Source organism: Squalius cephalus (genome assembly GCF_949319135.1).
Source record: "Squalius cephalus genome assembly, chromosome: 7".
Taxonomy (NCBI): Eukaryota; Metazoa; Chordata; class Actinopteri; order Cypriniformes; family Leuciscidae; genus Squalius; species Squalius cephalus.
The window spans coordinates 34,972,286-35,235,856 of NC_137128.1; the positions used below are offsets into that span (position 1 = coordinate 34,972,286).

The window sequence follows — 263,571 nt, forward strand, 5'->3', positions numbered from 1 at the left end:
GCAGCGCCACCCTGCTTGTTACATGAATGCGTCACCACAGCATCAGCCCCGAAAATATGGAGATTTTTTTCTTTTTGGGGGCATTTTGTTTGTGTTCAGGCTTTCTCAGTTGTCTTTAGCTTAATGTTTCAGTTAACAGTTTTTCAGTTGTTTTCAGTTAATTTTTTCAGGTTTAGGCTACAGGAGCAGCATATACTCTCGCGGCTGAAGATGGTATTGTTTTCTCAGTCAGAATTAATTAATTTTGATAAATAAGTCGCAGGACCAGCCAAACTATGAAAAAAGTGCAACTTATAGTCCGGAAAATACGGTAGTTTTCCTGGACACTTGGCTGTATCAAATTCAAAATTACTTCACCTGAAATCAATAATTCATGTCTATTAATATATTTGGTGGGTGGCCATGTATTACAGTCAAAGTAAGCAAAATAAAAAGGGTGATAAGGACCCCTATGTAAAAGAGCTCTTGTTGTATTACTCTTAAGGGGTTTGTTTTCCTAATTTGTAGATTCAATGAATTGCTTTTTCCTGAACTCTAAAATTCATAAAGTTATCTAATAACATGTCTGATCAAAGAATAATGATTTGCAGCCTTACCTGGAGACTCCTAAAACTTTTCATATGGCACAATTCACATGGTAATCACATCCCAGATGGGAAGTGCATTCAAGGGGCCAAGTTTCAGCTGTGCTCCTCCTCCCATCCCTCTCCTTCCCGGATTGGACCTGCTCGAGCACTGCACCGTCGTTTCATGAGAAAGAAGGGGCTGGTCCGAGAGTTTCCTGATCCTCTCTGTCTAGCCTCGGTCTGACCGGACAGGCGAAAAACACTTCGGGATTTCCAGAACAAAAGCAACAACGTATAATACAGACCAGCTGAAGTGGCGTATCCACATACATCCTTGAGAGAAATTCAAGCGGTGAGTTGCTGTTTCACGCGAACTGCTACAGTTTACATTCGTTAAGTTTTTAAAGCGTAGCCGAGACGAGGCTTGTTATTGGACCCTGAAAGCCACGCGATGGGTCAGGCGATTTTGTTTAGCGTCGCGTTTACATTATTTGAAGCATTTGTTTTGAACGAGGTTCAACGGGGAATGTGTGGTTAAGTGGAACAACGGGAGTTTGTTTATGTGCGTAAATGAAGCGTGAGCGGATCCTGCGCCTCGAAATGGATTGTGTACAAGAACTCTTTTGGCATAAACCCTGGTTTATTATAGAAGTATTCGGCCCACGATGGCCCTTACACCTGCTTATTGTTTGTTGGATAAATACACACTGTAGTGATCTCATCTCACACCCTACGACCTGCGTCAAAAGTTCCCCACATAAGCTGATTATAAAAGAGGCCATGGACAAACATCGGCCAATGACGCAATTTCCAACAAGTCTAACCAAGTTTTAGTGTAAACCGCAATGTATTTCTTTTTTATAGAGTGCATGTATGATAGACCATTGTTCATGTTCACAAATTATTTTAAAATTAATTCTCACATAATTTATTAATTAATTTGGACCATATTAATATTGAGTATCTCACATTTCAGACTAAACTTTGTAAAATATGTGAACTTGTGAATGTATTTGTAAAATATATATTTCACAAGTTCATATATTTGTGGACTAGGGACTAAACTGGACACTAAAGTACAAATGGTTATGCTGCTAAACAATGTGATGACAAAAGCTACTCTGACTTCAAGGGACTTTACGCTTAGTCGAGTCATTCCAAGTCATCATCTGATAAATGAGGTCACCACAGGCGGTCTGGAATTTATCCTGTCAAGTTCACCTCCAACTTGTTTTGTAGATGACTGGCCTGCTTGTTGCGTGTAGTGGTAAATTGCCTAACATTGGTAAAGCCTTTCCAATCAGTATTGCCTAACTGTGCTCAAGTAGACTACATGCAAAATCAGTTTCTGTGGTTCACAGTTCAGCTTTGTTTTGGGCTCATTAAAGTCATAGGATGCTGCTTCAACAAGCTAAAACTTAAAGGGTTAGTTCACCCAAAAATGAAAAAAATCCCAACATTTACTCACCCTCAAGCCACCCTTGGTGAATATGACTTTCTTCTTTCAGCCAAACACAATTAGTTATATTTAAAATATCCTGGCTCTTCCAAGCTTTATAATTGGAGTGAATGATACCCTAGATTTTGAAGCCCAAAAAGTGCATCCTTCCATCATAAAAGTAATTCATACGGCTCCAGGGGTAAATTATGACCTTCTGAAGTGAAGCGATGTGTTTTTGTAAGAACAATATCCATATTTATAACTTTATAAACCATAATCACTGGCTTCCGGTAACAGCCATACACAAGGCTGAGTGAACTCTGACCTGACGTATTGATGCATGGGGAAGCGCAGAAGATCACAAATTAGAAGTCCAAAACAAGATTTTTTTAAAGAGAAATTTTGGAGGATTTTGATACAAGAGAAGGTGAGCTTGAGTTTGTTGCTCAGCCCTATTTGTTTGAACCGCGAAAGGCGTCTACTCTCACCTTAGCTTATGCTACTTCTACATCCTATGTCATTCGTCGGGTCAGTGGTCACTCTTCCACCGGAACTCGACGTGTACGGCCGTTACCAGAAGCCAGTGATTATAGTTTTTAGTTAAAAATATGGATATTTTTCTTACAAAAACACATTGCTTCACATCAGAAGACCTTTATTAACCCCCTGGAGCCATATGGATTTTTTTTTTTTTTTTTTTTGATGGATGTGCTTTTTTTTGGGCTTCAAAATCTAGGGTGCTATTCACTCCCATTATAAAGCTTGGAAGAACCAGAGTATTTTTTTTAATATAACTCGGATTGTGTTTGGCTGAAAGAAGAAAGTCATATACACCTAGGATGACTTGAAGGCAAGTAAATTATGGGATAATTTCATTTTTGGTTGAACTAACCCCTTTTGAACTAACTAATTTCTCGTTCATTTAGAAATTGGAGACCATAAGAAGTTAAGGTGTCTTAGTCAGGACAAACACTGAGAAACATCTCATGTCATGATTAGACAACGTTTTTAGCACAGACCCAATTTAAGTTAACCAACGTGTTCTCTGTAGACTGAGCTGTGTTGGGTAGGCATCTAGGCAAACAGCAAAACTGGCAAACAAACCAGCTTGACAAATTGCACAAACTTTTGTTACCTTTATTTAACCGAGACCAACTCCTACTATCCTTTTGGCCATCTGTTGGAAGGTTAAACGAACTTCTATATGGTTCTATGGAGTTAGGCAAACGGGGGAAGTGGACCATTACGTGCACTGGAAAGGGGCAAGAGAGCTGTGAAGGGCAGGGCCCCCATCTCTTTTGCCCAAGTCTGCCAAAGTGGGGGTTGGGTGTGCATTGGTGTAGAGTATACGACAGGCTTTAATAAAAGGCTAATGTGTGGAAGAGAACGGCAGGGGGAAGGGGGTGACATCTGTCCTTCTTTCAACTTTAGAGAGGAAAGTCAGTGGCTGGACTGTAGACTTGACCATAAAGTTCCAGTTTAATGACTTTTAGGGAGTTTGATGAATGGTGTTCCTTGAAACTGTAGTCTCTGGATAGGCATCAATAATGTAAGATTTCCTGAGGTTAAGTTGGCTGGATCTTGCAAATGCTTTGAACAATTGTTGTAGATTTGACCAATCAAAGTAGCATCATCCTTGCACCCATCAGCCAGCAACAGCCCACCACCCCCCAGCATTCCAACCTCTTCACCCCTCACAAATCTGGCTTACAAACAACAAGCAGGATTTTAAGTTCACAAAGATTAACTGTTCAAGAAAAGGCATGGTGGGTAGTGCACATGCCCTACTATGCTGTGTGATGGCGCTTATGAGGGCAACTGCAGTTTCTAATCTGCCCATTTCACAATGAGTGTAAAAGTCACAATTTGGGCCTTGATTGACTTTCATTCATCAATAAAGTGCTGCACTGGTCAGCTTTTACCGGTTTTACACGCACCCCAAACCACAAAAAACAACCAACTCGAATGACTACAAATCCAGATTGTACTGGTATGTGTTGTAATATCCAATCTATTATTTTCCATTGTACATTTGAATAGTTCGATATTTTACCAAAACAAATTAATTATGAGACCAATCTTACTCTGCCAATTAACTTCATGTTCTTTATGTTATACTTGCCATTAGGAATATATTTTTAAAATGCTTTCTAAATTGTATACATTGTCAATTGACTCAGTTTCTTTGTCATTCTTTCAGTCTGTAGCAATAGAGGTGTGACATCTCTGATGGCGACGCACACTGACCATGACTTGAAAGTTATCTCTCCGAGAGGGGTGGCAGCAAAAAGACAAGACGGAAACCTCACCAGTCCACGGCTGCAAAAATCACCACACCACAATTCCGATGGAAAGGAACATGCAAGCCCCTCTAATCGCAGACCAAGAGAGAGCAATGGCAGCACTGCAGTAAGCTTCAGCACTAATAATAACTCTGTAGTTTGTCTTCCTTTGGTATCTGAAGGACTGAAGCTAGTGTGGACCCAGTCCGATCAAACACGTGAGTTGGATAGTGTCCCTGAACTTGTTCAGGCCTTCAACACCTTCCCCTATCCAACATCTCAAGAGGTCAGCACTCTTGCCCATGTCTGTACTCTTCCCCTAGATAAAGTCAAAGTGTGGTTCATGGTGCAACGCATCAAGTATGGAATCAGCTGGGCATCGGAGGACATTGAAGAGACACGGCTTAAGCTAGCTAGGCCTGGGGAAACAAGTGAGACACACAAAGAGAGCACTATGAAGAGGAAAAAGGGAATTGAGGATTTTAAAGAAACAGAAGACCACGTAGAAGATCTAGCGCAAAGTCCACAAGTGCCTCGCAAAAGACATAAAATTGAAAGCACAGAACCAACAAAGGTCTCTCCTGCTCCCTCACGTTTCCGTTCATCTCTCCCTCCTCCTCAGGATTCGTACTACTACCGACAACCAGTAGAAATGCCCGAAACACCTCAAGCAGCTACCCCACCTACTTCTACAGAATCTCCTGTTGGATCTGAGCAGCCACGGCATGGCCGCTACAAAAAGTCCAAAGCCCAGTTAGCTGCATTGCGTAAGAGTTTCCTACAGGAGAACTGGCCTGATGAGACAGAGCTCCAGCGTTTACAAGAGGAGACGGGCCTAACTCGTAATGAGATTCGAAAATGGTTTAGTGACAGTCGCTATCAGCTGCGAAATGGTAGGGGATTGACAACGTCCTTCTCTGCTTCTCAAGGAGAAAAAAATGAACCCAACTGTAGTCTGTTACTTCAGTCTCAGGAGGTTCAGCCTCTTCCTCTCACCACTAAAAAGCAAATTACAAAGCATGCTGACAACGAAGGCAAAGAACAGAGCAGGCAAAGAACAGGATCGCGAAAGAATCGGCAGAGGAGCTCTCAGTTTTTCCAGCTTTTCCTGTCTAACACTCTTGAGGCATTTGAAGATGGAGCAATAGGAGAAGATGAGGAGAAATGTTCAGAGGAAAGTGAGATTCAGAATAATGATGAAGTAGGAAGCGAACTGGAAAGTGAGGGACATTGTGTGACACCTCCGGAGCCAGCTGCACCCACTTCCTCTTCTTCTTCCCCATCGATCACCCCATCTAAAAAACACTCAGCCAGGTCGTCAAAATCTGCACGCTCTGTCAAAGCAAACACTTTGAACAACTCCCTAAAGCCCTTGGACAACTCTTCACCTTCTTCAGTATTAACAGTGGCTGGACGACCAAGGAAAACAAAGGAGCAACTGGCCATCTTAAAGGAATACTTCCATAAATGCCCATGGCCAAAGAGTGATTTATACACACAGCTAGTGGAAATAACGTCTTTGCCTCGTGCTGACATTATCCAGTGGTTTGGGGACACGCGTTATGCTGTAAAAAATGGCCATGTACGCTGGGTGCATGCTGACGTACGTGGACAAGTGCTTGCTGAGATAGCATTGTTACAAAGTGGAGGGGCTGTTGCCGATGCCAGTGGAACCCCAGGAAGTGAAGGCAACAGGAAACGTAAGTCACAAGGGAACAGCACAACAAAAACACAGAAGTCTGCAACGGATTCTGTAGACATCAGTCCGTTGGAGCTGTATTATCAACAGACGGGACCATTACAAGAGAAAGACCTTGACCATCTCTGCCGAAAGTCAAAAATGAGTTACCAACAGGTGCGAGACTGGTTTGCGTCTAAAGACAGTACAACACTGGACACAGAGCTCACAGTTATTGATTAATATAAAGAAAGCCGTTTGTGATCATGTCTGTTAATCTGCTGTGAGTCCTGTAATTAGGCAAGACCCGTTTGAAGGCACAGTATAAAATCACTTCATGCAATGCCCTCTTTTCCACTGTTAAAAAATAGCAATGTGAAGTATTTTCTTCAACAGTCACTACATCATTTGTTACCTACTGGACAGGCAGTATTGAAAATGCAAAATTGTAATGTATTTTTGGTCTTGACTGACTATTTGACTACATTCACTGCGAAGTATTACCCTTATTATGCTATTATTGTTAGTAATCGTTTAGAGCCTTAATTGCTGCTTCTTAGAACTGACGATGCTCAAACTGTTTATTTTCAGAAACATTGGTTTGGTTATCTATTAGGTACTGTAGTTTAGATGTTTGGGCCAGAAATGTTAGCAATGTGAGAGTACGTTTTTGTTTAATTCAGAGATCCATATGGCACTGTATATTGATTCCCTCTTAAACAATTTAAACCTTAGGTTTACAATATATTTTTCCCCTTCCAATGAGCTAACATTCCGCACTCTATTATCTGATCGATTTCTCTAATCTCTCTACTTCATTGTGAATAAACTTTTCATTTGAATATATCCCTACTCCACGGCAGATTTGTTCAGTATCCAATGAAAAGACAACAAAAGCCATGGCTTTTGTAAAATCTTGTGCCTTATTGTCTGTAAATTTGTGTTTCAGGGTGGCAAAATAAAACATGACCAATTATGTTTAACTCACTGTTGCATTCTGTCCAATTATCCTCTTAACATTATCAAATAGGTCTCATCAAATGTGGTAATTGCATGACATTTGAATTGGGCAAATGGGGTATGAAATGGCCTGCAAATTATTCACAATATTTGGAGTATAACTATATTTGGTATTAAATTAAGGTTTAAATTAGATCAGTATTTCACTTATCAACACAGACACACAAGTGTTGGTTATGTATGCTAGAAGCTCAGATCTTTTGGTATGCTAAAGAGTATATTTGTAGAACCATGTCTAAGTTTTGTTATCAAACTCCATCTATAAAAAGGGACCATAATACAGCTATTATTTATAATTATACAATAAATCAATAATGCTGGAGAGTTATTGAAGACATTCCTTTTTCTCGTTCCTTTCATATTCCTTTCTGTTATAATACACTGGGGAAAAATGCATTTCATTCATTTATTTCTGACATCCTTCTTGTAACTACTGAGCCAAGCTTACAAAAATGTTGATGTGTTTTGTTTTTGTGTGATGTGTTCAACAAAAATGTTGAATGAATTCCATTTCAATTGGAAAAGTTAAATTTTGTCTGTATGTATCATTTAAATTCTAGCAATAACCTCGTACAAAAAATGAGAAAACTGTAAAACGGAGATGCCAAAGTAAATTAAAAACATTTATGACTCATATTGCTTTTATTTGTCACATTTAATTGAACTTAAAATTATTTTTCAAATAAAAGAAGGCCAATAGAATTTTTTCTACTTATATGATGCAAAGAATATCACCCATCTATTGGGTGATGTAGGTGGTGCCTTAGTTATAAAGTAGCTTTCTAATGACCTGTATAAGCTACAAATGATTATTGATTATGGCCGTGGAGACTGGAGTGCAGATCTAGCCAGAAGCTGGTACTGAAAGTTGTTTGGGGTTGTATGTTGGGACCTAAAAATTATGAAAAGGGAAGATGGACAGTGCAATTTCCTAGTGTGAAAACTTTCAATTTGGGGCATTAAAAATGTTTAGTCTTGGTAAATGCATAAAACGTTACCTTGTAGGAGTGTTAACTGAGCTGGGTGTCCCTTTAAGATAAAAAGAGAACATAAGCATACAAACAGTAAAGAGTCTGAACAGTAGAGTTTCCACCTTGAATGACACCATGGATACTTTACGAACTCAAATAATGATATCTGAGAGATATGATTAACAATGTCACCATTCCTCACTTACTGAAACCATGTTCATGTACTGAACTCATGCCTGACATAGAGATGGATGACCCTGGGGGTGTCTAGAACAAATAAGATGTAAAACAGTCAAACAAGGATTGCTTATTTTGCTTATACTGATAACTGACAATATTAAAATTAAATAAACTATATACTAGAATATAGTAGAGAGGAGCTAACTCACTGTCATGCCGAGTCTGGAATGTCTAAACCTCTCCAAAGTATCACCCGAACTTGCATGACAATCAGAATTGGATAGTATTATTTGAGGGAAGGCAATTCTACAGTTTAAAAATAATTGAGATGATAGAATGCAACCTACCTGACAGCTCTAGAGCGAGGTGTGACTAGAAATGTAATGGGGAATGAAATGTGATAAGAACAAAATACAAAGAGCCTTATAGTGTTTATAAGTGAGGTTCCTGTCTCAAATGAAACTTGCTACCTGGTGATGTGACAGCCACAGGAAGAATCATTCTTGGAGTTCCTCTATATATCGAGAGAAGATATTTTAAATGTTTATATTATATTATATTATATTAAATTATATTATATTATGGCACACATCTATGCACATAGACAATTATCTGTATTTACCCATTAATCGGAAACCTCCCAGGAGATGTCTGTGTGGAGGGGAGAAAAATGATCACATCTGAAGAGAACGTAAGTTAGAAGGCAAGTGAGGGACATGCAATAAGAAACTCTTACCCTCCTCTGAGAAAGCGGCTTCTTTAGTTCTTCGTTCTCTAGTTTCAGCTCAGAGACTTGCCTTAAACAAAGCACAAGTAACTAAACAGTCCCATTTTAAGTGCCACTGAATATATCTCAGATCTAATTACCACCTGTAGCACTGATCACGAACTTCTTTCAGCTTTCGTTCCAGTTCCGCAGACTTGCTTCTTAAGAAAGCGATGACTCGCTCCTTCTGCCTTTTCTGAAAATTAGCTATCTGAAACAAACACGTCTCCTTCATTTATAACTGGCAGAATTGTGTTTGCTTAGGGTTTGATGTCACTGTGACATATGATTTTGTGTACCAGAGTTCACAGCCTATGCTTAGGTTTGCTAGCCTTCGAAAAGCTTTCGATTATAAATGAATTGGCACAAATGAAATGTATTTTGATAAGCAGAAAATGACTGAGACCTGTCCAATATGTTCCAGACGAGTCTGAACGAGTTTCACTGGATCTTTGAAAAACATCTTTTCCTGAGGCTTCATCTTCACAAAATGAAAGAATATGTAAGAAACACAGAGGTTGGAAGGAATGGGAAATAAATATCGTTTGTATAGGTAAGTTAAGTTAATATTTTCTCTAACTAATAATAATGCTTTTAACCATAGTGACAAATAATAATAAATATCAAGACTTTGTAATGCATTAAAGGTTTTCATTTTTTTCATTTCATACAACTCTATCTGCTTTCATCCTCTTTTTATTCAATTTGAAAAAGTATGCACTATACCACTATTTTATGCAGTTTTCATTACTTAAGAGAGATTGAGAGTTAAAAAAAAAACCTTCTTCGCATGTAGGCCTCATTATATGTCACATATGACTAGTTATGTGCTGTATGAAAGAAACCACAGTCGACATCAACTGAACTCACTAATTTATCACTCTCTCCGATAGCAAAACAGTGTATGGACAAAACTGTATTTAGCACTCAAAACAAGTCTGACCACCAGGCCCAGCTCCAAAGTGAGCCATGGGACCCTCAGGGTGGGCTAGAAAGTTGGAGGGTGGGCCTGACCCACCCAGGGCCCCCTGTGGAGTAGAGCCAGCAGTGTGAATGTGCCTGAGATCATCTGGTTTCTCAGTGGACTCGACTCACCTGATCAGATATGTGTAGGTAGTTACAGTTGGCATGACAAACTCGGCACTGCCCTTTAGGAAAACACATTAAACTTTTTAATGATTCACATTATCTTCGCAAATAACAAAAAGGTAAAATTATCACAACATCTCGAAATTAACGTACTGAATGTAACGTATTCCGGACTCACTTGTATTTACGCAGTTCTCACAAAATATATGGCCACAGCTAGATACAACGAATTTTTTCCCTTCTCTCACAAAACAGTTGTTACAGTGAAACCAGTTCATTTCTCCACTCTAAAAAAGAAAAGAGAAAGACCACCTGGAAAAAAAAAACCCTACGCATTAACGGATGATACCATTAACGGAAGATTATGGTTCCGTCAATACATCATATTACTAAAAAGGTTTAATGCTACTCATGGTGTAGCAAATTGCTTAATGCGTTAAAAATAATTTGTCATAGTTTAAACAAGTTTTACGAGTGGTATGTTTATTTGAATAATTCACCTAGTTGGTAGAGTAACGTAATACATTTCTCACACTGGCGTCGAGTGAGCGTAAGCGTCACGTCACTGGATGGCGCCAAAGTAAAAAAGAAAACGAAATCCTCAAGAAAACTATTACGCCATCTCGTGGCCAGTTTAGAGAAGTTAGAAAACTTAGTTTTAAAAGTGTATTTAAAATTCATTATCCCCATTCTTCACAACTTGAGAAGCAGTGTCACTTGTTTTCTGCAGCAATTTCAGTTTTCGTAATGTTATTTTTTTCCTGTCCCAGTCATTCACACTAAAAACAGATGTTTGAGGGTAGCTACAGTGGCGGCGTTTCACAAAAACCTAGAGTAGGCTTTATGGCATTCCCTCTGGGCAGGCATGCATAGAACAACGACATTACCGAACGATTAACCTCACATATACCAAACAAAATGCACGATGCACTATTTAACTCTATTAAACTATTAATTAAAACTCACAGTGAACAGCATTAAATATAAAAACACATGCCTTACCTTTTTGTTGCAGTGCAGTTTTTATTGCATAAGTGGGTAACTTAGGCCTAACGTTTCGCTGACAGCACTACAGTCCTCTTTTTAATTTTTTTTTATTGCTGCTTCCATTCTCCTGATTGCTATTATTTAATTTCTTAGTTAAAAAACAAAACAAAAACAAAACAAACAAAAAAACCAGGGAAGATTGAATAGGCCTGTTTTTTTCTTTTTTTTTCTTTTACTCAGTATCTGACAGCTAGGCTAATCAAAAAGACACGCGATTAAGTGATGCAATAAACTGCGGCTGCGCACTCACTCCACACAATTCTTTTTTAAAATAATATTTTTGCAATAATGTATAGCCTACATTTATGTGTTCATTTAAAATCTGCCATTGTGTTTTCGACGTTGTTAAAATAATAAAAATTATCAGTTTTTTTCTGAAGTGGGATCCAATCAGAGTCGGCGGTAGAGCAGCGCTCATCGTGAAAGGTCACTTATCGCGTGTATTGCCTTTGGCAATTTTATTTCAGTTATGTATGAAGTAGGCTATAGCAAGAGTAGGAAAAGTCACAAAGTCTCATGCCGTAGGGATGGTGGGGATTTCATAAATAAGCTCAGATTTTACAGTGGGGAAACCGTGTGTTGAATTGCTCCAGCATGTAGCCTAAACTGCATTTGACAAACAAAGCACTACACAGATGCATCTATCATAACGATCTATCAATAAATGCACACACGTTGTCCTCTGCTTTTGCTCTGACTCTGAGGAGATAATACTGCGAGTCGTCGGTTTCATATGACTTTTAAAGGTGACTGAGGCGATCACAAATTAGTGTACAGCAATAGCAAATGTTTAAGTTGCTGGGTGGAAATTTAGGGGGGTTAAAGCCCTCCAAAAATCTTTAACGAGCATCATCATTAGCTGATGTTTTATCTGAACTGTCTGCTTGGCTATGGCAACTGCCATAAACACCACCCTGCGGGTAACTATAAAATACGTTAACCCTTGTGTTATTTTGCGGGTCAATTTGACCCGTTTAGATTTTCTAGTTGTTGGAAATACTGGTAAACCTATTTTTTTTTTTCTTGATATTTTGTGACTTTTTCTCATTTATCATCATGAACATGCATGCAAAGTTTCATCATGCTGGTGTTTTTTGACATATACAAACAAAATTAGGCTACTGTTACTTTCGTGATGTTCGCGGGTCAATTTGACCCGCATATTTTAACGCTCTAAGGCAACTGTACGGACCCAAAATAATAACATTTCTTGGTTATATTTTGTTATTTTATTTTTTTACTACCTTATGAAGCTAAAAAATTAGGTTTTCCACACTTATTTCAATACAAAAAAATATTTTGTCAGCCACAGATGATAAAAATTACCTATCATTTATTTTTTCAAGCTACCTGAAATATTAAACCTTTTTTTTTTTCTTGATATTTAGTGACTCACATTTATCATCATGAACATGCATGCAAAGTTTCAACATGCTGGTGTTTTTTTTTTTTTTTGACATATACAAACAAAATTACTATAACGTTTGTGATGTTCGCAGGTCAATTTGACCATCATAGGCAGCTATTCAAAAGCAACTGTACAGACACAAAATAAAAACATTTTATGTCAGGGCATCAACTCCAATTCTAAAGTGTAAGTGTATCTAAAAGTGCTCTAACCCAAACACACTTGAAAAAGCTAAATCATGGTGTTCAGAATTAATTGCAAATTACAAATGAAAATCTTTGATAGACAAAGATAGTAAAACAAGCTCTCATTTATATATTCAAGATATCTGAAATATCTTGAGACTTCGACAGACAGCAGGAAAAATGAGCTCAGATTATTTGAGTAATTGTTCAGTTATGTTCTAAACAAAAAAAAAGTTAAAAAATGTATATGCATATATATAAATAGTGTATATTCAAATTGTCAAAACAAAACAGTTTTAAAAAATGGTTAAAAAACATTAAATCATATCTTCAGATATATATTTTTTGGAATATTTGACAAATGTTGATATTAAAAGTTTACAGTTTGTACCTGAATCTTTGTTGTTTTTCATAGTGTGATTTGAGGAATTGTATTGAATCCAATTAGGGTCAATTAGACCCGAACCATAAGGGGAGTATACAGAATTCCAACATAACACAAGGGTTAATTTGTCCACAAGCCAATATTCACTATAGAGAATAAACAGCATCCACTTTATAATAGTTTATTTCTCAAGAAACAACAGTTGAACAGGCACAGAGAGCTCCATCCTAGGACGTCCAAAACAACTCCAGTGGCTTGGAGGAGCCAATCTATGAAAACAATTAAACATGAAACAGATGTCACATAATGGAAATTAATAATGATAATACCAGCAAAGATTACAAACCTTGCCAAATCCATGAGGCATGACTCGGCCCTCAGTTTTCAACAACAAGAGGCCCAAGCACAGAAGTTAAAGTAGAGGAATCTGTAGATCATGCAGTCAGTTTATGTCCATTAGTAAAACAAATCTATAAATACTCAATGATTCTTCACAAACTCCTGAAATGGTGCCTAAATTATTTTTTTGGAAGCATCATGGTTTGTATTTTAAGCAAAAACAGGGAACGTTCACCTGTTATTTCCCTTTTCTTTCTTCCTTGACAGTCAGTGTCACAGCAGCTGCAGAGAGAACTCTGGGATGGATCATCAGTCAACACCCACCTGCAAAAACAAAAAGAGCCTGTACGTTTCTTTTTTAGCCAACTGGTATCGGCGGTTTCATGAAGAAACTAATCAATGCAACCTTGAAAAAGGGTTCTTTGGATTAGACATAAAAATGGTTCAAGAACGGTTCATTGGAAAGTTCTTTGGAGAAACCAAAATTGTTGTATGGCTCCACTTTTAAACCCCCCCTTTAGGAACCTTTATTTTGGAGTATTCAGCATTCAATTTTTAAATAATCATACCGTGAGCTTTTCCGGTCATATTGACAAGCTTTATTGCTACCATCCAGGTCTCTTGGGTCCCATGCCACAAGTCTGCAATGCAGGTAGACCTGAGGATGGTGCAAATGAAAAATAAGACACACAAACACAAAAAACAAACACAAACACAAGCAGAGACTTGCATCTTCTCCAATGGCAAACTTGAAAGCTTGAAGACTCAGCCTGATCTCTGACAACTGGTTTCGTGGCAGAAACCTGGAGTTTGTCCTTTTGCTGTCTACCAGACACCTTAAAATAAAAACAAAAAGGTAATTACACTGAAATCCATTTTAAAAGTTAGTAAGACCAAGAACTGCGCTAATCATTCCACTGCTGTGAAACAGAAACATTTTATGGCTCCAGAAAGAGCACATAGTCTTCGCACATACCCCTTATTGGTAATGAGTGGGTAAATCTGGGAATCTGGACCCAATTCTGGTGTTGTGGAGGCCACACATTCATCCAGGAGCAGTATTAATGGCTGATGGGTCTTCTGGTCAAATGAAGCAGCAATTGGGATTGTTGAGCCTAGTGGGAATGTTGTGGTAGTGGCCACAGCACTAAAGTCATCTATAATTAAAAAATTAGTTATAAGATAGTTCTGTATTCAATAAGAAAGTCAAGAATATTTCATTACATACAATTAGTACATACCCTTCATTAGAGTCATACGAAAGGACAGATCTCCCTGGCCATGTGTGTGAAACAGCAGAGGATCATACAGGGGCGGCGTCCAATCTTCTGGCCTGAGAAAAAGGCAGCAGTTTTTTTTTTTTTTTTTAAATCTACATTGACATAGGTCTTCAAGCATAAAATGGATTAAAATGGAGCACAATGTCACCTTTCATATCTACAGGCCACAGGGTAATACATTGGTGCAGTTTTTGACAACGCTGTAGCAGTGATCTCAGTCTCAAATACAAGCTCATTGATTGTCACCTATGAAGGGGGAAGAGATAGAGAAGACTAATTCTATAAACCATGTATTGCCATTTCAATACATTAGACTTAAACAACTTTGTCAGTCACACCACATATGAACAAGTTACTTTTCTCAACACTGCAAAGATAACCCAATCACAGTCATCTTTATTTGTGCCAGAGGTACTTTTTCAGTGTACGGATATCTCCAAAAAGTTGAGATTTGAATATGGCTCAGTGAATTACCTACAGGAAGTACAACTTTGTTTCCCCAAGTTATTAGCGAACAACCCAGTGGTTAATACTTCCAAACTAGAGTAAATCAAATAGCAAATCGGTTTACTTTACAATAAAATTCTTCACTGAACTTACCATCCTCCTAATATCACACGCCCCAAATTCAGCATAGAACACTGCCTCAGACACTTGAGGTTTTACAGAAACCTGGGTTGGAGGGCAGCCACCCAGCCGGAGAAGTGATGGATCCACTTGAGAGTTTGCTTCAATCCATCGCACAGACATAGAGTTTTTACCACATTCCACAGTAACTTCTGAAGGGAGGTGAATTTGGAGATGACTTTAGAATTGGTGTGTGCAAAATTCAGCAATAGTGTGCAATGCATGGTGTTAAAAAGCTCTATCTGTTACAAGGATCACATTACCTGCTTGTGCCACTATGAAAACAACCAGACTGAGAAAAACGACTATCAAAAAGGAAGACATTTTGACAATATGCTGTTGCATGCTTCAAGCTAATTTATGCACTTTGATTGATAACCTAATTAAAGGATTCCCATCTGAAACGCATTGTTTGGATGAGCTTAATGAACATCAGCTGCTGATGCTCTGGCTTTGATGACATTAAATGTGACAAATATTGCATAGTGTGGGATGTGCGCAAAATAAAAATAAAAAATCAAATGCATATAAACTGGAAGAACTTTGTATTGACTACATATTAAGTGTGTTAGTTTTATAGTGATGCATTCATCTTGGTTGTGAATTTTACAAATGCCAGGTAAAGGGTTTTTGCAACACACAAATTTATTTACAACCAACCCACAAGCATTTTCACATTTCTGGCATTGTTTTAAAACCATAAATGTGGCAACTCTTTAGCACTAGTCTTTGTGTCCAATTTTAATAGCTCCCCGACAGTATTACAGCAGGTTGCAAAAACATACTTTTTTTTTTTTTTTTTTTACAAGCTCAGGCTCTGTGAAAATCTGCTTAATGTGGTTTTTATACACATTTCACATCTGAGTATACGATTGCAACAGTTTCATGTTTTCATAAATAACATATTCCAAGTTTCTCAAGGAGTTTTAACGTCTCCCTTTTGGTGAAAAGCAAGCTTTTAAAGGGGTGGTATAATGCCTTTTTCACAAGATGTAAAATAAGTCTTTGATGTCCCCAGAGTGTGTATGTTAAGTTTTAGCTCAAAATACCCCACAGAGATTTTTATATAGCATGTTAAAATTGTGAATTTTTGAGGGTGAGCAAAAACGCTCTGCTATTGTGTGTGTCCTTTTAAATTCAAATAAGCTGCTGCTCTCAGCACAGGGGACGGAGCTACAACAGCTTGTGTCCTTTTACCTCACACAGACATGCACTGAAAATGTTCAAACCGGAGTCAGACAATAATGGAGAGACTGAAGAAGTGACATGTAGAATGCAACAGGACATTTCTGAATGGTTAGTTGATGAATTTAGGTAGCTTATGTGTAGTTATCTTCTAGTCATTGATTAGCATATTCTGTCATGAAAATCTATAAATCTATGTTCCCAGGGGAAATCTATTTCTTTAAAAGCAAATATCTTCCTTTGAACTTCATAATTTTGCAGATGTTGTTTATACTGAAACAGCTACACTAAAGTTAAAAATGTGAGATTATATTCAATCACTCCTTTAATAAGACAAACCATTTGCAAATTCATAAGTCAGCACCATTGCAAAGTATTTTCTTCTTAAAACTGCAGCGAACCAAAGACTGTCTCAAAATAGCATTTTGAAATCACTGGTGTTTCTGACTTCACAAACTACCATGTAACCAATTTCATCAACATGTGATCATGAGTGGATCTCTGAGCTGGTGTGAGTGGAGACAGGGCTAATTTGCATATTCATAAGAAATGTATACTAAATGACACAAGGGTGTAGATTTACATTCAAGCTATTTTAAGGCATGAAGAAATTGTCAAGGAAAAATCTTTTAAATATGTATCTTTGGTGATCAAAGATGAGTTAAGGGATAAAATTGACTACAGGGGGACTTTTACATTTCCTCAATGCGTGCTATAACCTGCTACCTTAGCTGGGAGTAATCAATTTAATTAAATGATCAAAAGGAAATACTGAGGCAATTTATGAAGACAAAATTGATGTGACACCACTTCCCTTATCACTATGGTCAAAGAGATCACAACAGAGACAACGTTTCAAATAATAGACTTAAAGGATGTTTCAGTCTTTTAATGAACAAAACGAGTCATACAAATTGAATGACTTCGTTGACCACTCCTAATGACTCCTGACCATGAATCAAGCACCTACAGAAAAGATGGAAAACATCAGTTCACTGCACACAACGGTTATTTATTCAGCACAAGAATATCATGTAGAGAGTAAACACCACTGACCTGTCGATTAGCCACTGCATCATCAGATAGCCACTCAACCTACCAATGAAAAAAAAAACTGCAACATGTCTAACAAATATATATATAAAGTTTAAAACATTTCTAAGAACATAATTACAAACCTTTCTCTGAGATAAAGGATGGCACATCAGAGTAAAATCATGCTGAATCTTCAGTAATTGTCAAAGGTCCTAAAACAGACTTTAGTACCAGTCCTTGAGGTGCTGTAATCCCAACACACTGCATGTTAACTTAAACCCATGTTAAAGGGTTTGCAATTTTAACAGGATTAGTTATTTGGCATTATGCTTTTGATTTACCAGAATCGGTTTCCCTCTTTCCACGAACTCCACATGTTGAATCACAGCATTGACAAAGAGAACTCTGGAACGGGTCATCTAAAAGCTCCCATCTGTTAATGAAGGATTATAGGATATTTTCCCATAAATCATGTCAGCATATTGAAGGATTTTAAGTACAAATCAAGAATACACTTACTCTCCTTTGGCTTTATTATAATTGCAGGCCTTCTTCACATCGTTGAGGTCATCAGGGTCCCATGCAATTAATTTGCAATGGATATAGACCTGCAGGGTGGGGGAGAACAGGCAGCAACAAATTCAAATGTTTAATAACTATCTCAATCTCCTATGAAGAGACTCCCTCACCTCGTGTCCCATGGCGAATCTGAATGCTTGAAGGTGAAGCAGGATTGAGGAGGAGTGAGATCTTGGTAAAAACGTGGATAAACTTTTCTTACCATCCATAAGACACCTATGATGGGTTCACCTTAAGTCAATTATAAAAATATAGCCACTAAATTGCAGCAAATAAGGAAGATCTAACTTTATTGATGTACTGACTAATAGATATTTTAAATAATCACAAATATACACACCCTTTATTTGCTATAAATGGGTACGTAAGACTATCCGGGGAGATTTCGGGAGTTGTAGAGGCTACACATTCCTCAAGAAGCAACAGCAGTGGCTGATGGGCTTGCTGGTCAACACCAGCCCAAATAGGGACAAAAGATCCCAGCGGAAAGACACTGGATTCTGCAGGGCCACTGAAATCATCTGGAGAGAAAATTATGATAGGCGAGTTATTGTTAGAACGAGAACCTCAGACAATGAATCAAGATCTGCCTACATACGATTGAGAATTGCCATGTGAAAGGCCAGTTCTCCATGACCTTGTATGGCACCAGTAGAAGAGCTCTGGAAGGCAGGAATCCATCCATTTGGCCTGAAGACCATATCAAAATGATTGTACATCGATGGAAACGATTTGGGATTGAGAGTCCAGGTGAAGACCTGTAGTAGGCTACCCAGTTGTGACGTTACCTGTCATTCAGACATCTGATTGGATAGGTGAAAGAAGGAGGGTTTGGCTTTGGCAATGGCCTGTAGGTTAACTGGTTCTCATACACCAAGTATTTCCATGTAGCCTAATCAGAAGGAAGGAAAAAAAAACAAAAAAATCTCATCAGCATATCTTCAGGATTCTGTGATTACCAAAATCAGGAAGTGAACTTACCGTACGTCTAAACTGACACTCACTAAGTGGATAATGAAAGTCTGCCTCTGCTCCTTCATTTGACACATTTAAGAACTGTGAAGGAAAGCAACTACCCAAGAAAAGACGAGCAGGATTTCCAGTCATCGATTGGTTGATTTTCCACTTAACGTGAACAGACTGTTCGTCACACGTAACTTGGATATCTATAATAAAAAGAGAGAGGAAGTACTTTATTGTACGCCTCAAAGTTGAAGAAAACCGAACAATTCTGATTGCTCATCCGTGTTTAGAACCTGGTCTCAAAGCAGGTTATTAGCAAGTAGACCATCTTGGATCAGCAACAACAAAAAACTAGTTTAAAACATGGTGGTTTGTCTACCAGCCATGATCAACTACGCTGCCCTAAAACACAACTACCCACTAAAGCTGGATTCTTTATGTTAAGTTACATGTTAAGAACTTTTAATGCATCATATTTTTCTTGTGCCATAATAAACATTACCATTATCACTATTTTCAGACATCACAAATGCTGTGGCAACTAAAAAAACAAACAAACATTGCCATAGGTTATTCATGATCAGATGCAGACCGAGTGAAGTGCAAACCAAACGCTGTCTATAAGCAGCTGAATCATGTTCCTTCGTCAGTTATCAGTAGGCTAGCTAATTTACAACAGCTGACACCTGACAGGGGAGGAAATGAAAAAAACAGCATTTACTCACTAATTGGAATGTATGCTACGCTACATTTGCATTATAATTAGTTCTGTAGCAATCTACAATTTTGTATATAATTTTGGCAGGGGTTTATTGGGATTTATTTCAGGATCCAACAAGACGCCCAAAAGCGGAACCATTGTACCATTGCTATAGTTGTACCAAACTACCCGGAGTTTATTTCAGATACACGGGAAGTCAGACTGTTTTTTCTTTTGTTTGTTTGTTTCGTAGAAGCGTTTAAGTCGGTTAATTTGCAATTACTATTGTTTAAAATATCAAATTATCCAGTTTTTGTTCAACTTCTATGAGTTAAAATACATCTCTCAATATGTTGATTAAAGTTAAGGTAAGCAATGTCCTCGCTTTTAGCTGTCGCTTTGTGAGTTTCCATATTCTGTTTTAACCTGGTTTTATGATTTCCAGTAACATGCTTAGTTGCTAAACTGATTAAACTGTATTTGATTTGGGTTTAATTTCTAACTAAAGATTAACCGATTATCTATTTAAAATCCTGTCAAAATGCAGTTTTTTTTTTTTGGAACTACTAGTGAAGTGATTCAGTTGTGAAAAAAATAGTATATATAAAAAAAAAATATATATATATTTGTTTAATCGTTTCTTAGACACTCACAGGCAAAGAAATAGAAATTGACATCGAACCTACAGACAAGGTATGAGTGTTAATGTCCTTAAAATGTGAATAATATTTCGGTATCTTTGGAAGTATTTGGATATTTCTTTTATGCGCTTTTTTTCAACAAGGTGGAAAGAATCAAAGAGAGGGTGGAAGAAAAGGAGGGGATCCCACCACAACAGCAAAGACTAATTTACAGTGGAAAACAAATGTAAAGTTCCCCATTAATATTAATGAATCATTTTGAAGTTAAAATATCGAGGAAAATAATCCATTCAAAAATAAATTCTTAATCTGTTTTTCTCTATTTCAGGAATGATGAGAAGACTGCTGCTGACTACAAGATTCAGGGAGGATCTGTCCTGCATTTAGTTCTGGCTCTCCGAGGAGGGGAAAACCTGCACTAGCCCTGCAATCTCCCTGTGTCTTTCCTCTAATCTATTATTATGGTAAACTTGTAAATAGTAAAAATCTGTTTTATCATGTACATAAACAGACTAGCCAGGTGGCTCTGCTGCTTAAAGCCACAAGTGGACATTTGGCTTTCCATACATCACTCTCTAAGTCACGTTATTGTGAATCTGAACCGTTTACAACCTAAATGTGAGTTCACATTGACATTTGTTTCTGCCCTTTTTGTTCTGTGGTATATGACAGTATACACTTTAGCAGGTTAAGAACGGTTTACTCATGTTTTAAGGATTCATTAATTAGTTAGCATTATCTCTTGCTAGTTTAAATTTCTCATTCAGCTGTTAAACATGCATTAAGGCATGTTGTTTCCTAAAAGAGATGCTCACGTGCACCATCATCTTCCTAAAAACTAATTTCTTGAATGCGGTGCATTATACCATATATGTATATATGTTTTATTGTATTGTGTTTGGATAAGAGGAATAAACAAATTGGATAAATGGATATTTGTGGTTTCACACACACAATGAGGTTGGTTGAGAAATATGAATATGACATTCTAAATATGTGAGATGGTAAGTTCACATTCACAGTCAAGAAAAACGGTAAACAGAAAAAAAAAAATGAGAGGCTTAATGATAACAGAAAGGCAATTGGAGCTCAAATTAATTAATTAATTAGGGCACATGAAGGATATCTGTAATTCAAGTTCTTCAACTTGTTGACAGGGTTATTTAGTGACAGTGCACAAAAGAGCTTATCTAATGACAGTGTGCATTAGTTTGACTGTTCACGCTTGTGCAGTAATGACAGCACATTAAACCACACTTTGTTCTAGACAATTCAAACCAAGATAACACTTCATAAACACCTGTTGTATCAAATCTGCCATGAGAGCGTTCAGTCCATAATAGAAAGGTTGACAGAGAGCTGCCTATTTCCATAGATTTCAATCTCAATGAGATAGACAGTCATGGAGATTCTGAACTCGTAGGTCGGTCACAAGGGGCTGATTGATGGTTGACAGTTCCAACCCAGACTAGGAAAGGAGTCAATTTGTACTGTGTCCTGATGCACTGCACCCTGATGTGTGTAAGACACTCGAATCCGCATCTTAAGGCTGACCTGTAGGGGGGAAATAAAAGTATAGTCAAGCTTGTTCATATATAGCACCGATAAGTTTAGTGAGAAACACAGTCGCACAAAACTAAAGCAGGATGGACTTGCCTTGTTAGGGTTGTTGAGTAAAACAGTCTGTGTGACTTGACCAAGGCCATGTGCTGGAATCACATTACCACTCGGAGCCTTCATCTGCAGCTGAACACTCTGAAAAAGGAGAATAATATTGTTTTAATGTGATAACAGCGTGTGACAGATTCTGACAAATTTCTTTCTTTCAAATTTACAACCCCACTTCCAGAAAAGTTGGGACATTTTATAAAATGTAATTCAAAATCAAAAATCTATGCTTTGTTAATTGTCTTTAACCTGTTTTCACTGACCAACTTAATTGTATTTTGTATATATATATATATATATATATATATATATATTTTTTTTTTTTTTTTTGATGGCTGTGACACTCCAAAAAAATTGGGACAGAGGCATGTTTACCACTGTGTCATATCACCTTTCCTTGTAATTACACTTTTTAATCATTTGGGAATTAAGGATACTAATCGTTGCCGTTTTGCAAGTGGAATTTTAGCCCAATCTCCCCAAATATACAAGACAACTGCTCAACAGTCCAAATGTCATCATTGTCTGATTCTCCTTTTCATGATGGGCCATATATTTTCAATAGGAGACAGATCTGAACTGCAGGCAGTCAATCAAGCACATCCCTTCTTCGGTGAAGAATGTCAGTGTAGAAACCACTCTGTTGTTGTAGCATGTGTTGAATGAGGCCTAGCATTGTCTCTGTACAATCCCAACATACGCCTCAACGTCAATGGTACTTTCACACACATGCAAGACACCCATACTGTTTGCATTGATGCCCCCCCATACCATGACATCTCTTTGCCTTTGCATCTGTGGCAGAAGAAAGTCTGGATGGCCCCTTTCGTCTTTGGGACTGAAAACTCAATATCCATTTTTCCAAAAACATGCTAAAACATGGACTCATCTGACCACAGCACACATCTGAGATGAGCTCAAGTCCAGAGAACTCGGCAGCATCTCTGCATTGAACAGATGTATGCTCCTTTTATACACAAACACGATACCCTCACCTATTACCAGTTCACCTGCTAACAGTTTAAATGGTATGCCAAATGTTTTGGAGTGTGTTGCAGCCATCAAAATAGAAATACAATTAATTTGGCCGGTGAAAACAAGGATTTTTCTCTTTGTATTTTTGTCAGTTAAATAAAGGTTCAAGAGAATTAACAAATCACAGATTCTTGATTTTATTACGTTTTACAAAATGTCCCAACTATTCTAGAATTGGGGTTGTATTTATTGAGAAATGTCATTTATTGCGGATATAATGTGAAGGAGAATCACATTTATCATTTCTTTGGCACAAAACGCATTCAATGACTCATTTGAAATTACATAATTTCAAAAGTTTACATAACGCAAAACTGAATAAGGGGTCGTTCACACAGAATGCTTTTTTTCTTTGAACGTGGGGCAGAGCGAAATGGAGAAGCTGAGCAAATGGGTGGAGCTTATGTTTAGCAAATGTAATTCTATGATGTAATTTGGACCTAATGGGTGGAGCTAGACTATCCAACCACACCCTAACCCTACCCACAACTCTATCCCATCAGCCCCTTAGAGCTCCAGAGAGGAGTGGCTGAACTAATTGCACTCCATTGGAGCTCCAGAGAGGAGGAGCTGGTCATCATTTGACTCTGCAGTGAGTAACACTTGTTGGAATGGGGAAAAAAAACGCAGTCTCGAGAAGCGTTTTTTAAAAGTCGAACTGATTTTGTCTTGAGTGCCACGTTTTTAGAACGCAGTGTCATGCGCGAGACGCTGCAAAAGACGCAAGTGCAACGGTTATACATGTCAGTCTAACGCATTTACATAGAAAAACAATGGAAAAGTAGCGCATTGGAATGAAAAAACGCGTTCTGTGTGAAAGACTGCAATTTGCTACATTACTACAGTAATACCATATTGAAATATATTCCAAATCTAAATATAATCAAATACTATAAAAACAATTAGATGTAGCTGAACACCTACAACTAGTCTATCAATTGTATTACCATCTATACAAAAGAGGACAATTTTATATTGTAATGTAAAAATGGACCATTTAACATATACTGCAGTGAATTCTAAACAATAGAGAGCTGTCATTCTTGTTTTGTAAAGAAATTTTACATAAGAAAAGCATCTTGTGATTAAAGTTTTATAGGTCATTCTTTATAAGTGACAAAGTGTGTTGGGTGAAAAACTTTGCTAGTGTTTTGGAAGTAATATAAAGTTATAAAGTGTTTTAGTAGTTTTAGTGCATTTTGAATTTGCTCCTGTGCCAAGCTGAAAGTTAGTTAGGAAAAATGTGCAAAAAGTTTTTAAAAGTGACTCAAGTATTGAGAAATAAGTCCTACAGAGTGTAAAAAAAAAAATCTGAATCTTCTGGATTCAGTCCGTGTTTGTGTGCCTGTCACTTTTTGAACAACGGGTGAGTAGTTCACTCTATTACACACTCAAAAGCTTTACGTTATAAAATACTGTTGACAAATAGGTTTATAGTGAATTTTCATGAAAATGAGCTGAAATTAATATCAGACCTTAGGTACAGCTGCTTGAAGAGTGAAGTTGGTGATGTCACTCTGAGTGGAGTTAGAGGCAATAAGGGTGACCGTGACATCTGTTTCTGTCTGTTTGTCACATTGGGTTTTCAGGCTTAATCCATTCTTCTCATACACCGTCACAGTGGGAACTACATGCAAACACACCAACACCGAGGTGAAAACTGTAATATTATCACAATTTAAAATGATAATTTTCTATTTTAATATATTTTAAAATGTAATTATTCCTGTGATCGCAAAGCTGAATTTTCAGCTGCCATTTCTCCAGTCTTCAGTGTCACATGATCCTTCAGAAATCATTCTAATATGCTGATTTGTTGCTTTTATAAATGTTGAAAAAAGTTGTGCTACTTAATGTTTTTTGTGGATACAAATTTTCAGGATTCTTTGATGAATAGAATGTACAAAAAACAAACAGAATGTATTTGAAATAGAAATAGAATTTGTAACATTAGAAATTTAACTTTTGGTCAATTTAATGCATCCTTGCTTAATAAAAATATTTTATTTAAAAAAGAAATACTGATCCCAAAATTTTAATGGTAATGTATCTTTAAAGGTCAAACACAACTGGAGAAATCATCAGTGCTTCAGGTGTCCTAGTTCTCACCTGGTGTTGGTTCCAGTCCTCCCAGCAGGTCAAGAAGATCGGCACTAGAGGTAGTTGTTGGAGTGATGGTTGGGGCAGGCTTGGGCTGGAGAGGCGTGTCGGTCCCACCCAAGAGGTCCAGAAGGTCGCACACCTTTAACAAAAGTATAAATACAAAAAAATGTATATCTATTCTTTAACAGTTCAGTGTCTAAATCAGGGTTCACCAATCTCGGTCCTGGAGGGCCGCTGTCCTGCAGAGTTTAGCTCCAACCCCAATTAAACACACCTGAACCAGCTAATCAAGGTCTCACTAGGCATACTAGAAACTTTCAAACAGGTGTGTTGGAGCTGGTTGGAGCTAAACTCTGCAGGACAGCGGCCCTCCAGGACCGAGATTGGTGAACCCTGGTCTAAATACTGAATAATTTGGATCATATAATAATTACCTGGCTTGCTGGTTCTGAGAGCAAACCTGCCTCAACTGGTTTGGGTTTGGATGGGTCAGGTTCCTTAATCTCTCCTGATGTGTCTCCATTAGTGTGTCCAGGTGAGTTCTTATCCATCACAGGCATTCTTTCCAACACTGCAGCTCTGAGAGGAAGACAGTGAACTTGATCGCTTAATCATGAACTGCTTAAGAGCTGCACCATTCATGCATGATCTCAGGGTTCTTTGTACTGAAAAATAGTAGGCTAATAAAGCACATAGCGGTACCTCATGTGGTCATATTTCTTGAAGAGTGCATTATATTCGACCGCTCTCTGCTGAAGTTCCAGGTCAATGCAGCTGCCGTAAATACTGACAATACTTCTGATTCGGCTGATTGAGAGAAAAACAGAAAGATGAAAAACATCTAAGACAAAACAGGCTCAAAGAAACAAGCAAATACACTGGGAGAGAGGATTTACTGTACGACATATCAGTACCATAATTGTTATCAGCCCAAATTGTAAAAAAATTTTATTTACAATTTTAATTTTCTATTTTTAGTATGTTAAAATGTGTATTTATTCCAGTGATCAAAGCTGAATTTTCAGCAGCCATCACTCCAGTCTTCAGTGTCACATGGTCCTATAGAAATCACTCTAATATAATGATCTGGTGCCCCAAGAAACATTTAGTCTTATTACAATTACAATGTTAAAAACAGATCTGCTGCTTAATATTCTTCTTTTTTTGTAACAATGTAAATGTCTTTACTGTCACTTTTGATAAATGTAATGTGTCCAAGCTCAATAAATGTATTAACTTATTTAAAAAAACAAAAACACTACTGACCCCCAATATATATTGGTTGATATTGTATATATAATTGTTTATGCTCAATTCCCCTATTTTTCTTTTAGAGTACATATGCTGTCATCTAACATGCATAAAAAAAATAAAAACACTAATATTTAAATAACTGTTAAATGTAATCTTTAGAAAATCTCAATATGAATATCCATTTTTTTATACTGTACGTTATAGTGTTGTGATGCCTAAACTCACTTGTGACATTTAAAACGACTGAGTTTAGCTTTCAGCGTTTTAAAATCATTTAGACAAAATACTGTAGAATTATACAAATACTTCTTACATTATTTTTCATATTCAATTCACAGTGCATTTTTTTGCCAGTATTTCAGAATAACGTTTCTCACTCGACATTATCAGTGATCCGAGTGCTCAGCTTCATGGTAGCAGTGAGTGCGAAGCCTCTGGTTGCTGGTGATGACATGTGAGACTGAAGAACTGTCTCCAAGGCCTCAAGGACGTCATCTTCTGTAACCTAATGGCAGAAAAGGCCCAAAACACAATTTAGTCACTCCTTAAACAACAAGTTCTGTGGTGGTATAGGGGAGGCATCAGATATCAGTACCATGGCAATTTGTTTAATTTATCATGGTGTAATTGATGTGCAAAACTGACAAAATATAAATTATTGTAAGTATAATTATGTTAGTTTGTGAGACACAACTTCTCAGATGGGTTGCTGTTAAAGGGATGTTCACCCAAAAATGAAAATTCTGTCATCATTTACTCACCCTCATGTTGTTTCAAACCTGTATTCGTTTCTTTCTTCTGCTGAACACAAAATATGCTATTTTGAAGAATGTTGGTATTCAAACAGTTGATAGACCCCATTGACTTCTATAGTATGATAAATACTATGGAAGTCAATGGGATCCCATCAACTGTTTTGGTAACTGACATTCTTCAAAATATCTTCTTTTCTGTTCAGCAGAAGAAAGAAACGAATACAGGTTTGGAACAACATGAGGGTGAGTAAATGATTTTTTGGGTGAACATCCCTAAAGGAAGAAAATAACTTTACATGCAAAAGTACAGCATGCTAGTCTAGTGAAACTTCATGACCCATCCCTACCACAATAATGGATATTAAGCATATTCATGTACAATGGTATTTACATGGTACACCAAGGTACATAAAAAAAAAAAAAAAGCTAATTTTGGATTCCTTCTTGTTAGTGGCTTGCAACATAAAATACTCTATATGTATTCATTTATATGTCAGATTCACATTGATCCAGTATTGACACCGATTAGTGCACCAAATGTGCTCCCTATATAATTTTACATGTATCATTATTTTATTTCTGTTTACCTGCACAGGCTCAATCTCCTCACACTCGCCCTTCAACAGCAGGTCTCCATACTCCCCTATACACCAGCACGCAACTTGGACCAAGGATTGCTATGAAAATAAACTGTCTATTACACACAAACAGGAACGTATGAAATGTTCACACGACACGTCATTGCTCAGAGATGCTCAAAGGCCAAAAACACAATGCACATGTTTGTAAGAATCAAGAATGCATCTTGTGTGGAAGGCCACTTCTACATCATCACACAGAACACGTTTTTACATTTCACTGCGCTACTTTTCCATTGTTTTTTTTATGTGAAAATGCGTCACACTTGCGTCTTTTGCAGCGCCTCGTGCATGACATGGAGTTCTTAAAACGCAGTGCTCAAGAAGTTAAACTTTTAAAAATCATGTCTACTCATTTTCTAAATCTTCCTAATCAAACACACCTGATTCAACTCATTAGTAGAGACTCCAAGACCTGTGTGAATGGCCCCTTATAAGCAAAAACATATCCTTACCTGTGAAATATCTTTTACAAGCGCTCTATAGAGCTTGTGAACAGTGTAACAGTGGAGCTCAGAAGCAGTAGTGATGAGTTGGATTAGATTGGGCACAGTCTCATCTCTTACATCGCCCCCTGCCTGAAAGAGAAAGTACTACATTTAAAACTTGATACAGTTGAAAAGATACAGTAGTTCACCTAATACATTCTAACCCAGTATCGATTTCTTTTTTTATGACTTTTAGGAGATATTTTTTTCCAGTCTACTCCTCACACAAAACTATCTTGTGGCTTCAGAAGACTTCAAATAATGCTCATCAGTCATATGGGCTACTTTTATGATACTTTGCTGTTATTTTTTCGAGCTTGGCATTTAAAAAAAACAACAACCACAATTTACATTCATTGCATGGAAACATTGTGCGTGAGATTTCCTGTTGTGTTTCACAAAAAAAAAGAAAATAATGCTGCGTTGAAATGAATGAGAACTTTAATAAACACTAAGATGTTTACAGACTGAACATCATTGCTTATTTGCAAATGGGAAGAATTTTTAGGCATGTAACAGTGGCTATTTACCGTAGTGAGCACATGCAGGATGGTATCAATGTGCCAGCGCTTAGAAGGGGAATACCTGACCAAGACACAGAGAGAGAGACACACAAAGACAACGTGCTGTTCAGTGCCTGTGACTTGCCACATTTACAAAGATAGACAGGTTAACACAGAAAACAACAAAAAAGGCAATAAATCAGGATTCTTCCACATGACACGTTTTAGAATGGGTTAGCCAATGATTGCAAAGACTGAGCTCATGAATATTAATTAGCTCAAACGTCCATTTAATCTTCATGGTCCAGTTGTCTAATAAATATTCACGAGCCAAACCTTAACCTTGGTATTTTTTATAGACTGATGTGTACAGATGTGTTTGAGTCACATGGTCTTGTAGATGTTTGGCACTGAGACGTTCCACATGCTGTTTGAGCTAGTTTGCTGGGATATGTTTACATGTTGTTTTTGTATATTAATTAATAAATAATCGGGGGAGCAGATCTGTAGTAGGACTTAATAATTTACCATGAAGATATGGGTAAAAAATAAATGTCTAAAATACACATTTGCGTCTCCTAAAAATTCTGAAGAGTGAAGTTTGTTCTTTTTGCTCAATTCACATGACCAAATAAATGTAACATACCTTATTAGATAATCTTTTGCCTGCCAGAGTACATAAATTGAAATGTACGGATTCTTTGTTAAGTTAAATATGTAGAGATTTAGCACCACACATTATCTGATATCCTTAGCTACCTCTCCAAGTTCCATAGAGAGGTAAGCTATACATTTTAATATCAAATGATGGGAAATGGCATTAAACGTAGGCATGTCTTACAGGACAGTGTCAAAGTTGGTTTCTGTAAGACAGTGTTTAATAGGAGAGATACACAAATGAGCGGGGCTGAACCAGACACACAGACATATAATGGATGAAACTAACAGGTAGATATAAAGTACAAAGGACTGATGATACCTTTCAGCAGCGTTGAAGATGCCAGAAGCTGTTTGAGATCGAAGCTCTAGAGGACAGGTTGAAAGAAAAATGAGAAGCTCCTTCATCATTGAGCGAATGTTCACAGCCGACACAAGGGCAAGTGACAGATCCAATGCACGACTGAAAAAGAGCAGGATGAATAACTGTAATTATACCTCAACTTATATACATCTGTATTGTCTATATGCATTCTCTTTTTTAAAATAATTTATAGTACCGTTTCACCGAGGTGTCTTGATCTTTCAGGCAGTCCACAATGGTGCCTCTGTGCCGCTGCACTGCATTGTGGTCAGTCTGCACTATTTTCTGCAGTGATGTCATTGATATGTAGCTGTAATAGATGAGAGAGACAGAAAATGAGCATGTACTGGCATGAGTAGGGCTGAGAAACTGAATTTACATTTTCTACTCAAAAACACTGTAGTGCAAGTATAAAAAAATGAATAAAATAAAAAATATCATTGAATTTTATCAAAAGAAACTTTGAATATCTGTGAACAGCAGACACCCTAATTTGATTTTGAACATTAAATAAAAATTATGAAATGGATCTGCTCTCATTGCAGAATAAAAAACTACCATTTGAAAGTTTGGGGTCTGTAAGAGTTTTTTTAATTGTTTTCTATTTTAATATATTTTAAAATGCAACTTATTATTGTAAAGGAAAAGCTGAATTTTAGCAGCCATTAGTGTCACATGATCCTTCAGATATCATTATTATCAATGTTAAAAACAGTTGTGCTAACTGACCACTTTCGAAGCTACTAGAACAAGAAAAACAGGCTAACCCTGACAGCCTCTGTATAACACATTCTGATTAGTCAGCTCAAATGTGAATTAAAAGTGTACAATCAGGTCACAGCAGGAGAAAAACAAAAGTAGTATGTGGTGGTGTTATAAAAAAAGAAAAGAAAATCCATTAGATCTACTATGATTGATTAGACTGATTTAACAGTTCCAGTGCTTTTAAATATGGAAGTATTAAAAAAAGAAGAAACTTACCGAATATTCCTGTCATTATTAAGTAGAAACCTCCCCAGAATATTTACAGCTAGCACCTTAAAAAGACATAAATTATATGCATTAAATGACCTGAAATAAACTAGAGAAGCATCATATTCCACTACTGTTTAACCCAAACAACCCTACTAATCATAAAACTGTATATTAAATCGTATATAAAATTGTGACCAACCCTAAGCCCACTCTCTGAGTTGATGTCCATGATAGTTAGGACTGTTTCATACAGCACAGCACTGCCTGCAGTCTTACTGCTGTCTGTATTTGTAGCCACCTATGCAACAGAATCAAGATCAAGCATTAAAACTCTGCTTTAAAAATACATAACTAATATGATTAACTGCATTTCACAGGGTGTGTTTGTTCTATTGTACCTGTGCCAACAAGTCATTCATGGCATCACTAGCGGTGTCATTATTGTGACCCAGAATTCTTAGCAATCTAAGGATGCGCACCTGAGGGACAAAAATAGACCAATCAAGTCCTGAAATTCATACAGTTCAGTGTAACATGTAGAAAGTATGTTGTAGCCTAATAAAGAGTGACATTAAGCTTGACTGTAGCGGACAAACCTGCAGAAAGGGGTCGCTGATACCAGCTACATTGTGCTCTGGAGAATAACTGGATGTCACAAGACCTTTCATGATCTGTACCAGTTCAGGAACAGCCTGATGGAATGGGAAGGAAAAATAATTAGTAGTCTGTATAACTGAGTAGTTAAAGTCAAAGTTTTGGAGAAAATTCACTTCAATTACCTTGCGGAACTGATCGAGAGTGTCAGGATTTCGCGCACACAATTCAGTGATAAGAACTACAGCCCCATGCAAAACCCCTGTGAAAACAGTCAGGAAGTTACAAAACCCCATCATATTAAAAATACTGCACATAATACAAACTTTTTTAAGTTATAAAAAGAAACAATGTAGCTAACCATGGTTCTTCTCAGACAGAAGAGACCTTGCAGCAGGAATAAACAGCTCTGCAAGCTCTGGGACCTTTCTTATTATGTGGACGGCACACAGCGTGGCCTAAAGCAGGTATCATTATCAGTAGTACACAGAAAAAACAAAACACAACACAATTTAGCAGGATTATGTTAATCTGGATGATGACATGACTTAAACACAAGGGCGTAGGTTTGATTTTGACATTGGTGAAGACATAAAAATCATAGCTAGGGACAATTCAGTAGTCGCTGGATATTGGTGGGTCCCTACCGTATTCTACACCCTTGCTTAAACTATACTTAAAAATGTTTACTGACATAAAATGTCATGAGCTGACCTTTTTCTTGATATAAGAATTAGAGGCCCTGAGGAGCCGTTCGATCTCTGGTGCCAGGTCTCGACACATCTCAGCTGAACCCATGCAGGCCAGAGTGCATAGAGCCAGAGACTGAACATACTGACTGCTGTGGGAAAGGTCACTACAACAGAGATAAAAATGGCCAGACAGAATAATATATTTAGACAGAATAATATTATTATTATACATAATATAATAATAATTTGAAATTGGAATCAAATAAGAATCTATAAATAACATATATTATAATATATATAATATACAGCATTTACTTCTTGATTGAGTTGGTAATCAGTAAGCTAGCATCCTGCTTCTCATCCAGGAGCATCATGGCTCCCAGGTAACCCATCCGCTTCTCGTTGTACCTGGGGCTGGCAATTAGACGTACACACTCCATCTGCAGGAGTCAATACTAAAGTTATCACCATAGTAAGATATATAACCGGTGAAAAGACAACTGAAAAAAAGAATATACAGAGGGATAAGGCTACACAGATGAGAATTAAGATGCTAAGATGTGATGCATCCATAATTGGAGATGTAAAACTTTGTTATCCATCAAAGCAACCGCACACACATTAAGAGTTACCTGGCCAAAGTGTGCAGGGTAGCCCAGCATGTGCACGTAGAGTAGTTTTGCAAGGCTGTGCGAACGTTCCCCATTGTCACCCTGCCGAAACTGGGCCCGGATATCTGCACACTCTCTTTGGATGATGCCCCTCTCCTCGCCTTGTGTCCGGGCACTTCGGATGACCCGGATCATTTCCTGTAAACGCACTGATGGAGTCATGACTGTATCTGTAATCAGAGAGATTGAGAGAGGCATTTCATAGAAATTGAAAGAGGAACCAGCATATACCCAGAACAAAGCAATTACTTTACATTGGTGTTTTGTTGGTACTTAATTCAATTGCATTTTTGAACAGACAGAATTTAATGTTTATATTAAATGCATCTCTGAGGGTCTAATTTGCTTCCATTTTATATAAAGAACTATCAAGTCATGTCAGGGCAATACCATGACCAATTTTTTTATAGAACCTCAATTTGAACACTGCAGTTCTGTTGACCACCAACACAGCAAACTTCATCCATGTGTAGTATTATATGTGCAATATATTTAGTGAATAACAATTTGATAATCAGATAACTTGGATTATAGAGCAAGAGTCGTATGGATTGCTTACACTACTGTTCGAAAGTTTGGGGTCGATGAGATTTTTTATGTTTTTGAAAGACGTCTCTTATACTTATCAAGATTAAAAAAAGATATAAAAAAAAGATATACATTTTAAATGTGTTCTATTTTAATAAGCAGAATTTTCAGCAGCCATTACTCCAGACTTCAGTGTCACATGATCCTTTAGAAATCATTCTAATATGCTTATTTGGTGCTTAAGAAACAATTGTGCTGTGACTAAGCCTCTGCAGATGCAAAAGAGAACCCACGACACACACCCCTCCTGATCTCACTCCACTGGCTCCCAGTTGTGGCCAGGATCAAATTTAAAGTTTTAATGCTGGCTTTCAGGACTACCCCTGGTCCTGGAACAGTTCCCCACTACCTCAACCCACAGCTACAAATGTACGCTTCCTCCTGCCAGATCAGGTTACTGAATGAGCCAAAACAATGAGGCAAAAAGTCTCTCTGTTCCACACACACACACACACACACACACACACACAGAGTATGTATTCTTCTCAGAATTTCTTCTCTTCTCTAGCTGGTGTCCTAATCTAGTTGTCCTTTAAACATGACATTGTTTACTACAATGTTTGTTGGCTCTTTGATGAATGCTTTCTTCCTCTTTTGTGAGTCCACTTGGATAAAAGTATCTGCTAAATCCATAAATGTAAACGTTACTATTTTTGTGAAAAACCATGATCATCTTTTTCAGGATTCTTTGATGAATACAAAGTTCAAATAATCTTGAATCACTTTTGATCAATTTAAGACATCCTCACTGTAGGCTATTTATTAAAAAGTATTTTGGGGTGCCTCTTTGGAGCATAATAGCCTGTAGCTAGTCAATTATATATTTGTATTGTATGAACAAAAACAATGTAAACATCCCGAAATGTCTCATTTTTGAGTGCACTCTTTCTCTAAAATTGTTTTATTTGGGCCTGTTGCCTCTGGTTCCTTCCTTCTTCCTTCAGCTGAGGAACTTACACCTGCTTTCATTTCATATCTTCCCATGATGACTAACTGTTACATTCATTCCCGCATGCGCACTGCGCGCGCTACGCGGCCTTCGGTCGCTGTGACGTTACTAATCTACAAATGCATTCCACATTATCTCATTGTCGTTTTGACATCTAACAGAGCCATTTTCATATAATATATACAGCGCAGTCAATGTGTTCATAAATTGTCAGTTTCATCGAACCACCACCTTTGAATACAAACGCTGTGTGTGCATTAAATTTAGGTGCAATAAAATGCTGATAAAACGTATCTTAAATAGTCAGGAGATAACGACAGGAAAGACTTGAATGATCTGAAAACGGCGATCAATTTGTGCTGCTCGTCGCTCTCATCGTTTGCAGGAGATGTAAACACTTTTTGCTTTGTGGTACACTGCACCTGTTTGTGATTAAACTGAGTTTTACTTATACTTTTCGGTGGCAAAAGTCAAGTTTGTTCACGTCCCGAGTGTTGTTAACCCGTGTTTGTATCCGCTGACGTTTCCAGCATCTGATCCCGGGCTCATCGTCTTACCTTAAGCAGCGCAGTAATTCCAATCGCCGAAGCCAGCCGGCTGCTCAGAGCCTAATTCATCCGCTCCTCCTCTTCTGTTTAACCTTACGATGTATCCGTTGGTAACCAGGCGAGGTATGTTACTTTGCGAGCAACTTTACCCGCAGTAACAGCATTTACAAATGTGTATAAGCCTCATAGTACAGCGCTACTTCCGCCATCCGGGTGTGCCATTCATTCCCGTCCAGCTGCTCTGGAACTGGAAAAATACTTGTGTGCAGTGTGTATTTAAAGGACCCGCGAACTATTTACTGATGTTTCGTCCATTTTTCAAAGTAAATTAAAGTAAATGATTCAATGAATATTACAAAGTAGTATTATATTTATTTCATAAAAATAACTAATATCAATTTTTGTTATTACTTTTATTAGTAGTAAACTAGTAAATAATTCAGTTTCAAAGTAACTAACTATATAGTTGGCCTACCTCTATACTATGTATTCCTTTAGATCCGTAAAATAATTTAAATCATATTATTATCACGGAATACTATGGGGATCCAAGATTATATGTCACTTCTTACTGTTTAGGCCTAGTAGCCATATTGAGGTGATATTTTAAGATTTTTTTTAAACGTTTTTATGCTCACCAAATCCCCATTTATTTGATAAAAAAACAAACAGTAAAAGAGTAGTATTGTAGTACTGCTAGAATTGTAGGCCATATATAGCCGTCATTTTTATATTTTAAAATAATGATTTTTGAAGTTGAATTTATCAGCCATAGGCTACTCCAGTCAGTGTCACATGATCCTTCAGAAATAATATAGTTATTTGTCGCAAGTAACATTTCTTCTTATCATTAATGCTGTAAACAGTTGTGCTGCTTAATATTTTAGTAGGATTTTTTTCAAAAGCATTTATTTGAAATATAAATATTTTGTAACATTATACATGTCTTTACTGTCGCTTTTGATCAATTTAATGCAACCTTGCTTAATAAAAATATTAATTTCTTAAAAAAAAAAAACGTACACCAAACTTTTGAACAGTGTATTTGGTAAAAATCACTGTGATAAATTAGATACTAGTCTCTCATAAAAAGGAACTAGGTAAGCTGGAATATGTACTAGGAAGTGAAAAGTTGATATCTGAACCTCATGATCCACATAGAACGACAACATTTGTTGACAACAGTTGAGCAATAGTTAGGCTACTTGTCATTGTTGGGATAGTGAAGAAATAAGTAGTGTCTAAATGAGACACTTGTGAAATTGCTAGATACATGGCTGACATTCATTTATCCAGTATTTGTTCAGGAGCTGATCTCTGTTCTTAGACAGCACTGTGCATTGACGGATTGGGGGTGTACTCGGTGTAGAAACCAATTGTTTTACAAAGAATGGACATGACTGTAGTGAAATAAAGTCACACTAAAAACAATGTGATCTGTATAATATCAGCACATTGCATAAAGTATTTTAACTGTATGTCACACATTCTAGTCAATTCTAACCATCACATTTTGATGTTATTTTTGAACTCTCCATTATTTTTTATTAAATGTATTTCTTTTAACTTAATATATTTTAACCTTGAGAAAGGCCCTACACTGTTAAAAAAAAGTTGCTGCCTTAAATATTTAAATACAATCCACTTGGATGTTTAAGTAATTTCAACTTAAATTTACAATAAACAGACTTTAAAAATAGCTGAATCTTGTATAACTTAAAAAAGTAGAAAATTACTTAACTTATTTTGATGAGTTAAAGCAATGTGAAAATGTTGTAGTAACCTAGTGATTATATAATTTTTACAGTGTGCTGTAATAGGCCAGTTTAAAGTGAAGTTTAAGTTCTCCAGTCAACAAATGGTGCTGGTTTACCTTACCTTCAGTATTCTGCAAAGGCCAACAGTGTAACAAAAATCTGGAAGTGTTTTGTTGTCCTTGTCCACCATGAAAGCAGGGTGTAGGATGTGGGTTATATGACACAGCTATTCTTCCCATTTACTCCTAAATTACAGACATTTTCTATGCTGGCAAGATTCCATGCTGGTAAATAGGCTACACATTTATTATACTTTCTTTCTTTCTTTCTTTCTTTCTTTCTTTCTTTCTTTCTTTCTTTCTTTCTTTCTTTCTTTCTTTCTATATCTCTATTCAATTAGTCTTAAACAATTGCACAAAAAAAAAAAAAAAAAAAAGTGTTTATCTTCACCACAATTATTCAACCATTTTAAAATAGAGAATACAATTTAGGGGATACAAACACCAGAGACTGATCAAGAGAACATCACCTAATATGCTCAATATAAAAATACAAAATTCTCTGTAACAGTAGCAACTGCAATATTTATATTGCGTCTAATAATCTTGCCAATGGGTGGCAGTACTGCACTAAGGATGTTTTTTTAAGGCCAGTCTTACAAATGAAAAGTAATACTTTTTTAATTATTAAATTAGTCTCCACATTTGTGTGGATGTTTGTTTTGCATTTTCAAAATCTACCACACTGTGCGCATCCCATCATTGCATAAGTTTAGCTGTTGAATGAATATCCATCAATGAACCTGTAAATTTACTTCATGTAATGTAATCCTATTCAGCTTCCTCTTTGTCTTCATTTCCATTTCTGTCTTCAGCGGGATAAACCAGCATGCACAGCTTCTGCCCCAAGTGTGTCAGTTTAGCTATAGACAGACAACGGCAGATATCTTTAGTAGCTTCTGTAGGCCTCATTTCAAATATGTTTAGTCTAATGCAAATGTAACCCCTCTCACCGGGTCCTTCACACCCCGCTCCGTGCGGGTCTCCGGCATGAGAGTCAGGCGCTCTAACAAGGAGGCTAAAGACTGCAGCCTCTAGCGTTTGTCACTAGAGCACCTATTGAGATCAGAGGAGTGAGGTTTACTCGCACAGCAACTACTAGCTGGCCTCCGTTACACAAATGTAACTGACATTTGTAAATCATCTTAAGACATACCAATAAAAGAACTGAAGCTCTTGGGCTTGTTTTCCCAATATACACCAAATAGATACACAGGAACACCTGACAACATGATGGCTAGGCCAATGCCGCACGCCACAGGCTCCGAGTACAGAGAAAAAATCAGCAGGAATGCCCAGAAAATCAGGAAAATTACTGGCCACACCAAGCTCACCTGTGGAGTAAAACCTGTTGATTACAGTAAAGGACTACAAATGCACAGTACAAAAAAATCAAGAAATCTATACTTAATTATACATAATTATTGTTCACAGGCTAATGCTGGGCTCTGACAGCTCACTAACACTGTCAAAACTACAAAATAAAGTCAATAAGAATCAGTCTTTCCTTGATTGGCCGATGTATATCTGGTTCTTTGATGCGAAGCACAATCCGCCCGGCAACAGTGAGCCCATAAAACAGGTATTTGATAAAAACAAAATAGTTGATGAGGGTGTATATGTCGCTGGTGCACAACATCAGCAGTGTTGATATACACTATAAAATAAATCAGAACTTGATTTAAATACAAGAAGCAAGCACCAACCAGCACATTGCATATAATTTATATATATAAATTGTTTTTTTTTTACATAACTTTAAGGTGCTGTATGTAAGAATTACATGGTGGTCGAAATAGGTACTGCAGTCCAAATTCAAAATATCAGAGACCGCCCCCCCCGCCCCCTCAGACTCCACGCTCACGCGGGATGCTAGTTTGAGGACACGAGCGAGCGAGCGAGTGGCTACAATTGACTACGAAAACCGAGGAGACTTACATGTGAACTTAGTATATTTCTTAAATATCTGCAAACATATTTGCTATTTTTATGCTTTAGTAGAGTAAAAAAAAAAAAAAGTTACATACAGCACCTTTAAGGAAAGAAATAAAGAGCTCACACTACAGCGGTTAACATGAATCATTGCCAACAGACTGGGAAGATGACCCTCCCTCGCACCTGTAAAGAACAACCTGTGAAAGACCAACTGTCAATCAACCTGATAATGATAATGCTGAGAATGCAAAATGTAATGCAAACTGAAGGAGCAAATGAGAAATAACACGTTAAGACTGACCTAGATGACGTGAAAAGGGATCCATTGACCCCTCCGAAGGTGGACAGAGCCACAGAGATGGGCATGATCCATGACATCATTCCAATCAGCTTTTCACCAAATGTCTGATGGAGATTAAAAGAGAAAAAGCAGGCACTTAGGTCAAAGAGAAAGTTGAAAACCGGTAGGCTACAGGTGAGCAGACATTCAGCAATAATGTCAGATAAGTCTGTCAGATCTACTGATGAATAGGCTGTTTCATTTTTTCTAATGAAGGAGCTCAATAAAGGTCTCACCACAGCAACAGCATTGGACGCCAACAGTTCCTGAGGGCTCATAGCTGTAACATACGCAATATTCACAGATACATAGACAAAAGTGACCAGAGGGATTGAGATAAAGATTGCGCGAGGCAGGTTCCTGCAAATACAGAATTAAAACATGGGTTGAATCTCGATTGTAATTTTTTTGGACAGAGCTGTATCTGTCCCAAGCGGCAATTCTTCTGTATTTAAAATGCTAAAATTTAGATGATGTATTACACCCCAATAGTTAATGATCTTAATAACTTCTACATGTTTAAAAATTAATAGCATTCTCAGTTAAGTGTTCACTTTGTCCCATATTTCTCATAAAATGACAAATTACAGACAACAAACACGATAAAATCGCATAGCCCAAATAATAATAATTTACTTGATACATGAGATTTCTTTCTCAGCAGAAAAATGTGAGAAGCAGATTAGTTGCCAAAAGTCTGCATTTACTTTCCATTTTCAATGATGTGTAGGAGACAAATTGAGACATTATAAGATCATATTTCTTCCTTCCTATGGCTTTTCACCACACTGATTTGGTGTCATTTACATAATTAATGTCAATAGAATCACCAGATGAAACAATTATGTATGTTGTTAAAGTGTTCATTATACATGACAGTTTGAATATTATATTCATATTAATTTTACAGTTGTAGAAAATTACATCTCTGCGCTTCTGCGAATAATATTGACTGTTTAATGCATTCAAATAATTAAGTAACCCACACCAAGTTGACTAGTTTTTACTTATTTTGTATGAAAATTATTTAATAAAACAAGCTCTCAAAGACCTTTCCCGTTTGCGGTTTATTACTTTGTGATATTATTTTGTGACTAGCTGACTGTACATCATCCCTGGCAAATGACAATGTACCTGTAGGGGTTGATGAGTTCTTCTGTTACATAGTTAAGAAAGTTCCATCCTGAATAAGCGAAGGAGCCCTGGAGGAAAGCGAGTGCAATGCGGCCCATGTCATAGGGCTGGAAAGGGTGAAACGCATGTTCTGGCTCCAACCAATAATAATGACCTGGAGACACAAAACAGAGAAGCATTTTATGTGCTGTGCCTGAATTAATATGTAGAGAGTATCCAAAATGAATGGAGAAAGTTGAATTAACTACTGCATAATGAGTTTTATTTACTGCAGAAAAGCGTATTATGCACTGTACAGTACACTTTCCATTATCAAAATCAATGGTTCTTTCTTTGAGGACTTTTTTAAGAAGACATTAAGAGCTCCTTTTTTGTCCTTGGGATATCAAGCACATGAAAGCAGCAGACTACAAACGGCCCAGCATGACAGTCGACTTCATATGTGAGCTTGTCTGTGCTTAATGGATTTGTGCTCTTTTGTTTATAGTGCTAAAATGGGTCAAATATGAAAAGTATGCCTATGTAATACTTTTAGCTTAATGCCTGCCCTCTTATATTCAAGCCCTTTATGTTCACATCTAATACTTCACATGTGTTAAACAAGCCTTTATTGTTTCCTTGCTCTGATACATAATTTAGACTGGTTTGTTTTGTGCTAATATGTTTATGGCAGTGGTAACAACAATAAAAAAATTATATTGAGAGGCCTTTGGTGAACACAGGGCACTTAGCGAGAACACATAAAGGTGACATTAAACACGTATAATGTTACAAAAGAGATTTCTATTTCAAATAAATGCTGTTCTGTTGCACTTCATATTCATCAAATAATTCTGAAAAAATGCATCACGACTCCCACTAAAATATTAAACAGCACAACTGTTTTCAGCACTGATAATAATAAATGAGTCTTGAGCACCAAATCAGCATATTAGAATGATTTCTGAAGGATCATGTAACACTGATGACTGATGATAACGTATTAAAAAACATTTATTTTAAATCAAAATATTTCACAATATTGGTTTTTACTGCATTTAATGAACAAATAAATGCAGCCTTGCAGCAAAAGAGATTCTTTCAAAAACAAAAATCTTTAAAAAAAAATTCAAAGATCAAAGACTGCCATCCTGGGGACAGTTTAGGAATACCTAATCAAACAAACACACGCACGCACACACTCACACAGAGTTTTCTTGTTTGTACAAAATAGAACTGTATTTGGAAAACAGTAACGGAATGAAATAATACTGGAATGGATTATATGCAAAATATAATGAGGTAACCAGACAATTTTTTTTAAATATGGAAAGAAATATGAGTAAAATATGAGTAAAATATGTTTATCTGAGTGATGTTAATGAATGGATTTTATAGCACCATGGACTGTACCCTTGCAGATCTGCACGATACCCATAATGATGATGAGGCAGAGGGCGAGGAGCTTGCCCGTGGTGAACACATCCTGTACACGCGTCGCCCAGCGGACACTGAAGCAGTTAATCCAAGTTAACAGCACTACAAGGAAAAGAACAAATTACAAACATTCAAATTCAATTTGATGACAGTAACCATGCAAGAAGTCAGTCAGTATAAGTCAGTATATATATATATATTGACTAACTTAAAATTCAGAAAACACAAACCAAGCTGCTGTTTGATATGTCACTCACTTTTTTTAGGCTGTGTGATAAAAAAAATTGCAATAATTTCCATAACTTGATAGATGAGGAGATGTTTAAGGCCAGGGCTTCTGTTTTCCTTCCATCAGAGTCCATAGTTTCAACTCTAACCACATTTGTTGAACACACATCAAGGAGTGTGTCTCAATCAGCTCCCTAGCTTCCCTAGGCCGTGAATCAGTATATCGTGTTCTCAAATTCAGGCACTGGTAAGGACAGCAAGGACCCTGGCTCTACACATTGGGACACTTTTGACTCTGTTTCCGGCGAAATGACAACGTCCTCATTGTACAACTTCACTATACTGGTATTTATGAAAAACAGCAGTACTGATATCTTTCTGATATTATGTTTTAATATTATTTAAAGTACATTATGATAAACACTTTGCTTGTTACATATACATGCAACATTTCAGCCATAAATAAATAGATTTTGTTCATTACCTGCCTAGCGATGTGTTTATGCTGAAATATAATTAAATAATGGTTTGTATTTGGAAAATCATCTATCGCGTGTCATTATGTGTAGTGAGTTGGCTCACATGATTTATGTTTCACGCTTCAGAACTTCCGTTATGAGGACATACTCTGTAAAAAATGATTGCTACGATTATTTATCACAACTGAAAATTCAACAGTAGTATAACAAATAATGTGTTGTTTCAACTTAAAGTACGTGTACGTGCCTGACTTAACTAAACTAAACTAGTTAACTAAACTTAATATTTTTTAAATTTGATATTCAAGTTCTCAACAAATTTTAAGTTGTTATAGCTAAGGGAGCCGCACCCAAGTTCTTTAGATGCACTTAATTATAAACAGGTTAAGCAGGGTTGGATCTGCAGAGGCAGCATACTCATGGATAAAAAGTGTTGTCATGGCCAGTCATATTGTAATATGTTCTAAATGTGACTTACACAGGCAGGCGGCAGCGAGCACACCCAGAGCTCTCTCTGGAGGGAAGCATGAAGGGAAGAGAGGCTGCAATGCGTAATTGGCAAATGTGAGGGCAATCACAGCCTGGTTAGTTGGATAGATCACCAACACTGCAGTCCACAGCCTTAGAAACCTATTCAGAAGACAAGCTCTGTAAGACCTTACATGACATAACATCTAAAAGAAAATGACTTGGTCTTACCCAGCTAGACCTCCAAAAATGTCCTTAACATAGGAATAGTCTCCACCTGACTTTGGGATTGTGACACCCAGTTCAGCATAGCACAGAGCACTGATGCCAGTGATGACGCCCACGAGAATCCACACTATGAGAGCCAGACCCACTGAACTGGCATTTTCCAATACACCCTTTGGACTTACAAAGATCCCAGACCCAATAATGTTACCTGGAAAATAAAAACAAACAAGCAACTGCAATTAACAGAAGGACTTGATTGTTGCTCATTGATGATTGGGTCTAAAATAAAGTAAGTCCCCACAGCCATCAGGTTACAAAATTTGGAAAAGGTATATGTTCAACTCTCTAATAATGCCCATTGTTTTGGATATCGGACAAATATGGGGTTTTGGATGTCCATATACAACTGATCATATAGTATACTAACGTTTCAAAATGGGGTCAGTACGTTGTTTTTTTTTAGTTTTTTTGCAGGATACATTTAATTGATCAAAAGTGACAGTAAATGTAAGAGTAATGGCTGCTGAAAATTCAGCTTTGCCATCAAAGGAATAAATTACAGTTTACAATATATTAAAATAGAAATCAGTTATTTTAAATTGTAAAATTGTTTCAGATTAATACTGTTTTTATTGTATTTTTGATCAAATAAATGCAGCCTATTGTGAGCATAATGAGACTTTCTTTCAACCACATTAAAAATCTTACTGTCTTCAAACTTTTGAACAGTACTGTATATAACCTATAAAATGTTCTGCTCTTCTTTGTGCCTCAGTCTGTGTTCTTCTCTTCAAAGGTTTTCTTCTGTGCTTTGTGACCTTGAGGGCTGGTTTTAACCAGTCTGGTAAAATATTAAGAATGCTCATTGTTAACACCTGTTGTTGAGCAGTGAAAAGTTTCTTTGTTTGGAAACAAAAAGAAATGGAATTCTCTAGAGATTTGGAAAAAAGACGAGGCTAATGAAATAAGCTGTATTGCCACTTACAGAAGCTCTGAACTGCAGGTGATTTTTATTATTATGATGATTATTATTCTTGAAGCACCTTCCCGAGTCCCTTTCCTCCATTATTTATTTTTGTCAGTGGTGTAGAGTAAATGTAATTAGTTATTGTACTTAAGTATCTTTTTGGCTACTTTGTAGTTTGACTGAGCATCAAAGATGTTAGCAACTTTTACTCTCTACATGACTACATTTTTGAATAAGTATATGTACTCTTTACTCCAGTACATTTGTGATGAGTAATGCAATTACTTGTTACATTATGCATGGTACTATCTAGCTTTTTATGCAGCAGTGTATATCTGCTACAAAAGAAGCGATATCGCCATCAACAGGGCATTGAAGATACTATATCTTGTGCGTTTCGCCCTTACTCACCCAAACATGCAACAAGGCTACTTTACACGAATGTGAGCGCATTAGCAGGCAGGTGTGAATCGCATGTTTCATGAGATGCATGGAGATACATGGCTGTAGCCGGTGAAACCAGCACGTCCAGTGCAAGTAGGCTTTGACTATTTCATTTTACTTAACATTATTTTATTTATCCGTTACGTCGAAGTGACCTTTCTGAAGGATATTGGTTTACGTATGCCCTTTTCGAGCATACGAAAAGGGCAACTTGAGATTAACTGAGACTTGAGTGTTTGCAGACGTTTAAGAGGCTGTTGTATCGATTGCAATATTGAGGTGATGGAAAATAAACATGTGATTGCTCTCCTCACAAATCAAATGTTCCTTGTTTTTCACTGGCATGTCACTTATTCAGTACGAGTAATAATCCTTAAGTATTGTTAAAATCAGATGGGCCGGGTTTCACAGACAGGGATTAGATTAAGCCAGGATTAGGCCTTAGTTCAATTAGGACATTTAAGTATCTTTTTTAAACATGCCTTAGAAAAAAAATAAAAATACTGGTGGTGTGCATCTTGAGACAAAACAGTGGCACTGACATATTTTAAGATATGCCAGTGCAAGTAGCTTTCAGTTAAAAGCCTAGTCTGTGAAACTGGGGGTTAATGTTAATTGTTTGCAAACAAGAGAATTTTTTTTTAATTCTTAAAATGATCACACACACACTTACCATTGCCAATACCACAGCCCCTGTTAATGGGCAACACAGCAAGATAGTGACCCGACCAACTGTAACCCAAACACTTTCACAGCTTACATCTCAGATAACATGCATTAACCCAGCATTGAGGTAACTGGCAAAGACATGTTGGTGAGCTTGCATTCAAGCCTAATTTACATGCCATGTAATGACCTAGTTTAGGTTTAAACCCGCTACCTAACACCATACTCCTACTGACAAATCTCTTCACCGTTGAGAAATCCTTCTTTTATAAACCTGCTTGAAACCCTGCATCATAAGCTCTGACAAGATGGAGTCAGTGTTCAAAAACTGTATTTTAAATTACATTTAGAATAAATATAATACATGATCACAATATGTAATCATACAACCTGTATGCTCTTCTTGTGGAACACAAAAGAGGATTTTTTGAAAATACCATACAATGAAAACAACATTGGACCCCCTTCACTTTCATTGTATGGACAAAAAGTTAAACCAGTCTTCAAAATATCTTATATGTATTCAAAGGACACAAAATATGCATACTTATTATCTTCATGTATTGTTCTACCAGATAAAGTGGAAGGAGAATAAAGAGAGGTAAAGTTCAGCAGAAAAGACACTTTCTTAGACTTACCCACTATAATAGCACACGCACTGAAGAGTCCGACCTCTTTCTTCAAGGCCACCGCTGGTTCACTGTCTGTGTCTGTGTCCGGCACTGATGAAGCCCTGCGTCGGGCGTCACTGCTGCTCATTTTCACACAGACAGCAGCGACTTTGTGCTGTTGAGAGTCTCTGTAAATTTATCCTCCCGCCCCAAACTTAATGTATTAATCTGATAAACCCACCTTCAGTGCTCTGGTTTGGTCTAGTTTAGTAGATGAGTGTAACAGAGGAAATATTATGCAACTACAAAGAGATTTTTTTTATTATTATTCAGTAGCCCATTGGAATTACAATATCCGTATTCTAATGGTCCAAACAAACAAATGAATCTGAGTCATAATCAGATAAACAAACAGGATTTTAATGTTTGACCTCTTGACCCATAATCACTGATATTATCAAGACAATAAAAGATTAAAACCTGTTGGTGAGGACAAAGTTATAAAAATAATATAGAATTTTATTTCCCCCCCTCGTGTCAGTTTCAAATATAGAGATAGGTACGTTTTATTTTTTATATACTATTTGTAAGGCTTTGATACATTTTGATTTCTATCTGACATCATTTGAGAAAAGAGTGTGTGTAGGGTTGTTTGGCATTTGGTGTATGAAATAATTAGAATTAGATGATCTGAACATTGATCTGTAAATATACGCATGCAACCACCAGAAATACTGAGGGCACAATTTTTTCAGCACTATATAGTGCTAGAATTATGTTTGCTAAGGGCCGTGTGACAAAATGAGCTCTCTGGCCAGAGAACAAAGCTTCTCAGTCAGCCATACAAACCAATATCTTTTCCCATAGTTACATTTTAATATATTTGTATAGTGCTTTTCACAACGCATACTCTTCCAAAGCCGATTTACAAGTGAAAGTCTTTAGAAATTAGTGTTTCAATTAGTGATTGACAAAAAGTCAATCTTTTTATCATAAGTATATCAATTATGATTAAATTATTTTGATTTTAAATGATTAACAATTAAAAATTGATAAGAAAATTCATTTAACTTTATTTTCTCACTTTTTTTGGTGGGGAAAAGAAATAATACTCAAAAATATAGAAGTGTAGGGGGGTGGAGAGAGAGTTTGTAACCATAACTCTACAAAAGCATACAAAAATAACTCGGGCTCAACCAATGGCTTGAGTTTGAGGCGGGACAATTATAACAAAGAGAAAGATCATCACATCTTTTTGTATAATTTTTATTTATTATTATTCATGTTGTAAGATGTTATCAGGAAAAAAACAAAACAGTATAAAAGTATGGAATAGGTTTCCTAACATGGCCTGACTGGGGACATCATACTATGATTGTTCTAACCATGGGGCATTGGTGGGCAATAGGGAAATATGGCTGATGTACAATGTCAAAATAGACTGCCTGACTCACATAATCAGCTCTAGAAAATAATAGTCTTCAAAAACTAACAGATGTTTTTGTTAATAAGTGCCAAATACTCTTAAATTCTGGTGTTTGAACTAAGAAAGAGCACCATGACAATAGCACTTTGCTTTAAAGGATACCTCGTAAGTGCAGTTTTAATTTCCATCATTATAAACATTACAGAAATGACCAAAGATACATCGCTGTCATGTAGAACGATCTCTGTGAGTGTAGTTGGGCCCTTGAAACAAGATATTTAAACCTGCCACTTGACTGAAAATCAAAAAGTTGATAAACAGAAAAAAACGAACAATAAGTCAGTGTAACCCCATGTGCGAGTAGATGTCAGTGTGGGAGTCTTGCTACAGGCCGATGGTGTAAGAGCGCCCGGCGGGGTTGTGAATGGCGGAGCATGTAGGCTCGGTCACAGCCCATTCATACCAGACCTTCTTTCCATTGTTACACCTCCAGAACCTCACGCTCACATTATCACCGCAGGACAGCGGGATCGGCTGCTGCACGGGGAGAGAGAGGGAAAGAAATAGGTGTTAGGATTACATTCCCAATGTGACTGTACGCTTTAGCGCATTAACTGTGGAGTTGATAAACTGCCACGCTTTGACAGCTGGCTCCAAACCGAAAGTTCTAATTGTATTTATGTCCATGACGCACTTTCTTACCAAATGGTATTACAAGAAAATGCATACATTGTGTGATGGTTTAGATAGCAATGGAGGACTGAGATGAAACACAGCAGCATTAATAATACATTATCAGTGTAACTGTACAGAAAGGGGCTGTTTACACCTGGCCACTTCATGCGTTTTCTCAGATCGGATAGCTATCTGATATATCAAAACGATTCCATTTACACCTGGTCACATAAATGTGTTTTTGCAAAACGGAAATAAATCTGATCTTCAATTCCCGCGCTATATGCAGATTTAATGGAGTGCACGTCAGCGAAAGCAACAGATATGAGCTGCATTTTATTGATCATCAGCTAAAATTTCAAAATCAAAGACCGCAATAAGAGAGAGGAGCAACAGCCCTGTAAGATAATTTTGGTTCTTTACTTTTAATGAAGATGATTGTGCGTTAAGCGTCTGCAAATTACTTTCACTTTGATTTGCGCTAATTTGCACGTTGGCTTGGCTTGATGCTCATCTGCAGCGATGTGTGTTACAGTAGCGTCGTCATATCTGGCTATAACACGCTCTCACACGTTTATTTTTTAGCATTTTTGGGAGAAGTAAAATTTACATGTGTGGTTTCAACAACCAGATGTATCTGTTCATCTGGAATGTGGCCCAGACCACCTCCTGAAGTGGTTTGAGCGATCGGATTCAAATCCGTCTCGAATGCGTTTCGGAGGGCTTTTACAACTGGTCTTTTCACGATCGGATAGCTATCCAATCACAGAAAACACATGAAGTGGCCAGGTGTAAACAGACCCTTAGATAAAAGTCAATTATAAAGATAAACTGACTGCTAAGATGAAGCTATGTGAAAAATGAAAAATTTTAAGGTAGCATGGCATGCATACATTTAAGAGAAAGCATACCAAAGCGCATAGCGACGAATGGAAATGATGAATAGGCATGCTTTGATGAATAGAAAGTTCAAAAGCATAAACAGTGCATAACATTGTATTAACATTGTAAATGTCTTTACTGTCAGTTTAGATCATTTTAATACTTCCTTGCTAAATAAAAGTATTCATTTCTTTCTATAAAAATCTTACTGAACCCAAAGATTTGAACAGTAATGTATGCTTGCATTTCATTTTGTAAAAAACAAAACAAAAAACAAAGTGTAGAAAAAAGGTCTACTGTCTTGCACTTACTTTCAAAGGGAACAGGATGGGGAACCAGGAGAACATCCCAGGAGAGTGTGTTTCAGGTTTTATACCTGCAAAGATGAAGAGATATTAAGATGTTGAAAGTACCACACTAACAGCACTTTTGTTCAGTAAATCTGACTTGATACAATTTAAACACTTTATAGCTACAGTTTGATGCATTCTGTGTAGATTAATAACCATTTGGATGTAAATGTGATCCACCCTCATGTAAATTAGATTTTAATGGCGATCAAGTTAATAAGGCAATGACTCTTAATTGCCCTCTCCCAATAACCATGTCAATTTGTGGCCATTAAAATACTCAATGTGGTAACCCAGAAGTTACCTTTTGTTTAAATATGAATAGTCTGGTCATGCAGCAAGTGTGAATGAACAACGCAAGCCTTACATTGTGAAATGGGCCTTTAAACTGACCCGGTGTGCCACAAACACTGCTACTACATGAGACTTACTGAGTGTGACATCTTTGTAGAGTGTGGCCTCGAAGTATCCAGCAAAGCCGTGAAGCACTGAATTACATCCCACGGAGAATCGTAGACATTGATACCGGTTATTATTCATATCTGTGCAGGATATAAACCAAGAGTTAAAGGCTCAATAGAAAAGAAAGAAACTAGAGGTTGGTCTTCTTGTCATCTATATGTCTGTCTCTGCATGATCTCATACCTGTGGTAGGGTGTATGAAGGTGAAGCAAGGCTTGGGGTCTGCAAGTTGGTGGAAGTTGTGTAGTCTGACAACATACGGTGTCTCAAAATGACACTCTGGGTCTTTGTCCCGTTCCCGACAGCCTCTGACTTCATTATATAGTTTAGATGAGGACAACGGAGCCAGGAAAGACGTGTAGGAGCAGGGAATGCTTACGCCACCATCTAGGAGAAAAAAAAGAAAGCTGATCAAGAGATGTAAAATAGGGCGAATTGAAACAAAGACAAAATTGATATCATCCCAAACCTTTGAGGAAGTGCTGTGCTCCATCAAGGCACTCGGGTGAAAGCTCATTGTCCCCGAATGACCCTAAAAGCTCGCTCACAATGATATCTGCTTTCTCTGGAGCCGTCCATTCCCTCATGTCACATGACACAACAGTCACTTGATCACCCCACTCCTCAAATTTCCAGTTCTCCAGCCTGAGAAAGTGAAGGGGAAAACAAAGCTCTGCTGATTTCCATGGAAATTATTGCATTTGAAATCCCATTATTTTATCTTTGACTGCATACTGGGTTGAAGTTGAAGTGTCTAATTTCTGTACAACTTCTACAATTTTTAATTTTGCAAAAAAAAAACAAACAAACAAAAAAAAACACGTCACCTTTAAAGCAAACATCACATTTGCTTATTCTAAAAAGGTTAATGAATTCAAGAAATAGAAGTAATCTAAAAGTAAATAGTAAAAAAAATACATATAATTTGAGATCATGTGACACTGAAGACTGGAGTAATGGCAGCTGAAAATGTAAAGCTTCACAGGAAAATAATCATTTTGAAATAATGTTAAAAATAGAAAAAGCAGCTCTTTTAAATTGTAATCATACTTCACAATATTTCTGTTTTTATTGCATTTTTGATCAAATAAATACAGCCTTGGTGAGATTTCTTTCAAAAACATAAAAAAATCTGTAATTCTAGTATTTTATTGTTAAAAGAAAGGGAGAAAGGAAGAAGTGTCACACTTCAGTGTTAAGTTACTTACGTGACTACAGCATTAGGGTTCTTCTCAACAGCATATACGCGCAACTTCCTCTTAGCCTGGTTTGCAGCACGAAGTGAGGCGTTTACCAGTGGACCACGACCTGCACCTAGTACCATCAAAATCCTGAAAGGAAAACTCAGCGCTGACATAGTCTGCCAAGCAAACATCAAATCTCTGCAATTTTAGTTAATTAAGAACTGACAAAGGGGACACCTGGTACTGTGTGAAGTCACTTACTGTACATTGGTTTCCATCTGCTCTTCAGGAACTCTGTCTAGCAGACATCTATATACAGCCTGTCAGAAAAGATAATTCACCACAATTAACAGTGGTAGTAACAACAGTTCACGCTACATTTTTGTTTTCTCAAGTGGTGCCTTTCCATCGCTACAACGAAGGGTGCTGGTTCACAACTGTTCACAAGTTTAAGGTCATTAAGGTCAAGTTAAGGTCAGGATTTTGTTTCTGAAAGAAAAGGTCTTGTTCACCAAAACTGCATTTATTTGATCAAACATTATTACAATTTAAAATAACCTTTTTCTATTTTAATATATTATAAATTGTAATTTATTCCTGTGATTGCAAAACTGAATTTTCAGCTTAATTACTCCAGTCTTCTACGTTTACAAGCTGTCAATATTCGGGTTATGGTCGGGTTAAGGTCACTATTTGGGTTTCTGAAACATTCGGAATAACCCGTTTACATGCGTGAGCAGAGAGTTACTCCTGTATACATGGAATTTGTAATCAATTGGCAATATCCCGATGTAAACGGCGACGCACGGTTAGCGTCTGGACGTACGGACAACCTTAAGACGCAATATGCGTCATTTCCGATTCTTCTTCCTGTATCCAAAGACAACACCAACAGCAGCAGCACGCAGATAATGAATAGTTCGGGGAAGATAGCGATCGCCTTTGTTTGCGCTTTCCTCCTCGCTCCAAAAGTGTGGTGCTGTGCTGCGTCTCGCCATGTTTACCTCTACTTATTGTTTACTTCCGGTATACTGCACGTGGGTTTCTGTATGCGCCGTCTCTACTCAAAAGACCAAGATTCCTTGCGAATAGAACATGCGCAGAACACAAATAAATGTTCCTTTTGATGGGGATATGCCGATACGCGTTTACATGACCAAATATTCGGGTTAGAAAAGGGGTACCCCAGGGATCATATTCGGGTTTTTAAAAACCGGGATATGAGCATATTCGGGTTTTTGCCGGTGTTTACATAGCCGTGCACGACCGGGTTATTGCTAATATTCCGGTTTTGAACGGGTTATTGGCTGCATGTAAACGTAGTCATTGTCACATGATCCTTAAGAAATCATTCTAATATGCTAATATGGTTTGGAGCTCAAGAAACATTTCTTATTATCAGTGTTATCAGTGTTAAACAGTTAAACTGAGATAATTTTTTTTCAGGATTCTTTGATGATTTTTTAAAAAATAGAATTTCTTTTGTAACAATGCAAAAGTCTTAACTGCCACTTTTGAAGATTTTATTGTGTCCTTGCTGAATAAAAGTTAGCTTCTTAAAAATAGAATACTGCCCCCAAACTTGTGAACGGTAGTGTATGTAATTGCTAAGGTGCTCTGAATGTTTTTAACATTTCTATGTAGTTGCTCGGGTGTTTCCTTACAACCCCAAATAAAAATATTCCTCCTCAACACTATTATATTGTGATGATCATGTATGGCTGAGTTCCCTCCTTCAATGCATGTCCATGGAATTTTTTTGTCCATTTTATTGATAATTTAATATAAGATCTAATGATGCAACAAATAGCTCTAATGAAAATGACTAACTGGTGATCAACTGATGATAAGATTCTGCTTTCTATTAGCAAGTCCTTTTAACTCACCTGTTGGTACTGAGAATATTTGATCGGATCCTTTTCAAAAACTTCATACGTCTGTGATTCCAAATTGTCCATTAAAGGCTGATAAAACAATCAGGCATCACATTAGTATAATCAAAACCAAAAGAATCAATATTGTGCTAAAAAAACGCACAAGGCAAAAGGTTTACGCTTTGGCAGACGCACCTGCAGTGGTGACTGTAGGTAATCTTCATAGCCTTTGGCGAACAGCTCATAGGCATTAGGTGCTGGACGGTTTTGGTTGAGGTACTCTAGATACTGCAGATACGAGCGCAAGTCTTTCTCACTGTGGCGGTTCGCCCCTGTGAAAATAAACTGAGCCTCCAGCTGAGGAGACCTTAGATAGTTAGATAACCGCACTGAATCTAATGAATGTGACATAATATTGGTAACATTTACCTTGAAGAGGCGGAAAAGAACTCGCTGGTGGGCTTTTGAAAGGACCGGAAATCCTTTTTTATTGGTTAAAAATATGCTGGTGGGGAGAATGGCTGCTTTGATCGGCTCTCCAAGCCACTTGTCGACCACCGTGTCAGATGGCAGGTCTTCTCCGATCTCAATTGCTTCACACAGAAGACAAAAAAACTGAGTGTTTGCATTCACAGCTTCATTTTTAATAGACAATTATAAGCACTGGACATTTGAGCTTTTATGCTCTTACCGAGGCAAATCCTCTTGTTATAGTCACAGAGTGTTCTGAATGAGTGCCACCTGAAGAGGAAACGGGAAATGAAATGAACAGAGGCCGAAGATTGCTTTGTACTTCATGCAACCGAGTGATTTAATTACAGAGCAGACCCAAATATAGACTAGGAGAGACTGTCACAGTCATCCTCGATGGGATGTTTCATTAGATAACTTAATATCTACTTTTAATTGAACAAATGGCTTTGTTTTAGCTGTCTCACCATCCCCAGGTCTTCTCATCATTGCTGCCATCGTCTATTGGTTTAGATGGCTCGTTCTCAATGAGATCTTCACGCGTGTCCTCAGTAGCCAACAGTGGAACTCGTATCCAAAACTATGTAATTAAAAACAAACCAATTTATTCCTAATCAACTAAGAAAGCAGCATTACACACAATAAAAAAGCAACCAACTGAGAAAAACCCAATGGATTTGTTTCTGCTTGCACACTGATGCATCACAAGAGGCTTAGCATTATAATTGAGTTGATACTGTGTCCTTATTGGAACAGAGGTTGTCTTCGTATTTTGAACAAATGTTTCTAATGACTTACTTTCTAATAAGCAAGCATGACAGGAAAATGTCTGTCCTGAATGTACACGAAGTGTGGAATTAATAGCATTTAGACTAGCATTACAAATCATAAACAATTAATGCAGTCAATTAATCAAAAATGGTATGATATGCAGAATTAAATCACAATTCTAATATGCTGATTTGACATTTCTTATTATCATCAAAATTTTGAAAACAGTTGTGCTGCTTTATAGTTTTGTGGAAACAGTGATACACTTTTCAGGATTCTTCTATGAATAGGAAGTTCAAATAAACAGCATTTATTTGAAACCGAATGCCTTAATTTTGTTGGTCTACACATGATGATTTCTGGCAATTACATCAAATCTTAATGTTTATTCAGTGTCCATAAGCACTGCGCTTAAAAGACAGTGTTTCAAATTACAAACAGCCGATTTTTGACTTATAAAATCAATTATTTGGATTTAGACGGCACTTTAAGTTCTTAACATTTAATTTTTTTATACAATTAAGCACATGAATGTGTAAATCTGACAGCCTCTTTAAGTATTGCAAAAGGATCTTATCCCTTGACCTTTATGGATAATGCATATAGTATTATTTTAAATAACAGATGGGCAGCAAGCAAAAATGATAATTGGTCTATTCACACCACTAATTAAATTTCCATCAGTGAAAAAAAGGGAAGCAGCCAGAACGAAGATTGTGTGTAAATCATAGGCCAAGGGTGTATACATAAAAGAATAATGGTGTGTTTCGGAGCATATTTGTTTTCATTCTATGCTACAGACTGCCATTACCATGCAAGAGTGATGTCCTGTGTGGATGTGGTTGAGCAGGATTCGAGCCAGGTTGGCATAGTGCGGACCCCTTAGGGGGATCATGAAAGCTGGCAGCCCGAGATAAGCACAGAAATTGAGCTCCTGTACCACCGCCTGCAGCAAGGGCACAAAAGACATTAGAAGGAGAGATCACATCAAAATAATCAACAAATCTGCTTAGCTTCCTCTCTGTTGGGCAGATCTCCAATAAATGGTCCTCGTTTGCATCCGACTCTTGATTACATCTACAATAATACTGCAGTCTGTTTGAAGGAGCCCAATCGGGTCAAGATATTGTACACGTAATTTATGACAACAGTAGGTTACAGCAAATTAATATCTGCCTAATGAATTCAGATTAGATGAGGAATGTTTAAATAAAAAAATTATATATAAGGACCTCAAACATACAGATAATTACAAAATAATAATAAACAGAAGACAGTGTGAACATACTGCTTCTGAATTCCTGCGCTCTGTGGTCAACTCTGAGTCTGTCTCAATCCAGGAGGACAGCTTTCCCACGATAAGTGTGTTCCAATCTAATGAAGAAAGAATGTTATTCTTATTACATTCTTAAGAATCGTATTATTACAAAGATTTAATCATAATGTCTAAGTGCATGTAACTCTGTAAATGTAATTACACAGAGCATCATGGATAAATGTAGAACATGTTAGTTATTCAAGCTTTAATTTCTTAAAAAGGAACTTAATGAGAAACTGACATTAAAGGGGTCTTATCACACATCTTTATTCCTATTATTTTGTCCCCTGAGGTTCGCTTAAAAGCTAGTTAAGGTTTTTGTGGCAAAAATAGTCATGATTTAGGTTTCATGACTGTTTTCCAACCTCTTTTTGACCCTTAAAATAGAATAGATCACTTTTAAGTCTCTCTTTGAATGTGAAATGTGACTTCACCGCCAGGGCACAACACTAAAGGCCATTGCACACTGAGTCCGAATTTTTCATATGCGTTTTTTCGTGTTCGTCATCCTAAAAATTCGTCACGCACAGAAACCTTGCACACTGAGCCCGATGCGTATTTTTTACACATTTGCTGAAAAAAAACGCAAACAATACAAAATGGATTCGTCAAGCAGTGAGGATGATTTTGTTGCCGTCTCTTCTTAAAAAGAAAAGAAAGAGGAAATATTGGGTCCATCCAATTCTGACTTTGCGCCGAGAGGAAGGAGAGTTTCACCTCCTAATTAAGGAGTTATGAAATTATCCCGAGCGATTCAAAATTTACTTCAGAATGTCAGTAGAACAGTTTGACGATTTGCTAGCGATACTGGAGCCACATATTAAAAAGAAGACCACCAATTATCGTGACCCAATCCATCCTGAACAGAGACTAGCAGTATGTCTTAAGGTATGGACACACACACACATATACACACACACGGCCGGCCGGCCGGCGGAAGCACTGGGCAGACAGAACAGCTGTAGCCTACAGGCTTTATTTTTTTTTAACCAAATAATACATTAGTATTCGAATTGGCTGCTCAATCACTCCTTAATCGATCCGAAATTTCGATCAAATTGAAAGGAGTGGTTTATATATATTGTCGTTCGCTTGTACGGTGGCTCTGAATAGTCAAAAATCCTCTCAAAACGCTGCCTGTGGATGCGAAAAACGCAGAAAATCTAACCCAATCCGAATATTTTTATTACGGACGAAAGTTACGGAGGCAGTGTGCAAGCGTGATTGACATAACGTGAGGTCGTATTTATTTTTTAACGTCTGAAAAATTCGGATGCGAATTTCGGACTCGGTGTGCAATGGCCTTAAGCCCAACATTTTTACTTGTCCTGACAAAATGTTCACTGGCTCCACCACAAAAAAGTAATACATAAATTAAAAAGGCCTAGTTATTGTCTTCATTGTTTTTGACCCATAGTCTTATAAGGTTGTGTGACACCCAAAAACTACAAGCCTTAACTCTAAATTTCAAGCCTAAATTTCAAATATTGTTAAAGACAAGTAAACTGTCAGTAATAAAATAAGGACAAATAATCAAATTACAAGCAATAGCACAAATACAATAGAACAAACAAACAAATAAAATAAACACTGTTTTTCATGTTTCCAGTTAAGTCTAACAGTAATTTTCAGGTAGGGAAAAATAATCAAATGTAAAATAGCACAGAATAGTCTTCACTGTATACATTATATATAGATTAATTCTTATTAAGGTTACAAAAGTTATTAAGTTAAGAGCAGCGAGTGTTTTTTTTTTTTTTTAAAGCAAAGACAGCAGGAGGTTTATTGGGCTGCTGTCACTTTAAGAGCTGCATGGATCCAATATACTGTTACACATGCGTTTTATTTCTCAACTGTTTAGATTCATTTAAGATATAACAGACTCCTTTTACTAGGATACTCGCCGAGACCGGCAAGACGACATGAAAGAGCTCAATTTTGCATTTGGAAGCTGTCTGAGAAGTGGCTTTTTGGGCACGTGCTTCGGATGTGCGTGCACACAAAACTACTCACACTATAGAATTGAGTTCTCTTTCGTGTCTTCTTGCACTTGAATATTTAAATTGGCAAGGCTTAAAAACACATGGAAATGATAAACTTTTGTGATGCATCACTGGCCCGCATTTTACTGTTATCATGCAGATGTTTTTGAGTCCTGAAAGTTACAATATGTTTTCATTGATTGATATCTATGATATACATCAGGGTTCACCAATCTCGGTCCTGGAGGGCCGCTGTCCTGCAGAGTTTAGCTCCAGCCCCAATTAAACACACCTGAACCAGCTAATCAAGGTCTCATTAGGCATACTAGAAACTTTCAAACAGGTGTGTTGGAGCTGGTTGGAGCTAAACTCTGCAGGACAGCGGCCCTCCAGGACCGAGTGAACCCTGATATACATAATTGATATATGTGTACATGGATATCCATCTTTCATATATCAAGAAAATTTCTAAGTTATGACATGACCACTTTAAGAAAGTTTCTAAAAAAATGCATGTAAATATTTACTCATGCAATAGTTTCTTTATATCTCACCTCTGCCACATAACAGCAGGTCAGAACGAGTTTGGGCTCCGGGTCGTGACTTAGCAGGGTCCAGTTCAAACTCCCGACGGAACCGCGGGTGGAACAACGGCATGCACAGGAAATCAAAGCTATAGGACAGAATGACATGTATTTAGACAAACAGGCACACAAAGAAAACAGATATTGGCTGCATTTTATGTTTAAAGTTAATGGCAAAAGTCTTCAATGGGGAGAGGTCTTCAAATGTTGTTTTGGACTTTATGGATCTTTGCTTAGGAATCAAAGTATATATTTTTCAATTCAGAAACACAAAGCTTGTTTGGCATCACACACAAAAAATTTAAGTTCATAAATAGAGGGATAAATCATTGGTGTTATTCAACTGTTAAATGATCATCAGTCATTCCAACCTCTCCCCATCAGACGATGAGGTCAGACTTTTTAATATAATGCATGCATCTCTATTCACCTTTCCCCCCACAAAGCCATCTTATGGAATAATCCAGATATTAAAATTAGAAATGGATAAAAAAATGTAATAAGTGGTTTAATAATAATAATAATAATAATAATAAGTTACATTTATATAGCGCATTTCTCAGCACTCAAAGCGCTTTACTTAGAAGGGGGGAATCTCCTCAACCACCATGGATGATGTGACGGCAGTCATAATGCATCAGAACGCCCACCACACACCAGCTTATTGGTGGAGAGGAGACAGAGTGATGAAGCCAATCAGTGTATATCCCCCAATCAGGGGATGATTAGGAGGCCATGATGGACAGAGGCCAACAAGCAAATTTGGCCAGGATGCCGGGGTTAAACTCTCCTACTCTTTTTGAAGACGGTTCGAGCGACGCAAAGATGTCCGTTGAATCTGAACGTGTTTGGAGAGGGATTGTGGATGGTTTGTTAGCTTTAGCTGATTTCTGCGAAAGAAATTGTCCTCTCAATTATCATTTTGTATAGAAGAGTTTCACAGTTGAGGGAAGACGTTGCAAACGCAGCGGATAATTGTGGTTGTACAAAAAATGGAAGGATTTGTGTTATGTTTGATGAGGCACAGAGTGTCATTCAACGACTGAGTCCCTTGGACTGTTGTAGCCGTCACGCTATTGTACTTCCAAGCGTTCCTGAACACCACCAGTCGTTGGATGTACCAGCAGAAAAGGACAGTCCAACGAAAACTTGCACATGATGGTTTAAGGTATGTAAAAGAAATTGTTGTGTCAATGTTTCCAGAAAGAATAGCCTCCTATGCCTTGAACGGCCTGCACGCGTTAACTACAGCGGTCAATCGCATGACTGACTTTATAGTATTATATAGAGCATGTAGACACATTAGGCTGGAAATTTACTACAGTTAAGTTGGTTACGTGAAGGGGGGAAACTCTTGAATGTATGCGAGTGCTTTAAATGGCAGTGAAGTCGGAATTTGTTAAAATATTATAATACAATTGTATTATGTAAAACTTTTGTGTGATACTTTACTATGATTAAAACATGCATTGTTTTTAGGAAACGTGACTTGAACACCTCCATTACGAATGAGGAGTTGGATAGAATATTGGCGGAAATACACCACAGATACCCCAATGCTGGCTACAAGATGATCTTGGGACACATAAGATCCAGGCAACTGCGTATACAAAGTAGGAAATGTAGCAAATATTAACATATTAATCATCTAATGTCTCATCCAGGTTTGAAATGAACAGATTTAAGGATGCCTTAGGACGGCCCGACGCCGACGTTACAGTGTACCAGCTCCCAACAGTGTGTGGAACATTGATGGGAATCATAAACTTATTCGGTTGGTGTCAAGCATTTCTTTGGTAAAGATAATGGATAATGTTGCTAATGTCTAGGGTCACACAGAATCTGCACTTACAGACCTAAATATAATCCTTTACACATGTCTACAAAAGTAGTGGTCAACAAGTAGGGCAAGATCAAAAATGCAGACTTTTTTGTATTTTTTTTTGCAGAAAGAACCAGGCACGGAAAATGGTGTATTCTTTCAGATCTATCAGAATTTAAGACTATTACACCATAATTGGTAGCTGAAAACATAAAACAAAACAAAATATTTAATAAATAAAACTTTGTGACTGATGGGAATTTTATTTTGTAGACATGTGTAAAGGATTATATTTAGGTCTGTAAGTGCAGATTATGTGTGACCCTAGACATTATTATCCATTAAAGCTGCTCTAAGTGATGTTGGGTGATGTCACTTCTTGTTGACGTTTAAAGTATTAGGCTTGTTCGACTTCATGCAGCTCTGCGCAGACCGATCGGCGGCTGACTTGAAGCAGTGCATGCCGGTTAGAAATTTTGTCGACTTGATACAGCGCCAACGCCACGTGACTGTGACGTGTGCCATCAAAGTACCGTGTGAGCGATTCGAGAGTAGCCAGAGAACTCAGCCAGCGCAGCTTCTCAAGAGCGGCTGCACGAGGGCTGATGACGACAGCTGTTCCACGATTGGCCGGATTCACCGCATGACAACGATCACGTGTGTTTCGTGTTTATTCGACCACATTTAATTCCTCTAAAGCTCACAAATCAGTTTTTTATAACAGCAAACACTTTTTTCATGTAGTTGCGGTGTTATATTGTGTCATGTTTGTCAAATTAAAACTGATTAAAAAACATTGACTCCACTTCATTGATAGTAGCTTATGTTGAACTTTATTCTTGTTCAAACAGATGCTGTATGAAGCAGTACATAAAGTATTGAATGAAAATGTCTCAGAAACATCTGTGTATTATTTGGCAAATATTGCATTTATTTCACTTCAGCTGTGGTAAAGTATGCAAACACCACGTGAACGGTCACTACGGGAACTAGAAAGTGTCCGACTTCACGTCTCCGTTTGCAGCTCCTCCCCGTCTGCACGCGGCTACTCTCGCCGATCGGTTACATCCAGCCGCAGCCGATGTCGAACACACCTAATGTCAAACAAAACGGAGGCTAGCTCGACCCTCCCTCCTCCTCATCCGCGCACTAACCCCCCAAACCCCACCCCCAAATATTTCTTGTTGGTTATTGGCTGGAACAGTTTGTTATATTTTGTGGTGGGGGTTAGCCCAGTTTGTTTTTGTGGAGCCTGGGGTGTCTGCAGAGACAGCGTTTTTTTACAGTGTGTTCAGGGGACAGGCAGCTAGCGGATGGTGAGGAGATGTTTGCGCTATGTGACAAAAAATGTTTTGGCTTAAAAAATGCATGACATCGCGCAGTGGTTCTCAAACCTGTCCTGGAGGACCCCCAACACTGCACCTTTTCTTTGTCTCCCAAATCAAACACACCTGATTCAACTCATCAGCTCACACCAACCGAATAAGTTTATGATTCCCATCAATGTTCCACACACTGTTGGGAGCTGGTACACTGTAACGTCGGTGTCGGGCCGTCCTAAGACGTCCTTAAATCGGTTCATTTCAAACCTGGATGAGACATTAGATGATTAAAATGCTAATATTTGCTACATTTCCTACTTTGTATACGCAGTTGCCTGGATCTTATGTGTCCCAAGATCATCTTGTAGCCAGCATTGGGGTATCTGTGGTGTATTTCCGCCAATATTCTATCCAACTCCTCATTTGTAATGGAGGTGTTCAAGTCACGTTTCCTAAAAACAATGCATGTTTTAATCATAGTAAGGTATCACACAAAAGTTTTACATAATACAATTACAATATTTTAACAAATTCCGACTTCACTGCCCTTTAAAGCACTCGCATACATTCGAGAGCTTCCCCCCTTCACGTAACCAACTTAACTGTAGTAAATTTCCAGCCTAATGTGTCTACATGCTCTATATAATACTATAAAGGCAGTCATGCGATTGACCGCTGTAGTTAACGCGTGCAGGCCGTTCAAGGCATGGGAGGCTATTCTTTCTGGAAACATTGACACAACATTTTCTTTTACATAACTTAAACCAAGCGTGCCGCACAAGCCCTGAAAAGTGAAGCCAAAACGTCTCGATCGCCCCCCGGTGACTGGTCCTAGTATAGGTCATAAACCCCGCCTCCCCGTGTTATTCAACGGGACTTGAGACCAACTAAACAATTTAATTACACTTCAAATATCTTTTTTCCGAAGGTGGTTTCTGTCATTTACTGTAGTTTTTATCACGCTGATGTAAGTTCAAGTGTTTGTTTTTAAAATAAGTTTGTTTTTAGTTAGTTATTTGATGCTATAAAAACGGTGGTGTGACGTCATGATTGACAGTTTTGATTGACAGGTTCTCTGAGCGAAGTAGTCACTGAAGCACCAACAGACTTTTTTTCGGGATCTGAGGACTGAGGAGATTGGAGCTTTAAATTTAATATCTAAATTTCTATAATTAATTATTTCACACCGAGATTGAGGGCGGGGCCTTGATTTCGCGGCTTTACTTCCTGCTCACTACTGCGCAGGTCTGGTCCCGAAATCGCTACTGCGCACAGTGCGCAGACTCAAACTCCAAGATGTCAGCGCCATATTGGGACACTGGCTGCTTCACTTCTCACCAATGGAAGAGAGCGAAGGGGCGTCGTCCATATTTTTTTACAGTCTATGACTTAAACCATCATGTGCAAGTTTTCATCGGACTGTCCTTAGCGACACACCAATACATCTTGCCGTCTCTTCTGCTGGTAACGTTACACCCAACGACTGGTGTTGTTCAAGAATGCTTGGAAGTACAATAGCGTGACGGCTACAACAGTCCGAGGGACTCAGTCGTTGAATGACACTCTGTGCCTCATCAAACCAGCCGCGGCGCCAGCATTGGGCCCAGGTGGGCCTGGGCCCACCCATTTTAGGTCCGAGCCCACCCATTTTCTACTATGGTTTTGTATGTTTCTTCATTCGGATCCATTTGCGATCCATTCCATTCTAAACAAACAACGCAGTTTACATGCTTGTCCTTGTCACATTATTCATTAAGATAATAATTAATAAATGCATGCACAATTATCAGTGAACTTGATAAATGTTGCAGATATGTTTTACTATAGTATGCACAAACAAATGCCTTTCAACAACAAATGTGTGCAAAATTCAGAATAAAATGAATATGCAGCAATTTGTACAAATAGAGAGTCTGTAGGCCTACTATATGCATTGTAGCTATTAAATAAGCGCATTTAGTTTCATATTTGTTCAAATATTATAATGTTTTTTTTTTTTTCATCTATGTTGATTATGAAAAGTGACCAGCACGAGTAAGATAGGATGCGCAATATATCGAGAGACATGGAGCGGGTCAGACATGATTTTGACCACTTCATTAAGTTTTGCTTTGTAGAAAGCCTTTCTTTGAAGTAAATTTCGTTTTGTATAAATTGTATCTTAATTTTAATAATTTTTTTAATCAACCAATTGCCTGTATTTAATAAATAAGAAGCAAATAGCAGACAATATAATCATGACATGGCGCCGGCGCGGTCATTTGCATTGCTCTTGAACTGGAGCGCATCTCATCATGAATTGAACCGAAACTCAGTGTATGCCTCACAGACATGAAATATATCATAAGAAAGCTTGAAATGTCTTTTTAACAATTTAAACCGAAAAGAAATAGGCTGCTACTCTCTGATTATGTAATCCATGAAGTGCATTTCTCTCTATAGGCGCGTTCACTACGGAGATGGCGATGAATTTGAATTATATAAATTTAATTATAGTGATTGTTTTTTACTTTTGAGCCCTGGCGCCTGCCTCTGAGGAACTATTTGCACGTCCCTGGCAGTTGGTTTGTAAAATATCTTCATTGTTTTGTCAGATATCTTGATTTCGTCTGAAGATATGCAGAGAAGTGTGTTTAGTGTATAGATATATACACTAGATGTCGCCTTGGCTACGGCAGTTCATTGGAACGAATGTCTTTAATGCGAAATCTAGTGTATATAAATCTATGCACCAGTCTGCGTACACGTCACACAGAAGGAAGCGCCCGCGCCCTCAGATCACTTGGACGTGGCTGTGTTATAAGAGGCAAAAACGATATAAATACTGTTAATTTCTCACACAAACCGCTCGTTTCGTGTCTTAGGCCATCAATGTGTACTTACGATGGGGAATTGTTTAATTTGGACGATGGGGAATTGTTTTAATTTGGACTCTGTGCATGCTCTTTGAGGGGGTGACCATAGACCTGCATGATATGACTGTCAGACAAGAACGGTTTGACCTAAAAATATCAAAATTGAAACTACTGCGGAAAAAAAAAGACACCTACATCTTGGATGCCCTTGAGGTAAGCTAAAACATACCAAAATTTAATTTCAAAGTGAACTATCCCTTTAAATTCAGGTAGGCTACTGAGTCGCTGTCCTTAGTGCTGCAGAAAAGCGCTGAAACGGAGATGAAGGGGAACCCGGCTTTTTTTTTTTTTTTTGGCTTATTTTAACTGGCCCATCCAGTTTTCTGGAGGCCCACCTACAATCAAAATCCTAGCGCCGCTAGTGCATCAAACATAACACAAATCCTTCCCATTTTTTGTACAACCACAATTATCCGCTGCGTTTGCAACGTCTTCCCTCAACTGTGAAACTCTTCTATATACGAAATGATAATTGAGAGGACAATTTCTTTCGCAGAAATCAGCTAAAGCTAACAAATAATCCACAATCCTTCAACGGACATTTAGCGTCGCTCGAACCTATTTTTTACAGTCTACCTCGAACCCGTCTTCAAACTCCCGCTGTAATGACGTATAGTTTCTCTAACTGTCCAATGACAGACAGTGCGTGTTATATTATATATACAAGTGGAAGATACTGTTCAGCGCTTCAAATTGAGGCGAAAGTTGATTGGTTGCTCCCACGTGTGTACTGTCCAATGGCATTTTTTTTTTTAACTCGATTGACAAACGGATAAATAAAAGCATTTGGGAAAACGACAAAGAAAAGCATCTTGGAAATAGAGAGAGAAAAGGTTTGCCAAATGCTTTAAAAAAAATAAAGCGATTTAACATGTGCATTTAAAATGATTTATTAATGTGCTTTTTATTGTTTTATTAATCTACGTTTAAAAACATGAATTAAATAAACTATTTTAAATTTGTCTATTTATTTATACATTTAAAATGTTTATTTATTTATTTATTTATTGTTTTATTACAATACATTTAAAAACACGAATCAAATAAACAACTTTAAAAATGTCTATTAATTTGTCCATTTAAAAGTGATTTATTTATATACATTTTTATGTTTGAATTATTAATTTGAGAAAAATTGATTCTTCATTTTAGCACTCCTGGTCCTCCATATACAATCACCTCCACTTTAAATAACAAATGAACTGAAGCAGCATTCAATAATACTTCTGCCACAATTGCGCTGGAAAACGAACGTCACATCAACACGATTGAATAAGTCCATTCAAAAACATCTATTAAATAATAAGGCGAACTTATTTAATTTTTAATACTTATTCTAGAGATATCCATAAAGGTTTCAAAAGAAAGCCATACGTTACTGGCAAAAATGATGTGCAGACTCATGTGTGCAGATCTGGAAGCCGCTAAGCTAGCAAATGCTCATGTGCATCACGTGCAGAGACCTAGCCGAGTGAACTTCAACTGAACACACTTCACTTCATATAGGTTCAATTCTGAAATATGTTTTCTTAGTTACTGCTCCGAAAGCTCCCCTTGCTTACCCTAATTTGGCGACCGCGGCGAGGGTATCCGCCACTTCGGGAACACAACTCAAATCTCTCCCGCAGGAGACCCTGCTACCTGCACTGCCGGACGCCATCGTTAGGAGACTGGATGGGAGGGAAAATTAAACTGATAGAGGACTATGGAGAAACTGAAGTCATGTTGGCTCAAAACAAGCGCGCCTGCACTCAAACAACCATGCGGCGGTGGATCCAAAATGGTGATGGTCTGAATCGCAGTTTCTCTTTCTCATACGACTCTCGCGAGACTTTAGAATCAGAACGAGGTCAGGCTACGAGGCAGACAGACACTACAGACGTGATGCAGCAGACTAGAAAGAGGCGAACTTGAATTTGCTCCAGTAATTTTGAGATAATGTTTAATTAGTTTTAAGGGATTGCGTCGTTTATGTAATAATCAGCTTGTTTTTAATACAACAGGATTATCATTATAAACTGAGGATATAACCACGGCAACGACGCATTATTTTAATTGAATTGAACACTTTCCAGATTGAACCCGTCGTATCCCAAATGGATTTTGCACTGGAATTTTACAGATAAAAGAATAGGCCTATTTGAGGGCTTTACTATTGCCTTAAGTTGAGTAACTCTTCAAAACATAATATTAAATTAGTTATTCACATCACTAACTAACCACTTACCACAGGGGATGTGAAATTCACTTTTTTATTCACCAACAGACAAACTGGCTAGTTAAGTTATCGGTCATTCAGAACTATTAGCCAAAACAAAATCAAAAAAAAAAATCAGATAACAAACTAGATTACGAAACCAGAATCCACTTTATACTACTTAGATTAAATATGTATTATTAAATCTGATTGCCATACTATACACAAGTCATTTCATTTGAATTCAGTGTTGTAATCCACTTGGTTTAAGTCTACTCCTCGTAAACCTTTTTGAGAAAATTTTGTGAGATTTGCATTTGAGCTTTTGTATGTGTATGAATAACAGACTGAGCTCATCAGCACTTTTATGATTATGTTTGAAGAGTCGCTTCAGTGTTGTGCCTCAATGATGACCACAGAAGCATATCAGATAAAAAGGGTAGCAAAGATTTTTGCTGAGACATCACAAGGGCATGCTTATGTACATAAGAATGTGAATACTCTCCACCTCCTATATAAATCACTGGTCTCAGAAGGGTCTTTTTTGTTTGCGCTTCTTCCTAGGCTCAACATTGCACCAACTTACTAGCTATTTTCTCACTAAAAGGAAAAATGGCTCTTCAGGACGTTTGTGATTTCCTGGAGACCCTGGATGACAGCAGCCCGTGCACTTATCTACCAAATGAGATGGGATACATGTGGAAGACACCGTTTGAGTTTGACAGAGACAGTCCTTTTCATTTTCTTTCCCCCCCTCAGCAGAACAGCAGAAAAAGCAAGGCCCCAAATCTTCTCTCTTCTACTTTCTCATGTCTGTCACCTCATCAGCAACCCTTTCAGCTATCACATGGTACAACGACTTTGGGTTTTATATTTCAGGATGGCGTGATAGCCGCTGCAGACACTCGCGCCAGCTGTAAGGGTCTAATTTGCTGTCCGATAAGTCAGAAGATTATGCCCATCCACTCTCACCTGGTGGTCAACACATCGGGCAGTGGTGCCGATTGTATGCTATGGGAACGGATCCTCACCCGTGAGATGAGGCTTTACCAGCTTCGTCATCGCAGGAGACTAAGCGTCAATGGAGCTGCAAAGCTGCTCTCCATGATGCTTCATCCATTCAAAGGCACTAATGTGTGTGTGGCAGCTACTCTATGTGGATGGGATGGAGAAGAAACTCAGATACGCCAGGAAACCCTACGGTCTAGCATGAAAGTGGCAGATGTTAAGGAAGCAATGGAACAGGATACCACTGCAATTTCAGTTGAATCTGCTCTAGGTAGTGAGAAAATGGCCTCAATAATTGAACAAGAGGATATCTTGAAGGACACTCATGCAACTGTTTTAAATCAAAATACAAAAAATGTTCTGTCTACTTTTGGAGGACGGTCTGGTCCCAGGGTGTGCTATGTTTGCAGTGATGGCCTGCAACTGAGAGGAGAACTAATATCAGTGGGCTCAGGGTCACCCTATGCATACGCCGTGCTTGATGATGGTTGGAAATGGGGAATGACTGTGGATGAGGCGGTGGCACTGGCCCGGGAGGCTGTTTTCAGAGCCACTCACTGGGATGCCTACTCTGGGAATAATGTAGACCTTTTCCACATCACTGCCCATGGCTGCAGACGCAGAGACAGAGAAGATCTGAAGGAGGAGTACTACAGAGAGAGGGAGAGAGAGAAGGAGAAGATCAGGGAGAGGGAGAAAGAGAGACAGAAAACAGTGGGGTGAGCTGGTTGAAAGGGAAGGTGATATATATTCAGTACATTGTAGATAGGAACTCAAAAGGTGGAAAAACAAAAAGACATGGTGAATGTGATGGACTGAAATAGCAGTCGTTAGTAGAACAATTTCAGGTGGTTTACTTGACAGAACATAAAAACAATTCAAAATGCACAGAGAAAGCTAGTTCTCATAAACTTTTTATTTAAACCAAATTAATAAAATATTTTATCAATACACTGCATTTTTTTTCAGACAAACAATTGTAATCATAAAAACATTGGATTCTCCTTGATGTTGTTGACTAAGAATGGATTGATTTTGTATTTTAAATCAATATTATTCACCAATTTCATTAAAGTCAACAAATTTAGTCCATTTACAATAATTGACAATGTACTTGCAATAAATGTTGCCTTGTATGGAAGTTAAAGTCATTCAGTAATAATTTGAGAAAATTACAAATCAATGAAACAATCAGTTTGAAAATTACCAACCTTTTGAGTAAATAGATAAAAAATAATAAACCATTTCATAGTCCAAAATTATAGTCCACAATTTTTTATCTGGAGACCCAAGCATTGACACTAATATTGTTTTTTCTTTTCTCCATGAATGTGTTATAACAATCATTATTTTAAGCCTGTTTTGGGGTGAATTGTAGAAAAACTTAAGAATAAATTTAATAAAATTATTATATATCAAATATTTACTTAATAAATTATTAAATTTGTTCACACATGATGAATCGGAACCGCAAACTACTAATCGAACTATTTTTCCCCATATCTTTAACCCCTGGTTTCACAGACAAGGCTTAAAGCTAGTCCTAGACTTAAATAACTAAAAGCTATCTTAAAATATGTTTGGTCTCAAGATGTGCACCAGTAATGTTTTGTTTTTCTAAGGCACATTTATAAAAGATACTTAAATGTCCTAATTGAACTAAGGTAATCCTAGCTTAATCTAAGATCTGTCTGTGAAACCAGGCCTATATGGCAAAAATAGTGAGAGTGTAATGCGGTTCTGAATTCAGCAACAGTGTTTTAGCAACGGATGTCAGTAGTTGTATGAATTTAATAAAGCTGTGACATTAAATATGTACTTTTTTCAGGCCAAAAACGGTCACTATGATACATTACAGAGTGTCAGCCACTTTCTAATGTATAGTTTTAGGCATATTTAGTAAAAAGTAGGTAGGCCTACTATATAATGGCTTCAAACAAGTGTAGTAATTTTGCTACAAACGGTTATCCTGGGCATTAGATGGCGATGCGGAGCCATAATCGTTTGTATCCTCACCATGTAATAAAGAAGAAGCAGAGAACGCCGCTTCTGGTTATTATCTGAAACATGGCGCTGTCTAGTGTATTGCGGAATGAGTCTGCGGATTTCTCAGATCGCTTTGACCGGCCTTTTGGGCACGGTTATGGCATCAACCAGACGGATCTCGGCTTCGGAGACGCATTGAGTGAAAGTCTGAACTTTGCCGTGAAAACACTGGGTGAAGGGGATGAACCGGAGAGAAAAATCGAGTTTCTGCATGGCACGACCACCTTAGCATTCAAAGTGAGTTCATTTAGCCAGCAGCTAATAGCATCTGGACCATTTAAAAACTATTTAGTCTACCATTAATGTAACCTAATAATCACGACACATTCAGAAGTGTGTGTCTTTTATTAAACTACCCTGATGTTTATACAGTATTTGTAATTAATAGATAAAGGCTAAAGGATGAGTGACTTGGCAGTTTGCTAAGTATACCAATGTTTACTCATTTAACTGGTTTATTTGACTTGCGGAGTAGTTTTAGCGCATTTCTATCGTATGAAAAGTGACATGCATTGATACATGTTTTGTGTTTTAAGTGTTTTAAGGACAGCGCCCCAATTCGTTTCAGTAACAAGAACAGCAAACTTGTGTGTCAAGCATAGTTAAAACATGTTAACAGTGCAACGAAGTCTCTAAAAGTCTGTATGGAAGATTAAATGGGGGCGGATTACAGTATGAATAGATACTGCAGTAAAGTTGTGTATGCCAAAGTGAAGATTGTCAAAATAAGACACATAATGACACCGCAACTAATGTGCTTTTTCATTGTTGACATACCTATGATCTTGTCAGAATGTTATGCAGACATAAGATACATTTTTTAGTAGACTAGTCTGTTGTAAATTCACTGCTCGGTAGCAACACTCTTTACATATTAGAACTCCTGTTAAAATTTCACTACCTGTAATTTTTTAAACTCTGTTTTTTTATTGAACCTTTTTTTATATATAAAAATGAAACATTGTTACATAACACTTGCTTAGAATAGTAATAATAAAAAGTAAACTAATAAATAGATAAACATAAAGAAAATAAAAAAATACAATAAACACATGATAGCCTTTAACAAAAAAAAACAAACACACACACTAGCATCTGTCTAGAACAGTAAAGGAAAAAACATAAGAAAAAAGTAAACAGATAAATTAAATATAGGGTACACTTACACTTCAGTGAACACACAACATTCCGTTACATTATCTGCATTGTTCATACATTAACATAGGCTATATTAAAGCTATTTCCTTTAAAGCATATATTTTTCAATTAGCACCCACTTTTGTTGAAAAATGTCTGATTTCAACTGTAAATCCACAGTCATTTTCTCAAATAAATACTTCTGTTTTTCTTTGTGTTCATTCTGTCACAGTATGTTTGTGCAGTTTCATCAACTTCACAGTGATTATCTTCCTAGGTGCCGTTAATAATACATTTAATATAAATAACTGGTATTTAGTAAACTGATCTGGGGGGAATCCATCAAGCAGACAAAATTGCATTGGTATATCTCTTCCTAAATCTTTACTAATTTTCCTTTTAACTCCCTGCCAATACACCTGTATTTTGACACTACATTATGGTCTTCATTGGCATAATACATATTTATTTGAGTGGGTGGCATTGAATTGTCTTAATAGATTATTCACAAGCTTGTAATAGTCTATTTGTTAGAACAAACAAATTATAGCTCATGATGCCATAAAGTGTCATTCTGTTTGTTGAAGTCAACAATATTCTCTAAAATAATGACAGCAATGATTGGCTGATGAATCTAGTCATGGTACTAAGTGACATGAAAAACTGCAGACAGGATAACATAAGCCTGGATAGCAAGCACTGATAATCTACTAAAATATAATAAAACATTAGTGATTATATGGTTTTGCAAAGAAAAAAACCCTGTACAATGCAACTTTCGAAAGGCTCTCAATGGAGAATAGAACCATATGGTGTCGTTACTGTCACACTAACAAGCCAAACCTTGACTCCTTGATTTTATTTATTATTCAAAGTGTCCATAAAGTGTCATATTAAAGTGCCCCTATTAAACTTTTTCAAATGTTGCCTTTCATGCAGTGACTAATATAGCTGTTTGTGAATGTAAAAGGTCTGCAAAGTTTTAAAGATCAAAGTGCACAACAAATAAAGTTGTCTCCTAAAAGAAAGAATTGATTCTGAACTGCCAAAACGAGTTGTCAGCAATTCCATCTCACTTCATGTTACACGTAACGGTGTATCAAATCTGCATAATACCAGCCTATGTGGTCTTCATTGGCTGCCCACAAACATCGTCTACTTTGACCCACCCTCAAGCACTGTAATTGTAGCTGAGGCCTAGAAGAGTATGGTTTGTGTTGTCGACATGTTTTCTGTGCTGCGAATCCACTTTGCATGCACTTCCAAAGGATGAGGACAGAGTTGATACGGAAAAAAAACTACGCCATTGTTATTGTTCGTATCACTGTGTACAAGCGCTGAGGAAGCCTCTGGAGCTGAAATTCAGATATGAAAATAGGTGTTTCATTTCCGACACGAGTTGTAAGCTGTAGACCAATCACTGCAGACTGGGCCATCTGACCAATCAGAGCAGAGGAGGCTCTCGGAAAAGAGGGGTTTAGAGCGACTGAGTCTTTGAACAAACCGTTTTCAGACTCTTTGAGTAATGAGGTGATATGCAATGTATTTTATGAGAAAATAAGTGTTTTTGACCTTGGATACATTGTAGAAGACCTCCAAAACAAATTAGGAACCTTTAAAAATAGCATAATAGGGGTACTTTAAAGTTATTATACATCAGCATTTTGTTGTTTTCTATAAAATGAAGAAAATTAAAATTAAAGTGAAATGTAAATAAATAAATGTGCAAGCTTCATCAACATATTTCTCTCATGTCTCAGTTTCAGCATGGCGTCATTGTGGCTGTGGATTCCAGAGCGACAGCCGGCTCCTATATCGCTTCACAGACAGTGAAGAAGGTGATTGAAATCAACCCGTACCTGCTTGGCACTATGGCAGGAGGAGCCGCGGACTGCAGCTTCTGGGAGCGCCTGCTGGCCAGGCAGTGCCGCATCTACGAGCTGCGCAACAAAGAGCGCATTTCAGTGGCGGCTGCCTCCAAGCTACTGGCTAACATGGTGTATCAGTACAAAGGCATGGGCCTCAGCATGGGCACAATGGTCTGCGGCTGGGACAAAAGAGGGCCAGGTAAATATCATACGCATGTGTAAAGTGGATTACGACTTGGTTAGACAAAGTTGTAATTTTGTGTTGCATTTGGCCACACTTATATAATTTAAAAAAAATATTTAATACAATATTATATTACAATAAAAATATAAATACTTTTGTGTTTGTATATATATACATATATATATACACACACATTGGTAATAATAAATACATCATATATACTGGTAATAGTGTATATTATTTATAAATGTATTGCCTATGTAATAATTTTTTGGAGCTGCCAGTTATTGTGCTTTGATACTGGTATTGCTTTTGTCAAAAATAAAAACATTTCTAGGTAAATCAAATGCCAAGAATTGACATTAACATTGTTGTAAATACTAAAATTTCATGTAAAAACTTTCTCAGCTATTAATACACCCTACCTGGTTAATATTCTCTTATAAAATTGTCCTGTGAGCCAATTTGAGGATTGAGGATTATGGTTATTACATATATTTTGTAATGGTATTTACATGAATATTTGCTTTTAATTAAAGGTGGTTTTCTGATTCCGATTCCTTTCTGCTTCCATTAAAGGCGTTGAGGCGGAAACATTCCAGCTGTAATCTGTTTGCATCTGGAATAGCTTTGTGATGTAAAAGATTGTCAGAATTGTTCTTCACCATTTATGTTTTGAATGATTGCTGCAGATGGCATGGGGACAAATTATGTGATTATTTTCTCTGCTTTTTTGACCCTGCCTTTCTGCTGAAACCGCTTTGTAAAAATAGCTTTATCACCATAATTTCCCGCCAGACTCCATCGGTAGCCAGGATCTGGTTTTAATATGCAGCACCATGACTTTGTTTTTGAGATGAATCACAAACTTGCACATTAATGGACTCTCAAGACCTTTGCTTTTCTAGAAAATGATTGATGCCCATTTTTCTTAATTGGATATTACATTTAGATCTATAAGAGGCTTTTAATCTAATGGTCTTAATGGTGAGCTCTGCCCATTTTCAGTTCATTTTGTTTCTTCCTAACATGGAGTGCAAGCCTAAATGAAGCAAAACTGACTGAGAAAGACTAAGATAAATTGCTGCTACAAAATGTAGTTCATGAGTGTGCAAACCAGGGATTTAGATTAGCCAGTACCATCAGATGGCGACAAAGCGCTCTGTGATACTGATGCATCCCTCAATTGCAGACGCTGGTGTGTTGTAACTGCTCTACATCACGGCCAATGTGTTTAAAGAGGCCCTGCACAGTGACACAGTAATGGGAAATCAATACGCCAGTGACTGTGGGCCAGGAGGGAGCCACACCATGATGGACGCGGCTCTCAGCCAGGGCAATCGGGTCGCATGCAAAATCCTGTCAGCTCGATCAATTGGGGTTTATGCAGTGACACGGGCTAGCGTGTCCCCCCCAAAAAACAACAACCTTTGCCTGGCGGATAAACAAAACTACGTGGTAAATCTTCCAATCAATTTTGCAAGTAGTGATTGCTGTTAGAAGTTCAATAACTGCACTAGCTGCGTTGTGATTCAATAGAGAGGTAAATGTTGTGCAAATTAAATCAATCTTGATTAAACCGAGCACATTTACTGCCTTAACAATGTCTGGCACTCTTATACCTGTGATTAAGTGTCTGATTCTGTGAGGATTTATTTTTAAATAAAAATCTGTGACATGGTTCAAGATGGTGACACAGTTAAACGTCTGTTGAGGCCACTGTTGACGCCCCAAAGTTTAGCCTTTGTGTTATTAGAGCGGTTCTACAGATGCGTTCTTTCCTTGCTGGTTGAGTTATGGACTCTGTTTACAACTGGTATTAAAATTAATTTGTGATTCAATCACAGTGAGGTCCAAATGTTGTGTAGTTCAGTCGCTTACTCTATCAATTAAAGGAACACTCCACCGTTTTTTCATATTAAACTATGTTATTCCCTTAACTAAGACGAGTTGATGCATACCTCTCTCGTCTCAGTGCGTGCACTCAATCGCTCTGGTGCGCGGCGACACTTTGATAGCACTTAGCTTAGCCCAGTTCATTCATTAGGGTCCAAACAGAGATTAAGTTAGAAGCGACCAAACACCTCCACGTTTTCCCTATTTAAATACAGTTACACGAGTAGTTACACTACCAAGTATGGTGACACAAAATAAAACGTGGCGCTTTTCTAAGTGGGTAAAAAGGATAACTATAATGTATGGCGGAATAGCACATGGGAGCACTTTGACTCGGTGCAGTAAAAAGTAGAGGTCGACCGATAGTGGATTTTACCGATAACGATAGCTAGGTTGGGCCATACTTGCCGATAACCGATTAATCAACCGATAGTTTTTAAAATTGATACTGGATAAAAACAAACATAACACTCCAAGTAAAACAATGCTGAACTTTATTATAAAAATAATAAAACTGTATTGAACCATGAAAACATGCTAAATGAAATAAATATATAAATATGAATAAATATGAATAAATATGAATAAATATGAATAAATATTAAAGTCAATAAAAGACATTCATTCAAACTTAAACAAAAAGTAATACTCTAAATAACAAATAAAACCAGTTACATTCAAAACGTAACTGTTTAACTGTTCTTTTTCAAGCCAACTTAATGAGTAAAAAAGTAACAAAATTTGATCGGTATAATATTTGAGCAATACAATTGCACCTTGATCATTCATGTTAGTTTGATAGTTCATTAACTATGGTTAACAAATAAAAACCTTAATTTAAAAATGTATTAGTAGCCTACATGTTAATTAACAAAAAAATTAACAATCCTTATACAGCAGTTATTAACCTTAGTTAATGTTACATATGGAATTTTATTGTAAGTGTTATCATTTCATATAAATTCAAACAGTCATGCTTAAAGATGGGCAACTTTAAATATCTAAAACGCCAGAGCATTAAAATGATATAAATATTACATGTATAGTCTCACACTTTTGCTTCTATTTTATAAACACTTGATGATTATCTAACCAAAATAACAAAATAGGTATTAAAGTGATGATAAAAAAAAAAACCGAAATCGAATGCTTTTCTGATTTGTTTATATGTTTCTGTCGGCTGTATATCAGTTTGCTATCTTACGTCTCTAGCTTTAAATATGCAACTTCTCTGCATATTTAATGCATAAAAGGAACCAGGTGGATATAAACTAATGCAAATAGATGGTAACAATTGTGACATTAAACATTCGGGTCGGACTTACGTTTATTTTTGTCAGTGTTTTAACCGCTTGAGGTACTACTAATGTTAGCGTCCTCTCAGCCTTGAAGGCAAACAAAACATACTGTTGTGCTGTTCTTTCTCTACTAATGCAGCATTTAGTCAACAAATTAATCACTTTATAATGATATGACAAAATGTACTGTATACATAGGCTACCTTTTAGCTGTCGGTGCTTTAGGGTGTACTCACACTAGGTACGGTTGCCATGAACCGGGCCCGAGTACGATTGTCCCCCCTCCCCCCTCCCCCACTGGCCTGCACTCACATAGGGTTTCAGCATTCGTGCCGGAGCACGCTTACGTCATTATGGTGTGACGGTTTCGGGATAAACAGGAAGAGCGGCGCATCGCTCTGAGTCCATCGCTCTGTTTACTTTGTGGATAATTTTGAGTCGTTTGGTCCACAGCCCTCTCACAGCCTGTTGTTAAACAGATCTATCGCCTTTGTGGCACGAAAATTTTCACGTAATCGTGCTGCTCGTATGAGGAGGTTTGCGTCACGCGTCCTGTTCCGTGCTCCAGCACGGTTAGCGCTCACACTGCATGCGAACCGCGCCCGAGTCCAACTGAACCGTGCTCTGGCCCACCTCTTCCAACCGGGCCAGGGCCGGCTAATCGAGCCGCGCCCGGGCACGGTTCGGAGCACTCACACTAGTCAAACGAACCGCGCTTTGGTGGTCAAACGCACTCGGGCACGGTTCAAACTGGCTAGTGTGAGTACACCCTTAAACACGCATCTGATGTCAGCGCTCTCCACTCAGCGTGTGCTCTCAAGTGCAGCACGCAGAATCACGTGTCGAAATAAACAACACGAGGCATCAGCGATAGTTTTTATTACACCTCTAGAGGCCGCTCTTGTACTGCATGATGCCAGCAGACCCTTCTCAGCTCTTTCTTACTGTAATGAATGACAGCGCGCGCTTCTCAGTCGCTCCAGCAACGGACGCAACCAGGAAAAACTATCGGTTTGTATTTTTGCTGATAACGATAGTTTCACCAATCAACTATCGGTGCCGATTAATCGGCAAAACCGATGAATCGGTCGACCTCTAGTAAAAAGTCACGTTGGTTCTAATGACAGAAGTGAGAGGGAGAGGATTTTTCAGGAGTGATATTACTGCGCCGAGTCGAAGTGCTCCCAAGTGCTATTCCGCCCTTAGAAAAGCGCCACGTGTCACAATACTTGGTCGTGTAACTACTCGTGTAACTGTATTTAAATAGGGAAAAAGTGGAGGTGTTTGGTCGCTTCTAGCTTCATCTCTGTTTGGATCCTAATGAATGAACTGGGCTAAGCTAAGTGCTATCAAAGTGTCACCGCGCGCCAGAGACGAGAGAGGTATGTATCAACTCGTCTTAGTTAAGGGAATAACATAGTTTAATATGAAGAAACAGTGGAGTGTTCCTTTTAATCTTTGAGCCTAAACAAGTTTTAACCTTATTCAGGAATGTGACGTTAAAAGACTATATTAAATAACACTCTTGCCATCATGCATGAAGTGCTTACATGAGATTCATGTTGAGACCGAGGCCAATTTGACCTTTGGTCAAGCAATTCAAGAAGTGTTTCACCATGGTCTGAGTTCTCTATAAGCAACAGTCATGGTCTGTATTTTCTTTCTGCATCTTTCTACATTACACATTCATTTTGTATCTACTTATTTTGTTCTCTGTTGGCTTGTTGTGCAGCAACTGTGAAAATATAGACAACTGCTGTCCTGCAAGGAGATGCAAATATCAGCAGGACTGCTATCTCAAAGACGTACGAAGCTCTTTCAACTGCCATCTTTTCATGTCCTGTAGACACGGACTGGCGATGTGCATGCATGCTTAGACGTCTGTACACAGAGATGCTTGGCTTTCTGAGCAGCTGCGCTCATCAGTGGCACTCTTAACCAACCATGGCTGTGTGACAATCAACAGAGCAGTCAGCCAATCACCTGTGTATATTCCTTCCTTCCTTTTGTCTTGAAGTTGCCATTCATACATGCAGACAGCCGCTCTTTCAGTCTTGCACATCTAACTGCCTGTCACCTTTGTGATGGAGTGCAAGGAGTCTGGCTGTCGTAGCATCCCGAGAACGCTCCCGCTTCGGCGCCTCTGCTTTACGAGGGCTCGCAAATTCAAGTGCTTCTTTTGTTCACCTTTACTTCCCCACCCTTTCTCAGCGACGCAGGTAGCATGCAACGGCCGTTGTGTGATAAAACGATCCCAGGTGTTGTACATTAAAAAAAATTCCAGTCTGCTGAAGTACCCTCGCACTCCGCTCCTAATGAGAACCGGTGCCTTGCGGCTGAAAGAGACGTCCTATTGCATTTTTAACCTGTTTTTGGTCGTCACACTTGGCTCTACAAAATGGTAAATTACCTTGCATATATTCAGGGTGCAGTAACGATTATCAGGTTGAGCTAACGATGCGTACAGAGAGTGTAATTTGCTTGAAGACGTCTGAGCCTTACCTCCTACGATTGTCCTTAAAATGTCTCTGTGAGCTGATTTTGGGGTCCTTGAACTTTACTCAAACTTACCACTACGTTTTCAGTAGGCTTGCTGCGATAGTCGGTGTTAGATGGTGTTCAGCAGCAACCCTTACATCCCTTGCCCACCGTGGCACTTCGCCCATATTACCTCACTCTTGACTGACAAGACGACGGCGAAAGATTTGGTTTCAAAGCAAAATGTAAAAGCGCCTGTTTAAGCGAGTTTGTCATTGCACAATTTTTTATTCAATTGCTTGAATGGTGAATCGTTACATCCCTAGTTTTCAGTACTAGTGATGTTCTTCGCGTTGCTATCAGACTAACATGCTCGCTCATTAAAGGGATAGTTCACCTAAGGGCTGCATGATATTGAAGACAAATGCGATGTGTAATTACTTGTTAAATGATGCAGTATGTGTTGATGCAATAATGCTTTAAGTGTGTAAAATCAATTTGATATAATAGGACCAACATGTTTCATGCTCTCTTGGTGCCTTGGGCTGACTCATCTTCTCTGACTAGTTTGGTATAAGAGCGTCATAACAGCTTGTTGAGCACACTCTAATTCAAAAGAACAGTTACGTTTATGCTATCTTTGACATTACGTAACTTTCTGAAGTAATAAAATTATTGTTACCGCACACCTTGTGATATTCATATCGCGATTTCAATATATTTTTTTTGTATATTTCAATTTCGACATATAGTGCAGCCCTATTACCAAAAAATAATTTACTCATCCTCATGTTGTTTCAAACATGTATGAGTTTCTTTCCTCTGCAGAACACAAAATAAATGTTGCTTTTTTGTTGATACAATGAGTCAAATGTTCTGACTTCTGTTGTGTGGACAAAATCATTTGAAACATTCTTCAAAATATCTTTTATGTTCCAAAAGGTGAGTAAATGATGACGTTATTAATTTTTGGGTGAACTATCCGGTTAATGGTCCATCTGCAGCCTGGTTCTGCTGGAGCACAGATGGTACATAGTCACCATTACTCTAGCAGTGCGTTTTGTCATAGCGCAACCTTTTGGACACTTGCAACTTGCCTTGAGGTGATCTGCTGCTGGACCAGACAGTGACCCACCAGTTCACCAAGTGTGATGTGCGTCGTCCATCATCTTTGGGGAGAGTTCAGGTCTTCAGGTGTAGATCAATAATTAATTCTGGTGTTTTTGGAGCGCTCAATAGCACCTCAGGCGACGCCCCGGGTTGGATGCTATATTTGCTTGTGCCAGGTCATAGCTTGTCCTTTAGCTTGCTTGATATTAGCAAGATCTTCTCTTCTGTAAATTTTATTTCCCCATTACCCCCCCCCCCTGCTTTTATGCTGAAGCCCTTAGGTAACCCTGAGACAGAGCTTGAGCTATCGAGCATCCGGCTGTCAGAAAAAAATAGTAAACCAACTGTTTCCCATGACTCCATTTCTCACATGTACTCATCGAGATGGATTTGACCTTGTATAGTTCAGAACATTATTTATGTTCATAACATCGATCTACTGAATTCTCTCTTAAGGGTTTTGCTTGTATTTTTTTAACGCTTTCATCTTTCGTGGAGGCGCCTGCCTTTTAAACACAGCAGGATGTAAAGCAGTACTGATAGTCTCTCTCTTCCTCTTCCTTCTGCTTTCCTCTGATCACAGGGCTCTACTATGTGGATTCAGAGGGCAACCGCGTGTGCGGAGACCTGTTCGCAGTTGGTTCGGGTTCCATGTACGCCTACGGTGTTGTCGACAGCGGCCTTCGCAACGACCTGTCCATAGAGGAAGCCTGCGACCTGGGCCGCCGCGCCATCTACCAAGCTACTTACCGTGATGCCTACAGCGGAGGCCAAGTCAATCTCTACCACGTCCACAGCGAGGGTTGGGAAAGGGTCTCTCAGGAAGACGTGCTTCAGCTGCACCTTAAATACCAGAGCGAGAAAGCATAGAGAGAGGGGTTGGATGGAGAAAAGAGATGAGGGAAGAGGCCACAGCATCAATTGAGTTTCAAAAGGAAGGGTGAGACCGGTCAGATGAAGAATGAATAGCAGATTGCTGATATAACCTGAAAGGCACTACAGTTAACTTAATGAAATCAAATCTGCTTCCAGGAAAGTTAATGCCGACTCTTTTGTAAGAGCTTGCTCGTCTGCGCATGAGAAACTCAAGCAAAGCTGTCTCTCTCTCTTCCTCTCATCTCTCTTTCTCTTGAAGTTAGATCATTTTCCGTTAATTTTCTCACGCATGTTATTCGTTGAGTTTTCAGCCACAGTTTCAGTAGTATTACAACCCCATCCATTGCAGTTCCACTTGTTGTTTGTGATTTATAAAATAAGGGGGCGCTGCGTCCCAATGGACACTATGACAAGCCAAAACTCCTGTTGGCCAGCTCTCGCTGAGTGGGAGTGGGCTTCTGTTCTTCTCTTCTCACATGTATCTGCAGTTACCACAGTTACTAAACCTACTCTCAATAAAACCTTGAAATTTTGCTATTTAAGTGTTCTTTTTCTTGATCCTGATGTATTGGTTGGTAAGTGTTTTGACAGGTGTTCACAAGTTGTGCAGTGGCTCTAAAATGTATTTAGAAACTTGTCACACCTAATGTATGAATGTCATTGCATTAAATTACAAAATATCAAACCAGCGGCATCTGCAAAGTGCCAACAAATAATGCTATATCTTTTCTCAGAACTAGACTTTTCTTGTCCAGTTACTTTTAGGCAACTTGTCCCAAGATCATTTTTAATTAGGGCTGCATGATGTCTTTAAATAATTAGTTTATTATGTAAAAACAAAATGCTAAAAAAAGCCCCCCAATAAATCAGTCCCTCATTTATTATTGTTTTATTGAACAACATAAAGAATCATGGATATTCTGGAACCACAAAGTGAATTGGTTCATTTAGTATCAACACTCCCAGTTTCTATTCATAATGTCATAATTACATGAGAAATACCAGAGAAAATAGTCAATATATGGTGGGCCGGGCCTTCAAATATTGTGTCAGCCAATGGGGTTCCTTATAAATTACTGTTTACTTGCAAATACAATTGTGTAAATTCCTAATTGTGCTTCAAATCACCTGTTTTTAAACTGCAATGCTTAAAGATGCATGCAAATGATAAGCTTTTGTGCTATCCATGTGCAACGCCACATGAGCATAACCGCGATAGAGACGACAGTTCAAAATTTCTTCTGGTTTATCGGGTCTACCATTATAATGCCCACCCCTAGCGAGCCTTCAAATATTGTGTTAGCCAATGGGGGACATTTCAGTCAAAAAGGTTGAACACCACTGGTCTAATTACTGTGTTCATGCTCTTTTTCATTAAAACAAATGCCACTTGGTTTGATATTTTATCAAATTAGGCTGTCAATTAAATTGTGATTAATTACATACAAAAATGCGTTGGCAAAAATTAATGCAATTAATCATGCCCCCTGACCCGTGCGTAAATTCCTTACGGGATTTTCGTACTTTCGGAGCAGTTGAAGCTTGAAATACCACCATAATGTTTTTGCCACAATAATGTTATGTCTTTGAATTGATCAATATTATCTGTGAAAAGCCTCCAAATTAATTGATTTGTTCATAAATTGGATTAAATTAGTATATTGTGTAATTATGAATGAATAATTTTTATTTTTAAATTGAAAGCCTATATCTAGTGCCATTCCTACATTTGTGTCCAACTATTTTGGGAGCATTGTATCTATTTCTAGGTGAACCTTTTAATAAATCTACTATTTTTTGCAATGAAATTCGTTTCAGCCATCTTGCCCATTTGTCTCCATCAGCACAGGAACTCTGAATATTTTCCTCTTCACTTTTGCCTGAGGCCCTGTTTTAAGTGCCTTACTTTTTCCTTCCTCTTGCCATCACTGCTTCGTAATAGAATTTTAGAGATGCAAATAGTGCATTGTGTCTTTGTCTGCATTGGTCTTGTCTTGTGGGCTATTAGTGCTTGCGCTTGCTGACCAGAAGTAAACAATCTCTAACACCTTAAGCTGACAAGGAAAATAGTAATTGTATTTTGTACTGTTTTTGCAATCGTCCTCAGGCTTTCGGGTCAATGGACTCAGTCCTTGGTTGTCTTATTTTTTTAATTAGAGGGGGAATTTATTTCCAATTTTAATTTGAGCACACCTAGTTTCCCAACACCAAATGTGCTCTATCACATTGTTTTACAATGCAAGGATTCACTGTAGCCCCCCTCAGTAGTTTTATAGCTGAAAATAAACACTAATAAAGGCTATGGGACGATGTGGTGGCCCTGAGCCCCAATGATTGTTAAAAACTAGTTTCACAGGTGGCTAGTTAGCAGATGGAAAGCAAATTGGATTTCAATAAATGTAAATGGGGAGTTCTTCTCCATTACTTTGCTTGGAGAAAATGAAGAGATGAGAGAGTTGCTTACGACATGACTACAAATCATGTTTTTGAAGTAATTTAGTTGCAAAACATCTGTAGCATCGAACACGTATTTGTTTTGAGTGGTGAAATGAGATGTTGGGCAGGTCACTCTTGAAAGCACTCATCAACTACTCTAATTATCCATAATGGTTAGCTTTTAGAAAATGCAATTCACATGCATTATACCAAAATAATGTTGTTGGATGCTTTGCAATGGGAGAAGTTACCATTTGAATCTCTCATGAGTAATATATATAAACCTCCACTTCAAGGTTTAAAAATGTTCACACTATTTGTCCTATGATACAACAAGCATTGTGATACAATCCACGTAAGTCTGTAGTGATTTGGATAGTCAAACTGTATCTTAACCAAAGCCAAAATGAAGAATAGGATTGTGTGAGAGACCAGCTGGTTAGTTTGTTGGTGCCAGCGATATGATTTTCACAGTGTCAAAAAATAACCCCATTGCACCCACGTGCCACCATCTGTCAGGTGGCCATAGCATACATGACAAATCTCTTTTGCTTTATTTGATTTGCTCCGAATTGAAATTTTACAGTGTGCCCTGTTTAGCTGGTCTCTCAGCCTGATGAGGCTGCTCTTATTAAAGGTGTTTGTGGTGTTTTTCAGCAGGACAGGCTGGGAGACCAGCTTTAACCAGCTAAAACCAGAAAATCTTCATCTCCCAACACAGAGATTTTCTTCTCCTGGTCATGTTGGTCTATTGGTTGGTTTTATTTAGTAAGGTGATCATCTTAAACCAACTAAGACCAGCATAGACCTGCTACAACCCGCAACTACCAATTAATTAGATTCACACCTGGTCTTAATGTTGGTCTAGCAGATTTGAGATGGTTTTTAGATATTCGCCATGCTGATCTTAAATGGTTTGCTGGTCTCACAGTCTGGTCAGGCTAGTGTGTTAGCTGGTTTTGTAGTGGTTTTGGACACACTTCAGCTGGTCAGGCTGGGAGTGCAGATTGGATGCCAGCTTAGACTAGCTTGATGGTTTGCTGGTCTTAGCTGGTTTCAGGGTGGTTTCTCTTCAAGAAAAAAATTATAATTTCTTCTGGTCTGGAATATGTAAGCATAGATCAACATAAAAAAATACAGTGGATCGTGATTTAATCCTGGTTGTGATTGAATATACAAGAATAAAACGGGTTTTTTTCCTCTCGGAAGCTGTTCCCGGATCGAAAACAAATGAGAGGTCAATTTGTCAGGAAATCACTCTGGTCCGATACAGTGTCCGCCTAAAGACTCTCGAGACGTTATGTAATCAGCGTGCTTCAGTCCTCGAGCTCGCGCCTCGTGTAATTGCGTTTGGTGCCACTCGCGCATTCTTTTCTCTCTCTCCCCGCGTGCGACAGACACGCTCTTGTCATTCCTGTTGCATACCCCATTAGCTCACCCCTCCTTGTTTCTTCTCCCTCAGTTTCATAATAATGTTTCATTTTAATTGCGGTTGTGCTCATTAATTCCAATTAATGGTCATTTAAATATATAGGCCTATGTAAAAACCTTGCATGATCAGACAATCTTAGACACAATTCTGCATGAAATTTAGTTATGTCGTAGCCTATCTTAGTGGCTTCAGTAATTCTGGCTTTCATCTCCCCCTCAAATGTCTGTCTGTCTGTCACACTCTCTGCCTGTCTGTGACATTACGCATTATTTAATGTGGATTAAGCAGCATTTCATACCTAATTAACCCTTGGGTTTTTGTTTTTGTTTTTTTAATGACATATACACAAAAGTAAAGATTCATTACTCCAAAATTATTGCAAGGAAAGTCAAAAGGTTGGTATCGTTTGATAGAAAACTTTTAGAACGGTCACCCCCCATAGACCCCTTTTGCGCCGACGTCACAGTTACGTCACGGCGCTAGCTGGAGGCAAAACCACTGTCTATGGGCAAAACAAACGGAAAACTGGAGGCGGCCAATACAAACCAGCTCAGATTCGGCTACATAATAAGGAGCTTAAATTATTATTAAATGTCAGCTTGTTGTGTTGTTGGGTGCAAGAATCGATGAAAAATGAGTATGCTGTATCTGGAATTTTTATTTCTAGAAAATATTCATATCATTAAAATTGCACCGTAGTGTCACTCTTTACATTAGGCTATAGGCAGAACTGTGGATCGTACCACACAAGTCTTTACAGGCATCTAAATATATATATATATATATGCCCTCAGTTTCTCTTTAACCTCGGTTTCTCTATCGGGCAGGTGTAGAAGTCAGGCCACTCAACCGGAGGTAACGTTAGCGTTAATCCTGTCAGATCGTCCATTGACTGAGCGTGTACGGTTATCTGGTTCCGTCCGTTAAAATTAACTTTTGCAAATAACAATCGCGGTCCTGGACAGTGAGTGACCTTGCACATTAAGACAAAATTGGATTTTCTACAGTCATTGTTAAAAAACAAGCTAACAAAACTTGCAAACTAGCGTTAGTGAAGCGGCCAGAGGGATCTTTCTGCCTCCAGCTAAGCCCCGCCCACACAAATACGTCACCATGTTTACCAACTGTAAAAGGGTCTATTGGGCCTTTTTACCGCCGGCGGTACACTTCAGGTTTAAAGAGTTAACGGGCTTGCCTTCAGCATTTTCTACCCTGGGTTATGAAACCCGCAGCCCTAGAGACACAACCAATCATAAACCGCCTCAGTTCTTATCTAATTAAATATTCATATTGAAGTCAGTCATAGAAACTTCCAGGCTGTGTTTAAAAGGGAACAGTTAAAACTTGTGCAGCAACCTCAAACGTGCAAATTGGAGTGAAGAGAGACTATTTTTGCTGCATGTTTTAAAATAATTAAAGGATATTCTGAGTTCAGTAAACTCAGCTGACAGCAACTGTGACGAGATTGATAGATTTTTGGAGGAGCAAATGTAAAATTTTAATTTGGAAAAACATTTATTAGTCTATTAAAACTTGTATAGTATGGTGGTTGAGGAGATTCCCCCTTCTATATGTAAAGCACTTTGAGTGTTGAGAAAAGCACTATATAAATTTAACAAATTATATATATATATATATATATATATATATATAAATCGGTTTTAAAACTGCCCAGCTATCCTTTTACAGGCATTTGTAGTGTAGTGTTATGTTGTCATGATGATGTTGTAAAATTGAACTTCACACACAAGTTTTGTGAGCATTTTTTCCTCTTACACAAAAAGCATGTTAACACATGTCATATTAATACTACTGAAATAGTATTTTGATGTTTACAGATTGAATTTAGCCTATTCACTTCAAATGTAAGTGCCTCTGAAACCCAGATTTTTGCTCTCTCTCTTTTCTTTTCTTTTTCTTTTTAAAGGTTGAGTGGTAATCAACATTATGCCACATGTGCTGTCAATTTAGCTTAACTTGTTCTGAACCCAAGTCTTCGGAGGGATACAGTAATAATTTTCACAGATGGACAAGCAGTTATTGAAACAGTTTGCATGCTCAATGCATGCTGTGTTTGTTCAATCAGTGCTATCAATCTATAAATATGCAAATAACAACTTTAATCCAGGGCTTATAAATGTGCAGTGTACAATCTTGAAACCTACCTAGATTTACTGTAACCCAGGGCGAAGTATAAACAGTGTGGAAAAAAGCCAACCCATTGGATTACGTTTACCCAAGGTATCAATTTACTTACAGTATGTTTTATATAGATTTTATTTGAATATTTTTGAAAGGTCAACTCACTAAGAGCAGAAAATACAGATCAAAAATGGGTAATATTGTGAAATATTTTTACAATTAAAAATATTTTAATATAATTTAAATGTAATTGATTCCTTTGATGGCAAAGCTAATTTTCAGCATCATTACTCCAGTCTTCAGTATCACATGATCTTTCAGAAATGCATATCTTATATTTTTCCCTGAGGATTCTTTGATTAATAAAACAGCATTTATTTGAATTAGTTTTTTTAACATTATAAATGAATTTACTACGTTTGATCAAGTTAATGCATCCTTAGAAAAACAAACAAAAAAAAGCACACACACAAAAAAAATCTTACTGGCTCCACACTTTTGAATGTGTAGCAGCCTATAGACTACATATTTATATTGACAGCATAAATTTAATGTTGACTAGAATCATAGATTCCAAAACCCTGAAAACTTCAACTCTTTTGAAATGAGCTTTATTTTAAAATGTAACATGCACCTTATAGCTGGCAGAATCAGACACCTTTGTGGTTGTTGGCTAAGCTTAATGTCTCTGAAATTGTGTTTGATGATGGAGGTTTCAGATGATAGTTATGAACAAGGTAAGGTCCATCATATAGTCATCACCTGTCTTCTGAGTGGCTAGACTGACACAAGCCGTTCACCTTTGCTCATGACACTTGACCATATAAATGCAGCATGTCTGTTTGTTTTATTATCAGCGTCTCTGTTTCAAGCGTGTGGCGGCCCTGCAAGGGAGAAGGTGAAGCGGGGCGATGCTGTTGTCTGAAGAGAAGAGTTTAAGACTGAAATTTGCGGCTGTGGTCACTGCTTTTGTGTATTTTTGTTCCTTTGCTCTCTGTGTCCTTTTGAGCATGCCCCACGGGGACAACCAGCAAAAAAAAACTTTATTGCTTTTCACAGCGGGTCATGGAGTATGCGGCATTGTGCGTTCTGCTGTCAGCTATAGAGAGTAGCCGACTGAGCAAAATAACACTACCAAACACTCACTATTCTAAGTGTATGGATTAAGTGTGTGCTGGACCTTATTTACATGTGTTTAGCATGCATGAAGGATGCAAATGATTGATTTTTTTTCCTCTTTTTTTTTTCATTCTGTATAATGAACCTTATCTTAGTTTTTGTAAATGTTTAATGTTAATCTCTGTTTTTCTTAGGCTCGAAACATACTTTATGCAAGTGCATTTTTATCTTTCAGGTCAGCTACTGTGATGGCACGGCAACAGTGTGAAGAGAGTCTTGATAGTTTCAGCGACCAGTGCCACTTCGGGGATTTCTTCTTTTGCCTAGAGAAATGCAGTCTCTTTCTTATAATTGAGCCTTGAACACTGACACTTAATGAAAGTCATTATGTTTAAATATGGCAGTGTGTATCCAAAGAAGATTTTTCGTGACTCTAGAAAGATTCAATATATGTGCAATTTCATTTCAACTGGACAGATTTAGTCTCCTGAATCTAATTACCTACTAAAACTGGTTTGGTTTTTTTGCTTTCAAAGGCAGTTAATTTTTTTCCGCAAGTGCCGTATAAGTAACTGGTGACACCAATACTATCAAATAAATACATTTTTGAGAAGATGTGATGAATAAAGAAAATCAGGGGGGCAAATACATTTTCACAGCATTGTTGTAGTACATAAAATAGTTGACATGTCATAGCTGTCTATCTGATTTATACCACATGTGATTTAACAGACATTTGAAGGCAACTCTACCCCTCCCCCACCTTTAAAGTTACTATGAAATCAAAATGTACAATTCTCTTTTTTAAATGGAATATTGCTAGCCTAGAAATCTAGACGCACCCTAGTGGCAGCAAATTTTATTTTGCAGCCAGGGTGGTCTAGCAACTCTCCGTTGGCTTTCGAGCTGGAAAAACCAAACTCTAGTCAGGCCAATCACATCGTGTATAGAGTCGGTGGGCAGGCTTAACATAATGACGACGGAGTTGTAACAGTTCCGCGTGAATTCCCTGCTACTTGAAAACAAAGAATGACTGCTGCTGCTGGCGAACAGCGGTCTTTCGAATCGGCTTTGGCCGCGACTCTGGAAGTCTTGGAGTTAAGCTTTTCTTTGAGAAAAGAACAAAGAACGGCAGTTTCGTGTGTTTGTAGTTTTGCCGACCAGATACGGCAAAAGTTGAATCTATCCACTAGTGGGAAAATACTCTGGTTGGTTGTAGTGCTATCCAATTGCGTGCAGAGGGAATTTGAAAGACAACCGTTTATCCCGCCCCTCGGATTGAGCCCTTTCAATGGTGAGTTCCCAAACCTAACATCTTGATGTGGGTTTGGCTTGCCAGGCTAGAATATTGCAGTATTTATTATAAATTATTTATTCTAATTCATCATTATTTTTTAAAGTTCATGTGCCCTCATAATATTTAATTGAGCTTCCCCTTCCACTTGCAGCGACGTCTTCTCTTCTCTGATGATGCGTTTACTGGCACGAGGGCGGGGCAACCTGTCAATCACATGAGATCACATGATATACCACAATGTGAAGAAAAGACTATTGTGACTTCCGTTTCATTCTGCCTTTAAAGTTGGCATAAAATGGAAATACTCTGTTTTCTAAATGCATGTTATTAATCTTAATGATTCATCTATGCATAGGCTATGTTAAATTGTTTATTGACCAATCATTAAGTGTGCTTAAACCCCACTAATTTCTTACAGTCGACTGAAAGGTTACATTCAGATCGACCTCCATTCAATTTTTTATTTATTTTTATTTAACCTTTATTTACCCAGGTGAGCACATTGAGAACACTTTCTCATTTACAATGGCGACCTGGCCAAGATAAAAGCGTCGAGGTACAAAAGAACATAAAGTTACACATGTAATTACAAGACAAAGCATATTAAACATTTACAAATTTATACAAGTAGTGCAAAAGGTGTCAATATATTGAGGTAATGATTGTTAGTTAAAATGGCATTGCTCTATGCCATACAGTCGTATAGAGGTCTAATAAGGAGGTAATGTTGACGGGTATGAACTGACTATGCTTAGAACAATATGAAAAATGGCAAATAGTAAGTAACCATTGCTGGATGGAGAATATACAAAAACATCAACATCAACTACTGATGGATAGAACCAAGTCCCCACCCTACTTTATTATTTTTATTTTGTGATAATCTGTTTCACTCGGAAGTACATCGCAATACGCAAGAAAAGATCTGTCGCAACTTCCGTTACATCGCCACTTTAAGTACTGAGGTTTGCTGCTGCCACACCGCAGCACAATTTGCTTGGCTGATCATTAATGTCTGTGTACTTGCACAGAGTGCATTTCAGCCGTTAGTTTGGATAGTTTAACATCTTTGTGGCTGCTGTGACAGGGATGTTAGATATGCAGAAGCAGTCTCCAGCTCACCTAAGGAACAAGTCTCTGAGGCGTGAAGTCTTCTCCTTTCCTGTAGTTTCCCACTTAATCTCTCGCGAGCGCCCTGTCTCACTGGCCATCTCCCCTGCGCTCCTGTTCAGGCTAATCAATGCCTCAGCCCTCCTCACGGCAGTAGAGGACTAGCCTTAATTAAGGCCCTCCAGCTCGTTCCTCAAGCCATTCCCCTCCGCTGCGGGCCTCTCCACTGTCGCCGCACTTGTAATTCTCCAGGCCAGGGACATGAGGGTAATGAGAAGGGATGCGTTCGGCCTGCCACAACTGATGGATGATCTAGTGGGCAGGACGTCAGGGTGGTGATTGACAGCCACTGGACAAGATTGGGTATAATTGACGAATCTAGAAGTGGATTGTGTGAAAGTTGTACTAATGGATGGGATGGGATGGGTGGAGGATTCGGGAAGAGTGACAAGGTCAGCGGGTGAGGAGATTAGATTCCTATCGTTCTTATTCCGTGTCGACTGGTGTGGAAATGAATAGATCATGTTATGGAAATGAACTGACTTTGTTTGGGACACAACGGGCTGAGGTAGGGGAATGTGTTATGCAAATTCCAGGCGTATTTTTGGCTCGTCCTTTACCTTGAAAGCCCATGTCGCGTCCTTTGCACATCCTGTTTACCTGGCTGCTCTTGTTTTCCGTTTGCTTTTCTCTTCCTTTCCTTGTGTGTAATCGAGTACAAGCTCAAATATCCAGCGGTGTTAAAATCCTGCCAGTTGCTACAGTATAATGTCGGCTTGTCAGGGCTGAAGCAGAATCCCAGAATAACTACATATGCCGCCCTTATCTTTTGCCTCCCATGTCCTCTATCTACCCCGGTGTTTGTATCTATTTGAATCCTTTTGGTTATTCTCCCTAGAATCTCTGTTTCATTGTGCTCATGCTTATACCCATGCACCCTTTCTCGTTTTATGATCTCTCTCGCTCTCAGAGAGGACAGATCTCCTCTCATTATGGTGATGGTGATGATTCAGATCACTGGTGTTCTCTCCCTAGTGCCTCTCCAAGGCCTTTTTCAGTAGTCTGCTCATGAACTGTTTGTCTGTTCAAGGGCACACTGTGACGCCTCTGTCCGTAAATTTGCTTATATACACACCTACACTCGCTCTTAGCTAAAGATACACTTCGATTCCATGACCTAGGGTGTCTAGTGCCTTACTAAACGATGACACCTGACCTTGATGCAAGGTTTTGGATCATACACCTCACACTTTACAATGAGCTTTGGCCTTTACTTCCCCCTTTAGTCTGAAAAAGTATGTTGTGTGAAAGAGTGTTGTTGCCATGACAATGTAGTTTTAGGGCCATATCTCCACATTCCAGTCACCTTGAAAGTGATTTAAAATTCTAAATGGAGCCACTTTTGATTTTGACCTACACTTGTGTAATAGCTCTGGTATTTGTCACTGTATATATGATTTCAGCATGGTGTAATTTATTCTTACAGTAGCTGAAATGTGATTGACTGATCTATTCATCTTGTTCATTGAGTGAAGCACGGTTTTCACCTTTGATTCTGTATTACAGAAGTACTTTTGCCTTCTGGTTTTCTATTTTAATATACTTTAAAATATAATTTATTTCTGTGATGCAAAGCTGAATTTTCTTCTTCAGTGTCACATGATCCTTCAGAAATCATATATATATATATATATATATATATATATATATATATATATATATATATATATATATATAAAATGTACACACACACACACACACACACATCCCTTAAATGCATGAATATTTCGCCAATCATTATTACATATTCGGGTCTTTAGCAACCTGTATCTATATCTATTTCTCAGTACATTCAGCATCTGGCACATATTCACGATGTCAAACTTTTCCATTTCTTCAAAATCAGTAGTTTAATCGCTGACAGCTCTTCACCAGATCCACCATGAAGTGACAGTGATTGCGTTCAGTACTTGCTCTGCAGTAAATCACTGAGCTATTTCAAGACTTGCTGATGATAGCTACTTCCTATTCTTTTGTTTTCTGCCTGCGGTAACTATGAGTGAAACGTCACTTCTTCATTGTTTATCAGACATTGCCTCCTTGTGGAATAAAGGTGAATTGAACTTATTCAGTCAGCAAAGATTAAATTATTATTGTGCAGAAAAAAATACTTACACTGATACACACATCGGGTCATTACAATTACAAAAACCCTATACAATATATATATATATATTTTTTAACAAAAAATTAATGGGAAAACAGGCATTCTTTTATAATTTTATAAAAACATTTCTTGTCATATTGTTTATAATCAATTGATTGAGGAATACTAAGGCGGTTGATGTCTAACTTTAAAAAATAAATGAGGAGGAGGGTAGTGAATGAAGTCCCGGGTCACTAAATACCCAAGGTATGCGTTTAAGGGATTATTTGATGACTAAAAAGAACACAAAAAAGTTTACTGTCAGATTTGATCAGTTTAATGTTAAACAAAAGGTCTTACTGACCCCCAAACTTTTAATATAGGCCTACATTTTCAATGTACACATTTTTATTTATTTTATTTACATTATTTTTTGTAGATATTAAATACATATTTCTTGTAAAAAATATTATTTTGTTTGGCTATTTTTATTAATTTTTGCCTTCTGTCCTTGTGGATCATCGTATCAAATTAAGTTATAAATAAGTATAAATCATATCATAAAGTTTAAACATGCTCATGTGAATAGCTTTTAAATAGTTCTGTTGTGTTTGTTTTGTTTGATCTGAGAATAGACTTGACTTTCTTTTCCTCACCTGAATTCCTCCACAACCCTCTAACATTCTTAAACAACATTCAGATGCAATAAATAGGCCTATTAAGGCAATTCTAAGATAGCATTCTATGCGTGTCATGTGTACTTAAAGCCTGTCAATATTAGAAAGCCACCCTCAGGATGAATAACGCAACCTCTGCCAAGTGTTCTGCGCGTGTTCAACGATTAGAATATTAAGCTTACAAAATGTTTATCATAAACTAGTGCTAAGACCCAGAATCTTCCCTACCTAAATTTACGGTCAGGAGCCGATACTGCTTTAAGGTATTTATATGCACTGTCCTGCTCCAGTGACAGCTGTTTTTTTCTTTTCTTTTTTCGGCGAGTGGACCTATTCGGGCCGATTTGTAGACTGTCAACATGAAATGTGGCCTTTGTTGCACTGACAGTGTAATAAGCCAATCAGTGATAAAGAGAACATAATAGGCACACATTATCACAATGACAGGGTAAAAGGCCAATCAGAGCATGACTGTGGCACTGCCTCCTCTCACTTGACTTTTCACCTGTGTCTTGTCTTTAAAGTGAAGTTGTCTCCATGTGAAACTTGACTTGTGTTGCACAGTTGCTGTATGCATTATTTCATCTAATATTTTGTAATATTCATTTTGTTTTATTTCTGCAGTGTCCATTATTTTCTTATCCAGATTTTTTTGCCTCTTTGGAGAAAATGCCTCTGGCAGAGACTGTTATACAGTGCCCCTAAAGCTACACTAAAAATGTATGCCATTACAGCAAATAACAAAATATCAAACTAAGTGATGTTTTCTAACTTCAGTGTTTGTGCCCACACATAATCTGTGCCCCCTGCAAATACATCCATCATTTACATAGTTTTACATGTTCTCTGTCCCTCGCACAATTCTTTATTAAGTATTTTAGCTAATTTGATAATGCGTTCATCTACCATGAGCTTAATTAGCACGTTTACCATGTTTAAATTCACTCCCCAGATTTTCCAGCAAAATGTGCAAAAAAATAAAAAAATAAAAAAAATCCCCTGTGGTCTACTTCCTTTACTGCTGTACATCATATTAACTTTGAACATATTCCATGGACGTTTGACACTTCAAAAGTGTCAAAGTACTTTTGTCTTAATATATCTATTTTTAAACATAATTAATGTAATATAATTATAAAATAACTATACCACTTAACAAACTTCCTTTTTTGTGCTTGTGCTATATTCAAATTTAGCTTCGTATTTCGTTAATGCAATGACGTTCAGTCATTTGTAATTGTGGCTAGTACTTTTTAGGGCTTTTCACGTGTGAAAAAGTTAACTCTGGGTCATTCTAAACCCCGGGTAAATGGAATCCTGGGTTATCTTGCTTCACGTTTACCCACGGGGTGCAACAGTCCAGATCTTCTCATAAGCTACAGAGATACACACAGCCAAGACACTACAAGTAATAAACCTGTCCTTGATTTACTGGATGAGATGAGCCACATGCAAAAGCGGTGCTAACATTGCTATGGAGCAGGGTTTCATAACCCCCGTGTAAAAAGCGGTGCTAACTCCAATTCCAAATAACAAGTGTAAAATGTTCTTTTACCCGGGATTAAAAGTGGGGTTCAGAACGATGATAACCCAGGGCTAAGCACAGTTTGAACAGCCCTTTTGGGATCACTTAAATCTAAATCATAAAAGTGGTAGAAATAAGATGCGATGAGACTATTTGAAATCCCATGAATGAGAAAAGCTCCAGAAAAGGGTTTTTTTTTTTTTTTTAAGGGCAGGATTTTTTTGTCACTACTATGTTCTCTTGTTTTTCTAAAATCTGTTTTTGTTTTGCCCCATGAAACTCCTTAAGACAGAATCCCGCAATCAAGTAGATCCAGCCTTACCTTGAGAAGATTTATTTTAGCCAATGCTGGCTCATCTCATCCAGTAAATCAAGGACAGGTTTATTACTTGTAGCGTCTTGGCTGTGTGTGTCTCTGTAGCTTATGAGAAGATCTGGACTGTTGCACCCCGTGGGTATTTGAGAGAAATCATACAGGGTGTATTCCTTCAGCTCTCAGATTTATTTACCTTATTAGTAGATATTAAGTGTCTGGTAGTGCATCTGTGCTGTAATTAATTGTGTTGTTAAATCACAGTGTAGTGCTTAGCGGGTGTGTGTATGTGATGACTAGAGTGTCCCTTTCAGAGAGATGAGGTTTAATAAAGACAGAATGACTCCTAATCTGCTGTTTACCACTACTTCGCACCCTTGCCGCTTCTGTCTTCATTCCCATTTGCAGCTTTAATTAGTTTTACTGAGTCCCGGTGTCTGCTGAAGATGTGCACAATCTTTCTTTGCCGTATACGACCCGCCATGCATCCACTTACAGCTCGATGTCTGCTTCAGTTCTAATCTCAGCGGTTTGTTTGTTTGCATCACCTGACTTCGGTAATTCTTTGCTGTGATCGTGCCCATGTAGATTTGGCTTTCATCTTATTAATTGGCAAATCTGTCCTGCGCTGGGAGCTCTCAGGAACACCATAAGGCCTGGGCTGGATACCAAGCCTCGAGCTGAATGCCTCCGGATGCCTAACTGATGCGTCAGCGTGGGAAAAGAGATGAAGGGGCAGGCGTCCCCTGCTTCATCATGCTCCTCATCCTCCTCCTCCCTCAATATGCTCGAGACAGCTGGAGTGGCGCTCATGAGCAGAGGCCGATACTGGAGACGGTTGCGAGGCAGTGCGCAGGTGTCTCAGACTCCATGGAAGCACTGCTGAATACTTGGGAAATTGTGCCTCGAGGGTATAGATGTTGTCACTGTCCATCTAGTTTCATTATCACCTCTGGTGTAAATGGGCTAAATTGACCTGCAAGTGGGTAATTGTTCTGACATTTGACTTATGACGCAGATGTGATGTAAACAGAAGCTTTTTGCTCTTCATTCTCCAATAGATGACCTTCTGTTCCGGAAAACATGAATAAGCTTACCAGCTACACTACCCTTTTGGGGTCAGTATAAAACAAAACAAAACAATTAATACTTTTATTCAGCAAGGACAAATTAAATGGATCAAAAGTAATTTCTGTGACTTTGCGATGAGACTTTCATTTCAATTTCAACTTCTTTTGAATTTTCTATTCATCAAAGAATCCTGAAAAAAAAAGATCTTGGTTTTTGCACAATGTTATTTCATGAGCACTAAATCAGCATATTAGAATGATTTCTCAAGGATCATGTAACACTAAAGACTGGAGTAATTGCTACTGAAAATTCAGCTTTGCCATCACAGGAATAAATTACATTTTCAAATATGCTAAAATAGAAAACAGTTATTTTAAACCACAATATTATTTAACAATATTACTGTTTTTACTGTATTTTTGATAGAATAAGTTCAGCCTCTGTGAGCATAAGAGACTTCTTTCAAAAACATGAAAAAATCTTACTGACTCCAAAGTTGTGAACAGTAGTGTGGGCTATATTCATTTAACAAAATTTAGCTGGTGCTTTTTTCCAAATCAGCTTAAGCATTCAAAGAATACGGTGGCCCCAAAAAGCTTTTGAACATTTAAGTCACAAAAATGTCTGGCTTTCATTGCAGTATGCAAAATATCAATGCCATCTGGAAACAAATGACGCTAATGCTTTTCTCAGAACGAAAGTTTACACACATGTCCTAGCAGAGAATCCACCAGTGTAGTTCTACACAAGTGTCCAAGACTTTTTGTATTCAATTTGAACAACATCTATTCAATCTACTGAACATAAATGTATTGCTGCTTCAAGTGTTTTGATTGAAAAGTGTGCCTGTGCGATATTTCTTTAAAAGTAATGCCATTTATTTTGATATTTTGTTATATATAGTGCAAAAACTATGTATACATTGTAATTGTAATTTAAGTGTTCAAGTATTATTTGTAGTCACTGTATATATTTGTTCTAAGGCGTTCACAAATTCCATGAATTCCCTTTTTCCAGCATACTGTTGAGGATCATTTTTCTTTGATTGTTTATATTAAAGAGCTTTGTGTACAATGAAACATGTTATAACTTTTGGGACTCAAAATTGCTTTATTGTCCTTTATTGAATTTGCTTTATTAAAACTAAACCGCAAAAACAGCTTGTTCTGAATGTCTGCAGGTTTCTGATGTCAAAGAAATGAATATATATCAGCGCTAAACGATTACAAGGATATGGAAAGCTTCGTCCTATCATCATAGGAAGCTTCTGGCCTCCGCAGTGTTCACTTATCTATTGCAGATTAACCACAGTTTTACAGGATTGTGGCTTCTGATAGTGATATATGTTTGAAGAGGTTCTTTATGCTCTGTATACTTTTCTCACTGCAGGTTGGCCACCTCATCATCACACTTCTCCAGCTATCTCACACTAAGTCTCCACAGCTTCCAGAACCCGAACAAAGAGGGAGATTGATATTATTTAAATAAAATTATGCTTCAGGTCAGTAAAATCATAAGACAAACACAATTAAATAGTTTATTGTAAAGTTAAGCGTATAGGATTTGAATCTGTGTCTTTATCATGTCATGCCATGCCACTTCATGTTGCCATTTCAGTTGAGTCATGTCATTTCGCCATTTCAGTTAAGTCAAGTCATGTCGCCATTACATGTCATGTCGCCATTTCAGTTAAGTCATGTCATTTCGCCATTTCAGTTAAGTCATGTCATGTCGCCATTACATGTCATGTCGCCATTTCAGTTAAGTCATGTCATGTCGCCATTTTAGTAAAAGGGATGGTTCGGAGTAAAATCAACCCAGGGTCCTTTGCCCCATGACCCCCCCACCCCCCAGAAGCCTTTTTCCCCTTGGTCGAACATTATTAAAGTTAGAGCTATTTAGAGATATCAGCCGAATGGCTTAGTGCAGGCGCTAATGGATCCAAGGTTGTATCTCATAAATTACCCCACTAATAATGCCCAGAATGGTACCAAACTTCTACAGTACTACAAATAGGTTCTGTACTCATAAAACGAGGCATTGGAAAGTTTGTAAGTACATCAGGAGTTTATTTAAATAACACTTGACTGATGGCTCATGCTACCGTTAACCCGGACGTCGACGTCACTTCAGTGATTTGGGAAAAGCATGTAAAAGTTGATTTTACTCCGAACCATCCCTTTAAGACATGCCATATCGCCATTTCAGTGAAGTCATGTCATGTCATGTCGCCATTTCGGTTAAGTCATGTCATCATGTCATGTCGCCATTTTTTTAATACAAGATCCATGATCATCTTGTCTTATACTAACCATTCATTTCAGAGGAGATATTTTTATAAACCAGTGTAAAGAACAGGGTGGAAAATGGCAGTGAAAAACTAAATTATGGTTCTTTTTAGGATGAAAAGGAAACTTTACAGTTACATGAAAAGTGGTCCTCAGGGATATAATTAGGAAACTTGTTCACCTAAAAATAATTAACCTCATGTCATTCCAAATTTGTATGACTTTCTTTCTTCCATTAAACACAAAATTGATGAATTAGGTAGGCCTACTTTTCTCCATGCAATTAGTCCTCATGGGCAGTGAGGCTTCCAAGCTTTAAAAAGGATACAAAAGCATTATAAAAGAGGTTCATATGACTCATGCACTATATTCTAAGTCATCTAAGTCTAAGTCATACGACAGCTTTGTGTGAGGAACATTCCAAAATTTAAGTCGTTATTCACGTATCCTCCCCTACTTATTAATTTGAACTTGAGAACCGAATTATGCTTTTATGCCCTTTTTGAAACTTGAAAGTCTCAGTCACCATTTACTGTAACTGTATGGAAAAGAGAGTTTTTTTTTTCTTTCCTCCTGGGACAAAAAATAGTCGTAGTTGATTTGAATGAATAACAGAATTTTCATTATTTTGGGTGAACTATTCCTTTAAATAAAAACATGTATGACTTGAGCATTTTATGTCTGGAACTACCTAGGTGGATACTCTGAAACCCTGCTTACACAAACAGATTATGGAGGCTAAAATTGCGTATGGAGGGAAAGAGAGACATTTTTGGCAGAGATGGAAAACCTCACTACGATCAGATCAGCTTATAGCCCAACACGCCGCTTGAGATATGCAGCATGACGCAGCATGAGAGACGCTTGAGATAAAGCCAAAGAGATTCAAAACATAGATTATTCTCTCCTTCTTTCTCCCATCCTTGAGGCTGTGGTGTATATGTGTAACCTTGGGGTTAATTTGTTGTGACTTTGACATTTATGAAATGTATGAACTATGTGGTTTGGACCTACACTCCAAAAGCCAAGGGGTATATCAGGAGAGATGGAGATGGAGGTAAAGGCAGGGATTGCAAGAGAGAGGGAGCAGATGGGTCAGCCATCTGGTAGAAGGAGAAAAGGAAGGGAGATGAGAGGAGGAGGGAGCGCTGGAGAGAGGCAGAGAGAGAGAGATCCATGGGAAATATGAGTAGGAATGAAAACATCAGATTGGGCTGTGTGTGTTAGATGTTTGTGTTAGATATTCCTGAGACTCCGGTGTGAATTTGGGTGTATGGCGGACCGGAAGGTCCAAAAATAGGACTGCTTCTCACTAATGACGTGGGAAGTCACTTTACTATAGCCACTGGCTGATGAGATTCCCCACTGATATGCTGGCGGATATAGCCTACTCACTCTCCTCAGCTGGCGACTCACTCTCCTCACACAGCGAGCGACTCACTCTCCTCAGCTGGCGTCTCACTCTCCTCACGCAGCGAGCGACTCACTCTCCTCAGCTGGCGTCTCACTCTCCTCACGCAGCGAGCGACTCACTCTCCTCAGCTGGCGTCTCACTCTCCTCACACAGCGAGCGACTCACTCTCCTCACACAGCGAGCGACTCACTCTCCTCAGCTGGCGTCTCACTCTCCTCACGCAGCGAGCGACTCACTCTCCTCAGCTGGCGTCTCACTCTCCTCACGCAGCGAGCGACTCACTCTCCTCAGCTGGCGTCTCACTCTCCTCACACAGCGAGCGACTCACTCTCCTCAGCTGGCGTCTCACTCTCCTCACACAGCGAGCGACTCACTCTCCTCAGCTGGCGTCTCACTCTCCTCACGCAGCGAGCGACTCACTCTCCTCAGCTGGCGTCTCACTCTCCTCACACAGCGAGCGACTCACTCTCCTCAGCTGGCGTCTCACTCTCCTCACACAGCGAGCGACTCACTCTCCTCAGCTGGCGTCTCACTCTCCTCACGCAGCGAGCGACTCACTCTCCTCAGCTGGCGACTCACTCTCCTCACACAGCGAGCGACTCACTCTCCTCAGCTGGCGTCTCACTCTCCTCACACAGCGAGCGACTCACTCTCCTCAGCGAGCGACTCACTCTCCTCACACAGCGAGCGACTCACTCTCCTCAGCTGGCGTCTCACTCTCCTCACGCAGCGAGCGACTCACTCTCCTCAGCGAGCGACTCACTCTCCTCACACAGCGAGCGACTCACTCTCCTCAGCGAGCGACTCACTCTCCTCACACAGCGAGCGACTCACTCTCCTCAGCTGGCGTCTCACTCTCCTCACACAGCGAGCGACTCACTCTCCTCACACAGCGAGCGACTCACTCTCCTCACACAGCGAGCGACTCACTCTCCTCAGCGAGCGACTCACTCTCCTCACACAGCGAGCGACTCACTCTCCTCAGCTGGCGTCTCACTCTCCTCACACAGCGAGCGACTCACTCTCCTCAGCTGGCGTCTCACTCTCCTCACACAGTGAGCGACTCACTCTCCTCACACAGTGAGCGACTCACTCTCCTCACACAGCGAGCGACTCACTTTCCTCAGCTGGCGACTCACTCTCCTCACACAGCGAGCGACTCACTTTCCTCAGCTGGCGACTCACTCTCCTCACGCAGCGAGCGACTCACTTTCCTCAGCTGGCGACTCACACTTTCCTCAGCTGGCGACTCACTCTCCTCAGCTGGCGTCTCACTCTCCTCACGCAGCAAGCGACTCACCCCGGATTTCCACCAACTGCGGAACGGCTGCGGATCGGCTCCGCTGCCTGTCGGCTCCGTGCTCCACTGTCCTTCAATACCCACCAGGTCCGGATTTGTTGCGGAATGGCTGCGGCCATGACTAACAGCTGAAGTCACGAGGACCCACGAGATCTCGTGAATTCACGTAAGATCGCGCGATATAAGTGCTGAATTGCTGCGGAGCTCTCCGGCATCCGGCAAAAATAGAAGCTCTGCGTATCTGCTCCGGAGGGCTGTGGATCGCCGGAGTCGGAACGCAGCTGTTCCGCAGTCAGTGAAAATACACACATTGGCTTTAATGGAAACCTATTGACTCCGCCGCCGTTCCGGAGCGGATCCGCAGCCGTTCCGCAGTTGGTGGAAATCAGGGGTTAATCTCCTCACACAGCCCTCAGCTGGCGACTCACTTTCCTCACACAGCGAGCGACTCACTCTCCTCACACATCGAGCGACTCACTCTCCTCATGCAGCGAGCGACTCACTCATGTACATTGAGTATAACAGTATTTGTTCTGTAGCCTATGCTGTAGCCATGCTTAAATCAGCATATTTGTATATGCCCTCATAAATTGATTCTCATGGCATTTTTTTTACCTTTATAAAGGCAATTTCCCCCTAACCTTAGGCTGACATCTTTCATGTAAAATTCTTACATTTTATCAATACATTCAATTAGAATAAGTCACTATAGGGCTTTTACAAATCAAATTGAACTCTGTATCAACGAAAATCTTTTTCTTTTCACTGGAGAGAAAACAGAATCTGCATCAGGAGGTGGCATTTAGATGTATAAATACAAATATGCAAAACAAGAATAAATACCTGGCTGTAAAGCTTTTGTGAATTTTACTAATGTAATTACATTGTAGACGCAATATTGACTGTTTTTGTTCTGTTTCAGCAGCGAAAATAGTTCCAAACATAGATCACAGCAGAAGGCATCTCACAGCAACTTTGTTTTCATTTCTGAATGATTCTGTGTTTTGAATGAATCGGTTGAGTCAAAGATTCAATGACCCATTCATAAAGAAATGCCTCATTCTTGAATGAATCAGTCGTTTGAACAAATCGTTTGAATGAATGATTCATTGACTCGCTCATTAAGACGGTCGCCTGCCGCCACCTACTGGTTTAAGTGTTATGTTTAAAAGTATCATTCTTTCCAACATTTGTTATTTGTATATTCAAAAATATGTAAAACAATCTCATAACATTATTTAATGCAATTGTAATTTTTCAGTGTAAATTATTTAATTTGATCAGACCTACCTAGGGTAACAGCGCTATAGTGTCTTATTAATTAAATGTATTGATCAAAATTAGGAATGAAAGATGAAGCATACATTTAATAAGATTAGGAATGGAAATGCCCATGTGAAAAGGCTTAATGTCTAGCCCTGGATCTATGCCACCTTTGATAAAGATACTGTTTTCTCTCCAGTGAAAAAAAAAAAAGAGTTCAATTTGATTTGTAAAAGCCCTATAGTGACTTATTCTAATTGAATATACTGATAAAATGTAAGAATTTGACATGAAAGATGACAGCCTAAGGTTAGGGGGAAATTGCCTTTATAAAGGTAAAAAAAAAATGCAATGAGAATCCATTTAAGAGGGCATATACAAATATGCTGATTTAAGTAGGCTACAGCTTACAGAACACTGATGGGAATATTGGTTCTGAATAAATGACATTTACAGCACAACAATTGTAAACTTTACTGAATGTAGTTAGTTATTGCACCATCACAGTATTTTAAAAGGGTAGGGATTTTATTATAATATTAGGTCAATGTACATTAGTGAGTCGCTCGCTGTGTGAGGAAAGTGAGTCGCCGGCTGAGGAGAGTGAGTCGCTCGCTGTGTGAGGAGAGTGAGTCGCTGCGTGAGGAGTGAGTCGCCATTTTATTATAATATTAGGTCAATGTACATGAGTGAGTCACTCGCTGTGTGAGGAAAGTGAGTCGCCAGCTGAGGAGAGTGAGCCGCTCGTTGTGTGAGGAAAGTGAGTCCTCAGCTGAGGAGAGTGAGTCGCTCGCTGTGTGAGGAAAGTGAGTCCTCAGCTGAGGAGAGTGAGTCGCTCGCTGTGTGAGGAGAGTGAGTCCTCAGCTGAGGAGAGTGAGTCGCTCGCTGTGTGAGGAAAGTGAGTCCTCAGCTGGGGAGAGTGAGTCGCTCGCTGTGTGAGGAGAGTGAGTCGCTCGCTGAGGAAAGTGAGTTGCTTGCTGCGTGAGGAGAGTGAGTCGCTCGCTGTGTGAGGAGAGTGAGTCGCTCGCTGTGTGAGGAAAGTGAGTCCTCAGCTGAGGAGAGTGAGTCGCTCGCTGTGTGAGGAGAGTGAGTCCTCAGCTGAGGAGAGTGAGTCGCTCGCTGTGTGAGGAGAGTGAGTCCTCAGCTGAGGAGAGTGAGTCGCTCGCTGTGTGAGGAGAGTGAGTCGCTCGCTGAGGAAAGTGAGTTGCTTGCTGCGTGAGGAGAGTGAGTCGCCAGCTGAAGTGAGTCGCTCGCTGCGTGAGGAGTGAGTCGCCAGGCAGCTGAGGAAAGTGAGTCGCCCGCTGCGTGAGGAGAGTGAGTCGCCAGCTGAGGAGAGTGAGTCGCTCGCTGTGTGAATAAAGTGAGTCGCCGGCTGAGGAGAGTGAGTATAGATCCATCGCCGTCATATCAGTGGGGAATCTCAGTAGCTAGTGGCTGTAGTAAAGTGACAATATTTTTGGACCTTCCGGCCCGTCATATTATGGGAAGCATGGTGAGTTGTGCTCATACTCATAGACTAAAAAAATAGATTGTGCATGTAGTTTTTAAAATTGCACAAAATTACCGATATTATCATTTTGAATCTGGCAGCCGAAAAATCTGTTATTTAAAAACATGTGAAATCCCAAATGCATGATTGACGTAACTCCCAAATGCATGATTGATCATTTACTCACTCTCATTTTGCCCTGAATCTTAAGATGTTTATTTCTGTCATGAAAGACAAAAGCAGAAGAGAATACCCTTAAAAGTAGTTTCAGTGTGTGTGTGTAAAATAGTTTACATTGTTACATATTTATGTGTACATTGTTATTTTTTTAACTTTCTTTTCATCAAAGAATCTTAAAAAATGTATCACAAAATGTATAAAAAATATTGCAACAAAAATATTAAGCAGAATAACTGTTTTAAACTGTGAAAATAATAAGAAATATCTCTTGAGCACCAAATTAACATATTAGAATAATTTATGAAGGATCATGTAAATAATGGCTGCTGAAAATGTTTTTGAAAATAAAAACAAAAAGTTACACCCTTCCTAAGATAGATATGTGTATGTATGTATGTATGTATGTATATACAGTATATATATATATATATATATATATATATATATATATATATATATATATACTTGAGATTTTTTTCCTAACTTCAGTAAACTACAATATAAAGCTTAAATATTTACTTTTGCAAACAACATAATAGTCTATTATACACACACACACACACACACACACACACACAAACAAAGTAAATAATCCAGCTTTATATATATCATATAAGTATTTATATAAGCATTATCTGGACAATATTTACTTACTTTGTATTAAGGAGACATTATTCTTCTATCCACTATTTATGTAAAAAAAAAAAAAAAAAAAACCGAAACAGTTTCAATTTACATGTTTGTTTATTAAGCATATTGTTACTAAGCAGCTTTACTGAGAATATTGCCATAAAACGATTTAGCAAAGCTAAAGGTGACTGGCAAGGTGAAAGGTATAAATTGTTATATAATCAACAGTAATAAATGTTCTGTGTTCCGCAGAAGAAAGAAACTCATAGAGGTTTGGAACGACATAAGGGTGAAAAACATATATTTGTTTTGGGGTGAACTATTTTTTTAATTCACTTTAGATTTACTTTAATTCACAGATATATATTTTGCAGAAAATGTGAGAATGAGGGTTAAGAAATAGAGAGGCAAAGTGAAGGGACAGATGGAGAAAGTAGAGGAGTGACAGGATATGCTATGCTAGAGGGAATGAAACGACAGAGTGCAAAGTAACAAGTCTCAGAACCCTCTCTTGTGGTAAAGTTTAAAAAGATCAAAGTAATGATCTTTCTAAAAGACCAGATGTCAGGAAAATAGACCCCAATTTATTCAAGGCAGCCAACGTCTTGAATACACCTTAAATTGCACCCCTCTTGGCCTGCCAGCCACGTAAGATAGAACACATAAGTGAGGAGAAAATAGACCTATTTTGAGGACGGCGACACATACACAGTTTCTAATTTGTATAAAATGTTTTCACGTGGCGAGAACAAGAGATCAAGGTTTTCTCATTACAAAGACGTGACGTATAGAATAACAAATTTTCAGTGCTTTAATGTTTTACGGTTTCCACTTTCCATCTATCTCCATCTCTAAATATTTATCTAAACAACTGTAAAATCTTCTTATTCTCTTGACTCGGTTAATGATGATTACCAGTGCTGTTCATTACCATGAACTGATTGTGTGGCAGATAATGTCAGACATTTTTTATAGCTATAGAAAATTGCTTCAATTACTTTAAGCACACTACTTTTAACAGCTTTTCCCTCTCCCAAAAAACAAAAAAAGAAATGTTTAATATGAACACAAGAGCACCATGACATTCCAAGAGCTACGATCAATACATCATGGCAGCATATGTTTTTCCCATTACTTTAACTCATTGTAATAATTTAACCAATTTCAACTTAATTTTGACTCATCTTGGCTGTACAAGTAATTTCAACTTTAATAATATTTTATAAATACATTTCACAATTTTTTTTCAAAATATAATTTAAGTCGAAATTACTTGTATAGTCAATTTTATTACTTAAAAAATGTAAGGCTGCAGCTGAACATAAGTTTTTAAGCTGAAGTTAGATGGACTTTTTTTACAGTGTGAGGGAATTTGACCCTGTGACCTCCGGCTCTGCTGACATCATCAGCCCCTGGCCCTGTTCGGGAGCTGTGAAGGGTCAAGAGACAGGTCAGCATGTTTAAATGTGTCAGATTCAGTGAGATCTCCTCTAAGAGGCTTTCCTCTATTCCTATCTGACTGTTCAATATACAGCGGTTGGTAGAGTAACAGATCCAATGAGGGCACGATAGCCGCTGGAAAAGAAGAAAAACATGCGGAAAATATTTCACAGAGGTCTGCACCAGCACATTTATTATTTACAACCCGCCGCTCGAGCGCAAATAATCCTCCTCACCCCTCACTAACGTGAAACTTTTTGAATGCATCGCCCTGTCAACAACAAACCGTCCCCGGATCAAACGCGTCCACACACCCACACGCCAGCACAAATGCGGAAGGAGTCAGCGTGTTTGTGTCATTGTCTCCTGCTTAGGACAGGACTTCAAATGGTAAATGTCAGCAGAAGATCAAGGCGAGGAGGCCTTATGGGCGAAGCCTCAGTATTGTCATTGACAGCAGCTACAGGTAGACAGGTGGAGAGAGACAACATGCTCGTCGGAGACGGAGGACGGGAGATATCAGAAATTTTGCCTCCTGTTTTCTTGGCTGTAAGTCTGTGCTTTTTTGTGTTGTCAGAAGACTCTTGAAAATAACTGGCTCGGCTGATTTTCCCACTGTCATTGCTTCCCATAGTTGAGGGAATCGTTCACTCAAAAATGACAATTCTGTTATCATTTACTCTCCCTCACTTTGTTCCAAACCTGTTGAATTTCTTAAGTCCTAAGGTAGGCTATGATCAGTGCCGACCGTGCAAATTTTTGTGGGCAAAATCCAGTTATTTCAGTAGAAATCCATGCATTTGGTAATTTTGCGTGAGGGCTAAAGAATTTCCTTTAGTACGTTAATTATTATTACTCAGTACTTAAATGTATAATTACACTGTAACAAGGGCATTAAAATAAAGTGTAACCAAATTTTGCTGATGTGACTGCACCGTTAGTGTTTTAAAGAAAGTCCAAGTGTTGGTTTAGGCTCTTTTGACTTTCATTGTAATAATAAAAACAGTTGAAACATTCTTTAAAATATTGTCTTTTGTGTTCATACAGGTTTGGAACCTCATGAGGGTGAGTAAATGATAATGGATTGTGTATTTTTGGGCGAACTATCTATTTAAGTGCCGGATAACATTGACATACATTTTCTGTTCTGTTGTGATATGCAAGTTAGGATGTTTTTAAACATTTGTCCGGCATAAAGTAGGTGATACTGGAGCTGAAGGACGACGTGGGTCAGAGACTCCATCACTTTTCTTTTTCTCTTTTTTAAAACAGTGCCCTTCAAAGCTCAACAGATACACAGACACACGTACACACACAGAGGAAGCCTTGGCAGCAACACCAAACATTCCCGCGTGGATAAATATGTCCATTTATGCTTTGACTGGCTCAGTTCTGCTTCTATGATAGAGGAGGGATAGTCTCTTTAATATTGGACTCACATAATGTTTCTGTTGTGCTGTCTTGCCTAAGAGAAATTATATAAATGTGGGGGGAAATGCAAAGAACTGCACTCACCCCATAGTCTATTACCATAATAAGGGAGTAATGATGTTGTAAATTGTGATGATTGCAAAATTATAGGATTTATTTTCTATTATACATCGGATTTCTGTAAGAGATAGTTGTCATGATTGTTGTGATAGGCTGCAGACTGCCGAGAGCGAGGGAGAGTGAGTACGTGATGAGGGATTTTAAAACAGTCGTTTTATTATGGGAGAGAGAGGGAAAGGGAGAGAGCGAGCGAGAGAGAGAGAGATGCGATAACAGCGTTTGCCCTGTTCATATTTGACTCAGTGCTTGTCATTGAACACCGACAGACTCACACAGCGCAGGAAGAAAGTCCACGCATTAAGATCGACATTACAAGGTAAAATATTCATTTTTTTTCTAGATCGCTCGGGATGAATTTAACACGAGCTATCAAAGCCAGAGCTTCTGTCTCCTTCATATTTTAGAGTCTATTTTTTGAATGTTGGGTTAAGGAATAAGCAGCCCAGTGCGCCGCACGAAGGATATATTTGCAAATGTATTAATTTCAAATTAAGTATTATGTATATATTTTTGTGTTAGTTCCCTAATTTATATTATTTTGGCTTTAAAGCGTTGTGAATAAGAAGAAACACCATCGTATTGTGTTCAGTTTGTGTCCGCTTTGTCCATCTAAAGTCCACTACGATTGTTTTTAACAATGTAGATCATTCAACAAATAGTCAATACAAAGTAGCCTACCGATGTTTCCCATTGACAATGTCCAAAAACTCCAGTAGACTACTCATGACGGACTAACTGGGTGATGAATACATGTATGCTGTTCTTCCTATAGGCTATAAGTGGTGGTTTTGTGATAAATGAGTTATTAAATACTAGACGCACTCTTGGGAAACGCGGACCTTCCACATAACTGGGCGCGCGAAGGGATTGAAGCAGATGGCGCGCGCGCTTCTGTCTGTCACCGTTGAGGGATTCACGGGGCAACAGCATACACGTTTACCGACACCCCGGTGTTCGCGGGGCACACATTAAACAGTTAGTCCTTCCTTAACGACGGTTTCACTGATGACACTCATTTGAGTCCCTAATAATGTTTTTAGTCGCAAATGAAGTGAGTGTGGCTGCGCGTGAGCGAGCGCGCGGCGGCAAGGCTGGATACGCTCTGCTGCTCGTGCCATGTGTTTTACCCAAATACATTATTAGCGCGAATGCCCTTTTAGTATGCCAGACGTTGTTTTCTTTTCTCTCCATGTTTTTTGTAATAATGATTAGCTTACAGTTGGCTGTAGGTAGATGTGCTGCCGCTTTCATTACCCATGGCCATGGGTTGCGTGAAGTAGCCGACATGTGATGTTTTTGGGTTAAGTGCGCTTAAAAGGTATGACCTCCCTGATTAAATCTTAACCCCCGAAAAAAAGTCACAACATAAAACCTTTCGGGGGTTAAGATTCACAGCCACAAAAGTTAGAGTATTCAGAGGAGCCTTCTAAGTTAAATAAGTCGCGTTCGTTTGAGGAGGTTACCATAGCAACAGCAAGTTGGTCCATAACTTTTCGTTACGGTATGGTACGTACAGTAGCCTACATCGACAAAACATAAGTAACATCATAGGCTATACATCGAAAAAAAAAAAAAAATCTCTTGACTAAGTCATTTCATATTTTGCAAACTTTCGTTGTGATTACCTTGGCTAATATGTATCATATTGGTGGTTGTCTTTAAGTGTCTGTCACTTAAAGTCACCATGAAATCAAAATTGATCCGTATAAATTGCAGTATTTATTAAAAAAACTATTTATCCGTGCACATTATTATTTATTAATTTCAAGTGCCCTCTTAATCTTTTATCAAAACAACTTCCCCTCTTGCAACAACATCCCTTCTCTGATGATGTTTACTGACGCAAGGGCAGGAAGACCTGTCACTCAGATTGCCTCAAACCACAATGATTGATCCAATCAATTCCCGATGGACAAAATCAAGTCATGTCCTAAATCTTGTTTGAGAAGCCATTTCTCTTGGATATACAGTAGGCCTAAGCAACTATAGGGAAGAAAAGATGATCTCAACTTCCGTTTCATGGCGACTTTAAATGTGTAATGTGCTTGTATATAAAAGTACTTTTTTATAAATAATCTATTCTCATAGTAATCCTACTTATAGTAAGTCCAATAAGTAATTCATGGTGGATTTTCCAACATTATGGCTTTACACTGTTTTAGCATCTTGACCAGCTGGACACTAAACTATTTAGGCTACCCAAACAATGAAGTGAATTGTGGGCGGGACTAGCCTGTTAGTCCGACCACTGGGAAATGAAGGGAATGCATTTCTGTTTGTTGTCGCTAGAGGCAGAAAAGTCATACTTTACACATCTCTAAAGGAGCGGATGAATGTGGATATGTTTAAATGTGGGGAGATGTTTTTTTTTTTTGCATTGCATTGTCTGGTTTTAAGTTATATTTTTTGGGATTGTTGTATAAAAACGCACTTGAGGAGCAGAAAGGAAGCTTAAAGAAGGGCCAAAAAGAAGACAAATAACTATTGAGTCTCTGCACTCCAAATGTGTTTCTACATATCTTGTATTATGGGCTTATGATGTCCATATACACACCTTTCTTATTTTTTTTCCACGTGGTCCTTTCTTGTACAGTAATTGTATGTGTGCCTTGAAACAAAATGCATTTTTCTCCTTTGATGATTTTGCTCTATCAAAGGGACCCAGATACAAATTGATTTTTGTTGTTGTTTTTATGTGAGTATATGCAGATTTTTTTTTGTGATGCACAAAATCCCTTTCAGCTTGGCTAAGCTTCAGCAAGGGGAGGTTCACTGTTACAAAATGGGCCAGGCAGGAGGCAGCTTGCAGTTCGGGTGAACACTCCTCTGATTTTATTTAACGTGACTCCAGCAATCTGTGTCAGCAATAAGCTTGTAATTGTTTACACACAAGGAGCTCTTGCATTTACCAAGGGCGAAATGGAGAAGAAGAGATGGTGTGAGGAGGAAATGTGAAAGGCATCCATGTTGAAATAGACAAGACATTGGCTCAATGGCTTATGTTGGACTAAGGCTTTCCTTGCAAGAGACGGCAATAGATAAATATGGTATTGTCACAGGGAAGACTGACTGACTCACAGCCTTAGGCATTACTTTAATTTACAATAGATGCAGCGATGAGCACATGCAAGGAGGAGAACAAAAAGAAGTGAGGAATGGTGAGTGTAAATGTGTTTATGTTGTAAGATCCAAACCTGAAATATTTTCTGTCATAATTAAAGAAAAGGGCCCATTATACAACCTCTACACACCCTTAGCAATTTGGAAAGCAAGTGTTTCTGTTTCCACAGAAAAAAAGGGAATTGTTCCTCTAAAGAGCTTCCATCTACAGCAGGCCATTGAGTAAAATGAAGTCGACAAGCTTTATCAGATAAGAAGCCCTCAGAGACTAAGTTAAAGTGAGTATTAAAGCTAACAGGGGGCTCTCTTTACAATCCTGAATCAGATTAGTATCATGCAGATTGTCTCTTTGGATACAGACTGCTGTGCATCTTTTTGACATGGCACTAGTGTCAGCAATGTTATAGCTATCTTTTTCTGTTCATTAGTGGAGCATAACAAGCTAACTAAACACAGAAACCTTTTAATGGATGTTTTAAACCTTCTCTAAAATAACAGTGTCCCTCAGAAATTTGTTGGTGTGACTCAGGGTGATAACCTCATTGGTTCACCATGAGAAAGAGTCAGGTGAAGTGAGCAAATGAGGTGATACTTTCAATCTCTCTGGCTTTTAGAGAGCTTGCTGTGATAAGTAAAACGCTCATGTGCTGGTAGCAAGAATCTGCGTATTATTGTGATGCACTTCAAACTGTTTTATTATTTTGTAATTTTAATGTTTTTCTGAATATATTGTGGGAGCCAGAAGTGCTTTTCATGCCAAAGGCAGGAAGTGGTCTCCACTGATAGGCAGTAAGTGGGGCTGTTGTATGCTGTTGAAGTGAAAAATAAAGTAGCGCTTTAAGAGCTATTGGCACTGAAAGTGAATATTCTCCACTAGAAATTAAAATGAAACAATTTATTCCCATGGACCTAACCACACTGGGGAATGATATGTGTCTGTCTGTCCGTCCATCCATCCAACCATCCATCCATTCAAATGCCCAGTGGTGTAGCGGATCGGCACACAGGGAACGTCCTGCAAACATGTGGGCCGCCACGATAACGGACAACACCACCCCGGAACACGTTTTCTGTCGAGGGGGATTCTCGAGTTTGACTGTGGAACAACTCTGGTGTCTGATCATGAAAGAATTTCTCTATCCCAAACCTTGGTCCTTGTTCCCAGGTATCTTCTTAATGTTGCCAAATCCTTTTCAAGGCAAGTCATTCCACTCTGATGCCATCTTGGCAACGACCCCAGGCAGCTATTTTTGTTTATTGTGATTAATACAACTCCTGTCTGCTTGAATAGGGAAAGACTGAAATCTCCAAAATTGTTTGCGCCTCAATAACATAAAATCAGCAATAAAATCTAGCAAAAATGGTATCATACATTTTACGTCTTTGCGCAAATATTGAGTGTTGTGGTTTCTCCCATTCATTTATCTACAAGTAGGCTCCAGCACTCCTCTGAGACCGACATAAGATATAGAAGATGAATGGATTTATCTACAAGTGGTCCATCTCTTTCTCCTTACACTGTCTGCTATGTGGCCTAATCTTACAAGGGCTGAGAATGAGGATGATCTGGTTGATTGGTTAATGCCATTCTAGCAGTCAGACAAACATTTGAATGACAACTATAAATCCGACACTATGATTAGTGCCACTCTGTAATACAGCTCTCAAACATCAGCTGCTCTACCAAGCGAGAAGTATCATCTATTTTGATGGTGTATTATAATCCAATTGATTTCACAATCTCTTTGACACTAAGGCTACTCAAATCTTAAAGAAATATTCCAAGTTTAGTACAAATTAATTACTTGTTAATACAATTGTGGTAAAGTTGATTACCAAAAAAAAAAAAAAAAAAGACTTGTCCTTTGTTTCTTTAATTTCTTTTGCATAAATCGATATTATCTGGATACTTACAATGATGAATATTTTTGGAGTACTTAAAAGTAGAAATATGAAGTATATACTTTTATAAAAGCACTTACATGAACTATTCTGGTAACACTGTATTGATTGTAAAGCTGTTTAATGTTTATGACATTGCATTGTCTTGGCAACAAAGTTCTAAAACTGGATAGAATGTCATACAGAAGTATTCACACTAAAATCATATTAACACTAATATTGTTTGTTTTGATACTGTACTATTGGAACAGTGAATATTTTAAAGTTTATTGATTGTCCCCATTCTCCTCTTTGCCAGTACCTCACTGTAACCCAGATTTGTGCTTCTTTTAAAGATGTGGAAATTAAGTATTGTAGTAATTAACATTATGACACGCTTTCTATTAACTGAGTTTAACTTGCACTGAACCCAGAATATTCCTTTAATCTGGAATATTGCTGAGTTTTCATGCAGAGAGATGTGGACTTTACAGAATCTCCATCGGTAGATGTCCAGATGTCTTGTATTGACAGTATCTCTTTAGTGGTGTGTAATCTGCGTGTGATGTTTGCATTAGACTAAAGCCTCTCTCTATGAGTGAGTGAAAGTGAGATTGTTGTCTAGAAAAATGTGTGTGGTCATGAAAGAGACTAATGTGTCTCATGAAAGAGACTAAACCCAACCCCTAACACGAACGTCCAACAGGAATTGTGAAAATCCTATTGTAAATTTGCCTACTCTTCGAAGATAATTGGCTTATTTCTGTGTTAAATTGGTCTGTTCTACAGGATGTTGAGTGGGTTTAACACGCTCTCACTGCAGACACAGTATGTCAGTTTCTGTGGGACTCAGACTGGTATTACACGCAGAATTATTGTATGACAATGATGGACTGATAGCTGTGGAGGGCCTGAAGCAGAGGAAGAATGTGCGATGGCACATGGACTGGCATTCGCTTTATCAGACAGACAGACAGATGTATTCCCCCTCACACACAGTAATGCCTTCCTCTCTGGAAGAGCACAAATCACCAGTGAGATGGCTGCCTGGCTGGCTTTGGCGAATTTTAAATGTGAAATGTCATTTTCAGTTGCCATTTTGGTTCATATACAAGGAAGGTTGAACTTCATCTTGTTTACTTGCTGTCAGTTGCTTGCTGTCCTCCTACAGAAACCCATGCCAGTCATGAACACAACCAAGTTACCACCAATTTACCTGGTCTTATTAGAAAGTAGAAAAGATAAAAAATGTCTGTTGCATTTTTCCCCCCCAGTTGAGATTGTATGCTAGCTACGGCTTGAGCATTTCAAGTCCAATGTTCTAAACAAAGCATATAATAACCTCGACAACCAGCCTTCTCCAGTGCCTGAAGTCCCAATTATGTCACAATTGACTCTGAGTCAAACTTCCAGTGACCCTGACAATCATCTTTCCTCACCTTGTGTTGAGTTTCAGATATCCATCTCAAAATCTTTCCAATTTGCAGTCGAATGGAAATGTTGTCTCGCTATGTACCTTAATCATTATCTCCACATCAAACGAACAGAGTAGGCCTCAGTTTATGGCTTTGAAGATTTTTTTCTCATCAGTCGTGTGCCTCAAGGAGCCTCTAGATAAGTGTGTGTGTTCTCAAGCACGCTTTAACTCTTTAAAGGAATATTTCAGTTCAATACTTACTGTAAGCTCAATTGACAGTACTTGTGGCATAATTTTGATTAACACAGAAATTACCCCCCCCCCCCCCCCTTTGGTTACAGTGAGTCCCTTATAATGGAAGTAAATGGCACGTATATGTTAATGTTAAAATACATACTTTTTCAATAGCAACTTGACATTTAAAGGGTTAGTTCACCCAAAAATGAAAATTACTAACCCTCATGTTGTTCCAACCCTGTAAGACTTTCGTTCATCTTCGGAACACAAATTAAGATATTTTTGATTAAATGAGAGCTGGCTCACTCCTCCATAGGCTTCTTTGTAATTGAAACTTGCCGACCCAGAAAGTTAGTAAAGACAATGTTTAAAATAGTTCAAGTGACTACAGTGGCTCAACCATAAGTTTATCAAGCGACAAGAATACTTTTTGTGCGAAAAAACTAAACAAAAATGGCCAGCATCACACACACATGACCAGCGTCGGCCAATAGTGAGCCTACGTTCTGACGTACAACCCAGAAGTGCTGCGCTGTTACACTATGTGAACTCAGAGGCCCACACAGAAGAAAATGAATAGTTGAATAAAGTTGTTATTTTTGTTTTTTTTGAGCCACTGTAGTCACTTGGACTATTGTAAACATTGTCTTTACTAACTTTCTGGGCCGGCAAGTTTCAATTACAAAGAAGCCTGTGGAGGAGTGAGCCAGCTCTCAGATTTAATCAAAAATATCTTAAAGGGGTGGTTGATTATGATTTCACTTTTTTAACTTTAGTTAGTGTGTAATGTTGATGTTTGAGCATAAACAACATCTGCCAAGTCACAATGCTCAAAGTTCAAATGAAAGGGAGATATTTTCTTTTAAAGAAATTGCTTTTTAAGGACTACAACAAATGGCTGGTGGGGACTACACGACATTCCTCCCGGGTTAGTGACATCACTAACACTAAAATTTACATAAACCCCGCCCCCGGGAGCGCGATTTATAGATTATCATGACAGAATATGCTAATCAATGACTAGAAGATAGTTAACTCCACATCAGCTACATAAACTTAAACATAAAAAAGATTTAGAAATTTTCAGGACACAAGCTCCTGTAGCTCCGCCCCCATGCTGGGAGCAGCTGCTCATTTGAATTTAAAGGGACACACATAATAACAAAGCGTTTTTGCTCACCCTCAAAAATGTTCAATTTTAACATGCTATATAAAAATATTTGTGGGGTATTTTGAGGCTAAAACTTCACATACACACTCTGGGGACATCAAAGAGTTATTTTAAAAAGAGGGTAAAGTCAAAATAATTTCCTGTGGTAATCAACATTACACCGCAAATTCTGATGACTGAGCTCAGCTTGTACTGAACCTGGAATATTTCTTTTAATGCAGTGAAATCCAAAAAAAAAAAAAAAAATGAGGCCTGAGCTCAGATAGTTAACATTAAGAGCCCTGAGGCACAATGTATCACGTGTACACACTTACACTGGCAAATGACAGATGAGTTTGTCAGCAGTTGCAGCTGCTTGCAGGGATAGAATTAGACAGCAGCATTTATGAATGCAAGAGTTCCGTAAACAAAAGTAAAGAAGTGGAGTATTAAAATAAAACTTCTCAATGCAAAATTAATTTGGATAAAATAAATATGTACTGTTTGCTTGATTTTCACAGACAAGTAGGACAATTGTGAGATATTTATTTAGCAGATAAAGAAGCAATAAATTACACAGTAAATGCTGTAGAGTGTTGCGTGTTGAACCAACATCATTCTTCTACAACAGGGGTGTCCAATCCTGCCCCTGGAGGGCAATAATCCTACACAGTTTAGCTCCAACCAGCTTCAACACACTTGCCTGGAAGTTTCTACCAAAGCCACTTGAATGCAAGCCTTCAAGGTTAGCAAAAAAGCGTAACCTGCTAATGTAACATTTTAGTTTCTGCAAAACAAACAATTTTTTATATATAATGTGGGTTATTGGCTCTGACTAAAAACATTTTTTTAAATATATGTTTCAAAAAATATATTTTAAATATCTAATAAATTTAAGCCTAACAAAACACTTTTTAAATTTATAACATCAGTCAAATGCAAAATTCAAAATCTACTCGCATTAGCACTTTAATTTAAAATGTCTTAAATGACTACAGATCTGTATAAATAATAGTTTGGTATAAGATCAAAATGAATGATCTACATTTCTCTTGAAATCGTTCCTTAAGTGTTTTAGAATTCTCCACCGTTGCTTTTACTTACTGACGCTTATAAATACGGCGGCTGCGAGGATAAAAATGACGTGACTGAAACTGAAACAGATGAATGTGATGGGTACTTGGAGGGGCTGAAAAATAAAAGGGCTTGTTGGCATAATCTGTTGCAGAGGCAGAGTAACATTCTGATGAAAGATTATGAAAACATTCAGTTTTTAATAACATGCACTGAGGAACATGTATAAGGAAAATAAATAAGGTTAATTTTGTTTTCATGTTGTCTTAAAGCAGGTGTATCACTACATTTAAGTAAAAAGTTGACAAAGATAATTTAGAAGCTCAAAGATCCAAGTCAGTGATTGTTCTTTTTTTTTTCCAACATTAGTAGCGAGCATTAGTACAACAGAGTTTCTGTGCTATTATATGGTCTTCTGTTTGTCAATGTGTACAAAACCACAAATGCGTCACCCACGCTATTGTTTAACAGTGTTCAAGTACCAACAACCCCCCTCCTTAACCACTTTTTTTCAATTTGATGTAGAAAATGTGCCTTGTCAGTTCGTGTGTGTGTGTGTGAGGATTTATTCCTACAGCTCTGTTTACCAGTGTGAATGATTATCCTCGTTTGTTAAAGTATGACTCTGATTATGTGAATCTCCAGTGGAGAGAGCGAGAGACTGAGATTCTAATAACCAGAAGAGGAGTGTTGTGAACCTGGTTCATTGGAAGCATAATTAATGGAGTGCGGTTCAGTTGTCATGCGTGATATTTCAGCTCTGGATATACTTGAGGAACTCTTTTGATGAATAGGCAATTAGAGAGAGCCCCCCTATGTCTGCTGCCTGACTGATCTCCTTTTAACAGCATTTCTGTTTCTCTGATACAATGCAAAATGAATCATCAATACCTGGGTCCAGGGAACGCTGAGCCTGTGATTTTAATTGTAGTAGGGTGTCGCGAACTGCTGGTGAATTTATATATGTGTGTGTGTGTGTTTCTGGCCCTTGATTACATTTGCAGTGAATTATCTGAAGCCATCAATAAATATGCATTTCGAATTTTTATACCTGAATAATTCTTGGATCTGATTCAATGTTGTCGTCTCTAGGTTGATGTGTTTAATTCTAATGCGTTATCGCTTGCCAAAGTTTGGCATAGTCTTAATTGAGTCTTTTTTTCTTCCTTTTTCTGATGCATTAATCCTGTCTCACAATCCAGTATTTTCATTCCCCCCCCCCAGATTGATTCTTATTAAAAAGGCTCATCACTCACTTCAATTAGAGAAGGGGGGTGGTGGGTTTGACTTTCAATGGCAGGCTTAAATCTTGTTTCTTGCTTCTTCTTTTTTTGAGGCCTTAATCGTAAAAGTGTTATATTATACATAATTGATGATCCTGCTTGGAAAAGAGGAACGCAATAAACAGCCGCCTCCTAAATGTTCAAAGGAGAAATCTGCTTGCGTTCCTCTTTATTGTATGTTCCACTGAGACGGGGACTGATTCAAACAGAGAGGGGATAAAGTGAATGAATTGTTTGAACTTTTGCGGAGAAACGAAAAAGCACTACACCGCTCAAGCCAGCCGGTCGAATAGGACACTCATGTAACGCACACATTTCTCAATCCGCCATGCTCAGTAATTCACTCAGTAATGCCATTTCAGTTTCCACAGACACTGAAGCTGATAGAATGATGAAGATGGCAGACTGAAGCTCAAAGGGCAATCCCATCAGGCTTTGCTGCTGCTGTGGTGATGGGGCCAGTGATAGGTGCTGGAAGGACTCACCAAAAGTAATTGTAATTGTTTTATTGTGGTGAAGGTAGAAGAATAGTGAGGTTATTTTATTGTGTGGAGCATCTTGTCTTACAGAGGTGAAATACAGCAACTACACAACACTGAAACGTCTTGTCTGAATCTGAGTTTAGATGAGCCAAACCTGTCTGCTGCAGGACAGATCATAGAACAGGGGTTCCCAAACTTTAAGACACAAAAAAGAGGTTTAATCAATTTACTTTAAAGGAGAACTCGGCAACTCTAGCGAACTCTAGTCACTTCTTTGCTGATTTTCCCTTTTGTTGTCGCATGTTTTCCCCACGAGCTCCCCCTACAGCTGTGGGGGGGCGTATATTTCACAACACGGTCGTAAAAAACTCACTTGCGGCGGCCTCCTCCCCCTCTCTACCGCTGCTCATGTGCGTTTGTTTTGATCGGAGCAAGCCAACTGTATCGTGTGGAGCTATGTCTACCGAGGTGGGTAATCTGGTAATACATCATACATGCGTGTGTGTTTATGTCGAATTGCCGTAAAGCAATTCGTGTTTCGCGCTCGTTCTCGTTCTCGTTCTTGCTTCTCACGAGACTTCCAATTTCTATCTTGCCGGGACGGTAGTCCCCAAGTTGCAAGGTTGGTTTTCCGCCTGGGAACGCTGGGGGGAGCGGGGAAAGTCACCAATATCACCAGAACAGGATGTTTAACCATCCAAATGAATTCTAGACAGTTTTATTAAGTTAAAATAGTTACTAAGTTCTCCTTTAAAGGTATAATCAAGTATGCCTACTTTCTTAAGGCTTAAGCTATAGATAAGAAGATAATTTATAGATCCTATGTATTGAAATAAATATTCTAAGGATATAAAATCCAAAAGTAAAATAGATTCTAATAATGAAACATAGTGTAGGATCTTTCTTGGTGTCACAGCAAGTAAGAACAGGCTAATTGATTGAAGTAATGATGCATTCACATGGAACTTGGAGTCGTGTTGATTCAGTAGCCCTTCTGAATGATTCATTAGTTCATTTATTAAAGGTTTCATCAGACTGATTCAAACCTGTAAGTACTAGTTTGTGAGACCAAATCATTAAAAAAACAAACAGCTGTTTGCTTGTGAATCGTTATGAGCTCCATTGCTTCAAGGGATAGTTTACCCAAAAAGGAAAATTCTGTATCATTCCAAACCTGTATGACGTTCTTGCTTCTATAGAATACAAAAGAAGATATTTTGATGATTATGTTGGTAAGAAAACAGTTCTGGTTTCCATTGACTTGCATAGTATTTTTGTCCACACCATGGAAGTAAATAGGAACCTTCACAGTTTTACCAACATTATTCAAAATATCTTCTTTTGTGTTCCACAGAAAAAGAGAAAGTCATACAGGTCTGGAATGAGGATGAGTAAATGATTACAGGATTTTTAGGGTTTACCATTCCTTTAAAAGCACTACAGGCACGGTGTCATGTGTGAAATATGTAAATATAAGGTATGCCCACCAATGAACTTGCTAATTGAATTTGAGAACTTACATTTTTCATATTTCGCACATGAATGCACCACAATTCTAACACTTTGCACGGCCCACAGTTTGAAAACCACTGGTATAAGAGACCCCATGCGGTTCTAACTAAATTTTGTTTGCAGTTTTTTGCCTTTGCAAGTTAAATGCACAATCACAGACTCAGAATCACAGATGATTCTCATTTATTTTTCATTTGCTTGCAAATGGCCTAGACTTCAAAGGTTTGATTGATCCATACCTGGTAGTTTGGCGTGGCAAATATTTTCTTGCCTTCGGGTCACGTTTTTTATGATGGGTCATAAGCGTGGAGCTCTGCAGTGACCTTAATCTGGGGGAGGTCTTGAATTTTGAGAGCTTCGTTGTCTTTTTCCACCATCGTCATCTACAGTCAATTTCCAGGAAGCTGAGTGTGAATGACTTAATGTAGAGAGAAAATCTTGTGCTTGTTGACTCAAAGATCTAGTAATCGCAAAGCATTGCTTTCCTTAGTACATAACTTTCTGAATCTCCGCTATTTATATGCAACCAGAACATAATATCAGAATCAGAGAACACCAGCGGTTATGTACACAGTTGCGTACACAGAAAGCTCTGTCCAAATCACTCGAGGGTGAAATTTGCTCAGAAGTAATACATCACAGAGAGTTTCAATATCATTTCCATCAACTCTAATGCCACACAAACGCACGCTCATTGGAATTCTTTTCCCATTTGAGATCGGAAAACTCTTTATCGATCTCATCAGTGCAATAAAAGCTGCTAAATGCAATGCGATACACATATTCTGCCACAAGCTACATGTTGAAAGGACTATTTAAACATCTCCCTGTGGCCCAGGTATGTTTGAATAAGCAGGCTTTCTAGAGAATGCTATTGACTCGTATGACAAATACATGGCCTAAAGTACTGTACATTTGACAACTTCTTCTAATGAATGCGTTCTATCTCTATATGTATTCATAATGTGTATACTACTGGTCAAAAGATTGGAATAATTAAGACTATTTTTTAATGTAAAAAAAAAAGGCTCTTATGCTCACCAAGGCTGCATTTATTTGATCAAAAATACAGTAAAAACAGTAATATTGTGAAATATTGTTACAATATAAAATAACTGTTTTCTATTGAATATATTTTAAAATGTAATTTATTCCTGTGATGGCAAATCAGATTTTTCAGGAGTCATTACTTAATTGTTACATGATCCTTCAGAAATCATTCTAATATGCATTCAAATAAATGCATCCTTGGTGAAACTCTTAATTAATCCAAACCTTTCATCTGTATATATAATATTATATATATATATTATTATACAGTGCTATGCATAAGTTTAGACACCCATGCTAAAGTTGACTAAAAAGAGGAATAAATAATCATCTTTTGGAAATTGAACTTAATGCCTTAATTAAAAAAATTAGGAAAAATCCAACCTTTAAGGACACCAATTTTCTTTGTGAATGAATAATGTATCGTAAATAAATAAATGTTCTTCCTTAAAATACAGGGTGCATAAGTCTGGACACCCCTATGTTAAATTCCCATAGAGGCAGGCAGATTTTTATTTTTAAAGGCCAGTTACTTCATGGATCCAGGATACTATGCATCCTGATAAAGTTCCCTTGGCCTTTGGAATTAAAATAGCCCCACATCATCACATAGCCTTCACCATACCTAGAGATTGGCATGGAGTACTTTCCATAAGATCATCTCTCAATGCAAATCAAACCAGCTATTAGGCTAACTGAAATAAAACCATGCCAATCTCTAGGTATGGTGAAGGCTATGTGATGATGTGGGGCTATTTTAATTCCAAAGGCCAAGGGAACTTTATCAGGATGCATAGTATCCTGGATCCATGAAGTAACTGGCCTTTAAAAATAAAAATCTGCCTGCCTCTATGGGAATTTAACATAGGGGTGTCCAGACTTATGCACCCTGTATTTTAAGGAAGAACATTTATTTATTTACGATACATTATTCATTCACAAAGAAAATTGGTGTCCTTAAAGGTTGGATTTTTCCAAATTTTTTTAATTAAGGCATTAAGTTCAATTTCCAAAAGATTATTTTTTATTCCTCTTTTTAGTCAACTTTAGCATGGGTGTCTAAACTTATGCATAGCACTGTATATTATATATATATATATATATATATATATATATATATATATATATATATATATATATATATATATATATATATATAATTTTATAACTGCAAATAACTTCTAAATATTCTTTGTTACCTGGTTGACTGATGAAAACTTGCATTCCTGATTTCCAAAAGATTCCTTTCTGAGATTTCTGTTAAGATTTTAACCCTTTTTGTATGCATTATGCATTAGTTGGGTCATGAATGTTCAGTGGGCATTTCATGGGCAATTGGGCATGCTGTGCCAGGCTGAGACTTACCATTTTTGTTAATATTGACCACATTTAAATCTCTTAAAAATATTTTTTAACATTTTTATAACTATAAATATGCATGGTGTTGAGATAAATCATAGTGCTCCATAAAGTACCACTGTAATTTCCTTGACTGGCCAAATGCCCCCACTATAACAGAGTCAAGAGATCAACACACTTTAAGCATGTCATTTGGAAATCGACCATTTAGTTGCTCTCATATTTTAAGTTCTGACAGAATAACGTCTTGCCTTCTGCTGTTCTCTTTTTTGCATGCAGCCTAAAACTATGACTCTTGACCCTGAAAATGGACCCATGGCTACATGCTAAAGTTCAAGTGCTGAGGATTTGCCAGTTGCTAAAAACAGACTTCAGGGTTATTGTACTGTAAACGTTTTTTTTTTTTTTATTGCAAGTAGGCAACGTTTGCAGAGACTTAAATCCAGAAATAAAACCCAAACCACGTGCGAATTAGTTAAAATTAGCTTTTGCATTAGCATTCCAATTTTGGCACTAAGGTAATGCGAGTATTGCTTGTGATGTTTCTCATTTGTAAGTCACTTTAGGTAAAAAATATCTGCTAAATGACTAGATGTAATTGCAAATGTGAGCAAACTGTAGAGCCTGCATTTGAACATTAAAGCTGCTGCCTGATTTGGTTAAAATGGCCTTTGGAGCAGGGTTTGAGCTCCAGTCCTGAAATAGAGAAATAGACCTGTCCTCTTGTCCAGTCAGACGTGAAATCACTAGACTCCTCTCTCCAGCCCCTGCCCGCCAATAACCAATATCCTAGTCAAAGCTGAGAGCCAAAACTTGACAACTCACATGACAAAGTTTTATGAGTAACACCTGCACATGTCCACGTAACATTGCACACATTGAACAGATGTGGGTTGGTAGGTGTGTTCTGACAAATCTGGGTAAAGAGTCTTGCATTGCAATGTGTCCTGTCATCTGTCGTTTTCCACATGTTGGCTGCTGCATCTACAGCTGTACTGTTAAAAGCACGATGACACCAGGCCATGGCTGTCATCACCAGGAAAAGAGAGTGAATCAGAGCATGGAGAAAGAAAGGGAACAGAGATGGAAGTGAGGGAAGGAGAAAGAGCAGCTGAGATTTTATGACACATTGTTGGGGGAGTTTTGGTCAAGAGCCAGATGGTTGTGACAATATAAGTGTGCATGAGACAGCTGTTTGCGTTCTTGATCATGGTATATGTATATGCTGTATACAAATATTAGGGCTGTCAATCGATTAAACATTTTGTGAATTACATATCGATATTAATTAAATTAATTGCATTCAATATAAATGCTGAATGATTTTTGGGGAAAAGACTTGGGATGGGATTATGTACATGTGGCATTTTATACTTATATTTTATTTTACATACATTTTATAATTTAGCATATTCAATATTTAAAATTATTTTTTTAAACATTTTACATGTTAATGAAATTAATTGCATATACATGATCTATTTTTGCAGAGTGATGTCAATGAAGATGCTGCAATGGCATTTTATACTTGTATTTTTATTTTACATTAATGTTATATTTTTAAAACAACTAAAATTAAAGCAAATAAACTTGTTATTTTTTATAAATGTTGAAAATTGTTAAAAGTATATATTTAAAATTTTCAATACGTGTAAAACCAGGATTGTTTTGAGGTTAGAAAGGCATGTCTGATATTCCCATTCAAAGCTATTATCAAGCAGTGGGAGATTAAACAGTAACAGCTCTTACCTTGTCTTTGTTCCCTTTCACTCTTTCATTTTTAGTTACCGGTTTCTTCTTTTTTTTGTGTCTCTTTCTTGGATTGTCACCAGCACTGCGTCTTCTTTCATAACTGGTCTCTGGACACTCATTCACATTCATCTTATTATCCGCATCATTTCTGAATAGTCTCAAAGCCTACTTCCCTTTTTCCATGTAATATTCCTTTCAGTAGTTCAATACCGCTGCTCAAAGTAATTACCAAGGACATCTCCATCTCCATCTATCTTTTTCTCTACTCTTTTTCATAAGACTTCAGCATGGTGCTCTATCGTAACCTTTGATCTGCTGCCTAAACTTTGTCTGACGTTTCATCACAACACTATCGAGTGGTTTATTTTCGTTTGCGTGACGGTTTGCACGAAAACTCACTCCAGGCCTGTGCTGCCAACACGTCTCGAGGCCAAAGAAAAGAGAAATAAAAGCTAATTTCTGCCTGATTCATCATGTGAAGATTGCCCTGCATTTATTGATAATTGCTTTTTTCCGTTTAAAAGGATGGCGTTAAAATGTCATTTGAGTAAACTCTGAGAAACGCAGCTGTCGCTGCAATTAACTTCTCGCTTTCCTTAATGAAAGGATTAATCCACTGGCAAATCTCTTGGGTCTTTACACACATCTATTCATTTCTCTGTCAGCAGCATAAAGCCGACCCGTGTGGTGAAAAATAGGACTATCTGTAGCTCGTGCCAAAAGCGGCATTCAGCTTCGCGGTTTGATGTCGCTTCAACTTTGCCCTCTTAGCTTTATGCCCATTGACTATTAACCATAGCCGCTCTGTCACAGCTTCCTGTCGATGTGTCTCTGCTTATCTGCCTCCTTAACACGCTGCTGCTTTCCCACACTTCAGCTCAGAGCTTCCTTCTTCGTCACAGCGGGACGTCTTCCTGCTCTTTGTCTCTAACCTTCAACAAACATACAGCCAGACAAACACAAGTTCACGTATGAATGCTTTCTGTCGTGAGTAGTCTAAAGTTTACGTGTTCCGAGTTGCACGCACTTGATCAATTTCTAATGTCACTCGACGGAGAGCAAGAGGGGCCTTGGGCGATCGATCACCTCATTGATCCGGTTTTCTTTTCATCACGCTGTGACACACACACACACGCACACACACACAGGTTAACCTGATAAATCAGACACTTGGCAAATGTCGATCAGTCATAGTTTTTTAGTTAATCCATTGATCAAAGCTCAAGACTTTATGGCTCTCATTACAGCAAAGCTGTTCTGCCTGTATCGGATAGCGTCTGTTGAGGTTCAATACTCTGAGACTAAAGTGATTCATTATAGACAGCGCTGTAACTCCAGAGATGTCTGCTGTACATGAGGGCCGGGGTTGAGGTAGGCTTTTCGGTGTCTGTCAGTAAATCATTTTCAGACTGGCATTCAGTATTGTTACTGAACAAACTTTGCAGGTTTTTGCCCTAGAGGGGATCGAACCAAATCTTTTATGCATTAAAATCCATTGTGTCCTAACTGTCATCATCCTCTTACCATAAGAAGAGACAAAACATTGTTGGAGATTTGGGCTTCTTTACAATTTTACCACAGAGATTGAATTTGGCATGTTATTTAGTGATTAAAATATATGCAAATGCTGGCATGCTGAAGCAACAAATGACATAAGAATGACACAACAAACTTACTGCTACAAGTCTTTCTTGTAGAACTAACGCATAAGCTTCCTTTTTCACCTGAGATTTGACATAAATTATGATCATTCAAGGACCCCTCACTGCCACAGTTGATATCAGTAGATTTGCATTTCTCTGAAGCATTGCACAAGCCCTGAAGTCACAAACTAACCCTAACTAAATGTTGCAGATCATTAGAACCTAGTTGCTTATATCCATCACATACACTCAGAAGTGTGGTTGCTTGCTATATGGCATCACGATGTTTTGATCCAGAACAGGTGGTGACAAATCTTGACACCTTGCGCATGCGAGTGCTTCTCCGATCATCTTTTATGCACCACTTTTCTCTAAAACAGAGTGTAGCAGCCTTATCTTCTCTCAGAGTGAACTCTTTAATGCATCTGCCAACTCATTCAATGGGCATCTCTCCACTTTTACTTAGGTTACAGGGTAGCTGTCTGTCCAGAAAGAATGGAACACTATTTCTGGAGCTTTTAGGTCACCGTCTCTAAATTGTGCAGGCTAGGGTGCCTTCTGTTTAGAGCACATCCCTGACTGCAGGATTTCTGGGTTGATACAGTTTAGCTCTTAGCCTGAACATGCTGATCTAAGCCTGATTTCTAGTAGCATCTCCCCTAAGGACTATAGGGAAGTTGTTCATTTAAAGGGATCTTTCAAAGCATCGATCAGTGTACTTTCTGGGACATGAGGATGTGCACCTGGAGGGAACCCAGAGCCAGTGGAGATGTTCTCACTTACAACTGTCACCTCTGGTGCTTCTGACTCGAGAGTCGAGACAGAGTGAGATAGAAAAAAATGCTTGTGCGTACATATACTTGTACATGTCACCCATACGTTACAGTCCAACTGGTTAAAGGAAAGTGCGCTCTACAAGATGTTGTTGCTTGATGTTTTAAGCAGAGATAATCATGCTTTTCGATTCCTCATTGCTGATAACTGGCAAAAAAGTTAAAAGCATGTTTCTAACATTACTTTTTATCATTAATAATTTGTCAACAATATAAAAACACCAACAATAATAATACTAACAATAATAACAATTATTATTAAAATAACACATTATTATTATTATTGTTATTATTATTAAAATCACGGTCTAAATAGCACTTTTTATCATAACTGATTTTGTCAACAACAACACTAATAATAAATATTATTTTATTATTATTATTAGAATCATGTTCCTAAAATTAATTTATCATAATTGAGATTGTCAACAATATAGGCTATATTAATATGAATTATTATTAATATAAATACTATTAGAATAACACATTATTATAATTGTCATTAATAATAAAAACAATAATTATATTTATAAATATTATTTTTAAATATTATTACTTTTACTATTAAAATTAATTTGTCAATATATAGTAATGAGAATTATTATAAAAATACTATTTAAGTAACACATCATTATTATCATTGATAATAATAATAATATTTAAAAAGTCTGTGAGTAGTGCACACTGTCCTGTGTGAGTTTTTCTTGAGAAAGAATGTCAGGAACATAAATGAGCACCAACACAACTGCTTTAAAATATGTGCAGAATGACTTGTGTGTTTTACCTTTCTGTAACCAGTTCAAGTTTAAATCATTTTCTATGGCAATTGAAATTTATCACGACATGCTGAAAGCTGAACTTGTCTTGAACTTCATTTGTATTGTCTTCATAACAGTTGCTGGAGCGTACTACTTGTACGACTATGCAAAGTGAAGGTTTTAATTTACGATTGCGTAACTAACTTCCCCTGTCCTCTACACTTGTCCGTGCCCTTCTCCTTCATTCAAACAACGTTCTTCTTTCTTCAGTCTCCCTCGAACTCTATCTGTCTGCCCTTGCTAAAGTCATACATCCCTTCACCCGATTTAATTTCAAATCAAGTTCGGTTTTATTGGCATGATGGGAAATGAACACAGTTAGCTAAGGGGAATGAAAGAGCATGCTTTTACGCACGCTCGTAACTCCATGTTCTCTCTTTCTTTTTGGTCTCTCCGTGTCCCTTCCACACGTACACGCACACACACACACACACATACTGTAGAAAACCTCATTCTCACGCCTGAATGATTTGCCTTCTTCGTTCTCTCTGCTCCGTTCCTTCTGTGTGGAGAAAAAAAGAGCTTGGCGCGGCTGCAGTAGATATAAACTAATGACCGCCTGATTAATTCATTAGCCTGACACCCTCCTTACTCTTTCATGTGGGCAAACCCATTTGCCCATCACTACTTCAATCCAAAAGCAGGGCATTCTGGGAAAAAATAGCCCTCTCTCTATGAAATTGCTTGAAGAGTGCAGTTTTTTTTCCATTTGTTGAAGTTTTTCCTGTTAAAACAGGAAGTTAGGATGGGACCAATGGAAGGGCTCTTTTTTTAAACCATAAATAGTTTTCAACATAGGCTCATTGGACAAACACGCCTCTAACTACATTTTTGCAAAAATCCAAAAATTGAACTATACAATTCACTGCAGTTTCCAGCTGAAAGGCAATACAAAGCCAAAAACACATATGATTGCAGGGGCAGATTATTTACTCATAAAGACTCACAATCCTATGCACAATACTATGTTGTGACCTCAAAACATGTTTACCATACATTTTGACATTTACATTACACAACTTGCTCCATATTTGTGGCTGTTCTAAGTATTGCACTTCCAATGCAGAATGCTCGGGGTATGATTCTCGAGAAACATGAGTCATGATAAAAGAGCTGAAAGATTTGGTGAAGCAAGCTAAAATGGCATGGTTGCTTCAGCAAATGCGTTTTTTAATGTTTGCTTTGTTAACACTATCAGTTAGCTTTGGTGTACTGTAGGTGGTACGTTATTTTCAAATACAAAATAGCAATAACCTTTTAGCTCCAGTCACTGGACATATTTTATTTCCAAACTGCCATGATACGTAATAAAACATTGCCAGATTCCCATTCAGTTGTTTTGGATAAAACTTAACATGTTTTTTGCACCACTCACTGGACAATTTACTTTGAAAGTGTGAGAAGCCATGTAATATCATTTTGCAGAAATGTCGCCATGGGCACATTTTTCAAAGGATCCTGGGTTGATAATCTTTATTAGGCTTTAATCAGGTCACAACCATGAATCTTCTGCTACTGTACATGCGAGCCTGCTGCAGATTTTAGAGAGCCTTTGATTGGACAAAAAATGTGTAGTGCAGGATGAGTCATTCATATTTTTGGTTCATTTCACAGGAAGTTTGTAATGCATTTATCTACTGAAAATTTTATTTTGTTTGTTTTTTCAAAGTTTTTTTGCCTGCTACAGACTGTGCGATTTCAGCAATCCTATAAGATCATTATAAATCACATTGTATAACATGGATCTAATAAACTTGGGTACGACATGCATGTAGAGTGTACAATGATGACACATATGGAATCGTAGGCTACGACACAAGATAGTATAGCAGAATAAAACGTCATCAGTATGCGCTAGTGGTGAACAAATAGAGCAAGATGAATCACACTAGCAATTTGGCTGAAAAAAAGACGAGGAAGCAAAAGAGGCAATTGGTAGAGAAAATGCAAACATGCAAATCTTGCAAATGGAGCTTGAGGTAAGTAGTTGAGTTTTATGTTACGTTGATCAATATTTCATGGTGTATTTTTATTGGCTAGTTAATAGACGTAGGTCGTAGCAACACACTATGAGATGATCATGCTAAACTTCTGACACTGTCCGAAAATTATTTCAGGCTAACTTTGATCGCAAGACCGTGACAACGGCAGTCTTTGAACCTCTCACTATACAATGGACCACCGTTTAGAAGCCACGACCACAGAAATCTCCAAGATTGATCATCTTTCATCTGGGAAAGCTCAAAATTGTACAATGTGTACCAGGCATTAGAAGTACATAGTATTAGCATCAAAGCTAACAGACATAAGCTACAAAACACATTTTTTGTTTTTTGATGGGGCTTTTAAAACTGTTTACACAGAGGTATTCTTGATAGTAAACTTTTAGAAAAAAGTACAATCTTAATCCCCCCCCTCCCCCACCCCACATCTCTTCCCTTTCACGTTATGAATCTCGGTACGAATCTAATATCAAGGCTCATTATGATTTTGTGTTATTTATTTTCCAGCTGGGAAAGTTCGCTAAAGAAAGCTGGTTTCTCTGATAGTTCTAAAAAAAACATCCCTTTCTAATTTAATGAGCCTCATTCCACCTTCCCGCTGTGAGATGGAGCACCGTGATCTGATTGGCCATTTGGCTACCTGCTGACACATGATTGGTTGGAGGTATTAGCATGCGTGAGAGTGGCTTGGCTTTGTCGTCAGGGTCAGAAGTTGAGGGGTGAGAGAGTTCCAAATGTCGCTCAAGCTTCCGAACGGAAGGACGGCGCTACATGCAGGATGAGATGACGGAAATGCACCGCCTGCCCTAAAGACAGAGCGAAGGAGGAAAAAAAGAGGAGCTGAAGCGTGCAGAGATTAAGACGGTCTGGAAGACACAGAGCGAGAAAGCGAGACCAAGAAAGAGCGGTTTAAAGAAAACACTAGGCTCAGCAAAGCAAAAACTCACAGAAAAGAGAACGGAAAAAGAAAAACGAAAAACTAAAAACGAAAGAATCCCTAGAGCTAGTCTTAGTCTGGAAGAAATTGATAGAGTGCAGCAGATGGGTGAGAGTGATAGAGGGACAGATGGATAATTAGATAGATAGATGAATGCTGAGAGATGGCGATGCCGAGATCGAGATGAAAGTTAGTCCAGCGGGGGCTATGGTAGGGGGGATTGTTAAAGTGGGCTATAATGCTGGCTGTCAGTAAAAGGGACCCTGCATCTTTTACAAGCCTGGGCTGGTTCTGTTCCTGCCACACATACCGGGCTATTTTTAATAGAATTAAGCTCGTCTCGTTATCAGTGGAGCGGCGAGCAAAGAGTGAGGAGAGATTGAAACAGCGATTTCCAATTTGAGATTGTGTCACACACATCTCCCTGCACTGAGATAACATCGGTGAATCAACCACCATCATCATCTCTCTCTCTCTCTCTCTGCTCTCTCGCATTGTAGCGCTCGCTCAATCTTTTGCTCTCTCTTTAACTTCCCCTGGCCTTAATTTGCTCCTCTTTCTAATCCCTCTCTTCCCTTCCTGGCTCGCTGCATTCGCAGTTGTACTTTCATAACTCTTTATAATTTATCATTTCCTTCGATTTCTCTCCCTCTCTCACCCCGTCAATCTTAAGGTGTAATTCAGCCGCCGACTGTCTATGAAATCAAACCATTCGTGAATCAATCTGCCTGTATGTTCTTTTCTCATTTGCTGATCTGTGGCACTTTTCTTCCTTTCCCTTCCTACTCTCTACCGTTCTCTTTGTTCGTTTCCATCGCCCTCACTTTCACTCGCTTCCCCTATTTATTTCCACCCCCTCCACCTCTTCCTCTCTCAGGCTCAGCTTTTCTTTATCCGTTTCTCTCGTAATTTCTTTGACTGAGCGCTTGTGAGTGTCAAGGCCCGACTGGTACCTCTCATCCTGACGTGTCTTGGTTTTCTGTGTAGAATAATGGCATGACCTTCCATTAATCCACTGTGAAGAATTTCCGAACATTGAGGCCTTGCCATGAGAGGCCTTTTAATAAGCGACGTCTTTGAGTGTTTTTTTCTCTGCATAGCTTGGGTCTTGCTATAGACTGGCATTGCACTGTGGCAGAACCTGATTTCACCAAGTGCAACATGTTCCTGGATCAACATCTTTATTGATTCTGGAACAACATTCCAATCAACCAATCAGATTTGGTGGACAAGTTTAAAGTTTGTGACAACAGTGTTATTCACCTATCATTTCCATCTGATTTTAGGCATAAGTTATGGGTGTAGGGTTAGGTTTAGGGGTAGGGATATGGTTAGGAGTACATTTTCGGACAGGAATGTTGTTCCAGGATCAACAAAATATGTTGACCCAGGAACGGGTATAACTTTGCCAAATCAGGATGGGCAAAATTGTGACAGGAATTGACAGAAGCTGTCACAGACTCGCAGGTTACAATTGAAATGGGATCAAAACTAAACTATGCACAGGCAAACACATACAGACACAAACACATGCCTATATAATACAACTTATTATTTTGATTTTCACATTTCAGAATAAGAGTCATCAAAGTCATAAAAACAACGAAATATAAGTATTGCAGTGAGTAAAATAGTAAAGAGACAAAAATTGTTTGATATTTTAGCTTCTTTAAAGCTGGTTATTACAGTTTTTCGAATAATTTTAAATGTATTTTAAATTTTTATGAAAATGACTTTTTCTTCTTTTCCTTCCTTTTCGAGTCCAAGTTCACTCCTCATACATTTTTTAGTCTTGTACAGAAATTTGTATAAAGGAACAACTTGTATTTGTCTTCAACACTAACTTGTGGCATTTATCTTAAGACTGTAGCATGATCAAATGATCTTTAAGACGAGAAACATTAATATAGGTGTTTCCAAACTGATACTTTATTCTCCCCTTTCAAACAAATTGTCAACAGGCGTGAAGCGACAGCAAACTTTCAATGTGACACTATAAATAACAGCCTATCAAAAAATATTTGATGTACAGCTATGTGGAGCGGGACTAAGTCAATAGATTTCACTATGGATGGAGCTAGTCAGCAAAAATAGAAACCAAGTGATGGACAGAATGTCTTGTCAAACATCACATGTTGCAGTCATGGCTGGTTAGGACATGGATGCGAAAGGATTTATCGCTTGTCACTTTATCAAGTCACGCTTTGTTAAAACATGCTGTAAAGCCTGATCCTGCCATCTCAGTATGTACGGAGCTGAGAGTCACAAATATTAATACATGAGGGTGGCATGGCCTTTTGGTTAAAGATCTTTGATTTGAACGTTTACCAGTTTGATCTCAAGGAATAAGCCATCACCCTTATGCCCTTAATGTATTCATTTATTTATGCAGTGTATTATTTATTTTATTTTATTTAGAATTTTTATTTTATTTAGAATTTTTATTTTATTTTATTTAGTTTTTGTTTTGTGTTGTATTTGGTTTAATTGTCTATTTATTATTATTTTTTTTTTTTTATTACTTTACAATTTATTTGTGTTTTTGGTAGTTTTCACTTTATAACTGTTTAGTTTTATTTTATTAATTTTTTGTAGAATTTTCCAGTTTTAGTACACATTTTTGTATTGTAGTTTTAGTATTTTAAAACTGCAACAAATAAATGCTGCCACAGTTAAGGCACTAACTGATATCATTAAAACTATTTTTTACACATTATTCACATTATATTCATTTGCAGATTTTTTTTAGTTTATTTAAGTTAGTTTTGGAGTATTTCGGGTTTTCGCAGCTATGTTAGTCTTTTCTATAGTTTTTAGGTTTTCAGTAGTCAACAGTCCCAAGCTTCTAGGTTTAGTGTTGTTCAGTGCAATGCATTGAGTAAAAGGAACGCAACCACCAGATACAGTTGTAGTTGTTCATTGTTGAGTTTCAGCATGTTAGTTTTGTGTGAACCACCTGCCTGAGGTAATCGCTGATCTATCCACACCAGCTGGATGATGCTCCAGCAGAACCTCCACAGAAAAGAGCACCCCCACACCCTCCAGCGGCCACGGCCTGGCCCTCGTGCCCAGCCAGCCAGTCATCCAGCCAGCCCAGGGGGAAGCTAAGGAAGGATGAATAATATGCTGCACTAAGGCCCACCTAAGGGCTCTTTGGAAAAAGAGGAGAGGGAAGGCTAATCGGGCCTGGAGGTTTGGAGGAGCACGGCCAAATCTTTTAATCCACATGTGTATCGTGTCGAAACACACACTCCCTTAATTATGAGCACTAACTGTTTGCTAATAAGATATGTGCGCGCATGCTTAGGCACCATCAAAATCAGCATGATTAGAAGTCGGAAATTTTGCATAAACACGCAAACAAGTAAATACATACATAGTGTAGTGGCACTCAGAGATGCGCTCACACGCGTGCAGTCTGTCAATTTCCCAGTTTCTGAGAATCATGAATATTCCAGCATCACGAGAGGTGCAAGAAATATTTAGGAGTCTAGGAAAGCTATGATTAATATTTTTTACTCACAGACAGCAGATGATGTTTCACTTGGCCTGCTTATAATCATGGCCCTGTGGAGTTGTCGTGAAGAGGTCCTCAGGGGACGATGCAGTGAGATCATATTTTCCCAGAGTCTCCAAAGGGGGTGCAGATCCCATCATGTAGTTTTTCTTGCAATGCAACCATTCTTAAATTCAAAATATACAGTATATTTAGAATACAATTCTATCATCAACCTCAAACCCTATTGATCAGTGATTTATAAGCCTCAAAATGACAAAAAGCACCATAATAGTATCATAGAAGTCGTCCATTCATGACAAATATTCTGATTCTTCCTAAGTCATATGATAGCATTGAGTGTATGATGTTTTGTCACAAGACACACAAGAACCAATGATGTTAGGCATCAGTCTTGCCATTTTTATGGTCAATATCATTTTGTTTATTCCAGAGTTCTGCGGACAGTAAGATTTTCAGTGAATAATGACATTAAGAGTGTTTTGCAGAGCTCAGCTCCGCTCTGGCCACTTGAAGCCTGGAGGATAACTCATCACTTCCGCTCACATCTATTTCCCCTACTTCAATGAACACACAGTCCTTTACATCCTACTTCACTCGCTTTCTTTCTGCTACATCTCCTTCTTTACTTCACTCCTTTGTCTCTCTCCTTCCCCCTTTCTTCTTATCCATCCTTCCCTTCCTCACTCCCTTCATCCATCTCTGTTGTGCAGAGCAGTTTAATCAGACTCAGGAATATCTAAAGCCTTTTCCCAATTAAAACGCCCCCTTCATTTAGAAATCTTGGCAGCACCAACTCCCTTTACTTACAAAAAGGTTTAATCCACATGGCCTCAAAGGACCATAGGGGAAAGGGGAAAAGTTAAATGAAAAATGCTGCTTTTTTAGCTCCCTTCTTTTTTCCACTTTGAAAACCCAAGTGCCTCTGTGTATTTTTAACGCTAGATTCATTTCAATGCTGACAGCGAACTCTCCCGCACAAATCTACTCCATTACAGCAGAGGTTTCGGGGGTTGTGTGCGCGGGCTCAGGTTTATATTATACGTGCACAGCTGATGATGAAGAGTGAGTAGGTGTGCATGTGGGGCAGATAAATTGTTTTGTGTTTGCAGGGTGTGCTTGATAGGATCATGCAATTGGTTCTCTCTTTGGCACCAAGGAAAAAGGTTCATGTAGGTGGATGAATGTTTCAACTGTTTTCGTCCATAAAATGAAAGTCGGTGTGGCCCAAAACAAAATTTGACCTTCACTGTATGGATATTTCTTCCACAAAATAAAAAAAGACAAAGAGTTTTGGAGTTCTATGATTTCTTTAGTCCTTCATTCTCTTGTCTGTGTGCTTCAAATTTAGTAGTCTAATGTATTAGGTAATCAAATAACGTAGAGACCTTCTCATTTTCGCTAATGACCTTGGTCTGGTTGAAAGCTCTGCTCTCAAATTACACACTTTCTCTCCCTTTCTTTTTTATAATTTAAGAGTTCCTGCAATTTCATGAATTCAAATTCCCACTCAATCAATCTACTTAACCACAAACTTCCTCACAGATAGGGATATGAAAGTAAACTAGCCTCTTTTTATTCTCTGTGGCAAAAAACAAACCTACTTTGGCTACTTTGTGCATCTCTGCCAAAATGTTTTATCTTTCGGCACAGATTTAGGCACTCGGAAATTCCTTGGTATGCAAGACTAGTGCTTTGGATACCACTGCCCTTGAGGCTGTTGCGAGGCAGAGGGGACGTGTTAAACAAAGGTAATTGAATGTAAATTGTGTTTAACTTCGGGCATTAACACCTTATTTTCTGAAGTTCCTCTGCTCCCTAAGGTAAGAACACCACTTTTGCCAAGCCATGTGCCTCCAGTGCGAGGCCGAAGGTTCACACTCATGATGACTTCGGCTTTGGCCTTGAACTTCTTTGTTAACTCAGAAAGATTTAGAAATGTTATTACCGGGTGTCTGTAAAATCCAGTTTCTTGCTGTGAACACATGGTGTGAAAGCTTTTGCTTTTGTACAGATTAATCTCAGCAGCCCTGCTGGCCATCTGTCTATCAGACATTATAAAGGCTTCACTACAATTACAGAGCTCACCATGGTCTTGTAATGCAGAAATGTCCGAGACTGTCATATGAGGCCAAATGGAATGGTGCAGAGTTGTGTGATTCCACTTGGAGCAAGGGGTGGGATTTCTTCTCAACAGGTGTAGAGAAACTTGCAGATGAGATCCAAGTTATTTAAGGACCTAAAACAAATGAGTCTCAACGACAGGACTAGCTATATTTTAACTATACAGACTATTTAAACTTATCAGAGACATCATCTGTGTATGGGAGCATAACTGTTAGCAAATATAATCATACATAAATTCTGCAATCTACTACAATACGACAGTAGTTTATTGGTTTGAGCAATATTGGTTTACATATTACTCATGGACGAAAAATGTATAATTCTGGATAAAAGTTTATGGATTGCCAGATGGATCTTAACTTGAAGTATTGAACATATATATAAAATGTAAAATATAATTATTATTAACCATATATACACTCACCTAAAGGATTATTTGGAACACCTGTTCAATTTCTCATTAATGCAATTATCTAATCAACCAATCACATGGCAGTTGCCAGACCAGGCAACATTTTTCCAGTCTTCAACTGTCCAATTTTGGTGAGCTTGTGCAAATTGTAGCCTCTTTTTCCTATTTGTAGTGGAGATGAGTGGTACCCGGTGGGGTCTTCTGCTGTTGTAGCCCATCCGCCTCAAGGTTGTGCGTGTTGTGGCTTCACAAATGCTTTGATGCATACCTCGGTTGTAACGAGTGGTTATTTCAGTCAAAGTTGCTCTTCTATCAGCTTGAATCAGTTGGCCCATTCTCCTCTGATCTCTAGCATCAACAAGGCATTTTCACCCACAGGACTGCCGCATACTGGATGTTTTTCCCTTTTCACACCATTCTTTGTAAACCCTAGAAATGGTTGTGCGTGAAAATCCCAGTAACTGAGCAGATTGTGAAATACTCAGACCGAAAACCATGCCACGCTCAAAATTGCTTAAATCACCTTTCTTTCCCATTCTGACATTCAGTTTGGAGTTCAGGAGATTGTCTTGACCAGGACCACACCCCTAAATGCATTGAAGCAACTGCCATGTGATTGGTTGATTAGATAATTGCATTAATGAGAAATTGAACAGAAAATTAAAATAATGTTAATTTGAAAATAGTATTTTTTTTTCAATTAGTGTTATATATTGACCTTGACAGTGCTTGGTATCAGAAAAGAAAATTAGTACTGTTGCTCATCCCTAGTTACATTAATGAGCTGGAGTAGGAAATTAAAAACTTGGAGTGGAGCTAAACTGTGATTACAGCATTAAACATAGAGGTCAAGTGAGCAAATGTGTGGATTTGTGATGACAGGGTGAAAATATGACTAAAAGGAAGAGAGCTGGGATTGCCAGTGATGCAATAGGGGCCTCTTTGGCTTTCGTTCACGAGTGGCCATTTCCCTCTTCTTAAGCTAGTTTCCACCAATTACATCCATGTCACTGTGCGTCCTCAATTCCAAATGTAACCGGAGCCTTCAGGGCAATTCTGTCTGTCACACCCTTATTCATCTCTGAATCTTTCTCTGTGCCTGTACTGCTTCTCCTCCATTTCCTTTGCCTCTATCGTCTAAGTCTTGTAAACATACACACACACAGAGCCCACAATGATGCACACAAACCAACACTCATACGCTAGCCCACCCTCATCTCGCTCTCCAGGACTCCAGGGTTTCCATTCATCTCTTCCCTCTCTCATTTATGACAGTTACGCTGTTTGGCTGTCCTTTCCTCACCCTCTCCCTCCATCTTTCCTCTAGTCTAGGGTGGCACTGCTATGGCTGATTGCTGAGATGGAGATAAGGGCTGGCACTATTGATGGCTCCTTGCATGACAGCAAAGACAGAGGTGCTCTATTATTAGTGAGGACAATAACAACAACAGTGGAAGGCGTAATTGAATGAAAAGTGCCCACGGCTATGCGACCTGATGACAGGGACTGAGAGATCAGACACATGCAAAACCAAACGCGGGTGTGAGGGGACAAGATCTGACCTTTTGGGGCGATGGTGGAAGGGCTCAGGAAAATAGGACGTTTATAATTAGTCTGGCTCATAAACTGATTAAAAAAATGATCGGTGTGTCTGAGTGTGAAGGAGAGATGAAGCTTGAGTGGTTGACGAAATTGTTAGAATTGGTCTTTTTTTGAGTGAGATTTGAAAAGGAGACACCGTTGGGGGGAGGAAAATAGCAGAAAGTGTTAAATCAAAAGACAGATGGGATGGAATGGATGATTTATGATATCATCCATGGCCAGTTTTAAGACAACTATTATAACTAACTGCACCTCAAACTGGTGGCACTGAGCTCTAAGCTATGCCAAATAGATTTATTTCTTTATTTTTCTAGATTTATGTGCACAAAGTTTCTGAAACTGTCACTAGTTTTCAGTGCATGTAAACAACAACATCTCACTGGGTTTCATTCTCTAACCATATGCACATTGGTGCATAAAACTGTTTGCAAATTTTGTAATGCAGAAATCATAAATGTATTAATAAGTTTGCATATTTTTTTCTTCATTTTCGATGGAATATTGAGTCAACTCAAACCACATGTACTCTAAAACACTGTTGGCCTTGGAAATATTTAATGTGCTAATATTAATGAATTAATTTATTTGTGACAAAATAAAACAGTTAAAAAATATGTGCATTATAGTTTGACCAGGGATACGTTCTGTATAAAATGCTGCAAATCATGCAAGTTAATAAATTCCCTGAGCAAAGTAAACAGTATAAATGGTATATTGGGAACCTCTTTAACTGAATCTCAGTTAATCAAATAATAATATTCCCAAAATATGGGTATAATAAAATATGAAATACAGCCTGCATACTTGATTTTGATTGGTGGACATCTATCGTAATAAAAATTGCATCATATTGCCAGAAATCAATATGTGCACTGAGCAGATACGAGAAAAAGAGGGAGGAAAACAAGGTGTTGGTGAGACGACACAGTTGAAAGTAAAAGCTTTATGGAGGGGTCAGACTATTATGAGGAAGATGGAGATGTTAACAGAGTTTGTGGAAGAGGTCAGGTGACACAGGAAAAGGGACAGACTGATGAATATTGATGAGAATGTGATAATGTGTGTTGTTTAAGTGCTGTTGAGGAAAAAAAAAGAAGTGGCCTAGCCATTACTTTGGACCTTATACTGTTAGATGAAAGAATTATTTAAATGACGGTAAAAAGAAATTTCCTAGGCTTTTGGCAGGTTGGCACGTAGCATCTCTGTCATTAAATTATTCACAACCATGTTAAGGCGAGATGGCCTTCTCTCGCTCATTTTTATAACACCCATGTTCTCGGCTAAAATGCTTTTTTTATTAAAAGTTCCTCTTGCCTTGAGGAGATGGAAGAAATGAAGTGCATGCAAAGGAGGAGTAGGAGAAAGGATGAGTGAGTTTATGGCTTATTTGCCATTGCAATGGCTTGTGTGTCTTAAGGCGATGTCTGTTTGCTATCTGTACTTGCACTGATGGATCATGGGTATTGTAGTTTTGATGGATGAGTCCCATCATTTCTTTCTCAGGGTCATGGTGAAGGGCATGAATATTTGTCCAAATGCTGAACACCACTTACAGCCAGCACTCAAAGAATCTTCATTTTTCTACAAAAAAAAAAAAAAAAAACTTCTTCAACCCTTCATTGGGCACTTCAAAGTCGTAACTTAATTTTTATAAAAACCTGGGTAAAATATTAAAGAGCGTCGGGATTAAAAGAAAACCTTTTCATGTTATTTCAACCAATCTTTAATCTTCAAAAGTGGAGAAATGCAAAAAAAAAAAAAATGCAATTAAGTGAATAAAATGAGAGCATTTTATTCTTTGCCTTCCCTATGGTAAACATTCCGGTTTGGATCAATTAGCCACGAGTTAATGAGCAAAGAGGGGCCCGTCTCAATATCTTTCCATTGTTCGTTTGCATTTTTTAATTAATGGGTTTTTGAAGTAAAAAATCATAAAAGTTTTAATTGTTTTCTTGTTTTATATTTAGGAGGGGTAGATCAGAGTGTTAATTATAAAAATGGCTTTAAAGTGTGAGGGATTTAGAGTTTTAATTAGACAAATGTATTAGGACTAACATAACTGTTGGTTCACATGTGCCACAAACGTCCCTTCACTCCACTCTCTTCCTCTTATACCTCTCTTCATCTTTCTCCCCTTCCTGTCTGTTCTGTCATGTTATGTTGCGCATATAGTGGATGCAGGCATCGGATTAGCACACGGAAGCTGAGGAATGGGAAGGGCGGAGGGTTCAGTCACTCACCAGGATTGCAGAGATTGAATTAGTGAGCTAGAAGCAGTGGAGTTTCATGAGACGTAAAGTATCGCCAGTCTTCTTTCTGCCTCCAGCGTTCTCTCTGCCTGCACCTCCTGTGGTTTCACCCCATCATTTCCCTCATAGATCTCTGTCTTTCCTTCTTCTCACTTTTCTTTTCTTCTCAGCCAAAAATGAAAATTCTGTCATCGCTTATGTACTCTCATGACTTTTTCTCCTATGTGGAAGACAAAAAGAGTTATTTACAGCAAGATGTCAAGCTGCTCTTTACCATACAAGCAAGATTTTCATGGCAAGGTTTTCTCAGAATAAAGCCTGTTTTTCATACGAAGCTACTTTTATAATGCTTTTGGGGTGCTTTTTGGCCTTTTTAAAGCATAAAAATAAATATTTATTTTTACAAATTTATTTTTCATTTTTTTACACACATAGTCTCTGTGATGTTTCTGCCACACTGCCTCAATCTCTTTCTATTCTCTCTTTTTTTTTTTTTTTTGTGTGGCTGTGGTAAATTAGGCTGAAGTGATTAGCTCATTTTGATTACAGTGCTTTGCTTATTTTGTTGGCAGATGCCCTTAGCCATGGAGACGTTTTGTAGGTTACATCTTTACACGTGCCCTGCTTGCACAGCTGGGGATTTCACCAGAGAAATTCAGGTTAATTGCTCAGATCACAGATCTGCATCTCCAGCATGAGCTTAATACCGACTTCTCTACTTACACCAGGCAGAATTTCTTTTTTTTTTTCTTTTTTTTTTGATGTGCAATTATTTTTTGTTATCTTTTTCGCACATTTTTTTTTGGCTTGATTATATGTTTATATATTTTTCCACCTTGTTTAAAATATAATGAGTCTAAAACTGCTGTTTTAAATTCTCTGTGATTAATTATGTCTCTCAGTTATATTCTTAATGCTAATAGGGGTCATTTATAATGACCTCTCCCAGTCAAATGCAATAGATTATATAAAACGAGACTGGTGTTGTCACACTTTTTATCTCAGTGAATATTTCTCAGGGCATGTTTAATTTTGTGTTCGAACACACCTTTAAGGGGTAGCCTATTTCACCACTGGCAAAATGGGCTTTCAATAAAAGGCTGCCTTGCCTATACAGTAGAAGGGCGGATTTTTGTTGTTGTTGTTGTTGTTTTTAGGCTGTTTTCAGGCTGTTGTCTTCCCTTTTGCCAAATAGGTCAAGCTTCAACACCCATATTGCACAGGGCAGAGTCAAAAACTATACTTTGCTTTAGTAGCTAATACTTCTTAGCAAACTTTTAGTCATAATGGTGTTGACTAGTATTGTTCCCGGGTGCAAGAATTCAAAGAGTAAACGTTTTAGCGGGAGTGAGTTACTTTCGTTTTCCAGTGAAGGATCCAGCGCGTTGTATAGGTGGCGGCTAAAGGCTCTCTAAATGGAGAGAACGCTGCAACGGAAAATCATTGTAGTCAACATTTCAAACTGGATGACTACGAGCAAAGTGTTTTAGGCTAAACAGAGGGGAAAACTGAAAGAAACTGCCATTCTGTCTGTTCCGCCCAACCCCTGAAGCAAAACGCCGTCGCATACAGGTAAGTTAAGAAAGCGGTTGCCATAGTGTTCCATTTTTACCATAATGCTGTTTAAAGAGTAGACAAAGTACGATACAATTTTCAGTGCCTACCCTTACAATAAGTAGCTGTTCTATTAACCCCCTGTCTCCCTGTTATTGTCCATGAAAACTGCGGAAGTAGCCTTGTTTTCACAAAAGCCTTGGAGCTGTCAAAAGTCCTAATAACTTTTGCTGACAAATAAACGTGAATTTCTTGGTCCATGTTTGGCGTAGTCAGACCGAGTCAAGCCGCCTTTCTACTGCACATGACAAATGACAGCCGTAGGACTAGAAGTCATTCATTTCCAATGGAGAGTAGTACGGGAGCTGCGTGGAGTTCCGATCATATTCCTAAATTTCGGATCCGATTTGAGCTTCGGATGAGTTGAAATATCTGAACTTCTGCGGCTAGACCGTATGCGACCGGATGTGATAGGCCTATATTCTAATCAAAACTATGAGCGCGCCAATTTTAGCACTTTAACGTCATTCTGTAAACGCTATTTTTACAAAAAGGCAGTTATGAATAATTATGGAAGAAAAAAATATGTTATATTATTAAGTCAATATTTATGATTAGCTCTATAAAATCTACTAGGTTTTTATTTGAGATGTATTGAGGGTTATTTGTTTTGTGTGGATATATTCATGCATGCATTGCATTCATTTAACCATTGTGAATAGCCGAGAGTAACGGTTGCTTCACGACCAATTTCAAAGTTCCGTGCGACTGACACTAGGGGGCGAAATGCGACAATCGTATTTGAATGTCGTGTGCAGTGGAAAGGCGGCTTCAAACCTTCAAGGGATAGTTCACACAAAAATGAAAATTCTGTCAGTAATCACTCACCCTCATGTTGTTCCAACCCCGTAAGGCTTTCTTTCATCTTCGGAACACAGATTAAGATATTTTGATGAAATCTGAGAACTGGCTCACTCCTCCATAGCCTTCTATGGGATCGAAACTTGCCGGCCCAGAAAAGTTATTAAAGACATCGTGAAAATAGTCCAAGTGACTACAGTGGCTCAGTCACAAGTTTATCAAGCGACGAGAATACTTTTTGCGCGCAATAAAACAACGACTTTATTCAAATATTCATTTTCATCTGTGTGAGCCTGAATGAATTCACGTAGTGTAACAGCGCAGCGCGTCTGGGTTGTACATCACCACGTAGGCTCACTATTGGCCGACGCTGGTCATGTGTGTGACGTACAACACACAGAAGCGCTGCGCTGTTACACTACGTGAATTCATTCAGGCTCACACAGACGAAAATGAATAGTTGAATAAAGTCGTTATTTTTGTTGTTTTTTTGCGCGCAAAAAGTATTCTCGTCGCTTGATAAACTTATGGTTGAGCCACTGTAGTCACTTGGACTATTTTCACGATGTCTTTACTAACTTTCTGGGTTTGCAAGTTTCGACCCCATAGAAGCCTATGGAGGAGTGAGCCAGCTCTCAGATTCAATCAAAAATATCTTAAATTATGTTCCGAAGATGAACGAAAGTCTTTCGGGGTTGGAACAACATGAGGGTGAGTAATTACTGACAGACTTTTCATTTGTGGGTGAACTATCCCTTTCAGACTGACGGCAGAAGTTCAGCGTGATGGGCGTGACGTCTGAAAAATTAGGCTAAGGTACGGTCCAGGTAACAAGGAGAACAAGTAAAATTGTTCTTTAACATTTATACTACCGACATTAAAACAATATAAATCGGATTTTACACCCTTATTGCCTGAACTACAAAAAAAATCTACTGTTTTTTTAATACAGTTCATTCAAAACACCTTTACCTTTTGTGACAACATGCTCCAAATGAGGGTAACATGCCTCACTGTAAAACCTAAAATAATTAATGGAACAGCAAAAAACTTGACATTTTTGAAAATAATTAAATATTTCAGTTATCTTAATTATGTTGTTAATTCATATTCAAGACAGTGTGGATTTATTGTGTTCATTTGTTACTCAAAAGCTGTAGCAAAATAAAAATGTAGGCCAATTGAAATTTAAGTTTTGAGGATAAAATTCACAAAAAAATTATTCTCATTGAATTGGGGTTTGAACTTGTTTTTTGATGCCAACGGGCAAAACCAGTGCTAGAAATTGTGTAATTGAACTTTTGTCACTCGATCCAGAAAGTCCATAATGTAAACCGCTCATAGACTCTCAGTAGCATTTAAAGTGGGAGTTCTTCTCCTAGGTACATCCTTACAGATCAGCTCTTACAAGTATTTGGGAAGCAGACTCTCAACTTGCACTACTCCCGATGCAATACGATGCAATATACTTCTCATATTCTTTTATTCTTGCCGCATCTTTATTTTACGTCAGTAACAGAAGGATGTGTGTGTCTGTACAAGGGGGAGCTTGAGGAGAGAAATTATTCCGAATTTTATTTCGTATAGCTGCTGTTTTTCTTAGGTGAAAGGAAACGAGTTACGTTTAATCACCGGACCGCTGAAAATGGAAGGACCATGTAAGCGGCAAAGTAAATGAGGTGGCCTCACATTTTTCTCTCTCTTTCTTCTGCTAGTCCTCTCTGTTTTCTTTGGAATGACAGGGAAAAGGGAGGATTACGTCTTATCGGCTGCCAGTCTCTCATCTCATCTCTCAATCTTATTTTTTTTACTTCGCTTCGTCGCCTGCCACGTGCTTGCTCTCCTTATCTGTTTATCCTTAAACCTCTAATCTTCATCTTCTTTCTCCCGCTCGTCGCATTAATGTTGTTTCTTGCTCCAATCTTGATTTCTTTTTATTTTGTCCGCTCTCTTACTTTCTCCTGCGCCGGTCTATACCTCTCATGACTCCCATCTCTCTGTCTTTGGCTTTCTCTATCTATTTCTCTGTCTGTTTCCATCTGTGTACCTGCTGCTGAGCACATTGTGTATTCATTCAGCATAGGCATTTGTAAAAGAAATGTCTGCGCACATCAAAGGTGCTGTCTGTCACCTCTGTACCTTCAATCCAGGCCACAGTGGTAAACTCAACAAAAATGTACAGAGAGAAGAAAGTACAGCGATATGATAGCGTTCCTGGGATATAGGCCAGGTTTGTTATTTATTGAAGTCCCTTTAGTGGGATTGTGAGGATTGGTTTGTCTAAAAAAAGGACGTGGAGCTTTTGAGTTCTCGTCATTCCTTTGTAGAAACATTGACGTTCGTCAGATTTCTAATTAAAGAGAGGGTAGCTTCAGCTTGGTTTTGTTTGTAAAGATTTGTCATTTTTCATTATTTGAACGTCTGTGCAATTCGTTGCAATTTTGGTGTCATTTGTAAAGTTTTGCAAGTATTGTACAAGATGGTGTTCAGGAAGCAACTTCTAAACCTTCAAACTGTCGTGAGCAACACATTTGAAGTAGTTAAAGTTAATCTACCTTTTAAATTTTAAAGCTATAATCTGTCAAGCTACTTCATAGTAGTTAAATAGTTGGTAGTTCAGGCTTCTAACAGTTAGTTCTGTCAAATCGATTAATCGCGATTCATCGCATCTGAGTTAAAATTTGTTTACATATTATATTATTATATTTATATAGCCTACTGTATCTCTGTGTGATTGTGTATACTGTATATACACATATTTATGCTTACACTGTTAGAAAAATCTGTAGAAATTACAGTATTACTGGCAGCTACTTGCCAGTAACTTACTGTAGATTTAAAATTATGTTATTTACTGGCAACAATTTGTTCAAAATTAAATGAACATTAAACATTAACAAGTCTTTATCTTTACAGAATAAAACTAAAATAACATCCTCATGCAAAGCATTCTGGGAACCAAAATCTGAAGGAAAAAAACAGAAAAAGGTTGATGAAGATTTCTGGTTCCCAGAATGCTTTGCATTAGATTGTTATTTTATAATTTTATTCTTTAAAGACAAAGACTTGTTAATGTTTAATGTTCATTTAACTTTGAACAAACTGTTGCCAGTAAATAACATAAATTTAAATCTACAGTAAGTTACTGGCAAACAGCTGCAAAACTACAGCAAATTTTTTACAGTGTATATACAGGACATGTGAGTATATGTACACAGACACCCACACACACATATAATAATATAATAGACATATAATAATTTATAATATATATAAATATAATAATATATTTCGCAAAATTAAATCATGATTAATTGATTTGACAGCACTATTTAAAACCTATTCTATTTGACCATTTATACTTTAGTCAATGCTTTGTTGTTTTCTGTATGCATCGCAATTCACAGTAAATACAAAAACAACGTACACTATATAAAAAAATAGTGCTAATAGTATTTAACTAAATATTCCTCCCATAAATTTGTGATTTTTATTACCCGTCATTTCCAATCAAGCTGTAATTTTGTCAAAATATGCAGAGGTTGGAAAATATTGTTTAATTGTGTGTATTTAGAATACATCCAGTATATTAAATTAGCCTACAGAAAGATAAGTGCTGGCCATTTTATTCCAATAATGTTTTTTCAAATGCTTTTGAAAATACTTTTACCATAGAAAATTATTTTACCATATGTTATTAGTCAAGTCAAGTCATGTTTATTTATGAAGCGCTTTATACAATATAGATTGTTTCAAAGCAGCTTTACAGTAATAAACAGGGGGAAAACATCTGTGTGAAACAGTAAATTCAATTCACTTAATTCAAATTAAAAGCTGCTCTACAGAAGACAGTATAGTGTCATTATTTACCTCAATTCAATTGACTTATTCTGTGTTTTAATAGTGTATACAGTAAATTGATACAGTTTTCATTGTATTAAATGTATTAACCACAATACACATTTAGAAATATGATTGAAACAACTGTTGGAAATGTTCACATGTTTGTTTATTTATGAGTTCACAGGGCCAAAAGTGAACCATAGTTGAAGAAACACCCTCATATGCCCTTGTATTGTGATTGACAGGATTAAATGAACATGCTTCTTCAGAACTTTAGTGTGGGTGTAAGGACAAAGAGAGGTATTGTAAGAAAAAAGTAAAGAAAGTGTGAGTGCAAGAAAGAAAGGTAGAAATAATGGATATGCATGTTTCAAGGAGAGAAAGATCTCTGATCTGACTGAGAACCTGAAAAGGTGGAGAAAGAGTCAAGACCAAAGGAATAACGGTGTGAAAAAGTACAAATGAGGGAGGGAGAGTAAAGTTAAATGGCGAGAGAGGTACAGAGCTGGCTGGAAGGGTGTGAGAGATTGATGAGAGAGAGTGAGAAACTAATTCTCACTTCACTCTGGGCTGGAAGATTAAGGAAGATTAGAGAGATAAAGCAAGGGCAGGAGAGATGGAGAGATAACTTTTACTGCATGCCATAGAGAGAGAGAGATCTTTGAATGGCTAATATGCCGAGAGAGGGAGAGATGGAATATATGGGTGATGAAGGGATGGATCTAGAGAAGCAGAGAAAAGCTGACTCCAAAGACTCTTAATGGCAGCGGTGTACTAAAAAGAAGCGATACCCTGCTCGCTATAATGCCCTTATTGATATGCGCATGGAGAGAGAGGGGCCTAAAAACAAAGCTCTTATGTTGTCCATTCATAAGCTATAGCCATAAGCGTGCCGAATACCTGTCCAAGCGGGCGAGAGCACACACATTAAAATTAAAGGGGGATCCATCAAAAGGAACGGCAGAGTCAATCCATTATGCGGGATTATCGGGTAAGCTTCTCCGCAGTAATGGATGTGGCTTTATAAACAAGAAAAAGCGAAGGAAGGCTAAACAATGCACAGGGATTTCAGAAAAATAGGACGTGATCTCTGTGCTCCCAAGATTGGGAATCTCCTCATCAAAGAGCGCTTAGTTGTGCAGTATGCAGTATATGTGCCCTGCTCTAAATCTCTTATCAGCCGCTGCCCTTTGTGCTTGGGGATGACCTTGAGTGGTCAGAGATAGTCGCTCAAGGGGTGGGAGGAAATGAGAAAACGATGAGGAGGAGGAGGAGGAGGAGGACACTGTCTGGACGTCTACGGCAGAGTTACTACCTCTTGCTGAAGCCGAGCCAGACTACGCAAATTTGACTCTCTGAAAACGACCCTGAAATACAACCGAACACAAAGCGGCGCTAACTGAGGCTGCCGTGGTCTCGCTAAACTGAATTACTGTTGCAGAAGGTTGCGGGAAAGTATATCAGCATAACTTGCACAGCAGAGCACGACATAAAATGAATCTATCCTCCACAAAACCCCATACAAGCGCTACTCGGCTCCCATATAGCCTTTTAAATCTCTATCAAAATAACTCAATAAAAACGCTACTCTAACCAAAGGAACAGAACTATACTTTATTGAGTCGCATGCTCAGGTTGTGCAAAACCGTGTAAGTTTGATGCGGAACACCCCCCCCCCCCAAAAAAAACAACAAAAAAACAGCCTTGCTCTGCACAATGTATTATATCTGTCCACAAATGAACTACTAAAGATGTAAAAGCATCCAAATAAAACCAGCAGGCTATTAGAATGACTCATAGTTCACTGCAAAGTATCAGCAGTAACACACAGCCCAGCCAAACCCGTCCTGAGGCTCAATACGCTGTAAAGTAATACATCAAAATATAACAATAAAGAGCAAGCCGGATCATTCAGCAAATTTACATCTGCGCAAAACAAACCAAAGGAGCTTTTACCTTCAAAAGAGCTTTTACTTAAATGTGAGATGATTGATTTTATCTGCTGTTTTGTTAATCAGAATCTTTTTTTAGATTTCTTCCCATTATGTTTCTTTCTCTGCTTTTCTATCCATCCAAAATGCTCATGTAATTGAATCTACTCTCCTGGTGTTTTTACTGAAAAACTATTTTAAATCAGTATTTTTGTCTAATGCGAATATCTCTTTAGAACAAAATAAGTTTACTTGAGAAGTCAAACTGTGTAAGATAATGAGAGTTTAATAATATACAGTACTGTTGATTTAATAATAATAATAATTTTTTCTTAACCTCTTCGACAATTGTTCATACTGCAAAAAAATGCTTTTCTTTAGTATGTTTGTCTTGTTTCCAATTCTGAGACAAGTAAATTTGCATAAGATATTATGTTTTTTTTTCTGAAAAAAAAAAACTAAATTAAGTGAGTTTTTGCTTAAAACAAGCTAAGAAATAAATATTATTTGCTTATAAATTAGCTTATTATTTGCTTATAAATGTTAATTCAAGATGATTTTTCTTACCCCATTTGCAGCTTGTTTTAAGCAAAAACTCACTTAATTTAGATTTTTTTCCCACCCAGAAAACAAGACATAATATTTTTTGCTTATCTATTAAAAGCATCTTGATTAAAGATTTTTTTTTTTAGATATTTGAACAGGAAACGAGACAAAAATACTAAATAAGAAAAGCATTTTTTGTGAGCTTAATGCTCGAGGCAAGATAAAACAATTTGCCGGTGGCAAAAAGTTATATTTTCTGAAAACAAGCCTTGTTATCTTAAGCAATTTTGCTTCTCAAGTACAGTACATTAGTCTTGTTTTAAGGATGTTTAAGTAAAACAAGACAAAAATACTGATTAAGATAATGAATCTTTGCCGCGCTGCCTAACAGAAGAAGAATGTACCTCCCGAAAATGACCCATATACGGAAAATAACAAAACAGAAAATGCATTAGAGATTGGGGCAAAGTCATTAGAATTACAAAAATAACTGTCAACAGCTTGCTAAAGCGCAAGAGGACCAGAGAGAATGAAAGTCACCCGTACAGGGAGATATGCTAATAAGGCAGGGCGCGCTGTGACTCCAACCAGGGGGATTAAAAAGAGAAAGCAGATGAGTTTTATAGACCTGCATGCTGCGGTTCTATGCTGCACTGTCTACCTATAGTGTTTTGTGGAGTATAGAGAGCACCACTGTAGCAATTGTGCATTTATGAATGTATAACCTAATCCTAGCTTCCTTTTACTTGTCATATATCACCGCGTAGCTTGTGTAAGCTTTTGTGTTGGTACAAAGGACCATGTACATCAGCAATCACCAGTATGAGACATCATGAAGCTGCACTTTCCTTTTTAACGAGTCTAATTCTCTCTGTTACTGAGTGTATTACTCTGAAATTCCACGTCTTGCATAACATGACAGTTGAATGGAAGCTTTTAAAAGAACTAAAGAGGTGTTTCAGCTCTGACTTTTAGCTTGAACATCTGATGTGAAGACAGCTCTGCAGATATTTAGTAGCTAGCACTCCACTGTAGCTGACGCTGCAGGATTGTCAATATGCCAGTATGCTAACATTCCATTTCAGAAAGTGTTGGCATTACCCTAGAGGGGTGCGTGAGACTGATTTTGTTTTGACTCCGCTCCTGCGAGTTTCATTCCACACCCACCCGCTTCCAATTTCTTTACTCCGTGTCCATCCGTTCCGGACCTATAGTAATTTTCTTCCTACACGCTCCTGCATGGAACTTACCTAAACATTTTTTGGTTATATTTTTCCGCTGGTATCAGAAAGCTGTATATTCTTCTCAATAATGCTATAAAAACAGTATTAGCATAGAATAATTTTTATTGAAACACTTTTGTCTTCAAGCACCATAAACACAAAATGGCTCCCTCTCATATATTAAATAGCAAATTTGGTTGAATGTAAACAATATTCCTGGAAAAATTATGTATTTGAACAACCATCTGTAAACCATATGTTGTTCACTAATGATTTTATCACAAAACACTCTTTTGGAAGGAGTGAGGGCTTGTTTATTGTTAACTAAAACTAAAAATCATTCATTGAAAAAAAAAAAACTGAAATAAAATGAATAATGTTTAGAAATGTGTTATTAGAAATGTTGCTTTGGCATCAAACTGAAATAAAATAAGTTGAAGTTGAAATACTAAAACTACAAAAACAAAAAATTACAAGCACAAAAATTACTAAAACTTAAACTAAAATAAAACTAAAAAACGGTAATATGAAAATAAAAGCTAATTCAAAATATTAATAAATGCTAAAAATCACTGATGATTACTTCCGTGGACACTCTTTTGCGTGAAGAATCACTGAATATTTTTTCAAAGTCAAAACAACTGATTCATTCATATGTGTTTGACTTCCTAACACTGCATAGCTGAGTAACTGTTTTTCATATGCATTTCTAAACAAACAACTATTTCTTCCTCTATTTTTCTTCTTTTCAAACGCCCAATTTACTAAACTACGGTTCTGCCCGCTCCAGCCGAAACCTGAACAACAAATGTAATCATACATCCTGCCACACACAATAACTGGTGGTTTGTGGGGAAAGGGTGGGTTTAGCAATATAGAAACAAAAATGCCTCAAAATGCCTCAGGCGTCTCACAAAACCCCAAAACAAACTTAAAGTCTTATTTTTTAGCACCCCACAACACTAGCATTCAGCTAGCACTGCTCTGAGCTTGTTAGCTTGATCAGTAGCCTACCTGCAGCCTTCACAGATCCCTAAAGCTTAGAGCTAAGCAAGCGTAGTTTTAATGACAGAGCAAAAACCTGCTCTAGGCTACAGAACCCCTCACAAATAAAATGTGATATAGTAAGAGAGCGTGTGATTCGGTTGTATTTGGGTTCACGTAAGATGTCAGTTCTGAGCATTGATAGCGAGGCTATCCAACAGACAGCTTGAACAAAGTCAATCGATCTATGTTTGCTGAAGAAGTTCACTTTATTGTCATTCAGCTTGAGGATGTGCCCTGTGGAGATACTGTACCGTTTTTTTGTTTTTTTTTTGTTTTTTTTTTTATAGCTCTTTTCATAGAAGCTTCAGAGACTAGATTGTAAGGCAACAATGGAAGCATTTGTTGTTAAATGAACTTTTGCGTAGCCTTGGGGTTAAAGATCTTGGCTGGTAATCAAAATGATGTAGGTTGAAACCTCGTAAGGATTGATCAATGGATCGTGCCCTTGAGCAAGACACTTTACTCCAAGTTGCACCACAGGGGACCTTCCATAATAAGCGTATTGTAAATTGCTCTGGATGAAACCATCAGCTTAATGACAAACGAGTAGTAATTAGTAAAATGAGCTATTAATTCTCTTTCAGGCTTTATGACAGGGGTCTTGTCTTTTTCTTAGGGACTGAATAGTGTTGTAAATGTTAAAATGTAGTGGTTAACCTGTCCTGAGGCTATTTGGATGTTCTACAAGAACGCTTACTGTAAGAAAGGCTTCTCAGAGAGTGGAGTGAAATAAACAGAATGAAGGCACTTTAATCTGTTTAAGGAGTTTATGTTCTGTTTAAAGGTTGTGTCAAGTATTTTATAAGATACATGTGTGAGAGAGACTGCAGTCATTCATAGTTAATTAGGTGTGTCATTTTAACATGTTAATTGAGTGAGAATAAATATAAAAAATAAAATAAAATAATGTAATTAAAAATGCCCCCTTACTTTGAAAATTTCTAAAACAATTAAATTTGAAGTACCATCTTCATGTTTATGCAATGTTAACCACACATACAGAGAATGTTCAAAAGTTTAAAGACACTGACTGTACCTAAAAAGCATCTTTAACTAGCCTAAAATGGTTTGCTGGTTTAACTGGTCTTCAACTTACATGGTCAGAATGGTCTGTAGGATCGTTTTAGAGGGGTTTTGGACATTTTCCAGTTGGTCAGGCTGGGATTTCAGATAGATCAGCAGATTACCAGCTTTGCAAGGCTGGAAGACCAGCTTAAACCAGTCTAGTTTAGGTGATTTCTTCTTTTTGCCTATTCCAACACATTCTCAAATTCATAACTACGTTTTTGTTTCTAAAAAAAATGGCATGTTTCAGTATGAATTACATCTAAGAAATTGCCACCTTGTAAAATAGTAAAATTTTCTCATGATATCAGGTTGTCTATTCAATGGCTTCATCTACCGCAGTAATGTAGATAAAGTCTTTGAATTGTCTTCATTGGGTGGGTGTTTCTCAGCAAATATTGATATACCAATAATTGCACTGTATTTGATTAACCATATATAAATAATTCAGTTAAAATGCAATCAGTTAACATCATCTTGACATATTTGCCTTTTTGTTAACTTTGTGTAAGCAGATAGTGAATCCACACTAACACACGCATACATAGAGCTTTTGCTGAGTGGAGAGAGGCAAAGATTGCAGACCATTCGGTAAAATGTCAGGCGCTGTTCTGAAGGGATCAGATAGCTTTTTGATGTCAAGAGCCACTGAGGCAGAAGAAGAAGAAAGACTCTTGATGGGCATCAGGTGTAATTTCAGCAAATGTTTCTGTACTTTCTGGCTCACCAGCAAATCCTTTCTGGCAACTCTCTGTCTGTGAAACACTGGCATACATGAGTCGCTAAAACCATTGACTGAGCAGAAGTTATCATTATAAGATGTAACTAGACAGTTTGAAAGTCCATTTTCCAGCGTATAATGCAGCATAAAAATAAAATCGTAACTCCTCGCAATTTATCTCAGTCGACTCTATTATAGAATCTTTAAACCATAAGACAAACACAGAGGCAAATGGAAACTTGTTTTGTGATCAGTAAATAAAACAGTTACTCGCCAGTTTACTGGAACTGCAAAATAATACATTTGGAAAATCTCAGTGTAAATGACACAAGCATTTCGAATCTGTAATGACACAAATGATTGCTAAAAACGGCAAGCTGTTGTGGCTCACACATCTTCTAACAGCTTTTTTCATAACTGTTTACCTTTTGAGATTTAAACGGATATGAGCTTTGAATCTGTTATTTTATGCTAATAAGAAAGTGGTTAATTTAGGTTTTTTGGGGGGCCATTGTGAGGGTTTTGAGGTTAATGGAAGTGGGCTGGGGCTTGTTACATGACAACACTTTTATAATAAAAATAATGCAAAATACCTGGCATTGACAAAAGGTTAATTTTAGACTGCAAACTCTTCAAATACCAAAAGGTCTCTTATCTTATATCTTGCTCTGTTTGCTAACCCCAATGCATCTCTTGTTGCTGTGTATGAATTATTAAAAGCTCAGTAATGTGTGTGAATGCTGATTATGTTATTAATGAGGTGCTTATGACAGTGGGGTCAGAGTGAGGGCATGTTTATCATTTTCCCACTGTACTTTTAGCGCCATCAGCCATAATCAGATTACGGATGGAGAGATTTCTCCAGTTGGCTTGTGGTGTGGGAGGCAGATTGATTGTCTCTTATAGGCTGTTTTGTAACAGAGGGCTCAGAGATTGTTTATCTGTCTCACTCTTGTCCCGTTTCATCTGCCGATTGCTGAGTTTTCATTTCCTCTCCTCCGCTCGCCCTGACGGAAACGCTCATAGCGTGCCGAGGCCCTGTGCGGTTTTAAGCCCCTTTTTGTCTTTTGTGTTAAAATGATCCTTTTATATTAATCCTCCAGACGGGAACCACCCTGAATTGGACTTATCCTTGGCACTTATCGGAACGTGAAAACCATCTAGATTATGCTCCCTCTGTCCATTTCTGTCGACGATCGTGTTGTTTTTTTCACCCCTTCCAGCATGTTTCTCGAGTGTCCCGAGAGAGCCGATATTTTAAAAAACACCGGCCCCCCGCAGACACCCCGCACTGGCGTAGTCACAGCATACTGATCAGCGGTTTGACAATTTCACCTCAGGTAAAATACAAATGGAGGAGGATGGATTTTATCCATTTAGATGTAGATACGTCCTCCTTTTGCAAATAGAATGCCTCATGCATTATCCCTCAACGCTTTGGCAGATTTCCCCCGTTGCTCTCAGATCTCTTGTTTCACACTCAAGCTTTTGTGAGGGAGGAAAGACCGACTCTCTCAAAGTCATTTTTGTACTTTTGTGCCGCTGAAGGTCTCGCAGCAGGGAGCACCTGCAGCCACCATACACTATATTTGTAGGAGGAGCTGTTTTTTTTCTCTTCAGTGGCAATAAAGAAGCTTTTTCTTTACTTTTTTTTCCCTTTTGGTCCAGAAGGTTCTTCCCTGGAGCACTACAGCAGGAGAGGTAAAAAAAAAACCCAAACAAAACAAAGCGAGCTTTATTTATTTCCCCTGCCATGTGTGGGATAATGTTTCCTAGAGTTAGAGAGCGCTGTGTATTTTTGATCTGAAATCTACTGCGGATTGTGCATTATAAAGAGTTAGTGTTATTTTCAAGAACAACATAAGCAGCCTTGTTGCCTACATACTAACTGAAATACAACGTCATAAGTGACTGATTTTGAGAGCTTTAATGTAGGTAGGTTGCAACTGTGCATCATACAAATAGCACTCTGCAATTCCATTATAAACATACATGGACCCTTTTAACATTTCCGGGTTTCTTCAAAGCGGAAGTTGTCATAGTTGGGTAAACTTCTATGAGGGTTAGGGTAAAATGGTTAGGGTTGAGCTTTCTGCTCAAATAGCAAAAGAAAACTCCACAATAGTGTTTTCACAACTTTCAAAATGAGGAAAGAAATATAGAGAGATTGATAACAGCAGTCAAAAGAGAGAAAGATGTCAATTTTACCATCACCGCTGCTGTAGAACCACCCTCACAGCAGCGTTAACTAGATTTTTGTCATTTGATGTAAAGGTAATGTAATACAAAGTACAGGCCCGGTTTCACAGACATGTGTAATAAGGAGGTTTAAGTAGCTTTTATAAAAAAAAAAAAAATTTCGTGCCTTTTTCGAATTTCTTTTTTACATGTGTGCGTCTTTAGACAAAACAATGGCATTGACATATTTTAAGAAATCTCAGTGCAAGTTGCTTTCAGTTAAAACAGCTTAGACATGCATTTTAGTCCGGGACTAGACTTAAGACTTGTCTGTGAACCCAGGGGTTAGTGTTATACATGTACATACATTTAAAAAAAAAAAAAAGGAAAATAATAAAAAACTGTGAAGTGGAGCAGGACAATGTCCCACCAATCCTTGTTTCAGACTCTCATCCACAGATGTCTTGTTTTGGGTGTGAGAAGGGTCGTTTTTACTGATTGATAAATATAAGCAGCACGGCTCAACAGTTCATGTGCTCGTCGTTTCCTAATTAGGATCCGAATTAGATAAATATTATGTCTGCTCTTTAAAACAAAGAAAAGAAGCAATGTAGGAAAACTGATAGTATGTGCAACCAGCGGGAAAATCTGTATATTTGTGCAGTGTGCACATGTCAAAAAGTAAATTACTATTTAAATCTTGTGACATAAACGCAGACACCATCCCAAACACTTTATGTAGTGTTCATGTAAACACTATGTTCGGATTCATCAATCAGAATGAATTCATTCAACGTAGTGTATCCCTATTTCTTTTTTTTTTTTTTTTTGTCGTCATCTTGGGTTTGTTTTTTCTGAACTTCTCATATTGCATACTGGGATTTGGGAAAAATACATGTTGCTGTGATGTTGCTTAAAATTTGGTCAAAACAAGTTTTTTTTTTTTTTTTGAAAGAAGTGTAATTAAAGGGATAGTTCAAGGGATAGACAAAATGAAATTTTGTCATTTATGCACCCTCAAGTTGTTCCAGACCTGTATGAGTTTCTTTCTTCTGTTGAACACAAAATAAGATATTTTGAAGAATGTTGGTGACCAGTCAGTTGATGCACCCCATTGACTTCCATAGTATGAAAAAAATAAATAATAATACTTTGGAAAAGTCAATGGGTGCCGTCAACTGTTTGGATACCAACATTCTTTAAAATATCTTCTTTTGTGTCCAATATAAGAAAGAAACTCATACAGGTTTGGAACAACATTAGGGTAAGTAATTACAAAATTTTCATTTTTGGGTGAACTAACCCTTTAACTTGCCTACTTTTTTAACAGCCCTCATTTTGAGAGCGTGTGTATTTCTTACACGCCCAAAGAATGTTTTGGAACGGAGCGTATATGTTGCACAATGTCCGACTGAATGTGTTTCTGGCTTTCTGGTTGAGAACAGTGTTTTTTGGGTAGGTGTTATGTGTGTGAGTGAGAAATAAATAGCGAGCAAGGAGTACGGATGAGAATCGTAATTAAAATTTTCAGTCTCGTTAAGTTGGTGACAGCCTTCACTGCACCACGGGTTCCAGCGATCGATGAAAAAGATCTGCCTCCAATACTAACGAACCAAGGGATTCCGAAGCCCTGGGGAAAAGAAAAATGTATTAAAACTATTTATGGCCCCAATTAATCAGTTCAGTGAGATACTCTGATAGTCCAGGGGGCGTATGGATGCATGTCACATGAAGTGAAAGTAAAGCCTCAAAGTGATCGGATGCTGTCACGTTCTGCTGTTCACACTCACACACACTCCAGCTTGAAGAGCGAGTGCTCCCGACACCTTCAGCCATACACTTTTGCCCTGCATTGATTTTAGCATCAGAGACCACATAGTGACGGGGACATTATGCTCAGTCTGTCTCCCTTGTATATGCTGTTCGTGTCGAGCAAGAGTACACTCCCACCGCAGATGTGACAGTGTCCATACGCTGGTTTACTCTACGCTCTCAGCATGTTGCCCTGGTGCCCATGACAATAACGAATCCAACCACCTGCATTTTACACCCTTTGTGTGGGCAAGAGCCATGAGCAATTATTGAACGGGAATAAGCATGGCATCATTTCACGTCCCCACCACTTCATGAAATAGCTTGCAACAGGGATGTTTAATAAAATGGAAGCATGGTTGTTGCAAGGATAGTAGCAATTTTGCCTTTTACACACAACTACATGCTTATGTATTGCTTCACTATAGCTTTTCTATATTTTATTTTATCATATTATATTAAATCATATTTATTATAGTTTGTCCGTAGCAGCGAAAAAAAAAAAAACTACTTAAAGCTTGACTGGCTTTAATGGAAATTTTTATTATGGAATTTACATACAGGTCATGCGGCAAAGCGGCATGATGAATCGCATACATTTTTTTTCATGCTACTTTCTTAATAATTAACTACACTGGTGGTTAAATGAACAGCACTAAAATAAATGTTAATGTGTCAGATATACAGTATATTGTAAATGGTTTATTAAAACAAAAACCAAATTTAGGGCAAATCAGAACCCCAAACCCAAAGCGAAAATGTTTCTATGGTTTTCATATAAATATATCACAAGTTTAAATTAAGCACTTGAATTGGTCGACAAGAATGATCGCTTTGTCAAATCGTGTGAATTCAGTTTTATGTTGAATAGGCTACCACTCAGCATGCAGTGGAAATTGTTGTTTAAATCAATTTTTTTTAATTGAACATATATTCTATTTTAAATTATTTTAGCATAATCTTATTAATATTCATGAGCAGTCTCCATGACCATTCAGGTGCCATCATCTCATCCACTTTCCATACAAAATTCTGCCCATGGGCATGAGAGTGATTAACATTTAGCAGAGGTATTAGTTTGCTGAGTTTGCTTACTTTACTGCTTAATTCTTCTTCATTCTTCAAGTTGGCAACAGCTTTATTGATTTTTGCCCTAGAAAGGGCTCTTCGTAGCTTTTTGTAGCCTTAAGAAATTCGTCTTTTTTTTTTGTCACTTGGCTCCATATGTGGAGCGTAGGCAGAGCAGCATCAAAACACCTAATGAAAAAACAAATATCCAGAAATATTGTAATGGATAACCTTTTTTTCTGCTGAAGTAAGACGTGTTACTTGTACGAGAACTATTCAGGCTAACTCAGGGCAGAATTTTAGAACACAAATGGGAGCCTTTTTTTCCACAAAGTCCAGATTTGCACGTATATTTGTATACTGTAGATCGGGTAAGTAAATAGGCTGAGCAAAATAAGCAAAGACAATTTGAGCTTCTTATGATTCTCTATGTGCATATTTTGGGGATTGGAGCATGAAAACTGTTATTAAGATACACCGATTTTAAATGTATTCAGCATGGTTACTTGTCACTTTGCAGACATTTTATTTAAAGAAACACTGTAATTGGAGGGACAGTCTGCCTCAAGCAGAGGCACTTAAACAAGCTGGTGTTAAGAGCCTTAGTCAGGGGCAGAGCGAGGTTAAGTGTCTCACTCAGGAGCACAACAGTGCTAGAGCAAGTGTGCTGTCACAGAACCTGTCCAGTGGGACACACCTTCCTGGAAATAAACCAGCGACCTTTGTGTTAGCAACCTGGATCTTTGTAGATCTTTCTAGACTGCAACTTTTTCCCCCACCTATGATTACATTAGAGTAGGTCATTTGTCTGATGTCTGGAGCTAACTAGAATATGACCTAATGATCTAGGGTTTTTATTTATTTTTTAACATTGTCTTTCCAAACTGTACAAATGCACAGGTAGATATATATGCATAAATCCACAATTATTTGCATACATTGGGTCTTTAGTGACCCGGGACGTCATTCACTACCCTCCTCATTCACTTTTTTAAAGTTAGACATCAACCAATTCATTATAAACAATATATTAAATAATAATAATAATAAATTATAAAATAATGCCTAGTTGTTTTCCCATTCATTTTTGTAAAAATGTAATAGGGTCGCTAACGACCCGAGGTGTGTATCAGTGTAAGTATATATTTTTCTGCACAACAATAATTGAATCTTTGAAGACTGAATAAGTGCAATTCAAAATATGATACACAATGATGAAGTGATGTTTCACTCATAGTTACTGCAGACAGAAAACAAAAGAATAGGAAGTATCATCATCAGCGAATCTTGAAATGGCTCAGTGATTTACAGCAGAGCAAGTACTTTCAAGTAACGCAATCAAATATTAGTGTCACTGTCACTTTATGGTGGATCTGGTGAAGAGCTGTCAGTGATGAAAATATTTTCAATTGATAGTTTTGAGAATATATTTGAGATCGCGAATATGTGCCAGATGCTGAATGTACTGGGAAATGAGCTCTGACGTGGACAGAGATGATGGCATAAAACATCTGCTCAAACTGAACCCTTTCATGCTCCAAAAGGTAACAAAATATGCTTTATTTCACTCTTCTATTATTGTTTCTCTAATATCAGGAGTAATATCAATTTTATATTATCATGACAGGTAGAGATCCATCCGTGTTAGACACGAATATGTAATAATGATTGGCGAAACATTCATGCATTTCATGCCCTTTTTTTCAGTGGCAAAGAAAAGTTGTTTTAGAGGAAGTTATTACGTTTAGGTTAAAGATTACAAATAAAGATTCTTAGATTCTTTGAGATAATATATACAATTAATTAGTGAAACACATTATCCTTTTTTTTCTTCTTTTTTTTTTTTACTATACCTTTAAATGTTCAAATAATACACAGTTTAATGATTTTATTTGAAATAATCCCTGTTCTCGTTCTTTATTTTATACAGTGCAAAATAAATGCATTTAATTCTATGTTTAAAGGCAGTTTGATTTCATAAAATGTAGCATCTGTACTGCAAAAAAAAAAAAAAAAAAAAAAAAAAAATATATATATATATAAAGAAACAGCTGTTGTGTCTTATGAAAAATGACACACCAGACTTTTATTGCATTCAATACTTACATTATTTACCAACATCACTTCAAATATTCTTAGGCATATTCAACAGTCTATTGCTGTCTCTACTGTCCATATCCAAATCTGCGCCCAAGCTATGACCATCTAGCCATCAATAATAAGTCAGACAGCCAGTGTGAAAAAAGTTCCTATCTAATGAATCTAATCTAAAGAAACTGTCACTGCTGGCAAGAATGTTTCACTGCCTCTGCAATTTTTGCCTCACCATTGTTTTCAAGCTTGTTAAATTCAGAGCACAACAATCTATCAGCAGTTTCCTATCAACTCTATCTGCATGAATGATTTTTTTGGCACGTATTCATCTGTTGTTCAAGCAAAAACAAATCCATTTTTGTATGAACCTTAACTGCCATATACCCTGCAAACAGCTGTTTAGTTTGTTCATTGTATAAATGTGCTGCTGGGCAGACTTGGATCCCGTTGTAGCCTGTTAACGTTTTCATTTGTATAATCTATAAGAATCACCGGTAAGACTCTCAGCTTCAGTTTGATTTCGTTTAGGAATCAGTGCAGGTGCCAGACAGCCGTCAATCCCAATGTCAATGCGGAGATTGGCTGATTGATCGAAGCGAGTCAAAGCGCAGAAGGTGAGAGAGGTTAAAGAACAATCATGATTGACGTGAAGGTAGCCGAAGAAAAGGAGAGAGAAGCAGAGAATAACATATTAAAACAATGCCAATAAATGGAAAGAGAGAGGCAGAGAGAGACAGGTGGTGAGTGGGAGGAGGTGACGAAAGAGAAAATATAACATGAATAGAAAAGCTTTTAGGAGATGGGAGGAATATTTGTTAAGGAATGAAGGCTTGTGTGAATAATCAGGAGGGAGCGGGAACCAGGAATTTTGGGGATCCTGTGAGGATACGCAGGACTCTGTTATACTTCAGTGGGCATGTTGACAAGACCAAGAGCGCCGCTACTTTACTTGCATGTCATAGCATTTACAGCGGACATGCATAACATTCAACGCATTACTCTGCAATTATGTGAATCACAGCTGGGCTTCTTACACTTGGTTAATGTAATCCTTGGTTATTTTATTCATGATTCACACTGTTCATACTTTCAGGGTTGCCAGGTCTACACAACAAAACCTGCCCAATTGCTAATCAAAACTAGCTTAATCACAGCCAAAACTAGCATAATTGTGTTCCGGGGGTGGGGTGTCGCTTCAACCCACGGACTACAATAACAGCCCGTGGCAACAGTGTAAAAGTAGCCCAATTCCATGGAAAAAACGTGGACTTGGCAACACTGCTTGATACTTTATTCATGGTTATTAATTCATAGATTTCACACTGTGCGTTTGTTAATGCTGGGTTAAAGTTCTTATTTGCATATGCATGAGGTCATTAACATTGATTGGCAGGACATGACCTGTATTAATAACTGCTTGTCTATTTTTAGGAATGTCATCGTGTCTCTGCTCTGGTTGTCTTGTGTCTTCTGAAACATTCCTCAAAATAATAGTGTGTCATTATCTATCCAGTTAAAGTTGTGATAAAACAGAAGTAGCGACAGAACTTTTCTTCTGAATTGTATAGTACAAAAGATCAAGAATGACATTTTGATTAAAAATTATGAGGTCAAGAAGAAAATTAAACGAATGCATGAATGAATCATTCCCAATAAGAGCAATAACATGCATTTAAAAAATAGATTGGGTGGATTTTTATTTTATGCCGACTTGAACACATTTGTCGTAACTGTTTCCCTTAGATATGGGGGCATGGATATTTTCTGCAACTGTATGAAGCACATGAATATTTAAAGAGGCAAGTACTGAGGCTGGTTATGAATGGTTGTCTGTTGCTAAACAACTCCCCATGGCATTCTTACATTGTATGCATTTAGTGCAATATTTTGGGGTTATACTTGCAAAATCTGTGCTAAATCCCTTTTAAAAATCACAAGTGAAATGTTGATTAACCCAGGGTTAAAACTGGCCTTTACCTGGTGTTTAAAAAGACATTAACCCAGGGTTAAGTGTAGTTTAGAAGCCGTAGTGCATTCCTCCGCAGGTAAATCTGTAATACTTTCTGTTTGCTCACTCTCTGCTTTTTGTGGGCTATAAGAATGGCTGAAATCACCATTTTTGGTCTGAATGGATGGCTTTATGCACTTTCCAGGACTGTAATCACAACACACTGTTCTTGGGTGAAAGTAGTTCTGTAGTTATAGTCCACAGTTCTTTGTTATGCAATTATATATCCTGCAGGGAGGGCCTCTCTTTGCACATACACAACCCTCCATGCAATGTTATGCAGTTTTACCATTACCATCATTCAACTTACTGTTCATTACTCTTCATAAACACAACTCACACTGCAGTGCCTCATTGTTCATGTCTATACAAATCAGACAGCCTCATTCAACATCAAACTTAAACTGTAAAATTGCACAGTTCCTAATGTATTGTGGTAGAAACCGCTTCGTTTCCAGGTAATTGCAAAAATCAACCTGTGAAATGATGCATCACCGACTGCATGCTTGAATGCTTGAGAAGACTGTCATTCATTTCACCAAAAATATACTCAAATGTTTGGTGTGAAATTTTTTTTTTGATTTTTTTTTAGGTGTTAAGCTGCATTCACTGAAGGAAAATGGATGACCTCAGTAAGGACATGCTTGAATAGATTTTTACCAAAACCAATTTTAATGGATATTTGTCTTGTTTGCTCAAAAAACAAACAAACACTTGAATTAGAAGGTCTTGAAGTGTTGACAATAAGGGAAGGCTCAAAAAGAGGTGCTGAATTTTAAAAATCCCTTCAGTTGATTGCATTAAAATGCACATTGGTCACCCAAAAATGATATAAAATAAATCTCTGGTTCTCAACCTTTTTAACTCCAAGGCCCATGATTGTCAAAGACAATATTTGAAGTCTCCCTAAGATATTTCTGGTCCTTCTACCCACAGTTTCAGAGACAAGGCTGCATGATCCCAGACTAAAATGTATGTTTGAGCTGTTTTAAAGGTGGTATCAGTGATTTCAGGCCCAAAAATATATATATTTTTTTCCTAACGATCCGCTAGCTGCCCGCCCCATAAGCATGCCGTCAAAAAAACGCGTCTCTGTAGGCAGCCTAGGCTTTGAGATCTGCACACAAAAACAAATGGTTTCACCAAACACTCAAAACAAAAACAAATAGTGTTCCAACCAATCACTGACAGGGGTGGGTGTTGTGAGGTTTTGTGCTCGTGCACGGCTGCACGCGAAGTCGGAGATGAAGAAGAAGCTGGCTCAAAACCTCACAACACCCTCCCCCTGTCGGTGATTGGTTGGAACACTATTTGTTTTTGTTTTGAGTGTTTGGTGAAACCATTTGTTTTTGTGTGCAGATCTCAGAGCCTAGGCTGCCTACAGAGACGCGGTTTTTTGACGGCATGCTTATGGGGCGGGCAGCTAGCGGATCGTTAGGAAAAAAATATATATATTTTTGGGCCTGAAATCACTGATACCACCTTTAACTGAAAGCAACTTGCACTGACCTATTGTTTTGTCTCAAAATGCACACAATGTTTTTTTTTCTAAGGCATGTTTATAAAAGTGTAACGCAGTTCGTTGTTATGGGAAGAAGGAGGCGGGAACCAGCGAACATTTAACAACTTTAATTAATAAACAAATACAAAAAGAAAGTAAAGACTGCAGCCCCTCACGGCCGACTGCCGCGCACACACATAATAAAACATAAACAAAACAACGTAAAGTCCAGGCCTGTCCTCTCTCGTCCTTCACTGTCGTCGCTCCTCCTTTTATGCTTCCGTTCCTCCGTGAGAGATACGAGACCGGTGCGTCGCACAGGTGTCACTCATTATTAATCACGCCGTTCTTTCACGGCCCTCGGCCTCGTCCTGCTCGCCACAAGAAGCTATTTAAATATCCTAATTGAACTAAGGCCAATTCCTGGCTTAATCTAAGCCCTGTTTGTAAAACCAGGCCTTACTGTAACAAAAATTGCTAATTTTAAACCTTTTTTATTTAAAGAAAGTGAGAGTGGAAGTATATTAAGATAAAATAATCAAATTCTAGAAGTTTCAATAACTGAATAATTTTCAGGGTTTACACTTTTTACTACACTTTTTATGACTTTTCTAGTCATTTGTGATTACATGGTTTTACTCACAAATAGCAATTTCTATCCCCAAAGAGCTTGACATAACTAGAAAAATTTGTCCATTGGAACATTTTCCATAACTTTAAGATTAATAAGATTAAGATTCCTTTTATTGTCATTGCATGGTACTGTACACACTAGGGGTGTCGCAATATAACGGTACTGGCGATAACCGTAAGTGGGTGGGAGAGCAGTCTTGATGTAATTGAGGACCAGTCTTTCCAGACGCTACATGATCACTGGTGTTAATGCCACTGTCCTGTTATCATTTATAAGGTTTTATTCATTTCCGTGACTTTTCCAGGTCTTAAAATCACACTTTTAAAATTCCTTCATACATCCAAGTTTTCAAAGACCATGAGATCCCTGGTCTGCCTGTTTGAGCTTATTTTCAAGCTTGTTTTGTCTTATTCTAAATCATTTTAAGACATCTTGTAATTTGACCAAAGATATATCAAAGCACCTCTGATGTGAAAGGGATTGAACATATATAAAAGCCAATAAGAGCATCAATGATTTATGTATGTGTATCTCTGCTTTTTGTTTTGTATCTCTGTGTAGTTTTGCTTTTATTACACAGTAGACTCAGATATAAGATCCGGAGCGCCACTGTGTGCGCTGCCGACCAGACCTGTCTCCGATAAGCGCAAATGAAATGCCATAACACAATTTTCCTATAAGTCTTCTGATGATGCCTTAGACATCTGGCAGTACAAGAAAATATCAGCCACCTTGGCTCATATTGAATTGTAATGATGATGCCGACGTTACTGTCTTGCGATTACTCATACGTAAATGGATCAGCCTGGCTGTGTGTTCTGCTACTTTGCCATGTCGTTCCACTTTTAATTAACATACCGCAATGATTAAAGTTTTAACTTAATTATCTTTATCTTTTCTCTCAGGGCATCCAACCCTCTGTGGGAAACTGAGTAAAACGTTTCACCGGCACCAAAACACAGAAGCTCTGCTAGATAGAGGGAGATACATAAAGTGAACACAACAGTGACTGACGTACACTCTCCCGAGCTGGATGAAGGTGGTGTAATGGAGGAATAAGTGAAGGAGAGTGAGAAGAGAAAGACGAAAGAATGAAGACAACTGGAAAGCGAACACGTCTTTTCATCAGTTGTTGTTTAAATTAATACATCATAATAAGACAACATGATTGACAGAAGGCTGCTCCTATTGGTGTCCCTCTGTTTTGTAGGAGGAGCCTGTGTCAGTAAGATTGTTCGGAGAAGAGGGGTGAGCTCAATTCAGACCCAGCATACAGGAAATGGAGCAACTGACCAATGGGATGCAAGCTTGGAGAGGAATGGAAATACAATGACAAGACTCAAAGAACTGATTGCTCCTGAGGAAATTGAAGAGCAGATTACAGCTCACCAGAGCCATGGATCTTCTCCCGTCTTCACCAAGGAAAACTTTGGGTTCAATGCCAAACCACCTGTAGAAATAAATGAAGACTCAGGTCAAGCGGATTTTAAGGTACAAGCACCAATTGATGACTCTAGAGACATTTTAGAGTTAAAAAGGAGCAGAAATAACACAAGGAAAGGTGGAAGAGTTGAGAAATGGATCCCAAAGCACCACAGGACAACCTCTGGCATGCACTTCAATAGAACAAGATTCAAAATCCCTTCAAGATCCAGACTGAGTTCAAATTTTGCCATTCACGCTACAGCTGGTACAAAGATAGTCACTCCAGATTCGCCTCGAAAATTGAATCTCACTGGAAGCTTATTAAAACTAATATCTAAAGAAAACCTTGTACGGATTGTGAATTCACAGCTTCAGAGTGTTCCAGGTCTAAATATTCTAGGCAAAATGAGTCACAGCAGGAAAAGGGATCTGATCAACATGGATCACAGTCAGATGAAAAAACAAGACAGGACAGGTGCTCCTGAACTTTATAACGTGGATAACCAGACCGCGGAGCTACATTCAAGCACTTTTACAAATGCCAGTCTAAATTCGGATCAAACTGTTCACACTCTCTTTAAACAATTTAGCGGATTCAATAAGGAGCTAGGAGAGGAGGACAGAAAAACGGAGGTGAGAGGTGTTCCAGTCACTGCTTCATGGAAGTACAAACACTTCACGACTCACATAGCATCAACTCCCCAAAGTGAGATCATGCCCAGCACCGAGACGAATCCCTTCGCTGGTCAGAGAAATATGGGCATATCACACACTCCGTCTCAGATCGACTCAGGACTTCATCCTGACATTTTCAGCTCATTGACTGAGAGGAGTCTTGATGTTGAAGAGGAATCAGATCAGAGCACTCTTATGCCATTAAGTGTCACTCAGAATCCATTGATTAAAATTTCAGAACCCATTGACAGCAGTCACATCCTAAAACTCCCACCAGATCCAGAATGGGGAAGGAAGGAAGTGGAGGAGAGCGGAGAGATGACTGTGGACTCTCGCCTTGGCAGAGGTGGACAGGGCCTTGTTTTCCAGGAAATGGATGAGGATGAAGATGAGGGGCGGAATCAACAAAAAGGGGAAATCGCTCGATCTAGAAGGCGCCGAAGCTGGATCTGGAACCAGTTCTTTGTCATTGAGGAGTATGCTGGTCCAGAACCAGTGCTCATTGGAAGGGTAAGAACCCATTATGATTCTATTAAAGGGATGGTTTAGTCAAAAATGTAAATTTTTAAAACTGAATTTACTCAATGCCACATCAATACAGGCATGCAGCAAAAGTTTGGGGTCAGTAAGAATTTTCTTATTTTTTTTAAAGACTTTTTATTTGATCAAAAATACTGTAAAAAACGTAATATTGTGAAATAATACAACATAAATAAAATGTCATTTATTCCTATGTTGGCAAAGCTGATTTTTCAGCCCCCATTGGTCCAGTCTTTAGTGTTACTTGATCATTCAGCAATCGTTCTTATATGCTGATTTGTTGCTCAAGAAACATTTATTATCAGGAGTCTTTGATGAATCGAAAGTTCAAAACAGCAGCTGTTTTGTTGTTGAAATTGAAATCTTTTGTTACATTATACATGTCTTAACTGGCACTTTTGATCAATTTAATACATCTTTGCTGAAAAAATATGAATTTATTTAAAAACATATTTGCTGACCCCAAAATTTTGAAGAATAGTGTTTGACTTTAGTTCTTCTGTGAAACACAACCCCACCCCCATTTATTCTGTGAAACACAAACAACGCTCCCCCCCACCCCCATACAACGTAAGACTGAGGTCCAGAGTTGTTTTGACCCCCATTGACATTCATTTTATGAACAAAACATTCTTCTGTAAATGACACAACTCATTGCTATCAACTTTAAATAGACATTATTTTTAATATATCTAAATAACCACTTATCCTAATTAAATAATGAGCTGATCAAATAAAATAAATCAAAGATCACTAACCAGTATGACCCTCAACACAGCGAATTGGTGAAAAAAAAGCTCACACACTGAGACTGAAAGACGTCTCCCACAGAACATCTTGTCTGAACGTTTATCACACCAATGATCTAAATAGCATTAGACACATTATCCCAGTCTTTTTTTTCTTGCTATCTTTGTCTGTTTGAATCCTGAGGATTGAGGAAGCCGAACTCTGCAGGTTACAGAATTATGTTTCAATCAGCCTCTTAATCAGCCGCTGATTCTACTCTGCTAAAGCTACAGTATGTGCTGTGATGAACAATTGCTCTTCTCATCAGAATATCAAAAGCCCGGTGGTGGAGCATGAAAAGTTTACGTTACCTGCCCTCATGCACTGTTACTGACCCAGTTTGGGGGTCAAAGTGGTGAACTGTGTGCATGACTTACAGTACCTGTCAAATTTTAGACATACCTTAGACATACATTCTTAATCACGATCTTTAGAATAAATATTAAAGTATCAAAATGATTACAACATTTTTTATATATATTTGAATTACGCAGTGACGGAAAATGTCAAACAAAACTATATATACTAAACTATAAACTATATTTTATTTTTTCGCCACCGTAGCCACCATTTTCTTGATAACAGCTTTGTAAATCTTCTCTCACACGTCATGATGTGAACTCCACCATTTTTTTTAAAAATATATTATTTTATACATATATTTATTATTTTTAATTGTCATTACATTTTTAATGTAATATTTATTTTTTTGTAAAGAATTTAAAAATGTATTTATATTTCATATACAGTAATACAGATACTGCTAAATTGTCCTGTTATCCAGTGAAAATATTTAAACATCTTCTTAGTTACATTTGCTTTTTTGTGTTAGATTATAAATTCAGGCAATTAAGCTTAATTTTTAAAAAGTAAATTAAGTGAATGTTTTTTTTTCTTTTAAGAATAATTTATTCTCTTTAATTTATTTTCTTTATTAGAAAAATATTTTAGTAACACTTTACAATAAGGTTCATTAGTTAACATTATACTACATTAATTAGCATGGACTAATAATAAACTGCACTTATACAGCATTTATTAATCTTTGTTCATGTTAATTTCAACATTTACTAATACTTTATTAAAAATGTTGTTAGCATTAGTTAATGCACTGTGAACTAACATGAACAAACAATGAATAGCTTTATTTTTATAAACTAACATTAACAAAGATTAACGAATACAGTAACACATGTATTGCTCATGGTTAGTTCATTTTAGTTAATACATTAACTAATGTTAACTAATGAACCTTATTGCAAAGTGTTACCAAGATTTATAAAGACCTTCCAAGTATTTAATTCCAAAGCCTTCAGATGAAAAGATCTTTATGATGATGAGAAACATGCATTCAATCAGATGTGTCCAAAACTTTGACTGGCACTGTATATTTGTATCTCTCTCTCTCTCTCTCTCTCTCTCTCTCTCTCTCTCTCTCTCTCTCTCTCTCTCTCTCTCTCTCTCTCTCTCTCTATCTCTCTCATTCCTCTCTTTCGTCTTTTTCCTCTTCCTTTCCCCCTGAGCTGCAGTTTGAGTGGCTGGGGAAGGCGGTGGGGTAATACATTGAGTAAATGAATGATGATGATTCTGCGTGTGTGCCTGAGGCAGTCAGACAGCACTGTGGGATATAAAAAAAACCCTCTTGCATTCTCTTCTGGGACGTCTTCCTGTCTGTGTGATATCTCCTGCAGCATTTAATGGAACCCCCTGTGCTGTTAAAACCCAGCTTCAGAGCCAGACACATCCACCCAATAGTTTTAGACACATTTGATCACTGTTTAGAGTGGGTAAGAAGACAAGCATTGATCTTCATTAGGGCCTCGTGGACAGCAGAAAGAAAAAGAGAGAGCGAAAGAAAGCAGCGGGAAGAAGGAATGGGGAATTATGAGACTGAAAATGCCTTAGGTGCTGTTGACCATTACTACAGATGGACAGTCCTGTATGTCATTAGAGCCAATGTGGTGTGCTTAACAGGTGGCAATGCTGTCACTGATAGTTCCCTGCTCTCTGAGCATCCTTCACGGTATCTAACACTGCGGCTGAACCCGTTCAGAGCCTGAGCATGTGTTGTGTGTGTACGTACACTCCTAATGCTCTTATGTGTCCTAATGCTCTTACGGATGTTTAATCTTGCTGCTTCGGCCCTATGCGGAGCCGCCTGCACTGCTGCCTGTCGAATCAACGGGGACGTGTTTTGCTGCGCCTTATAACTGAGATGATTATGATTTAATAAAGGGCTGAAGTGAACTATGTAGCCCCGCGGCAGACGTGCCAAGTGCCGCTGCGTACTCAATCTACAGTGTGATACTAAGCACAGATTCAGCATTTGGAGCGCGCGTTCATATACTCATTACGGCGTCTATAAATACAGCACTGGCCCATTATGCATTTTAACATATTTTATGGTAGGTAACATCAATTATACGCAATTATGGTTGCGTTAAATGATAATCAAATTGGGGGGTTGGCATAACAAGCATCCATATGTTTATGTCAGAGGACTCATTGCCAGTGAGCATATGCAGGGGCTTTATGATAACAATATATGCTCCTCTGTAACTCCGTAATGAATGCATTTCCTTCTTGATCTTAATGTATGGACATAAATTAGCACATTTTTTGCATTCAGAAGCAGTGGCAGGGTGTGATGCATGGGGGAAATAAATTTGCACTATGAACCTATCAGAACAGTGGTCTCATAAAGCCGTGGGTCTCCCTAGGATGTTCCTAACAGGCATAATTTGGATGTACAAAATGCATGTACAATGCACAATGTACAAAGGTGGACGTACAAAGGTGCAAAGGATGTACAAAGTGGAATGATTGAGATTTGGTACTTGAAGTGTTTGCAAACACCATAATTCCTCTGTGGGGTTTTGTGTTTGTAGAAGTGATGTTTTGGTGCTTGGTTTCTCTTGATTATGTCTCAGCACTTTACCCTCCTCTGAATTTAGTTTGATTAGCTTTGATTCAAAATGCTGTGGTTTACAAATCAGATTAAAAATTCCACAGTTGTTTTGTCAGCAACTTGTTTGGCATCTATTTATCTGGTGTCTATCAGTCTGTCCGTCCATCCGTAATTCCGTCTGTCCGTCCATCTGTCGTTAAATTGGATTTAAAAAGACTTTTTCAATTAAATTCTGAATGAGATAGATAGGTAGGTAGATGTCGGTCTAGGTGGCAATACCAATTTTTAAAGCAAATTTAAATCTGATTTTCCCCACTTCAAGCTCTGATAGAACTGAAATTACTGAAAAGTGAGGAGGTCTGGGAAGGGTTAGTTTTAGTGTAAGTTTACTTAAGTGTAAGTTAACTACACAAGCAGCTGTAATGTTTTTATGTACAGTAATTCATCCAGCTGAATGAACTGATGAGACTAACAGAGAGCTAAAAATGAGAGGTAGCAGCCATTAGTCCTAAATAATTGTTTGTTAAATAATAACAAATCCACTTAGGTCTTCAGGAATCTCCTCAGACCATAAGCGCTCTGTCCAGGAGAATCTCTAAACAGCATTTTGAGCTTTGATCTTTCACTTTCTTCATTTCGAATTTCCAAATCCTCTCATGGCAAGTGCATCAAAACACCATAAAATGTGTTGCAAATGCTTTATGAAATCCATTAAAAAACACTCACAAACACTTGATTTCTGTAATTTCATGGCAGTTCTGCTATCTCCAGTCGGGTGGCTTTTGAAACCTTTTGCTCCAACAGTATCTTGATATTTCCGATTCGGGTCTCACTGAGTGTAGATCTTAGTTTAGACTGGGGTTATCCACTACTTCTGTTTCATGCATTCAAAAGAGGCTTGTTTTTGAGGAATTATATGGATCCTGATTAATGGTTAGGAATTTGTTTCATCAGAAGTGTTGAGGTTTTTGAAAGTGACCTTGTAGCAGACTGTGATGTTACCACCAGGCATCATTCATTGACTGACCGCAGGGTGTTGTACTCCTTTCCTGCCGCTGGCTGCCCCATCGCTTTTCTGCTACTATTTGTCTGCCCATGAGTCTCCTCACCTGCTAGAAGCCAAACATGGTGGGCGGGGGTATGGTGTTATATTAATAGCACCGTGCTGCACAGGTCAGCTGAATAAAGTCAGTAAAAGCTCATAATAACAGCAATCAAACGGACCCTTTGCTAGTTTATTGAAAAATTATGTTCAAATATGAGACTTCTTAATCTGTCAAAGTCTCCTGTCTATTGAAAATCGGATCACTCAATAGTATCAATGATATTTAATTTATTGTATATTTTTTGTGCTGCCTTTGCAATGTTAAAGGCTATATAAGACATTAAGTACAGTACACTGAAATGGGGTTCAAATGTTCACATTAAATCTCTGGAAAGGTAGTTTGGAAGTTTGTGTTGCAGTACATGCATGTGAATTTGGAATCTTGGTTCCACCACTAAGGAAATGCTTAAAAAAAGGTAATTCTGACTTTATTTCTCGAAATTAATTTTATTTCTTACAAGATTACTTTATATCACACAGTGTAAACAATGTAAAGTCATATAAATGTGACTTTATGTCTCACAACTGACTTTATATTTTATATTTATATTTATATCCCACAATATGACCTTTTTTGCATAAAGTGACTTTATATCTTCTCACGATTGCAACTTTATTTCTCAAAATGGTGATTTTATATCATAATTGTGACTTAATATCTCTAAACTGAAAATGTGTCAGTATATCACGGTAGTGAATTTATATCTCATAATATGACTTATCGCAATGTGGCTTTATAGTTTAAAATGTGACTTTATATCTGAAAATGTGCCATTATATCTCACAGTTATGAATTAATATATCATATTATGACTAACCACAATGTGGCTTATACAGAACATCTCACAATGTGAGTTTATTTCCCAAGATTGGGAAGTTTTATGTCACAATAATTTTTTATATCACGTACTATGACTATGTTTGAAAATGTGCCGTTATAGCTCACAGTTGAGAATTTATATCTTATATGACTTCTCTCAATGTGACTTTATATCACATAATGTGAATTAATATCTGAAATAATATGAATTATCATAATGTGGCTTTATATCTCGCAATATGAGATTATATCTGAAAATGTGCCGTTATATCTCACAGCTGTGAATTTATATCTTATATTATGACTTCTCACATTGTGACTTAATATCTAAAAACGCTGTTGTTATTTCGCGCAGGTGTGAAATTATATCTCAAATTCTGACTTCTGGCAATCTGGCTTTATATCTCACAATTCTGTGTTTTTTTCTTTTCAAAATTTATTGCACAATTGCCAATTTAGTTTTTCCGCTGAAGTGAAAAAAGGGCTTCACTGGTGAAGTGGGAAATTATCCGCAGTGGGTTGTGATGGTCCGGTGTCGGCCTTTGAGTCCCAGTCCATCCCTGGACTGAAGCAACCTGTTTGTCATGAATTAATGTTAAGTGTGTTTGTGTGTGTGATAGAGCGTGTTGATGCCCTTGTGTTCTTACCGTATGCTCCGGTGCTGGTGGGTCCTACAGGCAACCTGTAATGTATTACGCCCTCCTTTCAAGCTGTTGCTTGGAGGAACAACACACTGCATCATCAACCAGCTGCCTGAACCCCTGCACACCTTCCGCAAGCTCCAGGGCCCCCGACTGTCATGAGGGATCCTCGCAGATTCTCTGCGAATCCACCTGCGCTGCTTTGCACAAAACACACAAAGATCTGAGACAATCTGTTGATAAAACCTATAACCGAATTCAACAGGAGCACGTTTGTAGCACAAAGCGCATTTTCGGGATGAAAAAGATGATGTTAGGATGCCACCGTGGAGCTCCAAGCTGGTGAAATTGAGTAACCTTGGAGCATGTGCAAATTTCGTGCTGTGTATGCGTTTGCAGCTCTGGCACACTGGGTTATTATATTTCTCATTTCCTGAGCACTTGGGGAGCATTTTGAATATGTTAGGTGTTGGCAGGGGTAGATGGTGGCTGTCACTGGCATTTTAATGGGGTGGGTCTCTTGGGGGGCCAAAATGGCGTAGCGTGCGTGATCTGGCCACACACACACAACCATACACACACACACACACACACACGGCTTGCCTCTTATTATTCCTAAAAGCATGGCCAACAAGTTGTTCTAAAACACTGCACATCCAAATAGAATTAAATATCACTACAAAGCAAGGGAGGGGGGGCTGAGTGAAAATGAGAATAAAGTGAGAATAAGACACAGAGGGTGAGCGACAGAAAAGAGAGCATGCAGGGGCAACAGTTACAGCACACACACGCTGCGAGAGAGATCATCAGTAATAATTGCGCAATGTCTCTTTCGGAACGGCTTTGTGTTTTCTTTCACTCTGTCTCTTGCAGTGAAAATCATTTAGCCTCCAGGCTGGAGCTCAGCAAGAGAGAGAGAGAGCAATTAGAGAGAGAAAGAGGAGCACACAGGTAAATGATAAAGGAAGATGCGGGAATGATGCTGAGATGCCGAGGTGAGCGATGGGGTGGGCGGCGGAGATGACGGATGGACAGAGAGATGGGCTAGGAATGAGAAAATGTCGGAATGTTAATGCCGCGGAGCAAATGAGCTGGAAATGCTCGCAAGAGGGGAAGAGAGGGTCAACGCGGAAAACACAAACAGTGGGGTCCAAAAGTCTAAGATCATTAGTGAAAATTATCAGCATAATAATAGTGAAAAGTAGCATTTTCAGAATGCCTCAGACTCTCAGTATTTGGTTTTGTCGACTCCAAACTTGATGATCATGTTCTCCAGTGTGATTTAAGAACAACTCAAAGAGCATCTTGGACTTCAATGGAACCAAAAACTTCTGATTGTCTGTACAAATGAGTCGAACATGGTCAGTTTCACAAACATTTTAGAATACTATTTTGTCATTGATGAATAACTACACAGGAACAAATGAGTAACGCAATATTAACACTCTAGTATATAAAATAATGTATAAAGAATATATAAAGAATGTTGTAACCAGACAGTTGACGGAACCCGTTGACTTCCATAGAATTTTTTTTTCCTACTACACTCTAAAAAATGCTGGGTTGTTTCAACCCAAATTTGGGTCAACTATGGACAAACCCAGCCATTGGGTTAAATTCGTAAATTACATTTTTAACCACATGTTTGAGTTTGTCCATATTCAACCCAAAATTGTGTTTAAACAACCCAGTATTTTTTAGAGTGTATGGAAATCAATGGCTACCGTCAACTGTCTGGTTACAAACATTCTTTAAAATATCTTCTTTTGTGTTCAACAGAAGAAAAAAAAACTCATACAGGTTTGGAACAACATGAGGGTGAGTAAGCGAAATGTTGATTTTTGGAATGTGCACGAAACTATTACTTTAACAAGTACAACAAATTAGTAAATAGTGCTTAGTCAAAAGTGGTAGTTCATTATAGCTAATCAATGACTACTATTGTTTTCATACCTCCCAGAGGACTACTATATACAGATTCATAATTAACATGAATAATGCATAATGTATAATTCATTCTAAAGTGAAGATCATGGTAACCCACTAGTAATGACTCAAGTATTACCAAATCCTTCAGAAGGAAGTACTATTTATTTGGATCAGTATTCTAAAGTGCAAATAATAATAATAATAATAATCTGTGAACAAAAACTGTTCAAAAAAAGAATATTTTTCATATCATCTTTGTGTTCTGCAAATAAGAGAAAGTAATTCAGGTTTGGAAAGGCATGAAGGTGAGACAGGGTACATGATAGAATATTTATTTTTGGGTGAACTTTTCCTTTAAATTAGATTTTAAACCCCTGATTTTCAGTGTATCTTCAGGCTTTTGACCCCACTATATGCAAGCTCATGACCTTGGAATCCAGTGAGAGGGATTCTTGCAAAATTATTTATTTTTCAAAAAAAAAAGGAGAAAAGGCACAGTGATAAAGCACAGCAAACAAGGAGAGAGTAGGATGCAAGAGAGAAGGAGGGCTAAGAAAGAGCGAATGAGAGCGTGGTTAAATACCATTTTATTATAAACCCCTGTGGAGAAGAAATTCAAACGTGTTTCTGTTCTGAGAGTGGGAGAAGTAGAGGAGAGGGGGAAGGGGGAGGATCTAGAGAGTCTTTTATAAGTGAAATTCAAAGAGAACATGTCTAAGCCATTCTCTTCTCTCCTCTCTCTTTATTCTATTCACTGCCTCTCCCTGTGTATCTTTCAAATCAAGATAATGCCACACACAAGTGTTTTTTGTGCTTTTTTCTTCCTTTACCCACACTTTCATCACATGTAAATGTGAACTTATTTTAATTTCTCTAACAAATGGTGCTATCACATGGCATTCTGCTATTTTCTGATTCCAGAGTAATTTTGACTGTTATTCACTCGCACAACAGAGACACAGCCTGCGTAACACAATGCAATAACTTGACAAGCGATAAAAGTGATCTTTTGCATGTAGGTCTTTGTAGAGTTTTTCCTTTAGTCATGACTGCAATGAGCAACAGGACATTTTGATGATTGCTTTATTTCTATTTCTGTAGGGTTGTGCTTTGTAGCCCCACCCACTGTGAAATCTCATTGGTCCAAAATTCCATTTAAAAGTTTAGGGTCAGTGAGATTTATATATTTTTTATTTATACTTTTATTCAAAATGAATGCATTAAATTGATCAAAAGTGACAGTAAAGACAATTATAATTTTACAAAATATATCTATTACAAATATAATGCTGTTCTTTTGAATTTTCTGTGCATCAGAATAGTGAAAAAAATCACAATTCCCTCAAAAGTAATCAGCACAACTTTTTTTCAACATTGATAATAATTCGAAATGTTTCTTGACCAACAAATTGGCATATTAGAATGATTTCTGAAGTATCATGTGACACTGAAGACTAATAACTGCAAATGCATCCTTGGTGAGCATAAGAGACTTCTTTTAAAAACATAAAAAATCGTACCAGCCCCAAATGTTTGAACGATAGTGTAACTGTTAAACATCAAATGTTTTCATATTATTGGATCATTAAGTGTAATCTGACTAATTTTGTGAACCAAATGAATTATGTGACACGAAATGCAATATCTCATAACAAAATGAAGTTACACTTTACTGCATTTAATCATGCACAGAAACACAAAAGTCAGTTGCTTTTCATCAAATGTAAAATCCGCTATTTATTTTTAGGCACAACATTCTGAACCAGTCATTTCATGCATGTAATTTACACAAGTTCCATTCCGTTTGCACACATAACAGTGAATTACATTTTTTATCAACATTTTTGAATAACAGAAAACACCTTTTGCAGACTAAACGAAGGGGTTCCACTGACAAAATGGAACTGGCTTTTGTCGTTATGTGTATGAAACACATTATGGTGTAACAGCATTTTATCATGAAATACTGCATTTCCCAACCTTTTTCTAACAAAAGAAAACTTTATTTTTTCACACAAATAATATGCTTCACAAGTCCCTATGCATCTGTGCACAGTTAATATAAATGGACCAAATTACCCTCATATTGCGCCTTCAATTTTACTGATTGGCATATGAATATCACTGCACATTTTCAATCTGTTGCGTGCCTTTCTTTTGATTGCACCTATTTCACTGAATACTGAGAATTGTTTCACAAGAAACAAGTTTTTTTGGCTAAAACTGTATTTCGTCTGTTATTTATTTCGTCTGGTACCCATGGCTTTTTAATTAAAAGCTCAAAAGGTCTCAAAATTACTTTAAAAGTTGAGCTTTTTTATAGCCTAATTCAGCTAGTTTTATCTCATATTTATATTTTATTTTATTTCAGCATTATTTCACCATTAAAAACACTGGTCATTGTGAATGGCCTTAAAGTTTTCATTTTATTTATTTATTATTTATTTATTATTGGTTATGGTTCAGAGTAAAATCATAATAATTTCCCCTAAAGTCAAATACATGCTGTGACCACAGGTTGGAAAACCCTGGTAAGGGCAAGTTTCAACAGTGAAGAAATGATATAAGGTTCTCACATGCCTGGCTTGTATAAAGGCTTTAGAGTTAGTTCGCTGTCAGTGATTTGCAGCTGGAGGACTGTAAGGCTTTGCTCATGCTCAGACAGGGGACGGTCATGCAGAGGGTTAACTCATGATTATGCATAGTCCAGTGTGAATACAGTGCATGACCTTGAGCTAATATTTATTCTGAATCCTCTCAGCTGAGGCTGGCCATCCGCTCTACTTAACCATGCCCACTGCCCCTGAGAGAGAGAGAGAGAGAGAGAGAGAGAGAGAGAGAGAGAGAGAGAGAGATGAAGAGACATTATTGAATAGGGTGAAGCTTTAGGGGAGGGGAATTGACCTGTGCCCTAGACTGTTAAAACATGAAAATGCAAAGGTGCACATTCATGCAGGTATGAATAAAACCATTTTTATTTTTCAGATGGCCATTCTAACAGCCTGTGAACTGCAAAGGCACTTCATCAATATTATAGTGTGAAGCCAGAGGCTACAGTCAGAACAGGTCTTTGAACAGCTTGAGCTGCAAAATTATATTAGGGCTGTCAATCAATTCAAAATTTTAACCAAATTAATACATGATTAATTTGATTAAATTTCTTTCATATGTGCTGAGAAAACGCAGTATATCAAAGACATTATTCCATTCAATAGTGCATGTGTCTGAGCAACAACACAGTAGTGGCATTCCTGAATGAATCAGCATTTTGAGCAAATCAATTGAGAGAATGATTTGAAGACTTTGTTCATGAGTGAATCAGGCTGAATTTAGAATTGCATACTAGAATACTTATCTTGCTATTTCTACAATATAATTATAATTATATAGCATAAATAGTACGATTGATTCAGTTGATTCAGTTACACACAGTCAATAATTTCACTTCTGAATTAATCAATGTTTATAGAACGAATCGATTGAGTGAGTGATTCAATTACTTTATCATAGGTTTTGTTCCCAAATGAATCAGTGTTTTTGAACGAATTGTTTGCATGAATGATTCAATTCATAAAAACAGTCACTTGTCTTTGCAGAAAGATTCACTGAAAAATTGTCACCACATATTTATTTATTCATTCAGATTTAAGATTAGGGTAATATTTTAAATAAATAAAAATGAAATTTGAATATATTTTCTATATAAATGTTACAAATATTATATTTAAAATATATACTCAATAATATAATTTATATTTAAATCTATGCCATAGCTATGTAATCATGGAATTTGCTCATTTCATGTTCCTCATAAACAACATAGTGATGCATTGCCTCCCTTCTCCCTCAAGAGACGTTAGATGTATATTCCAGACCACTGCAAATTGTGATCTCTGTTCCCGGCAAACCCCTTGAAGAGTTACTTCAAAGGGTTTTCTCCTTTACAGGGAATAAGGCATAGAGATGACCACTTTTAAAAGGACTGCACCCTAATGGTTAATAAACGCACTTAACATTTCTCCAGGGAGACTAACGCTTGCTATTTTTGAACTGCATGGCACGTTTTATGCAAAGTGTTCTGGAAAAGCACCATGGTAGTATTGTACTTTTATTCATACAGCCTACTCAAAGTCATACTCAGAACAATTAAAAAGAAGAAGCTCTGTCTTTTGCTAGTTAGGTTTTGGCACAGGGTTGCTCGTCTTGGCACTGTCAGACAGTGGCATAGAAGTGAGCAAACTGCCCTTTAAATGCGCAAAAGAGATTTGCATCAACATTGGTGCCCTTTTCCTGCCTACATGCTCCCCTGTTGAAAATATTAAAGTAAATAAAGCTAAAATATAGGGTGTCAGCCTCAAAGCCAACCCATTAAAGTTAAACACTATTCATAAAAACAACCATGCGCTCTTTCTTCATATTTCAGCTGAATATGCTAATAACCACTGGTATTTGCATAAACTTGTGCCAAATAAAGATGGTTTTGATTTTGATCATAAATGATGCATGAAGGAGGCTGAACAACAGCAGAAAATTGGAAAAATACTTGCTGATGATGTAAAGCAACTACTCATGTGACCGCCAAACGTGGGCATTTGAGTGATGGACGTTGTCGGGTGTTTGGCCAAGCTGAGTCAGATGGCATTACATCAGTTTCGACTCAGCCTGACAAAAACAACACAGACAAAAACAACCATTCTCAGACTCTCAGCACCAGCAAATAATCTCAGCACCCCTACTAACTTGCTTAGGGCATTAGTGTAAGAGTGTGGGTGAAACCAGGCTGCAGTGTGACTCCACTGACCTGTAACTGCGGCTCAACTCAACTTGTGAAATCAACTACAAGACACCATTCTCACCTAGTTTTAGCAGTGCTTACACGACTGTTTCAAATCAGATTGAGCAGAACCGAATAATAGAAGAAACAAACCTTCTTGTTCTGGAGTTCACAGCGCTGCACTTCAGGAGTCTGGCACTTTGGTGTTACTGTGTCAGACTACGCCAGGGTAAACAGCTTTAATAATGCGGTCAGTGCGCCTGGGCTGGCAGGGCTGATGTTAATTATGTGTCAGTGGATAGATAAGGGCCCCACAGTCGTGGACTCTCAGCTGGGCCCTCGGGCTGCAGGTGCGGAGCCGCCTGGCAGAGGAGATCCAGTGAGGGATGCGGAATCGGTTCTAGCTGGGGGCCAGACAGATGGAAGGTCAGTCTGGGTGAGAAGACACAGTCACGCCTGCTCTTAGTCATTCAGCAGGGCCAAGAGTGGAGAGTTAACCAAGCAAGGTCATCCCGATTTGGAATTCTCCCACACTGCACCTGCAAGAGATACCTGTCACTTCGCCAGATCAGAAATAACATAGATGTGTAATAGATTGTCTGGTTCTGTCATTTGCTCTGGTTTGCAAGATATGCCTTCAAGCCGTTAAGTGGAAGTAGTTATGAAGCTACTTTAGCAGATCTTTCAATATTGACATGTTTTCTGGCAGCCTTTTTCTTCATGGGCAGCGGCATATCTATGTTTTTTAAATTCGTTCTTTCGTTCATTCTATTTAAATACATATTTTTTAATATATACATACATATATATACAGTATATACATACACACACACTTTTTAGATTACCTATGCTAAATTAACATGTTAAATTGACATTATCATTGTTTAATCATTTGGAATATTATTAAAATATGAGAAAAATATTGATTATGTTTAGGATCAATAAACAGCATTGTGAAACATTGACTTATTTCTTTAGATGATCTATAACTATAATATATATATACAGGGGTGCACATAACTTGTGCTCACGTGTGGTAAAAATAAACGACGCGCAGCAGAAAACATTGAAGGAAGCGCTTTTGAGTACCAACATTTTGGCCCAAAATGTTGGTACTCAAAAGCGCTTCCTTCCATGTTTTCTGCTGCGCGTCGTTTATTTTTACCACACGTGAGCACCAGTTATGTGCACCCCTGTATATATAATTTGTATTTGTATTAACATCATTCCTGTTTATTGATTAACTGAATTAATTATAAATAATAATAATAATAATAATATTAATAAATTACAATAAACTATATATATATATTTTATAATATAGTTTATTTTATTATATAAAAATCACATATATATACATATATATACACTCACCTAAAGGATTATTAGGAACACCATACTAATACTGTGTTTGACCCCCTTTCACCTTCAGAACTGCCTTAATTCTACGTGGCATTGATTCAACAAGGTGCTGAAAGCATTCTTTAGAAATGTTGGCCCATATTGATAGGATAGCATCTTGCAGTTGATGGAGATTTGTGGGATGCACATCCAGGGCACGAAGCTCCCGTTCCACCACATCCCAAAGATGCTCTATTGGGTTGAGATCTGGTGACTGTGTGGGGGCCATTTTAGTACAGTGAACTCATTGTCATGTTCAAGAAACCAATTTGAAGTGATTCGAGCTTTGTGACATGGTGCATTATCCTGCTGGAAGTAGCCATCAGAGGATGGGCACATGGTGGTCATAAAGGGATGGACATGGTCAGAAACAATGCTCAGGTAGGCCGTGGCATTTAAACGATGCCCAATTGGCACTAAGGGGCCTAAAGTGTGCCAAGAAAACATCCCCCACACCATTACACCACCACCACCAGCCTGCACAGTGGTAACAAGGCATGATGGATCCATGTTCTCATTCTGTTTACTCCAAATTCTGACTCTACCATCTGAATGTCTCAACAGAAATCGAGACTCATCAGACCAGGCAACATTTTTCCAGTCTTCAACTGTCCAATTTTGGTGAGCTCGTGCAAATTGTAGCCTCTTTTTCCTATTTGTAGTGGAGATGAGTGGTACCCGGTAGGGTCTTCAGCTGTTGTAGCCCATCCGCCTCAAGGTTGTGCGTGTTGTGGCTTCAGAAATGCTTTGCTGCATACCTCGGTTGTAACGAGTGGTTATTTCAGTCAAAGTTGCTCTTCTATCAGCTTGAATCAGTCGGCCCATTCTCCTCTGACCTCTAGCATCAACAAGGCATTTTCGCCCACAGGACTGCCGCATACTGGATGTTTTTCCCTTTTCACACCATTCTTTGTAAACCCTAGAAATGGTTGTGCGTGAAAATCCCAGTAACTGAGCAGATTGTGAAATACTCAGACCGGCCCGTCTGGCACCAACAACCATGCCACGCTCAAAATTGCTTAAATCACCTTTCTTTCCCATTCTGACATTCAGTTTGGAGTTCAGGAGATTGTCTTGACCAGGACCACACCCCTAAATGCATTGAAGCAACTGCCATGTGATTGGTTGATTAGATAATTGCATTAATGAGAAATTGAACAGGTGTTCCTAATAATCCTTTAGGTGAGTGTTTATATACTTTATAATAAACATTTGTTTAATTTACATATACAATTGATCAACGTGGCTAGTGAGTCATGTGAGGCTGGATTCCTCTGAGGAGAAGCGTGTGAGCTTCATCTTCCTCACTCAGACGTGAAGAAGCCGAGGATTCTCTACCATCAGCCTTAAAGCCTTTGATAAGATTCCCTGGTCGCAAAGGGGGATTGAAACTCATAACACGCTGAGATCTGTGTGTATCGGAGTGTGTGTTTCTATAATGGTTATGTGTGTAGATGGCCTCTCGGTATCCAGGCCACCGCATTGCTGTTTAGAGCAGTCAAAACCCATTTCACATGATGGCTGAAGTGCCATTTTCTCAAACACTGTTTCTCCCAACTCACGGGGCGCTAAATAAATCTGCCCAGGAAAACACATTCATTAGGTTAATGCACAGATGCGAAATACATTTTTTTCCCTACTCCCAATGTTTTATGATTTATTGTGCTGCAGGAATGTGAAATTGAGTATACCCGAATAAGTTATTTAAGTGATTTAGAGGTTGACACTGAATATTTTTTCCCACAGTTCATGATTTATGGTTATTGCAAAAATATGAAATTGACTATATGAGTATAAGAACATTACTTTATAATATAAGTAATTTAGTTGATTTAGAGGCCTAATGATAATGCCCATGTATACAAAGGAAGCTGAGAATATGTCCTTGAAACAAGATGTCTGGCAGGAATTGACATGGCTAATTTGAATGCATATTATGGTCAACTGGGTGTCAGTGCATAAATTAGACCTTTCGGATGCGGTTTCATGTATAATTCAGTTGCTTTTTAAAATGTCTTGTTTTTGAATTAACAGCCTCTCTGATAAATCCTTTATTAAGGTGTCAGCCCACTTCAGCTGTGTAGATATTATACCTCATTTAGTTCCAATATTCAAATCACAGTAGGGCCAATAATGGTGCGACTGTTTAAATTCATGCCTGTTTTTTCACTAATGTGGTCAGGCATCTGCTTGGAAGTGTGTGTGTGTGTGTGGTTGTGCATCACGCTGTGTGTCTGTCCTTGAGTCTGTGTGAGTGTTTGAGTGTTTGTTTTGAGCCATGTCACTACGTCTGTGTTATTGGATGTGTAAATCACAAGGAGTGTTGGCTGAGGTCACGTTGATCAGGTCAATGCCAGGGACAAAAGGACACGCTCCTCTCGTTCTCTGTGACTACACAGAGGGGTTTCTCCGTGTCTTTCATCATCCCGCCATCTCCAGCCTTAACGATAGCGGCAGCTTCATTAAGGGCCTCGTTAAGTCTTGTCGTTAAGGCCTGTCGTTAAGGCGGGTCATTAAGGCCCTTCGTTAAGAACCCCGGGCTTGGAATGGCAAACTGCTGGCAGGCTTGACTGACCAAGAGCTCAAGGCGGAATTAATGGATGGAATCAGGAATTCCAAAGCCATAACACAGCAACAGCTTCGTAGATGCCCGCTCTCCCTAGCAACGACACTAGACACCTGGACTGGCTGCCATGTATATCCCTCGGCTGGTTGCCAACTAAAGCTGAGGTACTAACACCTGGTATTAACATCCGTTTCAGCAAACCAATAACAAGACCAGGGCTAAAAAACAAGTGTGGGTTCCAAAACGTTTTGCAGCTTAGAAAGAAAATGACACTTGCTTCAAAAACATCCATTCTGTGCATATTTACCAGCCTCATCTCATAAATTTGATTGTAACACTTATATGTGTATATTATAAATGTATATTTTTGTAGATTTGGATATATTCTGGAAAGTGTAATATGGACATACTGACAGCATCTAAAATACAAAAAAGAGAATATTTTTGATATAATATTATAATTATCTATAAATATATCTGCACAGTTACATTTTACTGCTATATAGATATTTTCCAGTCTTTAATCCGACCTCTCCCCTAAACGTACTGTAACTATTTCTCAACAAGATCAAACACATACAGTAATAGGCTGAAAATTCAGCTTTGCCGTCACAGGAATAAATGACAAATTAAAAAAAAAAAAATTTAAATTAAACAAAACAATTATTTTAAACTATAATAACATTTTACAATTTTTTATCAAATTAAGACTTCTTGTCAAAAACATTTTAAACAAATCTTACAGACTTCAAACTTTTGAACAGTATTTATGCTTCGGTGTCTTTGCTAAGATACAAAAATGTATGTGTGCCAGAACCACACTTTACCTACAAATATGTATGCTTACTAATGAGATAACGTTGCATATACATGCACAAGACTGTGTGGAATATCTTTAATTTGCATGGTGTCAGCATTAATTGACAGATTATGTAAAGTGCATCCAAAAATTACTTTGAATAGGAGCTAAAATAACAAATGAGCATTGAGCATCATGTTTGCAGTTGGATTTAATTTTTATGCTGTAATCAATAATGTGCTGACTCATTGTACCTTTTTTTGCACCTGCAAACTTGTAGTATCACTCTGATGTGGTAAGTAATATATGTAGTCTTGAGACCCTCCCCTAAAAATGTGATCACAAGTGGCCACCCAAAATGGATTTAATACCAGGTGTAAACAGGGACTAAACCAAAGTCTTGACTGTTCATGGTAATTGAAAGGGTGCTTTTTTAAAAGAGTTTGGATGCAACTCCTGCGCCCTGGTCAAATTGGCTTCTCTCCATCATGGCTTTCTAATCATCCACATATAATTGGCTACTTCACACTGTCTCCTCTCCACTGATAACTGGTGTAGCATCATCCAGGTGGATGCTGATTGTGGATACCCCTCCACCCATGCTATAAAATGCTTTGAGCAGTAGTATTGGAAAGTACATAGAAAATTTTAATTTATTTATTTATTTATTTATTGGCCTGTGGAAAACATGATTAATATTTACTAATTATTGTAATAAACATCTAAATGTATTAATAAAATAATGTATTATTTTTATTATACAGTTGTAATCGAAATTATTCAACTTGCAAATCAAGTTTATTGGTAAAATCTACAGACTTTCAGCTGTTTGCAATGAACAAATCAAACAAAAGTAATTGAAATAGTTCAACATAACAAATGTTTCAAGTGGTTTCCCCAAATTCAAGCCCTTCATGACAAGCATCTTTAGTACTTAGTAGAACACCCTTTTGCTGTTATGACCTGCTGCAAACGAGATGTATAACCAGACACCAGCTTCTGGCTGCGTTTCCGAGGAATCTTAGCCATGAGCGATGGCCTCTAGTTCAATAATATTTTTGGGTTTGCATGCTGCAACCGCCTTCTTCAAATCCCACCAGATATTTTCTATGGGGTTCAAGTCAGGTGACTGATGGCCACTGTAGAATCTTCCAGGACTTCTTCTGTAACCAAGCCATGGTGGAATTTGAGGTATGCTTAGGATCATTGTCCTGTTGGAAGTTTCAATGACGCCCAAGCTTCAGCTTCCTCACTGACAGCATGACGTTTTCTCCTATGAATTTACTGATACTTCAATGAATCCATCTTGCCTTCCACACGCTGCAGGTTTCCAGTGCCAGAGGATGCAAAGCAGCTGCAGAGCCGAGCCTCACCATGCTTAACTCTAGACATTGTGTTCTTTTCAGCATATGCTTCATTCTTCTTCCTTCAGACATACTGCTGATTAATAGGGCCAAAAGGTTCTAGTTTTGTTTCTGTGGCTTATTTATATGATTTTGAGCAAATTGGAGCTGACTTTTCTTGTGCTTCTAGGTCAGTAATTGTGTACGTTTTGGAGCTCTGGCATGAAAACCACATGATTTTAGTATGCGCCTTACTGTTCAGGCTGAAACCTCAGTGCCTGTTGCCACCAAGTCTTGCTGCAGGTCTTTTGCAGTCACTCGAGCCGTTGATAGCTTCCTTTTTCTGCCCCATCCAGGTAGTGTAACCATTGTTCCTTTAACTTTGAACTTGCGAACTAATGAAGCCCTTGATTAGTTGCATTGGGTGTGCTTGAGACAACACCTGTTTTTCATATTTGTGCTATTGTGAGGGATTCTATTCAGGGGGTTGAATAATTTTGAGACCGCAGAAGTCATTAAAAGTAGCATTTTCAGTTGAATTTGGGGAAACTACTTGAAACATTTGTTGGGTTGAGCTATTTCAATTATTTTGTTTGATTTGTTCATTGCAAACAGCTGAAAGTCTGTAGATTTTGCCAATAAACCTGATTTGCTATGGGGGTTGAATCATTTTGATTACAACTGTACATGCTGGATGATGTACAATTTTATTCTGTCTAAAACTTTTACATGACATTTTAAAAAGAAAAATTACTGCTTTAGACTGATTGAAGTTGAACTTTTAAACTACATCTGAACATACTGAGGAATGCTTCCTGATACAGCTAGCTGAGTAGGAACGCCTACTACCAACCAACAGTACAGAGACCTGGAGACCTCAATGTGAACACCCCTCGACATGGAAAAAATGGTTTTATCGCTTGCCAACTTGTTGCATTATGCCTGGATATTGTACACAAAAAATGTGTGTATCACTGAGTAGAATGTTTTTCTTAGAGTTTTTCTCATCACTGCCCTCAGAGTTTCAGGGCATTCTTTGGGGATTTAACATCTATGCAACCACATGTTTAGTCTCAGAATTCAGTCTGCAAAAACGATGAATATTCTGATTCCAAAAAAATCTCCATTTTGATTCCATTGAGGGAACATACTCAGCTCTTTCCACACTCGAATGCCTGCAAACATAGGACACGCTCCCATTTGTCTTCCAAACTTGCTGTGTGGCACTTTTTGTAGAAGTTGTGCTGTTATGTGGTCTTTTTAAGTGTCCGTATTCTGGCCACGTAGAAGCGATAATGAGGATGAATGCTGATGCTTTCCCCACACTCTTCTTTCTGAGCGTCACGCACTCCCTTTGCAGCCCAGGCTTTGCTCACTGCATGAAGGCTCCTTAGCCACGAACTGCTGCTGATCCGGTAACCAGACTCCGCCCGCAATCAATGCCTCGAGTACGAGTGCTTCACGCAAGGCTGTGTGATCATTACCGCCCATCTGTACTGTCTGCGGATGAGCCCCCGATGTCTTCGCCCATCACAGTGGCGTCAATATTTCAAGATTAATCATCTATTTGACTGTTTTTGCTTGATTAGAATGTCTGTTTTTATAAAGTCTGTAGTGTTTTGACCTCAGTATACGATATATTTGTTCTTCTGAACACTTAAGTCTCTTGTAATCTTTCTGTCTCATCCTTTCCCTCTCTTTTTCTCCTCATCAGCTTCACACTGACATGGACAGAGGTGATGGACGCACTAAGTACGTGCTGCGGGGTGAGGGGGCGGGGTCAGTATTCGTGATTGACGAGAAGACGGGCAACATCCACGTAACCAAGCCCTTGGATCGGGAGGAGAAGGACGAATACCGTCTGATTGCCACGGCAACAGACAGTCAGACAGAGCGTGCCCTGGAGCCCTCCTCCCAGTTCATCATTAGAGTGCAAGATATCAACGACAACCCACCTGTCTTCGAGGACGGACCCTACAGCGCCACAGTACCCGAGATGGCGAACATAGGTAGCGGAAGACAGCATATGCTCATCCCTGCTAGCATGTTTTTTTCTCTGTGAATGTCAATGATTTTTGAATAATGCAGGATTCACGCTGTCCCAAAAACATCCGATGAAAAGCTGAGGAAACGCTCTCTATAATTTGCGCCGTTTAAATGTTAATGACGCTCATTTGGTGAAATAACCTCTCGCTTTTATCGATTTTACGTCCGTTTGAGTCAGGCTCAAAATATTACCCCTCGACAGTCGTGGTTGTTTTGTTTTGCCTCAAATAGGTTTAATTAATTTCAAAGCATCCCTTCCGCAAACAAGAAATATTCTGCGCTGCATCTGAATGCTTGAACCCTTGCTGGGTTAAACGAAACCCGAGCACCATTCAAATCTATATTCTAGCAGTGTGAATGCGTTATCAGTCTAAATTGTGCCTTGTTTCTTCAGTTCCGCTCAAATTGAATATGAATAGATTTCTCTGAGCCGGTACATGTTGCGTCAACCCGGCAGTCATGTCTGTTTTTTGATCTGCCTGTCTGATTGTTCGTTTACAGTGACAATCTCTCTTTGCTTTCTTTCTCCTACCTTATTCCATTTGCCGCTTCTTAACTACCTGTGAAAGATCTCTAATCAGACAGCTCCCTCCCCTCAACCCACAAGCTCTCTTGGTGACACTGTCAGGCCTTTGATGTCTGAAAACAGCAACAGCTGCTCCCACAAATCCCTTCGTCCCTCTGAGCTTGTCAGCCGTTGGCCCATGGGAAACGTAGTTCTCTTTCCATTGTACATATATATGTTCTTTTCAAACCGCTTCGGTCCTTCGCATGAAGCTCTTTGATTTATTTGGTTGGAAAAAAGTCCATATCTGTCAGGAACGCAGGAGAGATTCGAGACGTGAGGGAGTTATGGGAACAGGGGAGGGTGGCCGCAGAAACAGGCATAGAGATTGAGAGAGGGAGCAAATGGGGAATTGGAGAAGGAGATGAAGAGAAATGAAGTGAGACAGTCAGAGCCGTGAATGAAAGAAGGTGTGCAGCTGGGGAGAAGAGAAAGTGAATACTGTATTTGTCACACTGCAGCAGGGGGAGAGAGGAGAGGAGAAAGGGAGAGAATCTGTCAGTCTTTATACGGCTCTCTCCATTTAATGTGCTTGTCCTGTTATGACCTGTGTTCATATGTGCTGTATTGATCATATCTTATTGTCTTTCTCCCTGAAACTATTCCTCAGGGACCTCCATTATCCAGGTGACGGCTTCAGATGCAGACGATCCCACATATGGGAACAGCGCACGGTTGGTGTACACTCTAGTTCAGGGGCAGTCACACTTCTCAATGGACCCTCAGACAGGTGGGTTTTTCCCCCCAGGAACTGATTTTTGTTCTATCATGACCTTTAACAAAGTCTTGATTTTGTTTTTGGGGTGTACTAGAAAATGCTTTCATGACTGATTGTTCAAAAAACACATTATTTTTAATTATTACAGCACCTAAGGGGCGGTGAACAGCTTTACAAAAGCGAGAGCTTACAAAAGCTACAGTTAACACTATATCAACCCTAATGTTGGCTAGCAGGCGAGCAGAGGCAAAGCTTTGCCCTTTGTTTACATCGTAGCAACTACATAAAACTTATAATTGGAACTGTTAATAGAAAGCGCAACTACAAATAATAAGACATACTTACCAGTTTGTCCCTACAAAGAGATCCCAACATCAGATTGTCCCTACAAAGTGCAAACTGCTCCATTTCAGGAGAAGCTTTTGTGCGTAGCCTGCATTACTCTCTTAGGTTCTGGAAGCTGTTCTCCGTAAAATGGGCAGCACACAGATACAGTAAATGTTGGGGTTATAATGTTCAGGAACAGTGTTTAAAACAAATTTTAACCACTGTTAAGTTCATCAGCCTTAGGAAGGTCAAACAAATGAGTTTTGGTAACGGGGTGAAAAAAAAAACAGTGTCTCTTTGACACAGCAACAACACTGTCTTCTCTAATGCAGCTCTACCAGGCCTCGTCCCCCTTTTTTGCATATTCCGTGGGCGGGGATTATTTAAATGAGTAACATTGTGACTTCACAAAACCCGAAACAATCGCGTTGTAGTCCAAACTAGTCATTCACTGTAGTTCTTGGAAAGTGAATTCTGTTAATTAAAATATCTCCCTTTGGAGTGGACTTTGAGCGTTGTAACCTTGCAGATCTATTTTATGCTCAAACAGTAACATTACACACTACTAAAGTTGAAAGAGCGAAAAATAAGTGAAAAAGCATAATAGGACACCTTTAAAACTTTTGTTTGTCTTTGTAACACAAATTAAGATATTTTTTTAATGAAACCTGTGAGATTTATGCCTCTAAATTGAAAGTTCATTCCCCCTAACCTTTCAAGCTTCAAAAAGTTCATTAAAGCATAATACATATGAATCGAGCAGTTAAAGGGATAGTTCACTTTGAAATTAAATTGTGGTATGTTTTAGCTTCAAGGGCATCCAAGATGTAGGTGTCTTTGTTTCCGCAGTAGTTTCAATTTTGATATTTTTAGGTCAAACCGTTCTTGTCTGTCAGTCATATAATGCAGGTCTATGGTCACCACCTCAAAGAGCATGCACAGAGAAGTCCAAATTAAACAATTCCCCGTCGTAAGTACACATTGATGGCCTAAGACACGAAATGAGCAGTTTGTGTGAGAAAACGAACAGTATTTATATCGTTTTTACCTCTTGTACACTTTCCGGCGCTTGCGCAGACTAAGCCAGAACGCGCGAACACGTCACACACCAGGAAGCGCGCGCGCCCTCAGATCACTTGGACGTGGTTGTGTAGAAGTAAAAACTATATAAATACAGTTCGTTTTCTCACACAAACCGCTTGTTTCGTGTCTTAGGCCATCAATGTGTACTTACGATGGGGAATTGTTTAATTTGGACTTCTCTGTGCATGCTCTTTGAGGTGGTGACCATAGACCTGCATTATATGACTGACAGACAAGAACGGTTTGACCTAAAAATATCAAAATTGAAACTACTGCGGAAACAAAGACACCTACATCTTGGATGCCCTTGAGGTAAGCTAAAACATACCAAAATTTAATTTCAAAGTGAACTATCCCTTTAAACTCAAGTCTTTTGAAAAGACACGATTGCTTTATATGTTGTACAGATTTAATTTAGGCATTTATTCACATATAAACATTGATAAATGGACACAGAGCACATCAAATATGTAATTTATGGCGTGAATTCCTATTAAACTATGAAAATCCATAAAATAGACAAAAGTGTCATCGAAAAACATGCTTGACATGAAATTTGTGAAGATCAATTATCATCTGTAAAAATCCATTTTCACAATTGAGCATCATTTTGATTACAAGCAGTAAATTATGCACAAAGTGATTATATTATTTTACTCTGTATTTAGCAATGCATAAAATTCTAGCTATGAAATTAGCCTTAGCAAGACAAAGGAGTTGGACATTGTTTTCCAGAAATGTTTAAAATGTTGTTGCCTGCCGAAAGAGTCAACATCACTCGTCAACCAGTTTCCCTGTCATAGTATTGCTTGTGACCAGAAAGGTCATGCTGTCCACCTGCGATGCCAACATCAAACCAGCACTAACAACCATAAACCAGGTATGTTTTCAGAAGGGTATAGCGCAGGTTTTCGAAACGTGCTGGTGTTCATGCTGCCAGTATGAGTATAAGTCTGGCTTGCATCTTTTTCTGATCTTGTTTTTCCCATCATTTCCCATCTTCTCTCTACTGTATAATAAAAGTGGGAAAAATAAAGGTCTCTGACTGCAGAGTATGCAATAACAACAACAACAACACAATAACAGTAGATACCACTAACATGAGGAGATCTAAAAAATTGATATGAGAAACTGTTTGAAGAACTGCTTCAAGTGTTTGTCTAATCGGTTGTCCATAGAGAACAAGTTCTTAATCATATTCTCACCGCCCTTCATCCTTGAGGGACAAGTGAAGTCACTAAGCCTCAAGTTAAGTCACTAAAATCAGTGAAAAATACAATAAAATGCTTTTGTAGACTAAAGAGTCTTCAGTTTCATGTTATACTCTCTTTAGGCTGGTCTCAGTCCCTGATCAGCCATCAGCACCACGCTCTCTACCTTCAAAGCCCTGATCAGTTCCCCCTCTCTCTGTCATCCCTTCATCTCTCTGGTTCTTTCCTCCTTCCTCTATTCCTGGTTCTTTCCTCCTTCTCTTCAATGCTCGTTAATCCAGATTGACTTGGCAGAAATGTATTCATACCAGCTGAGCTGCTGCACTTCTAACAAATGCTGCAAACACTAACTCAAATCACACTTCTGAGGGTTGTGGAAAAAAGAGAAATGCTTCAAAGTGGGACGTCACCACAGGTTTGTGAATAGTTAAATTCTGTCATCATTTACTCACCTTCATGTCATTCCAAACCTGTATGCTGTTATATTTTCAGTGGAATACAAAGTAAAATGTTTTTAAGAATCTTTGCGTAACTCTTGCCATACAATGACAATTCAGTTACCAAGCAGGACAAAATGGACATAAATCACCATAAAAGCATCATAAAAAGTAGTCCATATGACTCACTCGTGCGTCATATTCCAAATCTTCTGAAGTCATATGATAGTTTTGCAAGTCATTATTCACTGATGCCACCAAAGCTCACATCTAGCCTGCATCTCCAGATTAAATGATTCTGACATTTTTAATTGATGATAAATTGTCCCTTTGGCTTATATACAGCATTTAGTGAGTAATTTTAAATTGGCTTTCTTTTTTGGGAACAAATTATGTTTTTCGCTTGATTGGCTGAGGAAACATTCGTGCAATCTGTCGACTTAAATGTCAGTCTGTTTCTCATGTAAAGATATTGTATGACATCATGCCAAATGGGATACTTTTATGGCTTTTTTTGTGTGTTGCTTACTGCCATTATATACACAAACCATTCAAAAGTTTGAGGTCATTGAGATATTTTTTTCTTTAAAGTAATTAATATTGTAATACAGCAAGGACGCATTAAATTGATCACAAGTGACAGTACAGACAAGTAAAGGCTGTTCTTTTGAACTTTCTATTCACAGTTTCCACAAAATTATTTGCACGGCTGCTTTTTAAACTTGTATAATTATCAATTTTAATAAGCGACAAATCAGCATATTTTCTGAAGGATCATGTGAAACTGAAGTAATATTTCACAACATTGCTTTTTTACTGTATTTTAAATGCAGTCTTGGTGAGCATAAGAGACTTTCAATAACAAAATCGTACCGCCCCCAAAGTTTTAAATGGTAGTGTAGGTGCATAAAGAGTCTCTTAAAAATATCACCGGTGTTCTACAGAATGAAATGACAGCATGCGGGTTCGCAATGGCATGAAGGTGAGTAAATGATGACAGAATTTCTGTGTGAACTTTTCTTTTAAATGGCAAGCTTACTGGCCTCTGCACTCAGCCTCTGTACCTGTCAAAGGGTCTGGTTTGTGACCCAGAGGCTGGTGAGAGGCTTTTATTCAGGGTTACAGGGGGACTGTAGTCATTTGAAAAATCACTCCTGCTTCTTTGTGCTGTAGAGTGGAATTGGCTGAAGTGAAGTGAGCACAGGGTGATTCTACACGCAGTGGGGACTGTGTGGCCTATCTCTATGTGTGAGCGTAAGGGTTGAGAATAGAATGATGGGTATTTGTGTGTATGACAGGCTAGAAAAAATGAGGCGAGAGAAGGTGCGAGAGAGTGAAAGATAAATTTTACTGCACGCACGGATCCATTGTGCGAATGTTTGTGTAGCAGTCGGTGTATTGTGTCTCTGTCTATGTGGATAATGGACTTCCTTCGTGTTTTGATTCCATTTGGCCGTCTAATGAAACCTAATTAATTTTGTTGACATTTGTGGACCCCACACTGATATGAATGAGAGGGCTTTTTCTCCTGTAGTTTTGTGAATGCTAATCAAGGATATTAACCTAATTCTGTCGTGAATGCATTGCATGGCATTCTTTTTTACTCATTAGCTGGAATTAGCATTCTGAGCCGTAGCAATCTGATAGTATCCTCCTATATGCAGTATAGTGTGTATCCATACAGTAGTTAAACTTCCTTGTGATATTTTAATAAACCTCCATTGTAAACTGTTGTCCGATGGTAGGAATCTCACACGGGTGACCTTGTCCACTGGGACGTGTTTCTACAAGCTTACGGTCTGAGAACACATGGAAGTTATTTGATTCAAGGAGATGATTGAATTTGTGATGTGCTTCTCTCTTTGTCTCTTTTTCTCCCTCAGGCATCCTGCGTACTGCAGTTCCTGATCTGGATCGAGAAGCACAGGATCTGTATCTGGTGGTCCTGCAAGCTAAAGACATGGGCGGACATCTTGGTGGCCTGTCAGGAACGACTACAATTACTGTACGATTGACGGACGTCAACGACAACCCTCCGCGTTTCGTACAAAGTGAGTAACTTTCCTTATCTTACATCAAGTCTACATCTATGTCCCTTACAGAAGTTTACCATGGTACCAATAGTGTCTGTCAAATTACCATAGTGGCTACAATAAAAGACACTCTTTGAAGTATATCCCATGTAGAACCATTTGTATTCCTAAAACCCACATGAGAATTAGCTTTTTTTCCTCCATGCGTTCCCACAGGAATTTTCAGGGAGTTTAAAGTAAATTAAACCTTTTTTACACACAATCATACACAGATTTTGAAGTGATGTGCTTTAACAGCCAGAGTTAATAATGTTGCTATATAAGGACTAAAATGGTTGTCTGATTCATCATGCATATGAACTTATTCTTGAGGTAGTTGTGCTACTTTCACTACCATTCAAAAGTTTGGGGTCAATCAATTTGTTTTCGTTAAGTTATTTAAAAGAAATGATACTTTTATTCTGCAAGGACACATTAAATTGAAAAGTGACATTAAAGACGTTTACTTTGTAAAAAAAACAAAAACACGGATTTCAAGAATCCTGAAGAAAAAAAATACCCCCCCCCCAAAAAAAAGCATAAAGCAGCACAACCGTTTTCAACATTGATAATAACAGTAAATGTTATAATGCATATAATATGCATATTAGAATGATTTCTGAATGATCATGTGACACTGAAGACTGGAGTAATGATGCTGAAAATTCAGCTTTGCCTCACAGGAATAAAGTACATTTTAAAATATTAAATTAGAAAACAGTTATTTTCATATTGTAACAGAATTTTACAATATTACTGTTTTTACTGTATTTTTAATGAAAGTCTCCTCAAGTGATGTTCGCCACAGACATTGTTTTATTCATAAATCAAAAACTGCCATTCTAAAAACACAATTGAATTTCCAGAGGAAACAAATGGCAAATTATAACATACTTTCTGATAACTCTTAATAATCAAGATGGTCTTACACCATAGATTTTCTGTATTAAACTTCTATAGTTTTTTTTTTTCTATTACAGTTTCATATAGTTTTATGGATTGGTTTTCAGAGTTAGGTTTTGGTCATATGTTTTTGTGTGAATTCTTACAATTTCACCAATTCCTACAGCTTCTAATAAAACAGGATTGGCAAGTTAACATTATAGGTTGGCCTTAAACTTAACGCCCTATAAAGCTTGGCATTAGCCACCATTGTCATCAAAAACAGAAGTTGACATACTCTTTCAAGCACATTGCATCTTAAGATTTAACAGTACTTTGGGAATTTTGTCGATACTATTGTTGATGGTAAATTTAAATACATCATAGTATGGTTTAGATGTTAATGCATGTGTTCCAAACATGTTGAGCTGTGGTGCTCATGTAGTTTAAATCATATCGCTGCCCCATTTTCTCATCTCCTTCCTGTTGTTTCCATCAATAAGAGTGGCAAAATCCCAAAACATTGGATTTGTGTAATTTGGTTTTCCTAAATGGTCTTGAGAATTGATTGTGTGTACAACCTGGTTTCTATGACCGGGAGACAGGAGATCTAGAGTTACAGGTTGGTTATAGACAGAGCCTTATCTAGTGCACATCGCCAGCTGTTTAACTGTGCCTGCATAAGGGCCGTAACACTATCAAACGCAGCCACCCCCCCAGTTCTGCTCAATTACATACCAGCCCTTTATTAGTATGGTCATAGAAGGGTCCTTCTCTCCCGACGTCAGCTCTGCCCTTCTCTTTCTCATGTTTTTTTACCGGGGTGAGCCAGGGTGAGATTATCTGAAGACTGAAGAGAGAGAGAGCGTGTGGGGAAAATATATCAAAGTATCACCCAGGTAGACGTTCAGGTTCATTGGGCAAGGTTGGGTAAATCTCTTCGTACTTGGAAGCCGATTTAGAAATCTCTCCGGGAATTCACTTCAGATAAAAGCAAACAAATTACAGGCGTTTTGGGAGCTGTTTTGACCATTGCAATTACGTTTGAAAAATGTTGCGGGGAGACCGATGCATTCCTCGGTATAATAGATGCAGACTCAGGTGCAGGGGGATTTGAGCTGGTTTCTATAGTTTTAACAGCCTTGAATCGTGTTGGGCAGCCGAGAGGAGCAGAGGAGTGCACTGTGCCCGTGATGGATGGCTGGATAGATTGTTTGACGGATGATTACATAGGTACGCCTGTTAAGATCAGTGTCTTTTTTTATGAGGCGACGAGATAAGAAGCAACGATACAGAGAAGGTTTCATCATAAATATTACTAATTTATTTCCCCTGAGTCTTTGCTGGTTACAGAACAAAAGAGAAGGAGAGGGGAAAAGAAGACTGAGGGAAGACGAAAAAAGATAGCAAAAGAAGAGAGGTTAAGAGAGTTCTTAAAGAGAGTTTAAGAATAGAGAACCTAAATGATAATCACCGTAATTTGTCCACGGACAGAGTGAGAATGCAAAAACAACAAAAAAAGGGCTGACAGGGAGACGGAGATGGGAAGGAGAGGAGATGTGATGGTGATGGTGACACAAGAAAAGGACAGCTTAACTCTGCTCCGAGAATGGAATCAATTTTATTTATGGGAGTGTGTGTCTGCCTGTATGTGTGTGTCTGTGCGCCCACTCACACCTTTAAATCATCTATTACGTATCCTGTCTACACTGGAAGCGTCAAAGCTGCACACCAGCAATGTTGAAAATACTAGCTGTGAGCTAAACTTAAAGCTGCAGTCCGTAGTTTTTCCTCTTTGTCGCAATGTCCGTTCGAAATCTGCAATTGCAGTTATTCACAGAATTATCCATTTCACGTCAAATCGTGCAAATTATACTTTGTTATCAAATTGTTAATGTTAACACCATCAGCATTGCGTGACTACATTTAATTCCCTTCCATATTTATCCTTGTTTTCGCATGGGCCCGGTTGCAGTCTCTTTTTTTCTGTAGCCACAAGTCCAAAGTCTTTTGCATTTTACAACGGGTGAATCTCCAGTTGTCACTGGTGATTGTCGTTTGAACCTTTTTGGATCCGCCATCAAATTGATCAGTTTAATTATATCAAGTGCTGTGAGAAAAGGCTATAAATCTCCACCTCCAACATCCTCACACGCAATATAGCCTACTAGCCGAGACACCTTCTGTATGTGTACAGATGTGACGTAATGACGCAAAGACATGCTCGAATTTCCTGCGGAAATCCACCAATACCACTGGAATTATTACAAGCTTACCGTTTTGAATCGAGCTAAGGCAAGCAGATAGTTTTGAACACTGGCTGGTTATGTACTTAAAAGTTAAAAGTTACGGACTGCAGCTTTAAGCAACAGTGAAGTTATTAAAAATATATATATTTAGCAAGGATGGTGCGAGAACCCTATTGGAATTGTTCCGTTTATTATTTTGTGTTTGGCTTAAAAGAAGGATAATATTTTAATTCATATTTTCAAATATTTATACATATACATACATATGTATATATATTTAATTTAAATAATTTCATTTGTATTTTCCTTTTTAAATGAAATAAGTTCAATTCATTAAAAAAGTTTATTTAATTATAATATTAATAATTTCAAATGTATTTAATGTCATCTTTTTTACTTAAACTTAAGACATACAGTTTATTCTGATTAATCTTTTGGATGCACTGGCTCTAGAATTGGCACAATTGTCCAAATATAGGGTGCAGCTATCAAAGGAACCAGGACTGATTTAATTGGGCATTCAAGTGAAACAAACTGATGTTGAACTAATTGTGCTTTTTCGTGTTTTTTTTTTTTTTTTGTGATATACAGTCATGCTCAAAAGTATACATACACCCTGCAGAATCTGCTAAATGTTAATTATTTTAACAAAATAAGATCATATAAAATGCTTGTTATTTTTTATTAAGTTCTGTGCTGAATAAGATATTGTACATAAAAGATGTTTACATATAGTCCACAAGACAAAAATAAATAAATAAAATAGCTGGATTTATAAAAATGATCCTGTTCAAAAGTTTGTACCCTTGATTCTTAATACTCTGTGTTGTTACCTGGATGATCCACAAGGTTTTTGTTTTTGTTTTGTGATGGTTGTTCCTGAGTCCTGTGTTTGTCCTGAGCAGTTAAACTGCTCAATGTTCTTCAGAAAAATCCTTAAGGTCCAGCACATTCTTTAGTTTTCCAGCATCTTTTGCACATTTGAACCCTTTCCAGCAGTGACTGACTTTTGAACAGGATGAAGATTTCCAAATGTTTTTTATTTTGTTTAAATATAAAAAAATTAATTTAGTACTGCCCTTTGGAAGCAACAGAAGATACTTACATGTTTCCCAAAAGACAAATTAAGTACAATTTACCTTGATCTTCAAATTAAAATTTTTGTTACCTCCCGGCTCTTAATGATTGGCGTTCCCTGTGGAGCTTCAGTGAATTTTTGCAATAAATTTTTGTAATAGTTGTGTTTGAGTCCCTCAGTTGTCCTCAGTGTGAAAAGATGAATCTCAAAATCATACAGTCACTGCTGGAAAAGGTTCAAGTGTGCAAAAGATGCTGGAAAACTGAAGAATTTGCAGGACCTGAAGGATTCTTCTTAAGAACATTGTGCAGTTTAACTGCTCAGGACAAACAAGGGACTCAAGAACAACCATCACAAAAAAAAAACCAAAAAAAAAAAACCGTTGTGGATCAAACAGTATTAAGAATAAGGGTATGTAAACTTTTAAACAGGGTCATTTTTATAAATTCATCTTTTTTGTTTGTTTTGTCTTGTGGTCTATTATAAACAACTTTTATGTAAAATATCTTATTCAGGACAGTACTAAATGAAAAATAACATGTTTTGTATGATCCCTCTTATTTTGTGTAAATAATTAACATTTTGCATATTTTGCAAGGTGTATGTAAACTTTTGAGCACGACTGTAAATTTGTAGTCTGTTTACAGATTAAGTTTGTTAATGTATATTGTTTTAATATGAACAGGAAAAACAGGACTGCATAGCTCTGCATTGCGTCAAAAATAGAAACGGCAGTTCTTCAACTTAGCGAATGATACAACTGACGCTGTCATTGATTATAATGGGAGCGATTATGTTTTGTCGCTCGTGTCCAGTGTAGACACTGTGTTATTCCATGTGTCGGTTCTCATGTCTTCCCTCTCTCCCTCCCTCTCTCTCTCTCTCCATCTCTCACACATGCCATTTACACACTCACTGACTGACTCATGAGAGGAGACTCGTGCGTGCCTCTGTGTCGCACGCACATACACATTCATGTCACATACACGCATTCGACAGTTCATCAGTCTGAGGGAGGAAAGAGGACGCCTGGAGATGGAGAAACTCGGAGGTGACAGGTTTTGTCATCAACCCTTAAGGGCTAATTGTCATTCTGCACCCTTTGCTCTTGCTCTTTGGCTTTCTGTGCGTCTCCTTGATATGTGAATTTCTTTTTTCGACCCTCTTCAGCCCTCCTCACCCTTCTGCCCTCAGCTGGCTTTGCATTTAAAGGCTCTTCAGTGGTCAGTGGTGCACACAGACAATAAAACACTGTTCATCAAAACACTTACTGTGTGCTCTCAGCGGATCATAAAGCCCGTTTATTTACACTCTCATCAAAGCATAAAGCCCATTTAGCCTTCTAGATTTGCATTATGGAATCATGCAGTGTCAAGTTCAACAGGCGATTAGGCCTGATGCATATGTTCTCTTGAGTATAATGGCAATAAAACGCCACAGTTTGGATGTAACTAAGATGCACCCGGAAAACTCATCTCAGCCTCCTCTGGAATCCATTTTAAAAGTAAAGGAAGCGTAAAATGTAAATAATTAGTTGCCTGGCGTCTCACCAATGTGTCTGATGTTGTCTGTGGCGAGAGCAAAGAGGTTTAATGCGAGACCAAAAACCCCAAAAGCGCATCCCTAGTGACTTTTCCCAATAAATTCACATGTGTGGGAGTGCTTTAAGCGCTTTCTCTTTCGGTAGTCGGATATGGGCTTTCGGGGTCCTGAACACTCAATTAAAATGAAAGTAGCTTTACAATTAATTGTATTCAGTGGGTCCTCCCTCTGTCAGCAAACCTCTCCGGCTATTTGTATTTGCGGGTTTCTTCCAATCCCATAAGGTTATATTTCTGTGTTTTCACCGTGCATGACGTGAAAGCGTGTCTGAATCCGTAAAGATGCGTCCCTAGGGCGACTTCTCAGAGCGTGAAGGAGGGATGAAGGAAGGAAGGGATGAGAGGAACACTAATAGCCTCATCTTGGCCATACCAGCCCGCTGTAATCACAGAAGTCCGAGTCGTTTTCATCTCACGCTGTGCTCAAAAACACTGCAGAAGATGTGCTTTTTTTTGGTACGCCAGCGAGCTTGCGGCTTCTTATCTGTGACGCGTGGCCTGGTCTTTGTCCATTTCCTCGAGTCATTTTGCTGGAGAGGAGCTCAGCCATGTGTTCTGATCGGATAATTTGTTGACTGATTCGGCTGATTGGGTTTGGTATGAATAAGGCAAGCAGGCAAAGCGCTTCTGACTTAGCGACTGCCTGTGGGGTCTCCTCGGGGGGCAATAGACAGCAGTGGGGCATGAAAACGTCCCTGAAATCGCTCCGTCGTATCACAACGCCCAATTAGAGCAGGGATTGGATGGTCCACGGTTCCACATGAGGCACTGGTAGCACTGTGGCCAATTTTGGTGATGACTCCATCTTTGCGGCTACCCGCTTACACGTTACGTGCAGGTCTGAGTTAAGTGCATTTGAGGTGAAACGAGATCATTTGAGTCATCCGAGATTGACTGCACACTGTTTTATTGTCATTAATGAGAGAAAAATATAGAAGAGTAGCACTGCAAAGCCTTTTTGAGGTTTCAATCACTAGCAATACGACAGATCAAAAAGACTTATCCAGTCTTTTCTCAAGAGACCAAATTATCTCCAAAAGAACCTTTACTTTTTACGTGCGCAACACTAAGCTTTCTACATCATTAGTTCTCAGCTGGTTTTGCTACAGGAATCAAAACCATTATTTTATTCTGTTTTCTGTAGACTAGTCGGAAATCACAATTATTTCATTCTTTTAACAGGCATAGTTTTATCTCTTCATGTAGCCTATATACTGTACATCTGTCTGTACTTTAATGGTGGGTAGAATGGGTAGAAAGGAAGTGTCAACTTAATTTTCCAGATATTAATATATTTGGAAAATGAAATACAGAATTTTTATATATTGTTTTTTATATTTATTTGTATTATTTTTGTTATTATTAAAGCATTTGTATATATTCTATTAGATTTTTTATTCTTATTTTCCATTTAATATTTATTTCTAATCATTTTATATGTAAGTGTAAAGGGTCTTTATAAATTAAAAAAGCGCTGATGGGAGTGGAAAGTTCTGCGCATGATTTACTGACGACGTGCAAATTAAAGAACACAGACACAGCCGGGGTCATTTCCATAATGACCAACGCAATCTACCAGACCAGTGCAAATTAGCTTCGGATTTAAAACATGCTTTTTAGAAGGGTGTTAAAGAATGGCACAAACATCAGTAAAATGACTACAGCAAACCTTAGTAAATCATCTTGCAATAAGGTCAGCCACAGAAATAACCCTGTCCACACCTTTTCAGCGCAATTTTTCACTGTGTGTCTTTAGTAAGTCCTGACAGTAGTTTTTTCAAAAGATTTTTAAAAAGTTGCATTGGCGCAAGCTGTTAGTAAATCTGGCCATAAAACTTTAACAAAGTTATTTTCATTATAACATCAACAAAAGGATATGAGAAGCATTTTTAAAATGCTGAAAAGCCTATTCATTTTTCTGTCTTAATTGTGCATGTTTATTCAGTGATTTGCATTTTAGCATTGCTCTTTTGATAAGAAAAATCCACCACTGTAGATATTCCAGCAACAGAAGAAGTTCTTGAATCTGACACAAGAGTGACAATATGCTGTTATTTCCTAACTTCCGAGCTGGTGTACAGTGACATGAGCTGTAGGGAAACTTTTTAGTGTTGGTCCATTGTGTGAGTTTTTGAGGAATAACCTCAGAGCCAAACGTCAGCGATGGAATCAATCAGGAGGTTGGCCGTTGTTCTATCGGCAACAGTGAGAGTGGAGTGTGGGAAAAATGGTCAACGATTTCGCTTTTCTTGTCATCTACCCTGGCAGTGTGCCTTCACGCAGAATAATAGGAGTTAGAGCCATTCTTCTTGCATGGAGGCAGAGAACGAGCGATGTGGAGTGGTCGGTGGGGGTAGGTACGAGGGAAGTGATTTCCATGCTAATGGGAATGTTCCCGGCAGGGCTTTCTGTCTGCGCCTATGTCTCTATGATGAATGCAGCCGTCGGACTGCCAGCGCGACGGGGGTCTCGCACCAAACCACGAACTCGCAACTTCCTCTCTCTCGCATCAATGCTGAAAAGAAAGTGAAGTGGGCGCTTGCTAGAACTAAAAGAGAGTGTGGACTCTGAGCTCTGGCTGCATAAACTAGTCAATTCCTGGCTTAGTACTTTGAAATTTCTCTTCTTCTGGACACTGGCCCATGCATTGATGTCTTTTATTATTCACGCCATATGATGGTGAGTAATTGGAGAAACAATGCTATGGGCAAGGTCTTTTAGATTACAGACACGCACGTTGAATCACAGGACCGATTTAGTTATACAGCAGTGTGCCAGGGCTCTTTGAGGGCATTGTTCATAGAGGTCAGTACGGTGATCTAATTCCAGCGGTTAGTACTGAAATATTGCAGCATGGAGTGAGTTTTAGTTTAACCTGGGTATTTTAAATGATGCCTTGACCACGTCAGATGACCTGAGGTGTCCTGGGAGAGCCAGACGCAGCCTGACAATATACACCAGGAGGCCTGGACACAATTGTCGCGGTTATTAAAGTGGAATTACGGAGGGAGGGATTTGATATTAAAGTTATTTTGAGCTGAGGGTGTGGATGTGTTTTGATTACCCCACAGCCCCAGTGGTCTTTCTGAGAGAAATAGAGTGAGAGTCCTCTGGAGGTATTAACACCCCGAAGCAACCACACAGCACTGATTTAACCACCTGTATTTCTCCTCAGAAACAGTGCAGCCCTGACATAAACACAATCTCTGTCCCTTCTCCTTCTCATCTACTTTCCCCCCATTCTCCTTCTCAGGCAATATCGGCCACCATTCCCAGTCTGTTTTCTCTTTTCCATCACTTTTCTCTTCTCCCAAGAAACTTGTTGGCCACGTATATACCACAAAAATATATAATATGTACCCTATCTATCTATCTATCTATCTATCTATCTATCTATCTATCTATCTATCTATCTATCTATCTATCTATCTATCTATCTATCTATCTATCTATCTATCTATCTATCTATCTATCTATCTATCTATCTATCTATCTATCTATCTATCTATCTATCGTATCTATCTATCTATCTATCGTATCTATCTATCTATCTATCTATCTGTCCGTCCGTCCGTCCGTCCGTCTGTCTGTCGATTGATCAATCGTAAAATGGTAAAATAACGCTATAATGTAAAATAACTGTTTTCTATTTTAATATATTTTAAAATGTCATTTATTCCTGTGACGGTAAAGCTGACTTCAGTCATTACTCAAGCCTTCAGTATCACATGATCCTTCAGAAATCATTATAATATGATTTACTGCTCAAGAAACAATTCTTATTATTATCTATGTTGAAAACAATTATGCTGCTTAATTATTTTCTAGGAACCGTGATATATTTTTTGGGGATTCTATGAATAGAAAGTTCAAAAGAACATTTGAAATATAAATCTTTTGTTACATTATAAATGACTTTACTGTAATTTTTGATGTGTCAGGTTTGATGATTTTTAATGTGTCCTTGTCCTTTTTTTATCGTACTGTCCCCGAAGTTTTTAAGTGTAATATAAACAAATGTAAATATAAAAATGTAATATTAAAATGTCCAGAGCATATCATCACCTGGCAGTTAATAGTAAACCAGCATCTACCGAGCCACCGTTTTTTTGTTTTTGCACTGAAAAAAAAAAAAAAAAGTATAATCAACTTGGATGTTTAAGTCATTTCAACTTAAATTATATTAAACAAAGAAAAGTTTTGAAAGTTGAAAACTTGTATAACTTTTTTTTTTTTTTAATTGCTTAACTTATTTTAAAGCATTGTAAAAACATATATTGTCATAACTTATTGATGATATAATTTTTACAGTGTGCTGGGTAAAATACATGTTTTTAAGCAGTCTGCTCTCTCTGACAACCATAGTTATCTACACTATAGCGTGTAGATTAGCCTATGTAAACTAAACTGGGTTTCAGGGATATAGCAGGCAAAGTTTAGACCGAGCATGAAAGCTTCTCTCTTACCCTGTGATTGTGAGCCATCCAGTGTTAATTACGGTGATCTAGACAAGTCTGGCCCAGTCTGGTGCATGCTGTGTAAATGGAGGTTTCAAGCCAAGTCATCCTTATTTAGCGCAGATTAAACTCCACGGCAGAATGGCAGAAAATAGTGATTTAAATAATATTGGAGGAGTTCGATAATAGAAATAATTCCAATAATTGTCTTCTCTAATTAAGCTCCACATCATTGAAGAGTGTAATTAAAATAGTAGTAGTTCATATTAGCCTCCTTTTAATCCTTTTTCATTTTCTTTGCCTGCTTATTTTTGCTCTATTTATTAATATTTCATCTAAAGTTCAGCGCTTTCTGCTTCAATTGACGGCTTAATCATTGCCCACAGACATGTCTCCCGCCCCCCTCCATACCTCAACTTTCTCCATCCCTCAGTCTCATGCACAACATCACATACTCATGGAAGACAGATGCACATCCACGCACAAGCGCTTGGCCTCACATCATCTCTCTTGCGTCCGTTTTCACCTTTTCTCTTTCTTTAGCTCACCTCCTCTGACTTCTCTTTCCCTCCCGTTAGATTTTGCACCCCAGTGTTCTCAGTCCTTTCATTCTGAGGAACAGTATACAGTAACCGTCCATCTCCCACGCATCTCTCTCTTTGAGTCCTCGCTCACCGCCACACCAATTTCTTAATCTCTGCCTCTCGTTCTCACTTTCAGTGTTCCTCCAGTTAGTCTTTTGATGTATTCATATACAGTTAGCTAACTCCCCCTGTGCCGAATCCTTGCTGTGCTGAATCTGTCCTTTTGGCACGAGTGAGCAGTGTTAACCCTCTCGCAATCCCATGCTGTGCTCTCATTCACGGGAGGTGAGCTAAATCATAATCTGCATAATCATATAATCTCAGTGGGTCTTTACTGATTGCTTTGCTCTTTTGATGAGCAGTGCCTTATATCCATCATGCTATTTATTACACATATACACATTCATTAGAATACATGGCTACTTTTGAATGGCCTATTTTTAATTTTTTTTCCACAGTTTATAGATCCCTTTATATGTGCATAGAGCCTCTGTTTTTGCACTTTGCACAATAAAAGCTGTTCCAAAAAACAAACCTGTTGGAGTCCACGCTTATTTATCACTAGTGGTTGACCAATATATATCGTCATGGCTAATAAATTGGTTTATATTTGTCTTTTTTTTAATTGGACTTTTGAGTTAGGGTGATTAGTGTCGGAAACACTTTTAATTGGACGTTTATAGTATATCTATAAGTAAAACTTTCTCAAATGTATTAATTTTTATCAGGTTATTTTAGTAAATATTATGAATGCTAAATATTCTATTAATATTTATTTTTATCAATTGGTTGATATTGGGCTTTTTTATTTGGACTGATTATGGTCGATTAGTTTAGGAAACTTATATTTTGATAGATCGATATTTTTGACATGTTTTCAATTTTACATTTTCAAATGAATTATCTAACTTATTTTTGCATTATGTATAAATATTTTTGTTAAATATAAATAAAAAACATGAAGTTTTGCGCTTATATTGTGCATGTGTTATGTACTATATTTAAATTAAATTGTGTGATATATTTCTGCTTTATATCGGCCTAGAAAAAACTGTTCACCACTTCTCATGGTCCCTCGTTGTTACCCTATGGGAGGATCCAGATGGTGTAACTATGACATCTACCAGTAGAGTTGATCTGCAGAACGGTAAAGGGACAGGGAAACTGATGCTGAGGAGGGATGCTTTGGGACAATTCTCTCCACATCCTTTATTTTACACCCTGCCTCCATAAGTGCCACAGTGATGGACGTCTTAAAAGGATGCAGATTTTATTCAATCTAATTTTCAACCAGCACTTGAGCTTTAGCCAGCTAGACACTTTTTTAATGACTCTTCCATCTCAGAGGTCTCATTTCTACGGCAACATAAAGCCTCATCCATAGATAAGACCTCTTATTTTCTCTTTTCCTTCTCTCACTCTCTCTTAACTTTACTTTCTTTTTGTCTCCCGCCTGTTCTCACTTCTAGCATTTCCTTTGCATTTCTATTCAGCTCTGTAATCGCTACATCTTTGAATCAAGCTGTTTTCCCCTCATTTACAAACAACAACAGCCCTCTGTATCTATTCATCCATCGAAAACTCTTTGTACCATTTAAATAGGTTTCTTTTCAAAATCCATTTTTTTCCTTGTCCACATGTAGTCTTGCCCACACTGAGTCTCACACATCTCGCTCAGTGGACCTGAGGTAATTGTCCATGTTATTTACTGAGCTGAACCTGCATTAATCCACAGACCTGCTAATTAACTCCATCTGCCTATCATTGAAAAGCTCTAAATACTCTCCTCTTAATCTCCCATTGGGCGCTGACTCATACCAGCCAATCCCTTCTCTGTCCCTGGGAAGCCCAGCCCCATTAGAGTGGCTTTTAATGAATTAAAAGAATAAAACTAGTAGGCTCTCTCATTGCAGAGGTGAGGCCGAGAGTAAAGGTGGTGCTTTTGAAGTGAGATCGAGCAGGCGCTGCGGTGGCATTTCGCGTGTCCCTTCTGAACACAATTACAGTGACACAGTGGGGAGTGCTATCTCGAAGTCACAGAACATTGATCTCGTCCCTTCATGGTGTTTGATTGGCCGACTAAAGCTGCTTCGGAAAAAGATGAGCATCCGTTTGCTTCCCTGCTCTTCTTCTGTCCTGATTTGTGATTTCCGAGGTGACAGGTAGCTGTCATTGTGTGTTTGCTTGTTTGAAGTGAGTTTGGCATGGAAAAAGACAAACTATTTTGTTTCATAACCTTTTTGGCAAAAGGAAACTCTACAGCTTTTTTATCTATTTTCTCTAGACATGTTTAGCACCGATTTAAAATCACCTTTCTACTACATAGACAGACAAATTTATTAAAAGCCCATCTCGCCAGAGATTTATGCTGCACGATTATTGTATCTATGATAACATTTCTGTCTAAATGTACATGGCAAAAATCAACCTTTTACATTTCAGTCCAATCGAGTCGCACTGAAAGATTATTCTGTGACAACTTTTTTTTTTTTACATGCATCTAGGAATTTTTTTTTTTTTAAATGATTTTCTATTGTAGTTAAAAATAAAATAAAAAGTAATAAAATGAAATCAAATAAAATATGTCCACCTTAACAGTGCATATACATTTTGAATGAATTTTTACTATTTTGTTTGTGTCTTAGTATTTCCATCCTACATTTTTTAAACAATAAATAAGTTTATTATAAATTTAAGTGGAAACTTATAAAAGTGGCTAATTTTGTATTATATACACCAAAGTTCAAAAGTTTGGGAGCTAGCCAAAAAAAAAAAAAAAAAAAAAACCATCAAAATTAACAGTAAAGTAAATGCTGTTTTTAAACCGTATTCTGTATTCATCAATGAATCCTGAAAAAAATTCCCGTTTCCACAAAAATATTAAGCACACAACTGTTTTAAACATTGATAATGATATGAAATGTTTTTTGAGCACCAAATCAGCCTTTTAGAATGATTTCTGAAGGATTATGTGACAATTCAGCTTTGCCATCATAGTAATATACTATAATATATATATATATATATATATATATATATATATATATATATATATATATATATATATTCATTGTCTTTGCATCTTGTCTTTTACTTGTCTTTTAAGTGCACGACCTTGAGCATTCAATTATGTGTGTTTGACTTCCTGTTGTGCCAAATCCTTCAATCCTAATGCGAACAGCTCTCCTCAATTTTGCCTCAAGTGTGCCGAATCGCAGACGACATCTTCTAAGTGGAAATTCGTGCATTTGCTTGATAGAAGAGACAGAGCGTTTTGAAGTCCGAGCAATGACACGGTAGCCACTCTTTTGACGAATCCTCACACACTTGTTGTATCGTAGACTTTTTCCCCATCAGCCACCTCTCCCTCATCGAAGAACAGCAGGACATCAACTACATGTCAGTCTGTGCTGAAATTCAAAGTCCTTCAAATGCAGAACTGATGCACACTACTGAGGGAGTGATTTGAAAGGCTGGTGTTATATTTCTGTACATTTAGGTGCAGTTGGTTGATATACGGAGATGATTATTAGCTTTGACTTTCATCACAGGCTGTTGTTTTGTTGTTTCACGGATACAAGGTGTCTAATGGAGATGTACTGCGTAATGTCCCGGGTTGTGACGTTTGGAACTAATGTTCACTATATATACAACTCTGATGAAGGCAGATATCATGTTTTAGACCATCACTCTTCTTTATCCTTCCTTCCTTCTTGACTTTTCTCAGTATATAAATGTCACAATAAAATCCTATCACTGTTTAAAACATTCTGTCTTTGTGTTTGAAATGTTGCTTGTTGTCTGCGGCAGTGTGAAATAGTTTTTTTTTTTTTTTTTTTTTTACATTTAGTAAATTTATGTCATGTGATATTCATTATTTTTGTCAGATTTTACATCGTTCTCTTTTCTGACTGCTGTAATAAATCTCAACACTATCATACAGTATATATATTTTTTTCTTTTGCTATTAGATCAAATGGAAATTTTTTATTTGCTGTCGTCTCCCGTTCACCACAATATATGTTTTCCCAACTATGACTTCTGTTTCTGAGAACCCCGGAAAATTAAAAAGGTTGCATAACAGAGTCCACATCACAGCTATAACGCTAACAGCATAGAGGAACGATATAGTTGGAATCACTCTCAGAGCGATTTTCTTCCAGCTGATGAACAATAAAAACATTACAGCCAATCAGAATCCATCCTGCTTTAAAGATCTTGAGCATTTAAAGTGCTAGACGACAAAACTGCAGTGCGTACTTATGATAAACAGAGCGTTATCGTGCGTTGGTGTGGACGCTTATATTGTTATTGTTAGTTATCTTTATAGTTATCGTACTTTGTGTGAATGGCCTTTATTGTGACTAAAATGGCATCTAATTTTAGGTGATGAAATGAACATTTTAGTTGATGACGAAATTCAACCAAATATTCAAACATTTTATTAACTGGAGCTCCAAATAATAATAAAATTAATAAAAAAAAAACATTACAAACTTTTGCATCATTTTGTGCAGATGCAAGTTGTAATTTTACAGTTATTCGGTGTACATATCTAATTAATCTTATTAATTAACCCAGTCGCAAAGCGCTTCAGTTTTCCGGTGTTCATTCACTGTTTAGCTTCAGAAACAATCATATTGTTTTTAGACTTTTCTTCTTCAAAAAACAATGTTAGTGCATTAATATCTTGCATTGTGATTTTTTTTCCTGTCATATTTTTTTTGCTAACAGCATGTTTTAATTAAAATTATTGGTAACACTTTGCGGTAAGGTCGCTATTTGTTATAGTTAAAGCATTAACTAACACAAACTAAGAATGAGCAATACATTTTTTACAGCATTTATTCACCTTTGTTAATCTTAGTTAATACAAATGTTCATGTTCATGTTAGTTCACAGTGCAATGTTAACATACAACTTTTGATCTTAAAAATGCATTAGTAATGGTTGAGATCAACAACTAAGATAAATAAATGCTATAAAAAATGTATTAGCTCAACAATGAACAATTTAAGTGCATCATAAAAGTGGCCAAAAGTTTGGGAGCTAGCCAAAATAGTAATAATATTAAAAATATAAATTTAAATAGATCAGAATTAACAGTAAAGTAAATGCTGATTTTAAAAACATATTCTGTATTCATATAATGAATATAGATTAAACAAATGAAACTGTATTGTAAAGTGTTACCAAATGAATTATCATGCATTTTTGTCATCATTTACGAAAAATCTTCGCTAAAAAACATTTTTGCAAAGTCAATCAATAACCAAAGTCAAAAGGGGAAACTCAAAAGGATAAACTCGTAATTGAAATACAGTGAAATATGAGATGCTTCAGTTTAAAGCTTTTCGTAAATCAAATTGATATGATGTATGAGGATGCTAAATGATTGTCCATGTCTCACTTCTCATCCCGTCTTTTTGTCCAAATCTTTTTCCTATCTCAGGTTCCTGGCTGTTCTCTGTGTCAGAGTTGGCCGTGCCAGGGGCGGAGGTGGGTCGGATCTCAGCAACAGATGCTGACTTGGGAGACAATGCCAAGCTGGAGTACACCATCCTGGACGGAGAGTCAGGGGACACCTTTAACATCACCGGAGCCAACCAAGAGGCCGTGATCATTCTGAACAAGGTGGGAAGAATGTCCACAGGACATATGGGAAAGGGAGAAAACCTTGCTGAAAAGCCCATCTGAAGCCAGTATGAATTTCCAGTTTGTTGCTGATTTGGTGCTGGGTTTTTTTTTTTAGGCAATATCCCAAAATTCACATAGAAAATATGTTGGACACAAACTCGGCTGCTGGCTGTCAGCTAAATATGGCTACAGTAGTGAAGGTTGTCGACCAGCATGGTCTTTCTGTTTGAGGCAGGCTGAACAAGAAAGTCTTGCTGGTTAAGCTAGTTAAGAAGCCTGGTAAGCACTGCAGCACAATAGTGTTGACCTGCATCCAAAACACAGTGTATTCTGGTAACCATCGCTGGTCTTTTCAGCTGGGAAAAGTGTGTGTGTATGTGTATGTGGGCATGGGTTCATAGAAGGTGGGTAGAGGTCAGAAGACGCCTCATAGAGCAGATGATGCTCCGGTGTAGGAGGGGCAGGTTACTCATTCTGCCAGGTGTCGTGAGAAAATCTGCTCCGGTGGAAGAAAAAAACCTCAACAAAAGGCCAAAATGAGAGTCGGTTCTGTATAGGCAATGTGAGTCAATGGTGAATCAGCCCCATTGCAGTCTGTGTTACCTCTCGCATTCGTGCGTGTGCGCGAGACACCGATCAGAGAGAAGAGTGTGATTTACGCTGACATGCCGTGTGGTGCATGCCACACGCGAGAGCCCCATGAGACTGCACTCATTCACTGATAAAGATTCTGAGTGGCACTGTTCGCCTGAGGGCATCTTTGCATCACCTGAAACAGCACATGATACAGTAGTAAATTGAAGGAATAGTTTGCTCAGAAATTAAAATTCTGACATTGTTTACTCAACCTCATGTCATTCCAGACACACATGCTGTATTTTCTCTCTCCATAGAACTCAAAAGTAGAAGTTTTTTTAGAAGCTCTTGTCATACAGTGACAGCTCATAGTCACCAGGGACTGTCAAGCTCCAAACAGGACAACAACAAAAAAAAAAACCCAAACCATAAAAGTATGCATTAAATCATTATATTCCAAACCTATGTTAGGTAAGTCTTATTCCTTGATAATCTTGGTGCCAGGCTCTAAATATCTGCCTGTGTTCTGGCTGAATGTGAGGTTAAACTCTTCTGAGTTGGATTATTTATAAAAAAGCTGTCACTCCTTGTAGATAGATGTTGCTTCCCTCATACAGTACGTGCACAAATAGTCAAAACATGCCATTGCTTATGCAAAAACACTATTTCCATCATCTTAATGCATTTAACATGCGATACATAGCTATACTATGTTACACTTACTATAATGCATTTTAATTTACATAAATTATACATTTGCTTTATTTGTTATTTAAGTAACAACATTTTTGAATCGGAATATAGAAGATTATGAGTTCAATTCTGTCTGTTCTTCACTCTTCTGTTCAGAAGACTTGGAAACAAGTTGTTTGGACTACATATCTTTTTTTTTTTAAGATTCTTTATGTGTTTTTGACTGCAAATATAACTGCACGACATGAACCTAAGTAAAATATGACAGAATCAAACTGTCCCTTTAATGGATCAACAGGCTCATTTTACATACAAAATAATCTCAACTAATCAGGTTTTGCAGTGATATGTTGCCTATTACAGTTAAAATGCTTGAAGCGCCATTTCCAAGCTGCTGGGTGGCCAGGTGATTGTGTGTATGCTCTGTTCAGATCTGGATCTGTGATCAGACACTGGGAAAAGCCAGCACGGTTTTATTGATGCCAATCCAGGTTCCTGGATTCATTTGTGTGTACCTTAGGTTGACTTATGGGGGTTTGCCTCTGTGACAGTCCTGGCAGGTGTGGGGAAGTCAGTGTTAAAAAAAGGCTTTGGCTGCAGGTGAGCCTGGGAGGGATTTTAGGCCAGGGATGTGTTACTGCGATAAGGGAAAACTGGAAAGAGGAAAGCGACAGAAAGGAGCAGTGAGATAAAACGAGTGGCCAGAGAGAGGAGACAGTATATAGAGAGATACAGAGACGTGGAAGTAAGACATACACTAGGGCAGACCGTATTAAAGATAAAAATGTAAAGTTAGAATTTGCAGTGCAGTACCTTCCTCAACTGGAGCCATTCCTTACCGTTTTAAGAACTGCTCGGCCCGACAGTGGAAAAGCGGCTAAGGTTGCTAGGCATAGGTGTTATGTGAAGTCTTGCACATTCAGTTTTTTTTTTGTTGATAGGATGGTTATTTTATTTTAAAGCCGCACATAGAGTAACTAACTGAAAATGTAAAGACTGTGTCTCTTTAAACTAAGTGCAAATGGACCCTTTTCACATTTTCTGTTTTGGGATACAGAATAATATCCACCTTATTTTTCAGGTAAGAACGGGCGTGACCATTTGTAATTTGAATGTGTCTGGCTTCCGGTGTCATTCGCTTCCAGTTATTGTTACAGCTTGTTATGCTGCTTGATATTGCAAACTGGTATTTATTACCATATTATTTTAATGTAGTGTCTTAATTATAAACACACTGGTTTGTAGCGCAGACAGTTTTAAAGTTTACTGCACTCTGTTATTTCCCTATAGCGGCTAATAAATCGGAAATCTCACACATTCACAGAAAACATCTTACTTGCATGTTAAAAAATAAGGTGGATAGCAGACTAAACTTCACAAGGGTTCATGGACCATATAGGCGATAAAGGAGCAAATACTATTTTTGTAAATTTAAAAGTAATGTGTTTCTTTACTAGTTACTTAAAAAAGTAATCTTATTACGTAACTCGCATTACTTGTAATACGTTAGCCCCCCAACCCCCCACCCCCATGATACTAAAATTAAACATTGAGAACTCCAATAAAGGGATAGTTTCCAAAACCTCATGTTCCAACACCTGTATCCATTTCTCTCCAATGCTGAACACAAAAGAAGATATTTTGAAAAGCGATGGGAACCAAACAACATTGGAGCCCACTGACTTCCATTGTATGGACAAAAACACTGATTCATTTACCATCTTTTATGTTCTGCAGAAGAAAGAAAGGGTGAGTATCTTGTGACAGAATTAAAATTTTTGGGTGAAGTATTCCTGTAAATCATGTGAGCTTTGAAAGAACCACCTTGAAGGAATAAAGAGTTCATCTGGGAAAGAAAGATGGAATGCTTCAGTCTTCTAATGCTTAGTGAAGGAGGAAATGAAAAAGGGGAATTATGGGTAAACAAATGAACTCCTCCCATGTCTCTCCTTGAATTTCTACTTCATCCTCCACTGCACTGATGCCCAATCGCCCAATCATATTTTCTAAAATTGCTGCTGTGTTACAGTTCTCTAATATTCCTGTCAAAACCACACAGAGACGGTTCCATTGTCCATTAGGGCTCGGAAATTCTGGCCAGGACTCCTGACTGCGCTGCAAGACGAAATGATGGAGATGAAGAACAAGACAAAGACAGAGAAAGAGAACAATGAGTGAGGATATGCAGGTGGGAGTATCTGAAGACAAAGATTGAAGAGGTTAAAAGGGATTTAGCCGGAGAACCCACGCGCAACTAATAGAAAACATGAAAGATACCACTCTAATAGAATTAGAATAAACAAAGCGTAAAATTAGCACTAAGCTCCCCTTTGGTTTCCGGCCCATTAAACAAAAATAAAAAAACCTGCTGAACATTATTTGTCGTGTTTGTGTTTGTGTTTACAGGACCCCGCTCTAGTTTGGCCACCTGCCTATCTCATTCAGAACAGCCGAACGTCATGCCTGCCTCTTGTTTATTTTGCTCCATATCAGAAAGGCTGAAGTTGAAGATTTCTTTGAGAGAGAGAGATAGTGAAAAGAAAAGAAAAGAAAAGAAAGCAGCACACAGAGAGGAAGAGCTCGCCCCAGGGAGGAAAGTGTTTCCAATAGGAGCAATTTCTGTCATCACAATGCCCGCCATGACCTCTCAGGAACCCACAGAGCTTAGAGCGTGGTTGCTTTTTGCTTAGAGGAGATACACGTACCATACATACAAACATGCATGTACATGCGCATACAAAGAACCTCATATAATACATTGATGTATAGATGACCATATGCAGCATGGACGCTTCAACCCAAAATTAAACTTCTGTCATCATTTACTCACCCTCACGCTGTTCCTCTCAAACCTGTTTGACTTTCTTTTGTCCATGAAACAGGAAGATATTTTGATGAAAGTCTCAGCTGCTCTTTTTAATAAAAAATGAATGAGCTGTAGGGTAGTTGTGCTCTAAAAATGACAAAAAGACATAAAAGCAGTCACTGAATTCTTTTAAATCTTCAGAAGTCATACGTTAACTGTCCTAACTGAAGTTTAAATGGAAAAAAACCTCTTGTAGCTCTAAAACCACTTTGCACTTTCAATTCAAATATCGCTTTTGTACAATATTTTGATTGTACTTATTGTCATTATTTGGAGCTGGATAGTTTAAGTCTGCAGTCATATTCGTATAAAAAAAGAATAGCTTGGACATTTCAGGCATATCTTCATTTGCATTCAGAAGTTACAAAGGAAGAAAGGAAGTCATACGCATTTGGAAAGACAAGTATATTCCTCATAACCAGCAAGATCAACCTGCTAAACCCGCATGAACTGGTCTAAGCTGATCTTTTTGACCGAGACAATTACAAAACCTTTCTTTATTTCACACATTCAGACCATCCTCATTTACACATGACCTTTCCACCCTCTCTGTTAATTCTGCCCTGAATTACAAACTATGTTATGACAAAAAATGGAGCACATTATAAGAATGAAAGGTACTGAAGAAAGAAGCTTCTTGTAGATAAGAGAAGAGACCTTTGATGTGCGGATAAAGAGGACAAAGCCTAAGGCTTGGTGTGTGAATGGGTCAGTCAGGACCCTTTTTGGTAAGCTAGGTCATGCCTGCCTGTCTGAGGAGAAACTGTTTCCATGTAAAGCTGCACTGCGACCTCTCTCTCGCTCTCTCTTTCCCTCCCTCCCTCGCTCGCTCACTCATCTCCACGGTGTGCAGGCAGTGCTGGGTTTCTCTCTGCAGATTTTCCCTCGCTCCCTCTCCCTCCCCTGGGGGATGTTAGTTATGTGCTGTGGTCATTTCTGCGCTTCAAAAACCGTGTGGAGCACGGCTAGAAATTCATTGATTCTCAAACAGTGCAAAAACTCTTTGTCCTTGAGAAAACATGCCTTGAGTTGAGGATTAAGGAAAGGAAGTGTAAATCTGTAGGTTTCAGTTTTGAGGAGTTGAGTCCACTCTATATGTGTCTGGATATGAGTTTAATGAGTATTTAAAGGTTCAGTTCTTTTCCAAACCTCATTTGACTTTTCTTCCATGGAACACAAAAGGAGAAATTTTGAATAATTTACTGGTCAATCCTTTTTGCATGCAATTACAATGAATGGGAGATGTGAAAGCTTGAAAAATGGCACAAATCAGCATAAAAGTATCATAAAAGTAGCCCATACCATTTGTGTGCTATATTCCAAGTCTTCTGGTAGCTTTGCATAACAAGTAGATCGACATTTAAATAATTATTCACTCCTCACTACAATCTTCCACTCCAGAAAGCTTGACCACACTGACCAGATAATTAGTGAGTTGAACAAGAGAATCGGCCCAGTTCATGAATGAATCATCCAGGCCCGTTTTGTGAACTGGATCAACCGATTCACTGAAAAGTTTGTATTAGGACAATTTAAGTCAAATCAAATGTACTGTATTTGTATAGTGTTTTTCACAATACACAGCTTGATAGAAAGTCATAGCCTACTATCATCTTTGAATTGCTTTAACATAACGTTGGTATATTCATTTTCTTCTGAATTTATATTTAGCTTTATTGTGTTCATTTAATCGGACAACGCTACATTTCTCATTAATGACAGTGTCGAGACTGTTGCTATTTCTGCCAATGACTAAAATTTCGCTCTGTTTCTCCAACAAAAATATAGCATATGCTTCAGAAGAGACGGACAAAGTCGTATGGAGCACTTTTGTTGTACTTTTAGGCGCTTTGTTTGTGATCATTTTGGAACTTAACAGGCCCTGTTCGCATTCACCAAAATCACATTGGCTTTTACAGTGCCCACTTAAGACTTTCTTCAGAATAAATTACATTTTGTGTATTCCACCGAAGAATGTCTTAAGTCATATACAGCTTGGAACGGCATGAGGGGGAGTAAATGATGACAGAATTTTATTCTTTGGGTGAACTATTCGTTTAACACTTTGTCCTCGCGCTGGCATTACACAGCATTATTCACTGTTCTTAGACTAATCAACACAAAGTGAATTTTCAGAGTCATAATTATCCAGACAGAACGGCGCGTGTGTGTGTTTGTGTGGGCTGGTGGGTGGCATGCTCTGATTAAGCGTATGCAGATTGCTGGAAGTCTGTGTTTATGCGTTTGAGTTTGTGTGTGAGAGAGCTGCATTAGCTACACAGGGCTTTAATGGAAGAGGTCTGTGTACATTTGAATATTTAATATGCCGGCAATAGATCCACATCTGTGATCTCTTGTGGCAGTGTTGTTCAACCTGTCCTCAAAGTGACTCTATGTGTGACTAATGTTAAAGTAGCATTAACCACCTTTTTTGTAACAAGTTCGATACAGCTTTCCAACAGTGCCACCTAGTGCTGCAACATGATTTGAGAGGTTTGAACAGAGTGATTGACATTTTCTTGCTGTTGCAAATGAATAGGAAGCTGTGATGCTATGAATTAAACATAGATCAGTGGACATGGATTTCCTGTTCATTTGTGATGCAGAATTGAAGATTGCAGGTTCAAATCTTGTATTATATTTACATTCATGGATTTGACAACTTATTATACATTTATTTATAGGCACCTTAATGACACCTTACAAACACAATAAAACAATCAACATTAAACAACAAATAATCATTATTTCTGCCTGGACAAACTGGATTCAAGCATTATGCAGTGCATGCATCACTTAAGCTCAATATTATATCTGGACGTTTGTTCCCTGAGAATCAAACTCATGACCTCTGGGTTGTTAATGCCGTTGTCTGCCAGTTGAATTTTATAAACATCTGGGGATGCTGCAAATCTGTCCTCCCTCTGTTATTTATTTCCATATATTCTCAATTTAACCGTGGAGCTAATCCAGAGTCATCAACCTGTGGTGCTGTCCGGATTATCTGTGTTTGTTTTCTCTCCGAGTGGAGATATTGTGTTAATCTTCCGAGAGAGAGAGAGAGAGAGAGAAAGAGATTGTGATTGAGGGTGTGAAGAAGGACTGTGGCAAACAGGAGAAGGAATTATAGTGAGAAGGAAGAGAATTGGAAATATGGAATTTTTTAACCAGGATTGATGCAAAGGTGGAATTTTGAATAAAACCTGGTTTGCAAGGTTTAAGAACATAAGCAATGAATGAGAGAGCGAGTGAAGGGAAGCAGAACATTGTTAGATTGTAGTGTGTGAATTGAAAGGATAATCTGGGCTTAACGTCCCAGAGTCTTTTAAAACACAAGGGAGACCGCGAGAGCAGCTGTGAATCAGGTGTCAGGCAGACAACCTGATTCAAGACTGCCTGTCGACTTTCAATGCATTGACATGCGCACGTACGCACACACGCAAAAGACATGCAGAGGACGAGTATTTCATGTGTATGCACAGAAAGAGAAACAGGGAGACATCAGGAATTCACAAAGAGAATAGATCAAAATATCAACCTGGAGGGTTTCACCGTGAGATATATAAGTATAGTGATGGCATTCTTTACTGTTTGTATCAGGGTGAAATGGTATGGAGACAGAGTGATAGTTTTCTTTTGTTGTTGAGCAATTTAGCCCTCTCTCAGCCTTTTTTCTCTTGGTGATTTAATGTACAATTTTGTGTTTTATTTCTTTATAAATAACTATTTTGTGTTGTAGTGCTTTGGGTATAATAAATAAAATGTATTATTATTGTTGTTGATGTTTTTTGTAGCACTATAGTTATGAGAGGTGCATTTTATTATTAGAGAGGTACATTATTATTTTTATTATCCGTCATTAAATATTTCTTGATGTGATGCAGATAGCACTGGTGGTTTAAATAATGAATTCATTTGATTCTATTTACAGCCATACTTTTACCTTCAGGTTTTCTTTGTTTTCCTATATACCAGTGCGTACATTACCATTCATTTTTATACATTAATTCTTTTATTCAGTGAGGATGCATTAAATTGATCTAAAGTGACTGTAAAGACATGCATAATGTTACAAAATATTTTTATTTCCAATAAATGCAGTTCTTTTAATATTTCTATTAATCCGATAATCCTGGGAAAAAGCAAATCACTGTTTCCACAAAAATAATAAGCAGCACTATTGTTTTCGACATTGATAATAATTAGAAATGTTTCTTGAGCAGATTTCTGAAAAATCATGACACTGAAGACTGGAATAATGATGCTGAAAATTCAACTTTGGCATCAGAGGAATAAATCACATTTTAAGATATATTAAATTAGTAAACAGATTTAAAATTTTAATAATATTTGTTATTATTACTGTTATTTTTTTATCAATTAAATGCAGCCTTGGTGAACATAAAAGACCTATTTCAAAAACGTGAAAAAAAAAATTCATCTTGCCGACCCCATCTACCTCATTTCACATCTCTCCAAAGATCAAATGCTTGAAAAGTTATATGATCTGCCATATGGTATTATGGAATATAGTGTAATGTAGTATAGCTGAATAGTGGACCATATAGAGAGCCTAATTAATTTCTTATAATTGCTATTTCACTAGAGAGCCATTTAAAATAAAAACTGGAAAGTGGAACAAGAGAGAGAGGAGGAGATTCCACCCTCAACTAAACTTTGGATAAAAAGCATCTTATAAATAAACAAATAGATACAAATAATTATAGTACCATAGCTAGACCAGCATAAAACTAGCATGAACCAGCCTGTGAATTCTATTCAGTCAGGTTTATTATTATTTATTATTTATTATTATTTATTATAAACAGGCGTGAGTGAGACACGAGTGTGTATTCTCAGACCGCCGCTCACTAGGAGGGGTGTTGTGCGTGTGATGGAGTGATGGGAGAGGAAAGGAGAGAAGGATGGAGGGAGAGTGAGTGATTGAGTATGTGAGAGAGGAAGGGATGGGGTGATGAGTGTGTGCTCACAGTGTAAGTGACATCTCTCCTCCTCAGACAGATTGTCTCTCTCGGCCTCTAATGGGATCCTGTTAGGAATCTTTTCTCTCCATTTATCCCTCCTCTACTCTCTTGGCTTGACTCTCCGTCTCTTTTTTCTTTTTTTTTTTGGTCTCTTTCGCTCTTTCTCACCTTCATTTATGTTTTTATTTTTCATGTTTATATTTCAATATTGGTGTCCTTCAACTGTCCCCTACCCACTGAGTAATTTTTAATCTTTAATCTTTCTTGATTCAGGTTATAGATTCATAGCAGAATGTGACCTAATGGTGCCTACCATTCAAAAGTTTGGGGTTGGTAAGGTTTTTTCAAATGTTATTGAATGAAGTCTTGTTATGCTCACCAAAAATGTAGTAAAAATAGACACATTATTACAATTTAAATATGTGAATATATTTTAAAATGTTATTTATTCCTGTGATCAAAGCTGAATTTTCATCATCATTACTTCAGTATTCAGTGTCACACGATCCTTCAGAAATCATTCTAATATGCTGATTTGGTGCTCAAGAAACATTTCTTATTATTATCAGTGTTGAAAAAAGTTGTGCTGCTTAATATTTTTGTGGAAACCGTGAAACATTTTTTTCCAGGATTATTTGATGAATATACAGTTCAAAAGAACAGCATTTCTTTGAAATAGATTTGGTTCTTGTAACATAAATGTCTTTACTGTCTCTTTTGATCAATTTAATGCATCCTCCTACAATTATTATTATTATTATTATTTGAAAAAAAAATCTTTTTTTTGAGCTGTGTACACATATTTGCAATGCAGACAAATCTCAATGCTATGGCACAATGACATTTCAGACAGTTGTGTTCTTCCAACTTTGTGGCAACAGTTTGGAGTGAGCCACAAAGCCACACTTTTTTGGATGAACCTTACTAACTTGCACAAAGCCCAGACCTGAACCCAGCTGAACACCTCTGAGATGAATTGAAACGCAGACTGTGTGCCAGTCATCAGTGCCTGACCTTACTGGCAATGGGAGCAAATGCCTGCAGACATGGTACGTCTAGTGAAAAGCCTTCACAGAAGATGTTTTAGAAGAAATGTGAGAGATTAATGCCTAGGCAAGTATAATTAATGATTAATCCTATAAATCCTACTGTATCATATTTGATACACACATTTTAAGGCCTCTAAATAATCAAAATGATCAACTTGTACATAATCTACTACATGTCTTCTGCCATCTGATTGACTGTTTATACTTTTTTTAACATGTAAATTCCTTTTTGTATAATTCTAAAAATGTCCACATTCAGACCATGGTACATGTGTCTTTTTCACTGTGAAATATTAATTTCAATTAAACACACGAATAATTTCTATATTGCAACTTAGGTTTACTTGATTAACAATACATCTTTTTTGTTGTTTGTCTGAAATATCCTGTTTAAACGTGAGTATCAAACATGATCAGGCTTTTTAGGAATGTTTATTTGTGCATCTCTCAATTATCGTTGTATTATCATTGCCCCCAAAATAAAAGAACTTTGATCATAAAACTAGGCATTTAAATGTCATCTTAGTAAGACATATTATTGGGAGATACTGTGTAATATTGGGAGTGACAAATTGATTTACATTACAAGTGATCAGTAATCACCTGACCTTTTGGCCATATGAATATCAACAACTTCACCAAATTGCATATGTTTGTGTTTTTGAGCTTGATATTTTCTCATATAACATACGATATGATAAAAAAAAAGAAAAAAAAAGCCTGGTGAATCTAATATGATACTCATCAAAAAATGTGTCTAAATGTTCAAAATCTTGTTCCATTAAAAATGACTATATTTCATGTCAGGCTTTACAGTGTAAAGGGAGCATTTATTCACCCCCATGCCGTTCCAAATCGGTATTCCTTTCTTTCTTTTTCTAATTCTTTGTTTAATTCAGTGATCTTCAGCTGAGGTAATTATCACCTCTATGAATGACTTCTTGAGGTCTCTTGGCCATAAACCAAGATTATTTGCTATTTGCATAAACTAGTTTTGATACCCAGGCCAAGATACCAAGTAATGAGTCTCAGACCATGTTTATGAGAGTCCTCAAGATCAAGAGTCCAACTCTGGTGAGACAGAAAGTGGCAGACATTTGAGGTGTCCATTGTGACCTCGTGTCCTTCAGTCAGCTCAGTTTAATTCAGCTCATTTCAGTCTGTCCTTCAGCCAGAAACCGAGGCCAAACACATTGTGTGCCCCACTGACTTCTTCCAAACTCAACTTGGTCTTGCATTAAGAAGAAAGTGGGAAAGTGTGTATGTGTGTGTGTGTGTGTGTGTGTGTGTGCATTATAGCGATGAGCAGATGAATGGAGAACATACATGACACAAGTGAGAGTCATAATGAGCCAGTTGTTTCTGACTTCCTTCAGCCCCTGTCCAGCTACTCTTGCCAAAATCAGCCCATTACCCAACCTGGTGTGCCAGCTTCCCACACAACCTTCCCAGTGCCAGATTCAGATTCAGATCCCAAGACTCGTCACAATACAAAAAATGCTGCCTGGACCTGGCTACTGCATTAGCATGGCCATCCTCATCAAAGAGCAGGATTGCATTTCAAGACACTATGATAAAAAAAAAAAAACACCTGTATTTGAATGTCAAATAATGCTGTTTTTGAAATACCATACAGTGGCTTGTAGTTCAAAAGCAAAGTCATTGTCAGTATGACGTTGATGTTTACATGCCCTGGTCCTGGATTATTGTAAGAAGCAACTCAACAACACTATCTTGCGGTGTAGACAGCTTTATTGATAATAGTCAGATCGATCTACTTTTATTTACTGCTCATTCCAAGTTTCAATTGGATGTCAAAGATCCATCGGCACCACATTTTCAACAGCATTGTATTTTTTACAGCCACCCAGCAAACTGGCTTGTTTATTATTTACTATCACATCAGCGTCTGGTAGCCAATGTAATTTAACAGCCTTTCCAGGTCAATTTTGCTCTCATAGAAACGTATACGGAAACAAGTAACAACATCACCAAAATCATATAAATTTGAATTGGTATTATCATAGCAGATGGGTTTCTTTCTTACTTCACTCTGAGAACAGTCTATCATGCCATTAAAGTTATATAAAAGTTTATAGCCATTTAAAGGGTTCACCCAAAAGGAAAAATTCTGTCATGTACTCGCCCTCATGTCGTTCCAAACCCGTAAGACTTTCATTCATCTTCGGAACACAAATGAAGATATTTTTAATGAAATCTGAGAGATTTCTGTCCCTCCATTGACAGTTCATGCAACAATTTTTATTCACATATAAACATAAAAGCCAAAATTTTAAATCTGTTCATCATATAAAGCGATTGTGTCCGTCAAAGCGGTAGTTGCGTAGACTGTCAATGGATGGATAGAAATCTCTCAGATTTGATTAAAAAGATCTTCATTTGTGTTCAGATAAACGAAAGTCTTACGTGTTTGGAAGGACATGAGGATAATTAATGACAGAATTAAAATTGTTGGGTTTCATTTTATATATACATATATATATAGTTTATACATTATTAAATTAATATATTTGATATAATATAATAATTATTGTTAGTCATTGCTTTGTTGTTGGCATAAAACAGTCATTCTTAAAATATATATAAAAAAAAAAATTCAAAACAGTTCTAGTAAATATGTGTTATTTATAATACTATTTATTAATTCATTTTATTTTTAGGTTTTTAGGTTTCATTTAGATTTTTTTTTGTTTTAGTAATTATGGTAGTAGTTACAGTATTTACAATATGTGCATTTAAATTTTTTTTTATTTAGCTTTATTTTTATTTCAGTTTTAATCATTTATTTTTTTCAGTTAACAAAAACAGCAATTTGAATAGTTTTAGTTAACAATAACCAGACTGCTGTTTCTGCCCCCTACTAGTTTGTGCAGATGCCCAATAGACCCATTTAATAATCCATTAGTGATTAGTTAGTGTGAGCTCATGTGGGCAGTATGAGCAATGCAGTCTTGTCATAAGGTTTATGTTCATACTGATGTTTTCGTTTGATCTACAGGCGGTGGACTATGAGAGCCGTAGCTCCTATTCTTTCTCAGTGGAGGTTCTGAATCCCATCATTGACCCTCGATTCCTGCGACGTGGGCCTTTCAAAGACCGCGCCTCGATCAGAGTGGCCGTGCTTGATGCCGATGAGCCCCCTCGCTTCTCACGGGCACGTTACCGAATGGATGTGTCTGAGAACTGCCCAGCGGCGTGCACAGTGGGGCGGATCAGTGCCGTGGACCCAGATACGGGGCTCACAAACAACATCAGGTACACTGTAAAAAAATGATTTTTCGATAGTGTTTACTTATTATTGGAGTACATTTGACAAGAAATTTTATTTCATTTATTCTCTACCTCAAAATTATAGTTATATTATAGTTAATTATAGTTATCTTAGCTTATTTTAATGTCATTTTAAGTCATCTTGAGCCCTCCTTGGCACCGGACCCCTGGTTGTGAACCATACGCCACATTTGATCAATACACTGAACGTGCAGATGAAAGTATTTATCAATACTTTATAAGTTCTGAATAAAATGGCACTATGCACCATCTGGGATGAAAATATTCGCTAAGCTCATTGCAGTGTATTTCCCACAAAACATACATACAACCTTAAAATTTGGCTCTAATGAGGAATCTAAAAAGGCATCATAATTTTGCTGCTTGTTGTTTGGAACAGCCTTCCCATCAGGAACATGCCTGGAATACCTAAAGCAGATGTCCGTGTAGGCAGCTCATTAGGGTTTGGAACAGAGCCATTATGTCATTAATTATTGTTGTATGCTGTTCTGTTTTCTATGTAAAAACACTTCAAAACATTATCACAGAAATAAAGGTATTCATGCTACAAGGCACACTTGCTTGCCTCCACATGGGAAAAGCCAATGATCAAGATCCATCCCAGTGAACTACAGTTATTTCAACAGTGCCTGGTTAGGGATCTGAGGATTCTTACTTTGCTAATTACGGCTCTTTTGTTTCCCGCCGCTGGGCTTAAAACAGCTCCTGAATGACAGATTTTCTGATTGACTGGAGCTTTATGCATCTGCTCACCTGCTCATCATGCCACACATTTCTCCTTCTCCATTTGTCTTCTATCTCCCTCAGGTTCTCTATCGATCCTCAGTCTGACCCAGAAGCTCTGTTCCGGATCACTCCAGACTCTGGGCTCATCACTACAGTGACTGAGCTGGACCGAGAGCACGAGCAGTGGCATAATATCACCATTATTGCCACACAGAGAGGTACACACACACACAGTCACAGTGACAGGGAAGTATTTAGCTACAAATAAAAGTAGCTAACTGTTGAGAAGCTAGTTAGTTATCTAGTTGCATAGTATGAATATAATTGGATAAATATCCATGTATAAATATACATTTATATCACTTATATCAAATAATCTTGTTTAGGTTGACAGCATTAATGCAACTAGAATATTCAATATAACTAGAATATTGCTAAATATTTCTAAAACAAAAAAAAAATGCAGTGACTTCTGCACAGCCGAATTATTTTAGTGTTATTTATGTACTTTTGATTATAGTATGCATTAATATTTTTAATTAGCTTAGATTTTTATATTGTCATTTTTATTTGAGTTTTTTAGCAATTGTAAGTGCTTTTGTCATTTTTATTGTTTTCTCAATATTTCTATTTATTATTATTTTGAATTAGCCTTTATTTTAATAGTTTGTCATTTTTATTTCTATTTACTTTTATTTCAGTTAGTTGCCAAGGCCCAATACAACATTTCTAATTTTCTAGTTTTTTAAGCTACATTTATTTTTTATTTTATTTCCGCTTCATTTCAATAAATGAAAACATTTTAGTTAACACTGCTGCACAGAGGCAAGGATCAGTGATTTCTTTCTTTTTGAATTGGCTTGTTGAAACGCTTCACTGATTCATCTGTATGTGCAGAAATCACTGCCTCTTTTTATAGAGAATTATTTAGTTATATTCAAGTATTTAAAAAAAAACCTTTCAAGTTTAATTCATTAAAATGACTACATTTGAGAGAGAATGCAGTTCAGGAGAGCACATTAGATTAGTGCCTCAGTTTGCTCGACTGTAAGCTATGTGCGCAATATAATTTGACATTAAAAACAATGATTTGCCATGATGAACCGCTACATATTTTAAAAGTAGATTGTTACTGGAAAAGCTGCACTACTTTGAAAACACCTGAGCTACAGTCACACTACTGGAAAATGTTAGCAGTGTTTTTTATAGTTCATAATTTCCCAAGATACAGTGACCTGGAAATTAGTCAGAATTCATAATAATGCTTGAAAATGTCCACGCCACCATGTCTACTTGCTAACAAGTTCTAATCTGGCTTGCGACATTCCTGATCACATTTGTATAAGGATGCAATATTATGCTAAAATTACTAGCAGATATTTAATGGATTTGTGTTTTTATCCTTTATTTATGATCTTAATGCATGCATGGATTAAACATGGTTTAAGCATACATTGAATTTGCACAGCTCAGTTAGATAGCATGTTAGTAGATGATCTATGCTGCTGTGTTACAGTATGGAAAGTAGGTCTAAGCAGCTTCAGGGAGGCCTGATGGCTATTGTAGGCAAAGCCTCTTCCCAGTAATGTGAAGCAGTGGGCACTAATCCACAACATCATGTCATAGCTCTGTGTGTGTGTGTGTGTGTGTGTGTGTGTGTGTGTGTGTGTGTGTGTGTGTGTGTGTGTGTGTGTGTGTGTGTGTATATATATACGTGTGTGTGTATGTACGTGTGTACGTGCGTGTGTGTGGATGCAGTCCAAGACATTTGTGTGAAAGCAGTCCAAACCACAGGCAAGTGTGTGGGACTGAATTATAGCAAGAAAGACAGAATGCTTCAATTTCTCTTTTGGCTCACACCAATCCATTAAGTTTGTTCAACCTATACTGTACCAATATGCCGATCTATTCTGAATTAAAAGCTACTGAAAGCTATTTGTTCGTCATGACAAGCCATTCATCTAGAATATGAAAAGTAACTCTAAAATCCTATTTTATTTATATAGCACCTTTCCAAACAAACCGATGCCGTTGAAAGTGCTTTACAGACAAGACCAAGCAATAGACCCAGATATATATTACAACAATACCATTAAAAAAGTTAGAAGGTATAAAATAGAAAATCAATAGTAATAAAATAAAAATGGTATGATTGATTATTAATGTACTGCAAAAAAGCAATTATTAAAATCATAAAAATTGAGGGTTCAGAGTTATAGGACAATACAAGAAAGCCAGACTAAAATGCTGTATTTTTTCATTTAGATAAATAATCCTTTTTTTATATATATAGATTCATTTCTGTATCAAATGAAATATACATTTATTTATACTTAACATTTCTTCTATCTTGGATGCATTTTTAAAGGCCCACTGAAGTGCCTTGAAACGCACAGCATTATTCAATGTGTTGACGTAATTTCCACAGAAACAGGAAGACAGGGCGGGACATATCGAACAGCTCCTCCCCTTTTTTAAATAGCCAATAGAAGTTAGTTTAGATTACAGCCTGGTCAGAGCTTTTGAGCTCGGTGAAGCCGCAGTTTCCTCCTAATCTCTTACTGTTTCTCCGATACATCTGATACTTTTTCTGGTATGCACAGACTCGCGCATTTGATCTGCTCTGTGCTATCGTGTCTCTGGACCCGAGCAGACTGTGTGTGCGCTCTGCTGCAGTTCGCGTGAACCTAACGTATATTTACACCGTCTGAATCATACCCTATCCCCTATAGTGCACTATGTGCCATCCACCATGTAGAAAATAGTAAATGTGTCAACAATTTTAGCTACAGCTTCAGCGTCTATTTGAGAGGCGGATTGGACAGAAAATCTGATTTGAAGCTGAAGTGCAGAGTGATGTCATCAAAATCAGATATCCATATTGGCGAAAGATTTGAATGCTTATATCTTCTAAATGTGAATTTTGTCATTGTTTTTTGGAGCACATAGATGGAGCTTATAGATAACAGTAAGACTAACATGTTCATACTAAAAGCCAAAAAGCTTCATTTTTGATTTCATGGGGACTTTAATGTGTGTTTTTTTCAAAGTTTGCCGCAATGCATTATGAAGTTGCATTGTCTGCAAAGGATACATGTGATGCTGCTACCTTTTGCAATACAATGCCTTAAAATACTGCCTCCGTAGGCAGCTCAATACTTTTTGGAAAAGAGCATGAGTGTGTAAAAATTGTCTGCATTCAGCATATGATTTCTCAAAGTGTGAGTGGATGCGCACATGGAAATGTGTGATAAACTTTAAAAGAGAACAATTTACCTTCAGAAGCCGAGGCTCATGGCGAGCACACCTCAAGTAGCCACTCAAGCTGTGTCATGCGTGTGTATTTTTGGTGACTGGCTTTCTCTGCTCTCTCAATTACCTCAGATAACCCCAGCCAGGTGTCCAGAGTGGTGGTTGCCGTAGAAACGCTGGATTTAAATGACAATGCTCCAGAGCTAGAGAGACAGTACAACACAGCCATGTGTGACTCCGCCTCCACTGGACAGGTGAGAGAACAAGCCACATGTTATAATGGGTGCGAGGAAGGTCGTACTTGTTCGAAGTGCTCTAATGAGAGTCCTTTTGTTAAGCTCTGTAATTAGGTAATTGTCACAGATGTTTTATGGGTAATTAATTACCTTTTCTCAAGACTTCAGGCCTTTAGACTCACTGACTCGCACTCTTTGTGTTCATATAGATTTGGTGGTGCATGAAAGTTTTTTTTTTTTTTTTTGGTACGCTCTCATTTTTTGTGCACATCTGTGAGTGTGTCCATTTATACAGCCTGCACGCTGATTGATTAGTTCTGCCGTTACCCTGCAGCTGAATCACTGCTGTTCCCATTTAGTGGATGCTTCAAGCTTTCTCATCTCCTCTCTATAGATATACATTATAATCTTCTCATCTTTTGGTCTGTTGGCTTTCATCCATTTTGCCTCTCCTTCATTTCGAGTGCCTGTCTTTCCATGATATTGTCCCTTTTTTTCCCTTTTCGCCTGACTCATGTTTTTTCGTCAATTCTTAATTGGATGTTGTGCATCTGTTAAGTTGTCATAGCTTGTGTCCTTTCTCCTGTCTTCATCATTCTGCTGTCTTCGCAGCTTGCGGTAATTGTGAAAGCTTATTGTGATTTCACCAAGTAGTTCCTTGATCAACGTTATTATCAACTTTGTTGGTCCTAGAACAACATTGAATGTGCTTACATGCAAGTTTGATATCCTGGTGTCAAATTTTTACATGTGATTTAGGTACTTTTGTGCTCCCGCAATGTAATAAAACTAAGAACACATAGCTGGTATTTTAATGTTTTCTGTGATGCTTCATCAGACATTGTTTTTTTAAATGTTTTTCTCGTAAAAATTTTGTCTTTATTATTATTAGTAATAATAATTTTCCTGTAGGGACAATAAAATCTATTTAATCAATTTCCTGAATTTATTTATAATCTAAACTAACAATCAGTCTTTCCTCGTCCATGTTTGATGACCACTACACTACCTTCACTATACAGTCTGAAGATTTTTGAAATGTTTTTGAAAGAAGCCTCTCCAATGCTGCATTTATTTTATTAGTACAATACAGCAAAAAATAGTTAACTTGTGAAATATTATTACAATTTAAAATAACTGTTTTCTATTTTAATATATTGTGAAATGTAATTTATTCCTGTAATGGCAAAGCTGAACTCTGACTGAGATAGAAAAGATCCCTTTGTCAATTTATCTTGTTAGGGAACTGTGTAATTTACTTTGGATAAAAGCCTTTACTAAATGTCTTCTTGCTTATTCAACTGGAAGCTTGCATAACGTCCTACCTCAAGTCACATTATGAGGAGGAAAGTTTGGTGACAGGCTCAGAAAACTACTAACGTGACCACAGATCACAGAGAAATGCTCCATTTTCATGGCTCAGCACAACCGCCTAACCCACAGCTCTGATCTGCATCACACGGCTCATTTTTGTTTGAACTTTTTCCCTAATGTGTGTGAGGAGCACTGCAAAAAGAGGCCCATCGAGTGAATATTTCTAGTTTAAGTGGATCTCTGGAGTCGGTGCCTCATTTTTAGAGCACATGCTAAAGTGTGTCTATGTTTGGGTGTTCCCCAAGGCTCGCTACTCGGTCAGAGTTAATTATTGTTTGACTGCATAGTGTGGGCTAATCAGTCTCAAGTCACCCATTTGCAAAGGTGCTGGCGAGGTTAATGCTGATATCTGAGATTAAAATGTGCATCAGGTTGTTGTTTTTTATTTTTATAATCTCTCCTCTTTCTTCATTAATCTTTCGCTCTCTTCTCCTTTCTCTCCTTTCTCCCTTTTGGCTCTGCCCCTTATTATTGTTTCTCTCTCTCCATCTTTCTCCTATCTCATTTTCTCAGGTGGTGCAGGTGTTGCGGGCGATTGATAGAGACGAGGGAGGAAATGACAGCACCGTCCATTTCAACATCCCTCCGGACTCCAGCGCTGCCCTAAACTTCAGCGTCAGGGAGAGTGGAGGTCTGCAGTTTCTTCCACAATTTGTTTCTCCCATCCAGCCGTGTGCATCGCCGTCTCTCTTGATCCGTTAGTCTGTGTCTGCAACCACAATGTGTGGCTGCTTTGTGCCCTGCTCCTTTGTTTTCCCCATTGTTTGCTTTTGCTTCTCTGCCACATCTATCTTCTCCCGGCACACACAGACGAAATGTGCTCTGGCATTTATGCTGCATTTGGACTCACTGGTCTGTACAAATGTTATACGAGCAGCAATGGAATTAAACTGCACTCGATTGAGTTCAATTAAATTAAAGTTCCATTGAGCTCAATTTGATCTAAAAGCCCCCCCCCTTTTCCTATGTATCTCCATTTCTCTGCTATTATTCTCATTTTCTAGGCCCCACTGCTAGCTTGGTGTTGGCGTCACCTTTGCAGACACTGTCTCGCTCTACATCTTCCTCCCTCACACTCTATGTCCCGCTGATCCTGAGGGACGGGGTCTCCGGTTTGACCAGCACTGGGACAGTCACGGTGTCCGTATGTCCCTGTCTGAAAGGAGGAGCCCGGGCCGGAGAGAAAGAGAAGCAAAGTGAGGCCGAGTGGGACAGGGAGACAGTTTGTTTGCCCCAGCACTCCTCCTTGCCCTCCCCTGGACTCAGCACTGCCGCCCTGCTGGCCATTTTAGCCTGTGTGGCCACTCTTTTGGGTAAGTTTAGTGTTAGCTTCCATATAGTAGGGATCATGTACAGTCAGATGCTCATTATCACAAAATAAACAAGGTCATCAGGACCAAGACGCAGAGCAGATTTTAGTTGAAAGTATTTTATAATTTTATCTGTATCAGTATTGTTATTGTTAACTAAAACTAAAATCAAAGCTAATTAAAATATTTTTCAAAATAAAATATAAATATTAGATGGAAAAACCTGCCTTGGCAACTAACTGAAATAAAAAAAGTTTTTAGTTGAAGTACTAAAATTTCCAAAACGAAAATTGGAATAAAAATAACTTAAAGCTGAATAGAAATATTTATAAAATAAAAACCAATAAAAATTACAAAAGCATGTAACAAAATTACTCAAACCTAAATTAAATGAAAATTAAAGAAAATTAAAAAATAAAAGCTACTTCAATATATACCGGTGTGTGTATATATATACTGTATATATATATATATATATATATATATATACATATACATATATAATATATATACATATACATGTATATAAAACGTTATATGTGCTGTGCTGTATTGTGAATAGGTCAGGGCTGAAAGGCGTTTCGCGTCGTGCCTGCAACCCCTTCAGCGGTAACTAGCACTAGCCTCGAGTACCTTATTGCTTTAATAAAACGGTTACCACACAATACAAATATTAAAGCCAAAAAATGCAACTTTCATGAAGTAAAATCACTAAAAGCCTTCCTTCCGCTAGAAAAAATTAGCCTGGCTAACGTCAGACCATTCTCATTGAGACGTGGTCTGGGAACCACATGTTCATTTTCTCGTATTTGAGGCGTGGTTTACGAATGCCCAGAGCCGTTTATTGGGCGCTACGAATGTCTATCAAATGTGCCTGTACGTAACTCATAGCCAATCGTTTCAATTATACCAGATGACGTATGTAGAGCGACAGAAATTCGACGAGGAAGAAGACGAAATAAACTTGCATTCTAAACTACTTAGAACACTATCTAAGGCTGCATCGAAAGGCAACTTCGCGTCTGATGCCATGTTGGATCCATAGATATAAACAAACTGCTTCGGTGTGTCACATAGACGTCGTCATTGTCTTGCTGCTCCCTCCCCGTTCTGTGATTGGTTCCCTTTTTGAGGGGAAAATCTGGTCCATGGTATCCAGGCTGCCTATCAGCGTGAATAAAATCGCACTGCGCTCAAGGCAGCATGGGGAAACCCAGGCTAAGAAAAAATAGTCCCTGACCGTAAACAGCAACAGAAGTTACATTATTTCGCCATTAGATGGCGGCAAAGACTGTCTTTATGAGTCAGTCAGTAGAGAGAATACTTTTATATTGAAAGGACTGAAACTTGTAAACACGGTCCACGGAGAAGCAAGACGCAGCTGACAAATGACTAAAGTTAGCGTGTCAAGGCACGGGATAACACCTTAACTTTTAAAAGGACAAGTTATCGCTGCGGACATTCAAACATATTTTTTTATTACGAATATAGGACTGACCTGAAGGAAAATGCTATATCTACTGTAAATGCAGGTACACTCACTCTCACAATACTCTACTCTGTAGCCTTCAATAAACAATATCAATGAGAACAAATGTTTAAGTTGCTAAGAGTGGTTGCTAGGGGTGATGTGTAGTGATACATAGAACCGTTGGGTGAAGCGGTCATAGCCGTGGTTTATCATGAATAAAACACAGTTACTGACCAATCAGAATCAAAGACTGGAACTAACCGTTTTATATATATATATATATATATATATATATATATATATATATATATATATATATATATATATATATATATATATATATATATTAGTATCTTAGAGCTTACGCTAAGAAAAATGGAAAAATAGTCCACAACAGTGTGCAAAACAATAGGTCTAGCAACAAGATGAACACTGTCTGTGACAATATTATAGTAATATAGTAATAATACTGAAGTCCTCTGAGGTCATTGTCAACACTGTCAATATCTTTGTATGAAACGATAGAGTGTGAGTGATATGGAAAGGTGCAGTGTGATATGAAAAACGTGAAAGCAGCGCCAAATTCAGTCACCCAGATGAGTGCTCTGATAAACAGCATTGTCATGGAAGACTGTGAATATTAGGAAATATCAGACCACTGGATGCAGTGACTGACCAATCAGAATCAAGTATTTCCCAGAGCTGTGTAATACAAGTTATTATGGGGCATCAGCCTGTATAAGTGTTAGTCTTTCTGTAGCACCCTGCAATTTTATTGCAAAAATTTGTCACCCAACACATACACACATGTCCTCCATTTTTATAAATGGAATCATAAAACACTCACTCTTTTTCTCTTCATCTCTCACTGTTTTCTTTCCCTCTGTCTTTCCACTCTCTCTCTAGCTGTCAGTGCTTTGTCTCTGTCTCTGCGCAGGCAGAAAAGGGACTCGCTTTCGCCTTTAGAGGAGGATGATGTAAGAGAGAACATCATCACGTATGATGATGAAGGAGGTGGTGAGGCCGACACGGCTGCATTCGACATCACAGCGCTGCAGAGCGCCCCACATAACGCACGCAGGGGGTACCGTACCCTGGACAGCAGGAACATGTGAGTGCAGCTACATCTGTTACATCAACTCACTCCTCCTGCGCATTCATAAAACACTTCCTGAATGCACTTGGGATTGTTCACCCTAAAACAAAAATTCTGGCATCATTCACTCACTCTTATGTCATTTCAAGTCTGTTTGTTTTGTTTTTCTTCCCATGGGACATTAAAGGAGATGTTTAGCGGAATGTCCTGACTGTTCTGTTCCATACTATAACGTTTGAAAGTGTATTAAAGGGATAGTTCACCCAAAAATGAAAATTCTGTAATTTAATAAAACTTTTTTGAATTTGGTTTTTCTGCTGAATGCAAAAGAAGATATTTTGAAGAATATGGGTAACAAGTTGTTGGGCCCCCATTGACTTGCATAGTATGGGGAAAAAATACTTTGGAAGTCAACTGTTTTGTTACCGACATTCTTCAAAATATTTTCTTTTGTGTTCAGCAGAAGGAAGAAATTCATACAGGTTTGGAACAACTTGAGGATGAGCAAATGATGATTGAATCTTCATTTTTGGATGAACTATTATTTTGCTTTGGTGAACTACTATTATTATTTTGGTGAACTATTAAAAATTGCAGTTACATTTTCCTTCAAATCATGCATTGCTACTATTAATTCTGCCTCCAAATCACCTCCAAAATCTTATTTGTAGCCACTATTTTAATTCATCATGGCCCTTTTTATTTAAATGCTTCTTTAGGTTATAAGAATTTCATTGTCTATGATGAATGAGGTTTCAGTTGATCATTGTTCATTTTAATTTTGAAATGTTACTATGAATTGCTCATATTAACATTTAATTTTCACAATAGTTATATTTTAAAGAACTACAGAATCAGTTTTAAGCTGAAGTCAAAGGTAAAATGCTAAATGAAAGAGTGTTTTTGTAGTGTTTGTGTAATGATGAATGTGGGGGGATTGTTTTGTTATATTGTGTGATTTTCATATTTATGTACTGTACATTGTTTTTGTTTTTGTGTGAACGCATGATAAAACTCATTGAAACAAAATTTCCCCATGAGCATTATAAAAGTCAACAACAACGGCACGCAGCAAACAAAAGCAGAAGAAGACAAATTATACCATCTCAAACACCTATGGCTTTATCGCAATTATCACCTCTCTTGAGGTTGCACACAAACTCGACAAAAACATAACATTAGCAGATGTGCGAGTGTGTAAGCATGAATGAGATTTGAAAGCTACATGGTGGAAGATTTGAGGTGAATAACAACCTTTATAATTCGGTCTGTTCCTTATATAAAGCTATTGTGTGGCTTCAGGCGACTTGGAATATCCTGCTCAAGTCGTATGGACTACTTTTATGGTGCTGCCAGTTCTTTTTTTATTTTCTTTAAAATTATCTTAGTTTTTTATTTTTATTATTTATTTGGCAGGCTGCATAAAACTTCCATTCATAAAATATTCTGTGTTCCCCCAGACGTTATTCACAACACTGTCAGGAGAAGGCTCGTGCGTATAGCAGCTGGGCTCAGGCTGGAGCGATTGACCCGGGGCAGTACAACAGTCAAGGAGCCCCTCTATATGGGCGGATTTGCTACAGCAGCCACACTCTCCCAGTGCTGCGTCGCTCACAGGGCCCCTATGAGCCCGGCTTATCCGAGCTGGCTTACCGCTTTCCTGGGAATCAACCAGACCACTCTCTAGTCATTCAAAACCAGGCGGCTATGGTTGGCCCTCTGGAGCCCGGGGCCATTTATGTGCCAGCATCAGAGGCCGGTCACGGCTCTAAAGAAGGGACAGCATCTCAGGATGGAGCTACCACATCTGAGGGAGGAACGCCAAGGAAAAATGACTCAAAGGATGATGCCAGCAGTGATGCCCAGCAGAGTCAGAGTCAAAGCCAGGATCTGGACTGGGTAAAGCAACATACTTAATTATTTAAGTAAGAAGTCCAGAATCACCATGTTCAAATTAATCACAAAGCTGCTTTAATAAGCAATATTTGGGGTAAAACCCGAATGTAGTACATTGAATTTATTCACTTCATTCTCCAGAGGTCTTTAAATAATGCATTATTGTTTAATAATTTATGGACTTTTAAACAAACAGTAATACTGACAAGACAATATGAAAACCACTCAATGCTTAAGGCTGGATAAGTTAAACAGCTTTAGCAAACACAACGCCTAAGAAAAAACAAATTGTATGGCTAATTTTCATTCATAGACACACTTCTCAGTCACACTCCGGCAGCATCGAATCAGTATTAATGTAATATGTCTAATAAACATTCACTGAACCGGAGACTTGGAAACAACTGTGAAATTAATATTAATATTTATTTCATAATGTGTGTTGCTCTGAGACAGTTGTTAGCCACAGATTCAGTTACAACTGAAAGGCGTGAATTCAAAAATATTGAAAGCAGCGTGCATTATTTTTTATACCGTTGCACATCTTAAGAGCCCAACCACTGAATTTAAATGTCTGATTTTACACATATACACATTTATCCAATGAAACGCAAAATGTAGAAATATTTTCCCACTGAAAAAGTCTTACTTTAGTTTTATCGAAGTGAGGACATGTCCCATGTGTTGTTTTGCACATCCTTAGTTAGCTAGAAGATATGTTTTCGCTTGTTCTTTGTTGTAGGTGCCAAACAGGTTGATGATGAAAGATGTGTTTTCACAAGTTGTCTCTCACTGTCTCTCTTTCTCCCCATCCTCATCTCACAGTGCAGTGTTAGCTCTTTTTAGAGCTCAATTAACCTGTATCAGCTATTGTCAACCATTTCTCTTTCTCCATCTGTCTAACTTTGTCACTTCCTTCCTCTACTCGCTAATAACTTACTGTCTCACTTCACTGTTATCACTGTTTCTCTTTTTTTCACCTGCTCATTGTGTCTGAATTATCTCTCTACTTTCTCTTCCCTCTCTCCTCACACGTCCCTCTGTTGAATAACAGAAGAATAAACTCATTCTTACCTCCCGCTCTAACCCTCCTGCTCCTCCCCGTCCCATACAGGTTCAGCCAGACACAGCCCCCCGCGAACGAGAGCTGGTATTGACCCGTTCCGGTTCGGTTGCTGGGCCGGGCACCACCGGAGGGTGGATGTGCGACTCCTCCACACTCCCCCGTGCTGGACGGCACTCCTCGAGGGGCAGTCTTTCCCTAAGTAGGAGCGGCGCAGGGCCTGCCGAGTCCAACCACCCTGGGGTGGTTGACGCTGCTAACGGAAGCGCAGAAATGCAATCGGTCAGTGGCAACTATGCCACCATCCTGCAGGGGGAGCAGCAGAGGGACTACTCGGGGACTCTGGGACGGGGCGGGCTGGAGATGGGCAGCGGATTTGTGGTGGGCAGGCCCGAGAGAGAGGCCAGCATTCCACTGAGCACCGGGATGTATCCGGAGGGTGGCGGGTTCATAGGTGACTGGCACGAACGGATGGGCATAACCGGGTACCCGCTGGGCAGGAGGGATATGACACCCCAGCTGCTTCCATACCCTGGCCAAGGCCGGGGAGCATTTGGGGGCATCCTGGGTTATGGCGGAGCGTGGCCCTCAGCACCTGAGGCGTCAGGAAGAGGGGCGCCCATCGGAGGTGCTCACTCTCTCGCCCTGAGGGTCGGCGAGTTCCTGCGTCTGCGTCTGGCACAGGTGACCTTTGACCCCTCGCAGCCTCCGTACGACTCGGTGCAGGTGTACGGACTGGAGGGCACAGGCTCGCGCGCCGGGTCCCTCAGTTCCCTGGACAGCGAAGGCAGCAAAGACGCCGAGAAGGAGGTGTGGGGAGCAGGTCTGGAAGATTGGGGCCCACAATTCCAGAAATTAGCCCAGCTTTTTAGGGAAAAGGAGAAGGAGAATGAAGAAGATAAGGAAAGAGATGTAGAGGCCCACAAAAAGCACAAGGACAGGGAATGGAAAGAAAACGAGGAGCAGTCTGGAGATGAGGAGCAGGCGAATGTCTGAGAGAAAGAGAGCGAGAAGGAGAGGGGTTGGGTGGGACAGTGATTAAAAGGCAACAAGAGCTGGAATAATGAAAAGTGAAGGGTAAGGAGGGAGAGACTAAGAGGAAAGGTAATAAGGGAAGACAAGGAAAAATGAACTGAAAGAGCAGAGGCAGTGGAGAGAGTGATTGATGCAATTTGAAGCAATAAGTGCTGAAAAGCTGATGTGTGAGCACAGTCAAAGCCGTGTTTCTTTAGCCAGCATTTAACATTCCTGAAGTGTGTTTGGCAGTGAGCGAAAAGCAAAGTTCACTGTATACCAGATCACATTTAATTACAACAGAGAAAGTCAGAGATTTGAACTCGGATTTTTGTGTCAGTGAGCAAGACAATGGCACCACGGGGGAATGAGAAACGCAAGGCCGGAACGACAGATGAAAAGTTACTGCAACACACGAGGGAGTAGAAAAATAAATGTTTGTACAGAAATTGTTAATACATTCACAAAAGCAAGAGAACTGAATTATTCAAAAGAAAGCACTGAATATTACAGTAAAGTCCTGAATAAGTGTCTGCATAAAGATTCTCTGTGTTTACACATACACACAAAAACAAACACACATCAATTTTAAACCCTGCATGGGAATTCTGCTTTGCGGATGTCTCATTGTCAGGGTTCAAAATTACTTACATTTTTGCCAAGAACAGATTGTATACAAAGTTGCTCAAAAAAAAAAAAAATGTAGTGATGTTAAAATTGTGCAAAACAAAAAAACTGCACAAACCATTACTTGTCAAAAGAAATCCCACAATTAAAAAGTGAAGGTGAATTATGAGAGCTGACAGGTCTGCTTCAGCTAGAATGCACTTTTATACATGATGTTCAAATAGATTACAAATGGTGTTGTTGTTTTTTTTATTGGAGAAAAAAAACATGAAAAAATGTTCTGTGTAAATGCATTTAAATGTAAATATCACTGAATGCCATTGTGAAAAGTAACAACAGTACTGTAGTCTTCAACAACAAAAAATAATAGAATAATAAAATGAAAACTGGAGAATATTTTATATATATATATATAATGCCACATCGAAATCCACTGGATATAACTGGAAGACACTGAATTGACTGAAGCAGATTAAACCCAACCATTTACAGTACGATGTCGGATTCGGATGTGTCGCTCTTCCCAAACGGAACTTTTTTTTTTTAATTGAATCAATGCGAAAGGTTCACATAAATGTATCCGAGGTCCTTTTTCTGGGTTGAGCACACACTCTGCAATGATATCCCGATTAATCACACTGTTTTTGGCCACGAGGACTCACTGTGACTGGACTGAACCAGAACCACTGTATCACTGCACAACCATGCGCACCAATACCAGGGGGCTTTATGCAGTACAAACCCACACCTTGTTAAACAACCCAAATATCATGCTCTGTCATGTAAATGTTATTTTATGATAAGTATACAGAATGACTGAATAGAGCTGATTTGATCTGGACTACCCTGTGTCAGTGTCTACACTGGATGCAAGCGGTGCGACATTACAAGCGAAAAGTAATGTCTTTTATAATCACTGATACTGTCTACACTGGATGTGGCGGGAGTTTACAGATGGGCACCAACTGTAAACTGACGGCCCGTTATATTTCTGACGTAGTCCACGCGCTTCTGCTGCTTCCGATCACAGTGCAAATGGATTCGTAACTTTTGCTTCGTCTAGTGTAGACAGCCTCAAACTGTTGTGACCTGGTGTAAGTTTAAAGAATTGAATGCGTCCCATTTCATTCCATATTTTTCAGGTAGATTAGGTCAACTGTAAACTGGGTGTGGAGTTACTGCATTCATCCTGGTTTCTGCCTTCCTATTGGACTGCATTGTTGTGGCCCCAAGTGGTCCCTGCTGGTACTGAGATCTCACGATGGCTTGTATTAATAATGTATTTATTCTGTTGTATTTTTTCCTTTTCTTTTTTGTAAATTTGAATAAAGACAGTATGTTTTGAGGTGATGTGTGCGCGACCTGATGTGTATATGCTCTTTTTTTTTTTCTTTTGAGTCTTGCCTGTGTTCTACAGTAGCCTAGTCTTTGTTTGCCTCTGCTGAGTAAATGAAGTGCTTGCTTTGGAGATGTCCATAGAGGCCCTTCAAACAGGGACAGAGTTGGCAGGGAGTAAACACAATGTCTAGTCCACTTACTCCCATGCTACGTGACAGACTTAAACTCCGAGGTCAATAATGGGAACTGAGAGTTCAGGTTGCACTTTAAGACAGACAAAAGTTAACCGCAAGCTTCTCCTTGAAAATTGCTCCATTTGAAGTCTGGGTTACGTAAAAAGTGCGAGATTTATTAGTGTGCCTGACATGCCTTATAAAATAGAAAGCAATCGAAAATAAAGGTTGTTTCAATCCACCGCACCCTGCTTATCCTACACTTCAATCCTGCAATATGTGTGTGTGATCGTGTTTGAACTAGCGTATGTGCTGGCAATAAAAAACAAGCCACGGCCACCTTTTTGATTCGAGGCTAGTTAATTATTCATTAGCTCCAGCGCATATCCTGTTAGATTAAATTTGGTTTAATTACATTTGCAAAGCTTGATGTAGGAAATGGCAGACTAGAATGAGAGAGACAAAGAGAGAGTGTGATTGCTTCAAAATTCACTTAGAGCACAAGAGGGATTCAAAATGATTTGAGGAAAGTGAGATTATAAATGCAAGCTCTGTCCTTGAGTTACATAATGAATTGATGCGCAGGATATTATGCAATGTACTGTATATCTATATAGGCAGGGTGTGAGAACCTATCACACATGCACATACAGAAAAAGTATTAAGAGTTTTAGATGAAACTACTAAACATTTTCTCAGATATCTTATGCAAACAAATATTCTGGGCATGTTTCATGAAGCAGAGTGATACCACAGATGGGTTATTTCTAAAAGTAGTGTAAGAAGATTTAGTTTTTCATAGTCAAGAAAGCATTTATCACAGAACACATGGAGCACAGAAGTAGTACATGAATAAGAACAAAAATAACTTGCTATTAATACATTAATTCACTGCAAAACGTCATCATTAAAGATTAATTTGGTGTCCTGCACAAATCAGAATGAACCTTTAGATCATTAGCGTGAAGCTCAACCAAGACATCTGGAATAGAGGTATGTGAACCTAAAGTGTTTCTCAGTTTTGCATTTTCTATGCTTCCTCAGGAACAGCAAGGTGGAAATGCCCACCAACCTTGATAATTAAACCACTAAATATCTGGCCCACTGAGGCAGTGGGTGAAAGGGACTGGCTGGCGGTACATGCCATATTTATCTCTGCATTACTGCCAACTGCCTTGTATTATTATAGGCCTATATTTACAAGGGTAGTAAAACATTTTGGTGACTGATGAACAGTGAACAGTCCTAAAAGAGGAATGAATAGCTTAATGAACACCTAATTATGACTTGATATAAATGCAGACAAGATTTTATGTTAGGTTTAGGGGATAGAAGATTTCCATAGGTCTGGAAAAAAAAAATTGTGAGTGTCCTTTAGTTTGGGGACAAAATTGGTGCAATAAATCTGACAAAACCTCCTTTTGGGGACATTCAACAACGTTTTATAAAGAACATTTTATAAAGTCTTTATAAAAATGCCATTTTATGTTAGTCTATAGCAATTAAGCAATATTTACGACCAAGAATGGTGTTCTTCTGAATATCATTCAGTGTTGTATATTACGGGTGAGCCACTGAATCATTTAATCAACCGATTCGTTCATATCAGTGATTCATTTAGGAACGAATGAATTACACAGTCACTTGTTTCTTTACACTGCTGAATTCGTACTCGCGTACTAGCATACTATTTCTGCCACAGAAAGATGTGCTAAAATGTATGTGTTTCTGAATGAGTGAATTATTTAGTCAACCGGTTCGTTCAGTCAAAACGGATATAAGTGGCAGTATACAATACGAGCGAGTCATTGAATCTTTTCTAAACCGATTAATTCGTAAACGCTGATGCATTCAGGAACGAAACAAGTAATCACTTAACAACCGGTAAAAAAACACATTCTATACAGTATGAATGTGTGTAGTATTAAATCTGTACAACATTCGCAATGTCATTATCATGTGACCTACCAGCATCAGTTGTGTCGCTTCACTGCCATTCACAAATGCTCTCCCGTGGCCTCATGGGATGCCACACCTCAGAATCTCACTTGAAGAAGTAGGTCATCCAGGTACTTTGCCTTCTCGTTTACGAGTCTGTATTTTTGAGTGAGTCATTGAATCATTTACTCAACCGATTCGTTCAACAACAATAGCAATGTTTGAAATAAATCACCCCCCTCGCTTTTTGACTTTCTCAGTTTGTGTAAATCTACTTAGGGTTCAGAGTATTTATTTTTTCCTACATTAATTTTACACATGTACAATTATGTGGTTTTGTTATATTAATACAGTGCATACTTTTTTCTTGATATACCCCGAAGGAATGGAAGTGAAATGTGACAACATGCCCCATAGCTGGGGTACATTGTAACATGACCATATGACAGCTTAAAATGCTATCTGATCTAATAAAAAAAAATATACAAGACAAACTAAAATATTTTCTGAATAAAATATAATTATTAGCTTTTTTTTTTCATATAAAATAATGGCATTTTTTAATAATTAAAAGTAAAATATTGTTTGAGTTTGACAACAAACACACCGGAAAACACAGCTATACAACATAGTTCAAAACATAATAATAATCATGAATCATTTCTGAACATTGACTCTAAGTCTTTATTCACCTTTTTCTCATGTTTTCTCAATAGAATTCATAAAAGTATAGAATAGAATAGCATAGTTCTAATAGGGGCTCATTGTAACGCAGTGTTACAACAACATGCACCGTCTGCACAACTGGGATTTAAACCATGGCTTTGGAACTAGTTTTGTTACTCAATTTTCCCCTCACTTTGAGTTATAAAAGCAACATCACGCAAGGACAGTAGCCTACTGTACGGAGTAGCTATGAGTCATATTTTGCATGGTTGTGATTACCGTGCGACCTCGTGCATCTGTCTGAATTACAGCTCGAACAACATTGCTTGTGGAGATATTGCTTAATTTAAATATAAAACAATACTATGGTATTTCCCCCATTTAGTCAGCTAAGAAAATGCGTGTTTATTCCCTAATTCTCTAAATAGCTTTCCTGGTTTTCCTGTGTGTGTCTGTGTGTTTGTGTTTGTGTGTGTATGTGTGTGCTGTAGGCCTACATAGTCTTGAAGATGAACTGGCAGATTGTGTTGTGTGCTGTGTTCAGGTTTGAAGTGGTAAATTAAATCTTCGTTAACGATCTTAATTAGTGTTCGATCACCCAAACAGTAAGCTGACAAAAAAAATCCATAGGAGCAGTAAGTGTCTCTGGGTTATAGTAACAGAATGATGCACGTGATGTTCATACATTGACCGCATTTAAGTTGAATAATAATAGTCCTCCACCCAAACCTTTGGCAACAATTATGTCAAGACAAATCGTAATTATCTAGACTAGAGGAAAAGCCAAGAAAAATTCCTTGTTGATTTTGCGAACAAGATGGTGCTGCCATCTAATGGATACAATAGGAACAAACAGTCCAAGATGTTTTGATGCTTCTGCTGCTGCTGTGCATTTCATACAGGTTTGGAACGACATGAGGATCAGGACATTTTTGGGTGAGCTATTCCTTTAATAGTAGAATACTTATTATATTATTGAGTGACAATCTAAAGCAGTTTTAGACTTTGTTTATTTGAATAAATGTATAATAGTTAAACTATTAGACCATATGGATTTAAATCAGATTAAATGTGAATAACCAATGAGCCAAGCCTTGAATACCAAAAAGCAGCCAGGCAGTCCAATTCGGCAGCTCCTCAGTTGCACAAAATGCGCCCCTTGGTAGTTTGTGTCCTACACAGGCTGCATACTCTGCGTATAGGGGGATGGCGGTATTGTGTTACAGAGTATTCTATACAGTTTATAGACAATAATATTTTATTTTGACCATTTAAATATATAAGCAAAAAAAAAAAAAGTTGAGAAAACTTAAAAGTTTAAGGCAACCAGCTGCAGGACATTTTTGAGTTTTCTCGACTTACGTGTTTGAGTTATCTAAACTTTTCTCAACTTTTTTCATGTTAAATAGTTGAATAAACTTTAAAAACTGAATTTGTCATACAAAACGTAAGTTGGATTTTTTATAGTGTACATAATTGTATTGCTGAAGTATACTGTCTGTACTTTGTTTCACCTTTTGAGTCTGGTGGTGTCTTTCATGTAACTATTTTAAGGAAGAGGACTTGGGAATTCATAATGGGTAATGTAGAGGATCAGTAGTTCCTTGTCAGACAGTCAGAAAAATGCTATACTTAACTTTTTGATTGTTTTCCACCGAAAATTTTTAGATGCTGTGTTTATGTCATTTACTTGCCTGGCAGGGGTGAATCAGGCATGCTTAGAAATTCTTGTAATACCAGACAGAGAGGTTTTTTATTATTATTATTAAAAAAAAAAAATTTTTTTTTGATAAAAAGGATTTCTGTAAGGCCACCAACACAAAAAAACGATTTTGCTGAAAAAAAATGTGTGTGCAACCAGGGGCGATTCTAGGATTTTCTTTTTAGGGGGGCTCAGCCCCCAATGAGGGTATGATTTAAAAAAAAAAAAAGTTAACATGCATATGGCATGGTTTTATAATCACTGAGGTCCCGAATGTGAGGTATTTAGGGGGGTTCGGGGGCATGCTCCCCCGAGATAATTTTGATTTCTCTGATCTACATATGTGCATTTTAAGATGTTTTGAAGGCCAAAAAAATTGGATAACAATAGCTTTAAAACCATGTGCGGGCAGATGTTTATTTTTCTCACCTCATCATCAGCATCACACTCTTTTTCTCTTTGTTTTTATCTTGCTCTGTCTTTTCCCCTCCTAAAGCTGAGCTTTGACTGATATAGGCTTTTCATTTTTGTCTGTCAGTGAAGAAAGTAAACATAGGGTCAACTGATAGGTTGATTTATGAATCATTTTCTCAGACAAAGCTACCAGGAAAGCTAGGTAACTAAGTTTATTAAATTCATTCACAATATGTACACATTCATTATTGATCTAGGCCTAATACATGGCCGTAGACAGGGCTTTATAATCAAAGAGGTCATAAATTTGAGGTTGTTATGGGGTTAAACATTTTTATTTCTCTGATATATGCATTTCAAGACGTTTGAAGGCCAAAAAGGGATAAGAAATAGATTTAAATCCTGCTCTCTCCTCATCTCCATCACTCTGTCTTTATCTCTCAGTCTCCTGATCTTGCCCTGTCTCTTCCCCTCCTAAAGCTGAACTTTTTTAATTTACTGAAGGCTACAAATTGTATTATATTAATTCTCAACATGTACACATGCATTATTAATCTTGTGCCTATGAAAACGGCTTTGTTAATGTTTCTTGTCCCCTCACAATGACATAATTACACGTTATATAGGGTGAATTGCCCTAATGTGGGACATTTTTTGCACTTCAGACTTCTGTGACATATTGCGATGTGTAACCAAAACATTAAATCCACACCCAATACCATTTCAAAAAACCCAGGATGTATCCTAATCAAATCAAAAGAGAAAATTCAGATAACCCATTCATAAGATAAATTATAGACATATTAGTGCTCTTATTGCAAGTCGTCTGAGAAAATCTGCAGCTTCCTAATGTGGGACAGAACGTGTCCCCAATGTGGGACACTGAAAAATCTATGATAAAAGACCAAAAATCACATTGATACATGTAGAATAGTAAAATCTTTTATTTTAGATTCACTGGAGAGTAGATAGGGACATTCCATGCCCTGGCCAACAGTCTCAGCTGAGGGACCCCACCATCCTCAACAATACTCCTCTATGGCTCTTTTCATCCTGTCCTGCCTCCACTGATTAAGTTTCTTTCTCTTATCCTTTCTCTGTTTCTGCCTCTCTTTCTGTGACAATCTGTCCCTGTCTTTCTCACCTTTGCCATTGTGATCTAAAATACATTTCATTAAATTAATCAGATGCATAAAATAAAGTGGAATTGCTTTATTGGTTTTCTACTGCATTTTTAAATTCAGAGCTATTTTTCATTTTAAGTCAACTATACCTTTTACACATACATGGCACATACATGACACACACACACACAGAGAGAGAGAGAGAGAGAGACACACTTATGTAGGCATGCACACGCACACATACACACAAAAAAAGAGCCTTCAAATCGCCCTTCAAGAATAAAAAATTCACATTACTGTAAAAATCTGCATTAACAGTATTGTAATATTGCATTACAAGACTAAAACCATGTAAATAACCATGTTTGTCCCACAAACCATGACCCACCACACATTTTTGACTCATTTAAGTACTGTCCCACATTAGGCTGATCATGCTGTCCCAGATTTGGAAACCACATTTCCTAATGTGGGACACTAAGAAATTTGATAAAAATATAAAATATATAGTTTATACACACAAAGTTAGACTATTTTTTGATGGACAAACATTTCATAAGCATATTAGGCTAAAAAGTAGCAGGATTGCATTGTTTAAAATGTATTTAACTCCTTAATATCAAACTTGTTAAAACTCTATGTCAATGGCCTTCGGATGGTCTTCACACAAGGTGCCTCCTGTTTGATGATTGCTCCCCCCTCAAATATGATTGGACATTTGATAGGTCATGTGATTTTGATCACATGACACCACAGCTTTGTCTAACCACTGTCATTCATGTATTTATGGGGGACCTACAAACACTAGACCTTAGGTGTCCCACATTAGGCAGTGTCCCACATTAGGGCAATTCACCCTAGGCCTATTTTCAGCTCAAAATGGCGAAATTAGACAAAAGTTTATTAGTTTTCTAATTATTTTTGTCATTCGTTTAACATTTATGACCTAAAAAACTGTCAAATATAAAATGCTTAGTTTAGCTACTTACATCTTCTTAACTCGCACTTGACCGTAAACTGAAGCATCAGTCGTGCTGCTAAAATTCGCGCTCAGCAGCTTCTGCGAACACGAATTTGTGTAGCCTACACTTAATCACAAATGTTTAGGGGGGCTAGGCAGAAGTTTAAAAAGGGCCTAGTGACGCCTATGGTTCTCACTCTGCGTGTGTTTCGCGCTGGATGACGTCAGTGCAGGTACAGAGGAGAAGTAGAAGAAGAGAAGAGGATGACACCATTTGCTAAGCGGGGATGGTTTCATTTTCATCCTTAACACATACATTTTAAACCACAAACTACGGAGTATGTTTTGGACATTATTTAACCTTGTCAAAGACGAACAAAAATTTTAGAATAACAACATTTCTTACTCCAAGTTTAGGGGTGCTGAGCTCCTTTTTAGGCCTCGCCCATGTGTGCAACACAGACAGATAAATATGGGTGGAAAAGCTCAGTTGGTCTTCAAACAGTCCCCAGTTCCTTGCTGTCTTGGATGCAGTTAGTGTTGTAGACCCCAATATCACAATGTGGTCAACTGACGGCTTTCCAGCCAGGAATTACACGGAGCTCAGTCTTTGCGAGGTTGAGCTGTAGCTGACACTCCTTTATCCAGGCAGAGATGTCTGAAAGGCAGTCAGAGATATGTTTTATAACAGCTTTTTTTCTTTCTTATTTGGAGACACAAAATTAGTATTTAGTTAAAGTTGGATATATTTACTGTACATTTCTTACTATAGGCTATCACGTGCACACGTATGCTCACTTGGGTGTATACTGCTTGGGAAAAAATATTTATTAATTAGGATTATAATCATAATAATATTAAGAGACCTAAGAGACAAACATTGGGCAACAATTTTGGTAAGACATAAGAATTATTCAGAAGATAAACTCCAAAAGAAAAATCTTTGTTGATTTGCTTACTAGATGGTGCTGCCATCTTATGGACACAATAGGAACAAACAGTCTAAGATGCTGCTGCCGCTCTCTTGAGGTCATACAGGTTTGAAACTGCATCAGGGTGAGTAAATGTTGACAGAATTGGTTTTTAATTTTTAGGTGAGCTGTTTAATTATTTAATAGTAGGAGACGTGGTGTTATTAGAAGACAAAGCAGGGCATAGTGGGTTTCAGAAGTCATTTTAACTAAAAAGTTTATTTGCATGAATAATGAATAGTGAAAATGAAAAATGAATTAAGTGATCCATTGTCCAACAGTCCTTAAAAATTCCTGTGAAGGAAAATCAATCTCACATGATCAACCTAGCTGTCACGTTGTCTTACTGCAGTTTTTTTATCGAGGACTTTTAATTTGCTTCTCTTTGTTTTCCTGTTTCCTACGTTCCCGCTTGTTTAGTTGTCATAATTACTCATTATATGATTAATTAGAGCACACCTGTTTTGTATTATGTTCATTCACCCTATGTATTTAAGCCCTGCAGTTCGGTGTCTGGTTTTGTTTGTGTGACATGATGTTGCTTTGTTTTTTCAGTTGTTGTTGCATTAAAAAGCTAATGCTACTTTTTACTTTAACCTTCCTAGCTTTAGTAATAAAAAATAATTTTTAGGGTCAATGACAATGGTTAGAGACACTGGTTATGGTAAGAGAGTCAGACTGGTAAGCCGTAGGTCACAGGTTTCGATTCTCAACACCGGCAATCACTGAGGTGCCCTTGAGCAAGGCACCTAACCCCCAGTCGCTCCCTGGGCGCTACAGCAAAATGACTGCCCACTGCTCCGGGTGTGTGTGTGTTCACTACTCACTTCTCCTAATGTGTGCGCTCTAACTTGAATGGGTTACATGCAGAGGACAAATTCCGGTGTCTGGTTACTTGGCCTTCGCATGTTACTTTCACTTCCACTTATTCAGGGTTATCTAACATCTAGTCTTGTTCCCCATGCTGATTAAGTGCAGGATGTCCCACACAAAGCCTAATATTCCATTGGCAGGCAGCAGCATGAAAAAGCTTCCGCATTAAATGTTTACCAGAAGCATTTGATTTGATTGCAAGCTCTTTGAGACTCCCCAAATGTCACAGAATATTCTGTATAGCATGGTGTAATAAGCTGGAGTCATAAATGTATAGAATTCTTCTATACAATGTGTACTTTCAGTTTCAGCTGGGTGTTCTCAAGAAGACTTCAAAAACATAATTCTTATCCTAGATGAGGATCATTACAGAAATCGTTCATTTCAACAAGTGAAGAGTCACTAACTCATCCATTCAGTACGAGCCTTTACGTTTGGAAAACCCCCAATGCTGTGATAGCTTCTTATAGCTGTGACTCATACGTGACTTATGCAGTTTCTCTACATGTTGCTATGCAAAAGAATTCTGCTCACAAATTCCACTCTATTCTTGTAAACACAGATTTATACTGAAACATACAGGGCCATTCATGTTAGGAAGTTTTTTTTATTAAAATATAGCAATAAAAAAGAGCAACAGCAACCAAATAAAAAAGTATGTCCAAAGACATGCAAAAAAAGTTTTTATTGAGTCTCAAAGTCTGATTATTCCACTTCTGCTTAAAAAAGTTCTTAAAATAGACTTAAAGCATATGATGACATACATACATACATACATACAAGTAAACAGATATAGGCCTATTTATATTTTTATATTTTATGATGGAATGATTGATTGATTCAGTCATTCACTCAAATAAGGTTTTTACAGATAAACAGTTTGACAAAACTATGGAAAAACATATTTACTGTTTACATTATTGACTCTTTTTGGTGCCAGTCAGATTAAGGTGCCAAAAAAAATCTGACAAAAGTTTTAGTAGTTAGTTTGGAATAATCTGTAGAACCTTGATTCGGCGTGGATCATAAACACAGTCCTCTTCTAATTCACAGGAGACCATTCCACAGTTTGGCGGGACCCACGCAGTGTCATAACCATGTTGATGCCAGGTTTTCTGTAAGGGATGACCCTGATAATCAATCTTCTTCACTTTTCCCACTCGAACACTTAATTTAAGAATGGCCAACTGTTCTCCTCCAGCATTCCCAGGGTATCGAGAAGCTTTCTCTTGACTCCGGCTTAAGTAAACTCCATAACCGAGCATGCCATCAGAAGAGGGTCTGAATCCTTCAATTTGGATCTTCTGTGCGTTTGCCATCGTAGTGCCGTGGTACATGATGTATTGTCTCCGTCCAGGATACTTCTGTATTCCAGTGCCATAACCATTGTCCTCCATGGCAGTAACCAAAGCACTCTGAAAAGTTTTCATATATTTAGTGACATAGTTATCACATATATAGTGAATAAATAAAGACATTATTTGAATGATATCAAAAATATGCAGTTTGAAAATATGAAAGTTATGATGAATGGACCTTGTGAACACTACACAAATTATGCTGTGAAACTTTCTTTCTACATCAAACTTAGTTTTCTGCATTATTTAAAAGCTTTATTTAATTTAGCTGAATAAAATGTCTTTAATTAAAATTTTGTTTTAAATGAACTTACATGCTCAGGAGTCTTTTGGTGCCAAACTGCCTCTAGAAAAAGACTAAAACTTTATAGAACTTTGGTTTCACTTTTATTTTGTATATTGGGTGGAGCCAAAGGGGAGAAACGGGGTCGATGATTAAGAGTGTGGTCACCTACTCTTACTTAGACCATATTTCTTATCAATGCAATTCAGTGTCTTGCCTGAACGCTCTGTGTGATCACTAAACAAACAATGCTACACTAACTCCAGAGATTTTTTAGATTCAGTCTTTTAACAAAAGAAGTCAAAACAGTAGTTTCTCTACATGCTAATGTTGAAGGAATCAGTAAGACGTGTATAAATAACAGTTAACACTGATACTGAAACCTTCAAGGCACAAGTTTGAGTCCTTAAATGCAAACTAAAACCAGACTGAGAAGAGATTGTCTCTTCGTTTTTTTATTCTTGCTGACAAGGCAGGATGCATCCCAGACAGCAACATAGTGTCGGTCCAGATCCGGCCCACATCTGGCACGTGTGGAATCCACTATGCTGTCTGGGATAGAATTGAAATGACACACATCCAAAAAACTTCCAAAGTTGACAACTATGCAGGGGAGACCAATACATTTTTTATTGTTAAAGTATTTTCAAAATGTTGTTAAGTCATGACTGGAGTTATTTTGGCACAGGCAATAAAGTCCATGTCATAAAGCAAGTGATGGTGACCTCTGGTGTTGATCAGATGAAACTGATGCTAGATGGTATCAATGACTAACAACTATTTAGAAAGTCAAGAATGAACACTTTAAAGGGTTAGTTCACCCAGAAATTATGTCATTACAAAGCCAAAAGGTATCTTTCATCTTTGGAACACAATCTTTTTAGTGAAATCTGAGAGCTTTCTGTCGCTCCATTGACAGCCTACGCAACTACCACTTTCAAGCCCCAGAAAGGTAGTAAAGGCATCATTAAAGTAATCCATGTGACTCCAGATGTTTAACCTCAATTTTATGAAGTGACGCGAGTGCTTTATTTGTGCAAAAAAAAAATCCCCACAATTTATCACTTTATTCACAAAATATTAATGTCCACTGCAAATTATGAATATTATAAATGTATTTTGTATAATAAACCCATTATTGTTAAAACTGCCAATAATTGCTTATGCGTTATGTAAATAACAAAAACAATGCAGGTGTACATCTACAAATTGTGTGAAAATAAAACAAAAGGTAAGTAAAAATGTTCTGTTTAATATAAAACCATAAAATAAACAAACACAATCATTAATCAGAATGTGTGTTTTTGAGTGAATTCATTTATTATTGAAGTGTTCATTATTTTTCACAGAATCTACCAGAATCGGGGGTTTGGAATGACTTCCAGCACTGTGATTTGGCTTGGATCATGCACACAGTTCTCCTCTAGGCCGCTGTTCACCATGCCACAGTTAGGAGGAACCCACGCTGTGTCATATCCATGTTCATACCAGGTCTTCTGTAAAGGATGACCCTGGTAGTCGATCTTCTTCACCTTGCCCACTCTCACGCTGAGTCTGAGAACAGCAAGCATCTCCCCATTTGAATGCAGAGGGTAACTGGAGGCTTTTTCAAAGCTTCTGGTGACATAGACTCCAGGACCCAGCATCCCATCAAAGGAAGGAGAGAAGCCCTCGCTCATGATCCTCATCGCATTCCACATTGTAGTGCCATGATACATTATGTAGGATTGTTTGTCACTATGCCAATTTGGTTGAATGTCAACAAAGAAACACCCAGGGCACTCACAACAAGAACAAGAAGAGCTCACAAACACAGATGTCCGAAACATCTTGCTGCTGTAGTCCCACGACAGTACAGACGTCTGGTGAACAAACCTTCAGATAAATGTTGCAATACATTAGTTATGTTTGTGGTTTGCTTAAAGCAGGGTTGTCCAAACTCTTCAATACTCTCAAAATAAAAATTCCATCATCATTCAATTACATTCATGTCATTTCAAACCTGTATTTCTTTATTTGCTTTTTGTGCATGCATTGAAAGTGCAATAGAAGTGGGTTCTAAAACATGCTATTATACGAACAAAAAACAGACATTTTTGCAAATAAATTTCCAAAGTATTGTTTCACAGAAGACGGGAAGTCATTTTTTAAGTGGCACAAGGAAAAGTAAATGATGACAGAATTTTCACAACTATCCCTTTAAACAGCACAGTCCATACTTTTAACATGTTGGTATATTTTACCCCCCATAATTAGCAATTTGCATATAGTAAATATCTGTATTTGAAAGAACACTTTTACAGAGACGTAATAACTTCAGAGCATTACTGAAGTGAAACTAAAGATAAAACTATTTTTGATATTTGGAGTATTACAGTATATGCTCTAACCATATCTCCACTTTTTTTTCCTTTAGGTTGCAATTATCCAGTTTTGTGTACATATAAAACAGAATAAGTTTATATCAAATAATAGAATAGTAGTTTATAGAAGAAGCTTAGAGAGAGAGAGAGAGAGAGAGAGAGAGAGAGAGATGTCCCTTGAGCCCCTGTCCCTGAGAAACTCTTTAACACATACCACATTGTATTGATTTTAATAACTTGTATTTGAAGTGTGCACCAATACAAGTATCGGATTGGGACTCGATATCGGCAGATACTCAATATTCAATGACACAAATAGGATCGAGGGCACAAAAAACTTGATCGGGACATCACTAAAATACTGTATATATATATATATAATATTAGAGTACATGCTCTTAAAATTATATATATGCTGTTGGTATTATATATATACTATTATATATTTCTTATTTTCTCTTATTTTTCTTATAAGGTATAGTGAACCAATTCTCTTTGATATTCTACAAGAACACAATTTACAGTTACAATAATAATGCAGATTTAAGCAGAACAAAACAACCAACCTACCTCCACGGCGGTGCAGCAGAAGTTGAACAATTTTACAGATAGTTTCACTTTTATTCCACAACGTCACAGTATGACCAGAACTATAAACTTTGAAGTTCTAAAGTACAAATCTTGGAAACAGAAATAAAAACTAGAATATAGGTGGGAATTACATTTTATTTAGCTGACTTGTTTGTTTATTTGATGTACAGTATTTCACTGTTATAGGCCTATGTGTGTGGTGAGAAACTAAGACTTTCCTTATAGGCTTATCTTATCAACTCAGCTATTTTAAACACAAGGAAGTGATTCATCAGGTAACTTTACAGTAAATATGTGAGAGAACAGGTGTCAGTCATTACGTAATCCATTATTGCTCTAAGCCACCATATGATATGTTGATAAATAACTTGAACTATTCTAACTTAATTATTTTGCCATTCTTTAAGATGATTCAAATATAGTAGAGTGGTCCGGAAAGTATTTAGAAGAACCAGACTTAAAATGCACGAATGTTAGATAACAAAATCAAAAAGCAACTTTACTTTTATAAGACTCTTTTGCAATTATTTTTAACCAGATGTAAACCTGATTTTTTTTTCTAGGTGTCTACAGGGGTTTCACATTCCCAGTAGGATTGATGTAGGATGACAAAACTGAAAAACTAGCTTTCGCTGTGATGAATGAAAACACGTTGGATTGATAAATCCAAGAACCTCTGATTATACAACACTGCTTCAGCAAATCATCAACAAATTCACCAATGAAATCAAAAGAAAAAAGAACCATTAATGAAACTTGCACTGACTTACAACAAACCATATGAGCAAATCCGTTTATGATATTGAGCAGAAACAGAGATGTGAGAAATGATAAGCCATAGCAAATTAAACTAAAGATAAAAGAACAGTGATAAAAGATAAAGGATGGAAATAAAGGCAGCAGACATATGACAGAAGAACAGTGCATAATAAATAGATATGAGAGAAATGATTTGACTAGGAATTACTAACACTAATTTCTCTAATACTAATAATTGATGTAAAAAAATGCCATTATTATTTTTTTGTTTAATTTGTGTTTGTTCATTTGAAGTTAGCTCTTACAATTTCAGTTCATTTTTTCTCTTTGAACAAAACACTTAACAAAACAGCATTTGTGACTCATTTGTGACATTTACTCTGTCAGAACTTGCACAGCAATATCTGGCTACATGTTGTAAAGCCTCTGGTACAGTGGTAAAACCACTATAGGCTATGATGAAGGAGTTTGTTACAATTCAGAGAGACATGTGCCTGGAGTCAAAGTCAGAGTAAATAAGATCCAGCAAAAAAAAATCCAATTCCATGATCCAAGAAAAAACGCTGACAGGACAAACAAATGACAACGAATACTGCTTAGGATTGCAGTGACACACAGACAAGGCTTTGCAAAGATAGTGAAGAATAGACATATTCAGCAGCGTTGTTAACCACCATACAAATCATGCAAATGCGTGAGGCCGCGCAAGCCCCCTGCTGGCCATAAATCCCCCACACCCCGGAACACACAGGTGCTGATCAGGCGAAATACACTAATTCATTATCATTTAAAAACAAAATATCTCCTCATTTTGCTATTTGTTTTTATGCATTTCATGGCATATTTCCAGTTAATTCACAGATGCGGAGTGTAGGACAACATTGCCTGCTGTAAACAATAACATTACGAGAAATTAGATGAATTCTCATCTCATTACTCAGCGATTTCAAGCAGCAGTTATTTCTTGCTGACGCATTCAAGTGTCATATTTGATTTTACAACCTTATTCTTAAATATGCTGCTTAGTCATGGGATTCTGCATGCCAGAAGATAAATGAATGGAGTAAAATAAGTGTAGCTGCTCGTACTGGGGATATAAATTTTTATTTGAATGAATCAAAATTGCTACAAGTGTACGGCAAAAAGATACTACTCAATTGGAAGGCTGTATTCGAGTGAGGCTGCAGGCCGGTGACACACTGGATGCGTGGCGTGAGCGTGGCGTTTCTGTTGCGTGTCAGCTGCGTGGCGGCTGCGTCGCGTTTTCCATGTCTTTGCACACCAGAAACGTGTCTGACGCGGCGCTGCTGCTGCGAGGTGACATATGATAAGCCTCATTGGTGATATATTTGACACAGGCTACGGGGAGAGAGTTGTGGAAGGCCTATACTTCATGTTAAACATAAATATATAGCAGCAAAGACAACGTCGGCAGTGTTGACGGCAAAATAGGCTACAGAATATTTCGTTCTGTATTGACAGGTGCAGTATTTGAAAATCTATAATATTTTTTTAAATTACATTTATATTTGCATTTAGGCTATGTCAAAACCTAGACACTTTCAAACATCAAAATGACATTTATTAATATGTATTCGTGTCAAAATGACATATATAAACATCTTTTCCTATTCTATTTTGCCTGGAAACGCTTCCAACACGCTTGCGTGTCGCGTGAAAAATAGTGTCATTCAGTCCTTCAGAGGCTTTTAGACTACATTCCTCTTTAGAAAATGCTAGAATGAGACGGTCTAGTAAGTGCGCATGGCTACGTCACACATGTTCCCGTCCTGTCCCCTCAATCACAACATGACCATACCATATAATTAATTTTGGAAAAATACTTTGTATTAAAAATCTTTGTATTAACTGGCTTTCTACTAATGCAATGCAATGATTGACAACCGTCTGTGGTCTCCCAGTGGCAGTTTAGTGTTAAGTGTTTGATTCACACCAAAACAAAAGATAACATGTATGCCTTCTTCTCCGAAAACATTATTTTTGTCTGACATTTCATAATGAACTCAGACAAGCGCAGTGCCAACTCGTTTTCCGTCAGTTCTTTTTTGTGAATTGGAATGTGTGCAAAGGATTGTGGGTCTGAAAGGATTGAAGGACATGAAGGATACACTTGATGCATCCTTCAAAATTAGCTGAATGAAGGACACAAAATGAAGGCTGCCTTACAAGGATCCTTACAAGGCCTTTGACAACACTTGTTGACGTGGCAATCTTCCGTTTGAGAAGCACCAATTTACTAGCATTTGTTTTGACAATTCACTAGAATGAAAGCATGTGCGCAAGAACTTTACGCCTTCCATTGTGTCCCACCAATTATGACAACGTAACATTAAGGAAAGCATTAAAAATAGCTAATTCCAGCACTGGATCAGCACTCATTTCACTACAATGAAATGACAACTTTGCTCGCCAACTTGAGATGCTCCCTTTGTATTAGCTATATTCTTTCCCGCAAACTGTTTCAAGTAGAAGGGACAAAACCGCCCTAGCAACAGTTGGCACATGTCCCACACGACCAACCGTAGATGCCCACGACATAACCTTATAGTTGCATTTAATGCTGTTTGAAAAAATGCAGTGTGAATTATATAGTTTACATACATCTATGTTAGTATTTGATTTTTGCACACAGCTCATGATTTGTGATACATACTGACATTAATATATCTGTCTGTTTGCAACACAGAATTGTTATTTGAAGTACTGTAATCCAATATTGTTTGCTCCAAGGGTTCAACCAAAGCAAACTCAACTTTACATATACAAATACTTTTTTCATATTCCTAAAACAATACTGATTATAAAACTGAAGCTCATATTAATATTGTCTTGTTGCTTTCATGCCCTGAGCATGGGGAAAAATTTTGTTCTTTTGAACTTAATATTTATAATAATGTTAAGAAATTATTCTTGAGCACCATATTGGCTTTGGATTGATTTCTGCAGGAATGGATTATGTAACACTGAATGCATTAGTACAGTAGAGTTGTTGCTTTCTCTGTTTGATTAGATTTATTTATTGTGAAAGAACATAGCTTGGCTTCTTTCAGTGGTTTTGTCAATAGCAGTCCTCTGAGTCACTATACCCTTTCTCCGGGGCTGAAACCACACCCTTGTCCTTAATATTTTATGCCAGAGCCATAATCATACTTCCACAGAAACGAAACTCAGTCAAGTACTGCCAGTGCCAGCACATCCACAATGATGGAGGACACAGCTCCAGCTCTTCATTCAAGTGGATCCACAGATGTGGAGTGTAATGCGTGCGTCGGAAGGAAGCGCAAAGCTGAACAGACCTGTCTGGAGTGTGTGGAATCATACTGTGATATTCATCTTGATTTGCATAACACTTTGCACGGAAAGAGGCACAGACTGGTGGAGCCGAATGCAACGTTGCAGGAGAACATCTGCCCTGATCATGGCAGGATGCTGGAGATGTTCTGCCACACAGACCAACGCTGCATCTGTCACCTGTGTATGACTGATAAACACAGAGGTCATAATGTCATCGCAATGGAAGTGGAGGTGACCAATAAACAGGTCAGAAGTGTGATTTAAAAATGCAGAATGTCATTCTTAAAAGTCTGAGCCAGGACTTGGTGTTTAGTAGTGATGGGCTGGTGTTGGTTATCTAATGTAAGAGAGCGACGTGGGCGCTGTAATATTTTTTTGTGATAGGTGTTTCAGAGTCAGTGCCCCTCACAAAAAGGCATCGAACCCCTTTCCGAAAGAAAAAAAAAGCTAAATCTTTTGGATATTTCTCTTAACTTTCCCATTATCAAAGCACGCACCCCCCCCCCCCCCCCCCCACACACACACACACACACACATTAAGTTACACCCAAAATGGCAGGCAGTTAAGTAAACTCCATTTTCTCCATAGGGATTTTGATTTTTAACAATAACTAAGCATTTAGAGACAGACCCAATGTGAGTTCCGAGTTTGCTGATCGATGGTATATGCTTTTGTTGAAACCACCTGGGTGCAATATTTCAACATATTTTAATAATCATGTTTAAATGAAATTCATGGAGAAAACTACACTACCCATGATGCTGTACAGAAAATTCCACCTATTAAATAGTCAACAATGAGTCAAGATATAAGCATGTGTGTGTGTAGCTATTGCAATGAACTTAAAAAAAATGTGTTTCTGTAGATATAATCAACAACATTAAATGAATATTTCTCCTTTCTTTCATTTTTAATTTGATTATGTTGTTTGCAATGCTTAATGGGATTGCGGTTATTTTTTGCTTCAAATAAAAGTTTGATGTTGTGATTCACATCATAGCTGGTTGACTTATAAAATTTTAATGAAATAAAAAAAAAAAAAAAAAAAAATCCCTATGGGAAACATTAATGGAAAAAAACACTTCCGTAACCAACGCCACTGGAAAAAGTAATGCGCTCTATATTTGAACGAATTCACATGAAATTTTTAATGTGTAAATATACATTTGAATTATTGATTAAAAAAAAGACATTAAAAACTAATTCAGTTTAACTGTTTTCTGTATGTATTTAATTCCCCTGATGGCAAAGTTGAATATTAGCAGATTTCTCTATATTTGTCCCAGCAGTCGTTTAGGGGCTCGCCAGTGTATTCGATTCCTCTAATACATAAAATAAGTAAGCTTGACCAGAGTTCTTGTGGGGAGAAGAATTGCAACTGTGTAACACAGTTCTTCAGTAGCTATGTTAGCATGTCGGCCTTCAAATAATCTTAACCCTCTTTATACATGAAGACAAATAGGCTACAAACAATAGTAAACTGTTAGGGGACCTCCCACAGGAGATTGATCTACTCTGCAATTTTCTCTGTCATTTGTTAGCGATTCATTGCGGTAATTGAGAATGCATTATTAGTGAAGTGAAGAGATACATGCGCTAAATTCCAGGATGTGTTTCTGACAGTTGATTGCATCTTAGGCACAGTCACAATGTAAATTAATCTGACTAAAGATGACTGAAAATACACGTAATCTTTTAAGCACTTGACTGATAATGCCAAAATGGCCAAATGCCAGCCTATTACCAGTGGTTAACACACATGCTCAACACGTTGCTTATGTGGGTGGAATGAATTTGAGTCTGGCCCATGTTCTTTTTCTGTACTATCAGTGCCAATAAAAGAGATAAAAAGGCTTAAAAACACTAGAATTTGTTCTACTGAATTTTAATTCCAATTATGTTTCTTTTAAAGGTCAATTTGGGGGAGTTGCAGAAGCAGAACATTGCCATAATTGAAGCAAAGGAGAAAGATGTGCAAGAGCTGAGACAAGCTGTTGTAATTTTCAGGGTTAGAGGGCATTTAACTTTGCTTTAAACCTGTAACCATCTTCATTTTTATGGTATGGTATGGTATTGCGTGTGTAGCTAATTTTAAGACATCCACTCATCCCTCTTCACTATTAGGCTTCGGCAAATAAGGCACTGGAGAAGAATGAGAGAGAGTTTACTGAGCTGATCCAGTTTTTGAAGGACAATCAAACCAAAGTGACAGAGCTGATCCAAGGTCAGACACAGACTGCAGAGAAGCAAGCGGAGGGATTCATAAAGACTCTACTCCAGGAGATCGGTCATATGAAAACCTTAGATGCTGATCTACAACAGCTGCAGCTGCTCTCTCAAACAGACAATAATGTTCGATTTCTTGAGGTACATTCACAGGAGATGGATTCTTGTCGGATTGCCTTGTAAAATGATCAGCTACAGTCTCTTTTCAAGTGCATTTAAAGTATTGTGTACTCTCTACAGAGCGCTGTGTCGCTGCCCTCACTGACCAAGTATACAAAACCATTCGTCTTCCATGTGCATCCATACAACTCTTTTGAGCGTGACTCCATGGCAGTTAATGAACTGACAAAAAAGCTAAACATGACCAGCAAGTTGAGTTTACTCACAATTTCTAAAAAAGGTTAGTAGAAGTTATTTAAATATATATTTTATGGTTATAATGTCTTTAATTCATCTTAACTATGTTTCTTTGCAGTGAAAAACACTAGAATCGTAACATCCCCACCACCAAAGACTCGAGAGGAGTTTCTACAGTGTAAGTTTCCATACAGAACTGACCGCACAGAAAATCTTTTATGCTATAATTTGGCAATTGCATAAGTTATGCTTACTGTATAATGGTTGTATTGCATCTTTTCATCTGTTCACCTCAGATGCATCAAAGCTCACTTTTAATACCAACACTGCACATGAAAGTCTCATCTTGAGAAAAGATGACAGAGAGGTGATAGCCTCACACCTGATCCAGGACTATCCTGAACAGGCTCAGAGGTTTAACTCCAGGGCACAGATCCTGTGCAATGAACGTCTCAGAGGGTCCCCTAAATATTGGGAGGTGGAGTTTGGCGGAGGCACCTGGGTCTGCATTGCTGTGTCCTACCAAGGGATCCGTAGGAAAGGCAAGCAGCGTACTCTGTTTGGGAGAAACTCAAACTCATGGGGAATACGTTGTTACGGGTCCTGGATTGAATTTTGGCAGGACAATAAGAAAATATTTGCGAAGATTAAATCTCGTGGCTACAAAATAGGAGTGTATTTGGACTATAGGGCTGGAATCTTGGCATTTTACGATGTTTCCGACAACATGAGTCTCATTTATAAGCACCAAACTGTTTTTAGAGAGCCAGTTTATCCTGGGTTCGGATTGGCTGGGAAGGGTTCCTATGTGAGACTTTGCGATCCAGTGAAAAATGAGGTTAAAATGCCCCTTTCTTCTCCATTTAAGTTTGGCAGTTTGTAAGTTTTAGTGTTTACACATGAAGCTCTCATGAAATGTATATTATTCTCAAACATTGATGAACAAATGATTTGTAATCATTCTTTAGGATTCAGAGTAAGAATGCCTTTTTTGCATGTAGACACTTGGTGGCAGCACTAGATAAGTTTTAAATGCAATCTTTTTTTTCAGCATCTGTAATAGGGACAACATAAGTTTAGTCAAGAATGACTGAAGATATCAAAACAGTGTGTGTTTTGAGGGAAAAAAGTTTTGTTTTGTATGAATCATGGCATGATTATTGAATGTATTTGATTTTATATAGCTACTATTTTATAAACTATTGCAACATGTATAATCTCTACTTTTTTAAACACAGGGCAAACCTCTGTTTCGAGATCCACTATCCTGCATGAGTTTAGCTCCAACCCTACCTGTAGCTTTACAGTAATCCTGAAGACCTTGATCAGCTTGTTCAGGTGTGTCTGTTTAGGGTTGTAGCTAAACAATGTTGCCAAATCTGCAATTTTCCTGCGGAACTGGGCAACTTTTACACTGTTGTCGCGGGTAGTCCGTGGGTTGAGGTTACCCCAACTTGTTTTTCCTTTGCGTTTTTCACATATAGAGTCAGATGTCAACGTTGTCAAAACAATCCCTGTTCACACGGATCCACGAAAACTGTTAAATGGTTCCTATTATGCCCTTTTACTGTCTTGATTTTGTTTTTGGGGTGTACTAGAATATGGTTTTTTTTTTTTTTGTATAAAAAATTTACATTATTACAGCACCTCTCTCCACAGTCTGGCTCGCACACGCCGATTTCGATGAAGCCCCTCCTTCCGAAATACGAAATGTGCTGTGATTGGTTAGCTGGCCCAGTGCGTTATGATTGGCAGCATTTGTCACATGTTCGGGAAATGTCAAGTACCTCCATAACTGCAAGTTCTTCTCTAGTATAAATATTGAAGATGGTCTCAATTTCAAACCAATTGGAGCACGATTCAGACCCTGACAATGTTAACGAGTAAGAGGATCGTGCAGAACGTATTTCATGCACAATCTTTGCAGGCACGGATTTCATAGGACGTTTCAGAGTGGTATGCTTTTTGTAATTTTATTATACATTATAGATACGATGTTATCCACCATTTAATCGTGATATTTTTCGGAAAACTATGGTAATACAAACAATAATCAAAAACCATCACAAAAACCATGGTTAGTTTTCCTAAGGGGCGATTAACCGTCTTACAAAAGCTACAAAAAACAAGCAGTTCTCCATAAAATGTGCAGCGCATAGATAAATATTGGGGTTTTAATGTCCAGGAACTGTGTTTAAAATAAGTTTTAACCACTCTAAATTTGTCAGCCTTAAAAAGGTCAAATAAATGAGTTTTGGAAATGTTGTGGAAAAAACAGAGTGTTTTTGATACAGCAACAACACAGGCCTCGTCCTCTTTTTTTGGGTTCCGTGGGCGGGGGGTGTACAGGACATTCTTCTTTCAGACAAATACAATCTGAGTTATATTAAAAAATGTCCTGGCTAATCCAAGCTTTATAATGGGAGTGAATGGCTGGTGAAAATTTGAAGCCCAAAAAAGTGCATCCATCCATTATAAAAAATACTCCACACTGGGGGTTAATAAAGGCGTTCTGAAGCGAAGCCATGGGTTTTTGTAAGACAAATAGCCATATTTATAACTTTATAATCTAAAATTACTAGCTTCCGCTAGACAACCGTACGCATACTACGCATGTTGACTTGCGCCACAAGAGTAACCCATGACCTGTGACATTGTATGACTTACGATGTTGGATTATCGTAAGCTTAGACGCCTCTCGCGGATTAAACAAATAGGGCTGCGCAACAAACTGAAGCTACTCTTCTATTATATAGAAATCCTCTGACATTTCTCTTCAAAATTTCTAATTTGCGACCAGTGTTTTGTTTTGTTTTGCTCTCCTCTGAACTTCTGCGTTCGTCATTACGTCGTGTGTCGGGTCAGGGGTTAGTCTTCTTCCACCATAAATCGATGCGTACGGCCATCTGTTGGAAGCCAGTGATTATAGTTTATAAGGTTTTGCCAAATTCTACAAAATTCATTTTCTACACCAAATTTTCACCAGCCATTCAATCCCATTTTTAATATAACTCTGATTGTATTCGTCTGAAAGAAGAATGTCATATACACCTGGGATGGTTTCAGGGTGAGTAAATCATGGGCTAATTTTCATTTTTTTGGTGAGCTATCCCTTTAATATGCATGCACATGACATGAATTCACCGTTTTCACAAATTCACATTTTTGTAGTTTACACGGAGACAATAACTATTGTTGTCAAAAACTTTACGTTTTCAGGCCCTAAAACACTGTTGTCGTGTAGGCCTAAATGAATGGCCAAAAAGCATACAACATTTTTCGTTTTTAGTTGAAAACGGTGTTGTGTAAATGGCCCCTAATCCTTCAACCACATTCACTTTTACTCCATCCTATTCCTATCACTGTGCTTACATCCTTTCCTTCTTTATGCATTAGTCCATCCCTCATGTAATGTTCCCCTCAGGGTGCACTCTTCCACTGTCCCAACAAATACACATACATGGTCTCTTTTTCTCCCTTAAACCAAGCAAATGAAAATGCTCACACACACTTGCATCATCTCATTGAGTAGATATGAGGCCTGGAGGGTTGGTACCAGGGACAACACTAAACCCAGTCGCCTCCTGCCCTTCCCCCTGCTATCCACCCTTCCAAACACAGAATCAGCTTAGGGGTAAGTGTAGGGCAGACACGGTTTCAACAGAGAAAGCAATGCCAGAGCAACAGAGAAGCAAATAAATAGTGTGAAGAGGAAAGGATAGGCACTAATAGAGAACATCATAGAGAGAGAGTGTGTGCCATGGTCCTCAGGGAGCCCGCTTATAGTTCTGTCCAATCACAGACATTATTTGCTGCCTGTATTATCCTTTTATGAGTGACGGGGATTTTAAAATACTCTATTATGAAAGAAACCATTTCTCTCACTGCCAAGGACACTGACACTAGTCTCTTTAAATAGCCTACCCGTTTTTAAAATCTGAGTCACAATATAGACTAAAAACACTAGTCACAAACTCTGCCCAGCTATTACCCTGCAAGCTGATGCTAAGGTCTATCTCTCTTACAGCTAACAAGGTGAATGACTCTCTTGAAGCTGTTAGAGTAAGTTTATTATTGTATAATACACACACAGTTTTCTTTCTCGTGTTAATGTATTTCCCATTGAAATGGGAAGTTTGGGCAGGATATATTAAATGGCTTGACATTGTTTTTTTGTTGTTGTTGTTGTTGTTGTTGTTATTGTTTTAATTAGCCTTATAGGTTGCAGTTGCTAGTCATTTGCAGGGGGTCTTAGGGGAGGGACTTACTCATTCTAGATGGCATTTTATTGGACAAAAATTTGCATAGTGCAGGATGAGTCATCAATATTTTTGGACAGAGAAAGACCACATTTTAAATACATTCAGTATATCTGCTCACCTTGTGAAAAAGTACACTTTAGCATACTTTTAAAAAGAGTACTTATTACGGAAATAATACACTTTAAAAGATTTAAAGCAGATCAAAGTGTGCTTAAGCGTGAATGCAAAAATTAAAGTAATGATTTAAATAAATTTGTTTGAAATTACACATTTGTAGTGATGAAGTTGCTGTTTAGTATATTTAAAATATATTAACTTTAAATGTAATACCAAATAACACACTATATTTAGAATAATAATTAAGTACACATTTTAGTATGTTGGTCACACCTTCAGAATAAGAGTACTTTAAAGCATGAGATAGATTATGAAAACCGTGATTTAAAGTGTACTTTAAAGTTAAACTTTTATTACAAAGTGCACTTTAAAAAAGGATGCAAGTGTGTTAAACAGTCATGGAAGTGAAATACAGTTAAAAAAAAAAAAAGTACACTACAAGTGCACATTCGGTACATTTAAGTGCACTTCTTCACAGGGCATGGGA

The 263,571-nt window shown here is 37.9% G+C and overlaps 11 protein-coding genes across 14 annotated transcripts; 6 read left to right on the top strand and 5 right to left on the bottom strand.

The window, feature by feature from the left end:
* The first annotated feature begins 225 nt into the window (after nt 1-225).
* Nucleotides 226-7,716, top strand: homeza (homeobox and leucine zipper encoding a). Its single transcript, XM_079875535.1, has 2 exons — nt 226-918; nt 4,208-7,716. Exon 2 carries the CDS (start codon nt 4,237-4,239, stop codon nt 6,208-6,210), a length of 1,974 nt encoding a protein of 657 aa, XP_079731661.1. The 5' UTR covers nt 226-918; nt 4,208-4,236; the 3' UTR covers nt 6,211-7,716.
* Nucleotides 7,614-11,046, bottom strand: LOC307161067 (E3 ubiquitin-protein ligase RNF212B-like). Of its 4 annotated transcripts, none has more exons than XM_079875536.1 (13): nt 10,494-10,562; nt 10,172-10,305; nt 10,000-10,052; nt 9,311-9,385; nt 9,009-9,115; nt 8,875-8,935; nt 8,761-8,789; nt 8,609-8,652; nt 8,486-8,510; nt 8,348-8,396; nt 8,165-8,225; nt 7,986-8,016; nt 7,614-7,879 (listed from the first exon to the last, which is right to left on the bottom strand). In XM_079875536.1, the coding sequence occupies exons 2-13, from the start codon at nt 10,269-10,271 to the stop codon at nt 7,804-7,806; spliced, it is 711 nt and encodes a 236-aa protein (XP_079731662.1). In that variant the 5' UTR covers nt 10,272-10,305; nt 10,494-10,562; the 3' UTR covers nt 7,614-7,803. The 4 variants fall into 4 exon arrangements, with proteins under 4 accessions (XP_079731662.1, XP_079731663.1, XP_079731664.1 ...); XM_079875537.1 differs by lacking the exon at nt 10,494-10,562 and adding an exon at nt 10,996-11,046 and having other exon boundaries at nt 7,615-7,879; XM_079875538.1 differs by lacking the exon at nt 10,494-10,562 and adding an exon at nt 10,996-11,032 and having other exon boundaries at nt 7,615-7,879; nt 10,172-10,280.
* Nucleotides 11,047-13,271: 2,225 nt separating this feature from the next.
* zp3f.2 (zona pellucida glycoprotein 3f, tandem duplicate 2) lies at nt 13,272-19,714 on the bottom strand. Its single transcript, XM_079876766.1, has 22 exons — nt 19,529-19,714; nt 19,045-19,229; nt 18,852-18,955; nt 18,662-18,753; nt 18,404-18,584; nt 18,174-18,279; nt 18,004-18,092; nt 17,826-17,917; nt 17,716-17,729; nt 17,628-17,633; nt 17,506-17,544; nt 17,402-17,415; nt 15,528-15,610; nt 15,238-15,416; nt 14,786-14,883; nt 14,599-14,690; nt 14,334-14,514; nt 14,088-14,193; nt 13,927-14,015; nt 13,593-13,681; nt 13,365-13,445; nt 13,272-13,287 (listed from the first exon to the last, which is right to left on the bottom strand). The coding sequence occupies exons 1-21, from the start codon at nt 19,602-19,604 to the stop codon at nt 13,396-13,398; spliced, it is 1,965 nt and encodes a 654-aa protein (XP_079732892.1). The 5' UTR covers nt 19,605-19,714; the 3' UTR covers nt 13,272-13,287; nt 13,365-13,395.
* Nucleotides 19,675-21,300, top strand: nedd8l (NEDD8 ubiquitin like modifier, like). The gene is made up of 4 exons (XM_079875475.1): nt 19,675-20,094; nt 20,372-20,419; nt 20,511-20,593; nt 20,696-21,300. Exons 1-4 carry the CDS (start codon nt 20,077-20,079, stop codon nt 20,787-20,789), a joined length of 243 nt encoding a protein of 80 aa, XP_079731601.1. The 5' UTR covers nt 19,675-20,076; the 3' UTR covers nt 20,790-21,300.
* Nucleotides 21,233-35,092, bottom strand: ap1g2 (adaptor related protein complex 1 subunit gamma 2). Its single transcript, XM_079875474.1, has 22 exons — nt 34,859-35,092; nt 32,726-32,934; nt 32,409-32,533; nt 32,116-32,257; nt 31,763-31,859; nt 31,587-31,663; nt 31,404-31,499; nt 31,206-31,286; nt 31,007-31,105; nt 30,814-30,869; nt 30,029-30,142; nt 29,791-29,931; nt 28,839-28,893; nt 28,276-28,398; nt 27,770-27,859; nt 26,805-26,932; nt 25,876-25,980; nt 25,608-25,752; nt 25,180-25,312; nt 24,546-24,697; nt 22,024-22,122; nt 21,233-21,921 (listed from the first exon to the last, which is right to left on the bottom strand). Exons 2-22 carry the CDS (start codon nt 32,924-32,926, stop codon nt 21,796-21,798), a joined length of 2,385 nt encoding a protein of 794 aa, XP_079731600.1. The 5' UTR covers nt 32,927-32,934; nt 34,859-35,092; the 3' UTR covers nt 21,233-21,795.
* A 2,266-nt stretch (nt 35,093-37,358) lies between these two features.
* On the bottom strand, nt 37,359-45,756 carry slc7a8b (solute carrier family 7 member 8b). Its single transcript, XM_079876453.1, has 11 exons — nt 45,609-45,756; nt 42,897-43,101; nt 42,676-42,827; nt 41,467-41,592; nt 40,075-40,228; nt 39,177-39,300; nt 38,902-39,005; nt 38,698-38,797; nt 38,173-38,322; nt 37,822-37,999; nt 37,359-37,528 (listed from the first exon to the last, which is right to left on the bottom strand). Exons 1-11 carry the CDS (start codon nt 45,727-45,729, stop codon nt 37,437-37,439), a joined length of 1,506 nt encoding a protein of 501 aa, XP_079732579.1. The 5' UTR covers nt 45,730-45,756; the 3' UTR covers nt 37,359-37,436.
* A 1,065-nt stretch (nt 45,757-46,821) lies between these two features.
* Nucleotides 46,822-65,351, bottom strand: prmt5 (protein arginine methyltransferase 5). The gene is made up of 16 exons (XM_079877110.1): nt 65,182-65,351; nt 57,531-57,649; nt 54,965-55,050; nt 54,488-54,622; nt 53,373-53,485; nt 53,126-53,175; nt 52,864-53,027; nt 52,630-52,791; nt 52,447-52,524; nt 50,822-50,880; nt 50,585-50,707; nt 49,846-50,021; nt 49,560-49,763; nt 49,346-49,456; nt 48,876-48,940; nt 46,822-47,544 (listed from the first exon to the last, which is right to left on the bottom strand). Exons 1-16 carry the CDS (start codon nt 65,277-65,279, stop codon nt 47,392-47,394), a joined length of 1,896 nt encoding a protein of 631 aa, XP_079733236.1. The 5' UTR covers nt 65,280-65,351; the 3' UTR covers nt 46,822-47,391.
* Nucleotides 65,282-67,600, top strand: psmb11a (proteasome 20S subunit beta 11a). Its single transcript, XM_079877111.1, has 2 exons — nt 65,282-65,408; nt 66,381-67,600. Exons 1-2 carry the CDS (start codon nt 65,325-65,327, stop codon nt 67,545-67,547), a joined length of 1,251 nt encoding a protein of 416 aa, XP_079733237.1. The 5' UTR covers nt 65,282-65,324; the 3' UTR covers nt 67,548-67,600.
* Nucleotides 67,601-68,809: 1,209 nt separating this feature from the next.
* Nucleotides 68,810-80,254, top strand: psmb5 (proteasome 20S subunit beta 5). Its single transcript, XM_079877554.1, has 3 exons — nt 68,810-69,107; nt 71,768-72,074; nt 79,425-80,254. The coding sequence occupies exons 1-3, from the start codon at nt 68,892-68,894 to the stop codon at nt 79,709-79,711; spliced, it is 810 nt and encodes a 269-aa protein (XP_079733680.1). The 5' UTR covers nt 68,810-68,891; the 3' UTR covers nt 79,712-80,254.
* A 26,428-nt stretch (nt 80,255-106,682) lies between these two features.
* On the top strand, nt 106,683-239,042 carry cdh24b (cadherin 24, type 2b). The gene is made up of 14 exons (XM_079877563.1): nt 106,683-106,856; nt 163,990-165,694; nt 186,514-186,808; nt 188,021-188,140; nt 193,070-193,237; nt 209,562-209,743; nt 222,935-223,191; nt 224,035-224,171; nt 227,338-227,459; nt 229,329-229,446; nt 229,820-230,128; nt 232,503-232,707; nt 234,153-234,591; nt 235,703-239,042. Exons 2-14 carry the CDS (start codon nt 164,249-164,251, stop codon nt 236,645-236,647), a joined length of 4,743 nt encoding a protein of 1,580 aa, XP_079733689.1. The 5' UTR covers nt 106,683-106,856; nt 163,990-164,248; the 3' UTR covers nt 236,648-239,042.
* Nucleotides 239,043-255,987: 16,945 nt separating this feature from the next.
* On the top strand, nt 255,988-259,917 carry LOC307162387 (tripartite motif-containing protein 16). The gene is made up of 6 exons (XM_079877640.1): nt 255,988-256,367; nt 258,035-258,130; nt 258,247-258,489; nt 258,589-258,748; nt 258,824-258,883; nt 259,002-259,917. Exons 1-6 carry the CDS (start codon nt 256,029-256,031, stop codon nt 259,586-259,588), a joined length of 1,485 nt encoding a protein of 494 aa, XP_079733766.1. The 5' UTR covers nt 255,988-256,028; the 3' UTR covers nt 259,589-259,917.
* The last annotated feature ends 3,654 nt before the right edge of the window (nt 259,918-263,571 follow it).

Coding starts and splice junctions, on each gene's coding strand:
- homeza (XM_079875535.1), top strand. CDS start 4,237: ATGGCGACGCACACTGACCATGACTTGAAAGTTATCTCTCCGAGAGGG.
- LOC307161067 (XM_079875536.1), bottom strand. CDS start 10,271: ATGAACTGGTTTCACTGTAACAACTGTTTTGTGAGAGAAGGGAAAAAA. Junction 10,053..10,171: donor TGAGAACTGCGTAAATACAA/GTGAGTCCGGAA, acceptor GTTTTCCTAAAG/GGCAGTGCCGAGTTTGTCAT. Junction 8,511..8,608: donor TGTGGCTGTCACATCACCAG/GTAGCAAGTTTC, acceptor TTACATTTCTAG/TCACACCTCGCTCTAGAGCT.
- zp3f.2 (XM_079876766.1), bottom strand. CDS start 19,604: ATGAATAACCTATGGCAATGTTTGTTTGTTTTTTTAGTTGCCACAGCA. Junction 14,691..14,785: donor GTGGCCTGTAGATATGAAAG/GTGACATTGTGC, acceptor CCTTTTTCTCAG/GCCAGAAGATTGGACGCCGC. Junction 14,515..14,598: donor TCGTATGACTCTAATGAAGG/GTATGTACTAAT, acceptor TTTTAATTATAG/ATGACTTTAGTGCTGTGGCC.
- nedd8l (XM_079875475.1), top strand. Junction 20,420..20,510: donor ACATCGAACCTACAGACAAG/GTATGAGTGTTA, acceptor TTTTTCAACAAG/GTGGAAAGAATCAAAGAGAG. Junction 20,594..20,695: donor ATTTACAGTGGAAAACAAAT/GTAAAGTTCCCC, acceptor TCTCTATTTCAG/GAATGATGAGAAGACTGCTG.
- ap1g2 (XM_079875474.1), bottom strand. CDS start 32,926: ATGACTCCATCAGTGCGTTTACAGGAAATGATCCGGGTCATCCGAAGT. Junction 31,664..31,762: donor TCTGTCTGAGAAGAACCATG/GTTAGCTACATT, acceptor CTGTTTTCACAG/GGGTTTTGCATGGGGCTGTA. Junction 30,870..31,006: donor ACTCAGAGAGTGGGCTTAGG/GTTGGTCACAAT, acceptor TGTCTTTTTAAG/GTGCTAGCTGTAAATATTCT.
- slc7a8b (XM_079876453.1), bottom strand. CDS start 45,729: ATGAGCAGCAGTGACGCCCGACGCAGGGCTTCATCAGTGCCGGACACA. Junction 38,798..38,901: donor TCCCTTTTCACGTCATCTAG/GTCAGTCTTAAC, acceptor GGTCTTTCACAG/GTTGTTCTTTACAGGTGCGA. Junction 38,323..38,697: donor CTTTATTTCTTTCCTTAAAG/GTGCTGTATGTA, acceptor TTTATTTTATAG/TGTATATCAACACTGCTGAT.
- prmt5 (XM_079877110.1), bottom strand. CDS start 65,279: ATGGCGTCCGGCAGTGCAGGTAGCAGGGTCTCCTGCGGGAGAGATTTG. Junction 50,881..52,446: donor AATATTCTCAGTACCAACAG/GTGAGTTAAAAG, acceptor CTTTTCTGACAG/GCTGTATATAGATGTCTGCT. Junction 50,022..50,584: donor AACCCTAATGCTGTAGTCAC/GTAAGTAACTTA, acceptor TCACTTTCTCAG/GCTGGAGAACTGGAAATTTG.
- psmb11a (XM_079877111.1), top strand. CDS start 65,325: ATGGAGAAACTGAAGTCATGTTGGCTCAAAACAAGCGCGCCTGCACTC. Junction 65,409..66,380: donor GTGGATCCAAAATGGTGATG/GTCTGAATCGCA, acceptor GCTTCTTCCTAG/GCTCAACATTGCACCAACTT.
- psmb5 (XM_079877554.1), top strand. CDS start 68,892: ATGGCGCTGTCTAGTGTATTGCGGAATGAGTCTGCGGATTTCTCAGAT. Junction 69,108..71,767: donor CGACCACCTTAGCATTCAAA/GTGAGTTCATTT, acceptor CTCATGTCTCAG/TTTCAGCATGGCGTCATTGT. Junction 72,075..79,424: donor CTGGGACAAAAGAGGGCCAG/GTAAATATCATA, acceptor CTCTGATCACAG/GGCTCTACTATGTGGATTCA.
- cdh24b (XM_079877563.1), top strand. CDS start 164,249: ATGATTGACAGAAGGCTGCTCCTATTGGTGTCCCTCTGTTTTGTAGGA. Junction 188,141..193,069: donor CTCAATGGACCCTCAGACAG/GTGGGTTTTTCC, acceptor TTTCTCCCTCAG/GCATCCTGCGTACTGCAGTT. Junction 227,460..229,328: donor ACTCCGCCTCCACTGGACAG/GTGAGAGAACAA, acceptor TCATTTTCTCAG/GTGGTGCAGGTGTTGCGGGC.
- LOC307162387 (XM_079877640.1), top strand. CDS start 256,029: ATGATGGAGGACACAGCTCCAGCTCTTCATTCAAGTGGATCCACAGAT. Junction 258,749..258,823: donor ACTCACAATTTCTAAAAAAG/GTTAGTAGAAGT, acceptor GTTTCTTTGCAG/TGAAAAACACTAGAATCGTA. Junction 258,884..259,001: donor TCGAGAGGAGTTTCTACAGT/GTAAGTTTCCAT, acceptor TGTTCACCTCAG/ATGCATCAAAGCTCACTTTT.